This window comes from Lutra lutra, chromosome 3 (assembly GCF_902655055.1).
Source record: "Lutra lutra chromosome 3, mLutLut1.2, whole genome shotgun sequence".
In the NCBI taxonomy this organism is placed as follows: domain Eukaryota; kingdom Metazoa; phylum Chordata; class Mammalia; order Carnivora; family Mustelidae; genus Lutra; species Lutra lutra.
This window is the reverse complement of record NC_062280.1, coordinates 147,104,508-147,348,300: the sequence shown is the minus strand read 5'-3', so window position 1 is coordinate 147,348,300 and position 243,793 is coordinate 147,104,508. Positions and strand designations below refer to the sequence as shown.

The window sequence follows — 243,793 nt, the reverse complement described above, 5'->3', positions numbered from 1 at the left end:
ATGAACCTCAGTCCTGCCTATTGCCTATTGCTGTGCTATGATTTACAAGAAATGAAATACAGGGAATTATTGCAGCCTGAGCACATTCTCCTAGAGTTTTTTTTTTTTTTTTTTTTTTTTTTTCCCCCTCTGCATCTCTGTCTGCCTATCCTGTTGAACTAGCTGGAGAAGACACCTACCTGAAATGCAGTGGATCTTCTTCCTGAGCCGGTGGCCAGTTCTAATGCCAACTTGTGCATTCTACTGTTTGGCCTTACCTGGTTTCCTCTTAAAATTCCAGAATCAAAGATAATGCCTAAGATGGCACAGACAGCCTGTGCCGTATTCTACAAGAGAGAAAGCATCTGCAAGAGAAAAAGGGAGAGAAAGATGACCTGTGTAATCCATTGCTCTTCCTGTGCTAAGTGCTGTAGCCTTCCACCCTGAGGAGACCCTCCCTGAGGAGGTTCTGATGACAGGGTAAAGCTGCGTGTGCCTGGCACTTCCGCACATTCTGTGACAGAAATTGCTTTGGGCTTCACCAGGCTATACGTACAGATAAGGTTATGTTAATAGCATTTACCAAACTTCTTTGGGTGAATGGACTTTGGCCCTTCCAGCTTACCTCTAAGTCCTTCTGCAAAGACTCCCCCAAATACATCTGGGAGTCCCCAGACAATGTCTTACAGGCTTTGCACACAAATTTCCTCTCATACCTGGCCTGCCAGCTTCCCAAAACAGCTGAGGACACACCAGAGCTTTAGAGATGCTAAAGCTTCCAGCATTGTGTTCCAAAGCAGGAGAGTGCCTCTCCCATGTTACACTCTCAAAGGAGGTGGGAAGCTGAAGCTTGTGCTGTGAGCTTCTCTGCTTTAACTTTTCTTTTACAGCTCCCCTCCTCCTAATAACCCAGTATAACTCCAATGAATTTTGGGTCAGGAAACAGATTTCATTATCAGTATTGAATATTTGAGATTGATATTTGAGTATCAGTGCTGTTTCCATAATGTTCCCTCCTCCTCCACCAACAAAAGCTTAAGGCTTTTACAATGCCTAGCATCTGCTTTCTGCAGGATGAGTTCCCCCCAGGAAGCTTTTCAGAGCTCAAGAAACAGTGCTTCTGGAAGAGTCATCCCACTGTTTTGTCAACTATGCTCAGACACATCTGATTTTCAGTTTCTCTATGATACAGATGTATTATTTCTCTTTTTTTTAAAGATTTTATTTATTTATTTGACAGAGAGAAATCACAAGTAAGCAGAGAGGCAGGCAGAGAGAGAGGAGGAAGCAGGCTCCCTGCTGAGCAGAAAGCCCGATGTGGGGCTCGAACCCAGGACCTGGGATCATGACCCGAGCCGAAAGCAGCGGCTTAACCCACTGAGCCACCCAGGCGCCCCAGATGTATTATTTCTACAGTAGCCCTTTCTCAGCCAAGATGGAGCATTGGTTTTGTTAAGAAGGTGTTCCCAGTGCAGATAACATGAAGCCTGACTCATAGCAGCTTAAACAAACAGTGTTTTATTTGTGTCTCATTACAAAACATTCAAATATAGCAGTCTAGGGCCAGTGCAGTAGTTCAAGGAGACTGTTAGGGACCCACGCTCGCTTGCTCTCTCCTTGCTCTTGCCATCTTAGCTCATCAGCTGTTCTTCTGTCTCTCACAATCACTGTGTGGCTGCTGCATCTCCCAGCCTCTGGTCAGCATTGTGTGCAGAGGAAGAAGGAGAAAAGGCACACCTGTGGACTTATCCTTCTGTCCCTTCCACTGGAGCTCCCTGCAGTCAGGAACTGGTGTAGGATGGAGAGGGCGCTCTCCATGTAGTCCAAGCTGTACAAGCTGAAAACAGATTCTCCATTAGGTATCACAAGGATATCTACTGTGTGGAAACCTTAGACATTCTGGCCACACTGGACTGTTGTCCACTCACTTTGTGTCCCACCCTCAAATTGGGCCATACATCTCCATGTCTTACCTGTCTTTGTGTAAATAATATGAAGCTAACTAATGAAATGGACAATCTAGGACCTTCAGATTTTTTCTGAAGTTTTTCAGTGGCTCCTAGAAAGCCACTAAAATGTTTTTAGGACATTATTTCACTAACTGTGTAACATGCCAGACTCTTCTCTAGGTCAAGAATTCATTGGATATTACAAAATTTCTCAAAGTCTTTTTTATAGAACACCAGTCCTATTGGATGAAACAGGTACAAAGGCACGTTAGAAATGCTGCATGTTGGGGTGCCTGGGTGGCTCAGTCGTTAAGCATCTACCTTCGACTCAGGTCATGATCCCAGGATCCTGGGATGGAGCCCCGCATTGGGCTCTCTGCTCTGTGGAAAGCCTGCTTCTCCCTCTCCCACTCGCCCTGCTTATGTTCCCTCTCTCACTGTCCCTCTCTCTCTGTCAAATAAATAAATAAAATATTCTTAAAAAGAAAAAGAAATGCTGCATGTTATATCTGACTCTGAGAGCTATACACTGCAGATTGACATTTTTTTTTAAAGCTTTTATTTGTTTATTTGACAGAGATCACAAGTAGGCAGAGAGGCAGGCAGAGAGAGAGGGAGAGGGAAGCAGGCTCCCCGCTGAGCTGAGAGCCCGACGCGGGACTCGATCCCAGGACACTGAGATCATGACCTGAGCCGAAGGCAGCGGCTTAACCCACTGAGCCACCCAGGCGCCCCACAGATTGACATTTTAAATGTTCCTTAAAGGCACACTGTAAAAAAAAGCTTGTTTAACTTTGTTTAACCCACTGCTTCCCAAATTTTCTGGATAAAAGAAACTTTTGAGGGGTGCCTGGGTGGCTTAGTTGGTTAAGTGTCTGCCTTCGGCTCAGGTCATGATCTAAGGGTCCTGGGCTCCTCGCCAGTGGGGAGTTTGCTTCTCCCTCTCCCTCAATGCATGTTCTTGCTCTTGCTCTCTCTCAAATAAATAAATAAATAAATAAAATCTTTTTTAAAAAGAAAAAATGTTTTAGTTTTAATATAAAAGGTTTTTTTAAATTAAAAAAACAGCTTGATTTCTTTAAAAAGGGAAAAATAACTGCATATACTCAAGGAAAGAAAATACTATAACAAAAAAAGTTAAACTTAGAAACACATAGAGGTACTACAGAGAAGAAGATGTATGCCACAATTAGGTAGGAAATAACCACCTTCGGGTACTGTACACTACCAGTGTGAATTCAAAAGAAATCAGTAGCTTAGGCATAGAGCCAAAAATAAGGCAGGGAGGGGGGAATATGAGGGGGGAAATAAGAAAACAAAGGGAGAAAATAAGACAGAAATAACTGTTGGATTGTAACTGCTGACAGGTTTCCACAAAGGTAAGTCATTTTGAGGAATCAAATAATTGAACAGAGCCCAAGTTCAGATTATATGCTTCATTAAAACATTTGGTCAGTGAGCAGAGCATTCTCCAGCACCTTAAGCCCGTACTAATTTTGTTACATGTACACATAGTCACATGCAGAGTCACAGTGATGAAGCCCCAACAGGGGCCAAAGCCAAATACGGCTGACCTCATGGTGCTCGTGGACAAGCAGTGGAGGCCGTGGCCTGGGAGCCATGGTGTGGATTTGTGGCTGCCACCAGATCGGGTGCTAGAAGAGAGAGCCTTCTGTGAATGCCAGAGCATGTTGCAGTTAACCACGATGTCGTATTTAACTCCTAGACGGCCGTCTTTCTGACTTCAGGGTGGAGAATAAGTACCTTCTACAACAGAGTCCAGCAGAAGCCAAAATGACTAATCAGAAAATATGGAACTCTCAATCCCTGCCACAGAAACAAACATGACATCATCGTTTACAGAAATGATTTCATGTAAATTTTATATTGGCTTTAAGTAGCTACTTTACATCCCGTTTCGCTTGCGAAGGCTAAAATTTTACTTATTCTCCAGGTCAGATCTATTCATCAGCTGCAACAAAATACTGGTGCTGTTTGGTTACTCTTATAAAATAACAGAGGCTTTTGTGGAAAACATGGAATCCAATGAGATGAGGTTCTTCGCTGAAAAATCTTTCTGAGTGTTGGGAAGATGAGCATGGGAAGCAGGGAAAATGAATTTCGGTATGTCTAATCATATATTTGGTGGCTTCTGAAAGAATGAAGCCTCAAATACTATACCAGTGTCAAATTTAGTAATTGTTTCAGGGTAGAAATTTTAAAATCTAATGTTACATATGAAAATTTAAGGAGGGGTGCCTGGGTGGCTCAGTGGGTTAAGCCTCTGCCTTCGGCTCAGGTCATGATCTCAGGGTCCTGGAATTGAGTCCCGCATCGGGCTCTCTGCTCAGCAGAGAGCCTGGCCTGCTTCCCTCTCTCTCTCTGCCTGCCTCTCTGCCTACTCATGATTTCTCTCTCTGTGTGTCAAATAAATAAATAAAATCTTTAAAAAAAAAAAAGAAAGAAAAGAAAATTTAAGGAAGAACGGATTTTTTTAGTGGGGAAGGGGCAGAGAGAGGGAGAAAGACTCTTAAGCAGGCTCCATGCACAAAGCAGAGCCCAACATGGGGCTTAATTTCACAAGCCTGAGGTCATGACCTGAACCCAAACTAAGGGTTGCTGCTCAACTGACAGTGTCACCCAAGCACCCCCAGGATTTTTTTTTTTTAATGGATTAACTGTAGTTTGGAAATAGACCGTAAAGTAAGAGTTCTCTTGAAAACATAATGATTAGCATTACAAGTACAACAGCTTTTGTTTCAAGGTAGGTAGGACTTGATCATGTTGGGCATCTCTCTGGCTGTTATTAGAACAAGACAAATCCAGCACCTACACACAAATATGGAGATAGGTAGAATTTGGAACTCTAATCTTTGTATATTTGAACATTTATTTCAGAGGAGGAAGAGGTCCAGAGTGCCACCCACTCTCACACTGAAGACTTGCCTGTTGAAAGCAAGTTGTGGCATTTGTGTTTCCTTTCTACACCACAGTCTAATCAAGAGCTTGTTCAACAGTCTATACCACACAACAAAGTAGAATAAACAAATTTGTTAAAATTTGCTATGTTCAAAGAGCTATGCTCCAACACATGGCCAACCTGTGACTGAAGCTCTGGGTTCTTAAAAGCATAAATCAAGTGGGAAATTTTTTTCTATCAAAGTGTTTTAGTTCTATAAGGATACGGGCAGGACTTCCCAGGAAAAGAAGCTTGCTAAGGAACTCTCATCACTTCTCCTTAATATGGTCTCCTTAAAACATTTTTTAAGTTGTAGTAAAATATACATAACCTAAAATTCACCATCTTAAACATGTTGAAGGGCACAATTCTGTGGCAGTAAGCACATTCAGATGGTTGTGAATCACCACCGTCCATTCCCAGAAGTCTTTTCATCTTGCACCACTGAAACCCTGCCTCCATTACAACTGAAACTCTATTGCCCCTCCCCCAGTCCCTTTCTGCTTTCTGTCTCTATGAATTTGACTGCTCTAGGTACTTCATGTAAACGGAATCATACAGTATGTGTCCTTTTGTATCAGGCTCAATTCACTCCCCATGGTGTCCTCAAGGTTCATCCATGCGGTAGCATGTGTCTACAAGCTCCCAATTTGGTGGCTAGGCAAAAAGAAGCAGCCCCAGACCCTGAGTCTTTTTATATCCATACAATATTTCATATCCGCTTTCTTCAAAGGTGTGATTTGGGGTGTGATTTGAGTCCCTTTTAAGAGAAAGCCAATAGAACAATGGAGCGTTGGGAGGTGGCTGGCCAAGCATAGGGAGAGGCATGAAAAGAAGAAGCAATTTCGACCCTCGGTTACAGTCATCTGCTCTGCTCTCAGAGATTCTGGAATCCACAGATTTGGGTAAGGTCTCACAATCAATATGTTTCGAGAGCCTTTTTGAAAAATACAAAGAAGGCAGGGAATACAGATTCTTCTTTGCCCTGCACGGCGATCGCGCGACCTGTGACTTCCACCCACCGCCGCTTGCTGCAGAGGTAAAGCCCATCCATCCTCTGTGACAGCCTTTTAAAATTTGACTTTGTCTCCTCTTCTTGAGGCAAAACACCTCAGTTTTGCTGAGGTAACAGACTTTATTTTATGTGGTTTCCTGGTCTTTTAACTTCCACTGTGCTTTCCTTTAGATGCCTATCAGGTGGTCAATATCTACTCAAAATGAGGCACCCCAACTGCTGCTTGTTTGGCAGCATTCCCAAAGATTCTGCCCTTTAAGATAGCAGATGGGATTAAGGTTATTAATCACTGACTGAGCAGTAAGATAGCAAGATTGTCCGGGCTAGTCTAAACGAATCACATGAGCCCTTTAAAAGCAGAGAGATTTCTCCTTCTTGTGGCAGAAGAAGTCAGAGAGATTCAGAGTGAGAGGTATCCCCCGTGAGGCAGGATCTCCATGGCTGAAATGGAGGGGGCACAGGGTGAGGACTGAGACTGAGTGGCCTCTAGGAGCTGACAGTGGCCTTCAGGAGAGATACAGCAAGGTATCCCGGACCTCTGTCCTGCGACTGCCAGCAGCTTGAGTGACAGATCTTTCCCTAGTCCGGCCTCTAGGTTTAGCAGGCAAAACCTTGATCTTAGTCTCAAGAATCCCTAAAAGGAGGACCCAGCTAGAATGTGCCAGATTCCTGAATAACAAAAACTGAGCTAACAGGTGGGTGTTGTTTTAAGCCACTGAGTTTGAACCAGTTATAAGGCAGCAATAGTAAGAAACACACGGCCCTTTATGTTCCAACAACCCTTCTCTCCTTGCACTTCCTGAGCAGAGCTTGCTGTCAGGCTTGCAGACTTCTGTTCATGAAATTTCCTGGCCTAGGCTACTCCCTCTTCCTTGTTCAGATGGACAAACTATGTGCAAGGCCCATCACAGGCATTACTCCCACCAGAAAATGCCACTGTATTCCTGAGGTAGACTTACTGTGTATTTGTCCCTCTGGACTGTAGGCATTGAAAGACCATTGAAAAAACTCGCTGGAAGAATTTTCAGTTAGTCATTTTAAGATTTTATGGAAAAAAAAATAAGATTATGAAGGCTGAAATTGTGAGAATAAGTGTACAAGAGTACTCGCAAATGTTTTATAGTCCTTAAAATAACACAAGTAATTTACCAAATAAAGATAGTCAACAGTGATATTCTACACACAGTATTGGCCATGGTTAATGACTGGCCGTCTGCTTTCTGTATTTACCACCCTTTGCTAAACAGAAATTTTGAGGGACTTCCTTCCTCTACAGTTTTAGTGAGATGCTTGTAAATTTCTCCCATTTTTATTCCTGGGGGTTGTGTGTGTGTGCATGTGTGCATGTGTGCGCATGCGTGTGTGTGTGTGTGTGTGTGTGGTCTCACCTAAATAGCCCATGATTTTTTTTTATAACTTTTAACTCTGAGGTTTTTTCTTCTCCCTCCTTTTCTGTGGAGTGTGTCACTTGGGTTTCTGGCACAGGAAAGGTGGGAGCAGAGTAGATGTTTCTCAAACCACTCCCAGTCCCAAGAGGTTACATGACCTTCCTGATCACTTCATACCAAACTGCAGACCCTCTTAGGCTCCCTCCCCACAACCATCTGAGCTCTGCCTTTCCTTTGACTGTAGTACTAAAATCCAAGAGATGAACACCATCAGTTTCATTTCTCTGGCCCCCAAGGATTGCAAAAATTCTATTTCAACAGTCTTCTCCACTTCCTTTTTGTACCCTAATCTTAAACGCATCTTTCTAATGATGGTGTATCCTTTGCACTCACAAGCACTGTATCCTCTAATTTTTGATAATCCTCAGATTCACAAGTACATCATGGCATCCAACAAGGCCCTAGCATGAGACAGTCCCCCAAAACTACAAAAGGATAATGTGTAATTTTATGTTTTCAAGAAGTTCATTTGCAGATACAAACCATCCAGTTCAGCAGATAAAGCAGTGTACAGAAATTAAAGCAAAAACTGGTAGTCAGTGTAAATGACATCCATGGGCTACAACAGGTATCCCAATGGGCAGACAAAGCATGGGGGAAAATGTAGGTATGGAAAGTATTTCAAGATTCAAGTAGACATCAGAGAAGTCTGTTAAGAAGTGGCAAGATAGCAAGATGCCTAGAGGTTCAGATGCAGGATTTGAGTCTCCAATAGGGCACTAACAAAAGCAGAGTAGGATCTTGGTGCTTTAGGGAATAGAGTGCTGGTAAAAGAAAGGCAAGACTCCCGAGTGGAAAACCAAATCTGTGACTCAATTACCGGAAGTAGGCCACAAAGCAGAGGTTGGATCTTGAATGCAGTTTTAAAAAATGGAGCAAACCCCAAATTCTATGTCATTCTACAAATCTACTTACAGAAGCATGCAAATATATATATGCAAGGCTGTTAGTTGCAACCATTGTTAACAGTGAAAAACTTAGAAACAATCAAATGGGGTGCCTGCCTGCCTGGCTTAGCCAATTGTGCGTCTGACTCTTGATTTTGGCTCAGGTCATGATTTCAGGGTCCTGAGATGGAGCTCTGCATCAGGCTCTGTGCTCAGCGGGGAATCTGCTTGGGATTCTCTCTCTCTCTCTCTCTCTCTCCGAAATAAATAAATGAATCTTAAAGCGGGGGGGGTTGGGGGGGGCACTTGGGTGGCTCAGTCATTAAGCATCTGCCTTCAGCTCAGGTTGTGATCCCAGGGTCCTGGGTCCCGAGTCAGGCTACTTCCTTCACAGGAAGCCTGCTTCTCCCTCTCCCACTCTACCTGTTTGTGTTCCCTCTCTCTCTGTGTCTCTCTCTGTCAAATAAATAAATAAAATCTTAAAAAAAAAAAAGAAACAACTGAATGCTCATGAGTAGGGTCTTGGTTATTTAAATGATGGTATATCCAACTAAGGGAATATTTTACAGCTCTTAAAATCAATGCGGTAGCTAGCACACATGAGCTAATGTGGAAAGATTTCCAAATATATTAATTAAAAACATTGAAATAGAGGACAATATGAACAGTTTGATATTACCAGTACAAATAAAAGGATATATCTTAACCAAACGCACACATACACACAAACCTGTGTATGTCAATTAGTGTCCCTTTAGGAGGTTAAAAAAAAAAGACCATTTGAGGTATTCAAACTGAGGAGACTTAATATAAGGGGTGTTAAAAATTACACAGCCTTGTGCTCACTTCGGCAGCACATATACTAAAAAAAAAAAAAAAAAAAAAAAAAAATTACACAGCCTAATGGGGAAAGTGAGTTTACTGAAAACCAACTTTAGGAAACCACTAACACCTGGTGGAACAAAAGAAAAAGTTATTTAAACAAGAGTCCATAGTTGCTGTGGTGTTAAGGCTGTTAGAGGATCTGTCTAGGATAAATCCTAAATATTGTGCGTCCAACCATGGTATCTCTTTCACGTGCTTTATTTGGGTTCCCATTAGGCTGAGGAATGTCCTTAAAATGGCAGTCTGCCCGTATTTTTATTATACATTTAATGGGGTTAGTAAATTGTGTCAAGGGGAGGGATCTTAATGTCACTCCTTTGTTTGGTTGGTTTGTTTTTACATATACTTTCTGTTTGGTAAATGTTTAAGGACAGCAAGAAAGACCTAACTTTTGTATAACTAGTTAGGGTAGTGGGGGTGAGGAGAATGCGGAGAATCCTTATATATTAAGGATATATTATTAAAGATAAAATAGTTTACAATGATAATCTACCAATGGTTTTATTTTAACCTATCAGAAAAGAGTATCTATTTACAATTGCATAAGGAATGTGTTGGGTTTTTTAGGTTTCCAAATAGAGATGTATAGCATAACTTTAAGAGACAAGTGTGTTACTTCTTTATAATAGTTGAATCTATCTCATTATGAGGACAGAGGTTCTTTGTATCTGATGCTTCTTGGGCCCTACTTCAGTTCTCTTGGCCTCACCTCTCTCTTATTCCAGCTCCTAGCGTGTAGCACGAAGAGTTTGAGGCATGCTCCATTTTCCTGCAAACACAAGCAGACAGGCACAGGTTCCTCACCCTAGGCTCCACTGCTGATGCAAAGGTGGAGACATAGTGGGAACCCATAGCATGCACCAGCCTGCAAAGGCAGGGACAAACCTTAGATGGATTGGAGCCTATCAATAAGTGATTTTCCGGCCTTTTCCCCTGGCTGGGCAGCCCTGACTTTCACGAGGCAAATCACCAGCCAGGAATGCATCTTTCTATTGGCTCTCCCCCCTTCCCTGCTTTGCTCCCCTGTCCTGCACTCCTGCTTTCTAAATCCCACTCCTCCGTGACTTTTTGAACTGCGTTTGCTTGAGGCTTTGCTTTATGGGCAGCCCAGGCCAATATGCAATACTGTGGTTCCAGAGATGGTCCAATTCAGTGACTGCTGGGAGAAAAATGCATGGAGGATACCTATCACAGCCAAATGAACAAGACCACGACCTGAGTTGGAGGACGTTGTTAGGATTTTCGTGGAATACCGAGAAATGGAAAAATCCACAAGTAAGAGGAACAGCTGGAACCAGAGACTCAAATGCTCTCAGGACTCTCTCCTTGTATCTCATCTGTTTTGTTTCTGTCTCTGTCTCTCTCAGATAACTTCATTGGCTTCTCTGATTCACCTGGAAAGAACAGACCCAGGGCTGAGGTTGGTGGCAGGAGGAGTGGGGCACTCTCACTCTATTTCCTGCTTCCTCTCTCCCTGCCTTTCCCTGCAGCCTGACTCTCCAGGGTCTCCCCAGAAAAATGTAGGATTTGATTTGTGAGCCTGGGGAGAGGGATTGACTCTATGTGACTCAGCCACATCCTTCCTCCTTTCTTTTTGCAATTACTCAGCCTGTAGGGAGCACACGTTTTCCACTCCTCCAAGCAATAAGTTTTAAAAGGATTAGACACCCATGGAGGGAGCCAGCTCGCACGCAGCTGCGCCTATGACTGGGTGGGTAATTCTCTTTAATTTAGGGATGGAACATAAGCAGACCCATGTATTACATACTCTGCTAGGATCTCCAGGCTGGCTTTGATCAGTAATCAATATGAAATCTTAATCTCTAAGTGTCTGAGTCTGCATCTATTTCCCAAATGGTTCTGAGCTTGGATGGATATATTTTATGTATTGATTCTCTTGAAAACCCACAGCCACCAACATCCCTCAGGCTTTTATGTTTTATTATATTTATGATCAAAGAGAGATGGTTTCAGAAGGTTAAGTCAAATTGAGACATGGCACCTCCATCCCAGCACAGCTGCACCACCATTGTGGACATAGCCATGTAGACTCCACCGAGTGTCACCAAGGTTCTGGGCAGGACTGGCTAGCAGGGACAGGGTATACAGGTGGGCATGGAATTCACAGATGACATGACTGCTCCATCATCTGCACGACACATCACCCAGTGTGTGGGGGCAACTGCTCTTCCTGTCAGAGTCACAGCATTGAATGTGATGCTGGATCCCAAATAGCTTAACCCATCAGCCTAAGGGGATGACCTGTGACTATTAAGGGAGTTAGGTTGTATAGGGTAAAAATCATAACATGGCTGACCCCACTGTAGCTGGAAAGACAGCATGGGAGACAAGATACTTCTCAAAAACAGAAGGGCTTTGAAGTCCCAGATTTGGAGATGTCTGCTCCTTCCTCAACGAGTTATCCCAAAGTTTTGTCTCTGTCCTGTCTCCCCATGATATCTTCATGTTGACCTTCTTTGCTAAGGATATCTTAGTAGAAAGAACAGAGGCTGATGTGAATTACAAAAGCTTACTTTACTTCCACACAACAAACATCTGCTTCTACCTATCCCTTACTTTCTTCCCGCCTGTCTCCATAGGAAAGGTATCCTTTCTTCAGATTATACCATCTAGGGGGTGTGACAGTGTAATGCTGGTCTTGGGAATCAGATGCCCTACATGTCAGTCTTGGCTCTACCATTTCCTAGCCTTGTGATATTATCTTTCTGTGCCCCCCACCCCACACCTCATCTGTCAAACTTGGGCAAAAATTGTAGTATAGGAGAGAATGGACACAGAGCACCTTCCCCTGAGCCTGGTGTGAAATAGGAATAGCAGTTGTTCACCACGTTATGACTACTGACAACTTCCCTGTTACTAATTCAAAGACTACATTTCACCTTTATCTTCCTTGGCCTGCCTGAAGTGTCTGACACTGTTGCCCTCTCTCTCTTGAACTGCCTCTCTTCTATTGATAACCACTTTACCACTTTCTCATGGCTTCCATTCTATACCTCTAGCCATAGGCTCTCAATATCCATCATAGAGTTCTCTCTCTATGCCTGCCATTTAAATGGGCTCTGCCCATGACCCTCTTTTCTTGTTATTTCCCATACTATGGATTCATGATCTTACTTATACCCACATTTTTGGGTAAACCCTGAGGGTGAGTTTATGTAAATCTATATTCCTAACCCTCACCTCTCCCCTGAGCTCAGAGATATTTAACGCATGGCAGATGTACCCAGAGCTTAAATAGACTCAAAAGTGCTTTTATAAATGCAAAAAAGGAAAGTATCTAATGGACTCATATATTTTTTTAATTTTTTAATTTTTTAATGAACATATAGTGTATTATTAGCCTCAGGGGTACAGGTCTGTGAATCGCCGGGTTTACACACTCCACAGCACTCACCATAGCACATACCCTCCCCAATGTTCATAACCCAACCACCAACTCCCTACACCACCACCCCCCCGTCCCCCCTCAGTTTCTTTTGTGACATTAAGAGTCTTTTTTGGTTTTGGACTCATATTTTTAAACATCCAGCTACCTGTCTGTATGTTCTACAGCCACCTTAGACATTTCATGTACAAAGCAAATTTATCATATTCCTCACCATACAAGTGGGTTCTCTATCTCTCCCCCTATACCACCTACTTTGTCATCCTAACCAGAAATTTCTTTCTCCCTTTTACTTCTGTTAAAACACTATTTGCCCCTAACAAGTCTTGGCAGTCTACTACCTAAAACTCACTGAATGTTTGTTTGTTTCTTTCTTTCTTTCTTTCTCAAAGATTGATTGATTGATTGATTGATTTGACAGACAGAGAGAGAGCACAAGCAGCAGGGGGAGCAGCAGGGAGAGAGAGAAGCAGACTTCCTGCTGAGCAGGGAGCCCCGCTGCAGGGCTCGATCCTAGGCATGACCTGAGCCAAAGGCAGACGCTTAACCGACTGAGCCTCCCAGGTGCCCCTTGGATTTATCTCTTTCTATTCCTTCATATTAGCCAACCAATCAAAGCACATGCACTTCTCCACATGCGCTGTCTCCCTCTTTTGTTCAAGCTCCCTTAATTCTTTTCTCCTTTGCTTGCTCCTACTCTTTCTTTGAGATTTAGCTGAGACCTCGTTTCCAGTAGGAAGCCTCCTATTTCCTCCCCCAAGATCAAATTACGAGCCCCTTGATGCTGTCTGTGGCCGGTGACCTGTGGCACGCTGGCCTCCCTGGGGATGGCTCCATGGGCTGTGTCTGCTCCTCTTGGAAGTGTCTCTGCACTTCGCTGCTTCAGAGCTTTCTCTGAATCCACAGGAAACTGCTTAGCCTGGTTGCAGGAGCACCGTGCAAGTGTGGCAGAGGCTAGTACCTGTGGAGTCAGCTCCTAATTAACAGGATGGAAATCGGTAGATCCTCCAAGGGGTGATCTGAGGTCCTTTCTACATAGTTCTTCAGAGGCTCTGCAGTGGGGCTGTAGCCTGAGTTATCATGGCTCACTGATGGGCTTTACCAGCTTTTCTCCTTCTTGCTCACTCTCCACACTTCCTCAGCCCTGCTTCCTGGCAAGACCACCAAATACATGACCTGTCCCAAATATTTTTCTCAGACTCTGATGTAGGAGGGTGGGGGTACCCAAGTGCAGATGTGCTCTAAGAGTAGCCAGTCTATACCTCTGCTGTTGCATTTATTATATTAAATGATCATTGCTGCTTTACCTTAATCATCTTTGCATTTTTAACACAGTGCACCGACATGGGGCTTGGATTAAAACAGACATTACGTAAAATATGTAAAAGCAGATGGAGTGGGGGACAACTGGGTGGCTCAGTCAGTTAAGCGTCTGCCTTCGGCTCAGGTCCTGATCTCAGGGTCTTGGGATCAAGTCCCGCATCGGGCTCCCTGCTCAGCGGGGAGCCTGCTTCTCCCTCTGTCTGCTGCTCCCCCTGCTTGTGCTCTCTCTCTGTGTCTCTGACATATAAATAAATAAAAATCTTAAAAAAAAAAAGCGGTTGGGGTGAAGGGTAGAGGAGAGAGGGGAGAGAGAGAAACAGAGGAGAAAGAACTATGGAAAAAAGGGAGAAAGACAGACCTTTGGCCTCCATTACTTTTCTTAGTGCTGGTTTTTCCTACTGTTACACATTTCATTTGAAGAGCACATTGCATATGTAGAATATTATTGAAAAAATCTTTTGCAAAGTAAGACACAGACCTAGGGTGGGCTTTTGGCTTGTTCTTTCCATTCCTGTTGAGGTGATGATGAGACTAAGCCCCTCCTGGGCACTGGGAGCTACTATCTCAGACTTGCTGTTAACAAAAGAGAACAATGGTGCTGGGGGGGGGGTTGCAATTAGAATAAAATACCTGTGAAACAGTGATAAAAAGATGGAATACACAGAGGGGCCACCACTGAAGGGTCTTCAACTTCCTCAGGACGCTTGTGAGCAAGATGGCATCCGGGTGACTGGTGACGGGAGACGGAAGCCAAAGTTGGCTGGGTTCAGGAGTATTAAAAAACCCCCAATGAATCTTTCACTGACTTTTCACAGATGATTTCTTCAAAACAACTTTAAAGAGAGCAAGCTTCGCTACTGAGTAATGTGATAACCTAGCATATAATTATTTACGAAGCTCTCACAGTGGCACCTAGGCACTTCAGACTGGATACATACAGAGCTCTATTAGACTCAGGGCGCATTCACAAATGGAATAAAAGCAGATGTTTAATGGATTCACATTGAAAAAAAAAAAAACAACCCACTGCCAAGGCACTTGCAAATGTTCATTAGTTTCCTGCTACCCAAATAACAATCTCAGGAGGAATAATAGTAACAGAGCATAAATCAGTGAGCTTTGTGTTCTTGGTCTCTGCAGGGGATTAGTGCCAGGAAACAAAATGGTAATTTAGGAGAAGTAAGAATCAGTCATAGCACATGCTTATATTTCTCTTTTGATTTGTTTCCTTTTGCCTTTTAATTTTTAATAATTTGCAGCTTAATTTTCCTTTCTTCCCTTTTAATGTTTTTCATTTCACTCTTCTTTCTCCAGAATTTTTTGTTTGTTTGTTTCTATTCACAAAATCTAGATAGTCAGGGCTCTTTGGCACAAAGCATTTTCTTTTAAACCCATCTGCGCGGTTAACGGATACCCCTTTCCTTGCCGATTTCACGGAAGCAGACAATCTGTAGAAAAGCGTTTTTGCACCAAATGAATGTTTTAAAAACTTAAAATGCCTCTGTATTTGGTCTGTGATCTGTAAACAGCAGGAAACCTGCAAGGCTCTAAAACCTGCCATATCCCCCCTATTATCTCTGTTTTACAAAGCTTTGTGTGGCCCATCTTCGGAAGCATCTCAATTCTTCCCCTTCAAGCAAATGTACCTTCACAGAGTATGCAGTCTTTGGATTTTTCTGACTTTACCCACAGATGTCACCCCAGAAATGATGCATACCGCTCAGCTCAATTTGCATCATTACACAAAAGGGACTCTCCTTGGAAACCTTTTATGTGCTTCTAAAACATAATAGCATTTCAAAAGACTGTGTTCTTTTTAAGATAATAACTGCTGTTAACTCCTCCACCAGATCTTGCTGAACTATTTGACAATTAACCCAGCTTACCACTGGCTTGAAATGATTTGACAGTGATTTAACTCTTTGGGGAAATGGTTCTCTTTCACTTACTACTAAGCATTTCTTTCTTTCTTTCTTTCTTTCTTTCTTTCTTTTTTTTTTTGCTTGCTTTGCTTTTGAATGTATCTTAGCGCATTTGAATTTCATCTCTGTTCTATGCTTATCCTTTGGCATACAAATGCATTTTTAGTTGTGTGTGTTTGTGGTTCTTAAAAATCATATAGAATTGTGTTATGGGCTGAATTGTGTCACGTGTCGCCTGCCCACCCCCCCACCCCCCCCCCACCGCCACCTGCCCCAGACAGACAATTCATAAGTCCAAGCTGTAACCTCCAGTACCTCAGAAGGTGACTGTACTTAGAGGTAGGGTGTTTGAAGAGGTGGTTAAGGTTATCTGAGGTCATACAGGTGGGCCCTAATCCAATCTGACTGGTGCCCTTACAAAAAGAGGAAAGGCGGACACATAGGGAGTCATGGGAAATGCACCCACCCAGATAAAAGACCACGTGAGGACACAGCAGGAAGGCAGCCATCTCTCTGCAAGCCCAGCAGAGAGGCCTCAGAGGAAACCAAAGCTGCTAATCCTGGGATCGTGGACTTCCAACCTCCATAACTGTGAGAAAATACATTTCTATTGTTTAAACTGCCTGGCTAGGGTATTCCGTTATGGCAGTGGGGGTAGGCAAACAGGCATGGATTCCCAGTGGTTGTAGCTTTGGCTTGGAGCTCTTCAGGGTCAGAGAACATACCACTCCTCACTACTTATTCTATTTAGGGCAACCCTTGGGGACAGTCTTTCCTCCTCTTCTGAGTAACTATGATTTCCTACAGTAATTCCACTGCCTGAAACAACATCACGATGTACAAAGGGCTATCCCCTAATGTCCACAGAAGCCCAGTGCTTTCAGAATACAATTGTAATAAATTGATTAAAAATGGCGTTAAGTGTTTGAATTCTCAGGGAGTGCCTCTGAACTCCTTTAACTATGTGCACAGACTTAGTCAGTGACCCCAGACTCCTCTGACTCCACTGCATCCTTGAAGGCTGCCTGATCCCTTCCTAGTTCTCTCATTCTATGCTGTGTTGACCACCATCTTGCTAGTCTTCCTGCTGTAGCTTTCAGTCATAACTGCGAGACGTTATTTTATGAAAATTAGAGGGGTAAAAGATGATGGGCTGATCACCCACTTACTACCCTCTTGACCATTTTTATTTGGTGAGATTAAATGATGATAAATAATGAAGCCTGCTTTAAAGAGAGAAATAAGACACCTGGAGACAGTTTAGGAGCACCAGATAGGAAAGACAAATGCTTTGCCCGGCGCAGAATTTGCGTGTTCTGCTAACCACTAAAAGATAGTTTTTGCCCCTGCCACCGACAGTCCACTCAGATCCTAGCAGCCTGGTGATGATTTTAAATTCTAGATTGTATTTACACAGCCCTCTCTCCCCATCTCACCCAGGGTAAAACCTGAGTTCGTGAAATGGCGCCCTCCTGCCTGGCTCCCTGTGAGCTCTGTGACCAGCGCAGCCTCCCACTCTCCTCAGATGCCTCAGGCTCCCACATTGTGGCTTCTGTTCTTGCTATTCCCTCAGCTTGGAATTCATTTCTCCCAAGTATCTGTCTGAATTTTGCTTAAATGATATTTTTCATTTCTTCACCCCCCCCCAGTCCCACGATTAAGAAGAATATTGATGATAATAGCAATAGGAATAGTAATAAAAACAGAGTCTTTCCTGCCATTGTTTAAAGTTTTCAAATGGTAGCTCCACTCAGCCCTCTTGGGAAGAGGCACAATTTAAAGTATGTAAGTGCAGGATGCCTGGGTGGCTCAGTCAGTTGAGCGTCCAACTTATGATTTCAGCTCAGGTCATGGTCTCAGGGTTCTGAGATCGATCAACACCTCCAACTCCATACTTAGTGGGGAGTCTGCTTGAGATTCTTTCTCTCTTTCCCCCAACCCCCTGCCACCACACCCTTCCCGCTCCTCCCTCTCTCTCTCAAATAAATAAAATCTTTTAAAACTATGAAATGCAGTAGTTAAGGGCACATATTCTCCACTCTCTCATGTATACAAGCCTGGGGATCTCACATGATGAAAACCATTTCAAGGCTATAGATCAATTGTGGGGGGCACTTATTTGCAAAACTGGGTCCAATCAGATATATCTTTTTAAAAGTTACATATGGTGGATGCCTAGGTGGCTCAGTTGGTTAACCGTCTGCCTTCGGCCCAGGTCATGATCCCAGGGTTCTGGAACTGAGTCCTGCACTGGGCTCCTCTTCTCACAGGCCAGGTCCTCAGGAACACCTAAAATAGTCCTAATGGAGGTTGTTCTCATTGGATACTGTACCTACGACATGTCTTGGGATCCTTGAGATTCCTCTGAACCTTGCATAGTTACCTCTAAGGAACATGTATCCTATCTCATTTGTGTTTCTGTGGGGATTGCAATGGAGCATGTATCATGCTTCTGTGCAAGTATGTCTTTATCTGTCTGCTTGACGTCATACACTCTGAACACTTTACGGATGGGATCTTTTAAGATTTATTATAGAATTAATACATGCTAAGAAACTGAAATAGTGCAGAATTGAAAAGTCCCTGATGTCCCCATCCCTTCACGTCTACTCCCCAGAGGCATCCCCCATTACATTTCTGGAATACCTTCCTGGATTTATAAACAAGCGGATATTTATACACAACAGGCTGATTATTTTCAGGACACCACATTTAGGAGTGCAAAAATATGACTTTAAAAAAATTCTTAAACAACAACAAAAAAATAACATCTTAATCTTTGTTTTGAGTCCCAGTTCTGTCAAGTGGCAGAAAATATTTGTCAATGCAAGGGAAATGCAGGCATTTCAAGGTTTTCTGAGTTAAGGGAAGAGCTTCCTCTCTGCCTGTCTGCCCTGGATTGTTGTGCTAGATTCCAGGGGGGTGGAAGGAGGCTTTGCAGATGAGATGGCCAGCCATCAGCCAGCTCTGAACACGCTGGGATCGATCATGGCGCCCACCACCACACCGGGCCCTGGGCTGCTGCTGCCTGTCAATCCTCCATATTGACATCTGGCACAAGCCTGGTAGCTAAAGCTACATCTGCGGATGGGGTTGTCTCTTGCTGGCCCAGAGGTCTCAACTGGCTATTGATTCTTTATGGAAAACCAGAGGCTGCTCACTGGGCACAGCCAGTGAGTGAGGCTGTCCCAGGCCCATCTGCCTGGCACAACTTATTCCTGTCTCTCCTCTCTCCTGGGCCCTGACAGCAAAGAAAATTCTGTGGGAGCCCTAGACAGGAAACTGGACCCCCACGCTCTGGGGCTCAGCCCAAGGTGGGCAGTGTGCTGACTGACCCTCATCCCTGTATGGTTCCTACCAGCTCTCCTCTCTGCTTCTCCTTTCTCTCTTGTAATATTTTATCCAGTTTCAAGCAGGAAAACTGGCTCTTATATCAACATTCATTTTTTCAAATCTATTGTTTAACCTATTGTCTCTGCAAGAGTTTCAGAAGGTCTATTTTGAAACTAAAAAGCTGAGAATTGATTCTTTTGTTCTCTGTTCCATGTGGCCTTGCTCCCCTGAGGCATGGGGCTGCCCCGGTGCTAGAGTCATGGGTGGAGGGAAATGGCCCTGCTGGGGGGTTGGTGGACAGGAGACAAATCTTAAATACTTTAAAGCATTACCCCACCATATCTATAGATAGTCCTTTTTTTGCCCACAAGTGCAATCCGTCCGTTCTCACTGTTCTCTAACTTGCTTTTCCCAGTCAGTGAAATTTCAGGGATATTTTTTCCAAATCGGGATATGTATATTTACCTCCTATGTTTTCACATTTGCATAATATGTCATTGTCTCAATATATCTTATTGTTAATTTAACTAGTCCACTGTTGATGGATATTTAAGTAATTCCAAGTTTCAGCTTTTCAAACAAAGCAACAATAAGAATACTTATAAGTATATATTTGATGATTTATATGAGATACCCATAGTGTACTTTGCTAGAAATAGAATTGCTATATCACAGAGCATATCCATTTTACAGTTTGGTTCTTATTGCCACACTGTCTCTAAAAATGTGTGCCAATTTACACTCCCACCAAAAGCATTTAAGAACATCAATTTCCTACAACATTCAGCAGCACTAGGCATTTGTCAAGCTAGAAATTGGTTTCTTTTTAGGTTCTTTTTTGTGTAAATTGCTCATTAATTTCCTGAGACTATCTAATTTCCACTGAACATTCTTTTTTCTTATTTATTGGCACAAGATCTTTACATGTGAAAGAAATTAGGCTCTTGAATAGTTTTCTTGATTTGCTTTGTTTTTAACTCTGCTTATGTCTTTTTTCTATAAATAAGTTTATGTTTATTAGAGTAAAATCTATGAAATCTCTCAAATCTGCACATTTCTACATTTCATGACATCAATGAACATCGTACTCCCCTATAATAATAAATGAATATTAGTTTCTGTGTCATTATATTCCTTTTTGTTTCTCTATTTTAGACTTTATTGGAATTTATTCAGGTGTAAGGTATAAGGTGGGGATATAATGTCATCTTTTTTCAAAAGTTTCAGTACCATTTATTAAATATCATATATCTTCTATCGTGTACTTTTCAGGAAAAAGTACTAAATTTGGTTATATAATCTAGTCTTAATAATTTTTGGATTATCTATAATAATCTGGGTCAGGGTCTTCTCTTCTTCCTCTTTCCCAATATTCCTGATTATAAATTCTTCCAGAGAGTAAGCAGAAGTAGTATTTGCTTTTATGTGTGTCTGGCAAGGAGAGGAGACCAAAGCAAATGACACCACTTGCCTCGCCCTCCTCCCAAAGGACTGGAGTTCCTGTGAATGGATACAGACGGATGCTCTCCAGAGAGGGAGGTCCTGCTTATTAAGGGCTCACAATATGTATTAGCAGTGCCAGGGTTGTTGCTAAAGGTGTTCCTAGTCTGTTCTCTGTTGAAAGGTTGTGAGACTTCCACGGTGTCACAATGCCAAGCAAATTACAGCCAAAATGCTTGCTCTGAAAATCCAGAAAATCCACCCCTTTGGAAGATTGGAGTCCTGAGCCTAACACATCTTCCTTCCTCCTTGGATGACACTTTCTGAGCAGAATAAGCAGGTGGTGATGCCTTCTCACCTTTCTCAAGAGTGGGAGTGAGCCTTGAGCTCGCTCCAAATTCCTGTACAGTGACCGTGAAACCCACGAAATTAGCATGAATGCAAATGTTACATGGAATGTATGAAGATGACAAGTGCCGTGGAAAAAAGCAAAGCAGAATAGGGTATGTGGGAGATCCCACGTGCCCAGGGAGGGAGGAGCAGGTTGCAATTCTAAATAGGGTAGTCAGAGTAGGCTTCCTTGAAAGTGACATTTGAGCAAAGGTTTATAAGAGGCAAGGTTGTGAGTCATAAGGGCTTTTGAGTAACGAACATTCCAGATAGAGGGAGCAGCCCTCGTGAAGGTCCTCCAGTGGGACATGCCGGGGCATTGAAGGTATAGGAATGAAGAGCAGCATGAGTGAGGGGAAGGCTCAAGAAGGAAAGGCCAGAGAGGTAAGTTGGGGGTGGGTGGACGCAGATCATGTGGGCCCCGAAGGCCTACTTTCAAATTATGGAGCCATCACACCTCATTTTTATTATTTTTTTCATAGTCCAAAAGACTATTAAAAACCCATCCATCTAGCACTAAAATAATTCAAGTAATGGGAGAGTCAATTAAATTGAGAATTCATGTTTTCCAATACAAAATAGGATGGGTATTTACAGTGAACAAATGTTCGCTGTAATGTTATATTATACTGTATATATATACTATACTATATAACACTGTATGTTACACTATAAAATAAGTAAGTATACTATTGAGTGAGCTGAAGATGTTGAAGTGAATAAGTGTGTTCTATTATAACCTCACTAAATTAAACCTATTTAAATGAAAACTACTCTTCAAAACTAAAAGTATTATTAGCGGTGGAGGAGAAAAAGAAATGGGCAAGCTAGAACTATGCATGTTGTATATGGCTTTTTCTTAATTTCTTTCTCACTGAACAGACAAACAAATAGGTAAGTTAAAACAGAAAGAAGGAAATGAGAAGAAAAAAAAATCTGATGGCATTTTGTCACTTCCTTGGGAACATTTATTTGCTTATTATTTGAAGAGGCACCATTGTCTTGAGCCAGAGCTCAGAACCAGGTATCAGGCTTGTGTAAGTCCTTCTGGATCACTTGGTAGATGTTAGCACATGACTTCCCTTCCAGGTCTGGGTTTCTTCTTCAGCAAAGTAAAATAGCTAACTGATTAACTAACTACCTAACTAACCAAATAAATAACTCTCTGAGACACAGTGCTTAAGCATTAATAGCCTAAAATTTTCTTGGTGAAATATATGAAAAAATTAAGAAAACTGTTTGTTTCTATCAGATTATAAAACTTTCTGATGATCAATGTGGATTTAATTTATTCAGCTAATAGTTATCAAGCGATAAGGTAGGTGGAAGTAGAAGACCTGATGAAGAGCCTGAGAGAGTGGTTGGATAGGTAAGGGAACAGAGCACTATCAGAGAAACAAAGAAAGGGGAGGGTTTCAGGAGGAAGCAGATGTCCAGCACCTATCCAGTGTATTGATGCTAGAAACTTCTGATGGATTGGCATTTAAGAGTTCATTGGGGAAAGAGTTCGTTTGTTAAGAATGGTTCTGTTGAGTGTGGTTTTTATAAAACACTCTGACATGCATTTTATCATTGTACTAAGCTTTGCATGTTGAAATACCTAGAGTGGGTTCTGTGTTCCTGACTGGGCCCTCATGAATATGCAGAGCACGTGAGCTAGGTCCTGGCTGAAGTTCGAATTCACTGGGTGGGTGGAGATTGGTGGTACTTCCTATCCCTTCTCACCTCTACATGTGTCACTGACTTGTATGGAAGCCAGGAGACTCCTGGGGAGAAATGAATTCTTGCTGAGTTGTAGACACAGATGTCAACACGTGGAGAACTGACACGTGAGTGAGTCATGACAGTAAGGGCTGTGATGAGAGGTGATAAGTGACTAGAAAAACATGGACCCTGGGGCAGAGAGCCCACCATAAAAGGAGTTCAGGTGCCATGAGGAAGAGAGTTTGAGAGTCAAAAGAGAGTAGTGGCCACAACATGAATGAGTCTTATTGAGCTGGAGAGTTTATCCCTTGAAGGAAGAGAGCTGTATGTAAACCAAAAGACAGACCTTAACAAACTCTGGACTACCTCTACCCCCAGATAATTTACTGGAGGATCCCTTATCAGACCTCACTCAGGTGAAGAGAGCTGCCATTCACTCAAATATGCCAATTTCTCCTAACACCATCTTTGAGAAGATCTGTACCTTGGAAGGGCAAGGGCAATGTCATCAGCGGAGCCTGACAATAAGCAAGGTGACAACTTGGACTGATCACACCTGCCTGAAGTACCTTCTGGGGACCCCCCAAAACTTTGGAAGAACCAAGCAATATCTTACAGGAAGCCAGAATCAATGTAATTTTGTTTACAAAGGGAAAACAATGTAATTGACTATATCTCAAACTTTTAGGGAGGCAAAGATTTTTGAGACCTGAGACAATGGAAGAATTCTCTATTTTATATCATGGAAGTTTTATATTTGGAATTTTCACCTGGATTTAAAAATTAGTGTACAAATTACAGATAATAGTCTCCTAATCACTTTTCACATTAGTTATTGTAGATCTTTCCTTCTTTTAGATTTTTTAATTTGGTTTCTCTCTCATATGGCTGAGTCATGTCTGTGGTTGAATAATTTTAGTAACACACCCAAAAAAACAACTCTTGCTTCAGTTTATCAATAAAATTGCTTTCCAAATTTCCCAATAAGTTTTGTCTTTATTTTTTAAATAAAAATCAAGCTCCCCCCACCTCTCCTGTGTTTTTCTGTGTTTTCCCAAATTCTGTTGGTATAAGAAAAGAAGCAATTTAACATTTATTGAGCTCCCTATGTATGAAGTTTTAGTATAGATCAAGATTATGTTTATCTTTTAGTAGTATTTTCAAACTTTAAATTTGATTCAGAAACAATTTTCACACTGTTCTCTTTTTGTGTCTTAGATTTTGTAACAATAATACTTTACTTAAGATACTTAATTACTGGGCGCCTGGGTGGCTCAGTGGGTTAAAGCCTCTGCCTTTGGCTCAGGTCTTGTGGGATCAAGCCCTGCGTCGGGCTCTCTGCTTGGCAGGGAGCCTGCCTCCCGCCTCTCTACCTGCTTCTCTGCCTACTTGTGATTTCTATCTGTCACATAAGTAAATAAAATCTTTAAAAATATATATATATAGTTAATTACTGTTCCTGTGATTGTCATCTAAATCACTCAAGTTTATTGTCCCTTCTTATAGGCCCAATCTTTTGTAGATGCAATTCTGTTAAAATAGTCCTTCAGGCTCAACATTTGCAAAAAGACTTCTGCCTTAAACAAAAATGAACAACAACCAAAGCCCAAACTAAACAACTAATATAAAAAAATTAGCATATTGACATTATGATGGGTTTGTAGTGAGAATCAAATGTTTTTTAAGAGATCTATGGTAATTTTATTCTTAGGACCCACTTATGTTCTATTATATAAATTTAAACATCTTTTACTCTGAATCTTTGAATGATAACTCTGTCTTTCTTTATTTCCATTAAAAATCACATGTCTCGGGGCGCCTGGGTGGCTCAGTGGGTTGAAGCCTCTGCCTTCGGCTCGGGTCATGATCTCAGGGTCCTGGGATCGAGCCCCCATTGGGCTCTCTGCTCAGCAGGGAGCCTGCTTCCCCCTCTCTCTCTGCCTGCCTCTCTGCCTACTTGTGATCTCTGTCTGTCAAATAAATAAATAAATTCTTAAAAAAAAATATCACATGTCTCTATAGTTCAAGAATTTAACAGGTAGATATCCAGGAATAATTCTTCAGATACTCTTGTTCTTGTTCTTTCATAACTGAGGACAAGTTAATTTCAGTGATTTCTTTCTGTATGATACCTGTGATGATTTTCTTCGGCAACACTGTTCACAGATTGAATTGGAGAGATGTTTCTTTGGGTCGATAGGTTTCTTTTGAATTGCTTTAAATTTTAAATCAACTCTCTTAGGATTTGATTTTGTATTACTGCTGAACTTCTAAAGATACCTACTGGTCTCTTAGTGGGCTTAGGCTGGAGGAGGGCCCTGTGTTCATTTTTTCCTTGCAGGTTAATTCCGTGGAACTCCCAATGGCCAGGTGACAGTCTCAACTTCCAGTTCAATTAAAAAAAATTGTTGCAGGTTTTGAAGGAGGTATTACTTCTTTCAGAACAATGATCTTAAGCCAGCAGAACCTTAAGTTGCAGGGATGGGAAACAAATATTTGTGAAAGGTAGATCCCCATCCCTTGATTCCTGGACTAGGCATTCTGGCTATGGGAGAAACACCACTATATGTTAGTCACTTTGATCATGAGTTTGAAGCGTGCACTCCATCCTTTAAGGCAGGTCTCCAACCTTGTACCATGTCAGCATTCCCTAGAGGCCTCTAGATGATGGGCACTTGGGAAGACCGTGAATTCCATGGACATGAGATCATTGCACCACTCTTTTTGCTATAAAATTAGTTCTTGGGTCAGAAACAATTGCTAAATTGATTATTTTCATTCAACTCCCTAATCAATCCAAGTTCATTTTGGTATATGTCATGAAGTATCACTCTGATTGCTCATTTATAGTTTATCAGAGAAAATGACCTCATTTATACTCAGTCTTTGTTTCCTCTTGGTCATCTCGTTAAAAAAAACAAAATAGAAAAGACAAAGGAGATGACAAAGAAATGTGAAATGCTCTGATTGTTTTCATAATTATGAGAGCATAGGTCCTTGTCCCAATTAGTAGTTCAAAATCTACTTGTTTGCCTAAAATATGTTAAGTAAATTAGCTAAGTAATCCTCAAAGTATTCAAAAGAAAAAACCTTAAAACAAAAAAAAATCTTAAAAGGAGCTTCAACTTTTTGGTATATTATGAAATGGATATTTAATAAATATAAAATTTTAGTACATGATTTATTGGGTAAATTGGTATTATTATACTGATTGATTATATGTGAAATAACATGTAAGTTTATAGATTATATATATATTGGTTATATTAATTGGTTGTATAGATGTTGATATTTAGAATTTTTTTTCAATTAATAAAACCCTGTGAATAGTTTACTGTGCAGCCTCCCAAGCTCCTTTGTATGCATGTATATATGGACACACACAGTTTTTTTGTGTTTGTCCTAAATGTGGCATCATACTGTATATATTGTTCCATAAGTTGTTTCTGAGTGTATTAGAGACATTTTTGCATGTTAATGTCTGTGGATGGCTGTAACCAAATGGTTTTAGGAATTGATTTTATAAATCAACTTAAGGAGAATTAACATTATATGTAATATTTATATAAAAATCTATAATAACATAAGCATTTAAATATATAATGTTTAAGCCTTGCCATACAAGAGTAAGATTCAGTCATATCTTCTTAAATGCCCTTTAGATAAACTTTATAGTTTTCTCCATATGAATCTTATACATTTCTATTTACCCTAGGTATTTTATATATTTTGTTACCATTATGAATAGGATTTTTAAAGAGAACAATGGATTATTACTATATATTTTTGTACAAAAAAAGTCTATAACAGTAATAGTGAACATTTTTGTCTTGCTTTCTTGGTTTTAATGGATAAATGTTAAGTGTGACGTTTGCCATTATTTCTTTTTTTTTTTTTAAGATTTTTTATTTATTTATTTGACAGAGAGAGATCACAAGCAGGCAGAGAGGCAGGCAGAGAGAGAGGAGGAAGCAGGCTCTCCGCCGAGCAGAGAGCCCGATGCGGGGCTCGATCCCAGGACCCTGAGATCATAACCCGAGCCGAAGGCAGCGGCTTAACCTGCTGAGCCACCCAGGCGCCACTGCCATTATTTCTGATTAATGCCCTTTTACAAGTTGGAGAGTTTCCCTCTTTTCTTATTTTATACAGAGTGTTGCTGGGAATGGGTGTTGAATTTTATCAAGTAGTTTTTAAGGACATCTGTTTTAGGATGATTTTTTAAAATATTTCTCTCAGGAAATTTGATTGTGAAACTCTAACACCCAATTCAATCATTAGCTTTTGGATCTTTATATTGGTGTGCAATTGCCAGTTGTAAAATTGTTATATTTATTAAGAAGATGTTTCAAATCATTTTGATAAATCTTAAGATTAGAGCTAGTTATGTACTAGTAACACCTGATTTGTAAACTGCACTTTCTATTTGAATTAATTCTATTGGATTGATGTATAGAAGTCAATTGAGTCTTACAGAAGTCAAGTTTAGAATAGAAAGCAAGTAATAAAGAATTAAGAGAGATTGTTTTTATGTTTCTTCCAACAAATGGTAAAGCCATTTATAAATGCATGCACAAACTAAGAACAGCGTTATGATCTTTACAGAGCATCTGCCAAAGTAAATTATAAATACCTCAGTTAAACTTTGAAATTATATTGGAAAATATCATAGTTATGCACTATGGCTGACGAAGATGAAAAATCACTAAACATGTTTAAAACTTCTGCACTACATTGGAACAAAGTACAAGTTCCTAACTCAACACCCAGGGAGAATGGAGTGAAAGGAGCATGTGTAGGGAATGGTTAGGGTGACTGAATAAGGTGATCTTCAAACGCTTGTTCTATACTAATGCTGACTCATCCCCTTGTCTTCTGGCCCACAGCATCCCTCTGAGATGGATTTCTGACTGTTTGGGGCCATGGGAAGCTTGAGCTGGGCAGCCCCAGGCAGACAGCCTTCTGCAGCATTTTTCTTTCAGCCCTGGCCAGCAAGACACCTGGCTTGATGCTCTGAGGACAAGACAGGTGCAACAGTAAAATTGTGGGGACGGTTGTTCCATAGCTTTTCTCAGTTTATCCAGAGTATTTTTGGGTCATATGAGACTATGGCATCCATTCAACCAAATCCTTTGGTAAACCTGTTAAAAACCACACTACTAAAACAAGGTGAACATTGAGCTCTTCTTCCTTCTTACAGTGTCCAATAAAATACCAAAGTCAACAAACTTGTATCAAAAAAAATTTACATAAAATGTATGTTTTATTTTTTTTATTTTTTATTTTTTTTTAAAGATTTTATTTATTTATTTGACAGAGCGATCACAAGCAGGCAGAGAGGCAGGCAGAGAGAGGAGGAAGCAGGCTCCCTGCTGAGCAGAGAGCCCGATGCGGGCTCAATCCCAGGACTCTGAGATCATGACCTGAGCCGAAGGCAGCGGCTTAACCCACTGAGCCACCCAGGTGCCCCAAAATGTATGTTTTAAATCAAGGTATGATTTTTCTACATTTGAAAACATTTTTCTGTTCTCAAAATAAGGTTGTCTCTTTCTAACTATTATTATATAGAAAGACCTTCCTGTTATGAAGTGATGGCGATAGTAGATAGTGTCTTTGTGCACAATTAGTTATTTATTTAAAGGTAATGATCAGTACTAAAATAAAGACATATATAGTGCCGTGTGAGTTTGTAAAGAGGATCAACTCGAGTTAAGAGGTCAGGGAAGGCAACTTCAAGAAAATGGCACCTCCACTAGCTTCATTCTGCTGGGATCTGTGAAGTCAGTCTATTTATCACCTAAATGATGGCTATTAGAACTAAGTATTTCAAAATAGTAACCCATGAGCAGTATTTTTGCTAGTTTCCCTTCCTAGGTAGTGAATGGAGGGTCTAATCCCCCAGAAGCTGGAGGCAAACATGAAAATATGTTAGTTCTGCAAAGAGAAAGGAGAATTTGGTCTGGGATGTTTCCTAGACTTGAAATATGTTCTTTCCTTCTCTTTCTTGGTGTTCTTCTCTACTTACCTCCCTAGTTCTATCTTCTCCTTATAATCTCTCTGCTTCTTTCTACTTTTTTCTTGTTCTACCCAAGACAAGGATCTTAGAAGAAAAGACATTAATAAGATATAAATTTCCACACCATCAAGGCTAATGAATTCAGAATCTTGTAGTGATAAACTACTTTTGGTGTAGACACTTGGTGGTGACGACTTATCTGAAGATAACTTCACCTTATCGTGGAGATCTTTCCTTTGGGAGCCCAACTACAGAAATCAGGCTGGGTATTGTTCAGAGGATAGCAGCAAGGGAAAGATAGAGGAAGTGAGATGGCTGTGTTATTTGCCTTTATTGAACCTATCTAGAGGAATCTAGTATTGTTTTCTGGTTCCACGTTCCATGTTCATGACTCTCCTTGGACTGATATGGGACCACATCTCACTTCACTGCATCCTCCAATTTACATATTTCTGAATAATAATTCCCATCTGGCCTTTTTGTCCCCAGAGAAGAAAAGTTGTAAGCAGGCATGAATCTATGATGCCATCCGAATGGAAGGGAAATCAGTTTGTTTTTAAAATACTTTCATTTGTCAAACTAAAGTAATAAGCAACTGTCTTGGACACATCCTTGGTTGCAAACAAAAATACGTACTCTAGCTAGTCTTAAGTGTAAAGGGACTTATTAAGTTATACAGATAGCTTGTCCTAAAGGCTAAAGTGTTGAACTCTAGGTAGAACTCCCAGAACCACATTGCAAAACTTGGCTCCCAAGTGAGCTGCTGCTTCTCCCAGGATCAAGAATCCAGTTAGAAGCCAACACACAAGCTACTAATGTGGACCACACTGCCTGTGGCTGGATCCACCCCTTGGCACAAGCCTGGACCAAAGTCTCCCATGGATATGTCTTCCTGGCTCATCCTCAGTCCCAGGTCTGAAGCCTAGAGAGCAGAGAGGTTGGGAAATTGAGCTTTATGGACTTTGGGAATGAAGGTATGTTATATGGAGAATTCTTACACTGTGGAAAGGTTATTCAAAAGATTTGGGGCAGCTAGGAATGACTGCTTTTCACTTTAGCATCCTCCTCTTGGTCTAGCGATTAAAAATCTCTCTCCTTTAGGAAATTCTGGAGTCTGGGAACTCTAGTGAGCAAATAATAATCTAAAAAGGGAGCATAAGTGAAGTTAATTACTGAAGATCTTGGACACCATATGAAAGAGTTTGAACTTGATTTGGTAGGCATTAGTGTGTCACTGAAGGAGAAGAGGAATGTCACTGGAAGATATATGTATACCTAGAACCCTTCCCTTTTGAAGATATTATGCATTTCCATGGACAAAATTAAAGTTCTGTCTTGTAGTCAGTTTTTTTCCTTTAGCTAATTTTGTCTGTCTTGCTTGCATGTTACCTACTGCTGGTCATCTGTAATAGTAGTATGGTCACTGTTGGTCACCCTCAGATAAACAGAGTCTTGGTGTATGAGAATTTTGACCTCTTGATTGTTATTCCAAATGCTTCTGGATTGGTTTGTCTGGGTCATACGCCTTGTTATAAATACTTCCTACTGTTTTCCTATATTTGCCAATATCTTAGGGCTGATCCAGGATCGAGGAAGGAGCCAAGGTAGCATCCAACTATGGGAATACCTGGAGCTTATCACTGGTCTCTCTGAACCTATAAGTTCTCAGGTGGTCCTAGTTACAGACCTCTGCTCTCTATAATTATATGGGGAGACAGGCAGAGAAGTAAGCAACAGGGCTAATCTTGGTTGGCCATATGACTTGACGTCTGGACTCATGAGATTTCCCCATGGATATTATATAAGCCTAGATGGCGGGTATGGATTTCAGGGTCCCAAGGTGATAAAAAGTTAATCACTGATCAGATACAAAAGAATAGGAAGACTTGCCACATAACAAAAGTAATTTCTTCTTGGGCAGAGGCAAGATTAAATTAGACCATGAAAAAACAAACCATCAACAGTATTACTAAAAAAACTCCCTGTATTTGAAAGTCTTGGCTATGGGGAACCAGGTTGGTAGAGAAACAGTGGGCTGTCTTTGGCAGAGTGGCACTGGGTGTTACAAAAACACAGAGAGCTGTTGCCCAGCAAACAGTCTTAGCTTTAGACATGACCGCAGGAGTCGAAGGAGACAAAGATCCAGAGAGGTGATGACTCAAGATCTTAGTGGTCAGGCTGTCCCCCTGTGAAAGGGGGAAGAGTACCTATCTGGTTCTAACTACTTTTCGGGATTAGATCTGGAAGAAGCAGGGGCATTTAACTGTTCTGCAGTTAGGGCTGGTGACTGGACTCAACATGATTTATAGAGGCAGAGGGAAGATCTCAGAGAGGAAACTGGAATCTCTACTGAAGAAGCATCTCAGGTCCTTCTGAGGATAAAAGGCACCCTCTGAGTGCTGTGGCTAGAGAGTATAGTAGGATCATGAGGGGGCCTCGGGAAGCTGAGTTCCCCCATTTCATGGATGCTGGGTGGATAACTCATAGGCGGTAGCTTCTTGAGGTTATAAAAAGGTTTCTTCCACAGTTGTCCTGTTCTCCTTCCATCTGACTTGACAAAAATCAGAGGAATGTTGGCCCTTGTTCTCCTTTCCCCCATGTGTGGTAGGGGTGAAGACCCCTACCCATATACACCTGCACGTTATATCAAAGCAAAGAGTGGTTGGAGCATTTCCACTCTGACAAGAAAAGGCATAAAGTCCAAGCCCAGGGAGGCATGTTCTTTGTTGAACACAGTGCTCAGATCTTACTGCTTTCTCTAAAGGATTCTCTCCTGTCAGGGATGTTAGGGTTGACAGGCTAGAGGCTCATTTCCTGACCTGGGAAGGCCACAGGTGGGCAATATAAGCCAAGCAATGTCATATAGTATCGACGAGCATGGACTGTGGAATGAAGCTTCTTGGGTGAAATCCCAGCTCTGCTCCTTACTAGGTGTGTGACCTCTCGGTGCTGCATGTTCCTTATCTGGAAAGTACAGAAATAGTAGTACCTAGCTCTAGCGTTGTTCTGGGGCGGAAATGAGGGCATATGTGTAAAACTTTTATAACAGTCTCTGGCTCACAGCAGCTGTTACACAGTGTTGGCTTGTAGACATTGTGATAAAGTATCCATTCAATAATCATTTATTGAGCATTGACTACGTGTCAGACACTTTTATGCTGGGAATAAAGAAGTGACCAAGACAGGTATGTGCTCATATGATGCTTACATTTTGGAAGGGAGGCAGTTAGTAAATAAACAAATAACATATTTGGCAATGATAAGTGCTATGAAGACTATAAAACAGGGGAAATGATTGAGAGAGACTGAGAAACTACTTTAGTTTGAGTGGCAGGGATAGCCTCTTAGGGGAGATGACACTAAATGGTAAGAAACCAACCATGTGAAAATTGGGGAAGGAGCATCACAAAAGGAAGAGCTTGTGTAAAGTCTCCAATACACCCAATAGGGGGTTAATATCCAAAATATATAAAGAATTTATGCAACTTGATATTTAAAAGAGCAACCCTATTAAAAATGGGCAAAGGATTTGAGTAAACATTTCTCCCAAAGAAGACATACAAATGGCCATTAGGCACATGAAAAGATGCTCAACATTACTGATTATCAAGAAAACACAAATAAAAACCGCAATGAGTTATCAACCTCATATCTGTCAGATTGGCTATTACCAAAAAGACAACAACAAGAACAACAACAAAATACACAGATGTGAGGAAAGGAAACCCTTATGCACTGTTCATGGGAATGTAAATTGGTATAGCCACTGTGGGTAAGGAGGTTCCTCAAAAAATTAAAACTATCATATGATCCAGTAATTCCACTTTGGGGTATTTATCCATAGAAAACAAAAATATCAATTCAAAGATATATATATATATATATATATATATATATATATATATATATACCCTTATACTCATTGCAGCATTATTTACAAGAGCCAAGATATGGAAACACCCTAAGTGTCCATTGATAAATGAATGGAAAAAGAAGATGTGAGATATGTATAATGGAATATGACTCAGCTGTAAAAAAGAATGCAATCTTGCTATTTGCAACAATATGAATGCACCTAAAGTATATTATGCTAAGTGAAATAAGTCAGACAGAGAAAGACAAATACCACATGATTTCACTTATATGTGAAATTTAAAAGATGAAACAAATGAACCAATAAAACATAAGCAGACTTATAGATACAGGGAACAAATTATCAGTTACCAGATATGGGAGATGTTGGGGGGATGGGTGAAGTAGGTGAAGGGGATTGAAAGGTATAAACTTCCAATTGTTAAAAATATGATTCATGGGTGCCTGGATGGCTCAGTGGGTTAAGCCTCTGCCTTCGGCTCAGGTCCTAATCTCAGGGTCCTGGGATCGAGCCCTACATTGGGCTTTCTGCTTAACAGGGAGCCCGCTTCCCCCCCCCCCACCTGCCTCTCTGCCTACTTGTGATCTCTCTCTCTCTGTCAAATAAATAAATAAAAAATCTTTAAAAAGAAATGATTCTTGGGGATGTAATGTACAGCAGAGGGAATATAGTCAATAATATTATAATAACTTTGTGTGGTGACAGATGGCAACTAGACTTATTGTGGGGATGTTCATAATGTATAAAATATCAAGCCCTATGGTATAAACCTCAAACTAAAAGGATATTGTATGTCAATTATACTTCAATTAAAAAAAATGACCAAAAGGTACATGTTTGGGTGGACAGTGTAGCTGGAATACAGAGAATTAACAGAGAGTGGTATGATATGAGATCAGAGATGTAGTCAGGAGACAGTAAAAGGACCTTGAGAATTTTAGAATTTTAAATATTTTCAGAATAGTGTTCATACAGTGTATTTGATTCCCTAATATGGTAAGAAATGCGGGAAAAGACTAAAACAGTCTCTACCTTCCAGAAATTTATCCTCTGGGTATAGAAAATCAAGGAAATGATCATTTGGATTGCTCAGGAGAGGTTTTGTAGAGGGAGGAATGTGACTTCCGACAGCCTACTAAGAACGCATTTGGGATACGCAGAGAGGAGGAAGAGGCATTGCAGGTTATGACAACTAAAAGATCAAAGACCCCTTTAGGACCCTTTGCAATCTAAAGCCTGACATCAAAATATTGCTTTCATTTAAAGTACACATTTGTTGGGGGTGGGCACAGTCCACTGAAAAGAGATTATGTAAAAAGGAATGAGGCATTTCATTTTTATGTAACTCCCTATCAAATAAATTGTAAGCAGATAACTGACATGATTTGATCTATGCCTTTAAAAAATTATTTATTTATTTATTTTTAGCTGGCCGGGGGGTGGGGGTCAGGGGCAGAGGGAGAGAGAGAATCTCAAGCAGAGTCCACATGAAGCATGGAGCCTGACAAGGGGTTAAATTTCATGACCTTGATATCACAACCTAAGCCAAAACCAAGAGTCAGAGGCTTAACTGACTTTGCTACCCAGGTGCCCCTGATTTATGCTTTTACAAAAGCATTCTGTCTCTCTGCCACATAGAACATGGATTGTACAGAAGGGGCAATAGTGGAAGCAAGGAGACCAGTTAGGAGACCAGTGCAATAATCAGTAAGAGATCATGGCGGCTCATACAAGGGGAAAGTAGGGAGAGCTAGAAATTGGATAGATTCATTTTGGAGGAAAAGTTGACAGAACTTGTGAGGGAAAGGGCTCATTTTAGTCTTTCCCTTGAGCTTCTGTGTGAATATTGATATTTTTTTTATTGGTATGGGGGAACTGAAAGGGAAGCAGGTTATAGTTGAAAACTATTTTGGATATGTTATGGTTAATATGCACATTAAATATCTAGTGGGAGATGTCAAGTGTGAAGGTGGGTGTATGAGAATGGAGCTTGGGGGAGAGTCAGGGTTGGAAATATAAATACAGATGTTCTCTCCATATAATTGAAATGGAAAGGCATGAGACCCAAAAAGAGCACCTGGAAAGAAGGTGTAGATAGAGAAGAGAAAGGGCCTAAAACTGGGCATTGGGACTCATCAGCATTCAGAGTTTGAGCCAAAAAGGAGGAGCCGGCAAAGGAGATTCAGAAGGAGTACCCAGTTGGTGGGGAAAAAACTAAATGAGAATAATATCATGGTTCTTTGTAAACATAGAAGTCAAAAGAAGGAAGTATTTTAAAAAGTAGGGAGTAATCAAGTGTGTTGAAAGGTCAAGTATGGTTGAAAAGCTAAGTTAGGTAAGAACTGAAAAGCGCCATTTGTTTTTGGCAACATGGGGGATGCCGGTGAGGTTGACAAGACTAGCTTCTGTGGTAGAGATAAAAATGAGTTAAGGAGAGGTTGGAAAATGGGGACTATTTTCTATGGACGGCTCTTTCCTAACCTTGAGCGTAGTAAGGAAAGAAGGCTTTTGACTCTAGACCAACCTTAGCCCATCTCAGCTTCTCATGGGACTGTGTCAAGGTTTGGGAAAAAGCTTCGTAATAATTTGATGGCACACCGTCCCTTTCCACACTTCACTTCTGAAGAAACTTTAGGGGGACTGGCCATGTGGGGAGGACAGGATAATCAGTTTGTTTTTCCCTCTGTTTACTGAGAAACCCAATCTGCGGTTATCTTTAATACCAATAAGAGAACATTAGAATCGCCACTTCATTTTTTGGAGTCTATGTGTTTAATGCTAATAACCCTTTACCTTCAATCCCAGCTCTTGGAAAGTTTTTAATCTTGTTAATGATATGCTTAAACAAATTAAACAACATGACTAATTCTGTGGCCTAGTCACTGACTGATTCCAACAGGAAATTTCTCTTTAGGAAAGTTCATTCTGAAGGTACATTCATCTGATGTCTAGTCATAGAAAGGGTGTTTTTCAGACCATGAGACAAGAATATCATATTCTAATAATAGGCCCGTTGAACCTGAGATTGTGTATTCACTTTGATTTCTTTATTCAAAGCGGTGCTTTAAAAAATGAAATTGTAAGAATCTTTTGTTTGAAATAGGTTTCCAACCTCATCCTCAGCCTGCTCTCCAAAGGGTAAAGCCTGTCCCAGCTTGTATTTCTTACTCCACCCTGGAGGAAACTGTTAATTTTTAGATCTTTCAAGATGCCAGACTGGTTAGTCAGATGACTTCTAAGCCTGTTCAACATGGCTCCCTCCCCCTTCAATCATCATTCCTGTGATTCTCAACTCCTTCAGCCTCTATTTAAAAAAAAAAAAAAATTAGAAAAGAGAAATAGATTTTTTTTTAAATGGTCCCTGTACTCTCTAGTTTTGAAGACATAATATCAGGGTATTCAAGATGGAAGATAGTAAGTTGTTAAAATCGAAACTCAGTTGCCTTCTAGGAGTTATAAGGATTAATTAATCAATCAAATGATGTGCTTGCTGCTTGCTATTATTATTATGTTAAAGATGTGAACATGGAAAGTCTTTGCTGCTGTTCTAAGCCCTTCATAATCCATGATCTGTTCGCTTCCTCTGTCTCATCTCATACTCACCACCTCATGCTGTTGTTAACCATAATATCGCCATTCTTTTCAGAACTGGAAAGAACCAGCAGAGCTCCCTTGTACCTCTTGACTTTTATAAAGAATTCATTTTTTTCCCCTAGGACTGCTTTCCTTCCTCCTAGCCCCTCCCTACCCAACTTGGTCTAGCTAATTCATGAGAGTTGAGTCTCACTGTAGATGTCACTACCTCCAGGAAGCCTCCCTTAATGATCCAAGATCCTTTGAGGCATCACTTCCATGTGCTCTGGTTATCCCTACATCTTGGCACTTACCAGACTCTTTTATAAAGGTATAGATGTCTCCCTGGTCCCCAAGTCTCAAGGGTAGTAAGTGCCCAACACATATGCGTTGAATGAATGAATGAACTGAATAACTATGACTTTATGAGTAAATACATTTTGAAAAATATTTTCCTTTAACACATTCAAAAACATTAAAATGATAAATATGGCATTAAATGAACTACTAATTTAACTTCAGCCTAACAGTTTGTAAAGTTCCAAAAGTTCCACACCTTGTGACCAGAGACACTTAGCTAATGAGAACTGTTTAATATGATTCCTGAATAAGCCAATTTTAATGAGTTGCACAAGGTTGGTGTCCAATAAACTCTTACTGGCAGAGAAATTAAAACATAAGGTATTGATACACTTTCTTGATGACACAAAAAGCAGAGGTATCATTTGATGATTTTTCACATTGAGGTTACTGGCTTTATGATATCGTCTCTGACTTGCTACATGGCACACACAACCCTCCACGCCCATAAATACTAAATGCAAATAGCTCCATTTCCCAAAGGCTACCCTTCCCCATCCTCTTCGACCACCATCCTTGTGATCCCCTGGCTGCCACTAGCCTGACTAAGAGCACTACTGGGAGTGTCCATAGGAGCAGGGATATGTAAGGGAGAGAAGCAAGATTGGACTGATAAAATAGCGTGCACTTTGCTCTGGGCTTGGGCACAACTGGGACCGGCTTGCGATGGGCATGAGGCAACACCAGCAGGGTCAGGAAAGGCTCTTGAGATCCTGTCCCATTCTCTGCTTGTGATCCTCCAGATCCCTAACTGGGCTAATAAAGCTAGAGTAGGGAAAGTGGAGGAGAGGAAGAGGCTCCTAGGTAGACTGGCCCAGGCCCCTGGCTGGGTGGGAAGATGGTAGAGCCGGAAGCAGAGTCCAAGGAAAGCAAACAAAGGAAAGTGTCCAGGAAAGTAGGCATCATGTGCAAGGGTCTGGAAAAAGGGAGGACCAAGAATGACCTCGGCCAGTCTCTGACCTTTTTACTGAGTGCGTTGCTGTATCCTGGGGTAACACCAAAGAAAACACACTTTAGACCTAGACGCCAGTCAGGTCATAGCGACAGTTAACCTGTAAGATGTGTTTCTCTTCCTTGACTCTTTTACCCTTGGCTCTGAAGAAACGGAGTTCTATGAGCCTTTTTCCTCGACCCCCGTGCCTCAGACCTCTCTCCAGGAATTAGTCTCTCTCTCTTTGGCATTCCATCATGTCCCCCTCTACTAGTTCCCTCCCACTTGCCTAAACACACATTTTCTTCCCTTTGCTATGAAACAACACTAACTTCCTCCCCCACCAGCAAAAGTCTTGAAGTGTATGTGGTCCATTTTCCTTATTGGTCTCTTGTTTTCCTGATTCTTCTTCCATTTCTTCGATGGGACTCTTATATGGTAAGAACCCCATGCAAACTGGCTCTCTCTCTCTCTCTCTCTGACAAATTCTGTGACCGCAGGCAAACTGTTTAATCCCTGAACCGTAGTCTCCTCATATGTAAAATGCAGATAATAATAATTATCTCATAGGGTTTTTGTGATGATTAAAACCAAAGTGTCACTTATCTAAAAAGGACTTTTAAAAACCTGTGATGTTGAAGCTTTTAAAAAATGGATGGTTTTCTAATTCCAGTAGCTGCTAGTTTCAAAGATTATAGGACATCTCCAATGAGGGGAAGAGGGGTGATGATCCTTGTCTAATTTGTTGGACATAAAAGTCATATTCCCTTCATTTCTTTTCCTTTTTAATTATGTTTGTAAAAAAAAAAAAAAAACCTATATTATGCCAGACATTTTTTTTAAAGATTTTATTTATTTATTTGACAGACAGAGATCACAAGTAGGCAGAGACAGAGGGGGAAGCAGGCTCCCTGCTGAGCAGAGAGCCCAATGTGGGGCTTGATCCCAGGACCCTGGGATCATGACCTAAGCCAAAGGCAGAGGCTTAACCTACTGAGCCACCCAGGCACTCCTCCCTGCCCCCTGCCCCGGTGCTGTTCTTAAGTAACATCCTGCTTCCCCCATCTAAGGGACAAGCCAGACATTTTTAGTATAGTATTTCACTTATCCCTTACCCACTACTGAGAAATGGGTATCGTTATGCTGCTTTTACAATGGAGGAAATGTTTTGCCCAAGGTCTCAAGGAATAAGTAGAAGAGCAAGAGTTTGAGCACAGTTTGCTTTTATAGCAAATCCCGTGTGCTTTCCATTCAATGTTAGTGTTGACGAGGTGCCAACCCTCACTCTTGCCTTCATCTCTTCCTTGCAATTTTCCAAAAGAAAATACCTTTAACCCACTCTGAGAAAACCACTCTAAAAACATTAGTCTCTTAATCTGGTGTAGTTTTATTCAAATTCACTGCCCCATCACCCAATGTTGAAGGCTACCACTGACCACTGGATCCCATTGTCCTCTCTGGCCTCTTGGCCCCTGCTCTCATCTCCCTGAGGACCACTGAATTGGGTTTTGAGCCATCTAGTTGGAACTCCCTTCATGTTCCTTGTCCCAGTTCCCAGCATTTTGCTTTGGCTTGATTTCTGCCACTTGGCTCTTGACAGCCCTCTTCCTGAGATCTAGAACTCAGAACATTTTTTTTTTTCAGAACTTTGAATCCAAAGTAGCTGGACACCTGCCACCACCCAGATGAAGTCCACTCACTCTATTCTCAGGGATCGCAAAAGCCCCATCCTTGGCTTTGCTCAGTTGGTGGGAACCTCACAATTTCCCAGTTTGAATCACAGTGAAATTTGTCACATTTTATTTTAACTCTAGACCCAATTCTTCACCCTCATCTGGCCTAGAAGACATAGCCCTAGGCCCCGATTATTTTCACTTTTCCTCTGCCTTATTTCCCAGTCCCTATGTATCTCTTTTTATGCATTTAGGGATTTATATTTCCCTAAATATGATGATTTTTATTAGTTTAATTATGACCAATTGTTCATAATTTTCTCTCAAAAGCAATAAATACTCACTGTGGGAAGATAAGAAAATCAAAGAATGTGCACAATCTTACCAGACATCAAACAAAACAAGAAAGGACGAATACAAGAGATTGCGGAATCTACCCGCCTACCAGTAATAACTAACCACCTTGAGGTATATCTTGCCAAACTTCTTAATACATCGTTACATAATATTTACATATTTTATATGTTGTGTTTTAAAACCTGCCTTTCCCCTTAATTGTATTTTTAGTTGACTATATTCATAGTCAACAAATGTTTGATTTTTTTAAGTGTTTTTCTCATGAAATGTGTGGGATGAGGGCAGAAGAGTGAGATAAAATCATTTGTAGAATTCATGCACCTAAGTTGTGGTCTATAATAAGTAGAAAACACCTGCAGCACCCTGCTACCTGAAAAACCACGAAGGGTCTCTTTATTAAGGCAGCAGGGATAACTGCCAATGTGAGCTGCAAAGAGTTGGATTTGCTATCGCTCTTCTTTGTGTGTGTGTGTGCCCCACATTACTTTGATAAAGTGGACCAAAGGCTATGATTTCTATTTCCTGCTTCAGGTAGTGCATTATTACTAAGATGTAACCTGTGAACTTGCTTCAAGTACAAGCCTTAAGCAGAGAGTCTCTGTCAGATGATTTCTATGGGAGGTTTTGTTAAACTCCAATAGGCTCCATAGAAGATCCAGCCGGGGCAGTGAGATGCGGCAGCCCTGTGCTTCTTCACTGTGGAGAAGGCTCTATGCGGGCGTGTTAGCTGGCTGGATTCTCCATGGGTGCTAACTCATGCTCTCCAGGTCCCGGGTCAGAGAGAAGGAATATCCCTCTATGAATATAATCTAATCTGAGAATGAACCTCTGGTTGTCCAGACATGTGACTCTGAAATTTACTAAGATATATCAGTGTGGTAGATCAGATGTTCCAAAGAGCACTGCATGAGTAGATACATCTCATCCCAAACGTTCCTCTTAAAATATTTTGGATACTCCTCCCACTGATGAGTTTGAGGTCCATATGTTCCATACCCTTGAAACTGGGCAGGATTTTGTGACAACTCCATTCAATTCACTTGGTGAAAGTTGATACTGTATGATTTCTGAGGTGAGTTCGTAATAGAATACACCACCCATCTGGCTTGTTCTTTCTTGACATACACCTTACGAGCCCTGATCCTATATATGTAAGAAGTCAATCCAGATATCCAGAAGCCACCGTAGTGAGAAGAGTCACAGAGAAGCCTTTTAGAAATGGAGAAACCTAAGGAAACCCTTCATCTGCTTGAGCCTTCCAGCATCCACTGCCAGACATGTAAGTGAGCCAGGAAAACTTGGAGGTCCCTGGGTCAAATGTAATACCTCACAGAGGCTGCACACCTATCATGGAAAACAAGTCCTGTTGAAGAGAAGCTCATGGTAAAACACTAGAAAGCGCACAAGGAAACATACCACCACAATTCTGACTTAGCTAGTGCAACAAATGGGAGAATTTATACTCTGCTTACCACAGATATTAGAACAATTTCTAAAAATTAAGTTTTTAATTTTAATTCTAGTATAGTCAACATAGTGTTATGTTAGTTTCAGGTGTACAATATAGTGATTCAGTAATTCTATACATTACTCAGTGTGTGTCATGGTAAGAGTGATATATTAGAGCAATTTGAAGGACTTTTAAATAAAAGTGTTTAAAATGTTCAAAGGGATAAAGGAAAGAATAGACTCTAGGACAAAAGTAAGATATTATGAAAAAAAGAGGAGGTAGATTTTAAAAGAAAAGAAATGAAGATTTTAGAAATATAAATAAATTAAAATTCAGTGTCCATATTAAAGAGTATATAATCCAGCTGCAAAGAGAATCTGAGAGAGAGAATCAAAAGGATCTGGGAAAATTACCCAAGAACAGCACAGAGAAAAAAGAGCAGAAACATGGAAGAAAAATTAAGGCATGAGAAAAGGGGAAACTCAAACTCTTACCTAATAGGAGTTCCAGAAACATAAAATAGAGAGAGAGAGAGAAAAAAAAAGCAACGTTTGGGGTGGGAGTGGGGGGAAGGAATATTTGAAGTACCTAAGTGCTGAAAATTGTCCAAAACCAAAGAAGGACCTGAGTCTTCAGGCTGAAGATGCACATTGAGTCCTGAACAAGCTATTTAAAAAACAAAATCACCGAGACAGAAATCACTAATGTAAACATCAACTGGAAAAAAAAAAAGAAAGGAAAAAAGAAAAATATTACTATGGCGAAAAAAGAGTCTAGAAAGGAATAATAATGAGACTGACCAGACTTTTATCACCAAATAGTAGATGCCAGAAGATAATGAAACAGTAACATCGAGATATTGAAGTCAATAGTTGTCAGCTTAGAATTCCTTAGCTGACGAAATTCTGATTCAAGAATGTGAGGGAAAATAAAATGAGAGTGAGAGACCAAACAGAGAATTTTACTCGCAGATCTGATGAAGAACAATACTGAAGAACATCTTCACCAAGACATAAATTGAGCCCAGAAGGAAAGGATGGGATACAAAAAGCAAATAGTAAGAAAAAACACTGATAAAATATGTTAGGAAAATTAACTGAATAATTATAAAAGTAGTAATGGTGATGACTAATTTAGTGAAGAGCTAAAAGATATATGGGGAATTAAAAAATACTAGATAGAATGAATCAACACTACATCAAATACTAATGATGTATTTATTATACGGTGGCTAACTGAACATAATTTAAAAAAAAAGAAAGAAATATGCAAGACCTAAAAAAAAGATACTATATAGCAATACATAGTTTATAGGAATTGTGAGCTAAGGTGTTTTACTTATTTTTGTTTAAGATCATCTTTAAAGGAAGGGGTTGAAGATATTGATGGAATCTTGCATAAGTATAAATGTTCATATTTTAAGGGTAACCACTAAAAATTGAAATAAAAGGTAAAAATTCCAAAACAGTAGGAATAGAAGGCAAGAAAAATGCAAAAAAGAAGCAAAGAGAAAGAAAGTTAAATAAATACAAAATGAGGGACGCCTGGGTGGCTCAGTTGGTTGGACAACTGCCTTCAGCTCAGGTCATGATCCTGGAGTCCCGGGATCGAGTCCCGCATCGGACTCCCGGCTCCACGGGGAGTCTGCTTCTCTCTCTGACCTTCTCCTCGCTCATGCTATCTTTCAAATAAATAAATAAATAAAATCTTTAAAAAAAAATACAAAATGAGAAGGTGGTAATAAATCCAATGGTATTCCTGGTGTAACAAAGAATGCTAGTTTTCACCAAGATCTGTTCTCTGTCTTCCACGGTAATAGAGTTCTGATTGGAACATGGCCACCCAGCTAATGGCTTCATTTTCCTGCTGCTTTGACGCTAGGTGTAACCATGTGACTAAGTTCTGGCCAGTGTCACATGAGCAGATGAGAAGCGTGTCATTTCTGGATTTAGGCTTAAAAAGTCAGGCTTATGCTCCTTTATACTCTCTTCTTTCCTCGAGCTAGAACTAACTCCTCTAACCGGCTTCTCCCAGGTAGATAAAGGCAATGCCCTAGGGGAGAGAATAGCAATCCAGAGCAAAGGGGCCACCCTAACAAACTGGACCACTTATCCAGTTTATCCAGAAAGAAACATTGTGATTGGGAGAAGCCAGAGAGGGAGGATCTCTTTCTTACAATCACCTTTTACCCTAATTGATAAACATGATAAATGAAAACTGATTAAAATAGACGACTAAAAGTCTGACTCTCAGAATGAGTAAACACTACCGAAATTCAAATACCGTTATTTACAAGATACACATAAAACATAATGACTCAGAATGGTTGGAAATAAAGAGATGAAAAGATATATACCAGGCAACCGCTACAAAGAGAAAACTACGGTAGCAGGCAAAATAAGATTTAAGGTGAAAAAACAATGGACAGATAAACATGCAGTGAATTTACCTAGGCAACTGGATTATAGCTTTGCACTTTATACAGTGGCACCTTGGGCAAATTGCTTTATTCTTACCTAGCTTCAATTTTCATCAGTATAAAAGATGATAATATTTTATTTGCAGAATTGTGAGAATTAAATGAAATAATACACAGAAAACTGGTTTCCCATAGCCATAAAAATATGGTAACTCAAATTCTATCACATAATTAATTCATTCAACCTTCACTGAGCACCTATGATACATCAGAAACTGTACTGTGAACTAGGAAAATGGAGATAAGTCAGTCATAATACTTTTCTTTTTTTTTTAAAAAGATTTTATTTATTTATTTGACAGACAGAGATCACAAGTAGGCAGAGAGGCAGGCAGAGAGAGAGAGAGAGAGGAGGAAGCAGGGTCCCCGCTAAGCAGAGAGCCCGATGTGGGGCTCAATCCTAGGACCCTGGGATCATGACCTGAGCCGAAGGCAGAGGCTTTAACCCACTGAGCCACCCAGGTGCCCCAGTCATAATACTGGGAAACTATATGTTAAAAAATGAGTTTAAAAAAAAAATGAGTTTAATAAAGTCTTCCAAGGCCTTGTGATGGGGGCAGAGGGGTGTGCATTCCATCCAGAGTGAGTGGCTAGTTCTAATCTACAGCAGGGTCAAAGATTTCATAACAAAGTGACTCTTACATTGAATCCTGATGAGCAGGTGTTTGGATAGGCTGAGTAAGAGGAAGGGTATCCCATGAGACAGCACAGCATAAAATTAAGTGGCCTTACGGGGAACTGCATGTGAGGAGCTCAGAGTTGTTTGATGAGACTGTAGAAACAGATACTGGCTAAGATACTGGGACTTCATCCTACAGGTAACGAATGGGGAGCTATAAGAAGGGCTTATTCAGAGAATGACTCACTCCATTTTGCATTCTAGAAGGCTTACTTTGGCCACAGTGTGAGAGATGGTGGTGGTGGAGGTCCCACCAGCTTTGAGACAGTGAGATTATTAAGGAAAGAAATGCAGTATTTCTGGGGCTTGAAACAAAGGACCTGAAACCAGGCAAGAACAGTGAAATGGAGGGAGATAGATAGGAGGGTGATAGATAGGAATGTTCTGTTGTGTGGGACAATTTTCAGATTTTTCCTTTAGGGTGACTAGGTGGATTATGAAGACGTTTACTGAGAGCATAAGATGAGAGAAAAACCAGCTGGCAGGAAATTTACCTTCTGTTTTCATCAAGCTGAGTTTAAAGTCCATGGGACGTCAGGGTAGAAATTTCTGGTAAGGAATTGGCTTTAGGGAACTGGAGATCTGGGATAGGGATGGCCATTTATGAGTTATCAGCACATGGTTGGTAGTTGAAGTCATTCAGGGGTGGGTGTGCACAGACCAGGGGGCATTAGAAACAGAGCAAGGGCTGACTATTTAGGCACTCCAACACGTAAAGGTGGCAAGAGGGCTGAACAAGAAACGGTTGGAGAACTTGGAGGCAGAAGTGTCAAAGGGGCCAGTGGAAGACATAGTTTCAAGGACAAAAGTCAGGTCTCCAATGACAAATGCTACTGATGGGTTAAATAAGAAGAGAACTGAAAATAAAAACCACAACAATCTCATTGTTTAGGGTATTTTTAAAGCCACACATAGCCTTTGTCTGCCTTGGTGGAAGAACGTCTGCAGGAAAAAATGAGTAGTAGATTAAGATATGTATGTGAGAATAATGGGAACCGGCCTTTATCTCCCAAAAAGCTTGGGTGGGAGGAGGTGGGGACTGGAGGCAGACTGGATTCAGTAAGTGTTCTTAATTTTCAGTTTGTTTTAAAAACGTGTGAATGTGTTTGACATGATTAAGAGCCCTGGGAAGATGCTGATAGAAGGAGCCTGGAAGTCCAGGAGAGGGTATAACCCGTGAAAAGCCATTCTTGGCTTGGAACTAGATGGAAATAGATTTCCACGCCAGAAAGATGATCGGAAACGCCATTTGTAACGTTTTCAAAGGGCTGGAGGAGGTGACTGGCCATTTATTGAGCACTTACTGGGAACCAGTCCCTTTCTTTAATATGAATGTACTGCTGGAACTGGAAGGCGTATCGACTCCGTGGCCGGATTTCTTTTCACGAAACCGTTAATCATTAAAAAGGAATAAAAGGCAGCACTCTCTCAAGCTCAAACCCTACCGCAGATGCTAACCCATTTGCAATCTTTTTAACATCACAAAGAATACAGCTGGTTCGCGAGCGGTTCTGGAGTGCAGCTACCTCCCTCGCTCAGTGGAAGTCGGTAACTGTCCAGTGCGGTTTCCTTCGAGCCTCAGCGCCCGCAGGAGGGGAGGTGCCCGCGGGCCCGGCGGCAGCCAGCGTTCGGAGGGAGGCGGGCGCGGGCTGCAGGCACCGGGAGGAGAGAGAGGGAGAGGGGTGCCGGGAGGCGTCTCCCGGGACTCTCGGCCACCGCCGCTCGGGTGGCCAGCGCGCCGACCCACCCGGGAGCCCGGGCTTTCCCCGCTGCTCCCGGAGCGCCCGGCAGCCCGTCCCCGGGAACGGTTGCTCCGGTCCGCCCGGCCGCCCGGTGCCCGTGACCACCCGGCGGCCGCTTTCGGTTCCGCGCCTTATAAGGCCTGACAGGGGGGTCACGTGCGTCCCGGGCCGCCCGCTGGGAGGTGGGGGCGGCGTGGGGAGGGGCGGGAAGCGGGGAGGAAAAGGGGAGGGAGCCGGGGGCGGAGGAAGGAGCGAGGGGCGGATTCTGTGGCCGTGGGAGGCGGTGGCAGCAGCGGCGGGGAGCGGACCGCTCGGAGCTGGACCGAGGACGAGTAGGAGGAGGTGGAGGAGGAGGAGGAGGAAGGGACCGGCGCGGGGGCGGGAGAGCGCAGCGCGGCGGAAGCCGGAGACGGCGGGAGGGCCGGTGGCTGGCCCCGGGCAGGAGCCGGGGCGGCGGCGGCGGCGGCGGCGGCCGAGAGGACCGCGGCGAGGGAAGCGCATCCAGCGGCCCCGGCTGCGGCGGCGGGGGCCCGGGTCCCCGCGCCCGGGCGGCCGGCGGGCGCGGGCGGCGCGATGGAGCCGCAGCACGTGCGCCCCGCGCCCGGTGCCCGCAGCCCGGCCTGGGAGGAACCGGTGGGTACAGCGCCCGCGCCCACCCCCTCCCACTTCTCCTCTGCTCTCCCCCGCCCGGGCCGGGTTCCGTTCAGGAAATGGCCCGGGATGAGGTCCCCAGCTGCTTCCCAGCCGGGGCAGCGCTTCCTCCGCCGCCCGGGCTCCTCCTCGCGCGCCGCCCGGAGCGCCTTTGTCCGGCCAGCCGAGGCTCTCCCGGAGGGGCCGCTGGCGAACCGCAGACTACGGCCCTCGGAGGACCGTTTCCTTTGCTTCATCGACTCCTCAACTTTTGACTTGATTTTAGAGCACGGGCGGTAGGAGGAGGGAGAGAAGAATCCCTGACTCTGGGGTCAACGTGCGGGCTCGGAGGAGACCGCTCTTGCCTCCAGAGACCGCGCCCTGGCAGGCACCTGGGCGCACAGGTTCCCAAGGACCGCGGCGACTGCAGGCTGCTGGCGGCTGGGAGCCTGGAGCCACGCCTCCTGCTAGCCGCTACGGCCCCGGGTTTTCCAGGGTTCAAGGGTTTTGCCCGGGATGAAGCGGGGAGCTAACCTCGATCTCATGCACATGCCACCCAGAGGTTGGGTCATTTCAGGGACCGAGAGGAGCGTGTGCGTGTGTTTTGTGTGTGTGAGGATAAGGAGGAAGAGATCGGGGGGCTTTGGATTTGTTCCCTCAAACTCCTCCAACTTCCCTCTCTCGTCCAACTCAGACAGTCAGAACCATCTCACATCCCTCCAGGGATTCTACCCCGGAATCCCCGTCTCACTCAGAGCTCTGTAATCCTGTGTGGGCTGCCTTTTCCTTGGCATCGAATTTTGGCTCTCCACGCCCTGCCTCGATGTTTGCTACTCCGTCCTGGTTGAAATTCTTGAACCTGTCTGGAAACCCTCGTCTGAAATTTCTGGCCTCACCCGTGTTCTGTTCAACGTGTTCGGATGTTCTTTTCCCAGGGACTCTTCGTGTCTGCTCAGACTGGCCCCCTGCCTGTTAAGAGTTTCTAGGTCAGGTGCCAGGCTTGGTTCTCCTTTTTCTTTTCTAGTAGGTACACTCTAGGCTCCTTTGCCCAAATGCATTTCTCTGCCTCTTGTTTCCCCGACCTTTCAAAAGTGTCCTTGGACTCTGACCCATCTGTATCTGCAGCTGTCTTTGCTTTTGCAAATTTGAACATGTTGTTAGGTTGCCCATCTGCTCCTATTTCTTCTATTGTGGTTATCACTGGGGATTAAATTGTTCTTGAAACTAAAACTACAATAATGTTTTGAAGTTTAAATCAAAGATCACTGAGAACCAAATTATTGACCTGGTTTTGTTACTTTTTATTTTTTAGGCTTTAAACATTCCTATATGAAGTCCCTTTTGAACCCAGATGCTTTAAGCCAACACCAATCTATCTATCTGTCTATCTATCCATAAAACAATGCCCTGTTATATAGTATTTTGCTTTAGGCGACCGATGGCAGAACTACTTCATGCCTAGAAAAATAGAGAAAAAGTTGTTAATGTTGCCTTACTTCAAGTGACAAAAATGAAAGTGCTCGTTTTTTTGCCTTTAAAACTAGAGCCCTAACAGAAATGTGTGAATGAACTGTGACACTTTATCCAGACTGCAGAACTCTCCTTAAAAAAATTGGGTTTATTTTCTTTAAACACTGAAGGCCTTTTTATTCACTCAAAAGAGATTTTATCCCTCACCTACTGTATTCCAGGACTTTTGGATATAGCAGTTAACCCAAACACGAATCCTTGCATCCTCAAAGAGCATACATTCTTAACAGAATGTCTTGTTTCATATATGTTGAGAGTTGAAATTCAGACAGTTAAAAAAAAATCTTCAGAGATCTCATGTATGTGGCACAAAATGATACTTTGATGAAGTGATTTTATTTGCAAATCTGTGGTCCTACGGGTATGTCTGAGTCTAAGAATTCTCATTTAAGTTCCTTAAAAAAATGTTACCCAAGTTACTGAAAAGTGGCAGAGACAAGAAACAGGGTGATAAATTGGGTGGGGGGAAGAATGCTTAAATGTTAATTTCAGTATTTGAATCGAAGGGAGGAAATAGCAGCTTTGTCTAAACATGTTTTGAAAGGACACAAAATCCATCAAAATCAGGAATTCTGAACTTATCTTGGGTCAATGAGCCCTTTAAGAATCTAACCAGACTTGGGGCACCTGGGTGGCTCAGTGGGTTAAAGAATCTAACCAAAGCTATGGCGTCTGTCCCCACAATGTATCTATGCAACACGCATATAAGAATAATAATAAAATTTCAGGCGGGTCAGAGTTCTTGAAGCCCAGTCCATGGACCCTCAAAGACCATGGGCCAAGAACATCTGCTTTGACTAGGAGTCCGTTTGGCCCTTATTGAAAATCTACTGTCTGATTTCAAATATCAACAATTTTAATACTTTACCATAAAAGTATACTCCTTTATATTTATAATAAGAATATTTCCTATTGAATAGGAAATACTCACAACACACAGACCCTGAATTATTCCTTGTTGTGTATAAAGATGTACCTATAAGGATTTACTCTCTTTGTTCTTTTTTGATGAAACCTAAAACATGATGATACGATTCTACCTAGAACTGTTCAGACAGATGAGTAAACATAATCTCAGGAATTGATGCTGAATAATAGTAAAGAGAACAGAACTTCTGGCTCGCAATGTACCCATGTCTGGAGCTGAGGGTCAGCTACTGGGCTTCATGACATTCTTTGTATTTGGAGATAAAATGAAGTTATTTAGTTAAGTGAGGGCATTTAAATAAACAGTTAGCCTTATCATTACTCAAGCTAGGGCATCAGGCCTAAAAGAAGATAAATGTTAGCATTCGGGTTTCTGTGTATTTTCCTTAATACTAGCTTTGGGATGTAATCAAATCTGTGGGCAGAGAGGCATTACCTAAATTCCTAATCAATACAAAAATATTTTGGTGGTGGGAGGGAAGACATTTAAGGAAATAACCCATAGATGATGGGTTAACTAACTAAATAACTAAATAACTAAATAACTCATAGATGATGTCCTAGGGTGGGGGTGGGGAGATGGGTAGCTTGAATTCCAGCCAAAACTCAGAAACTGTGGGAGTATTTACAAAGCAGACCTCAGACAGTGACACAGGATATTAGGGTACATTTTACTTACTAAAATTTGTTTTTTATTTCCATATGGTTTTTATCTACGTGGCTTTGATGTAATGATTCAAAACTAATAGAAAATTAACAAGGGAAGAGTTTCAAAGGAAAAGGGGCCAAAATATAAATGAGAGGTTATAAGCATATTTGTGCATTAGACCTAGATGACAAAAGGTTTTTGCCTCAGGTACAGGGATGCCCATAGGTACATGTAGTTGCTATCATGATGAATCTAAAATCTCTTATTCAAGTAACAACCAAGAAAATTTTGATGGAATAAAGTTTTGAATGTTGAATTTCAAATATATAACAGATAGCATACTGTGGAAGTAGTTATAAAGTTTGAATGAAAGCAGACCTGTACTTATTCAGTGTTCTTTGCATGGTTCCCGTTGACTAGGAGTATGAGTCCTAGAATGTCACTGTTTGAAAGTCCAACTTGGGTTCTTCAGTACACAAGTGTAGAGTTCTACGTATTTGTGATATAGTGTTTAACATAAAAGCATAGACCATAAGGGACTTAAAGGTTGCAAATGGATATTAAACTTTTTTGTTATAGGTAATGATCAATAATAAGACTATAATTTAAAATATCTATCAGTAAGAATATGTGAATATGTGAATGCTAATATTCACAAAGTTGGTATCAGAATGAGAATTGGCTGTGATTTATACATCTTCAGAGTAATAAATTTTCCTTCTTTAAATGGGGCAGAAAGCCCTATAAAGTAGAAACCTAATTTAGTGGTAGCTTCTATTTCCATTTCATCCCAAATGCAGTGTCTGCATGGCTTATTTCCAAGGTTTTAATAGCGTGTTTGTGATATGTTATGTACCAAACAAAGATTTCAGAGTAACAATAATAAATACGTAAGACTCATCTAAGAAATTATTTGAATAAAATCTAAAAACACCAAGTAAGGTAAAAGTCAAGGGAATCTTGTAAATTGAAGAAATAATGTAATATGCCACATATTTGAAATTTGTTTCAGTTGCCATTCTGAGCTACATTAAAATGGTTGAAAATATGGCGCTCTTGACATTGCTATTATATTTTTAGCAGAAATGAAGTGCATTGCAGGTATACGATATACAGATTGGATATTCATTCTGGAAACTTCTAATTTACGGATAAGAACTGAAAAGAATCTAATGGATCAGGTACTTTACATTAGGTATTACTTGAAACAATCTCCTCAGAAGAGGTAATTAAAGAAAAGAGGGTTTTCATGAACTGCCTTTTGAGGGAAATGAAGTGACATTCCTTCATTTGCCTACACACTGTTTTCACTCTGAGCATTCTATGTGCTAGGGAAACTGTAGAGTAGGGATAATTTATTTAGCATCAGTAGGCTAAGACTGGCTATGCTTTCAAAGTCACAACCAAGTTTTAGAACTCGTTATAGGAGTCTTTGAAGAGCAGGTACAGCTGAGGTTAAGTTTTTAATGGAGTATAAATACCTTCACTTTGAGGTATTAATTGCCCAGCTCTTGCACATGGAACAGTTTTAAGGTATCTTTCAGCAGTCAGTGTCTGAATCAGAATGAGAAATGGATTCAGCCCTCTTCTTCAAATCACAGGATGGGCATGGGTGTTCAACAATGTGTTTCAGTTTAATCACTCTATCTGGACTCAGGAACATGTTACTATATAAAACTTGAAAGCCTAAAGTGTGAATACAAACATAATAGCTGACAAACTAACTTTTGTTACATGGTGTGCTGAAGTGAATAGAATATTAGCATAGTGATCACCTGATTTTGACTTTGGCCCTAACTCATGATTGGGGCCTCACCGTCATTAAAGGAGAGGTCTGAACTAGGTTTATTCTTTCAAAAGGCCCTTTGCTAAGTGTTCTTATCTATACTGACAAACCATTGGACTCATCAGTGACCAGACAGTTAGGTTGGGCTGAAGGCCGTTACTTTGATTATTTTTCTCCTAAAGAATTCCCGTCACAACAATATGTTCTGTGTAGTTCTAGAATCGCATATTTACAAAACCATAAGGGCTCTTAAAAGTTTAATTTGCCTAGCTCCTTCCCTTCCTAAAGAGGACAACAGAAGCTGGAGAAGTAGCTTCCATCAGTTAGTATTTCAAGGCAGCAATCTCCTGTCTTTGAAGATTCAAACCAGCACATTTTACACTTTAATCAGCAATGTGGATATATAGTATTGGGATTGAATATTGTTTCGTCTAACCTCTTTGAAATGTTAGTTTTGACATAGCAATCAAATTAGTGTTGAGAGTAAGATTACAACTAAAAAGAAACAAAACAAAACTCCAATAGAATGCTAGTTTGGAGGACCCTTAAAGGTCATGTCAGCTGAAAAAGTAGAAGGTCACATCAACTGAAAAACTAGGAACGGGGACTGAAGGACACGAACACGCTGAAGAGATTAAGTGCTTTACTGAAGTGTGAAGAGTCTCCACAGTCTAGCGGGGACTTTTTGCCCTACTTAAAAACACAGCTAAGTTTAGAGTTCTCTGAGGATGACAAGAGGAATCTGTCATCTTAGTATCTTCTCCCCCAAGCCCTCCCACACCTACATGGGTTCTTTGACGCTCAGCGTGCACACCCCGCCGCGAGGCTGCTATTCCCAAGTGCCCGCTTAGCCCGCTCGTTTGGGACGAGTTGTGAGCGGTGGCCGAAGCCTGTTGATCCCATTTCCTCCCGCTCCGGTCCGGGTTAGGGAGTGGCTCTCCCAGGACCTCCAGTGTTTTCGTGCTCGGGCAAGGGTGTTCACATGGTTTCGGTGCATTGTTTTCTTCCAGGCAGTCTCGGCTGGCGCTTCAGTTTAGACATTTATTTTGCATTCTGTGGTCTCTCTTGTGTGTACTCTCTTGTTTCTGCGCTCTCTCCACGCCCTTCCCAGTTTCCTGTTAGCCAAAGGGATCGCTCTTTCTGAACGAAAAGTTCTCAGAGCGGAGTGGAACCTCCCGGAAAATGCTCTTCTCTTCCGTGTGCGCCGGATGGAGGTGGGGGTGGGCCAGAAACTAAACGCCGCGGTCGGGATTGCTGAGAGGACCCAAACCCCGAGGCAGAGGCGGGAGAGGTATGGTTCAGCAGAGATGCGCTGAGGGGTCGTGAGACGGACGAGGGGCAGCGCCCATCCATCCATCTGGGGAGGCGGAACTGCTTATATTCAGTGGGAACTGTGCGGCGAGGCCCGAGGTTCTGGAGAGATTCTAGGTCTGGGGGTGGCAGGGTGTACCAAAGGGAGTCGGAGGAAGCTATAGGTTCCCTTTCTACTCCAGGGGCCGTTCTGGAACGGAGAAAGGGAACCCTTTCTACTCCAAGGGAGGGAGCTTAGCCGCTGCCCGACTCGCGGGGCTGGGCTGCGGAGGTTTCCTGCCCACCCCCCCCCGATCCCCCCGTCCATCCTAGGGACCCCAGACTCCCAGGGGAAATAGGTCGCCCCGGTCCCTCTGTCACTCCCATGCTCTCTACCCGTGCAGGTCGTATTCTGAGTCAGGAACCCAGTAACATTCCGAGGCTGGGTGCACAGGGGTCCCAAGCGGGCGGGGGTCCGCGTCTCCTGTGCCCCACTGCGCTTGCCGCTCTGGAGCAGGGGTGGAGGGGCCTGGAGGGCCGCTGCTGGGAGGGCGTCTGATCCCCCGCGCCCCTTCCCCTGCGGGGGCGGCTGGGGGAGCGGAAGATGGCGGCTGCGGCCGGGCTCGGGGCTCTGGGCCCGGCTCCGACCGAGCGCACCCACTGACCGCCGCTGCCGCCCCCGCCGGGCGGTGCTGTGTCCCCACAGGAGTCGGAAAGGATGGCCGGGGCCGGCGGCCAGCACCACCCTCCGGGCGCCGCGGGAGGAGCGGCCGCCGGGGCCGGCGCTGCGGTCACCCCCGCCACTGCGTCGGCAGGGCCCGGAGACGATTCGTCTGACAGCGAAGCGGAGCAAGAGGGACCCCAGAAACTGATCCGCAAAGTGTCCACCTCGGGGCAGATCCGGACCAAGGTGAGGCGAGCCCTCCGGCAGCGCGGAAGGCGGGAGGCTTCGGGGCGGGGAAGAGGAGCGAGGGCGCCTGGGGCGCTCGGAGCGCGCGCGGATGATCCCGGGAACGTGGGGCGCAAGGTGAGGGCGGGGCCTGACCCGGGGGCGGGGCCGGCGGGAGCTGGACCGCAGCACGGCCGGAAGGGATTCCCGGGCCCGCACGGGAGGCCGCCAGGGTGGGCTCCCGGGGAGCTGGCGGCTGCGGTGGAGGAGCAGGGAACGAGCGGCTCGGCGGGAGCGTGGGAAAATGTTGAAGCGCTCTGTAGAGTTCCCACTCAGGGAACTTAAAAGGACTGTTTTATTTTTTTGTCCTCGCTGAGTGCGGGTTTGGGTGGAGTATGTGCCTTGCGTAGGGAGCCCGGCGCAGGCAGACCCGCCAGAGATGCAAATCGCGCCCCCTCCCTTCCCTACCCGCGGGCAGCAGCTGTCTCCTCCCCAGGACCACTCTGAAAGGGTGGGTGGGGAGGTGACAGCAGACAGCAGCCTTACCTCCCGCTGCCATTTGGAAGGCAGAAGTCAAGGCACGACGCCTGTGTAAATGATGCTGGCGGTTGAACACCCTGCGTGACACATCAGCAAGCCAGGCTTTTGAGTAGTGGGTTCCTGCTCAGCGCGGGGGTTCAGATCTTAACAGCCATGGTTATCTTAATGAAGATTAACCGCCTTGTGTAATATGTGCTGTTACTTGTGTGTCTGTAGCAGATGCTTTTGAGAGCTCAAAGTTGAAGAGTTTTAAATAGATCTTGAGCATACACAGAGGAAATGCTTACCACATTGAAGGGTTATTTGTATTTTTAAGTTTTCATCGTACTTTAAAACGCATCGTACTTTTGAAGTCTGTTATCACTGGGGTACTTTAATGAGGTTATTTGAAGAGAACCAATGAAATTTCTGAGCTTGTGTGCTCTCATTAAAAGTAAATTTGTAAAAGTTAATTTTATACTTAGTTTTATGAGAATTCATTTTTTAAGATCAATGGACTCCTATGAGAGTAGAACTTTTATTAGATGTTTATGAAATCATGTTTTTTTAAGCCTGCATCCTTATTTTTTATAATAAGTAGGGGTAAGCACATGCAAGTGGTAACAAGATGCACTTAGCAAAGAGTCAAAGATGGCTTCTGTCATTTTTTACCTGCCCGCTGTAACTCATTTTAATAGTGACATTTCTTCATTTAATAAAAACTATGATAACTTAAGGATTTGGGTTTAATATGTTTTTAGAAGATTAAGGCTAAACAAGATAGGGACTTTCTAACAGTGCCTTTAACATTTGAAATGTCAATTTTAAAAAAGTTCATGAAACTGAATTACTAGTGAACAAAATGGCAGGTTTAAAAAGTGGCATATTTTATAGATTCTTATGCAATGGTTAAAATTCCATGTAAAACGTATCAAAATTTACCAGTACATTTATAATGCTTGAAAGAAAATTTAGAGATGGCTCTAATTTGAGTTAAGTTAAGCAACAAATTTGAGGGGGTACAATTAAAATTTGTAGGTCTCATTAATTCATGGTAATAGCTAAGTTTATGTATTTTTAATTTTATATTATCTATGGTTTGGGGTAAGGCATGTTTTTAAGACTAAGAATAAATTTTAAAAGTTCATTTATTATTGGTTTTCCATTTAACTTTCTAATAAAAATATTTAGCACTGTTTTTTTTGCATGATTAGAGATAGTGATCATTAAATGAAATATTTCTTAAATTTCACAAGATGTATTGAATTTCAGAAGTCCTGCATTTTATACTAACTCATACAAATGCATGTAACTTCATCAGTGTTTTCATACATGAACAGCTGAGATCCAGACCTAAAACTCCTGAGACGGGTGAACCTCAGCCTTTCTGTGTGCCCCTCTCACCTCCATCCAGACTGTATATATATGCCACAGATTTCATCAGTTACATCTCTTTATCACACATATTGATTCTCAGGGAAGAGAGCTAGTGCAGTAAGGGAATTAATAAAGTGAGAACTGCTAAATTTAATACTGGTTCCTAGCCTGTATTAAATTTCCTAAATTTAATACCGGTTCAATTATGGTCCAGGTAAGAGTTAAGGGAAAAGATCTTTTAGAAAAAGACTGTGCTTTCTTGATCATCTCCACAGATATGTAAGATGGGAGAGTCTAGAGGAGAATGAGACCAGGACTAGCCCAAGAGCTAGTGGGTTTTGAGACAGAAAGCAGTTCTGGGACGCTTAGGTGGCTCAGTTGGTTAAGCCTCTGGCTCTTGATTTGCACTCAATGTGGATGTGATCTCAGGGTCATGAGATGTGATGTGATCTCAGGGTCATGAGATCTAGCCCTGTGTAGGGTTCAGCACTCAGCATGGAGTCTGCTTGAGATTCTTTCTCTCCTTCTTCCTTTGCTCCTACCCTGCTCATGTTCTCTCTCTAAATAAATAAATAAATCTTTAAAAAAGAAATAAAAATATTTATTAAATGAATAATGTATATATTATACAGTTATATATAATGCTTCATATATATAGGCATTATTATTAAAACATGTTACTTATTTTGGTTTCCTTTAAGAGCCTTATGATCATGAAGTTGTCTGGTTAGTTTAGGTTTGGGATGAAAAAGACCACCAAAGTAATTACCGTATTTAATGTGTTCTTTGTTGTAAATACTAGTTTGTGTTTTCAATAATTTGAATAATCTTAAATCAATTGTGGCATTTGGAAAGTATCCAGGTACTTCTTAACTGAAATAGGTATCGTGCACCCATAATACGATATTGAACAGTGTGAGAGGCTATTCAGTAATGGGAGGGTATTCTGTGAAAAGTCAAATCTCCCTCTCACTCCAGACCTTCTAGTCTCCATCTCAGAGGCAATTGTTGGCATTTTTCTTGGTATACTTCCAGAAAATGTCTATGAATGTACATATGTTTCTTTAAAAAGTACAAGTGGGAACATTCTGTGCACAATGCTGTGTCTTGTTTGGAGTTTGAATATCATCATTTCCCTAATGGTGTGTACACATCTACCTCATTCTTTTTAATGGTGGGGAAGTATTCCATTATGGTAGGTTGAACTACATGAATTTGTGAGGTCAGTAGGTCAGAAATGGTCAAGAGTAGGTAAAAAATGGCCAAGGGCCTGGGAGGTCTGGGAACTGGGAAGACCCTTTTGAAAGGGTACAAACGTTCACTTCTAGAATGAATAAGTTCTGGGAATCTAATGGGCAGTGTAGTGACTATAGCTAACAATACTGTATTGTATCCTTGAAATTTGCTGAGAATAGATCTTAAACATTCCTACTTTTTAAAAAAGATTTTGTTTATTTATTTATTAGAAAGAGAGAGAGAGGAAAGAGAGAGAGAGCAGGGGGAAGGGCAGAGGGAGAAGGAGAGAGAATCTCAAGCAGACTCGCCGCTGGGGTAAGCCCCGACTTGGGGCTTGATCTCATGACCCTAAGATCACGACCTGAGTCAAAATAAAGAGTCAGATGCTTAACTGACTGTGCCTCCCAGGCACCCCTAGATTTTAAGCATCCTTAAACATGAGCACACACACACACATTAATTAAGTGAGGTGCTGGTTATGTTAATTAACCTAATTGTGGTAATTATTTCACAATATGTATGTCTATCAAATTATTACATTGTATACTTTAAATATAATTTTGTTTGTCAATTATATCTCCTCAAAGCTGGGAAGAAGTGGTTGAATGTAGGAAATTTCATATGGTTCGGCCTAACATGATAGATCATTTAATTACCTAGTTCTCTATGGAACTTCTCTGTGGAAGTTCTCTATGGTTATTTTAGGACAACACTAATCTCAGTTTTTTTTATTTGTTTTGCAGTGGATATGATGACTTTTATTTATTTTTTTATTTTTATTTTTTTGACAGGAAGTTGGATTTATTGGTGGGCATGAATATGACGGGAGGGGGTAGTGCCAAGGTTTTCATGAGTGCAGAGCCTTCCATTTGTCCAAGGGACCATGGTTAAGGATGTATTTGACCCCACAGCCATCTGGGATAAGCCGCTTTTCAGCCATGTCTTCAAATTCATCCACATTGAACTTAGTAAAGCCCCACTTCTTGGAGATGTGGATCTTCTGGCAGCCAGGGAACTTGAACTTGGCCCTGCATAGGACCTCAATCACATGCTCCTTGTTCTGCAGCTTGATACAGATGGACATGATGACTTGGCCAATGTGGACCCTGGCTGTTGTGCCCTGGGGCTTTCCAAAGGTACCCCGCATACCTATCTGCAGCCTAAATTGAAGATAGCCATGAGGTCAGACCCCAGCATCCACCCAAAGGGCTGTCTCTAATGTCCCTTAGGGCAACCCATATAATCAACAGGCTGCGTACACTACCGAGGAGGCTACTTATGATGACTTTTAAAGTAAAAAATAAGACTGGCATGCTTTAAAAAAAAAAAAAAAGATTTTATTTATTTATTTGACAGAGATACACAGAGCGAGAGAGGGAATACAAGCAGGGGGATTGGGAGAGGGAGAAGCAGGCTTCCTGCCAAACAGGGAGCCCAATATGGGGCTCAATCCCAGGATGCTGGGATCATGACCTGAGCCAAAGGCAGAGGCTTAACCCACTGAGCCACCCAGGAGCCCCAAGACTGCTTTTAAAATTAGTCTGATTTAATAATGAATTTAATAATTTAATAATGAAATTATTAAATATTTAATAATTTAAATATTTTAATTTAATTTAATTTTTAATTTAATTAAATATTAAATAATTAATAATTTAATAATGAAATTCTCCCATACATTTTAGTATATTCCTCACATCCCCACTTTGTATACTCTTTGTTCTCCTTTTCATTTTTTTCCTGTTTCTTTGCCCTTGCTGTGTACTATTTTTCTCTCTCTCTGTTTTTCACTTTTTCCTTTCTCTGTATCAGCTAAGTAGAATTTCGGGTAGTCTCGGCTAGCTGCTCGGGTGGTAAACAGTAGATAATTTTATGGCTGCCTCTGTTTCCCCAAAGGAAAAAAAAAATCCTTTACTTAAAAAAGTGGAAATGGTGCTGATGTGAGAAAGCCAATGGGAGCTATAATTCATTCCATCTCTTCCTCTCTCCTTATTGTTGGCTCTTATTCCTAATTCTTAGTTCTGTCTTAAGGAGGAGGTTGATTTTACATTCAGATTTACCATTACAGAAAATTTTGCACATATTTATTAAGGACGAGACATTCTGAAACAGCATTAATATAAACTCAGACCACCTTGGTTTTGAACATGAATGTGAAGAAGCTTTGTTTGCTCTTTTTTGCCGGATGGATACTGTTGGCCCATGAATACAGGGACTGGCTGGAGGAACCTTGGTCAGATTTGCAGACTGAGATTGTTCAACCATCGTAAGCCATGTGGTATCAACAAAGGAACCATCTCTGACTTTTTCTGACAATGACTCATCTCCGCCAAGGTCTTGAAGCTTCATGTGTCAAAAATATCTCCTAATTAGGTTTACTGTGCTCTCATTGATCTGGCATTTCTATGTATTCTTACAGTTAATTTGGAATATCGATGGGTCTTTCTTTTTATGGGTCTTTAAATTTAGGTAACGCATACCTAACCCCCTAAATGATATTCAGAACTTTGCAACATTATATCTGGATTAAGACATCTCTTTAAGCACAGTAACAAAATAGTCATCACAATCTTCAGTTCGTACCTCAGTTTTACTTTAACATGAAGGTTGTATAAATAAATTCTTATACCTTTATAGTAAGGCACTATATGGAAATATTGATTTGTATTTTTCCCTGATTAATGAGATGCAGTTGGTGCAACTAAAACATTATCTTTCACCGTAACTGTAGTTAGAGTAGTCGAGGGAAGAAATGCTCAGCATTTTTCAAATTGTAGGTGGGAGCCCATTAGTGGGCCATGATAGTTTACATCTAACATTTGAAACAGACAGAATAGATTAGAAACTATTACTCAAAACTTTTAACCACAATTCTGAATGGAATTTTTGGATGGGGTCGTGATCCAAATATGAGGAGAAGCAGAAACATGGCCAGAAGATTGTTAAGAAATGAGAATAAAATAATATTGATAGGTTTATTGTTCAGAAGCTCAATATGATATGAGAGGCGAGTAGGAATTTTAGTATTTCGCTAGGTGGTGAGCAGGAAGGTATTTTGAATAATAAGAATAATTAACATTCATCTAGAGCAGAACTTGGTGAACTTTTTCTGTAGAGGTTTAGAGAGTAAAGTCTTAAGCTTTGTGGGACATAAAGTCTGTGTCAAAATTACTCAGCTCTGCCGTTGTCGTGTGAAAGCAGCCATAGACAATCCTTTTTTTTTTTTTTTTGAAGATTTTATTTATTTATTTGACAGAGAGATTACAAGTAGGCAGAGAGGCAGGCAGAGAGAGAGGGGGAAGCAGGCTCCCTGATGAGAAGAGAGCCCGATGGAGGGTTTGATCCCAGGACCCTGGGATCATGACCCAAGCTGAAGGCAGAGGCTTAACCCACTGAGCCACCCAGGCGCCTCATCCATTGACGATCCTTAAATGAATAAGTGGTGTGGTAACACTTTAAGGACGTATGAAATTTGAATTTCATATAGTTTTCAGGTATTAAGAAATACTCTTTATCTTTTTTTTTTTTTTTAAGCCATTTGAACTTGTGAAAACCTTCGTAACTGATGGGCTATACGAAATCAGGTAGCCAGAAGAAAATGGCCCATACATTTGGCTGGCAGGCCATAGTTTTCTGACTCCTGTTCTAGATGATGGAAAATGGCACAGTTTGGTTTGCAACGCACTGCAAAGTTAAGGTGCTGCTCGATGCTCTCGGCATTTAAGGGACCAAATAAAGCTAGATTTCAATCCATTTAAAAATCTCATCTTTGTAGAACATTTTATTTTTAGCTTGGTTTGCGTCTTTGCTTCCATTTTAATGTGAACTAAATATAGACTGGAAACTCTGAGTCCTGGTACAGTTAATACATGGTATAACAGCTTTCTTTCCATTTTGATTACAAGTTAAACATGATATTCCGTTATTAAAGATAAGAGACATAATAAATAATTTACTAAACCTTTACATCTAACTGAAGATGCCTAATTTGAAAGTATCTAAATTTAGAAAGCTCTTGCTTAGTTTAAGTTTGCATGTTTGCTGTTGTGGTAGGAGTGACAAAAGGTTATATGACACGACCATTTTCAACCACCCAGGGCTCCTTTCTGTTTACAGGGGACAGGGTTTCACTCCTATTGGATGTGTTAGGCTTTCCTTACTCAGGAAATGTGTTTATAAGCAAAGGTTTTAATTAAAGAGAGTTTGTTTTATATCTAAGAATAGACCTTTGAAAAAGGCCATAACATGTTAGTACATTATTTTCCCTTGGCAAATTTGTGTGGTTCTGCTGGGTATCGCATATATTTCTCCATGACTATTTAGTCACTTGAAACATTTTTATATTTTTGATTTGGTTAAGTGGCTTAAAATGGCCTGTAACCATTATTGATAACAGTCTTAATTTAGGATTCAGTGCTCATTGTTTCTGCTTCAGGTAGTCATTTTTTTTTTTTCAAATGAACATATATGGTAATAATCTCCCCTCCCCTTGCTCTTTGTTATGAGGATATTTGGAAGACTATTAGGCTCTTGTTTTATACCAAAGAAATATGATTAACTTTATCGTGCATGGAGTTGGAATTTCTAACCTTCTTCCTGTGCCATTTGAGTCCCATGACTTTTTCAAACCACCAACATGTGATTTACTATAATAAATCTTTATGTATAGGCTTGGGGCATTTATGTCAGAAATTTTAAAATACATTTCTACTTAGCATTTTATTGTTTACAGAGCAGTTTTTGTAACTGCATGAACTGAATAAACAGGAGCTTATGTAACAGTTCTGCAAAATTACCTAAATTTTACAAATCATAAATCCAAGACTCAGTTTAGTATCTGCTGAGTAAATGGCAGGCTGGAACTCAAAAGCGAGACTTGCTACCATTATTCCCTGGCACAGTGGACCCAATGGTAGGTTCCAGATTCCTTTTTTTGGGAGTTCCATCAGCTTCTTGGGTTTTGAAGCCTTACCTCTCACAGGGTACAGGCACAGATAGGGGCCAGCTATCTCCACTTTCCTTCCCCACTCCACGCTTCCCCTGTCCCTGTCCTTCTCCTCTTTCTACCCCTTCCTCCTCCTTCCTGCCCTGCCCTTCATCAGTCTTTTTAGTCTGTAAGTATATTTCTCACCAATGTTATGGATTTTATAACGTCTTTTTGCATCTGAATCCCACATTTTTTGTGACACGTTTAAGAGTGTGCGTTTGCAAAGTAAATTTCTGAATAAAAAAATTTCAGCTGAAATTCCTCCTGATTTTAATTACTGTTAGCAAAATCGTGGAATCACTTTGAAAAACATCTTTAGAAGGACTAAGAAGAAATGCTTTTAGGTAGCTAACTCTTCAAGTAGGTTTTCAAAGAAAACTGTTAGTTTCACTTCCATAAGGTAAGATGCTATTTTTAAAAGGTCATGATATAGTGTTAAAAAGAATTATATAAGGTAATTTTTCATGTGGCCCGTTAAAACATAGTTGAGGAAAAAGTATACATAGAATTTATTTTTAACTAGTTAAGAGATGAAAATGACATTTGGGGTGCCATTTTCTCCATCTACGTATTTTATTTAAATGAGAAATTTTGCCAGGCTGTATACCTGAGCAGGTATACTGTTTTGACTTGGATTATTTATGCAAACTCATATAGTACTTTAAAGTTATAACAGAGGTGTGGGGATGAGGTCATGGTCTCAGGGTCATGAGTTTGAGCCCCGCTTTGGGCTCAGCCCTGGGTGTGGAGCCTGCGTCAGATTCTCTCTCTCCCTCTCCCCTCGCCATGTTCGTTCTTGCTCTCTCTCTAAAAAAAAAAATTACAATATTAAAGTAATGTTATAATATAACGTTAGATATCATTAGTATATAATAAATATAAATTTTATATATGCTTACATATATAAATGCATATAATGTGTATTATAGAAGCTATATGAACATAGTATATAATTATAATGTTCTATGAACATGTTATATGCATGTTACATATATAAACATATCTCTGTAATTTGTGAAGCAGAATGATAAAACAAGCAGCCCTGAATCCAGCGTAAGAACCAGGATATTTCCAGGCCCATATATCCACCCGGGTGCTCCTTCTCTTTTTTATTCCTTTGTTGCCCCTCAGTTCATTCAAAAAGATATGTATGGTGTTTCCAAGCACCTTCATAGGTGCTGGGGACTGAGCAATAAACAAAATAGACAAAAACCTCTGCCTTCTTGGAGTTCACATTGTAATGCAGGCAGAAGTTATACACTCATAAATATGCAAACTGTGTCACATATTAGAAGGTGGGAAGTGCTGTTGAGAAAAAACATGAGTGGGGGTGGGATTGGAAGGGGAAAGGTCTTCCTGAGAAGGTGACATCTGAGCAAAGATCTTGAGGGAACGAATCACAGACTTCTGAGGAAAAGCAGTGTAGGCAAAAGGAACAGCAGATGCAAAGATCAAGAGACAGAAGCTGTGATAAGGAGACAGATCAGTGCGACTGAAGTTGGGGGTGGTGGGAGTCAGGGGGAAGCAGGTAGAAAGTTGGAAGTAGGTAAACAGTGTCAATAAGTAAGGTGGTACTATAGAGAAGAGTTCTCAGCTTGGGGTTCATGCATTCCATAGCATGGATGGTCTTTGGAGGGCTCCCCACATTTTATATCTGTGTATACATCCCTCAGAAGACTGATACCATTGATTTGTAAAAGGGGATTGCAGGACGGACCATAAATGATGGATGAAAAAAAATACACATACACTGTAACCAACAGTTGTTGTGGCCATTTGAAGACATGCTACAGTGGGGGGTGGGTTCAGTGAAATGAATCATCTTGAGTGGGATAGGATAGCAAGGTTCCTTTCAGGAGTTAGTAGTATTGGGTTTGTATCTTGGCTCTTTCAGGTCCTACTAGGTGACCTTAGTCATGTTACTTAATGTGACAGAGAATGCTGTGCCCATCAGGTTCTATTTCTGCTGTTCATCCTGGCCCACTCTTGGACTTAATTTCTCCCTGCAGATAGGTGGGGTTATGTGACTGAGTTCAGGCTCGGGGAATATGGAGGACAGTGATGTTTGTTGTATGCCTTCTGAAGCGTTTTATGGGACTCTGTGTTTTGTCTCTTCTCTCACCTGCCAGCTAGATGTAGATTATCTAGTGAGAGGAGCTTGGATCCTTGAATGACTTCATGGAGCAGAGCCTCTTTGCTCCTGTCCCTAAACCTCACTGGTCACATTGGATGGTGACACTAGAAAGAAATAGACCTTTACTGTGTTAAGCCTCTGAGATTTGGGCATTGTTTGCTGTATCAGTTAGCATACTGTGACCAATACAGTTCATTTCTGTGAAGGCAAGGGTTCTCATTTATGGAATAGATATAGTCATTTTTGCCTCATAGGGTAGGTAGGTAATGAAAGATAAAGAAATACACCATATGCTTCTATATCCTTGATTTTTATAATTATTTTTTAAAATAAAAATTATTTTTAAAAATTGATATAAAATCTGGATAACTCAATTATTCACGATACATGTATTTCCTAAATAACTTAATCAGTAGGGTATATAGACTGCTGTTCTTTATTGACTTTTTAAAAGACTTGATAAAACTATTATGTTTTATAGACCATTATTTTATCATCAAAAATAAAATGTCTTTTTGGCGTCTGGGTGGCTCAGTGGGTTAAAGCGTCTGCCTTAAGCTCAGGTCATGATCTCAGGGTCCTGGGATCAAGCCCTGCATCAGGCTCTCTGCTCAGCAGGGAGCCTGCTTCCTCCTCCTTTCTCTCTCTGCCTGCTTCTCTGCCTACTTGTGATCTCTTTCTGTCAAATAAATAAATAAAATCTTAAAATAAAATAAAATAAAATGTCTTTGCTACCATGAAGGGCCTTATGGATGTGTGAAAACTCACATTGCAGGAGCAATGAGGATAGGCTTACCGTACGTGATGATTTTAGCTAGGGTTAGTCTTGTTTCTAGAGTAATGTATGTTATACATGTCTTATGAAAAAATACTGTAATAGGAATGAGTGACCACTGAGAATTGGTAGTAGAAATAATTGACCTGGTAGGCTTTTAGGTGCTTTTGTGGCCAAGTCTACTTTACCCTGGAATGTTCTTCCTGACATCCTCCCTACCTCCTTAAGTCCTATTTACTCCTCAGTCCACACAATCTGGCTTTTGCCCCAACCATTTTATGAAAACGTCTTTTGCAAAGGTCACTACCACCTAATTGCTAAAAAAAATCCAGTGGTCTCCTTTTAGTTTTCACTCAGCTGTATTTTGTGCCAATTTTGATGCTGTTGACCATTTTTCTCACATCTTTCCCTTTTGTTTTCAAGGTTTGAATTTCTCTTATCTTTCTTATTAGCTTTTTACTGCCTGTCCGTCTCTGCCCTGACTCCTTTGGCAAATGCTAAATGTTTTTGTTTCCTAGGATTCTTATTCTAAGTCTGTTTGCCTCTGTCTTAGTTAATGTGATCGATTCGATTAGACTTCCCCTACCAGCTGTACCAGTCTTTGCCTAGCCTGTGCTCTTTCCTGAGACCTGGACCTGAATCTCCTTTGCCTACCAGTGCTGACTCTAGTGAGTCCTCTAGCCATCTCAGTCTTGACATTCTCAAACCCAACAGGTATGTTCACAGTCACCGCACCAACTAGGCACATTTTGCTTCACTACTTTTATATCTTACAGGATTTGCCTTGTAGTTAACTTTGACTGTTTATCTTGCTGATCATCTTCATTAACTCATTTGCTGTCAATAAAAATGCATTCAGAGTCTACTGTGGCTGGCAGGGCTCCGTATGAGCAGACACAACCCCTTTCCCCATGGAGCTCAGTCAGCAGTCACCAAATGTAGTCAGTTCTGTTTTGTTATATGTTATCTCATTTAATCTTCATAGCAAAGCTGTTAAGTAGGTAGGTATAACTATTATATTCGTTTTAGAAATGAGGGAGCCAAGGATTAGAAAGTAACTTGGAGGTTGCACAGCTCTCCAGTGACTAGTTTGATGCCTGGTTTCAATCTGTGATGATATACTGTCCCTTTGTCTATTGGGTGTGTTTGTTGTGAATTCATCCATTTCCTTTTATTTCTATTGCTACTTACCCTAACTTCATTAGACCTGAAAAATTTATCATTTCAATGTTTGCAGTGGATTTCCTCTTTGGTCTACTGCCAGAGTTCTCTCTATGAGAGGGACATATGATCATAACACATTTTGTATGAATCTTAGACATTGCCCATTGCTAGTAGAATAAAGTCTAAATTTCTTAGCATAGCTTAGTAGGTCTTTCTCAGTTTGATAGTAAAATAACATAAAAAATCCTAGCTACTAGATCTTACATTCTATCAAAGAGAAGTTAATACCCATATAAACAAATGTATGTCAGATGTTCCTAAGCATAATGAAGGAAAATAAGACAGAGTAAAGGGGGAGGGAGTGATGGGGTGGTATATGTGTGCATGGAAAGTATTTGGGTTGACTAGGTCCAGGAAGGACTCTCTTTGGTGAAGTGATTTTGAACAGAGATCTGAATGAAGTGACATGAGCCATGCAGATATCTGGTGTTGGAACATACATACCAGGCAGAGTCAGGGCCCTGGTATTCCAGTTGTGTTTTCTGTCACTGTCATCCTGTGGGCGATCGTGCCAAACTCTTCTCTGTTCCCAAAGTAAGGCAGGTACTGTTGTATCTCCCAAGTGTTTTCCATGTGATATTCCATTGACATGAAATGCTCCTTCTTCCCCCCTATTTCTCTGCCTGATTTATTTATCTATTTATTTAAAATTTTTTTAAAGATTTTATTTATTTATTTGACAGAGAGAGATCACAAGTAGACGGAGAGGCAGGCAGAGAGAGAGAGGGAAGCAGGCTTCTTGCTGAGCAGAGAGCCCGATGTGGGACTCGATCCCAGGACCCTGAGATCATGACCTGAGCCGAAGGCAGTGGCTTAACCCACTGAGCCACCCAGGCGCCCTCTATTTATTTAATTTTTTAAAAAAGATTTTATTTATTTATTTGAGAGAGAGAATGAGAGAGAAAGCAGGAGCATGGAGAGGGGCAGAGGGAGAAACAGGCTCCCCACTGAGCAGGGAGCCTGATGCCGGGTTCCATCCTAGGACCCCTGAGATCATGACCTGAGCCAAAGGCAGATGCTTAACCAACTGAACTACCCAAGTGCCCCTGCCTGATTTATTTCTATGTACTATTATTTCCCAACATTTCTGAAAATATTTGAAGTGATTTATGTTCACTATTGTGTATCAAGCTTAGGTAAAATATAGATAGGACTATGAGACCAAGAATGTTAGGTTAGTGTATAAAGCAGGGTGTCTGTGTCCGATCTATTATTATCATCTATCTATTGTTAAAGATGACTTATTAATTTGACCCCAAGCTTCCTGGTAGCCAAAGCAACAAGATCATTTACAAAATTTTATTGTCATAGAAAAAAATTTTTCTAGGTCCCAAGGAAATGTTAGTCTGTTAGTCGTCCGTCAGGGTGGGCAGTGGGTCACTGAGGGATGAAGTGGATGCTCCCCTCACCAGTATGTGTGGCAGGATGGGATCTTTTGCAGGCCTGATCTGGAAGCAGAATTATTTATCCAGAGGGTGCAGTAGATTCGGAAGGAGGTGCTTTCGGAAGCTCTTTTCTGATTATTTCAGTTTTCTTCATGGAACAAGAAGATCATCCCCTGAGAATAAGATGGGGGAGAGGATCTTAGAGATCTGGGAGAGAGGAAGAGGTGTGTAATAGGAGAATTGAATAGGAGAATAGGAGAATGGAGAAGACATGCAGGGTAAATATCAGGAGGCATTTTTGGCACACCTGAGGCAGGTGACCATGAATTGAAGGTAAGCACTGTCAACCTGGCTGTGGGACCATGTTCAACTACATGGCTGTAGGCACAGAATAAATAGAGAACTGGGTTAAATCAGGGTTATGGTTTGGTTAAATAAGTATGGCAGAGCAAGAGGGGATAGGGAGATTGAGGGTTGACACAGGGGAGGGATTACAATGACAAGCTCTGGGATTTATGTTGGGTAAAGAATGAGCACTCGAGGGGCGCCTGAGTGGCTCAGTGGGTTGGGCCTTTGCCTTCGGCTCTGGTCATGATCTGAGGGTCCTGGGATCGAGTCCTGCATCAGGCTCTCTGCTTGGCAGGGAGCCTGCTTCCTCCTCTCTCTCTCTGCTTGCCTCTCTGCCTGCTTGGTCTCTCTCTGTCAAATACATAAATAAAATCTTAAAAAAGAAAAAAAAAGAATGAGCACTTGAGGTGTCTTCAGAAGTGACTATGGGACCAAATAGCTAAGGAAGAGTGGAAGAGAAAATCATTGCAAAGAATTAAATTTTAGCCACTCAAATTAAAGAAGAGAGAAAGAAAAGAAAGTCTACTAAAAAACTGTAGAGTTCTAATTATTTTATTTAAAAATTTTTAAGAGAGAGATGGGGAGGAGTAGAGGGAGAAGGAGAGAGAGAATCTTAAGCAGGCTCCATGCCCAGTGCAGAGCCGGACTAGGGGCTCAGTTTCACAACCCTGAGATCATGACCTGAGCCAAAATCAAAAGTCAGACACTTAACCGACTGAACCACCCAGGTAGCCCCAGTTTTAATTATTTTAAGTATGCTTTACAGATGCATTAATAATAGATTTTGCTGGGGGAAATCTCTAGATCATGTATGTATAGCTGAGGTCTCTTCATTAGTAAAATACAAAGAATATTTTACTCAGAACATGAGAATAGTTCCTCGAAGAAATAAATGGATCTGGGTTGGAATTTAAAAAAACAACAACATACAAATGAAAACTTAATGTGCATTAAGTAACCCATGAGCCCTAATTCTAGTCCTTATTGGTTAAGTCAGGAACCTCTCCAAGTGTGAGTTTTCTCATATTTAAATTCTCATAAGGTTCTTGTGAGGATTGAAGAGATACAGTCCTTAGCTCAGTGCCTGGCACACAGTGAGTGGCAGTAAATGTTAGCCACATAGTCCAGAATCTTGAGGGGCGCCTGGGTGGTTCAGTCAGTTAAACGTCTGCCTTCGGCTCAGGTTGTGATCCCAGGGTCCTGGGATTGAGCAGGGAGCCTGCTTCTCCTCTGCTCATGATCTCTTGCTCTCTCTTTCTTGCTTTCAAATAAATATATAAATAAATTAAATCTTTAAAAAAAAAAAGAATCTTGAGGTGAAAGGCACTCTTTCTGAAAGGCGCTTTTGCACTTAGAACTATGCAAGGGAGCAAGTTGCTAGTGAAATCTTCAGTCATAGTGAAAATCCCTGTGCATAGCCCGTCTTTGGCAGGCCCGAGTCTAAGCTGTGTAATTATAAACCTTTTTGAAGGTTGATAAGGGGATGGAGACGTTCTCATAGATCTAGCTAAGATTCTACAGTAGGAAGGGAAGAATGTTGAAAGAGATTCAACTTTCCCCTGGTAACACGGTTACCTCAACATCATCTATACATATCATGACAATTTTAAATTATTACTGTTCAAGCATTCATGGTCTTTCCCCTCCTCTTCCTCCTCCTCTTCTTCTTCTTTTTTAAGATTTTATTTTTATGTAATCTCTACACACAACATGGGACTTGAACTCACAACCCCAAGATCAAGAGTTGTATGCTCTACCAATGGAACCAGCCAGAATCCCTTCCCCTTCTCCTGTTAAAGAGGAAGCATTCTAACACATTCTGTCAGCTCCTTCATTCTCCTTTGTTATGGAATATGATGGTGGATCTAATGAGGGGACAGGAAAATGCTCATTCTGTGACATTATTCCCTTCAGGGTCCCAGTACGTGTGGTGTAATTAAGAAGCTGGAATGAACAGGGGGAGTCACATGCTCTGACTTTCCTGTCAAGGCAAACTGTGAACATACATGAGACATTCCCTGGGAAATATTTAGATGAAGGGGAAGGACTTGCTCCCACATGAGCAAGTAAGAGAAACAGATGTAAATATGGATTATTGTCATCACTGTGACCCCATGTATACCTATAGGCTGATAAGGCCTAAGAACTTGAGGTATAGTTTAATTAACCATCTATATAGTACAAGCACATGATATATAAAACATTTAACTTATAAAGCAGTTGGACACTCATGTTCATAGCAGCATTATTCACAAGAGCCAAAAAGTAGAAGCAACTCCAATGTCCCTTGACTGTCGAATAAAAACAAAACAAAACATGGGATATACATGTGATTGGCTCAAAAAAAGAAAGAATTCTGACCCCTGCTACAGCATAGATAAACTTTGAGGACATTATGCTAAGTGAAATAAACCAGCTACAAAAGAACATGTGATCTTGCTTAGATGAGGTCCTGAAAGTAGTCAATTTCAGAAATACAGAAAGCAGGATGGTGGTTGCCAGAGGCTTGAGGAGGATCAGGAAAGGGGAAGTTAGTGTTTAATGGGTACAGAGCTTCAGTTTTGCAAGCTGAAAACAGTTCTGTGGGTGGATAGTGGCTATGGTTTCACAGCCATGGGAATGTACTTAATGCTAGTGACCTGCACACTTAAACATGGTTAAGATGGTAAGTTTTATGTTAAGTGCATTCTACCATAGTTAAAACCAATGATAAAGTAGGCGTCATAGGAATGGCCCACCGTAAACTCAAATAGTATTACAAGATTTTTTTAGTGAGATAAAGATGAAAAATAAGTTTAAGACATGTGCAGAATATCAGGAAAACAATAGAAACATCAAGAAAACTGAAACTTTGCTGAGATGCAAAAAGAATCTGGATGAATGCTCCAAGTTTTATCAGGTTTACTCTTCAGTTTTACACAATTACAAATACATTTGCTATTTGAATTTGGGCTAACTCACTAAAATGATCTATAAGGTCTTAATACATGTCGAAAAGGAAGAGTAACAAGGGGTACCTAGCCAAGCAGATGTCATTAAAGTAACAAAGCTACAAAAATAATGAATGTGGCTTTGATATGGGAATAAATTGAAAGATAAATGGAACAGAATAAAATGTTCAGAAACTTACCTATAAATATATAAGAATATAGTTTATAATAATGATAATATTTCAAGTGGGGAAAAAAATGGATTACTCAATAATTCCTCTTGAGGCAACTGGCTCACCATTTAGTCAAAAAAATTGGAAGCCCGATTCTTACCTCACATTATGGGCTACATACTTTCTAGATAGGATAAAGATCAAATTTACAATAAACAAATTGTAAAAGTACTAGAATAAATATAGGTAAGTAATTACATAGTTTCGGGCTTGGAAAGAATTTTAAAATGTGACACTAAAGACGAGAATATAAAGTAAGAGCTTGTGGAATTCTGACATATTGAAACTCACCATAAACTAAGTGACAAGGTGGGGTGCCTGGGTGGCTCAGTTGGTTGGGCATCTCCCTTTGGCTTGGGTCTTGGTCCCCGGGTCCTGGGATTGGGCCCCGCATTGGGCTCCCTGCTTGTCGGGAAGCCTGGTTCCCCTCTCCCTCTCCCACTGCTTGTGGTCCCTCTCTCTCTGTGTCTCTCTCTGTCAAATAAATAAAATCTTAAAAAAAAAAAAAAAAACAACTAAGTGACAAGGCAAATAATTTCTCAAACCTCTTCAGTGTTTAGCCAGAAAGATTATTTCTCATTTTTTGTTTATGATACAAATGTCCAATAATAAGGAACTGGTTAAATTAATTATGCTGTATCTATATAAAAAATTCCATCAGGTATGTGGCACCTTTCAGGCAGTTGACGTTCAGTAGATACTAAGAGAGTAGATAGGTGAACGAATTAACTGTTAGCATCATCTTGACATGGAAGGTACTCCCATATATGGGGCAGAAGAGGAGATTGTAGTATGTATAGACTCTGGGCCTCAGGAAAGGACATATCAGAGACATAGTGGTTTCTCACTCTATTATAGAATTATGAGTATTTGCTCTTTTCTTATTTCTTTTTTTTTTAATTTTAATTCCAGTTCGTTACTGTACGGTGTTATATTAATTTCAGGTGTACAGTACAGTGAGTTAGCACTTCCATACAGTACCCTGTACTCATCTCAACGAGTACACTCCTTAATCCCCATCACTTATTTAACTCATCAGTTTGTTCTCTGTAATTAAGTCTGTTTCTTGATTTTTCTCTCTTATATTTTCCCTTTTTTTGCTTGTTTTGTTTCCTAAATTCCACATATGAGTGAAATCATGTAGTATGTATCTTTCTGAGATTTTGCTTAGCGTTGTTCTCTCTAGTTTAACCCATGTCATTGCAAATGGCAAGATTCTAATCATTTTTATGGTTGAATAATATTTTATATATAACATATATAAGTGTCATATATATGTTATATATAACATATATAAAAATTATATTTATATATTATATTATTTATATATGTTATATATAAAATATTATATATATATATCACATCTTTATCCATTCATTTATCCATTATAAAATATTATACATATATATATCTCACATCTTCTTTATCCATTTACCAATCGATGGACACTTGGGCTACTTACATTTCTTGGCTATATTGTAAATGATGCCCCCAATAAACATAGGGGTGCATTTGAGTTAGTGTTCTTGTATTCTTCGAGTAAATACTCTGTGATTGTTGGGTCATGAGGCACTTCTATTTTTAACTTTTTGAGGAACCACTGTGCTGTTTTCCACATTGGCTGCACCAGTTTGCATTCCCACCAACAGTGTGTGAGGGTTTCTTTTTCTCTGCTTTCTCGCCAACACTTGTTGCTTCTAGTATTGTTGACTTTAGCCATTCTGACAGGTATGGGGTGATATCTCATCGTAGTTTTGATTTGCATTTCCCTGATGATGAGTGCTGATGAGCATCTTTTCATGTGTCTGTTGGCCATCTGGATGTCTTCTTTGCAGAAATGTCTATTCATGTCTTCTGCCCATTTTTTTTTTTAAAGATTTTATTTATTTATTTGACAGAGAGATCACAAGCAGGCAGAGAGGCAGGCAGAGAGGCAGGCAGAGAGAGAGGAGGAAGCAGGCTCCCCACTGAGCAGAGAGCCCGACGTGGGGCTCGATCCCAGGACTCCGAGATCATGACCTGAGCCGAAGGCAGCGGCTTAACCCACTGAGTCACCCAGGCGCCCTTCTTCTGCCCATTTTTAAGTTGGATTATTTTTTTGGTGTTGAGTTGCATAACTTTTTTATTGGATGCTAACCCTTTATCGGATATATCATTTGCAAACATCTCCTCCCATTCCATAGGTTTTCTTTTAGTTTTGTTGATTGTTTCCTTTGCTGTGCAGAAGGTTTTTATTTTCATGTAGTCCCAATAGTTTATTTTTGTTTTTGTTTCCTTTGCCTCAGGAGACATACCTAGAAAGAAGTTGCTATGGCCAATGTCAAAGAAGTTATTGCCAATGTTCTCGTCTAAGATTTTTATGGTTTCAGGTCTCACACTTAGGTCTTTAATGCATTTTGAATTATTTTTGTGTATGGTGTAAAAAAGTGGTCCATTTTCATTCTTTTGTATGTTGGTGTCCAGTTTCCCAGCACCACGTGTTGAAGAAACCATCTTTTTCTTATTGGGTATTAATTGACTGTGTAGTTGTGGGTTCATCTCTGGGTTTTCTATTTTGTTCTATTGATCTATGTGTCTATTTTTGTACCAGTACCATACTGTTTTGATAACTGTAGCTTTGTAGTGTAACTTTAAGTCCAGAATTGTGAGGCCTCCAGCTTTGCTTTTGTTTTTCAAGATTGATTTGGCTATTTGGGGGTTTTTGTGGTTCCATACAAATTTTAGGATTGTCTGTTCTAAATCTGTGAAAAGTACTGTTGGTATTTTGGTAGGGATTGCATTTAATGTATAGATTGCTTTGGTTAGTATAGACATTTTATCAGTATTTGTTCTTCCAATCCATGAGCATGGAATGTCTTTCTATTTCTTTATGTTGTCTTCAGATCCTTTCATCAATGTTTTATAGATTTCAGCGTACTGGTATTTCACCTCATTGGTCAGGTTTATTCCTGGGTATCTTATTATTTTTGGTGGTATTGCAAATGGGATTGTTTCCTTAATTTCTCTTTCTGCTGCTTCATTATTGGTGTGTAGAAATGCAACAGATTGCTGGATGTTGATTTTGTATCCTGTGAATTTACTGAATTAATCAGTTCTAGCCTTTTTTTGGTAAAGTCTCCTAGGTTTTCATGATATAGACTATCATGTCATTGGTAGATGGTGCAAGTTTTACTCCTTCCTTGACAATATGGATGTCTTTCATTTCTTTCTGTTGTCTGATTGGTGTGGCTAGGACTCCAGTCCTATGTTGAATAGAAGTGGTGGGAGTGCACATCCTTGTCTTATTCCTGACCTTAGGGTGAAAGCTCTCAGTTTTTCCTCATTAAGGATGCAAGCTGTAGACTTTTCATAGATAGCCTTTATGATGTTGACGTATGCTCCCTATAAACCTACTTTGTTGAGGGTTTTTCTTTTTTATTTCTATTTTCAGTTCTGTTTTACAGGTTACCTGTTTGCTTTTGCATAAGAAAAACCTTTGGTTTTTAAATTTGGATGCATCTCATTACAGAAAAATGCAAAGAGAAATTTTGAATTTTTTATACCAAAGGAATTCAAATACCAATGTCTTTGTATTAATAAATTGTCTGATAATTAGGTGGTATACTTCATATTTATAGAGGTGGATTAAACATTTCTGTAGGAATAGTCAAAGAGAGATGGTATCACCCACCTAGAGTATGCATTAATTTTTCTGATTCCATATAAAGGAATAATCAAATAATAATTCAATAATTTATCATTTGTATAAAGGCAGAAACAAAAAATACTCCCTACTAGTATGATCTGTATTTATTGATGTGATTATTATTAGGATGTCATTGAGATATTAGAAGCTGAAAGTCTGCATAACCTTATTTTTCTAAAAAGTAAAAGGTTAAATATTGATAATAAAACCAGTAGCCTCTAAGACAGATTGTTGAAATTTGCCAGATTTGTAAATAGAATAATATGGCTAGTAAGCTGAACTTACCTTCAGACTGACTTTGGTTTTTAATTTGTTTCTTTAGTAAATTAAATATTAATGTAAAAATCTTTATAATGAAAAGCCTTGGCTCTTGGTAGCATTTCTAAAACTTAACTGGACAAAAGTTTTTAGTAAACTGGAATGTATTACTACTACTATTACTCTATAACTATTACTATTAGTAATGTATTGATGGAATACTAATAGGAACTTGTTTGATAAAATGTACCTCTTCTGTGACAAATTCTGTTCTTTCAGCCCCTGGAACTCTATCAGCACATCTACTAGAAATTTTTTGTATGCAAAAAACCATTGGAATGTATTTTGACATAATAGGACAAGATATATGACCCCAGCCAGTGATGACATATGTCCCATGACCAATAGTGAAATGCTGCTTTTGCATCTCTGTGAGGTTAGAAGTCATACCTTCTGATATCCAGCATTCTTTAATGCAGCTTGCTGGTCCTATTGTGTGACACAGCACAACATTTAATACAGTTCTTCACACAAGAAACAATGCTACATGCATATGCTTAACATTGTTTTGGGTGGATCCTCCTTATTCACGGATTCCGTATTTGCTAATTCACCTACTCACTAAAACTTATTTGTAACTCCAAAATCAATACTTGCCATGCTTTTGTGGTCATTGGTGGACATGTGTAGAGTGGGGAAAAATTTGAGTTGCTGCATGAACTTGTCACCAGCTGGGGTTGATCCAGGTGACTGTCTGTCTTTCCCCATAGTAGATAAGTGACCTTTTTGTGGTCTGTTTATGGAGACGGTTTTCACATTTTTATGCTCTCTGGTGGTGATCTTGCTGTTTAAAACTGGCCCCAAGCCTAGTCCTGAAATGCTGTCTAGAATTTGTAAAGTCAAGAAGGTCGTACGTGCCTTAAGGAATAAATTGTTATCTAAGCTTTCTTGAAGTGTGAGTTCAAGTGCTATTGGCCATGGGTTCAATGTTAGTGGATCAACAACAGATACTAAACAGGGTGTAAAACAGGGCTAAGTATTGATCAGTTGATGGAAAGGCTCACAAGAACTTAGCCCTGCATTTCCCCTAGGAGCTTTGGTTCAGTACTCACTAATTCAGTATTCATAGAGATTTTTTTTTAGTTTCTTGAGTTTTGAGGTATCTTTTTATTGTTGTTCTATTCAGGTTTTTTTCTTTTTTTAAGATTTTATTTCTTTTTTTTGACAGAGACACAGTGAGAGAGGGAACACAAGCAGGGGAAGGGGGGAAGGAAGAAGCAGACTTCCGGCTGAGCAGGGAGCCCAATGCAGGGCTTGATCCCAGGACCCTGGTATCATGACCTGAGTCAAAGGCAGATGCTTAATGACTGAGCCATCCAGGCACCCTCAGTTTTGTTTTATTTAAATAATTATATTGAATCTCCCTGATGGCTAGTGATGATGAACATTTTTTCATGTGTCTGATAGCCATTTGTATGTCTTCATTGGAGAAGTGTCTGTTCATATCTTCTGCCCATTTTTTTATATGATTGTCTGTTTTGTGTGTGTTGAGTTTGAGGAGTTCTTTTTTTTTTTTTTTTTAGATTTATTTATTTATTTATTTGACAGAGAGAGATCACAAGTAGGCAGAGAGGCAGGCAGAGAGAGAGAGAGAGAGAGAGGGAAGCAGGCTCCCCGCCGAGCAGAGAGCCCGATGCGGGACTCGATCCCAGGACCCCGAGATCATGACCTGAGCCGAAGGCAGCGGCTTAACCCACTGAGCCACCCAGGTGCCCCAAGGAGTTCTTTATAGATCCTGGATATCAACCTTTTGTCTGTACTGTCATTTGCAAATATCTTCTCCCATTCCGTGGGTTGCCTCTTTGTTTTGTTGACTATTTGCTATGCAGAAGCTTTTGATCTTGATGAAGTCCCAAAAGTTTTCATTTTCGCTTTTGTTTCCTTTGCCTTTGGAGACATATCTTGAAAGAAGTTGCTGTGGCTGATATTGAAGAGGTTACTGCCTATGTTCTCCTCTAGAATTCTGATAGATTCCTGTCTCATGTTGAGGTCTTTTATCCATTTTGAGTTTATCTTTGTGTACGGTGTAAGAGAATGGTCAAGTTTCATTCTTCTACATATAGCTGTCCAGTTTTCCCAGCACCATTTATTGAAGAGACTGTCTTTTTTCCACTGTATATTTTTTCCTGTTTTGTCGAAGATAATTTGACCACAGAGTTGAGGGTCCATATCTGGGCTCTCTACTCTGTTCCACAGGTCTTTGTGTCTGTTTTTATGCCAGTACCATGCTGTCTTGGTGATCACAGCTTTGCAGTAAAGCTTGAAATTCAGGTAACGTGATGCCCCCAGTTTTGTTTTGAGATATAATGGCATAAAATACTATGTTAACTTTAGATATGTAACATAATGGTTCAATATTTATAGATATTGCAAAATGATCACAGTAAGTGTGGTCGGTGTCCATCACCATACATAGTTACAAATATTTTATTCTTGTGATGAGGACTTTTAAGATTTACTCTACTAGCAACTTTCTTTCTTTTTTTTTTTTTAAAGATTTTATTTATTTATTTGACAGAGAGAGATCATAAGTAGGCAGAGAGACAGGCAGAGAGAGAGAGGAGGAAGCAGGCTGCCTGCCAAGCAGAGCCCGATGTGGGGCTCGATCCCAGGATCCTGAGATCATGACCTGAGCCGAAGGCAGCGGCTTAACCCACTGAGCCACCCAGGTGCCCCTACTAGCAACTTTCAAATATGCAATTTAGTATTGTTAACTACAATCACCCTGCTGTATATTATATACCCACGACTTATTTATTTTATAGCTGCATGTTTGTACCTTTTGACCCCTTTTACCCATTTTATAATCCCCCCCAACCCCACCCCAGCCTTTGGCACCTGTCTGTTTTCTGTATCTACAAGCCTGGGGATTTTGTTATTGTATTTTTTAGTTTCCACATATAAATGAGATCATATGATATTTGTTGTTTTTCTCTGTCTGACCTTTCACTTAGCATAATGCCCTCAAGTTCCATCCATGTTGTCACAAATGGCAAGATTTCTTTCATTTTTTTTTTTTAGTATATGTGCTGCCGAAGCGAGCACAAGATTTCTTTCATTTTTTAATGGCTGAGTAATATTGCATTGTATGTACATGTACCACATCTTCTTTATCTCTTCATCCACTGATGGACATCTAGGTTGTTTCCATGTTTTGGCTATTGTAAGTCATGCTTCAGTGAACATGGAGGTGTGTGTATCTTTTTGAGTTAGTGTTTTCATTTTCTTCAGATTAAACACCAAGAAGTGAAATTGCTGGATCATATGGTAGTTCTATTTTTATTTTTTTGAGGAACCTCTATGTTTTACGTAGTGACTGCACCATGTTATATTCCCATCACAACTTCACCAAAAAAGGTTATTGGGCTTTTTTTTCCCCTTTTTGATAATAGCTGTTCTAACAGATAGGAGATGATATCTCATTGTGCTTTTTTTTTTTTTTTAATTTTTTTATTTTTTTCTCATTGTGCTTTTGATTTGAATTTTCCTGATGTTTGTGATGTTGCACACCTTTTCACATACCTGCTGGCCATGTGTAGGTCTTCTTTGAAAAAATGTCTATTTTGTTTGTTTGTCTTGGTATTGAGTTTCTTGAGTTCTTTATATATTTTGGACATGAACCCCATATCAAATATATGATTTGCAACTGTTTATTTTTCTGCCTTTTCATTTTGTTAGTGATTTCCTTGATTCTACAGAAATTTTTTAGTTTGATCTAGTCCCATTTGGTTCTTTTTGCTCCTGTTGCATTTGTTTTTGGTGTCAGACTCCCAAAAATCATCGCCAAGACCGATGTCAAGAAACTGACCATCAGGGAATTTTCTTTTAAGAGTTTTATGGTTTTAGTTCTTACATTCAAGTCTTTAATCCATTTTGAGTTAATTTTTATGTATGCTGTAAGGAAATGGTCCAGTTTCATTTTTTTTAACATGTGGTTGTTCAGTTCTTCCAGCACCATTTACTGAAGAGACTGTCCTCTTCTCAGCGGATATTCATGGCTCCTTTGGTGTAAATCAATTGACTAAATGTGTGTGGGTTTACTTCTGGGTTCTCTATTCTGTTCCATTGATCTGTGTGTCTGTTTTTATGCCAGTGCCATACTGTTTTGCTTGCTATAGTTTTGTAATATAGTTTGGAAGCAGGGAGTATGATGCCTCCAGCTTTGTTCTTCTTTCTCTAGGTTGCCTTGGCTTTTTGGTATCATTTGTTGCTCCTGCAACAAGTTTATAGAGCATAGCTACTGAGAATAACAGCAATTGGCTGTATATGAAACTATTTCAAAGGAAAATAACATTCATTTCTAAGTTTTTCTTTTCAAAGAAGACTAAAACAGTCTGTAAAATCCAATTTAGGAAATGATTCTACAAGAAAACATCTATTAAAAGACTTAACTTTGTTGAGTTTCTTCTTTTTATTCCTCAGGAGAAAAGAGTTATCAAAGACTTTTAAATACTTTTTATTATTCATGAAAGCGGAGTCAATATTTGAGTTGAAACCAATCACTTCAGAACCCATCAAATCAGAATAGTATACCCCAAAATCTGTTCTGTCAGAAGAGAAACTAGTTTAAGTTTTGATTTTAAATCACTTAAAAAAAAAGAATTTTGATGGTAGAACACAGAATTACTCATTTCATTAAGATGACCCATTTTTACCTACACCAAACACATATTTGACTTTGAGATAATCTGTTCATGTGTTAGAAAAATGGCTTTTATCCCAGAAAGACCATAAAAGCTTGAAATGACAAATAGATTCCATTTTGTGTTTGTGAACACCAATAATTTACATTAGTTCTTAATCTTTGGGTTTAATTATTAATTATTGCTACAATTGATCCAACAATTAATAATACATTTCTTGCTTCTGTGTTGATTTAATTTAAAAGGAACAACTCTGAGATGAGAGATATTCTTAGAGACAGAAGGATGTGGTTTACTTTTGTTTTTATCAGTTACATTTATTTCCTTATCCAATACCTATATAGTATGTTTACTTCTCTATTGTCCTTCTTCTAACACTAGAATAAAAACTCCCTGGGGGCAGGGATACTTGGTTTTTCCCCTGCTCTATCTCCAGTACCTAGAACACTGCCTGTTAGAAAGTTATTGCCTAAAAAGTCTTTGTTGAATGAATAAGGGAACAGTTCTAGTTTTGAGAAATTCTTTTATATATTTTAGTTGTGGTGGTAATATTCATCCTTCCCTTCGATATCTCTGTGGTAGGAATAACTCAATTTTAGACTAGTATCCTGCCTGATAGATACTCAGTATTTTATGTAGCAAGGTATGCAGCATGCTAATACTTTTTTTCTTTGCCATTTATTAAGGGTTCATTCTGTGCTGGGGATATAAGATTAGTAGAACACAGTCCCTTCTTGTAGGGGATGGATGGGCAGACACCTTGTATACAAATATATATGGTAATGGATGCAGGCTATAAGAGAGGCAAGCATAGAGGGCGCTCGTTGCTCATTGCTCTAGTTGCTCGTGGGCAGATGGGAAGACTTCTGGGGAAGGCCATATTGATTTGAGCCTTGAAGAATGAGTAAAGGAAGTCAGGCCCCAGGGAAGAAATGCATCCTGGCAAGCTTCAACTGCACAATGGCTTTTTCTTCTGATCCTCTGCTATATGAGTACTTTGCTACCCTTACTTTAAAACATATTTTTCTGTGTGTGTCCACTGAATTCAGTGAACTTTTTTTCAGGTGTTCTTTTTTTTTTTTTTTTTTTTTTTTTTAAATTTATTTATTTGTCAGAGAGAGAGGGAGAGAGAGCTAGCACAGGCGGACAGAATGGCAGGCAGAGGCAGAGGGAGAAGCAGGCTCCCCGCCAAGCAAGGAGCCCGATGTGGGACTCGATCCCAGGACGCTGGGATCATGACCTGAGCCAAAGGCAGCTGCTTAACCAACTGAGCCACCCAGGCGTCCCTTTTTCAGGTGTTCTTATAGAATTACCATGACACTTTGGTTAGACTGTCTACAACAGGAAAGACTAATCAGAAAATTTAGAAAGTTCTGTTTATACTTTTATTATGGCCTAATACATGTTTTGGAAGTAATGATTTTTCTTTTCATTATAGTCATTATGGTTTTAAGGTACATAGAAAACAATCACAGTTGAAGGGTGCTGATTTATTTTCCTTTTTTGTGTTTTGGACATAGGAGATTATTACTGAGTTAAGTGTGTTCTCTAAGGAGTAACGAAGCCATATTAAGTAATTCTTCAGAATCTGATTTTTGCCATGATTACACCCTATTATTCTTAGTTTCATGTCTTCGGTAAGGTCGCCACATTTACCAAGACTTCATCCTGAGGATGGTTAAAGTTCAGCTATCTCACTCAAAAATCAGCTGTGAAAAGCACTAGATTTTATCTGCCCTTTCTTCTTTTTGTAAATTAAACAAAGGAAATATTGGTAAACTCTTTATTTATTGTGATGTATTAAAATAAGTATTAAGATGACCCTGGAAGCAATCCACATTATGGAAAGGGGGGAAAAATAGGCATCTCTGCCCTACCTTGGCATATGAACCTAACATATCTGTGTATCCGCTAACTCAGGTCATGTTCCAAACAGGCTGCCTCCACTACCCATCCATCCACTGTCCCCCTAACACCCTGAATATAGGTACTATTTTTGCACCAGAATTACAAAGATTAATAAAACACATTTTCATATTAACTATTCACTATCTGGTATAGCTTTCTCACGTCGAATAATACCGCAAAAGTTCTAATAAATGCATGGTTTGATTTAACAGAACAAGTTGTGAAAAACGAAATAGCACATTGGATAGTAGATGCCACACTGAAAAGGAGTGGTAGCTGGTACTCTGTTTCATATCCAGCAGTAGAGCAATAGTGCGTCATAATGGATCTTGCCTGGGTTTTTAAGCCATAGGGACCCTTCTGCCTCTTAACATGTACTGGTTGTATGCTAGTAAGTGAGTTAATGAATATCTTCAAGCCTCAGTTTTCTCATTTTCAAATTAAGATGAGTAGATCACTCCATGGGGTCGTTACAAGGATTAAATGGAATAAGATGGGAAAGTGAGCTTCAGCTCGCTGTGTGTCTCTTTTGAACTCTTTCCTGTGTTAGATCCTATTTCTGCAATTGGTTTCACTGATGTTACATTTACTAGTGGTGTTCGAAAGTGTAATAATCCCTCCAGTTTGGCAACATATCTAGAATATTCATTTTCAGGCTGGCAGGTTTGTAGTGGTTATGCCGTGACATTGTTTCTCACTGTTCTAAAGCAGAAGAACTTTATAACTAAAATATTTACTTGATCATGGAAGTGTATCTCTTGGGGCTGAGGACATCAATGAACATGAGATCTAAGTGTAAAAGTGCAGTAAGTACTTGGCTGACCTTCCACGCTCATTCTTTTTGCACCTTTGTTAATCTGTAAATAAGATCCTGTCATTCTTGTCCCTTAATTTGCAAATCTTGCAGAGTCCCTTTGAAATTGGGCCCGTAACACATCTGTCAACTAGTCCGCATTGCTTCTGCCTGCTGTTTAGACTACTTGTATGTTATTTATTAATGTCTGTGGGTTGCTGGAGCCACTCGCTGAAATTTAGGGAGGGGCAATGTGAAGGTGGGGACTCTTTTGGTCCTCTTGCAGTGCTGGCTGTTCATTTGATCACTGTGGTTACCCCAAGAGCACCTGCTGCGACTGTCCCTGAAGCGTCTTTCTATTGTTTTCTATTTTCGGGCTGCTAGTCTACATTTTACTCACTGTCACCTCGGATCCACTGGCGGTAGCTATTTCCGTCCTTGGATTTGTATGCTCCTAATTGAAGCTCCCTATTTTTCTTTTTGAAGGCTCTCCATCTCTTGAACAATTTTAGACAACGTACAATACAGCCAGCTTTGAATTTCTAACATAATAGCTTTTCCCTTTTAACATGAGCCCAAGTTCAGTGGAATTCCATTTTTCACTTTGGATCATCACACGTAATCCTCTTATAACCTTTCTCTGGAAATTGCAGATGGTGTTTGTAAATATTGCATGCATGGTTTTTTATAAATAAACTTATCAAAATTTAGTCTGTGATTTAAAAACAAAACAAAACAAGTCTCTAGCCTCCAAGACATAACTTAAAAAAATTACTTGACTGTTAAAATTATTATTCATGCTCTTGAGAGGAAGATAGTTCAATCTTTCATTGGCCCGTAGAATAAAAGTATTACTGCTGTAGACCCCATGTGTCTCCCCCAAGTTCATATGTTGAAACCTAATTCTCAGCGTGATGGTATTTGGAGATGGGGCCTTTGGGAGGGGCTTAGGTAGGAAGGGTGGAGCCCTCATGAATGGGGTTAACGCCTTTATAAAAGAGGCTCCAGAGAGCTCCCTCACTGATGCCCCCCTGCCGTGTGAGAACGTGGTAAAAATATATCCATTATGAACCAGGAAGACTGCCATCACTAGACACCGAATCTGCCAGTGCTCTGATGTTAGACTTCCCAGCCTCTGTTGTTTATAAGCTCCCTAGTTTATGGTATTTTGTTAGAGTAGCATGAATGGAATAAGACAATTACTATATAGCAAAAAGAATTCCATGCGTATATTTGGATGTATAATCTGTGCTAACGTAGTAGTTTATTTTCTGTTCCCTGTCATGGAAACTTTCTGCACTGGCCTTTTGGACAATGACCAGCTGGAGAAAGAAGAGGAATATCAACCTCCAACATAAAGCTGGAAGGGGAAAGACATAATATTTATATCTGTAAAGTGTTTTGTAAGAAAACATGATGACTTTTTTTTACTGCTCATTTTCTAGAAATCTTACTGCTATTCATGTTGAGCGTACCCAGGCTTTCTCTGATGGTGACTCTATTTCTGTTTTCTGTGACCATAACATTTTAACATATAATGTTGAGGATTTGATTATCTTTTCATAAGTAAGTTACAGCTCTTTTCCAAGAATTTGTAAGCAACAGAATATTGGTTTAAAGTATGTGCCATTTGGGGGCACCTGGGTGGCTCAGTGGGTTAAGCCTCTGCCTTAGGCTCAGGTCATGATCTCAGGGTCCTGGGATCGAGCTCCGCATCGGGCTCTCTGCTCAGCGGGGAGCCTGCTTTCTCCCCCTCTCTGCCTTCTTCTCTGCCTTCCTTTCTTCCTGCCTCTTTGCCAACTTGTGATCTCTCTCTCTCTCTCTGTCAAATAAATAAATAAAATCTTAAAAAAAAAAATAGTATGTGCCATTTGGATGTGACAGTATGGTTCCTCCAAGGGAAACAGCTAAGTCCTGCTAATTAAAGGAAGTTGAGGGGCACCTGGGTGGCTCAGTTGGTTAAGCAGCTGCCTTCAGCTCAGGTCATGTATCCAGGGTCCTGGGATCGAGTCCTGTGTTGGGCTTCTTGCTCAGTGGGGAGCCTGCTTCTCCCTTTGCCTGCTGCTCTCCCTGCTTGTGCTTTTTCTCTCACTTTCTGACAAATAAAATCTTTAAAAAAAAAGTTGATAATAGCTCTAGTTTCTGTAGTATTAGCAAAGAAGCTATTGGTATTAGATTGTTTTCTGTGTATGTGTAGGTTTTTTTGTTTGTTTGTTTGTTTGTTTTGGTGGCTTCTAGCTTAAGACTTTTATTCTCGGGTGCCTGGGTGTCTCAGTGGGTTAAAGCCTTTGCCTTTAGCTCCGGTCATGATTGGGATCGAGCCCTGCCTTGGGCTCTCTGCTCAGCAGGGAGCCTGCTTCTCCCCCTTTCTCTCTGCCTGCCTCTCTGCCTAATTTTGATCTCTGTCTGTCAAATAAATAAATAAAATCTTAAAAAAAAAAAGAATGCTGCATCCTTTGTAAGCTTTGCAGTTTAAAAAAAAAAAGACTTTTATTCTGTTAAAAGTTCTCAAAGTTTTTTCTTCCTTTTATACAATATAGAATTATGCACCACTTTCTCTTTCTCCACAATGTTTATTCACTCCCTTTGGCAACTCAGTTCAGATATTCCTTTTGGTGCTTTTAAATTGCTTATATTTGCAATAATCCCTCCACTTGACCATTTAATAAATTCAGTAACATAGCCCTTGAGAAACTGGACAGTGTATAGACAGACTTCAATATTCTGCCCATATTATGAATTGAACATGTCTAAAAATAATAGACTATTATTTTCTGATGTAGCATAACTCACTATTTTATTAATACTTAAAAAGATGATGTTATAGACTTCAGCGTAGGGAAAGTCTGTGGCTAGGGCCTTTAAAAGCTTGCATGGAACTTTACTATTGATTATTACTGGTGGCACTTGGCTTTATGTTTCAATACTAAAAGAATGAAATCATTTACTCAAGAAATAAAAAGGTATTTTAATATTCATACGAGGAATGATATACAAGTTTCTGAAAATTGTTTATTTGAAACAATTGAAATTGGAAAGCAACTTTTCACTGTCCTTGGCCCTGTCCTTGAACTTTTATCTGACTAATGGAAATGTTATGGTGGTTTAGGTCATCCTATTTAGAAATATCTTAGGGTACTTTGACTTTTGCTTCAAGGCACTCATCTGCAGTTGTGGCTAAAGGAAATAGAAAGTTCTGCCGACCGTCCAGATTTAAATGTTATTTACTTCTATTTCAACCAGATACAATTAGGATAAAAATATCTAGCTATAGTATGGGCTACAAGGGTAGTTTGGGATTATTGCGTCGGATCCTAAGTGGTTTTCCAGATTTCAGCCTTGGTTCCCTATAATCCTATTTCTACTCTACAGCTAAAATGAGATACTTATTTCTTTAAAGGAGAAATATTTTGGGGGAAAGGAATTTAGAAAGTAAAAGGAATAGCCTTTCATATGCTACCATCCAGAATACAACACCATAAACGTTTTGTCGTATTTGCTTTCATATTTTTTATTTGCTTGAACGAAAATCACTGAATTGTTTTTGCAAAAATAAATATAATACTTGCTATTGTAAAGAATCAAAAAAGTGCTGTATCCTCAAGGTTTCAATGCAGTAAACAAAACATTCTGGGTATTTTAAATAGAGAGGGATTTAAATAGAGAGGGATTTAATGGAGAGGAATTGGGGCTTCACCAAGTCCCCCAGAGGTTGGGGAAGTACAAATCAGAGGCCACCAGTGGACTGTCCATGTTCTGGTGCCATCCAGGGGTCAGGAAGCTGACGCTGTTCCTGGAAACACATCTTTTGCTGTCACAGCTGTCTCTTACCTGCAAATACTTTCAAGAATGGCTCATGGATATTTTTTTTTTTCATTCTTTTGGTTTGAGAATGTCTGTCTCTTGTCAATATACACGAATAATTTGGCTGAATATCATATTCTTGAGTCCCATTCTCCTTCCCTCCAAATTTTGTTCCCTTGTCTTCTGACTCTTTTATTACGGAAAAATCTGAGAACAGCCTGATTTTTCCACATTGCCTTTTCTAGTGATTCTTTCTTTATCCTTGAAGTTAAATAATGGCTTTGTTTTCCCTATACCCAAATAGAACAACTATTATTTAACCATGTAATTTAGATTTCTTCATCCTCACCTATTGGTGCCCTCTGTCTTTATGTTTTTTGACATAGCACATCCCATATAATAGCTAATGTTTCTCAGATCAAATGTAAGAAGATTAAGGAAGTCTTCTAACTTTTCAGTTCCACATTTATTTTAGACCTTATGAGATGCTGGGTTTCCCACCGTATGGGTGGATGAGCAGTTTTTGAATGACATGAGTTTCTGTCCTCTAGAATAGAAGGTTGGAATGGGTGACCCTTAAGCTCCTTCCCAGCCTGGATAGTCCTTAATTAGTACTTTGTGACTTCCAGTATTAGCCCATACCTGGCACTTTCATCATATTCTGGTGAAATCCTTTGGTAATTATGTTTGATGTAATAAAAATGAATGAACTAATTCCAGTTCTTGAAAATCTCTTAAAAATGAACTTCTGGATCAACTCATCTTTCAGAAATTTCCTTTAAGAGTTTTAGATTCTGGGGGCACCTGGGTGGCTCAGTGGGTTAAGCCTCTGCCTTCAGCTCAGGTCATGATCTCAGGATCCTGAGATCAAGCCCCACGTCGGGCTCTCTGCTCAGCAGGGAGCCTGCTTCCTCCTCTCTCTCTGCCTGCCTCTCTACCTACTTGTGATCTCTCTCTCTCTGTCAAACAAATAAATAAAATTTAAAAAAAAAAAAAGAGTTTTAGATTCTGGGAAGACTACTAAACTTGATTGTTGTTCATGTCGGATCTGCAGTACTAAGTTGTAACAGAATCTTTTATGGCTATTTTTTCCCATCCTACATTGTTTTTTTGAAGTCTGAAAGCTCCAGATTTGTGAGCATTTTCTATTAAGTAGATCCATTTTGGTTATTACTTAAATTTTCCTCAGAAAATTTTATTCCCAAGTGATTTATCTGAATTTTATATATTATAGTTTCATGTAAGATTTTATTTGGGGGAAAAAACGGCTTTCTTGAGTTGAACAGCTTAGAACCATGAATCTAGTTCATATCCCTTTACAATGAGGAAACTAAGAATCAGTGAAGTAGCCAAGGATTAGGAACAGCCTGTTCCTAATTGTTATGCTTCTTAAGCCACACAGTGCTGGGAAACAAAAGCTCAAATCATTCTTCATTAAAAATTTGTCATTTTATATATGTATCTTTAAATTCTAGACATATATATATTTTTAAAATAATGATTATGGTATTTGCCAAATGGATTTTCTAATTTAATCATTCTTTCTGTATTTATTAGTTGCCATTCTACTAAGGAAATACTTTCTCTTATTTCCATCTATTTTTAAATTTATTTTTGTGTATGTCAGTATGGACTCATGACTTCCTATTGTGCTCGATGGGGTCTGTGCCATTACCCTTACTTATTTTCATGCCTGAATTCTTAGATCATCCAATAGGAGCTCTCTCGGGTTAGTTTCTCTATTCTTCTGGTATGTCCACATTATTCTTAAGCACTAATCTACTTTCTGGCATAATGAAATATCCTAGAGATATGTTCTTTCCTTTCCCTAGCCTTGAAATAAGCCCTTTCTGCAAGAAGGCCTAAGTTCCTTTAAAAGGAGCATAGAATTAGAAATCAAGATCTGAGTATTAGTGGCAGTTTACATCGTACTTATTTCTGTATCTCTTCCTATTGAAAACCATAGTGTCACTCTGGTATTCTTCATTTCAGTCCAACACTGTTCAGGTTTTCTCCCTTTTCGGAGAATGGGAAACCTGGCTCCTATTATCCTAAGTATATTTACTTAATAGATCAGTGACATTTTTAAGACTCTCTCTCTTTGCAGATGATACTTTATATGGAGAACCCAAAAGACTCCACCTCCACCCTACTAGAACTCATACAGCAATTCAATAATGTGGCAGGATACAAAATCAATGTACAGAAATCAGTTGCTTTCTTATACACTAACAATGAAAATACAGAAAGGGAAATTAGAGAATTGATTCCATTTACTATAGCACCAAAAACCATAAGATACCTTGGAATAAACCTAATCAAAGAGGTGAAGGATCTGTACTCGAGGAACTACAGAACACTCATGAAAGAAATTGAAGAAGACACAAAAAGATTGGAATACCATTCCATGCTCATGGATCAGAAGAATAAACATTGTTGGGGCACCTGGGTGGCTCAGTGGGTTAAAGCCTCTGCCTTCGGCTCAGATCATGATCCCAGGGTCCTGGGATCGAGCCCCACATCAGACTCTCTGCTCAGCCAGGAGCCTGCTTCCTCCTCTCTCTGCCTGCCTCTCTGCCTACTTGTGATCTCTGTCAAATAAATAAATAAAATCTTAAAAAAAAAAAAAAAAGAAGAAGAAGAAACATTGTTAAAATGTCTATACTGCCTAGAGCAATCTATACTTTCAGTGCCATCCCGATCAAAATTTCACCGGCATTTTTCAAAGAGGTGGAACAAACAATCCTAAATTTGTATGGAACAGGACCACGAATTGCTAAGGAAATGTCGAAAAAGAAAAACAAAACTAGAGACATCACGTTGCCTGATTTCAAGCTTTACTACAAAGCAGTGATAACCAAGACAGCATGATACTGGCACAAAAACAGACACATAGACCAGTGGAACAGAGTAGAGAGCCCAGATATGGCCCCACAACTCTATGGTCAACTAATCTTCGACAAAGCAGAGAAAAATATACAGTGGAAAAAAGAGAGTCTCTTCAAAAAATGGTGCTGGGAAAATTGGACAGCTATGTGTAGTAGAATGAAACTCGACCATTCTCTTACACCACACACAAAGATAGACTTGAAATAAAAGACCTTAACGTGAGGCAGGAATCCATTAAAATCCTGGAGGAGAACATAGGCTGTAACCTCTTCAACATCGGTCACAGCAACTTCTTTCAAGATACATCTCCAAAGGCAAAGGAAACAAAAGTGAAAATGAACTTTTGGGACTTCATCAAGATCAAAGCTTCTGCACGGCAAAGGAAATGGTAAACAAAACAAAGAGGCAACCCACAGAATGGGAAAAGATATTCACAAATGACAGTACAGACAAAGGGCTGATATCCAAGATTTATAAAGAACTCCTCAAACTCAACACACACAAAACAGATAATCTCGTCAGAAAATGGGCAGAAGACATGAACAGACACTTCTCCAAAGAAGAAATACAAATGGCTAACAGACACATGAAAAAATGTTCATCATCATTAGCCATCAGGGAGATTCAAATCAAAATGACATTGAGATACCACCTTACACCAGTTAGAATGGCCAAAGTTAACAAGACTGTAAACAACAAGTGTTGGAGAGGATGTGGAGAAATGGGAACCCTCTTACACTGTTGGAGGGAATGCAAGTTGGTGCAGCCACTTTGGAAAACAGTGTGGAGATTCCTTAAGAAATTAAAAATAGAGTTACCCCATTACTCTGCAATTGCACTACTGGGTATTTACCCCAAAGATACAGATGTAGTGAAAAGAAGGGCCATCTGTACCCCAATGTTCAGTAGCCAACTGTGGGAAGAACCAAGATGCCCTTCAACGGATGAATGGATAAAGAAAATATGGTCCATATATATAATGGAGTATTATGCCTCCATCAGAAGGGAGGAATACCCAACTTTTGTATCAACATGGACGGGACTGGAAGAGTTATGCTGAATGAAATAAGTCAAGCAGAGAGAGTTATCATATGGTTTCACTTACTTGTGGAGCATAAGGAATAACACAGAGGACACTGGGAGATGGAGAGTTGAAGGGAGTTGGGGGAAATTGGAGGGGGAGACAAACCATGAGAGACTGTGGACTCTGAGAAACAAACTGAGGGTCTTGGAGGGAAGGGAGGTGAGGGGATGGGTGAGCCTGGTGGTGGTTATTATGGAAGGTGCATATTGCATGGAGCACTGGGTATGGTGCATAAACAATGAATTTTGGAACACTGAAAAAAAAATTAAAAAAAAAAAAAAGACACTAGTTTCCCTGGATTCACAGTACCATCTCACCTAGTATTTTTGCTGCTGCCCAGCAGGGGGCACCCTCTGGGAGGGGTTTGGGAATGGGCCTTGCACCGCTCAGGGACTCCCTAGCAGAGATTAGGCAGGGTGGTTAGCGCACTTGCCTGCAGTGGCCAGGGTACAGATAGTGCCCAGCGCTCTCCCCTATAGGGTATTCTGTGGTCTCTATGGCTGCCCAGAGCAAGATTGAGAATCCATGGCTGGCACATGAACCCACCCTCTTCTTTTTGCAGACCCCATTTCCTTTCCTCACTTAATCCTGGACTCTTGCTTCCTTGGGCTCGCTGTTTTCTAGGGTGTCTGAGCTGGGTGCTTAAGATAGACAGCTTTCTCTGTCTTTAAAAGCTAAGGAAAATATTGAAAACAAAACAAGAAAAAAAAAAAAGAAAGAGCCAGAGAGTGAGAGAAATTAAAAACAAACCAGAAACCCATTATGTTTTCTCAAGAATTACACCAAGTAAGAAATAAAGCTGGAGTTAAGTGTTATACCCAGATTTAAAGAGCTTCAAGGACACAGAGAGAAACAGCCTGGGCACTCCAGATAAATGCAGTGATCACAGCAGAGGGCCAAATACAAGAGCACATTAAGGTAAAGCCATATTAGGAACTGATACCCAAATTTTAACAATGATCTTTACATAGTGATAGAGCTCTTTGACACCCATATTTATGTAAATATATTAATATAAGAAACAGACATTTATACATATGTGAACTTTATATGTTTATAAATGTTTGCACCAAAATGATTTAAGAAGTAAGAAAAAAATTTTGTATTATTTATTCACAGGTATATCTTAGAAGTTCTTTGCTGTTCATTTTATTGCTGTCCAAATAGAAACAGTACAATCTGTTCTTTTTTTCTTTGCTACCACGTTGTAGGAAATGATCCCATCTGCTATTCAGTGTTGTATATAAGAGTGCTTGCGTGTTTTTAGTTTAGGTGTAAATATTTAAAACTACCAGGATTTTTTCAGGAAGTTATTCACAATAGCCTCATCCATCTTAAAGAGTTTTACTATTTAAAAAAAGTTGATACTAAGGTTAGCTTTATATGATCATAAGAAGATGTAGTTACCTTGAAAAATATATGTTACTGTATTTGAGTTTTAACATAGTAGGGCATTGCCTATATTCTTTTCACTTTGAGCAAACATTAAAATAACCTTTAAGGTTATATTTGACCCAACCAATATATTCTTAGAATATAATTTTACAGTTACCAAATCCTGTGTAGGCTGTGGAGAGATAGCTAAGGATTTGATTTTTTTATTTCTCAAACTAGTAGTTTAAACATGCTAGATTTCTGTTTCCTGCAATATATCTATAATAATTTGGGTTGGTAGTGTGCTGGCAAAATGATGGGACTTTATATTTGCCTAGGTTCTGACTATAACAGAGAAGTATCGCAAATTTGGAAAACAGATGTTTGTGGTCAAAGTAATCCTGTGTTCTTAACCCAGTGAAAATTTTCATAATGCTTGCTCTTTGTTAATATAAAATAACCTTTAATCCCATAAATGGATATTGTGTATGCACTCTGGACTTCTGTTTACTATTTTTGCTCATGGTACTTTATGCTGCTATTTTTATCCCTACTTTTAAATATCCAGCAGTTATCCATTTTGAGCTAGTGATCCATTTTATGAATTTTACATATGATGCAACATAAGGAAAAAATACAAATTTAGGTTATATTAGTGGATGTGGTAGGCTGAAGTGATGAAAGTGTTAGCTGAGACAGGCTCTGTCACAAACTGAAAAATAGCTGGGGTATACTGACCAACATTATATTTATAAAGCATATGGAACCTTTGAGACTATAACAACTATTTGTAAATCAGTATTACATTTCATATTTGTAAAACATATTTGAACAAAATAGTCTCAAGAATTCTCTTCTTACATCCTCTACTCCCTCAAAATAATGGACATCCTTCCTCCATAACCTTCCCAGGATGGCCATGGCTCCATGGAATACACTTTGAGATGTATTATAGGGTAAAGTACAGTGATTGTGATCTGGAGCTTGTGGCAATAGATAGTTTGAAAGTTCTGACTGTTCTCAAAATAGAAGCAATGGGGCTGTTAGGATACAGCAAACATCTTGAAATGTTAAAAGAAATGATCAAAGATGGAAATTTTGCAGCAGAGCTGTCTTTTATATGGGTGGAATGGATGTTTTGGGGAAAAATGTAAAGTAAAACCAACATTTTCAAAGAAATAAAACAGTGCCAGGATTTAAGATTGTGAAACAGAGTTGTATGCTTTTTTTTTTTTTTTGAGGCTAGCAAAGGCAGAGTTTTTAAATTGTTTCTACTCTTGAAAAATCCAGATATCTGGTTACTAGATATATCTAGAGTCCATAGTTTGAGTTATGCCTTTCCTGTATAAATTTCTGTGACACTTAAGAAATACCTTTCCAAAGACATTGACTACAAACTGTGTTTATGTGTGATGTCTGTATCTTTATCTCACCTATTAGACTTTCAGCTTGTTATAAGAACAATAAGAACAATGACAGTTTATGCATCTTTGTATCAACCTTAGTGCCTAAAACAGTGCCCTAGATATAGTCAGATAGTCAATAAATGTTTATTAATGAATGAATAAGTGGAAGAATCTCTCCTGCCATTTCTCTTACTTTGCAATCTCCACAGTATTGAAATACAAGGATAGGCCTGAAAACTACAATAACTTTGTTGTTACACAGTCAACCAGAAGATTGTTGTTTTACTTTTCAATGTTTTTATCCACTGAGGAAAAAGTTGTTCTAATATATATCCTTCCAACTATAATTTTCTACCTTAAGGAACCATTAGTTATAGTATGTTCCTTTTTTTTTTAAAGATATATTTATTTGAAAAAGAGAGATAGAGCAAGCAGGGGAAGGGGTAGAGGGAGAGGGAGACAGACAGACTCCCATTGAGCATGGAGCCTGATATGGGGCTCCATCCCAGGACCCTGAGACCATGACCTGAACCAAAACCAAGAGTCAGATGCTTTACTGACTGAGTCACCCAGGCTCCCCTATAGTAGGTTCTTTTAAAATTGGTTTGATTCAAACAGATGTTTAAAGAGAAGAAAAATAGACAACAGTGAGAAAATAGTTTGCCTTCTGCCATGATGGAGTAACAGAGACTATCTGCCTTAAATAACCATACTAAACAGTGGTTTTCAGATAATAGCACATGTCAGTGATCCCTTAGAGAAAGGGGGAGGGCGGGCTGTGTGGAAATCAAGATGTGAGCCCTATGATTGCCCCAACTTAATGCCTACAGAGAGTTTCCAGGCCGCAGTGCGGGGTGTGGGGGGGACCCAAAGAATGTTCTTTATTCTTGCTAAGTTGATGAAGTAGAATTCAGAGTTTGAGGAGGGATTAGAATTTGTGTGGAAAAATACTAAAGAGGTGAGAGCTGCACAGAGAGAAAGCTGTAGAGATCTGTTGAATCCTCTTGAGTTTTTGGTGCAGAACTAGTCATTGCCTGTATAGGAGAATACTATCTGAGGAAAGAAATACAGAAAGGAGTAGGCAAAATAATTTTCAGAGCTCATACAGAGCTGGGAGTAGTTTATTTTCTCACTGGAGAGAGTGAAAGATGTGATAATATACAGAACATCAGGTAGAATCCTCAGAAGGATATTGCCTCAGTAATGGAGACTAGCCCTAAGCTTTAGGTTATTCTGGTCATGCCATAATAAAGCTAACAAGTCAGCCTCAAATTAATTTAGTTGTGTTCTACTATTAAGCCCAATGATAGTTAAAGGAATACAATGAATTCCAGATCTCAGTGACACAATTCATAATCTCCAACATCTAATAAAAAATCATGAGGCAGGGGTGCCTGGGTGGCTCAGTGGGTTAAAGCCTCTGCCTTCTGCTCAGGTCATGATCTCAGGGTCCTGGGATCAAGCCCCGCGTCGGGCTCTCTGCTCAGCAGGAAGCCTGCTTCCTCCTCTGCCTCTCTGTCTGCCTCTCTGTCTACTTGTGATTTCTGTCTGTCAAATAAATAAATAAAATCTTTAAAAAAAATTATGAGGCATACAAAAGCTGGAAAATTGGACCTTTAAACAGGAGAAAAAGTAATAGAAACCGAATTACATATGGAAGAGATGATAGAGTTAGCCAATAATCATTAAAACAATTATTATAAGTATACTCCATTTGTTTAAGGAGGTACAGGAAAACATGAACATGATGAGAAGAGGAATGGAAAATACAAAAAAAGACTCACATGCAACTTCTGGTATGAGAAATACGGTATCTGAAATGAAAAAAATACCAAGTGGGCTTAACAACAGATTAGATACTGTAGAAGAAAAGATTAATGAATTTGAAGATACAGCCTTAAATATCTCATATAAATCAAAGTAAAAAGTTGATGCTTTGCTCATTTTTTTTCAATGAGCTGTGAGACAATATCACACCTAAAACACATGTATAATTGGAATCCCAATAGAAAGAGAGCAAGAAAGAAGAGAAACAGAGAATGTATTTGAAGAAACAATGGCCACAATTTTTCCAAATTTGACGAAAACTAAATGTACAGATCCAGGAAGCTCAATCAACCCCAAGCAGAAGAATCATAAAGAAAATGGCACCAAGGCACATTAAGGTAAACTTGCTAAAAACCAGTGGCATAGAGAAAATCCTAAAAGCAGCCAGAGAAAAAAGACAAATCATATGTGGAACAAAGAAAAGTGTCACAGCAGACCTCAACAGCAACCATGGTAGCCAGAAGACAATGGAGTGACATCTTTAAATTGCTGAAAGGAAAAACCTGTTAATCTAGAATTATATGCCCAGAAAAAATATTTTTCAAAACTGAAGGTAAAATGAAGACTTTCAGACAAATAAATACTGAGAAAATTCATTACCAAGAGACCTACACTGAAAGAAATATTAAAGGAAGCTCTCAGAGTGCCTGGGTGGCTCAGTCAGTAAAGCAGCTGCCTTCGGCTCAGGTCATGACCCCAGGGCCCTGGGATGGAGCCATGCATCAGGCTCCCTGCTTGACAGGGAGTCTACTTCTCCCTCAGCCCCTTTTATCTCTGCTTTTTCTCACTTGCACTCTTCTGTCTCTCAAATAAATAAATAAAATCTTAAAATAAAGGAAGCTTTCCAAGCAAAAGAAAAATAGGACCAGATGAAAATTTAGAAGTATAGAAAGGAATGAAGACCCTCAGAAATAGTATGGGAGGAAATACAAAAGACTTCTGTTTTCATATTATTTTTACAAACTTAAAGGATAATGGGTCCTTAAAAGCAAAACTAATAGTGTGTTGTGGAGCTTATAACATATGTGGAAAAAAAGAAATGTAAGATAGCAATAGCAGAAATGAGAGGGAATTGGAGGGAACTGGATGCTTACCATTATGAGATTCTTTTTTTTTTTAATTGAAGATTTTTATTTCTTTATTTAAGAGACAGAGAGAGAGTCAGGGGCGGGGGGAGGCGCACAGGGAGAAGGAAACAAGCAGAGTCCCTGCTGAGTAGCGAGCCCACCACAGGCCTCATCCCAAGACCCTGAGATAATGACCTGAGCTGAAATCAAGAGTTGACTGCTCAGCTGACTTGACCCACCCAGGCATCCCAAACCATTGTGGGATTTTTACACTGAACATGAAAAGAAATCTGAGTGTGCACTGTGATAAAGATGTATATGGTAAACAGTAGAGAAGCCACTTTAAAAAATACAAAACACTAAGCAACAGACACATAGGGACGCCTGGGTGGCTCAGTTGGTTAAGCCGCTGCCTTCAGCTCAGGTAATGATCCCAGGGTCCTGGGATCAAGTCCCACATCGGGCTCCTTGCTCAGCGGGAAGTCCACTTCTCCCTCTGCCTCTGCCTGCCACTCTGCCTGCTTGTGCTCTCTCTCTCTCTCTGACAAATAAATAAGTAAAATTTTTTTTTTAAAAATCTTAAAAAAAAAGTAACGGACACATAACCAATAAGCGAAAAACAGAGATTAAATTGAATGCTAAAAAAGATATTCATTTAATTTCAAAGAAGGCTAAGAAAAAAGGAGGAAAAGTGGCAAAGGACAGGCAAGACCAATCAAAACAAATAGGAAGATGGTAGAGTTAAACCTAATCATATTGATAATGACATTTTAATTACATTTAATTTTATTTACATTTATGTAAATGTTCTAAATACTCTCTTTTTGTTACTGGATAAATAAGCACAGTCCAATTACTTACTGTCTTTTAGAAACCTACTTTAAATATAAAGATACAAATGTGTGAAATGTAAAAGAACGGAAGATATACCATGCAAATATTAATCAAAAGATGGCTAGAGGTGTTATATTAATATCAGACAAAATAGGCTTGAGAACATGGGCTATTATAAGGGGTAAAAGGTACTTATAATAAAGTGGTCCATTCATTAAGAAGATCTAAAAATCCTAAATGTGTATGGAGCTAATAACAGGTTTGAAATAGATGAAACAAAAACTAATCTGAATGGAGAAATGGCCAAATTTACAAATCTATTTAGAAATTTCAACACCCCTTTCCCAGTAACTGCTGGAACAAGTAGAAAACCATTAAGGATATTGTGACTTGACTTCCACTGTTCATCAACCTGATCTAACAGAAATTTGTAGAGCACTCAATCCAACAACAGTAGAGTACCCATTCTTTTCAATATATTTCCCAAGATAGACCATAGTCTGTGTAATAGTCAAGTCACAATAAATGTAATATCTTGGTTTTTGACTGCTGTAACAAATTATGAAAAATGTAGTAGCTTAAAACAACACAGTTTTATTCCCTTACAGTTCTGGAGGTCTTAAGTCCAGAATGGGTTTCACTGGGTTAAAATTAAAACTGTTGGCAAGGCTCTGCTCCTTCTGGAGGCTCTAAGGGACAATCTGTTTCCTTGCCTTTTCTAGCTTCTAGAAGCCATCCACAATGCCTGCAATGTTTGGGTGAGTTTTTACTCATAGTGCCTTCTCTTTGGTTCTGTTTTCTACTACCCTCTTCCACGTAGAAGGACTCTTGTGGTTATATAAGGCCTACCTGGATAATCTGGGATGCTCTCTCCAGCTTAAGGTCAGCTGCTAAATAAATTTAATTCCATTTGAAATCTTAATTCCCCTTTGCCATGTAAGGTAACACATTTCCTGGTTCTGGCTGGTAATTAGAATGTGAAACTTATTAAAGGGGAGCATTATTCTGCCTACTACATTTAAAATGATTGAGATCATGTTAAGTCTATTTTCTGGCCACAAGGAAATTAAATTAGAAAAAAATGCCAACACATTTGAGGGTCCACACTGTATCCTGGAAGCTAGGGCCATTGCTGGCACATAGCTGGAGTTGAACATGCATTTGTTAAATGAATGAATATTAAGTATTTAGTGAGATAATAAATGTTTCCTGAACCCAATACATTGAACAGATACCTTTGTGTGCTTTAGAAAGAAAGCTGTTTTTTTTTTAAGATTTTATTTATTTATTTATTTGAGAGAGATTGAGCATGAGGTGGGGAGAGGAGCAAAGGGAGAGGGACAGCAGGCACTGCTCTGAGGGCGGAGCCCAAGGCAGGGTTCAGTCATGACCTGAGCCTCAGTGCAGAGCCCAACATGGGGTTCAGTCATGACCTGAGCCTCAGTGCGGAGCCCAACACGGGGTACAGTCATGACGTGAGCCAAAATCAAGTTGGATGCTTAACCCACTGAGTCACAGGTGCCCCTAAAATATAAAAATCTGTTTAAATCATATGACTAAGTTAAAGGAAATGAAAAAAGTGCTATCTCTGTAAATACAAAAGAAATATAAAAAAAATTCAGAGCAGTCTTTAAAGATTTTATAAACAAATACACTTTATTTGCAAACATGGTATGGAAAAAGATGAACATTTTCAGAAAGAAGTTCCATGTACATTGCTGAACTTTAGCATATGTGCCGTTAAGCAAAATGCTCAGCATTAAGTCCTTAATATCCATTTCGGAAAAATATGAGCAGCACAGATTCAATAAATTAAGGTCACCTGACTCAGCTGTTCCTCTTACATTTAGAAAAAAACTGCCAGATTGTTACATTCTTGTATAACCTTCTTTGTCTTCCCACATTTCCACTGTGGTTCATGATGTTGCAAAATGCTGTGAAATTGCAGTTCTAGTGTCTTCTGATGAGTGTCAGTGCTTCTTTCTCTAGACAGGGGGCACAGTGGGAAAAGAGCAGGATTGTCTTTGAGTTCTGTCACTTCGTATGTGTGCACGTCCCTTCAACGGTCAGACTTCATTTAGCTTATTTGTAAAATAGGCCAATAATGCCTAGTTTGTTGTGTGGTCAGTAAAGGAAGGTACGGGAAAGCACCGCAAAGACATGGTAGGATATTGGTAAATTTCTTCAGTCATAATGATAAATCAATGTTTTTCAGTGAAAAAGCACTGGAGTCGAAATTTTGCCTCCTCCAGTTATCAGTTGTTTGATCGCGGGCAGGAGCCTTCACTCTTCTGAAGTGAGTAATACCTGCCCCATAAAGAATTATACCTACCTCATAAATTTTAAGAATTAAAGGTGACACGTAGGAAGCGTTCAGTAAACTTCAATTATAAAATGATTTTTAAAAGTACCTATAGACATGAAATCAACTCAAAATGGAATAAAGACTTGAACGTAAGATGTGAAACCATACAACTTCTAGAAAAAAACATAGGTAGTAAACTCCTTGATGTTAGTTTTGGCTGTAATTTTTTTTCTTTATTTAATGCTGAAAGCAAGGCAACAAAAGCAAAAATAAATAAATGGAAATACATCACACTTGAAAAGCTCTATACAGCAAAGGAAACCATCAACATAATGAAAAGGCATCCTACTGAGTGGGAAAGAACATTTGCAAATCATATATCTGATAAGGGGTTAATATCCAAGACATATATAGAACTCATACAACTCAGTAGGAGAAAAGCCCAAACAATCTGATTGAAAAATGGCCAGAGGGAGGGCGCCTGGGTGGCTCAGTAGGTTGAGCATCTGACTCTTGGTTTTGTCTCAGGTCATGATCTCAGGGCCATGAGTGGAGCTTTGGGTCCACCTCTGCACTCAGCAGGGAGTCTGCTTCTCTTCCTCTCCTTCTGCCCCACCCCTGCTCTCACACACACACACACACACACACTCACTCACTCTCTCTCCCTAAAATCAATCAATCAATCAATCAATCAATCAATCAATCAGTCTTTTAAAAAGATGGGCAGAGGAATTGGATAGACATTTTCCCAAAGAATACATAGGAATGGCCTATAGGTGCATGAATAGGTACTCAAATCACTCATTAACAGGGGAATGCAAACAAAAAGCACAGTGAAATATCGCCTCACACCTGTTAGGAAGACGATTATAAAAAAGATAAGAGATGAGGAGCGTTGGTGAGGATGTGGCAAAATTGGAATCCTTGTGCACTGATGATGGGAATGTAAGATGGCGCAGCCATTACGAGAAACATTATATAGTTCCTCAAGAAATTAAAATAGAATTACCACGTGATCCAGCAATTTCACTTCTGGGTATATACCCCAAAGAACTGAAAGCAGGGTCTCAAGAATATTCATAGCGGTGTTATTCACAGTAGCCAAAGGTGGAAACCCTCCAAATGTCAGTCAAGGAAGGAAATTCTAACACATGTGATAACATGGATAAACCCTGAGAACAGTATGTTCAGTGAAGTAAGCCAATCAGAAAAAGAAAAAGATTTTTACGATTTCGCTTATATGAGCTACCTGGAGTAGTTAAATTTCTAGACACAGAAAGTAAAGTGGTCACCAAGGGCTGGGCATAGAAGAGTTTTGGGGGATTGTTTAAAGGATGTAGAGTTTCAGTTTTGCAAGCTTGAAAAGAACTCTGGAGATCGGCTGTATGACAATGTGAGTGTAGTTCTCACGACCAAACTGTACAGTTAAAAATGGCTAAGATGGGGGGTGTCTGGGTAGCTCAGTTGGTTACGCAACTGCCTTCGGCTCAGATCATGATCCTGGAGTCCCCGGATCGAGTCCCACATCGGGCTCCCTGCTCGGCAGGAAGTCTGCTTCTCCCTCTGACTCCTCCCCTCTCATTCTCATTCTCTCTCTCTCTCAACTATATAAATAAAATCTTTAAAAAAATGGCTAAGATGCTAAGTTCTGTGGTATGTGTATTTGACCCAAATTTTTTAGAAAAGCTTACAAAAATTGCATAAAGGTGCTTGTTAAAATGGTGCTCAGAAACAACTGCTCTGATTTGGTTGTACTTCTAGATTTCAGGCAGCTTTAAAAATCAGAAATTGACTCAGAAATGCTCAAAAGATGAATATCGTATTCTTCTTTAAATATACATTTCCAAATCATAGAGTAGAGTTGGGTTTGGAGACGTAGAATTTAGTGTGGGTCTGTGAAAAACATCACAAAGTTTATAGGGATTTGTCCTGATATCTCTCTAGTAGGGGCTCTTTCCATTTTCATGGTTCATAAAGGGTCTGTATTTTTCCTTCCTGTTTCTCACAGGCCCGAATCTGTGTCATGAGCTGAGTGCTCTCAGCTGGATAGAGTTAAGGGATGCATGTACAACGTTGTACCATGTCAGAATTTCCGGAAAAAGGAGATTTAAATTTTTGTACAAATGGCTGCCAGATTTCACGTTCAGAATTAACTTTGTTTTATGCAAAGCCCATATGTTGTGTTACGCAGTGTCAGAAAGACAGACTGATGGACAGATTCCCACCCCTGTATGTCATGCATTGTAGCTACCACTCCTTTGTTTCCTTACAGGTTTTTAGCAGTTGTGTTTTAACAGAAAACCATAGAAAGGTAGCAGAAAGCAAAGAGGTAGTGTGAAGTGTGCCAGTTAGCTCCCTGACTTGCAAAAGCCCTTGACATATAGGTGGAACACAGGACAAAGCAGGGAGAGGGAGGGAAGGCTGGGGAGCGGGACATCACTAAAGGATGGGAAGGGGGTATGGAAGGACAAGCTGCTCTCCTAAGACACATCGCCTGCTTCACAGTTGTTCTCTCTTTCAACTGTGAAAGATGTTAGTACAGTGCTTTCTTACATACAGCAGCTGCTCAATAAACGCTGACTACTTTTACTGAGTGTGTCATAACTATGGGAGGAGCAGATTCAATGTTGGAGTTAGGAATTGTGTTTTTCACTTGCATTATTATAACACTGATGATTAGTTATTTTTTTATTACCTCCAATTTTCTTCCATAGTCTCTCACTTCAGAGAAAAAGTTGAAGACACTTATTCTAAGTATCTGGGTGGCTCAGTCGGTTAAGCGTCTGCCTTCGGCTCAGGTCATGATCTCAGAGTCCTGGGATCAAGCCCCGCATGGGGCTCCCTGCTCAGAGGGAAGCCTGCTTCTCTCTCTCCTACTTCCCCTGCTTGTGTTCTCTCTCACGCTGTCTCTCTCTGTCAAATAAATAAATAAAAATCTTTAAAAAAAAAAGGCATTCTGTTTTTCTTAGACCAAATTTAAAATTTTACTGTATTTCTGATGATGCACATATGAAAGTATTTATATCTATATATTGAACTTCCATAAAACAGTATATGATGTGATCCCTATGAATAACGATTGACCTAAATATTGTCATAATTAACACAGTTTAGTTAACTGATAGGTAACTATGCGTGGTTGGTAATCTGGCTTAAAAAATGTTATGTTTGGGCGCCTGGGTGGCTCAGTGGGTTAAGCCGCTGCCTTCGGCTCAGGTCATGATCTCAGGGTCCTGGGATCGAGTCCCGCGTCGGGCTCTCTGCTCAGCAGGGAGCCTGCTTCCCTCTCTCTCTCTGCCTGCCTCTCTGTCTACTTGTGATCTCTCTCTGTCAAATAAATAAATAAAATCTTTAAAAAAAAATGTTATGTTTGCTTTACCCAAATTTCTGTCTAAATTTAGAGAGCAGAGCATTTGCAAATGTCCATTTGAAGTTATGTCATGTCCCTGTTGCATTTTCTTAATAGAATTTTAAATTTTTTATTTTATGAATAATTTTGTTTTGGCTTATGTAAATCTAGTAGTTTTAGGTCAGAAGCAATTTTTGAGAGACTTCAAATTCAGCTTTGATTCCATTTATATGGTAAACTTTTTTTTTTTTTTTAAGATTTTATTTATTTGTCAGAGAGAGAGAGGGAGAGAGCGAGCACAGGCAGACAGAATGGCAGGCAGAGGCAGAGGGAGAAGCAGGCTCCCTGATGAGCAAGGAGCCCGATGTGGGACTCGATCCCAGGACGCTGGGATCATGACCTGAGCCGAAGGCAGCTGCTTAACCAACTGAGCCACCCAGGCGTCCCTTATATGGTAAACTTTTTACGATCATTCCAGACTGGCCTAGTTTATTCCATCAATGACTTTGAATAGTTTTTATTCAAAAAGTAATGCATCGCACATTCTGTGTGCTTGGGTGGATTTGCAGGATACATAAAATTGCTGCCCAGCTGGGAGACAGTGTTCCTGGTACCTGCCCGAGGACTCTTTGAAAGGGGAGGTGTCAGTTGAGGTAGGGTGGAGGGAACCACATGGAAAAGAAGAATGTGCAAAGATTATTCAGGGACTCATGATGAGTCTGAGTACATAGGAGGAGAGGCTCCTGGGCAGGTGGGTTTCCATGTCTGAAGATGGTTCTGTTTTTCTATCACATAGGTTGGTGGTTTGGCTGAGTTTCGAATTCTACTTTGGAAGCCATTTTCCCCTCAGAACATTGAAGACATGGTTCTTGTAGTTTTCAGAAATGAGAAATTCTTTACAACTTGGATCTTTGATGCTTTGTGTGCCTTTCATCTCCTTTATTTTTGGAAGCTTCTGGGAAGTTCACTTTTCCTCAGGAATCTGAAACTTCACAGCAATATTCACATGGGTTTATTTTCATCCATTGTGTGGGCTTTTTGTATGCCCTTTCAGTTCTGAGAAATTGGCTTGAATTACCTCTTCTCTTTTGTTTTCTCTGTTCTTTTTTGGGGGGGAATTTTTACGAACTTGATGCTAGACCTTCTCCACTTATCCCTCGTCCCATTTTCCTCTTCCCCTTACCTACCCCATTTCCCAGCTTTTCATCTTTTCGTCCTGCTTTCTGGGAGATTTTCTCAACTCCATTTTCCATCTCTTCCACCAAATTTTCTGTCTCCTTAGATAGCTAGATAGACAGACAGACACATATACACATAATTCAATGCCACATTTTATAATAGACTTAAATGCTATGAAAGGTCACAGTAGAGGGAAATCCATCTTGGCCGACACCCAACAAAGAATTGCTTCATGTCTGGACATCCTTTTGTAACAAAGGCTTATTTAAAACTCATCTTCTCGTCCATACTGATTCACATAGCATGGAGTTGTGAGTAACCGTAAAGATGCCGAGTTCACCAGTTCTTTCTCGGCTGATTCCAACCCACAGCTTCCCACTAAGTACTTGCCCTGTTTCTGCTTGCACATCACAGTGCTTGGGCAGCCCACTTACGTGTCTCCTTGTGCTAATGGCACTGCCGATTGTTCCATTCTCCTCTCTCTCTGCTTCACATTATCAAGCCTCATTGATTCTTCCTTCGCCATATGTCTCCAGTTCATCTATTCGACTCTAGCATCTCAATATGTTTATTTAAGCACCTAATATGTGGCTCGGTGTGTGCAAAGTGCCAGGGCTGCATAAAGGTCCCTCAGGGAGCTGCTACCCCCTCATGGGCACAGTAGACATGGATTGAAGATTTCAGAAGAAAAGCAGACATGTTAGCAAAGTGTTTTGCAGAAGATCCTATGGGTGGCATGGGGGTTGATGCCAAATCCACAGGGGGGAAGGCCTGATGCCGCATAGGCTTTGGGTATAAGGTAGTGTTGCTGGTGTAGAAGGTTTTCACTGAGGCGATTTTCACTGCACGTGAAGCAGAGCTATAAACAAGGATGAAGGCTTGAAAGATACTTTACTCAGGGGCGCTGGGTGGCTCAATCCGTTAAGCATCTGACTCTCGATCTTGGCTCAGGTCATGATCTCAGGGTCGTGAGATCGAGCCCTGCGTTGGACTCTGCACAGAGCATGAAGCCTGCTTAAGATTCTCTCTCTCAAAACAGTATGGATTCTTCAAAAAATTAAAAATAGAGCTACTCTATAACCCTGCAATTACACTACTAGGTATTTACCCCAAAGATACAGATGTAGTGAAAAGAAGGGCCATATGTACCCCAATGTTCATAGCAGCAGTGGCCACAATAGTCAAACTGTGGAAAGAGCCGAGATACCCCTTCAACAGATAAATGGATAAAGAAGATATGGTCCATACATACAATGGAGTATTACTCAGCCATCAGAAAGGATGAATACCCAACTTTTGCATCAACATGGATGGGACTGAAGGAGATTATGCTGAATGAAATAAGTCAAGCAGAGAAAATTATCAAAAGTATCAATTATCATACGGTTTCACTTACTTGTGGAACATAAGGAATAACATGGAGGACATTAGGAGAAGGAAGGAAAAGCTAAGGGCGGGGAGATTGGAGGGAGAGAAGAACCCTGAGAGACTGTGGACTCTGAGAAACAAACTGAGGGTTTTAGAGGGGAGGGTTTGGGGAGATGGGTGAGCCCAGTGATGGGTATTAAGGAAGGCACATGTTGCATGGAGCACAGGGTGTTATATGCAAAAATGAATCTTGAAACACTACATCAAAAACTAACGATGTATCATATGGGGACTAACAAAATGCAATAATAAAAAGGAAGATTCTCTCCCTCTGTATACAACCCCCACCAAAAAGATAGTTTGCTCATTCATTCACCAGATATTTTTTGAGCACCACCATGTGCTGGGTAATTATTTTGCCACCGGATGCAGCAGTGAACCAAACGTACAAAAATCAGATAGAAATATGAATTGTGTAATCCTATAAAATAGAAGTATAATAAAAAAGTAGATCGCATAATCTATTCAAAGGGGATAGCTGTGATGGAAGCCAGCAAAGCAGGATGATGGAGATGGGGATCTTGAACTCTGACCTGTGGTTGAGTAATTTTCACACTGTAGTTCAGGGAAGCCTGAGGGCTTCTTCCGGGGGTTGGTGAGCATTGACATTAACTACAAAACCACCAGCACATACACTTACGTCACTGTGGTAACTCCTGCTTGGAAAAAGCCTTGACTTTCAAACAGTTCCGTTCTGATTAATTGTCTTCGTATAATTTTATCCACTTAAACCTAAAGATGAATTGACTTTAGTAAAGCATCTCACCTACGTATTTGATACATTGAGAATCGATTGCTAATACTATCTGAAAACCACCTTGTAGACATTGAGTGTGACTTACTCTTGCATTATCCTAGCTGCCTTCCGCACCTTTAAATTCTCTCTTTCTAATCACTCTTGCATACCATTGCCAGAATTAGTTTTCTTAGAACACCGAAGTTCTTAATTAAAGGCTTGAAACTAAACCCTGCCGAGGGGAAAAGCAAACCCAGATGTTACCTGTAGCCCTGCCACAAGATGCTCTGTGACCTTGAGCAAATCTTTGTGTTCTCATCTGTAAGTATCTTCTCTGCTCTAAATATTACCCCCGTGATTCTTTTCCCCCAGCTGTTAGTGGTCTTTATGATCCCTCCCTAGTTTATCACCCAGTCCCCACCCTGCCCTCATCCTCTGCTCTAGCATGCTCTTCCTTTTCACTCCTGTCTTTTCCCTCCCCCAATGTATACACCATTTGCTGATTAATTACTCTCTGCGTATGTCCATGCTATTTCCCCAAGCCAGACTGGGCTCTTTCCTTAGCCCATTGAATTAAATTCTGCACATTCTTTAAAAATCGTCATCTAGAACTGATGGTCAAAGCAAAGTTCCTGGAAGAACACTGGTGGTACTAAATGATGCAGCTTTAACGTAGATTGAGAATTGGGAACAAACAATTTGATTTGTCTAGAACAGTGCTGTCGGGTACAATAGCCATTATCCATGTGTGGCTCCCTCAGTTAAAATCAACCAAAATTAAATACAAGAAGAAATTTTGTCTTTCAGTGCATTTCAAAGTGCTCAGTAGCCTTCTGTGGCTCATGGATGGACAATGTGGATTTAGAACATTTTCTATCACTGCAGAAAGTTCTGTGGGGCAGCACTGGTCTAAAGGTTCACAGATGACTTGAAAATTGTTTCAGGGACTTCCGGAGGAGGTGGTCAGAGGATATGTTTGGTAAAGAAATAAAAGCGATGCGTTTAGACAGTTGGTTCTAGAGATTTGACAGTGGCAAGAGGCAGAGACATAGGGGAAAAGGTAATGGCCAAGTAAAAGGAAGTGTGTGGAAAAACATTATGTAGAAACAGAAGGACTGAATCTGTTACAGACATTGGAGGAAGAGTAAGTAGGAAGAGGCAGATATATTGGATAGTATGAAAAATAATCGAAACTTATGTTGACATAAGTTTCACTGTGTTTTGATTTTGGCTGAAGCCCCAAAAGGTTGCATAGAAAACAGTAGGTGGCAATGATATCCACATTCCTAAGGAAGGTTTACACCCCTTGGCCCAATACCTTGAAGGTGTGCCTGAGGCAGAAGAGGCCAAGATGGACTGAGAGGGCTGCAAGGAAAGGAATCCCTGCATTGCCCCTCTAGCTGAGTGAATGGGTCAGAAGGAGACCACTTGGCTCTTGTGACATGATCTGTGCCCTCCTGGGGCTGTGAGGACCAGAACATGGACCAGAGACATTTAGAGGTCAATGCTGGGGCTATACCTGCCTGGCCTCAGAACAGGGGGAAGGCTACACTGGGAGCCTCCTGTGCCTTCACTAGTCACAAGGTAGAGGGTCTGTCTTCCATGGACCAGCAGAAGCCCTGGTGGTCTTTTTTAAAGAGTAGCTCCAGCCAAGGGCCTTTCCTGCCAGATGGAGAGGCTGGAGGGTACGCAGGCATTCGGAGTGATCAGGGCTAACCTTGAGCCTTGGGAGCTGCAACTTTACAGAGGGAAAGTCTCTGCAGAACCCGCAAAGAGGCCCCATTTGAGGAGTCAGACAGTGTGTGTAGGGAATTGAAGAAAGGAGTGGACAGACTCAAGAGAAGCCTACTGTGTTTGCAATAGCCTGGGCTGGGGTCAAGGAGAAACTTTAACTTTGAATAAAGTTTGGAGTTTGGGCGGGACATTCTACTTACTGAAATACAGTTCTTTTGGGACTAAAGGTTACCAGAGGACGTTTAATTTTTGTAAATGACTGGGACGGCTTTGGAATAGGTTTCATCATGACAACAGGCTTCTGAATGGATTAAAGGGACTGAGGAAAAAGAATGTGGTTCCTGCTCTTGCTCTCAATAGAGCCCTGCCTGTCTGGGGCAATGGTTGAACTAATTTGGAGTTTGATGAGAGTACAGAATGTTTAGAAGAGCTTTTAGGAGATTGTGTTGAGAATTAATGAGGACTAAGTGTCAGAATGATAACCTGCAAAATGACCAGTTGAAGAGAGACAACAGGAATTTACTGCATCAGGCAAATGAAATTTTTGGTTCTGTTTCCGGGAACAACTCCTTAGTTTGGGATAAGGAGGAGATTGTTAAATATTTATCTGGGGTTTATATTCTTGATAATTTTAAGCCTCACGGTTTTGTGGATTGTCATTTTGAAATCAGAGGAAAGTGAATGGAGAAAGCTATTTACCCTAGCTGAGCTTCCTGCTGTTTGTGGTGGTTCCTGTGTCCTTTGATGCTATTAGTGTGAGGGTAATTAAATGTGTTTTTTTTCAGTTCATGATTGGGCTGGAGTGGTGTATTATCTCTACTTTATTTTTAGGATTGGTTCATTTATTATGTATATTCAATGGGGACTCTTGCTATACTTTACCAGCCAGGATGCCATCAGCTGTAGGGAACAAAAAACCCTAAACCGTACTGGCCTAAACATATGGAGAAGGGGCGGGCTCAGACCCCCTTCTCTCTGTGATACTCCAGGTCTTGCCCTCCTCTTTGTGCTAGCTGTATCCTTAATACATGCTGGAATCAATTTCAGGTGTCAGCAGAATTTCTCTTCAAGTATACCAAAGGCTTCCCCCCCCCCCCCCGGTCAAGAGACCCCCACTCACATCTCATTGGCCAGAATTGGGTCACAGCCTACCTCTGAACTAATTACTGCTGGTAAGGGAGAAGAAATCCTCCTAGCAATTTATTAAACTATTCCATAGGTACTTGCTAAAACGAGGAATAGCGTCAGTATCCCCTGAACATATGACTTGCAGAGAAAGAGTGGATGTCTGAACCAAATCAGGGATCTGTTAGGAAGGAGGAAAAGAGAAATGGATGTTACGTAGAGTTTTGTATCTATTCCTAGAATTATATATAATGACTAATTATAGATTAGATGGTAGGAACAGAGTGTATGTAGACTAGCAAATCTGCTGTGACAAAAGCCCCAAATTTTCTCTCACCATGAACAGTACAGAGGCATGTGGTCCAGAGCTGGTGGGGTAGTTCTAAAGTAGTTTGAATATTACAGCTGCCATGTTGTGATGGCTAAGAAACCCCCCAAATTCAGAGGTAAGGAAAACAAAGAGGTTTCACTCTTATATCATAGTGTGAGGCAATCTTGTGAGGTGAGGAGATATCTCTGCTACACTGGGCCATTCAGGATCCTTGTTCCTTCCATGTTGTTTCTTGGATGTCTCCCCAGGTTCATTGCCTGCATGGTTCAAGCTTTGTCACCATTTCTAGGTTCTGGCCAGAAAATGGCAAAGAAAACATAGAGGAGGTAGGCCCTGTATAGAGGCCTGGACCAGTGGCACCTGGGTGGCTCAGTTGGTTGAGCGACTGCCTTCAGCTCAGGTCATGACCCTGGAGTCCCAGGATCGAGTCCCGCTTCAGGCTCCTTCCTCAGCAAGGGGTCTGCTTATCCCTCTGACCTCCCCCCTCTTATGCTCTCTCTCTCTCAAATAAATAAATCTTTTTAAAAAAGTAAGTAAAGGCCAAAAAAATAAAAATAAAAAAGTAAATAAAGGTCATTACTGGGGCACCTGGGTGGCTCAGTGGGTTAAGCCCCTGCCTTCGGCTCAGGTCATGATCCCAGGTCCTGGGTTCGAGCCCCGCATCGGGCTTTCTGCTCAGCGGGGAGCCTGCTTCCTCCTCTCTCTCTGCCTGCCTCTCTGCCTACTTGTGATTTCTCTCTGTCAAATAAATAAATAAATAAATAAATAAATAAGAAAAAAAAAGGTCATTACTTTTGCCCACATTCTGTCACAAGTTCTTAACTATAGGGGGACATGGAGTTGCAAAAAGCCTTGTGTCTCTGTGCCTTTGAACTGCTATAACAAAGTATTAGAGACTGGATGGCTTATTTACACCTTTATTTCTCATAGTTCTGGAGGCTGGGAAGCCCAGGGTCAGGGCACTGGCAGATTCACTGTCGGGTGAGGGCCGGGTTCCTAGTTCACAGCTGGCCATCTTCTCCCTGTGTCCTAACATGGCAAAGGGGGTGAGGGAGCTCTCTGGAGTGTCTCTTTCATGAGGACACTATTCCCATTCATGACGGCTCCGCCTTCATGACCCAGTCACCTCCCAAAGCCTCCACCTTCAAATACCATCCCACTGGGATTGGGTTTCAACATAGGGATTTGGGGGGAACACAAATATTCATCCTGTCACACCTGAGAAATGTGGTGTCACCAGGCAGCTTCCAAGGTTGCTCATGGCGTCACCATTGCCAGCCAGCAGAAAGTGAGTTCAAAGCCAAGCGAAGTGTCTGTAAGGAGATGACAAGTTGCACCCGTTGCTTCTATTCACATGCTCTTAGCCTAAACTCAGTCACATGGCCACATGCAAAGGAGGCCAGGAAATGGAGTGGTGCTAGACGGCCAAGTATCAGGACAGGGGAAGGATTGGTTACAGTGAGCTAACTACTAGTGGCTTCTCTCACACAAAGGTTTCTCTCTGTTCTGCATAGGATCTCCCCATCTGGAGACTGTTTATTTACAAAACAAAGTTCTATTTAGTGCCTGAGACCAACAGTCACCCATCATAACATTTCTGAGGTTGGTTACTTGTCATTCTTCCACTGTAGGAAAAATCAATATTGGTGGTAAACCAGTATTAGCACATTCATTGTGAATAGAAAAATTTCCAGAGGTGCTTTTAATTAAAAAATATGCATGATCTTGGCCTTCTAAAGTGATTTGTGTGGCTGTGTGTGAGTGTATGCATATGCATATAGTTTTAAACTCAATAACCTAAGATTGTACATTTGATGTATAAAATAAAAAAAGAAAACAGCAGGCATTTCCTTGGAAGTAAGTGGTAAAAAAAAATTTTTTTGAAGCTCATTTGTACTTTTGATTATGCCTCTGAGGTGGCTGCTTGCTTTTTCATGTAGGACACTATTCTTTGACAGTTCTTTGGCTATTGTCCTAAACTTTTATATTCACCCTCTTACATGCTATTTTCAGATTTTTGGGGATCATACTTACGAACTAGTTTAGTAAGGTTTGTAAGTTGATGAATAGATTATACACCTTTTAGATGTAGACAAATTAAAATGAAATTAGTTGTTAAAAATTCTTCATAGAATCAATCTGAAGCATGATATTCAATATATTATTAGTTCCTAGAAGGAAGGCATTGTTATCTTTTTGTTTACTATTCTAGCTCCAGTGCCTAGACTAGTTCCTGGCTTGCAGTAGACAATAAACACATGTTAATGAATGAAAAGATATAGAAAATACAATATATTCCATCGAACCTGATTTTCACTTCTGCACTTCAGGAATTTGTATTTCTTAGGTATCTGGGTGAAGTAGTCTTTATTTGCCTCAAATAACAGACAACGAGCAGCAAGTGTCATAGAGAGTCTCCCCTGACTCTCTATGACCTCAGCAGACGGATTCTCTGTGTATTCAGAGAATTGTATATAATAAAGGTAACACGTGTAATATGGCCTAACATAGGCATCCAAGACATCAGGATAGGTGAATTGGAGTGAAGGAAAGGAAGTGTTTCCTTCCATCCCAACAGCAACAAAAGCATTCACTTTTTTTCCGATAGTTTTCTCAAGTGAATTGGAGTGTGAGTAGGATGAGGAAAAAATAAAATAATCTGGATCCTAGATGGACTTTTGAGGGTTAGGAAGATAGGGTTAAACAGAGTGGGTAACTTGACCTGTTTTATGATTTATTTTCTTTTCATACTGTAATATATTTTTCAGAATTCATATGCCACAGACAATATTGAAAATGGGAGAGATAAGCTTTTTAGAGTAAACATCATCTCAGCACATTGCTCTCCTCTGTGAATCCATTACCTTTTACAAATAGGGCTCTGTGAGGACTGAGCCCGTGATATTGCCAATGAGTGAACTGCTTGGGTGACACATTTGAAAAGGGGAGTGTGAAGCCCTACGTTTAAGGGTGACTCGATGAGAGGCAAGATCCTGGGTCTCTGGAAAGACTGACGTGGAGTCCCCAAGATAGGAGGATGTGTGTTTCTTTCAGGTGGTGGTAGGTAGACCAGTGTGCCCAGACCGGAAGCTACAGGGCTGTAAGGAGAGAAATTGCACCAAGATAGGAGGATATAAAAGCAGAAAAGGTGTGGACAGTCAAGGCCCCTAAAAGCAAAGTTTTTGTTTTACTCTGTGGTTTAGGAGCAACCAACAAAGACTTTGGACAGGGAAGTAATAGGATGAGAGCTGTATCTTAAGGAAACAATTCTACGCAGAAGGAGTATGGATAATTAATTAGGAGGGAACAGTTTATGTCCATATGATTTTCTTTTGTGAACAATAGGACCCATGGGTTGGATTGCAGTGTCCAGTGGGGGCCAGCCCCAGTTAGCTAGCATCCCTTATTCCTCTACTCAGAGGAGCAATAGCTGTGAGGATGTGCCCTGGCCAGGCCAGCAGGAGGGTTCGGCTTCTTGGTTTGGGTTTGGAGATCTTGAGTGTGGTGTTTCTCTGAGCCTGTGGTTCTTGATGATAGGGGAATACCTGGTCTGCACTGGCTGGGGGAGCCAAGCAGAAATGTCCTGAGGTCCCTGTTTGGGCTCACAGACCTGGAGAACAAGAGGTATTTTGTTCATACCATTTACCATGGTCCTTGGTGTTTTGTCCCTTTGGTTCCTACCAACCTTCAGCAAAGACTTGTTTCAGAGATCTGCCTTGCCTCTCTAATGAGTTATTAAGAGTAGAGCTCTTTCCCACATGTGGACCAAACTCACACTGGAGCAGCAGGATCTTCTTGATGAAGGGTTAGTGCTGGCAGTGGTCTGCCTCTTGTCTCCACAGTTCTTCCTCCAGTGCTAGTCCTGGTCACTTCATAGGTGATCAATGTTCATGTCTGGCTGAGAAATCGCAAAGTTACTACTATTGGGACAGTGGTGGTAGGAGCAGAAAAGAAGACCAGGATTTGCAGACATGCTGATGGCACTCTGAAGGATTCAGGAGGAAGGGAGAAGAGATGAGAGTTTGGTGGTTTGGGGATTGTGTGCTTAGGGAAATGATACCGCTGCTAACAGATGGGGTCACAGGAAGAGGAACAGAGTTGCCGCGGGAAGGTGCTGCATTCAGTTTGAATTCTGGATGGGTGACTTTTACCCAGTGTTGTGTAGTTATTACCTGGAAGTTTCAGAATTAGAATCTAGGTTTCCAGAACCCGAGCAGTGTTTTTTCCATTATACTAAGATGTATGTTACATGAAATGAAATGTACTTGTTGAGTTTCGAATGGTGGTAGCGTCTTCATGTGCAGATGTCAATAGGCAGCTGTAAAAGGAGTTGGAGTGAAAAACTGAGAATAAATGCAGACATTTGTTTTGGGAGTTATGCTATGTTTAGAGGACATAATTGGAGCTATGCAAAGGGTAAGTTCACCCAGAGAGAGTTGGCATGTGGGGTATTATTGGAAATAGCCATAAGGATGTTTTCTTGAAGAAAAAAGGAAATTATCTAGTAAGGCTGAGGAAAAGGAAAGAGGCAGCAAGGATATTCTTTTTTTTTTTTTTTTAAAGGAAGGTTTGTAGTAATAGAGAAGAAGGCATAGGTCATGAGCTAGAATGTAATGAACAGGTGAAAAAAGTTTTTACTTTTTAAGATCAGACTTGCCCAGGAAACAATGGATGGAGAGGGAACAATTAGATATGAAGACAGAGAATAGTTGAGTTTGGATCAATAAACTGATCATGAATGAGTAGCACTAGGGTGATGGGCATGGTGCTGGCTACTAGCCATACAAAGAAGTAAATATGGTCTTGCCTTTGGAGAGTCTACTGCTACTAGAGGACAGGAGCAAGAATGACACAAGAAAAACTGATTTCCTGAGCGCTATGTGTCAGGAAATGTACTTTACATGCATTGAGTCATGTAGTCCAAACGACACCCCTGTGAGGTATCTATCATCGTCATTATCCACCTTGTGAAGGAGAGGAAGCTTAGGTGCAGTAACTTGCCCAACATCTTTTAACAACCAGTCAGCCAAGGAGCCATGATTTACACCCAGGCCATACTGCACCTCTACGCATCATGTAGAGATTATGTGCAGATTATTACATGTGAAGATTATTACAGTACAATATAAAGAGAGACGGAAGAACAATGTACTAAAGTAGCACAGAGGAAGGGGGAGTTAAATTTTTCTGGCAAGAGATGAAGTAAGGCAGGGAAGATCTCAGAGGGGGATGGGTCCCGATGAAGGAACTCACTGTCATGACCAAAGTGTAGAACCCACAGTGGTATGAGGTGTGTATGTATGTGTTACTGTTTCACCTGGTAATTTACACAGCCTTCATCTCTCATCTTTTTCTGCCCCATCCTAATCACAGAGGACACTCACATTTGATTTTATCCTTTTCTGTGAACCTTAAGATTTTTTTTTAAAAATCTGATAGGATGAAGGGGTACCAGGGTAGCTGGGTTGAGCGCCAGACTTTTGGTTTCGGCTCAGGTCATGATCTCAGGGTGGTGAGATCAATCCCTGCATCAGGCTCCATGCTCAATGAGGAGTCTGCTTGAGAGCCCCTCTCTCTCTGCCTGCCCCTCCCCTACTCATGCTCTCTCTCTCTCTCTCTCTCTCTCAAATAAATAAATAAGTCTTAACAGAAAATATGAGGAACTGGGTTATTCTTTGAGCAGTTACTAGTCCTGTCCATCAAAACCATCATTAAAATAGTTTATGATTTGAATGTAACATATACATATCTCTCTGCCTACCCACCTATCTGTTTATATATGAGTTCAAAGAACTGGGAAAAAAAATTAAAAACAAAACAAAACAAACAAAACACAAAGAACTGGCAAAAATCTGAGAATTTCCTGTACATTGGGGACCCAAATTATATCTGGAGAAGAACCAGAGAATTTGAGAGGCCTATTTTTGAAGATATAATTGAGACTCTAGAAAATAAGCAGATATTTTGCAGAGAATGGCTAATAGCCCTATTTTCTTTCTTTCTTTCTTTCTTTCTTTCTTTCTTTCTTTCTTTCTTTCTTTCTTTTTTTAAGATTTTATTTATTTGACAGAGAGACATCACAAGTAGGCAGAAGTAGGCAGGGAGAGAGGGGGACGCAGGCTCCCCACTGAGTAGAGATCCCGATGCGGGGCTCAATCCCAGGACTCTGGGATCATGACCCGAGCAGAAGGCAGAGACTTTAACCCACTGAGCCACCCAGGCACCCCAATAGCCCTGTCTGAGATAAGTTTATGTAGTAAATAGAGGACTCCTGGTTATATGTGGCTAGTCTACCAGACCTGAGCTTCACCCCATTTCCCATCCCATTGTTGGCCATACCACTTCTACCTGAGCCGAATGGCAGTCTTAAGACTGGGAACACCAGGGAGAGCACCAGTTTTGTCAGACTCAGGCCTGGCATGAGGTTGTCTGTTTTATACAATAGTTACTAGCTTAGCAAATTAACATAGTGTTTAGTGGTTTATTTTAGGCCATATCAAAATGCCTGTTACATCCAAATAGTTATGTCATTGTGGCCTTGTGGGAAAGTGGTTACATCAGAACGTCACGTGTGGGCAAAGAGATTATTCTTGGAAGTGAGGAGGGGTGTTTGATAAGGGAAGAACTAAATTCAGAATTGGAAAAGTAGATTTTTTTCTTAATCCCTTTTACAACACAGTGTTACTATGTGCCAGTCACAGGTATAGGGCAAGGACCCATCTAATTGCCAAGAGACCTATCCATGTTTTCGGTCTCTGAAAGAAAACCTGAGCATTAGGCATGACACCACTGCCACCCAGTGGTAAACTGTTGTAATTCACTGTATTTTATGAAGAAGGTATGTCTGTTGTTGATAGGGCATGAACATGTTGTATGTTCTCCTTTAAATAAAAGTGTAATAGCACTTTATAAAATCAGATATTTTAATTTCTTTAATAGTATTTAAAAAGTACATTTAGAAACTCCTTAAGCAGGAACATCTTCAAAGTAGAGATAGAACTTCATCTTAGGAAAGAACAAATACAATGTCACAAAATAATTATGATCTCAGGAAGGTTATTTATGTCTATAGATCTTCTCAAGAAAATTACAAACCAGTATAAGAGACAAAGTACTTTAGCCAGAACTGGATGGTTCTTTGGTAAATAGGGTAATTATTTTTTTAAAAGATTTACTTATTTATTTATTTGAGAGAGAGAGTGAGAGAGAGCACAAAGAAGGGAAGGCAGCAGGTGGGACAGTGGGAGCAGACTCCGCTCTGACCAGGGAGCCCAATGCGGGACTCGATCCCAGGACCCCGGGATCGTGACCTGAGCCGAAGGCAGATGCTTAACTGACGGGACCACCCAAGTGCCCCCAAAGAGGGTGATTAGGATATGTTGGGTAACCTCCATGATTTTGCTTTAGAATGCATTAATTTACATTTAAATATAAGTATCCAAAATATTAGCATTTATAGTATTTCAAATAAAATAATGAAGATATTGTGAATATATTTTAAGTTTTCAGGAGGCTCAGTGGGAACGAGGAAACTACAGCTTCCCCCTTATGCTTCCCGTTGCATGTGTTCCCTCAATGTCTTGAGGAGCAGAGCTTGTCACTTCTCAGGGTCTGTGGATGCTGCAGCGTAACTGGCTTTTATTCGCCATTTTGGATTTTTTCCTCTTTAGGCAGGAGCTGTGATGGAAAGCCTTTTCCATCATTGGACTGAATGCAGCAGGATGAAAAATTGCGACGCCAGAGACCCATTTTAGTGTTTTATGCCTCACTTGACTTGACAGCCACTTGTACGCACAGCGCTGGCGTCTGTAAGCTCCCCGTGTCGGACGGGTGACCACACTACATTTTCCTCTCAACCTGTACATCTCAGACAGCCTGAATCAGAATGCGTGTGCCTGTGTGTTACATTTAAAAGTAACAATTCTGGTAATAATTAAAAGACACCAATGGAAGTTGCTTATTTTTCTGAGAATACAAATGAATGAACCGATTTAACAAACTTCTAGAATATTAAATGTCAAGGTTTTATTGTATGGATACTTAATATTCTGTTTAAACACACGTAATCATCTTGCCTCACCATTTTTAAATGGATTTCAGGGAGCTGCGGGATCCCTCTGAGGGATCCCTCTTCAATCCCAGAATGAGGAGGCTGAACTGGTCCGGTTCTGGGTTACTTCTTCAAAATACCTGGTGACGTATCCTCAGATTATTCTGGTACCCCAAAACTGCTTGAGGACAACTGTTCCAGGTGGCAACTTATAAAAAGGCGTTGTTTCAACCTATTCCATCATCATTAAACACCGGTTCCAGAAGCCCACCCTGTGTCCATTCTTCTGTAAGCTGAGGTACCTCTCACTTACTGCATTATCCTCTGGGTCCTGATGAAACAGCCCCTCATTGTAACCACTACTGTTCCTCCGCCAGCATTTGCCTTCTTGGCAGGGTCAGGCTGGGGCCAGCATGGGTTTTGGGTGGTGGTGCAAGCTGGAGACATAGTAGGGAAAGGGGAGGGTAGGCAGCTGAAGGACTCCTCTCTCTCCCCATTACCCAGCCCTTGGTAGTGTCCAGTGCAAATCCCAGCTTTTTATTCCTTACCTTCCAATGCATATCAAATCTGTTTTGCCTCTGAATGATAGATGAACAGAACCTGGTTTCTTGTGGGCAGCTGGCTCTCAGGAGGAGGAAGGGGAGAGTTGGAATGGGCATGCTCTGTTATTAAACCCACATTACTCCCCTCACCTATGCTGGAGCACAGCCAGTGGGGGTGCGGGGAGGGCAGGGGGGCATGTGAATGGGGCTCCACACACAGAGAAGGACACATTTTAAGTATAGAGTGTCTATACATTATTACTTAAATACTGTTTTATGTGAGTGTTTATTAAGCCTGACTGATGATAACAGTCACCAAGAGAGCTTTTGATATGTGTAGGGTTCTATGCCCTATCCCAAATCAATTGAATGAACAGATGAACAGAGGTTCTGAATGTCTGTAAAGTTTTCCATGTTGTTCAGATGAACAGCCAGATTTTAGAACAACTGGTATATTTAATAGAATATATGTATAATATATATAATATGTATAATGTATGTATATTTTTAGATTTTATTATATATGTATATTTTATGTAATATACATATATTACATATCTGCACACATATACACACATATATAAAATACATATGTATTTTATATACATATGTTTATAATATATGTGTTTTTTTAGATTTTTTTTTTTTTTAATTTGAGAGAGAGAGAGAGCATGAGTGTGTGGGTCAGAGGGAGAGGGAGAGAGACTCTGAAATAGGCCTCCAACTGGGTGGAGTGGTTGATCCGAGGACCCTGAGATCACAACCTGAGCAGAAACCAAACATTGGATGCTTAATGAACTCTGTCACCAGGCGCCCCATATATAGTCCTTTTCATAAAGAGGCTCAAATTTGTTCTTAAGGGAGTCAGAAATCTCTGGTTGGATAAAATTCAGAAGGGAAAAGCATGCAAGGCATGAAACCCAAAAAGGCCCAGAATCAAGATGAACTGAGGGATATTTTGGAAGCTGAGAGAAAAGGCAGGCTTGAAGCATTTTAACCCGTGACTGACAAAAAGAGGTAGACAGACTGAATCAGAGTGAGATCCAATGGCCAACCTTCCAAAGCTGTGAGGAGAGAGGCTGCAGTCATTCAGTAGAGCTTCTGGGATGTTTGTGGAGAAAACAGTTCTTATTTTATAATCACACAGAGAATATTTAGAAGGGCTAACCAAAGAAAAAAGCAATGTTACAGTAGGAGAGACCCAATTCAGTGAGACTTGTGATAAAGATAGATTTGTAGTTTCAGAGACATTGGATCAAAAGAGTGATGGATTTGACTGTCTTTCAAGCCAAATTATGTAAGTTCAGCTGTTGGGTAAAATATGGCAGGATAGAAAGTCTCTTTTAAACAATAGCCAATTTATACACCCTCCAGGTGTATCTGCCTTGTCTGCCACCCAGAGATAATGTTAACGTAAATAAGAGAGATGGGCTCCCTTAAGAATGATGAAAAAATATTTTTGTGGATGAAAACAGAATGGCTTTCAATTTAGGAAAAAATAAAAATAAAAAGTAGAGTAGTCAACAACTAAAGGCTTATATTTGCTTCAAGGACATTTTCCAAGGAGAAAGTGATGGCCACGAAATCTCCTCTGGTTCTAGCGGGAAGAATGCTGGCAAGGCTTCTGCCCAGGCTCTCCCTTAAGAGTTCTCAAGCTAATGGAACCATTCAGGTTTCCTTGCTCCATTCATTCCTGTGTTCCGTGAATAAGGTTTAGGGGTGATTCTCCGTGCAAGGAACTGTGATAAGTTGCTCACAGGCTAGTTGGACGGTAGATACATCAGTTTAGCTAATGAATTTTGAGGTTCCAGTGACTCCAAGGCACTTTCTAGCCTTACTGGCTCTTCTTAGACCAACATTCTAAGTTGTAAAATAGTAATTTATAGTAGCTATAAATTCTGCTCCATTATTAAATACTAGCTCATGATTGTGCTATGTTCTTAGGTTTAATGTTGAGAAAACTTTATACATTTTGGGACCATACACCTTATGGGATTAAACACGGTCTTCATGGAAGTGGTTCCAAATCCACCACTTGCCAGATACGTCACCAAGGTAACACTACATTTGCTTCTAAAAAATGACTCAGATAAAGGTTAGGAGTACAGGATAGATCTGGAACCCTTAAAACAGTGATTTTCAGGGGAGGTGTTTTGGAAAAATGTGTGTGTGTGTGTGTGTGTGTGTGTGTGTGTGTGTGTGTGTGTGTTTTAAATTATCCCAGTGCTTTTGGCATAGTGAGCCCTCCTAGCCAGCAATCCTACAACATACCAGGCAGGTCAAAACTTCAAAGAATTGTCCTCTATCATTTATGACCTTCAGATGTCCTCTAGGATATTAATTATGGGCAAACATGATTTATAAGCACCTGAGCTTAAAACCTAACTTCATGTAACACAAAATCTTAAAGCATTATTATAAGATATTAATTTTCCAGGTTTATAACTACTGTGTGTAAAAAGGGAGGTTATAGTTTGTGTGTTTGTTTTGAGAAGGGGCAAAGGGAGAGGGAGAGAGAGAATCTTAAGCAGGCTCCATGCCCAGTGTAGAGCCCAATGTGGGGCTCCATCTCACAAGCCTGAGATCATGACCCGAGCCAAAATCAAGATTTGGATGCTTAAGACCAAGCCACCCAGATGCCTCTATAGTTTGTTTTTTGATCAGAACTTTACCAGGAGCTATTTACAACTTCAGAAGATATGTCACCAGTGGCCACACTGTTCACTCCAGTATCATCTGGCGTTTGAGGTTGATGCATTACTGGAGATTTTATGATAGATGCAATCATCTCTTTCCTCTGTTATGTCCACCATTGTAGTCATTTGCATATGGAAGTACACATTATCTATTATATATTACATTATATACATTATATATACACATTATATATTACTCTTTAAAAATGTCTCATTTATATTACACTTAGAATATTATATTAATCTTTTTACTATTTTTAGAATTCATTTCATTAAGATTTTCACAAAATACAAAACTCAAACATAATTGTCTATGTCTACCACAAAATAAAATAGAATAAGTGGTTAGTGCGTGCACACACACACACACACACACACTGTCTTTGATAACTTCTCTTTATGTAGGCATCAGGCCCTAGTTCAAGAGTGTTATCTCTTTATTTAACTTGTGTCAGTCCCACTTAAAACACCTTTTCCCACAAGTATGACCTGCAAAATAGTACCTTACTTACAATACTTTATATGTATATAGCATTTGGGAGTTTATGAAAGATATTTACACATCATTCTGTTTCATCCCCAGAACTCTGAGGAATACGGGGCAGGTGATTTTATCCTCACTTTAGAGATGGGGAACTTTGGTTCATAGGTGTTGTTACTTTCATTTCTTCCTTGTTGTTTCCTGATTACTCAGTAAATTGATTCACATGTATTAATGATTTTCTTAATGTCAGGTTCTATGACTACATTATCGCTCTATGGAGGGTGGAAAAATAAATAAGAATCAAATTTTTAAAAATTCCCTTACCACATGATTCATGCTATAAATGACGTATGAGCAAAGTGCTGCGAGTGCAGGTCAGCTGTGATCGTGCTCTGAGCCTTGAAGGATGATGGGATGGGGCGGGAGTTATAAGAAGAAGCAGAAGACAACATTCTGAGTAGAAGGAAGAGCTCTTGAAAGAGGCTGGACATGGGGAAGGATAGAGGGTTTGAGGAGTAGCAAATGCTTCTCTTCTACTCTGCTGTTAGGTGGATTCAGGAGGACTCCTGAAGGTTTAGCTGTAAAAGAAGGTGGGTCACTTGAGGAAGGAGGAATCTGTGTGCTCAGCTCACAAGGCTGGAATTATACTATGGGTGATAGGAAACCACTGGCTATATTAAACCAGAGTTTGGCAGGATCCCGTCTGTTTTTCAGGGATAATTCTGTCCATAGTGGGAAGAATGGACCAGTGGTGGGAAAAATTGATAGCATGAAGCATGAAGGACATTTAAGGAACGGTTGAGTTGAAGGGAGTTAAAGGAGCTTGAACTAAGGCAATGGCAGGAAGAGTGGAAAGGGATGGACTGAGGAAGGGAAACCTTTCTATAATAAATAATACTTATGATGGGGGCTAATAATAGTCAAGATAATATCTTGCCGTGCTACATTTAAACATTTTTTTTCATATTACATTTTTAAAGAATTGTGTATTTTTTCATACCTACTGTCTCATGTGTCATTGTAGCACATGGTTATATACAGGTATTATTTCTAATTTAGAGATTAAAATCCATAAAACTAAAGAGGCTTACCATTAAAGAAAGTCAAATAGACTCACGATGTTATAGGTTCTGTACAGACACCTAGGAAGGCATAGACAGCTTTCTGGGAGCTTATATAACAAAATGGATAAGGAAATATATGTGTCAAAGAAAGATTTTCTATTTGCGGGGTAGAGTTGACAGAAGTTAAGAGAGATGCAGCGGGGGTCTGGGGGGCACCTCGCTGGCTCAGTCAGTGGAGTCCGTGACTCTTGGTCTCAGGGTTGTAGGTTCGAGTCCCATTTTGGGTGTAGAGATTACTTCAAAATAAAATCTTTAAAAAGAGAGAGAGAGATGAGAACGATGGTATGAAGACTCTCTCGACCCATGTCTTAGTCTGTTCAGGATCTTATAAGAAAAACACCATACGTTTGTTTAAACAACAAATTCATTTCTCACAATTCTGGAGGCTGGAAGGTCCCAGTCAGGGCACCTGCTGATCTTGTGTAGGATGAGGTTTTGCTTCCTAGTTCATCGATGGCGTTCATCTTGCTGTGTCCTTATGTGGCAGAAGGAACTCTCTGAGGTCTGTCTTATAAGGACACACATCCTGAAGGCCCTACCTCCTCATACCAACAAATTGGGGGTTAGGATTTCGATTTTGGGAGGATACACCAACATTCAGTCCATAACAACAAATTTCATTCCCATTCCTTAGAAGAGAAGTTAAGGGGGGTCATGTTAGGACAAGAGGAGAAAGAGCTAGAGATTCTTCTGGAATTTTTGAAGACATCTGTAAAAGATGAGTCATCACTGACATTTCCATTTCACTATATCAAGCTTTTCACCACACCTATTTCGATGGCCAAAAAAAGTCAGCATGCGAAAATGTACATTTATCAGATAAATCAGGCAGTGACTGATTTTTCAAAAATTCTTAGCTTTGCAAAATGGCTCACTGAGTGACTATTAAAATTGTGCTCTCCTTGGGACGCTAAAGTAGTATCCCATCCAAGTAGCTTCAACTTGTGGCATACAAGTGCTTCTGAAATTGTAGGTGAAATCTTAGAGCACTGTGTGTGTGTGTGTGTGTGTGTGTGTGTGTGTGTGTGATTATAAAAGAGAAATGACTTTTGTTTGAGCTACACAAGGAACATGAAATGAACAACTCTACAGCCTTAAGACATTAGATTATAGACCTTCTTTTTAAAGCCAACTAGATAAGAGATTTTTCAACTTAAAGTTTATTGTATTGAAATTTTTTTTTTTTCAAAGCCAAGTTTTTCATTGAACTTTGTGTTTTTTGCACCTGGAAACTGGGTTATTGGATTACAGTTAAGTCTTCATGGCTTTACTGACTTTTCATGAGTGTTGGGTAGTACTAAATCAATAGGCCAGTTAAATGTAAACATTTCTAAGCCTTTTCTTGATAGAGGGGAGAGTTTATCCTTTAGCCAGGAGATTGTGAAGAAAATAAAATTGAATTTTTATACTTAATTTTAACAGGTTTTTAGTCATAACTCTCTTATCATAACTTTCTTATATTAGTTCCAACTTCAAATTGTTATTCTACATGAACATCAACATTGAACATAATAAATATTATGATTTTAAAGAATGATTGCTTGTTTATTCACGTAGTATACACAGTATTTGGAGATTTTTTTTGGGCCCACACATGTTTTTCTCTGAACCACGCTTTGATAATATGATTATATTTTCTAGAGCTGTTGCAAATTAATCATTTTTTGTTACGCTCCTTCTTTTATAAGAAGTGTTTGTTTAACTAGCCATATATAAACAAGTTTATTTTGAGGATTCACTTTGATGTGAATAACTGTCTTCTAGTTAAATGTTTTAAATCCCATCTCTTAGAAGAAAGTAGCCTCAGAATGTTTTTTTCTTTTTTCTTTTTTTTTAAGACTTTAAAATTAACCATGTAACATAAAAAAGTTTGTAAATGCATGAAGATAAGGACTATATCTTACACATCTTTGTATCCCCCACAGCCTCACACATTGCAGATTAATTCATGCTTATGCAAGATTTAAAGAACATAAAGTGATATAGAAAAAAAAAACAGATGAACTATTTGCTTTGAAAGTGACTATATAAGGATCATCTCTAAATTAGCAATTGGGATAGATAGACATTTTCCTGTCCTCTTCCCATCTCTCCCCAACCCCTCACCCAAGGAGTGCACCCAAGGGCACATACCCCTTTGTGCCTTGTATCTGCTGTTTTTATATGCATGAGAAGAAGCAGGCTCAGACCTGCTGAAGGCTGGAAAATATAAGGTCATATCCAGCCACTAGGTCCTGTTTTCTCATTCTTTCATTCTTTTAAAATACAAAGTTACCTGACATACTCTTTTACGTTTAGCTAAAAGTTGCTCAGTAACATTTACAGAGGCCCTAAGGTGTTAGCCGGTGTTTTAGATGGTATAGGATATTGTCTTTGCTCTGAGGAAGCGCAAAGCATGGCTGGACCATGCACATGGAACCCGATGCTCTCTGATGTCATAGATGCTGTTATACAGAGAGGATAAGGCACCGTAGAGGGACAAAGGTGGGGTGAGTGACTTCTTCCTCAGGGTCAGGGAAGCCAGGGGCAATGGCGTTGGATCCGAGCTGAGATGAAGAGGAGTTTTCAAGATGGGCTAGTTGACGAGAGGCCGTTTAGGGCTGAGGGAAGAGCATGGGGAGAGGGGCAGGTGACGAGGTTGGAGAGATGATGCAGGGTCCTCTGTGGTACTTGCGGAAGTCTGGGCTTCCTGCTGCAGGGGGAAGAGAATTAAGCTGTGGTATGACCTAATCAGGTTTTCATTTTTGGAAAATCACTCTGATAACCGGGTGGGGGATGAGGAGGTTATTTGATGCTTCCCTTAGTGCTGATAGAACATAAATAGACCAAACATGAAGTTGTCTTCCTCATGGCCTTAAACAAAACTGTACAAAAATCCCAATACATCCACTTTTAGAACAAATGGTTTGTTCTTTGGGTAAATTATATTTTTATAGTATTTTATAGTATTTTAGTACATTGTGTTTATAGTATTTTAATATTTTATAGTATTTCAGTACTTTGTGTTTAAGAATGACACCTCTCTCCCCGGAATGACACCAGCCAGATACACGCCACTCCCCCGTCCCCCTTTTCTCGGTCTCTCGTGTCTAGCCAACAGCTTAGACTTTTCCTTGGTCCTTCTCCTCTCTCTTTCCCTTGGTCTCTGCCAGGAAGTCCAGTGGATTCTGCCTCCAAAATAACATCTCAAATTGCTCTACTTCTCTCTAACTCAGTGATGCCACAGCCTACGCTCGAGCCCTTGGGGTGTCCCTCCCCTGGACATTTCCCCATTCTCGCTCTCTGCTTCAAACACTTCACAAGCTTTTTGCACTTAAAATAAAAAGCGAGCTCCCCATCGTGGCTGCCTCTCCTGGCTCTTTTCTCCCTTGACCTCATCTCTTGACGCTCTGCTTCTGCCCCAGCTGTTACTTGCCCTCACAGTGGCCTGCAAACACTTACTCTTTTCTTCCAAGAAGCTTTTAGAGTTTGGTGCCTGGCAAATACTCCGTGAACTTAATAGCATAATGATATCATAATAATAACACTTTCTGCCATTTATTGAATGTTTTCTGTAACCCAGACAGTGTGCTAAGTGCTCTCCAGTCATTACCGTATAATTAAATTAGATCCAACAAGCTTGTGAGGTTGGTATTATTACTCCTGTATTTCAGGAGAGGAAACTGGGACAGATTGCTGAAGCAATTCGCCCTATTTTCAGTGTGTGGTGGAGTCTGGCTTGAAGTCTGTCTGTCTGACTCCAAATCGAGCTCTTCGGTATGAAGTTGCAAAAATATTTTGTTAGTGTTAAAAATTTACAATTCCTGGAAGACAGTCTCAGAGCAAGCTATGGGGAAACTCTCATTGACATTGAAAGTAAACATTAATATAATTTGACTACCTTATTGGCGACAACACATTTTTCCCAATATTTAAGTCTTGTTCATAATAGAAGATGGCATAGTGTAGAAAGTGGGAATAAACTCTGGAGTCAATCAGACGTGAATTTTAGTACCTGCTCTTCATTCATACAGATCTGAATTTCATGTATGCTAGATAATGCTTTGGGCACTTGAGATCATCAGTGGGCAATCCAGTGGGATGGATTTAAAATTTTGGTTCTATGAGCCGTTTTTGTCCTGGAAGCTCACCATCACATTGCTGCTCCTTTAGGAATTCAGTATAAATGTGACCCCTCTTGGACCCCATCCCAAGGGGATCCGTTTGAGTCAGTCCTGTGACATGTCTTCTAAGGACAATCTCAGAGGAAGACTGTACGTTTAGTTTGCCATAAGTGTAGTTGCCTTCTTCCTTCCTTTCTTCTTTCCTTCCAATTAAAATGAAACGTTGAATTTAATTTTATTAGACATAATAAACCCAGGTAAAGTCTATTCGAATAGGGGTGGCACAATAAACATAATAAACATGCATATTACATTATACATTGGAAGAGGAAAGTAAGACCTTTGTGTGAGGGAGTAAATAAGATGAGGGGAAACTTGGAGATCACATTGTGGTATTGAATAAGAAGTCAGTGAGGTGCACCGAGAAGGTCAAAGACTTGAAGGAGGTGAAGGAGTTGGTCAGTCGGGTATCCAAGGGAAGAGCAGCCCAGGAGGAGAGAGTGGGTGGTGTCCAGACCTAAGAAGAGCATGCAGGGCCACTTGAAAGCAAAGTACCATGTGGACAGTCAGGACAAAGGGAGGGAGAGATGCTGCATGAGAGCAGGGGGTTCTACATATCTTGTTCATAATGAAATGAACTTCATACATGAAGCACTCAGCAGAGGGTCTGGCCCAGAATCACAGAGCCCCTGCCTCCCTTCTCCAGTCACATCTCCTGCCACTCCCTCACTGCAAACCCTACCTTCATTTATAACTGGAAGTTCTTTGGAGAGTCCCCAAATATGCATGCTGTTTTAAACCTTTCTACTTTTGCACGCACCTAAAATAGGCTTCTCCCTCCCTTGTCATTCTGATAAATGCCTTGTAGACCCACCCCAGGGGAGTCTCCTCTGGGAAGACTTCTTTGCCTCCCTGTGACAGAGCTGATGCTTCCTTCTCTGGACCACCATGCTTAGTACTTTGACTACGTTTGTTACAATAACACATAGCTAAGGTTAACATTTAATGAGCACTTACTGTATGCCATGTGATAAGTCCTTTCTATGCTTTTGATGTATTCCTCATAATAAACCTATAAGGTATGTCACAGAGTCATCCCCATTTTCCAGATGAAAAATAAAGGCATGAAGAAGTTCAGTAACTTGCCTAAGATCATCCAGCCACTAAGTGGTGGCATCGAGAGGTCAACAGGAGGTTTCTGGCTCCAGAGCCCATGGTCTTAATCATTACATTATATTGCCTCTTTATGTTTTCCACCATTATTGAATACTTCCTATATATAAGGCAGGGTACACATCATGTGGAATCATATTAGTTTGGTGCACGTGCCTCCCGTATTACTTGTGACTACTTGAAGGGTAGAGAACCATGTCAGATTTTACCTTTGTTCATGAGGCTTTGCGCATGTGCTCCCTTGGTTGGACAGAAAGAAGAAGACAATTTCTCGTGTAATTTCTAGGACCTGGGAAATGATATATAAAATATCGCTGGGATTGTGTCATTAATTCTGAATTTTATTTGGTTCTGAATTTCATTTTAATCATGTTGTTGGCCTTCTGTTTCTCCCCAGACCAGTATTAAAGAGGGACAGCTGTTGAAGCAAACCAGTTCCTTCCAACGGTGGAAAAAGCGTTACTTCAAACTTCGAGGCCGTACACTTTATTATGCAAAGGACTCAAAGGTAATTTGGAAGAATATTGCTTGCAGGCGCTTGAGGTTGTGGATGGATTAAAAGTTTTAGTTCTATGAGCTTTTCGTCTTGGTGCTCGGTAGAGGTTTACTGTTCTGCGAATTCGGTATGCATGTGATCTGGCTTGGACCAAATCCCAAGGGAGTCTATTTAAGTCCATTTCATGGTGTCCGTGGAGGATGATCCTCTGGGAAGGTTCTAGCATAGTATTCTTTCTTCCTTTCCTCTTTCCTTACAATTAAAGTAAAACATTAAATGTAACTTTATTAAATGTAATAAGCTGAAAATTTTGAGTTTCCCCTCTCCACCTTTTGCCTTCTACATCTTTCCCTGACCATGACAGAGAGTGATTTGCTAGAGTGGCTAAGAAGCTGTCCTCTGGTTTCAGATGAGGGGTTGTATCCTACTTCCAGCACATTCCCCTGGAGCGGCTGCAGGCAGTTTGTGTTGTACCGAGTAGGCTTCAGTGAGATAACACACATGGCACCTGACATAAAACAATCACTCAGTGATGCTAGTAGTTAAGAATAAAAACCGTAGTGAAGTAAAATCAAGGCTTTAAATAATTTTTATGTAACAGTTGAAGAAACTAAGAATGATGTGGTTTGGGAAGAAAACAATTAAAAATGACGAGCTTCCATTTAAGACGGATATCTTAGTGTTCCTTCAAAAGTAAACATTGAGATTTCTGGCTACTGTATCGGTTGAATAACCTATTTGAAATAATTTCCCTATTTAAAAAAAAGTATGTTCCTCATATAATTAGTAGAGTTATACGCTGGGAGGTAAAATCAAATATGCAAACCAACGTAATTCTTAGTTTATGCCGCTGTACAAGTAATAACCAAATAATGTAATCTCATTTGAAAAGTCGTTAAGGTCAAGGTTGTCCCTGATCTGGCTCCATGCTGCCTTTCTCCATTTGTCTGTTGGCAGCACCGACCACTTGATAGCCTTGGCCTTGCCCCACATTTACCATCTGCAAATGACCTTCCCCTCCATCTCTACTTGATGAAATTCCCTGTTTTCCTTAAGATCCCCTCAAAAAGTCTTTATTCCATCATTCACAAGAGCAAGAGTTTGAATGTTTTCTGCAGGGGAAATGATCCATGACCTTCCATAGCATTCTGTAGTATTTCTTCCCTTGCATTTTCAATAGACCATCTTATATTACCATTAGTCGTTATCTGTTTCTTCTCCTGCGCTAAATTAAAAATTCTTTCTGGTTGGGGAGCAAGTCTGATAGTCATATTGGTTGGAGTGAAGTGGACTTGCATACCCCCCAACCCCGCCAGGGATCTTGGGGAGTGGTGTGGAAGTTATCAAAGGACCCATTTCCTTTCTTTTTTTTTGTAAATTTATTTTTATTTAATTTTTATTTAAATTCAATTTAGTTAACATATGCTATGTTATCAGTTTCAGAGGTAGAATTTAGTGATTCATCAGTTGCATATAACATCCAATGGTCATTATAAGTGCTCTTCTTAACGTCCATCACTCAATTAACCCATCCTGCCACCCACTTCCCCAGTAGCAACCCTCAGATTGTATCCTATAGTTAAGAGTCTCTTATGGTTTGTCTTCCTTTCTGATTTCATCTTATTTTTCCTTCCCTTCCCCTATGTTCATTTGTTTGGTTTCTTAATTTCCACATATAAATAAAATCATGTGGTATTTGTCTTTCTTTGACTTATTTCACTTAGCATAATACCCTCTAATTCCATCCACGTCATTGCAAAAGGTAAGATTTCATTCTTTTTGATGGCTGAGTAACATTCCATGGTATGTGTGTGTATACACAACACATCTTCTTTTAACATTCATCTGTCACTGGACATCTGCACTCTTTGCATAGTTTGGCTGTTGTGGACATTGCTGCTGTAAATATTAGGATGCATGTGGAAGGGGCTCCTTTTCTGGAGTTTCTAGAGGTGCTTTGTTACCCCTGCCTTGCTGCAAGAACATCAAATGAGTGTGAACAATGACCAAATGACTGACAGTGGAAAGGATGCATTTATTTAGTAGAATTTTCTAATCTCTAAATCGAGCATTATTAAAGATTCCCTTTCTGTGGAGTTTTTATCATGGAAACTTTTTGATTGAAAACACTTTTAAAAGTATGAATGAAACATTATTTTATATTTGCAGAGCACACTTATCTTCTCATTCAAACCCACTTATGGACGAGGAAAATAAGTCTCAGAAAGTTTAGTAACTCACCACGATTTGAGCCAGGACTAGTTCTCATTTCTCACTGAGCAGATGTGGGAGTGATGACATTGCCTCTGCCTTCCTGGCAAAGTTGTTCTAGGCTGTTGCCTGTCAAGCGGTATAACTCTGTGTGTGTGTGTGAGTGTTTGTACACACGTGTGTGAGCGTGCACGCATGTGTACGCACACGCAGGTGCACAACTCACTGAGGAGGCTCCTATAGATTATGCTTCTAGAGAGCAGGGAGCATTTTGCATTGAAACTCTGTGCCGTGGGGTTCTTCAAAGACCTTTTCAGTTTGGGATTTATGAGTTAGTTGTACTTTGTGGTTTTATTCTTCCTAAGAAGATGTTGCAGAGACTCACTAACGACTTTTTCTTCATTTTCTATTCCTAATTCCTGACATGGCTTCAGAGTCATGTCCTGATGGGGGAAAAAAAATTATTGATAAGCATTGAGTTAGGTTTTCATTTAATATGTTTGTGTTTTTTTTCATTAACAGTCTCTGATATTCGATGAAGTTGACCTCTCAGATGCCAGTGTAGCTGAAGCAAGCACAAAAAATGCGAACAACAGTTTTACGGTATGGTTATATTCTGCTGAATTCCTTCTCAAAAGTTACAGAAGGACCTTTCCTAAGTGTGTACAGAGTGTCTTCTTCAGTTACCAACCCTGTGTCAACTTACACATGTTGGAGTTCCTGCCGACAGAGTAAACTTGATAAGTATGTTGTATACCCAGTACTGTTCACGATTGTTTGGGTCAAGAAGCCAACATATTAAATGTATTTTCTAAAAATATTTACAACATTTTCCACTTTAGGCCTTTTAATTTTAGTGCTTTAAAATTGTCACCTCTTTTAAATTTAATACTTCAACGAATTCCATTGCTTTGGAATATTCAAGAAGTCTGTTTCTTACCTTCAATCTTAAAAATAATGTTTTCCCTTCTCTTCTACTTTTCTCTGTTTCTGTGGTTCAGGTCTTCATTAAGTCTCATATAAGTGATTCATTTGATGGTTACTTAAGTGGTATCCTCTGTTCCAGTTGATTCTTTTCCAATTACAAATCACACTGCTGGAAAGACCTCACTGGCTCACTCTTGCCTGTCAAGTTACAGCTGCAGCTCCATCCTCGAATCTTGTGAAATCATACCTCGACATTCTAGTGTTACTGAGACCGTTTGTCCTCTTGTACCCCACCAGTCTGGCATTTCTGTCCGTGCCTGGGCTTTTCCCATTCCCCCTGGCTTGACTCATTTCTCCTCCTTCTCTGGCTGTTGAAATTCTACCAGTTCTTCAAAGCCTGTCTCAGATATCTCATTCTTCTCCTACTTCTTTCATTCAAAAAATACAATTTGAATCCCCACCATGGGCTAGGCACTTGCTCTAAGCACAAGAGATTCGGAGATGAATAAACAAATTGTTATTTCTCTCAAAATATTCAGAGTTCAGTGAAGTTCCTTCGGGGTAGTTTTTATAACCTCATATTCCTAGGTCCTCTAAGATGACTTGCTTCTGCTATGTTGTTGCCCCCGTCCACACTCCCAGCCCCTGTTTGAGAAGCCAGCACTGCTGACAGTGGTGCATTGTGTCCCATCTCCCAGGCTTGCCAGGGCAGGGAAGACAGACAGATAAACAAACACAGAGCAGTGCCATGATAGAGGTAAGCGCTGGTGGGGGTGGGGGGTGGAGTGGGGGAGGAAGCAAATGCATTCAGATTTAGCCATATGGATTTACTGGCACGTGGGATAATCCTTGTTGTCCCTCCCACCTCCCCAGGGAGCTTTTTGTTTGAGGAGAGGAAAACCAAGAATAGAATCCTGGGAAAATGTTAAAATTTAAAGTTGGACCAATCAAGACAGAGCATTCTGAAGTATAGAAGGAGTCTTGGGAGGCGATGATGTTAGGAAAAGCCTGTGGAAGATAGTTTTAGGACGGAAGTTGTTAAACTTCAAATACTGTAGAGAGATCAAGTCAAAGAAGAAATGAGAAGCATCTGTGGAATTTGTTAACTTGGAGGTCATTGGGTCACATTGACTGGAGTGACTTTGGGGAGGGGCGGGGGTTGTGTGCATTAGGCTGCCCTGAAGACCAGGTGGGAAGGCAGAGAAGCCGGGGTGGATTGCTTCTTTGAAAAGCTTGGCTGTTAGGAGAAGGAGAACAAGTATGATACTCAGGCTTCAAGAGAGTTTTGTTGTTGTTGTTGTTCTTTGGATCTGTTTTTAAAACTGGTTTTGAGTGTGTCTGTATGAAGAGAGAAAAAAAATTATTGGACTCAAAAGTTGAAGCGTCAGGAGAGAGAGGGGAGAATGGATGGAGCATGGGAGCCAGAGAGCATTTAGAGATAAGCATTGACCAGGAGACAGAAAGTTGATGGAGGCAGGTGTGTGCAGGAAGCCTGTTTATTCCAAACCCAAATACTACTGTTCTCTCAGTGAAATTGAAGCTGAGGTCATCTGCTATGAGTCAGAGTTTATTTGGGTTTGGAGTAGCTTCTGTAGAAAATGAGAGTTGAAACTGGACAGGGACCTGGAGTAGATTATAAGGTAGTGGTCTAGCAAAGACGGAGATTAGGTTTACTAATGTACCTAATTCCTATGCCTTTCACATTCTTTTTTAAGATGGGAAGAGAGAACAACAGCTAAATGGATCCAGGGTTGATGGTTTATAGGGCTTATTGGACAGAAAGACAAAGGCATTGTTGGATATTCAAGGGATCAGTAAGTCATCCATCTTCCCCTCTGTGTTACAAGTTCTTGAGATAAAATGTAAGGAGTGAGGGACAGCTTATTTGTGCTGAACAAGATCCAACAACCACTAAATTCAGTGCTTCTGATAAATTGTTGGAGGCCTAATCAGAGTTTCTGATCGATTGTTGCTTCTTTTTCCTTCCTTACAAATGAAGGTGGGGTAGGCTGATGAACCACTTGCCTTCCCCCTAGGGAGTGATCCATAGTCCTCTCCTCTCTGTGGAGACTCATGGGGGAGTGGGCAAAAAGGGTTTCCCCTTGACAGGGATCTAGAATTTAGTCTGATAGAGGGTTCCAAAATTGAAGATTTGAAGGATAGAACAATTTCAGATGAAGACCAGGTCTAAGGTATTGGTGTAGATAAAGGTAAAAGGAAATGAAAAGCTTGGATTTGAGAGAAGTTATTCAAATCCTTTGTAGAACTCTTTCTTGGACCTCCATGTACATTCAGTCTCTCCTATAGTGCCTTTCTTACTATAAAACTCACTATGTTCTGGGGCACCTAGGTGGCTCAGTGGGTTAAAGCCTCTGCCTTCGGCTCAGGTCATGATCCCAGGGTCCTGGGATTGAGCCCCACATCGGGCTCTCTGCTCAGCAGGGAGCCTGCTTCTTCCTCTCTCTCTGCCTGCCTCTCTGCCTACTTGTGCTGTCTGTCAAATAAATAAATAAAATCTTAAAAAAAAAAAAAAGAACTCACTATGTTCTGCCTTGTACTTAATTAGGTACTTACGTTTATTATAATCTCCTTGAGGACAGAACACTCTGTCATATCATTTTACCTCAGAGTACCTTATCCGTATTTGTTGATTTAATTAATAAGATGAAAGTTTATTTTACACATGAGAAGACTTCTTGTTGAAATATTTTCAAGAGATTTATCCACTCAACCAGATATTATTTCTGAAGTTTGTTGGACTAGAAATGTGGAGACTAAAATATTAGGCAGATTGCTTAGAGTTTTACAGCAAATGAGTTTGGTAGAACTTTCTAGGGCATACAATAGAATAAGGGATAGGTTTTCAACCAGTAATTGACAATCTTCCCTATCTTTAAATATTTAAATATCCTACCTTTCTGGATTGCATTGACTGCTCTGCTATTGATACTGTTATTTTGGCTAGTTCATGTCAAAGGTTAATGGTATAGTTTAGTGGTATTACGACTGGAAAATACGGTAATGGCCATATTCAACTTTGCTACAGCTATGCCTTGAAGTCCCTGAGGATGATATGTTGACAGGGGACAGTAGTGAATGGAAAATCTGGGATTAGCAAATGGAAAATAGAAAAGCTATGCTTTGGGGCGCCTGGGTGGCTCAGTGGGTTAAGCCGCTGCCTTCGGCTCAGGTCATGATCTCGGAGTCCTGGGATCGAGCCCCGCATCAGGCTCTCTGCTCTCTCGGGGAGCCTGCTTCCTCCTCTCTCTCTGCCTGCCTCTCTGCCTGCTTGTGATCTCTCTGTCAAATTAAAAAAAAAAAAAGAAAAGCTATGCTTTGCCTGAAAACCCAGTCCCAAACTCTATAGTAAAATGGTTTCAGGAGAGCTCGGCAGAAACTGACTTCACATGGGATGTTACTCTGCATTGTTTCCACCGCATTCTGTCAGAATGAGTGAGTAACTCAGATTGGCTGAGCTTCAAGGAAGGGGATAGAGACACAATGAAGATTGCATCAAAGGATCTGTGGACATGGTTCAGACCTACCTACTCAGTGGTTACTTTTCCTTCCTGGCACAGTCCTGTGCTCCCATCCCTGGAGTTAATAATTATCTTGTTGTTTTGGTTGTCAAAAATCACCTTGGGTACATATTAGTTTTCTATTGCTTTGTGACAAATTACCACAAACTTAGTGACTTAAAAACAACACCCATTTGTTATCTGACTGTTTCTGTTGGTCACACAGCATAACTGGGTTCTTCTCCTCCAGATCTCACAGTGTTGAAATAAACAGATTTTTAAATATAGATAGATATGTATACACACACACCCACATCCATGCATATTTAATTACCTTGCATGGGGTGAATTTTGACCTCTGTTGGAGTTTTGGATTTTACAGGTGTCTTCTACAACAGGCACCCCTGATGGCACCAACAAGATACTGAAAGCATTTTCCGTGCATTAGGTGTCAGTGGTGTGATCAGGGAATGGAAAAGGACAACCCCTGACATCCTAGTTGGTATTTTATAAGCCTTCAGGATTCATTAATATTCATCCCTAATTTATGAGTGGTTTATGCTCTCCCATAGCCTTGTCTATGATTGTGGCATCTATAATACATTCCTAATTTTTTCCTTCATTTTTTGAATTATGCATTTCCTTTTTTATTTTACTGATTTCTTCACGATGTTCTGGAGTTCTGTTTTTCACATCAACATTTTTATCTTTAACACACCTCTGTGCTGTAGGCAAATGTGTTCTTCTATTAGACTGGAGAAAATAATTGATTTTTTTTTCCCCTTGGTCACACTGATGCGCCCTTTGGAAGGGTCCCAGCCCTCCTGATGCTTAATCCAGGGCTCTTCCTTTTCACACAGTGTTCTTTCCATCTGGTTAGTCTTTGCCTCTGTTCTGTCTCTCTTCTCACATCCGCTTGCTCTCTTTGTCTCTTTCTCACTCATCGTGATGTGTATATCCCAGCTTTTTGTGACTTAGTCAGTTGCAGACCTTAGACCATGAAGTGAAGTCAAATAGCATGGGTTTGTGTGCTGGCTTGGCCCTCTCTAGCTACGTGCCTTTGGACTAATTTGTTAACCTCTGTGAATCCGTGTCCTCTGTAACTGAGGATCATAGTGGAACCTGTCCCATGGGGTTGTGAGGATTTTAGGGCACTCTAATTCCCTAGCACTGTGATGGGCACATAGAGTTTAGTAAGTGCTAATGGCTGTTATTATCCTGAGGTTATCACCCCGTCTGCTTCCTTCATAGGTGATAGTCTGTTGTCAATTCCTAGTAAGTTGGGGGATTTTAAAGAAGAATATGGGTGAACTTCATCTCAAGAAAACTGTTCACACTGCCTCTCTTTCAGAGGTGTAGTGAAGATTTATTTCCACTTTTATCTCATATTAATAGATGCTATTGGAAAAAGCCACCCTTCTGTGATGAATGAAATGTCGATTGTACCTTGTTAGCCATTTGCATAGGCTAACGAAGAGCTTTTTTTTGGGCAGGGAGGAGAAGGGAGGGTCAACCCCTGCGACCTGTGCTCTGCCCTGGCCCCTCCCGCCGGCCCCGGCTCCCGGCCTTTTTTTTTTTTTTTTTTAACTAAGAGTTTTTTTATTGAATGGAGAGTCGTCACAATCGCCATGGCATATGTTAGATTTTCAAAATATGCTGTTCAAATAATTGTTTTCTTTAAATTTTAATGACAGGTAGGCTCAATCTTAAGTACATAGTCATCATTTTTAAAGAAAGTATTATATTGACACTGTCAGAACTTTTTTTTTTTTTTTTTTTTTTTTCAAAGATTTTTTATTTATTTATTTGACAGAGAGAAATCACAAGTAAGCATAGAGGCAGGCAGAGAGAGAGGAGGAAGCAGGCTCCCTGCTGAGCAGAAAGCCCTATGTGGGGCTCGAACCCAGGACCCGGGATCACGACCCGAGCCGAAGGCAGCGGCTTAACCCACTGAGCCACCCAGGCGCCCCGACACTGTCAGAACTTTTTATGGAAGTTTGTAAAGAAAGCAATTTTTATTTTTAACTAGAAAGAAATATAGAGGTAATTTATTTGGCTTATTTAACTACCCTTCTCTTTTGTTTTTTTTAAGATTTTATTTATTTGACAGAGAGAGAGATCACAAGTAGGCAGAGAGGCAGGCAGAGAGAGAGGGAAGCTGAGCAGAGAGCCCAATGCAGGACTCGATCCCAGGATCCTGGGATCATGACCTGAACCAAAGGCAGAGGCTCAACCCACTGAGCCACCCAGGTACTCCCTACCCTTCACATTTTTAATGAGTGATCTACGAGGGTACTTGGAATCTCACAGTGACTGCACACCCACGCTGGCTTACTCGACTGTGTGAAACATGGATACCACGTGGTAGCACTTATTTTTAGAGCTTGCCGAGCACTGGAACAGAGTCATTTTAGTTCAGGGTCACTTGCCGCAGCAGACACGACTGAAAGTTGATTAGCATTCGAGTTAATTCCTCCAGTGAAGTTTCAAAAAATATGCATAAAAACAAGAAAATAAAGAGAACATCTGGCACCTGAAATGCTGAAAATTATACATTCATAGTACAGTTGAAATGAACGGGCTGTGTTTTAATGGGAGGGGGAAAATGTTCTTTTTTTTTTTTTAAGATTTTATTTATTTATTTGACAAACAGAGGTCACAAGTAGGCAGAGAGGTAGGCAGAGAGAGAGGGTTAAGCAGGCTCCCCACTAAGCAGAGAGTCCGATGCGGGGCTCAATCCCAGGACCCGGAGATCATGACCTGAGCCAAAGGCAGAGGCTTAACCCACTGAGCCACCCAGGCACCCTGGGGGAAAATGTTCTTCAAGAACTCCTTTTTTTAATGTGTACTTTCTGTTTATTTTGTTTTTTCCTTAGCTTCCTCTCTGTTATTATAATTCAGTTCATCTTCTCACTTAAGAGAAATACCACATCCTTTGAACCTAAGTGTCAGTTTACTTATATCCATTAGTATTTCAATCTTTAGTTACAAAAGAAGGGGCGAGATGTTATTTTCTCCTCATTTGTCAATGCACATCACAAAACAGGTGTTTAGATAATCATCTAAATAAATAATCCCTTAGATAAATAAGTTGCCTATTCTGATGGTAATATTTATTGTAACTATTATGTACCTCTTCTAAATGCTGATCATTCATTCTTTATATCAGTCCTTTAAGATAGGTACTAGCATGCTCTCCGTTTTGTAGATGAGAGATCTGAAACAGAGAAGTTAACGCCTAACACATGTACTAACTAGAATCTGAACCCATCTGGGTCGTCTGACAGCAGTCTGTACTCTTGACCTCTCCGCTATCCTACCTCTTTATTGTGGACCTTTAAGTGAGTATGGCCCACATAGTTTTCCTCTAATTATTCGTTATGTTTCAGTTGTCTTTTCTCCCCCAAGTCCATCACAGAATCTTGTCATATTACCAGGTACGTAGTTAGCCCTGCTGGTCCTACTGCCAATTTAGAACACTACATTTTATTTGGGGCCCTTTATTTTTAATTGAAATGTTGATAAAGAGCTCACAGAGGACAGTAACCAATATTATACAAAGATCTGCAAAGTCATGGGATTGACACTAGAGACCACTTTTTTATCTTCAAGATTTGGGGAAATCTGACATCTTTTTAATATTTGAGGGATTGTCATGAATAAGAGGTGGTTGACATGTTCTGTGTTACTTCAGGGTGCAGGACAAAGATTCACAGTTGAATTCACAGAGGGACAATTTTAGCTCTGCGTAAAAGAGAGTTTTCTAACTTGAGTCATCTGATAGAACAGGCCTTTTGTGATGTAATAGCTCTGTCCATTATTTGAAATCTCAAGTCCTCTCATTCCCTATGAACTGGAAAAGGCTTTCAAGAACAGAGTTCTCAGAGCAGACTCAGGCTCACAATGCTGAAATGAATTTCTCAAGGTTGGATGGCTAATAGCTATGCATAGCTAGTGTGGAATTTGGGGCTCCCAGCTCTTGGGGTTTACTGAGAGTAAGTGAGGAATAGTGGATTTAGAGATTTCCCTGGCCCTTTCCACACACTCTGTCATTCTACCACACAGCAAGAGCTAAGTGACCATCCTTTGAGATGCTGTTGGAGAGATCTTTGCATGGTGTGTGTGTATATGTGGGGGGAAGTAAGGGGAGGTGGCGGAGACTGAAATTTCCTTGCAGACGCAGACTATCTTCCTCACCACTGGATCCCCAGGGCTAACACAAGACCTGGTACAGAGGGGAAAGCAATAAATATTTGTCAAACGCATGAAAGAATATGTCTTGTTGAATGAATGAATATAAACTCTAGTGTTCCTTTGGGAGAAATTTGTCATTTCAAGATTTAGCTAGAGAGCACAGTTTCCTAATTTCCCCCAGTGAGGTTGGATTATAACATACCCATAAATACTTGTATTCTAGTTGAACTCTACGTCGTGACTCTGGTGATTTTTTAATCAACGACAAGTCTTACAAACATGATTCTTGCTGTGATTAATGGTTGTGGTGGTCTCCTAATTATTCCATGCCTGATTTTGGCAGACCACAGATTTTTTATGTCTATGTTGGCTTAACTATTTTATGGCACTCGAAAATCATACCACATTAATGCAATTTGAGTGGCTGTTTTGCTTCTTAAAACTGACTTATATGCAGTTCAGATGGCTTTATTTGATGAAAGCTGATAATTTATAAGTGGAGTTTGAAATTGGCATTCCTTTTTTCTCTAACTTGGACATCAGGCTTTTAGAAATGAAATAGCTGATCATTGTTTCCGTAGGTATATCATGTTTATCTTTTCATTGAATGGTATAGCATCTTTTCCAAGAGTACACTTCTTAATGTTATGATGAGCTTCCTCAGACCAAAGTCCTAGGAAACAAACCATTGGTCCTTTTGTGGTTAGACTAAAATCTTGAGGTGCTAGGCTCATAATGTAAGAAAAACCGTCAAAACAAATCGGCTAATCCTTCTCCCTTTGGGAACCTTTGTAGGAATTTAGAGTTGTTGTTTTGTACAAGTGAAGTGTTGCTCATCAAAAATGTCTTAGGTTGTACATGCCTTTTCAGGATGGATAAAAGCATGTCTACCAGTAAGGATTGACAGAGATGGACTTCAACGTGCTGCTGAAAAAGAAAGATTTTAACCTGAGGTTAAATACAGTATGACCAAGATAGGCACTTCACAGGTTAGGTTGTAAAAAGAGTTTTTTTTTTTAAGACTTGGGTTCATCAGTGCCTTCACTCCTCACATTATCCAGCGTTCCCAGAGGTGGTGAAAAGTACTGTTTATGTGTGCCAAAACATACATACAGGGCTACTTACCCATTGTAATAGCATGAGATTGGAAATTAACCTAAATGTGCAAGTTAGAGACTGGTTGAAATGAATTATGAACTATTTCACATAGTACAGTGTTACACCACCATGAAAAAGAAGGAATCAGCTCCATAGATAATAATACACACTGAACTCCAAATTGTATTCAGTGTGAAAAGCCAGATGTGAAACAGTGTGCATGTATAAAATGTTACTCAGTGTTTTTTACTCTGTGTGGGGGTGGGGGTGGGGTGTTGTGTGTATGGGCCCACAGTCATGCATTTAAACCCTGAAAGATCACATATTTGTTGTATATGCAGAGACTATCTCTGAGGAGATACAGATAAGCTGACAGATATTTGCCTTTAGGAGGAAGCCTTGGTAGCTGGGGGGCAGACTTGGGAAGGAGATGTACTTTTCATCCTAAATACATTTAAAATTTTTTTGTTTGTGTCACAAATGCTCATTCCTTATTCAAAGAAAATTCTAAATGCTAAATGGGAGCCCTTTCTGGCAACTTCCTATCAGATGCATTTGACAAGAGTGATGGACTTAGCAGGAAGCCCAAGTTGGACACTGCTACAGTCCAAGGGAACCATTATAAGGGTATATCAAACCATCTGTAATGGGAGGGAAGGAAGTAATACATGAGGGATCTTGTGGGAAAGACTGGAAAGGTGTGGCTAACAGGAAGGGAGAAGAGAGAGGAGGAAGCTAATGTAGAGTTGTTGAATTTGGGAGGATTGCTATACAAATGATGCCTTTAATTAAGGATAGAAAATGAGAATACTGAAAAAAGTATTGGTACTGAAAAAAGACATTGTGAACTAGACACTATGCATTTGAAATGATAGTAAGATACCCTGGTAATGTCTAGTAGGCAATTGAGAGATGCTTTAAGAATTAAAATGGCTTAAAGGATTCCTTTAGTGTCATTTCATGGCTCTTAAGTTTCTAGCATATTCAGATGTCTTTTGTATTCCTTAAGTATGATCATGGTGTAATGGAAAATTTAGGTTTTAGAAATGTTTTAGTTTTGTGGTGACTGGTATAAACAAGATAATTGTTTTGTTTTGAACTTTCCCGTTACATATGTGTTCTGTACAAAGCAATTTACGGTTATAAACCAATAGAGCTTGTGCCAAGGGAATGAGGCTAATGCTTTGTTCCAATCTCTGGTACATTCTGAAAATATTAAATGAGTGGTAAAACTTCTGCTGTGTCCATTAACTAATACTCACTGCTAATTTACAGTAAAGGTGTATGTGGCAGCCTACATAAATCATTTCTAAAATCACTGTGATCCTTGTCATTACAATTAATACTAAAAATACCCCTCTCATTTTCCTGTGTATAATGTACAAATAAGATACTATATATGATTATGCATATGACATGTGTATATATATCATACTATATATGATAATATATATGATTATATATATCCTCTCAATATTTTGTTTTCTAAAGGTTCCTGGTTTGCAGAGACCCGAGTTAGCACATTTATTATTGTTGTTGTTTTTATTATTAACTTACTAGCACCTTTCCTTGCTCATCTTTAAAGTATATACAAGTATATATAGGATTTAAATACAACTGTACAGTTGCCCTAATTCTTTTTAAGAGGAGAAAAAGAGAGCAGCATGTGAAGGCTTTTCTGCCTATTCTGCCTTTCCCTGACTTTTGACTTTGGTTGGCTTCCTTTCACTGCATTCTAGAAGCTCCCTGGAGCTCTAGAAGCTGACAAGTAAATACTGGTCCAGATCTTGAAGGAGCTTGGAAGCTAAGCCAAGTGGGTTTGGAAGATGGCAGTAACCTACTGTACTGGAATTAGGTTTACTTATCTGTGTTCCTCATTGAACTGCAGGCTCCGTGAGTACAAGGACTGGGTCTTTCCTCTCTGCGTCCCTGAGTTGCCACGTTGCTTGGCATAAAATAAGGCACTCTGTGTTTTCTAGTGAACGAATGAAAACTTGGTGCTGGAGTTAAAGAGTGTCCGTTTTAAACTATCACAATAGATATCACGATGTTGTAGCTCATTTACCCCGTCGTCGTTGCCCATCACTTAAGATTAATACGCTCTGCGCTAGAATTGTGCTTGGCCTTCGCAGTACAGTTGTGAAGCAGACACGAAGTGGGCAGACTCCAAAAAGGATCAAATGCTAATATGTAAGTGGACAGAAGTACTGTTGAGGTAAGAATAGCAGGTCGTGGTAGAAAGTCAAAGTGGAAAACTTCTTACATGAGGTTATCAGAGAAGGCGAACTGCTTTTCAAACACTTGGGCGCTAACTTGAAGAGAAGCTTGGAAACTTCCAAAGTGAACTGCGTAGAATAACGCAGCTGATTTGTGTAGACTGCCTTTCAGTTCTGAATTCTTCTATGTACTTTCGGTGGTTGTGAAATACGCTTGCTTTATATTGGCAGTCTAAATATTCATGGATTTTGGTCTGCTGTTAAAAGTCCTGATTAGTAATTTTTAGGCTTTTTAAAAAAATACTAATTTGGGGGGGGTGCCTGGGTGGCTCAGTTGGTTAAGCATCTGCCTTCAGCTCAGGTCATGATCCCAGCATCCTGGGATTGAGCCCTGCATTGGGCTCCCTGCTCAGTGGGGAGTCTGCTTCTCTTTCCCCTGTTTTTTTGCTCTTGTCCCCTTTCTCTCTCTTTCCCTCTCAAGTAAGTAAATAAAATCTTTAAAAAAATACCAATTTTGGTGAACCAAGTATGTTTTTAGTCATAGGGCATAGTTATAGCTATTATTACATATATAGTGAATTGAAATACAGCTTAATTATTTAAAAAATTTTTACATACAATATTACTTTGTTATTGCTAATCTGCAACATTCTATATCCTAATGCTTTTGTTTCATCTTGACAAAATTGTTTTTGCTGGCAGTTGATTTCTTAGAGCTACACATGTCATATGATATGTGTAAGGTTCTGTGGTCCACATAAAGGCAGCTGAGAAACAGGCCTAACTTGTCTGGTGTAACAGGGAAAAGAAGTGTGATTTGAAACCAGAAGAAAGACCTGACTGTGTACTCTGATTCTCCTACTTACCGAGTTTGCTTTTACCTATCAAGTGGGCCAGTTATATGGAAGATTAAATGAGATAATATATGTGATCCTACTGACAGCAAAGCACTTTGAAAGTGTGAGATACTGCAGGAGTAATCATTCTGCTTAATTATCAATGTTAGAGGCCCCTAAGTACCTGTTTTTCAAGATCTTCACTATTAATTATTTGGAAGAAATGTCATTGGTATCCATGGATAGTCATAAGATAGGAATATAGTAAGAAAATAGAGGACCATGTCGTTGATTTACCAGTTCATTTTACAATATCAAAAGTTATAATTTTGTATTATATCTATGATATGGGGGTGGTAGGCTGAATGATGGACTATAAAGATATTTACATACTAATGTCTGTAAACTGTGAATGTCACTTTATATGGCAAAAGGGACCTTGTAGTTTTGATTGTGTTAAGGATCTTGAGATAAGATTGTCTGGGGCTATCGAGTCCGCCTGGTATAATCACAGGGGCCCTTATAAGGAAGAGGCAGGAGGCATCAGGGAAGATTTGACCAAGGAAGTAGGAGGTTGACTTGATACAAGGAAAGGAGCTTGAGTCCCAAGGAATACAGGCTGCATCTAGAAGGGAAAAAAGCAAGCAAACAGATTCTCTCCTATAGCCTCCAAAAGCAGTGCACCCCTTTGGACACCTTGACCCTAAACTTCTGACTGCCACAACTATAAGAGGAATAATTTGTTACAGCAGTGATAGGAAACTAGTATGTTAGGAGCTGACCAAACATTGATAGCTACAGTTTGTTTGAATTCTTTTTTTGTTTTAAAGATTTATTTATTCATTTATTTGACAGACCGAGATTACAAGTAGGCAGAGAGGCAGGCAGAGACAGAGGAGGAAGCTGTCTCCCCGCCAAGCAGAGAGCCCAATGCGGGCCTCGATCCTAGGACCCTGGGATCATGACCTGAGCCAAAGGCAGAGGCTTTAACCCGCTGAGCCACCCAGGCACCCCGTTTGTTTGAATTCTAAGAAACTTTTAATACTGACTTGAATCCAAACCTAGTTAGTCTTTGAAGAAATGGTGGTTTATTGTTATACATGGAATTTATCTATAAAATAATAGAATAGGATACCACAGTAAGCAACACAGAAAGCCTTTCTTGGTGGACTCCCTGGGGCTTTTGCCCCAGGTCCCTTTTCCAGGGAGAGCAGGATTGGGGAGCACAGCCTACAGAAAGGCTGTCTTTATCTTCTATGATTTCACTATATCCTTCTACCTTTGGTTCTTCAGTAAATCAGAGACTCTGAGAAGTCAAAGTTAGGCCCATTACTCTGAAACAAAGTCTTAAAGACAAGATAGTCCCAGAAGATGTTAAATAGATTGCTTTCTTTAACATTTTTCATGTAGATTCTAGGACTATATAAATTGCACAGTGTTGAATTCAGTTGCTTATTTGAAAATTGGATTCTGCCAGCTTACATGCCTCTATTTTATTGTGTTAATGTTTTATTAAATGCTTTTCAGTAAAATTTTGATTTTAGAGTATGTTGGATTTTTATATTGAAATAAAGGGAAAAAATCACTTTTTAGATTGTGAGATCCTATGAAAATACTGTGTATGTAGTAAGAACATTGGTACTTGACCACATTGAAATCTGTGGTTCCTTTTTTCATGAAAACATATCAGAATTTATGTTTTTATTTATATTTAATACTCTAAGGTAGTAAAAAACCAACATTAGGTTATAGAGGGAAATCAAATTAACATGGAAAATGACTTTGTTATGAAGCCATTATTCCTTAGTCAAGAAGTAGGTTTTGTGTCCTGCAAACCTAATCTTAAGCAGAATCATCGAAGCTCAAGAATTATGGAAGTGAGATTTGCATGGCTCTCCTCTGCTCTGACCATCCCACCCCATCTCACTCAATGATCAGAAGACTCACATCATTAGCTTCTGTGGACATTTGAGGTCATTTGGGCAAGGAAACCATATTACTCTCTTAATGTGAATTTGATACAGGAAGGGGCAGTTAAAGTTTAGAAATTTGGGTCCTGATGGGTGTGGTCTGTAAGCTGAGTTCAGGCCAAGGGTTAAAAAGGGTCTACCTAAGAGAAGACTAAGATACCCAAATCCCTCAACTCTGTCCTTGTCCTTAGTTCCTTGAAGGGTTTTCCTTGTTCTCCAATACTTGAGTACATTTTTTCTTTTTAATTGTGAAAAAGCCCACATCCCCATTGCCCAGCTCCTACTACTATCTTGATGTTGCCAACACTTGCTTCATCTAGTCTGTCTTTCCCCTGTTTTATCTAGAGTGTTTTAAAGCGGATCTTTCACATCGTTCTACTTGACCCCTCATTTTTCAGGAGCCATCCCTAAAAATATCTTTGCCAGTTTTTAATTCTACTTCTTTTTCATTGTTCTCAAAGTCTGTGAAAGAGCTTTATGGAATTGCCTGTAGCTTCTCAATTCAGTATTTTACAGTGAAGGAATAATCCTTTGTTTTTATTTTTATTTTATTTTACTTGCTATAACAGTGCTGTTACTGTTTTTTCTTTTTCTTTTTTTAAAGATTTTATTTATTTATTTGACAGATAGAGGTCACAAGTAGGCAGAGAGCCAGGCAGAGAGAGAAGGGGAAGCAGGCTCCCCGTTGAGTAGAGAGCCCGATGCGGGGCTCAATCCCAGGACCCTGGGATCATGACCTAAGCCAAAGACAGAGGCTTTAACCCACTGAGCCACCCAGGCGCCCCGTTACTGTTTTTTATTAACTCCTCATAATAGAAGCATATTAACGTATGGTAGACAACTCATTTAGCTTTTACATTTGTTTTTCCCCTTCAATATGTTGTAACAAAATTAATCCTATGCTTAATTTACAGAGATGATTGAAGAACCTATGAGATATGGCCTTTTTGCCATAAGTCTGTAGTCAAGTATTCCTGTAGATAAGAAGACAGACATTTTCTTGGCAAAGATGTTCTGCTCTTGTCCAAAGGTTTTTTTCCTTTCTATAATTAGTACATTTCTCAGAATAGTAGTTATACATATTTACAAAAAAAAAAAAAATTCCATCAGAATCTATTTTGTCAATACTTAACACTTTTTTGTGGAATCTTTTCACAAGTGAGTAATGTTTCATATAATGCTACAGAAATCTCCATCAATTATTTATTCCAGAGTTTAGGTAATTACTTGATTTATAGTTTGATTTTTGAAATTAGTATTATATATACAGATGATAAATGACTTAAAATAAGCAGCATTGGGGTATACTTCCTTCTGTCCTGACTAAATGCCTCCCTCCTTATTCTGAGAGTTTGATGCACATGTTTGATACCCCAAGTCTACATTCCAGGCATGCCCACAAAGATCAGTAAGTTGTCTTCAGCTAGAATGACTCATCCATTGGAAAGATGACCAGTCAGTCAAAACCAGAAGGATGGAATGACTTGCAAAGATCCTCTTTAACTCTCAGTGAAGGGTGTGTATGTGCATTTGTGTATAAATCTAAACATGGCTTGAAATAGACGTCTGAAAAGATTTGTAGATCTTTCTGAAAGGGACTAGGAAGACCTTAGTTCAACTTCCAAGCATTATGCTTTAGAATCCTGTTGACATCGAACACTGCCTGCATAGCAGAATTTCTTTATAAATTCCAGCAGTAGATTAATAATGAGGCTCTTGAGTGTCTATGAATTACCTGCCAACCTCAGTCTTATCATTTAGCCGATTACATTGTTATATGTTATTTGACATCATTTGAGATATTGTCAGGTTTGTGCTCCAAGATGTTGTGGAATTACTCTCTGCATGAGCACAGAATGCAGGTTCCACAGTGTTCACAGCTCTATAAAGAATGTTTAAGGTATTACATCAGTACAGTAGGGTCTCTTTTTATTTTTTTATTTATTTTATTTTATTTTTTAAAGATTTTATTTATTTATTTGACAGACAGAGATCACAAGTTGGCAGAGAGACAGGCAGAGAGAGGAAGGGAAGCAGGCTCCCCGTTGAGTAGAGAGCCCGATGCCGGGCTCGATCCCAGGACCCTGGGATCATGACCTGAGCCAAAGGCAGAGGCTTTAACCCACTGAGCCACCAGGTGCCCTGATTTTTAATCTAAAATTCTGTTATTCAGTTGATTTGAATTATACTATCTGGCTCTTTCTTTGGTCTTGGTGCCAAAACCACATTTGTTGTGACACGTTACTTTTCTTAGTCTTCCATTAAAATTCAAACACCACTGGGACAAAATAGGCACTGAACCTTTATCATCTATAACACCTCAGAAAAAATCACTTTTAGATCAGCAGTTGTCATCTTTGGAAATAGATGGGACTTGAGGCGACTGGATGATAAAATAGGGAAGTATTGACCCCAGCAGGAAAAGGAGTCAGTCTGTGCAGGACTTGCAACTCAGATGCCTCCAGGGGCCCCTTCGTGACCAAAGTGTATGAAATAGCCAGCAGAAGAAAATAGGTTTAAGAGCAAAGTACATGTCTAAAATGATGGATTTTAACTTCTTGTCATTGTTGTGGTTTTACAACACAGCACTGCAGGGTTCCAACAGGATGGCCAAACAAAAACATCAGAGATCATCATTTTGGGGCCTCTGTTACCACGCGGTGGGGTAGGTGGTAGACTCATTCCGGTGGATTCCCCCACTGAATACTGAATACTGTTAGGGACAGTTGAGGGCACTGGAAATTTGGGAGCACAGAGGTGCTGAAAAAGGAGATAAGGAGCTATGAAGATTAAGAGCACTTTCGTTCCATTCCTGAGACCAGATCCTGACTTGACTAATGGCAAAGTTGGATGCTTCTAGTACCTTCCATGATTAATACAGAGGCATGTATCAGAATCACCTGTGTAGCTTTGCCAGACTACAGAGTACATGAAATTATCCACGCCTCCCTCCAAACTAAGACTTCAATGCCTGCATTTGGTTTGGAGCATGGTTGGCTGTATTTTGGAAAAATCCTTGTCTTGATTTAGGTGCACACATATAGCTGAGGACCTATGCTCTTGGGTGTAGAGGTTCCCTGGTTACTGTTTGAAATATGGGAGTAAGTATCTCTACTCTCATAATAGTCACTTAAGGGACTGCATTACAATTTGGCACATTTAAGTTGTCAGGGTGAATTATTTCATTTCATAAAAGAAGAATGAAAAAATGCAATATATGCATAATTTAAGAGCTGGTTGTAGATATGTGAGAATGAAGAAGTAGGTACTTTAAAACTGAGCTGTTGGCAACTTCAGGTGTCACAAACCTAGTGTTAAAGAGACATAATTACACCTGAATTGGCTTTAACAAAAGTCAAATTATATCCCACAAGTTATAATAAACACAGGCAGTAAAAAATTGTCATGATGACAACTAAACTTTCTTTTTGTTCTGCTATCCAAGAAAGGCTTCTTACTGCATATGAATTTTTATTTCAATCAAATAGTTCAGGTTTAATCACTAAAGATAAAAAAAAGTTGCATTTCATAGAAATGGAATCACACAATATGTGGTCTTTTGTAACTGGCTGCTTTCACTTAGCATGTTTTCAAAGTTCATCCATGTTGCAATGTTGTCAGTCTCTCTCTTTTTTAATTCCCTGTATTTATTTAAATTTTTCCTTTTTTACTTTTGCAATTACATTTCTGGAAAGCAATACTTTTGAATTTCAAGTTGGGATATAGGTTAACTTTGTAAATGCATTTGGATTAAGGAACTGATTTGATTTAAATAGATGAATTATGTAGTTGTTATCAAACAAGGCATCAATTTCTTTTATGTCAAACCTCGTTTTATTTTTTTAATCAGAAAATTGTTTCCATTAATTTTTTTTATCTGGGTGTGGGTGTGGTTGAAACACAATGTTGCAGTAGTTTCAGGTGCACATCGTAGTGATTGGACAAGTTTTTACATTATGCTGTGCTCACCACCAATGTCGCTCCCATCTGTCACTGTACAGCGCTATTACGGTGTCATTGACTGTGTTCCCTATGCTGTGCCTGTTATTCCCATGACTAACTCATTGCATAATCAGAGACAAAGTAGATTCATTGTTGCCAATGGCTGGGGGTGGGGCCAGGTTTGGAGGAAATTGGGGAGTTACTGTTAAGGGGGTTCATTTTTGGGGTTGTGAAAACGTTCTGAAACAGATAATGGTGATGGTTGTATAATGCTGTAAATACACCAAGAACCATCGAATTGTACGATTTAAGCAGATAAATCGAATTAGTATTGTGACTTACATCTCAATAAAGCTGATCTTAAAAAATAAAAAAAAAGTAAAAATGTATATAGTTTACTTTTTAAAAGATTTTTATTTATTTATTAGAGAGAGAGAGAGGGAGAAAAGAGTGGGAGAAGCAGACTCTCCGAGCAGGAAGCCTAACATGGAGCTTGATCCCAGGACACCAAGATCATGACCTGAGCCAAAGGCAGACACTTAACTGCCTGAGCCACCCAGGTGCTCCTGAAATATATATATATATATATATATAGTTATATATATATATAGTTCCCAAAAAAGGACTGCCATAGGGCAAATATGATTAGTTTGTTGTAAAGAACTTTAGATCAGAAATAAGAATTTTCTAATGGAAAAAGTTGGTGGACATTTCAGATTACCACAGAAGTTTTCAGAGTTTCCTTCATTGCAGAATCAAAATCTGAGTTAAAAGAAGGAACTGTCTGTTGGCATAGTTAAAGCGTGGTACCCTACTAGAGATGGCATGCCCAGCTCTTCAGTATTGTGCAGGGATCTGATGCATTTCGCTTTGGTAAGCCTTCTACCATCTCATATTCCCGCTGTGGGTGAGATGAGATGCTGTGCAGTTAAGGGGGATGGTTTTTTCCCTCATGTTTGTTGACATTTTCCCAGTACCTTCTAAGGAGCAGCTGATTGTCATTATTCCCCTTTTGGTGTGTTCTAGTCAGTGACTATTTTGTTGGCAAAATGCCTCCAGTTCATGCTATTTTTTTTTAAGATTTTATTTATATATTTGATGGAGAGAGACACTGAGAGTAGGAACACAAGCAGGGCGAATGGAAAAGGGAGAAGAAGCAGGCTTTCCCGCTGAGCAGGGAGCCCCATGCAGGGTTCGATCCCAGGACCCCGGGATCATGATCTGAGCCAAAGGCAGATGCCTAATGTCCCAGGCATCCCGAATTCATGTTATTTTGACTGTGGACACACTTTTAAAAGATATATATAAATCTGTACGTGTATACACAATTTCTGTCAACACCAAGAACTGGGATGCTAATATTTACGGAGCTTTGGCTTTCTTAAAGACACTGTGCTGAATGCATTCCATGGATTGTCTCACTCACCCATACCACACTCCATAGAGCTGGGAGTTAGTGCCTTATCCTCACTTAACAGGTACCACACCGAGGCTCATAGAGTGGAGGGAACATTGTTCACAGCCATACAAGTGAGAAAGGCTGCTGTTGGTCTTCGTTCAAAGTGGGCTTAACTCCAGAGTGGTGGCACTGAATCTCTTTGCTGTTGCATTAGTGGCTTCTAATTGGGAATTTGCAGATTAGCAATTCCTGTAATTCACTGGGTTCTAGAAACATCCATCATTTTTTAAGTTCTAACAGTGTTGTGGGGAACAGCAAAGTATCTTTAGGGCACTGGTTCGCAAATGTACGTGAACTTTGCAATTATCTGGAAGTTAGAAAAAATAAAACGGGTGCCTGTGTCCCACCCTCATCTGTTCTGAGTTAATCAGTATGACTGTGGCCCGGACATTGTGATTTAAAAAATTCTCCCAGGTGATTCTAATGGGCAGCCAACTTTAAGAATTCCTGCTTTGAAACAACGCAGTTTTAGGTTCTGAATTCCCATCCTTATGTTAGTTAAAAAATAAAAAATAAATAATTATGTTTCATCACAATAGTACAACAAATTTGCTTTAGAAACCATAGACAAACCCAAAACATTATAATTATCTGTAATCCCTTCACTAAAAGACGACCAGTCCAGTATTTGTGTTTTTTTCATGTGCATGTTTAAGTACTTAAAGTCTTCACTATAATGTTACCCATCTATAGAATTTTATATATTTAATGCCAGATTGTCTCCTGTTTTATGTATCTGTATGCTTTATCAGACTGAGAAATTCTCGATTCTTATACACATGTATTAGTGTTGTTGGATTAATACTTACAGGCCAGTAACTCTCCAAATGGGTCTGTATGTCTATTAATGGAGAGTTTGGATATTATTTGAGTCAGCATTTAGGAAACTGATTTAGATGTCTCTCCTTTGTGCTCATCTTCTACAGCTCTTTTTCGGACAAGCAAACCTTGGTTTACTTCCCTCTCTTCTAGATTACTGAGACAAAGCCCCTGTGGTTTGTGGCCTCGGGCTCTGGCATACCATACATGCTCAGGAAACGCTGGAGTTTTCAGAATCTGAGGTCGAAGTGGTGGTTATAGTCCGAAACTAATGGCTGAAATAAGTTCAGATGTGCCTGAAAAAAATTTTGGGGGGATGTTGGGGTGGTGGAGAGAGAGGGTAAGAGTAAGGTCGAGATAAGGACAAGGGCTAGAGGACACTTGAAGATAGGTAAGCGGCAGATCCTTCAAGAAAGGTAAAAAGTAAAAAAATAAAATAAAATAAAAAGAAAGAAAGAAAGGCAAAAAGTCCTCTAGACTTCCTGGCCTTGGTTCCACTACCCCTCTGCCCCTGCCCCTGCCCCTGCCCCTGCCGAGTCTCAGAGAGCTCTCCCTGGGACTAGCCTCCTCCCCACACCTCTTATCTTTCCACTCCCCACCCTACTCAGCTGTCATAATAAAAAGGCTGAGTATATTGATACTTTAAGAATAAGAACCAAATAATTTCCAGAGTTTGCTGCTTCCCAAATATTTTCCTAGTAAAGATTTGGATGAGAAACCACTGTAGTGTGATGGGGTTCAGTTAGGGTACAACTGAAGCTTATCAGCTAACAACTGTGACTGTCCCATTTTTTTCCTACAAAGGTGGAGGTTGAGGGAGAATTTAAATAAAAGGTGGAGAGAGGGCTCAGAGGTTTGGTAGGCTGGTTTGAGATTACCCCAGAAGAAAGGGCCAAACTGGGAGACCTTACAGGTTTACTTGGTGAACAGACCTTGTCATCAGCTGGGCCCAGATAACTTCAGGCTGCTGGAGGAGGTATTTTTGAAGATTTTATTTATTTATTTGACAGAGAGAGAGAGAGAGAGAGATCATGAGTAGGCAGAGCAGCAGGCAGAGAGAGAGGGGGAAGCAGGCTCCCTGCTGAGCAGAGAGCCTGTTGTGGGGCTCCATGTGGGGCTCGGATCCCAGGACTCTGAGATCATGAGCCGAGCCAAAGGCAGAGGCTTAACCCAGTCAGCCACCCAGGTGCTCCTGGAGGACGTATTTTTGATACTGAAGCCACAAAGCCAGACATCTCTGCATCACATGACTTACAAAGGATTTTCTTTTTCATACAGACGACTTATAATGTAACTATAATCAGTAGATTTCTTAATCATGCTCAATCACAAGACCGGTAAATCAAAATTACTTATAAGTTCTTTTTGGCTCTTAAAACACCTTTTGTGGGGGTGGGGGGTGGGAGGTTGGGGGCACCAGGTGGTGGGTATTGTAGAGGGCACGGGTTGCATGGAGCACTGGGTGTGGTGCAAAAATAATGAATACTGTTATGCTGAAAAAATAAAAAATTAATTAAAAAAAAAGAACCAAAAAAAAAAAAAAACACCTTTTGTGTTATGATCTTTATTTGCTTATTATTGACCACTTTTTAAAGCATGTTTTTGTTAAAAAGGAGAAATTGCAAAAGTACACCTTTTACTTCCTTAGCAAATAAGGTGCATGCATAATTTATGTTGCTGAATTTTTTTAGGATTGTGGCATTTATATAGTTCCAAAAGCTATAAGAAAAATTCAAAGCTATTTCCCTATTTTTCTTTCTCCTCTTCTTATTGAATTCACGGTGACTTTTAAAGAACATAAAGGCATTTAAGATAGTTAAAACCATCAGACATCCTGCTTTACTTCGAATTCAATGATAAACAAAATCAAAGAATAAAATAACAAGCCTGATTTATTTATCTGAATAATGTGTGTCTCACTATAAGGTTATAATGAAAGCAGGGGAATCCTTAGAGTTATGTAGTATAGCAAATTATAAATAAATAAATAAATTTATAAATAAATAAATAAATAAAAGATGCTAGCGGTGATATTTACTCAGATAAGTATCAGATTTATTCAGTCAGTCCAGTGAAATTGGGAGGTTTCTGGAGTGCCTGGCCGGTCGTCAGAGCCAGGAGAGTATTATGATTTAATGGTGTCTTTTCTGCTGCATTTGATGAGCTGTCCTAGAAAAACATTTGAAGCAATAAAGTATCCATTTGGCTTCTAAGTAATGAGGGAGGCAGTGGTCTTTCATTAACTATTTATTCAGGAAGAAAGTGACCAACTGCTAATAAGCTTTATCCAAAGAGGGTGGCGGAAAACAGGAGAAAATGCAGAAGTGAGGTTCTGTTCAATTTCATATGCAATTAACAAACACCCAAAGCTAAGCGGTTGGTGCTCCTCCTCCATGTGACTTCTGGCTGGCTGTATTTAAGTGCGAGTGCCTGTCAGATGCATGAAAGGCCCCTGGGTTTAAGGAAGGATTGTGCCGTCTACACCAAAGACCAAAAGAAAGGAGGCAATGAGCGGTGAGTAGCTAAGAGGGGGCTGATCTCTGTAGTTCTGAATAATGGGCTTATTTCCTAAGATGAACAGTAGTAATTGAGGCTTGCAGGGTTGCTCCTTTTGTTTTTAGATGATTACTGCTTTTTTAGGACTTCAGACATCTGCTCCATAATGCAATATGTAGACGATCACTTGATCGAATGGCTTCTAATTTGAGAAATTTCTTATTGGCTATGTAAGTAAGTATATATTTGTTATTTAGAGAGAGTTTCGAGGTAGGCATGTAAAGTTTGCTCGTCTTCCACAGGTAAATATAAGGCCCCTTCTTTGCAGTGAATGCGTAGGATTTTAGCAACTTCAGGATTACACCGAGAATACTGTATTCACACATAAATAGAGGCTGCTTTCAAGTCATTTCAGAATCTCACTTCTGAAGCACAATCTTCGTTTCACTTGCTTAAGCCTTTTAATACAATAAATATACATTCTTTAGTGACATGATGAAAAGATGAAAGTCACAGTTATTTTCTTCCCTTAAAGCCAACTGAAGGACTTTTACGTTAATTCTTCTGCCCTGCTCTCACTAAAAAGTAGTAGTAGTTCTATTCGATGGGGGAAATATCCTTCCTATTTAAATCCTATTAAAATAGACAACGGAAAGGATATGTAAATCCAGCATTATTTAATAACAATATTCCTGATATTATCACAAACTGATTATGAATTATTTAATTCATAATTATTTAATTATATTTAATTATTTAATATTGCATTCCTTTGGTTTTCAGTTTTTTTAATTTCCATATTGAAAACTGTGTCTGAGTTCTAAGCTTACTATGAATTATTCTGAAGTATATTTAAAAATCAGTTTTCAACATACATTCCATGAGATAGGATGTTTATTTGCGTTCATAGCCTTTGGTACTGGGCGAAAAAAGCCTAAGTAAGGAGCAATGATATTAAAGACAAGAAACGCCTCCTTGGAATTTTAGTTCTACTTAGAGAACTAAACTCTTTTATGTTACAGAGACTCTTACTGTCTTCATCAAGGAAATGAGGACTCCAAGATTAGAAATGGAATTTCCTCATACGATTGATTGCTAGGTTTTACAATAATCTGTCTTGTTGGTTATTAACAATCATTAGATCGAATTACCCCTTTCAGATAATCACTCCATTCAGAAGACTGATGCTGTGCGCTGAGAACAGGAAGGAGATGGAGGACTGGATGAGCTCACTGAAGTCTGTACAGACCAGAGAACCTTACGAGGTAAAGTAGCATCTTTTCCCGGCACCTTCTGTTCTTGGAGAAGGAAAGTCAAAGAGCTACAGCTATATTCTGCAAAGAAAAGTATGTGTAGATTCATTAAGCAACATGCTTACATCTGATGTTGACCTTTCTAAATTTTTAACTTAAAGTGTTTCCATTTTAAAAAGTACACATTTGAAATTTTAATCCTAACTAAGTGCATCCCTGAGGTTCACTGTCTGTCGTCTTGTTCTCTCGGTTGGCAAATCTGTGCTCACGTCTCGTTTCTAGGTGGCCCAGTTTAACGTGGAACATTTCTCAGGGATGCATAACTGGTACGCCTGCTCCCACGCGCGACCCACTTTCTGTAATGTGTGCAGAGAGAGTCTTTCCGGAGTCACCTCCCATGGCCTATCCTGTGAAGGTACTGTAGCCCCGGGGCCTGCCTTCTCCCTCACCACTGACCACACTGGGAACATGCTGCCAGCCGAGCAGATAAATGTGCCCCCTGGAAGCCATTTCCCGTGGGTGGAAGCAGGAGCTGGGAGCACCTCAGTGGGAACGTAGTGTTTAAGTTTTACCGTAGCTTCAAATGGAGCTCGACGCATATAGGACCAACTTGGGAAATGTTTCTGCTGAGGGAAGGATCACTGGGAAGGAAGTATAAATCAAAATGTAGCATTGCATGTCTGAGGAACTAGCGCCTGCTGCTTAAAAATTGTCTTTAGACTGTATCCGTCTTTCTGGTTTTCTGGTCTTCTTTTTCTGTTCTGACTGGTTATGAGGACAAAACTTTCAGTGAGGACAGTACAGGCTCTTTGACAGAATTTCCCATTGTTATTTCTGTTTCATTGTTTTAAATGTTTTCTTTTACTTCACTTAATGTTTAATTGAAATGGATGCCATCCTTTTTAATTTCTTGAAAGTTTCCTGAAAATAAGCCCAGGGCTGTTGTTTTCATTATAGGATTTATGGGTGGTGGTGGTGATGGTGGTTTTTTAATAAAAAAGCAGTGACCAGCCGAAGCAAATATACTAATACTTACCAAGAGAAAACTCATAACTTCTTCAGACTTATTTAATTCCATAACTCAGTGATCACATTACTGTGTACTACTTTCTGAACTAGATCTAATACTAATATTAGCTTTTTTCTCTAATATAAAAAATCTGAATTTTGAACATAACTTTATTAGACTCCATAATGAAATAGTAATAGAGTCCCAGCTTTCATTCACTTTAAGGTAGCTCCACGTTTTGACTTTCGTTTCCTGATCTGCAAAACAGGGATAATAGTCATTTATATTCACAGATGCTATGAAAATTAAATAGGAGAATATATCTGCAAGGAAACTACTTTTCTAGTCAAATAAATTGTGGAAGGTTGTAACTGTGCTCTGTAAGAAATCCGTCAAGTAAATAACTACAGATTGTGTCATGGCCCGAGGCATTAAAATTCGTGAAAATGAACATTTGGAAGAGATATTACACATTGTTTTTGTTTTTGTTTTTTTAAGATTTAAAGAGTGGTTGCAAATGAGATGTAATTGCCCTTTATGACTTTAGTAATCTACAAGGGTTCCTGTGGCTCTGAGTTACTCTTACCAAGTGTAATACTCTGAGGTGTTACTTTGAAGGTCTTTTTAGTTGCCTCCTAGTCTCCCATTCCAAAAATCCTAAAAAATATATCAGATCTGAGATACTCTCTGGTACCCTACTGATTTGATTTATGCATTATTAGATATATTTAGTTGTTTTTATATTGAGTTTAAACTGGGATGACTAAGTATTTTTCCAAATCTTTTAAAAGAAAAATGAAAATTGTATTAACTGATGAGAATAAGAAACTTAAGGTCTTTCAATAAATTTATCATTATTCTGTTAATAATGAAGTCTTCCTGACTGTTAATGTCTCAGTTACTGTATTTTTGAATTACAGTTTCAGAAGAATATATGTTAGTCCTCATTTTGTCTGCTGATAAAAATTTTAAATATGTGGTGTCTTGCCCATTGATATTGTTAGAACTGTAGCAAAAGGTTTTAAAAATCCCAAGGGTTTTATGAATGTATAAAGAAGTTATTTTTTTTTTTTATTTTACGAGAATGTGATTATTTAGGATCATTTTCTTGTAATCCAAGTCATACTTAAGCTTTAGACACTCCCCCCAAATCTGAATAAACTCCTTGCTTGACAAAAACAAAAGACATAGGATGCAAGAGGCTTTAAAAGAAAAAACAGATGCAAATACAAGAAAAATTCGTTCCACGATGAGTGAGTAACTTTGTATTGGAATGGAATTCAGTTTCTAGTGTGTGAAGCCATCACTAAATTTACTTAATCCTTCTGCCCTTGTTTTTCACAGGAAAACAAGCCTGTACTGATTTGTCTTCTGAGTTTGTGTTGATTAATTACTAAAACTGTTATTTTAAAGCCTTGTATATGTAAAATATTGGATTGAAAAATAGACAGAAAATACTTTTCATAAATGATTCCCTAAATCGAGAATGTCAGTAATAATTTCAGAGCCTATTTGTTCTTCACAGTTATTTAAACAGTAACTGAACAAAAAAGTTAAATGGTGATTTTTTTTTCTTTTTGATTCAACAGCATCAAATATGTTAACATAGGTACCTATGAATTTTTATCTTAGCCGCAATTGAACACTTAAAAAGATTCAATGTGGTAGACTGAAAATTGCAATTAAAAAATCATAATTTAGTGACATGTCAGCATATTTTTTTTATGTTCTGTGTTTTTAGTAATAGCTTTGTAGGTCAGGGGAAAGTGCTTTATTTCAGAATAACTTCAGAATGGCCACCTAACAAAATTAAGGTGCCTATTAATCATTTCCATTCCTTAGTGACTATAATCACAGTATAGTTTATTTTATTTTATTCTATGCTACATTAAGCACCTTTGCAATTTTCAAGACTCATTGCACGAAGCACTTTATTATTACAAGTGTGATTTTTATTTTTAATGAGCTATTTGATTTTTAATGGCAAAATTTTCAAAAAGCCATGAAATCATTCCCTGTTGCTCTCTTTTATTTCCTCCTTTTCCTCTTAAAAAAACACTTATTGACTATTAATATCAAATACTTCGTTGTACTTAAAAAGCAGCCTGGGAATTAGTTGCAGATAAAACTAAAACTAGGACCACACTTTTGAGAAATACCGTAAGAGATGAAAGACCTAGAGTTCCTAATTAACCTCAGTTTTAAAATAGTCACTTGCATGGGAGCAAAAGGGAGCAGGTCATGCTAAAATTGTTCTTCAAACCAAGCTTACTTCCTTCGGTGCTCGCTCTTTACACATTTGTCTATCAGCAATGAGATTCCATTGAAAGACCGGTTTATTGTCTATGAAGTCTGTGCTCGAGTCCCCAAGTCATTTATCACAAAAATAGTAGGATTTCCAGGAAAGAATTTGTCAAGGTACACAAAAGACCAGTTAAATGAAACATTTCCAATGTCTAGACTAATATTTTTCAAGGAAAAACCGACTCCACTTAAGTGACCTTTTGCATATCGGCTCCCCGTGACATCATGAAGCATTTTGAACATTTGGCTATAGACACTCAGGGATTTTACCCTTTCATTTGTGTGCTACAGTAAATTGGGACTTTTTTTTTTTTTAGATTTTATTTATTTATTTGACAGAGAGACCTCAAGAGAGGGACCACAAGCAGGGAGAGTGGGAGAGGGAGAAGCAGGCTTCCCGCCGAGCAGGGAGCCCTGTGGGGCTTGACCCCAGGACCCTGAGATCATGACCTGAGCTGAAGGCAGACATTTAAGGACTGAGCCACCCACATGGCTATAAATTAGGACTATAATTTCGGACTTTTTAAATTAGGACTTTTAAAAACAATGGCATGCATTCTATCATTTCAAACCTGTTAAGGGTTTACAGTTAGAAGTGCAAAAATCATGTGAAAAAGAGCCACCTTCCATTAGCATTTAGGAGCAGTTACTTTTTCTATTTCCACTGACGTGATCTCTGCTTTTAAGTATCTGCGAAGTCAGAAACTGGTATAACATCCTTATCCACCAGTGCTTGGATAATTTGTATCCTTAAAAGGATGAAGTTTAGGGGCACCTGGGTGGCTCAGTGGGTTAAGCCGCTGCCTTCGGCTCGGGTCGTGATCTCAGGGTCCTGGGATCGAGCCCCGAGTCGGGCTCTCTGCTCAGCAGGGAGCCTGCTTCCTCCTCTCTCTCTGCCTGCCTCTCTGCCTACTTGTGATTTCTCTCTGTCAAATAAATAAAATCTTAAAAAAAAAAAAAGGATGAAGTTTAGTAGTAGTAAAGTTCTGATTTTCATAAGTAAGGGTCCCTTTCTCAGATAACCTGTGGTTTACTTGTTTTTCCTATATGAGCTGCTGCTTTCCTGGTTGTTTCCTCTTATTTCTCTCTTTTGTGTTTTTGATTTGATATTTGTACAGATTGTAAACTGATTATCCAAATAGGTCTACTGAACGTCTGTCACCAACCATAGTTACAGAATTTTTTCCTTATGATGAGAACTGTGAATACTTACTCTTATAATAACTTTCAAATATTCAAAGCAGTGTCATTAACTGTACTCACCATGCTGTGCATTACATGCCCATGGCTTATTTTATAACCGGAAGTTTGTACCTTTTGATGCCCTTCACCCACTTGGCCCACCTCCCTCCCCCTGCCTGGGCAGCCACCAAGGTGTTCTCTGTTTCTATGAGCTTGGTTTTTTGTGGGCTTGTTGTTTTTACAGTCCACATATGAGTCAGATCATAATGCATCTGTCTTTCTCTGACTTACTTCAACTTAGCAAAATATCCTCTAGGTGCATTCATGTTGCCTCAAATGATTCATTTATACGGCTGAATAATAGTCCATTGTGTAGATACACATATGGATATCACATTTTCTTTATCTGTTTATCCACTGAGGGACACTTAGGTCGTTTCTGTTTCTTGGATGTTATGGATAATGCTATAATAACATGAGGGTACAAATGTCTTTTCAAATTAGTGATTTCATTTTCTTCAGATTAACACCCAGAAGTGGAATTGCTAGACTTGATAGTTCTATTTTTAATTTCTTGAGGATGCTCGGTACTGTTTTCCAGAGTGGCTGCACCAATTTGCATTCTCACCAATAGTGCACATGGGTTCCCTTATCTTCAAATCCTTGCCAACACTTGTAATTTCTTGTCTTTTTGATAATGGCCATCTTAACAGGTGTAAGGTGATATCTCATTGTGGTTTGGATTTGCATTTCCCTGATAATTAATGATGTTGAGCATCTTGTCATGTGTCTGTTGGCCATCTCTATGTCTTATTTAGAAAGATGTCTATTTAGATCCACTGCCCAATTTTTAAGTGGATTGCTTGGTTTTTGCTATTGACTTGTATGAGTTCTTTGTAAAATTTGAATGTTAACTCATTACCACATACATGATTTGCAAATATTTCTCCTGTTCAGTATGTTGCCTTTCATTTTGTTGATGGCGTTCTTTGTTGTGTCATAACTTTTAATTTAATGTAGTCCTGTTTGTTTATTTTTGTTTTGTTGTCTTTGCTTTTGGTGTCAGACCCAAAAAGATCATCACCAAGACTGATGTCAAGGAGCTAGCTGTTGGGGAGTTTTCTTCTAAGAGTTTTATGGTTTCAGGTCGTATATTCAACTCTTTAATCCATTGTGAGTTAACTCTTGTATATGGTATAAGATAGGGTCTGCTTTTATCTTTTTGCACATAACTGTTCAATTTTCCCAGACAATTTAATGGAGAGACTGTTCTGTCTTCATTATATGTTCTTGGCCTCTTTGTTGTGAATTAATTGGCCGTATATATGTGGATTTAATTCTGGGCTCTCTCTTCTGTTCTATTGATCTATGTGTCTTTTTTTTTTTTTTTAAAGATTTTATTTATTTATCTGACAGAAGGAGAGAGATCTCAAATAGACAGAGCAGCAGGCAGAGGGAGACGGGGGGAAGCAGGTTCCCTGCTGAGCAGAGAGCCTGATGTGGGGCTCCATCCCAGGACCCTGGGATCATGACCTGAGCCAAAGGCAGAGACTTAAGCCACTGAGCCACTCAGGCGCTGCTATGTGTCTGTTTTCATGCCAGTACCATACTGTTTTGATTACTATGACTTTGTCATATAGTTTCAAATTAGTGAGTATGATACCTTCCACTTTTTTCTTCTTTCTCAAGACTGCTTTGGCTGGCTATTCAGTCTTTTGTGATTCCATAAAAATTTTTGAATTATTTGTTTTAGTTCTTTGAAAAATGCCATTGGAATTTTGACAGGGATTGCATTGAATAAGTATATTGCTTTGGGTACTACGGACATTTTCATAATATTAATTCTTCCAATTCATGAGCATGGGATATTTTTCCCATTTATTTGTGTCTTCAATTATTTTTCCTTCATGTCTTATAAGTTTTAGTGTCTCTTTTTTAGGCTCCCTTTTGATAATATGGCTGGGCAGAATTAGTGATGGATATAATGTACTACCTCTTCATTATTTTCTTCTACATTATAATGTAATGATCTCAAACAGTAATACCTTTAAAAAACAATGCCATCTTTGTGACCTTTATCAACCTATTCCCCGTGACTGGATATTTTCTTGACATACTTGCATTTTAAATCTCCTCCAGATTATCCTGTTCTTTATCTTACTGATATTTTCAAACTTTTTATTTTAAATACATGTACTGAAAAATACAAATATCAGAGGAGTACAACTGGTAGGATTTTTCACAAATTAATGGCGTTTATGTAATCAACACCCAGATTAAGAAAAAGGGTGTTCCCAGCACCTCTGTATTACTGAATTTTATTTAATTCTGTTTGTTTGTGTGTGTTTTCTCCTTTCTCCTAAAGAACTAGTTCTTTTGTATTTATTTCCTTTCTGTTTTATTTGTGAGTGGAATCTAAGTAGCAATCTATAGATTGATAAAAGTGCTTCATAAATACATAACCACATGTATCATAAATACATGAATTCTTCTGAAAAGATATTTTCAGAATACCTTTAGTATTGTTGAAGAGTAACTAAACTTTTTGAATTATTGTTTTTCTTCTTCCCCCACCCTTGAAATTCCATGCTGTGATTTCCTCTAATCATTGTTCCAAAAGTATACATTCATTTAGAAATGGTTAACTTTTTTTTTTTTTTTTTTTAGTGTGTAAATTCAAAGCTCACAAAAGATGTGCAGTGAGGGCAACAAATAATTGCAAATGGACGACTCTAGCCTCCATAGGGAAGGACATCATAGAGGACGAGGATGGAGTAAGCTCAGTTCTGTATTTGGTTTCTTCCCAGTACCACCTCCCTCTTATTGTTTGCCCTGTGGAAAATGACAGAGTTAAGTGGGAGTATTTACTAGTAGGACTAAATGGAAGGCTTTGGTTAGTTAGCAGTTTCTATTTCCAGTTAGATCCTCCGTAGTTTCCTTTAGCTCTTAAATTTTGAGGGAAATGCGAAGAGGGCTTGGCGATGATTGCTGCCCTGGGCTGGTGTTGGAGACCCTTACCTGACAGTAAAATATTCTTTAAGGCTGATCTCAGATGTCTGTTCAGATGTTCGCTCCTAAGACATTGGGGCCTCCTTTCGGCAGTGTCCTCTCCACCTTTAAAACCTTGTCTCCATGGCAACTTGCATACACATCTCTGATAGCACTTTGTAATCAAATCACTTCATGATAATGCCTTGACCTTCATTGCTCCTCAGTTAGACTACAAATCCTGAAGGTCAGGGATATGGTCTTGCTTATTTTTGTATCCCTGTGGTGCTTAGGTCATAATAGAGGGTCAATAAAAGTGGACTAAATGAATGGGTGCCACAAGTGATACATATCTTGATTCCATAGAATGAGAAATAACTGTAGACCTTCCCTAGGGTAAGAATGGTGTCCTACCGTCTTTAATTTGCCTGCTGTTTATTCTCGCTGCGTAGGTAGCTATGCCTCACCAATGGCTCGAGGGTAACTTGCCTGTGAGTGCCAAGTGTGCTGTCTGTGACAAAACGTGTGGGAGTGTTCTGCGTCTACAAGATTGGAAATGCCTTTGGTGTAAAACAATGGTGAGAATCCTTTCTAATTCCTTCATAATGTTTTTTAAATCTATGTAATTTAGGAGTAAAGAATTTACGGTCAAACAGAGCATGGTAGCATACATACCCACTGTAACATTCAACTTTTTCCGAAGTATATTCCTTCCAGTCTGGTTACTTTTTAAATATCCTTTTTGTAATGCCCTTGTCATCTGTTTTTGTTTGTTTGTTTTGTTTTGTTTTTTTGTCTGAAGACCTTTTCCCCACAGTTTTGTTGTTTTTCATTATGCTATAGCCACATTTAATGGTTTACTATTTTTAGCCCTGTTTTACCACCTGTTACACACAGAAAGCCACCAAATTTTTATTGACATGTGAAGTATAATTTCAGTACACTATGCATGTTCTCTGACGGAACACCAAGTTCATTCAGCCATGCCTAGGTATAATTGAAATTAGATTTTTTTTAAAGATTTTATTTATTTATTTGAGAGAGAGAGAGAGAGAGCATGAGAGGTGAGGGTCAGAGGGAGAAACAGACTCCCTGCTGAGCAGGGAGCCTGATGTGGGACTCGATCCCAGGACTCTAAGATCATAACCCGAGCCAAAGGCAGTTGCTTAACCAACTGAGCCACCTAGGCGCTCTGAAATTGGATTTTTATATTACATATATATTATGTAGATACATGTTTTAAAACTTTCTCACATGTGTAAGAAAGCAATGAGAAGTACGCATGGCATAACATGGAGCCAATGGCAAGGCATGGTCCTGTCTGTGCCAGACTGCCTGAGGACTGGGCCCGAGGCTTCATGAGGGCAGTCAGAGCAGAAACTCCGAGGGTGGACTTGGGCCACTCAGAGGTTGGCGTGGTGCTCACTGTAATAGGGTGGGGAGGCAACAGCTGTGGGTGCTCATCTCCGCACTAGGCGATGCCATCCAACCGTGACAGCGATTGCCTTGCATTGGGCTGATTTGTTTGGTCTTGTGTTGAGTCTTGGAAGTCACTTCCCACCCACCCCCTCCAAAAAAGGATGGAAAACTCATTTCTTTCTGTAAGTATGATGTAGATCCTCAAAGGAGAATGATGTGAGTACGCCGGGTTGATTTCGTAATCCGTGAGATTAATTCCATTTTTTTCCACGGGAAAAAGTAAGTCCTGCAGTTTTTCAGTTGGGCCTGATAGGTGATCTGTTTCCTTCTTCTTCTTCTTTTTTTTTTTTTTTAAGATTTATTTATTTATTTATTTGACAGACAGAGATCACAAGTAGGCAGAAAGGCAGAGGCAGAGAGAGAGGAGGAAGCAGGCTCCCTGCTGAGCAGAGAGCCCGATTCGGGGCTCAATCCCAGGACCCTGGGACCATGACCTGAGCTGAAGGCAGAGGGCTGAGCCACCCCCACCCACACTGAGCCACCCAGGCACTCCTCCTTCTTATTTTTAAATCAAACTTGATTCTATCCTCATGCTTTTGTTATTCTTCATCAGTTACCCCTCTTGTCAGCCACAGGTGTTACTTCTAATTTCTCTGATGCCCTGTAATATCATATATAGACTGTCTTAGGTATGTCTTTGGAGTTTTTGCGAAACTCTAACCCCTAAAACTCTCTTGTGGCACAACCCCAGGGTCAAGAATCACACACTTCTCAACTGAGCCAGCCAGGCGCCCCAACATTCCTTATTTTATTTTATTTATTTATTTTTAAAGATTTTATTTATTTTTTTATTTAGAGAGAGTGTTTGAGTGAGTTGGGGGCAGGGGCAGAAGGAGAGGAAGAGAGAGATGCTCAAGTAGACTCCAACTGAGTGCGGGTCCCAACATGGGGCTCGATTTCTGGACTCCCAAGATTGTGACCTGAGCTGAAGTCAAGAGTCAACCGACTGAGCCGCCCAGGAGCCCTCCTGGCATTTCCTTATTTTAAGAGAGCTCGCAGAAGGCCTGTAAGATAAAAATGTTATAAATAAATAAGAAAAATAAGTAAGTAAGTAAGTAAAGTGCTCCCATAAATGACATTTTAAAACTTCATCCCACCTAAGAGTTCTCTTCGGGGGGGGGCAGCCTCTGATGTGTGTGCCTACTGCTAATTTCATTAGTCTGTACATCTGTTTCTCTGCTTCTGAAACTTCCGCTGTTCTCTTTTTGAAAAGAAAGCAGATTATGTATGTGATCAGTTACTTGAGAAAGGTTTTATAGAAGTTATCTCTACCTGCTGTGTATAGGTCTCTACTTGTATTTTCTCAGTGGTTTTTCAACTTTGCTAATGTTCACAGGAGGAGTTAATTAGCTATTTTACTTGCTCACTCTATTTGGCCTTTTAAAAATTTCATGAACAGGGGCGCCTGGGTGGCTCAGTGGGTTAAAGCCTCTGCCTTCGGCTCAGGTCATGATCCCAGGGTCCTGGGATTGAGCCCCACATCGGGCTCTCTGCTCAGCAGGGAGCCTGCTTCCCCCTCTCTCTGTCTCTGACTACTTGTGATCTCTGTCTGTGAAATAAATAAATAATAAAATCCTTTAAAAAAAAATTTCATGAACAGTGTAGAAGGGTGGATACAGAATGTGGAAGGGGGCATTCTGGAATGTCTTCTCCCTCTTTTTTCTGGCAGAGTTAGATATCACCTTATCATGAAGTCTTTCCTGCCCTGTACTGTGTCTGTCGGACATTCAGGCCACTGTCTGAATGGGCCACTGTCACCTTGTCACCTCCTTCTCAGTCTTGTACTTCCTATACAATATCACTTACCTCTTCACACATTATTTTGTCTTTAAAATAATGAGTTTCTGACAGAATATCTAGTTGTAAACCAGTCATGTAGTTGTTGTTGTTGTTGTTTTTTGGAAGATTTTATTTATTTATTTGACAGAGAGCTAGAGAGCACAAGTAGGCAGAGAGGCAGGCTGAGGGAGAGGGAGAAGCAGGCTCTCTGCTTAACAGGGAGCCCAATGTGGGACTCGATCCCAGGACCCTGGGATCATTACCTGAGCTGAAGGCAGCCGCTTAACCAACTGAGCCACCCAGGCGCCCCCCAGTCATGTAGTTTAAACAGAGTAAAGTAAGACCATAGCTCCACAACTCTAATGAGTCCGTTTTGCCAGTTGTTGTTCAGTCTCTGAGTACACTTTTACCTTTTTATAAAAAAAGTGAAGATAAGATTTTATCTTCTGCTGTTTTCATTTAACTTTGGTATCAATATTTTTGTTTTGCTCTGTAATTCTCATACTTTATTTTAAAGATTTTATTTATTTTTATTTGAGAGAGAGAATAAGAGAGAGTATGAGAGGGGAGAAGGTCAGAGGGAGAAGCAGACTCCCATGGAGTTGGGAGCCCAATGCGGGACTTGATCCTGGGACTTCGGGATCATGACCTGAGCCGAAGGGAGTCGCTTAGCCAACTAAGCCATCCAGGTGCCCAATTCTCATACTTTAAAAAAAATTCCTTTTAAAACTCTCTGTGCATGCTTGTTTTTTTTTAATCCATTTAAGATGTTAATTATTATAAATAATATTAGGGAACTATCCAAAATTAGGTCACCACATAAACAAGAATCACTATTTAATTTCAGTTATTTTCTCAAAAGTTTTGATAAATAGGTGTTTAATTAAATATTTTATTAATTTTCTAAAAGGACTGATGAAATAAAGCTGTATTAAATTTAAGTGCTTTATGAAATGTCTGCTTTTACTGCTTAAAACATTTCCAGGCTCTTTAGGTAAGTACTTAAAGTATTGTAAGCTCCCTGGGTTCTACTTAGCAAGTTAGCCCTGCTCCTGTTCACAATAGTATCTTGACTCACCTTGAAACTTTGTTCCTATGAAGTTCACACATTTACTGAGTGCGTATGATATATGTCACTTTCCAGGGTAAGTGTCCAATAATAAGACCTTTTCCTTTTCTTTACAGAGCCAGAAGTCTAGACGAGAAAATAAGCCTTCATGTATTTATACCTATAATAACATGAAAATGTTATATATAAAAAAAGATGTGAATAGAAAGTTATAGGACCACTGCAGAAAGAGTAGACACATTATAAATTTTATTTTCATTAAATTCTGTAAGAACATTACAAGGTAGAGGTCATCAGTTTCTTTATGGATGATGATATTGACAAGTACTAGAGAACTTCCCTCCTTTCTCTTCCTCTTCCTTCCTCCTTCCATTCATTCCTGCCTTCCTCTCTCCTCTCCCCTTTCTTCCTCTGCACTCTGTTCTCCTCTCTTCCTCTCTCCTCATCTTCACTAGGCATGTCTTTTCTTTTTTTTTAAGTAATATCTACACCCAGTGTGGGGCTCGAACTTCCAATCCCAAGGTCAAGAGGCTCATGCTCTACCGACTGAGCCAGCCTGATTCCACTCACCAGGCATTTCTCAATATACCCTACTTGCCTGTGATAATCATAAAAGTAGGCTATACAGACCAAGTCAAATTCCCATCTCTACAGTAATCAGCCCTTTCTTTAGCATTGTAAGTATTGTGCCATGAATTACTGAATATTTTGTGATATGGTTGATCTTCAATGATCACTTCCTTTGGTGTAATTTATGCCATAATAAAACATTGATGTGTTTTTATGATTCTTGAAAGTTTGTTTGTTTGTTATTAGGTACACACTGCCTGCAAAGATTTATACCATCCTGTGTGTCCCCTTGGCCAATGTAAAGTGTCTGTCATACCTCCAATTGCACTGAATAGCACTGATTCTGATGGTATGTATCAGTAGTGTAAATATGTATATTCCTGGTGTATTAAATGTTGATTTGTACATTTACTTTCCTAGAACAAATTGAACTATAATTGGTTATCTGGTCAGTTTTTATATAAATCCATTTAAATTGCTGAATAATACATTTAACTTTTAAAAGAACATTGTAGAATTAAAACTTAACATGGCTATTAATACACTGGTGAAATTACTAAGCATAAGCCTTACGGATTTCACATTTCAGCAAGTAAAATAAGATCATTATTCTATAACAAAATGTAATCCAAAAAGTTAATTTTTGTGTATTCTTTTTTCTTTCTGTAATTGAAATCACCCTTCAACATAGCTCTTATTAAAATCTGTTTTCCTATAATTTCCTTGGAGGAACTTCTATTTCTATAAATTCCATCACTTTTTCCAGAATCTTACAACTTGGTTAAAGTGCTAAAGAACCCTGCCTTCCTTCTAAGCAAACCATATTACAAAAGGCTTTTACCATATGCTATTATTAAAGTTTTACATTAATAAAGTGCTTTATGATTTTCAGACTTTTTATGTTAATTATGCCGATAGATACTATAAATAGGAGGATATAGGCTGCAAAAGATGTGATTTTTTAAACCTGTGCTATTAACAGCTCTCCCCGTAAGCCCTGATAAATCAAGCTTCTATTATTTATGATAATTTTTAAAGTATTTTCTAAAGCCTCATGAAGGAGAAGTTAAAACATTTTATAATACTGACTATGAACATAAATTCTTTGACAAATGTGAACTTGGAGACTCATTGGTGTTAAGGTAGGTGTTGTCTCTTCAATATTCTATGATCAATACTTTTACCATCTTTGGTAGGATTTTTCATTATAGAGCGTATTTTAAAAGATAAGTTCTATAGTCTTAGTATGTAAATAAAACCTCTCCGTTTGGGGGGCTAAATTTTAATTTATTGTTCAAGCAATAAACAAGGTTCTTTATGAATTAGTGTTCTTTTCTCTGAAGTTTCATCAGTAGTAGTTTAAAATGGGCAGCCGTTCATTTTGATCCTGTGTTGTGTGTTCTTTTACAGGTTTCTGTAGAGCGACATTTTCATTCTGTGTTAGTCCTCTACTGGTTTTTGTCAATTCTAAGAGTGGAGATAATCAGGGAGTAAAGTTCCTTCGACGATTTAAACAGTTGCTAAATCCGGCTCAGGTGTTTGATTTAATGAACGGAGGTCCTCATTTAGGGTAATTGATTATTGATAAATCTCATTGGAATGAAATAGCACTAAGCATGAAATGTGTTTGATTTTTCAGTTTGTGAAGATTGTCGATTCATCGAGACATCTCTTCCCACTCTTCCCTTTTTTAAAGCTCTAATTCTAAATTTTAACTTCACCTTTTGATATTTATATAACTTCCTTATGTGCTGAAAACTCCAAAATTTGTTCAGAAAATGTTTTAGAATATATCCTGCCTCAGACAACACTAATGGTTTGCTTAGCTCTAAGAAAGATCAACTTGTGTAAATATAGAAATACCCAGTAACTTCATAAAATGATCTGCATGGAAGGCACTGATTTTTATAATCAGTTATTTAAATAATCAGTTATTTAACCAAAGCCCAGACACTGCTTTGGGTCTCAAGGACAGCTCCTCAAGGACTTGAGACTTAATTCCTACATGAATGACAAAAAACACTGGTGTTGAGTGTTCTTTTCAGCTTTCTGGAATGTCCTCTAACTTACAATCTGAAAAAAATTTAAATGATTTTCAGTGAGGGAAAATGTGCCTTATGGTACTTTTTTTTTTTTTAACTTTTTTTTTTTTAAGATTTTATTTATTTATTTGACAGAGAGAGATCACAAGTAGGCAGAGAGGCAGGCAGAGAGAGAGAGAGGAGGAAGCAGGCTCCCTGCAGAGCAGAGAGCCCGATGCGGGGCTCGATCCCAGGACCCTGGGATCATGACCTGAGCCGAAGGCAGAGGCTTTAACCCACTGAGCCACCCAGGCGCCCCCCTTATGGTACTTTTAATACATTTTTGGTGTGTGTATATGACTTTGTTGAGGAGGTGATATTGGATCACCTGAACCTGGGTTCATGCAACCTCTTCATGATTTACTTCTGCCAACTCCACTTTTCTCTTGGGTTCCACTGTCACCTTAAAGCATGAACACAGATGTAAAAATGGGGATTTTAGATACCCTGAAAAGGCCCTGGGTTTTTAATTTAATACTTTCCTGTCTTTTCTCTCACCTGCCTCAGTCTGTCTGTGTGCCTCTGTTCACTTCTCTTTGGGTTTGTTCTTGTTTCTGTTGCCTTCTTACCAAGTCTCAGGCCCTCTGGTCCTGGAGATGTTGGTCTTCATCCTTTCCCAATGCTCCCCGCCCCCGCACCCCACCCCATGTCTCCTTGTACATGTCTTCCCCTTGTTTGGGTCTGGCATTTCCTCACCTGGCCTCACCTCTCAAGTGTGTCTCTTGCATTGCTGGTTAGCTGTGTCTCCCTTTGTAGCATATCTGTTTCATAATCCTTCACAGTTCCTATATCTTATTTTATATACATGTACTTTTCCCACCCATCCTTTATGATTCCAAGGAAGGCCCTTTGTGAAACTTCTTGAGATTGTCTCAACAGCGTATTTTATAGGGTTTCCACAGTACTTGAGGTGTACAAAGGTATATTCAGGAGATAGGGAGTGCCCAAAGTTAAGATGAAGGAAGGACAGAGGCAAAAGACTGACCCAGACTAGGACGAGGGGGAAGAAAAGCAAGTGGGTGTCCAAAAAGTGGTATGTCAACGTTTGGTGGATCCCTTTAGGAACTGACTTGAGTGTCAATAATATCAGTGCCCTAGATTCTCCACCCCCGGTTTGTAATATGCCATTCTTTTTTTTTTTTTTTTTAAGATTTTATTTATTTATTTGACAGAGAGAGATCACAAGCGGGCAGAGAGGCAGGCAGAGAGACAGGAGGAAGCAGGCTCCCTGCTGAGCAGAGAGCCCGATGCGGGACTCGATCCCAGGACTCCGAGATCATGACCTGAGCTGAAGGCAGCGGCTTAACCCACTGAGCCACCCAGGCGCCCCAGTAATATGCCATTCTTAAGGAAATCACGTAATCCTTGTAATGAGAAGGGAAAAAAATCACTACTTTTACCATGTCTTATCACTTACCTTTCATTTTTTTTTTTTCTTAAGATTTTATTTTATTTATTTGACACAGAGAGAGAGAGAGATCACAAGCAGGCAGAGAAGCAGGCAGAGAGAGAGAGAGAGAGAGAGGAAACGGGCTCCCTACTGAACAGAGCCCGATGCGGGAATTGATCCCAGGACCCTGAGATCATGACCTGAGCCTAAGGCAGAGGCTTTAACCCACTGAGCCACCCAGGCGCCCCACCTTTCATTTTCTTTCCTGGGTTCTACTTCTTTGTTTTCTCATTTCTCACTCCCCTTCCCTTCTAATTCTATCTCCATTTCTACTTATAATCCCCTTTCCTCTTAATGAGTAAGCAGTTTTCTCAAGTTAAAAATTGCACTTCCATCTTTATAGTATCATTAATGTGTATGTAAGCATTCTTATATTTGATCTGAACACAAATACCAATATATACAGAATAACAAAGAATTGGGGAAAATGATTTTTATTTATTTATATTAAAATAAAATACTTTTTGCTTTCAGTTTAAGATTATTCCAGAAGTTTGACAATTTCCGAATTCTTGTTTGTGGAGGAGATGGAAGTGTAGGTTGGGTCTTGTCAGAAATTGATAAGCTCAACTTGAATAAACAGGCAAGTACTAAATATTTTCATGACTTGTTAACATGAATGTATACTAACTGCTGACCAGAGGAGAGCAGAAGTGTCGTGGCTCCTATTTCTCATCTTGCCTGAGATCTCCCTGTTGTGCTTTCTTCCAGTGTCAGCTGGGAGTATTGCCTTTGGGTACAGGAAATGACCTTGCCCGGGTTCTAGGCTGGGGCGGTTCCTACGACGATGACACCCAACTTCCTCAAATTCTAGAGAAGCTGGAACGTGCCAGTACCAAAATGCTAGACAGGTAAAAGTGAATTTTCTTCTAACACTAGCCTGAAAATGGCATACTGACATCATTTTTGGTAGTTGAAATTTTATGAACTGTAAGCTCGATGAGGATGGAGACTTCCTGGTCTTACGCACTTTTTTCACTCCTGAGGTCTACTAACTTGCATAGAGTAAACACTCAATAAAAATATTTTTGGGGTGGATGGATAAATTGTAACAAAAACTGAAAAAACTAGTCTAATGAACCCACTGTTTTAAAAATAGAACATCCTGCTGGTAGAGCACTTACTTTTCATTGTTGTTCCGGTCAGAAGACTTAAGCAGTTCATTTTGTGTGGGGGCTTTTGATGACTGTAATGGGTATGGCCCCATTGTCCTGTGGCTTCATTAAAGCTAAGGAAGATGTATAAACTTGAGATGTGTTAGACTATCTCTTCTTGATTATGCATATTAAAAATGAATTGAACCAACAAAGAACTAAATACTAAAAAAGACAATCCTTTCCCAGTGACTGGGAAATACTAAGAACACCATATCAAGGAATTACTACTGTGTTTGTGGTATCCTTGACCACATCTCAACTTCTTTCTCTCTAAATGCTCCGTGTATAAAAAAGGAAATCACAGTATGTGTACCCTGAGTATTATAAAGAAGGTGGGTAGGATTGGGACCCCGTGAGCAGTAACCTGCCCTTCCCCCACCGTAGGTAGAAGACAACTGTCAGAATATCATTATAAACTTAAGCTAGCATGAATCAAAACAACGTTGATAGGATTAGCCATCTGTGGAACTGTTCCCGAAAATAACAAAATCTCATCAGGGAGCCACCAATCTAAAATGTAATTAACTCTAAAATGAGCTATAACCTAATTAATTGTAACCTTGCCCATCATAAGGTAATGTATAATGGTTGATTCCTTTGCTGACAGGATATTTAAAAAGAGCTGGGCTGTAGAGCTTCTGTCTGTGGTTATCCAAAAGTATTCGTGAGAGGGATATCCCCCTAGCTGGGATGTGTAAAATAGATTCTGTCTCCAGGCTTTAAAAGAACCTGGAGGTGATTTCCCAATTCTGTGCTTACCAAACCACAAAAAAAATGGCTTTTTGCACAAATTTAAACACCATTCTCACTGCATCCCAGGAAATGCTGCTAGACATTTCCTCCACACTGGGTGTGTGCTTTTCCTTTGTATGTTAGAAAAATTAACTTCTCCAGGTGGTCCGCAGAGGAACAGTGCCCCCATGGTGAGAGTCTTTGATGCAGACCTGCACACAACAAAAGAAGAGAAACATCAAAAGAGGCTGGAGAACCTACGACCGTTATTGGAAACCTAAGACTATTTCGTTCTGGTGTTGTCTTCACTAAGAATACTGTTGGGAAAGAACAGGTGGCAGAAGTCCCTGTTTAATATTATTTGAATTACAGAAGCTTTTCATTTTTAATCAATTGATTTGCTCCTCAAAACAACACTGTCAGGCGGCTAAGAACAACATTATTATGACGATTTTACAGAGATGGAACTTGAGGCTTGTGGAGACAGTGAGAAGAATATTTTTTCGTCTGCCTGGTACTTTTACTTGCTTTACTTATCTCATTTAATCATCCCTACACACCTAATGCTGAATGAAATTATAATCTCCATCTAACAGGTAAAATGGCTGAGGAGTGTCACATAGCTAGTAAGTGGTAGAACTAACTGGCACTCTCTTCTGGAATCCTGACTCTAGTTCTCAAGCTCTTTCCTCAGCACCGCACACTGTGTCTTCCTTAATGCACACATGCATCAGATAGGGCCCAGCCTTCCGGCCTCTGACTTGGTTAGCTGGTCCCAGTATGCATCCTTTCTTCATTTGTCCCTCCACTTTCTCTTCTGTCTTTGGCTCCAGCCTTTTTCTATCAAGGGAGGAGGTACAGTATGGAAAGTACAGCAAACTTAAGACGTTTGGATTTCTTTCCCATTTCTTTCACTGTCCTTTGACCAGAGGAGTATTTCAAGCTATAAGGAACTTCACTTTCATGTTTCTCTTGGTGGTCTTCCCTCTTTGGCTATCTACAGAGTTTCATTATTTTATGTGTTTTCTGAACCAGGATATAAACTTCATTTGGAAAGTCTTAATCAGCATTCTGTTTCCAGACCATGGAACACTGTCTGTCATTTTGAGATGTTCAATAAGTGTACATTGCATGAATGAATGAATGGCTTTTGGTGCCCAAATATCTATTCCTTGATAGTATTTTCATGTCAAGAGTTGAGGAGTAGCTATAGGTATTCAGTTTTTACATCCTAACATACAACCTATGGCTTTGGAGGAGATTTTCTGGGAATTTGGATTTTTATGCAAAGACTTATTAGTTTGAATGATACACTCAACTCTGTTTAAATACTGATGCTAATCTTGGGATTTTCCCCTAGGTTCTTCAGCTGTGATATGCTTTTCTTAAAATTCATATGTTATGGTACTGCTTTTATTATGCTTTGTGTCTTTATAAAATTATGATTTCACATCCTGTTACTGACAACAGTAATGTCCCTACCCACTGTTCTTCCCAAATTGTGAAATTATTTTAGATGAAGACTGGATTTATCTGGAGTTGATTGCTTTTAACAGCAGGTGATTCAGTGTTTGGTTTGAAATTAATATTTACAGCTAATTGAAATAAATTTGCTTCAAGTGTTAAGAAGTTAATTATTATTTCTGTTGAGTTTTTCTTCTCAACCCCATGCTTACTTTCTTACTTATTTTAAGAAGGGGTAGTTAGTTAATTTTCATTTCATGTGTGTATAAGCTGACTGGACAAGATTGGTTGGCACACAGAGAATGATTTATCTTTCATTGGCACTATGCATTTGTTTAATCTGGGACATTGTTTTAGAACTTTGGGATGTGATCCATTAGTAACCTATGAATCTATTTAGTTACTTGCAGTTAACATTATTTAAGAAGTGAAAGAAAAAAGAAAAGTTAGAATGCATTGCACTAGTAAAGAAGGGAAAGTTTTGTTATATGTGTGCATTTCTTACTGTGGGTCATGGCCTTTAAAAAGTTTGGGAATCCCTAATCAGAGGATTGGTAAAATATGGACATCGTAAAGTATGTCTTCAGAATTTTATGAGATTACCAAAATTCCATTTCTTTCCTAATGTTTGGTTGTTTTAGGTACAATAAACCACAATTTGTGCATATATGTGCACATGTATATACATGAGGTAAGAACAAAGTCAGTTTATTAAATTTTAAAGGAATTTTAGACCAAAGATTTTTCTCCCTTCAGGTGGAGTATAATGACCTATGAACTCAAATTGCCACCAAAGTCTTCTCTACTCCCAGAACCTCCAGAAGCATCGGAAGAATTTTATGTAAGACTTTTACCCTTTGCCTCTTTATCATTTGGAAATAGGGGTGAATATCTTGAACAAATAAGAAAACTTTATAAGATATGGTAGCATGTTTGGGGCGCCTGGGTGGCTCAGTGGGTTAAAGCCTCTGCCTACAGCTCGGGTCCTGGGATTGAGCCCCGCATCGGGCTCTCTGCTCCGTGGGGAGCCTGCTTCCTCCTCTCTCTCTGCCTGCTTCCCTGCCTGCTTGTGATCTCTGTCTGTCAAATAAATGGATGAAATCTTTAAAAAAAAAAAAAAAGATATGGTAGCATGTTTGCTTAATTTTATGTTTTATTGTGTTGGGTAGGGGCTCATTGACTACTTCTAGTCCTCTGCCCCAGAAGAAAGAATCCTTACGATTTAGGTTAGAATCCTTCTATGACTACTGTCCTGGGAGTGTGAACTTGGCCATATCACTCACTGTCACGGGTCTCCATTACTTTATCTGTAGAGCAAGTTCCTGATGTTGGGAGGAGTAAACACAGGACCCAATGTGTATAACACACCAGGCATGCGAGTTCCCTTCCCCGACCCTCATAGTTCTCCCTCACCATTCCACCTGCCTGCTTCTGTTTACCAGCAGGGCTCTAGAGAAGGCCTGCAGATGAGAGGTTCCTGTTAGCTTTTACTCATCTTCTGCTTTGGCCATAGGCACCTGACTGACCAATAGGTATTAGCTCAGCAATTCCAAACCACCCATGCTTGTGGGCAGAGTATGATATAATTTCTCTCTTCCTACTTTGCCTCTTCGTTGAGGATTCACCATTACAAGCTTCCCTGTGAAGCCTATTGGTCATGAGAAAACAGTGGAAGAAAGAGCGCTCACTTCATTCCATCCCTGCTACAGACTGGTCATCACTCTAGTTCTTAGATGTTTAAAGATTGTTTTGACTAAACCTTAAAGCACTGGAGAATTGAAACAGATACTAATTTTCAAAGGATTATCCTCTGATTGACAAACTGTTTGATCTATGATAACTTATTTTTCCCTCTAGGAAAATTCGTCTGTTTATTTACAGTTGAAATCTCTGTTTTGTCATTAAGAAAATTATGAACATGTCAAAACTAAGGAAAGGAATGATAACTAGAAATGGGGCTATTCCTTAAAGAAGCTAGTTGTAATTGAACACTTTTTTTAATCTAAAAGTAACAAAAATTGCTTCTAAAAGATATGGAAAATACAAAAATAATTGAAAAAATAATCTTACCTATAGCCCCGACAAAGATAATTCCTATTAAAGATTAATATGTTTACTACTTTATTTTCACAGTATTTTTATTTATAGTATTATTTTATCCAACTATAAATATAATACTTGTTCTTATAGAAACCAGTCTTTTTTCTTAATAGTATCTTTGTAAATGATATTAATTTTCTCCCCAGAGGGACAAAAGTGGGAATTCTTTTGTTCTATTTACTTTAGAGAGGTCTATTTCCTAGACCTAGGTCTTTTACCTTTACAATAATAAAGGTAAACAATTTACTTTTATTACATATATATAGTCCTTAAATATGAGATACAGTTGTAACTACATGGAAAAAACTTTTTTTTTTAGTATAAAAAGGTTTTGAATAAGACTTAATTTACTTTGTTATTTTGTTAAAATATTGTATAACAAAGGGACGGCATGCCTTAAGATTATAAGTTAAATGAATGTTGCATATCACTCCAACTAGTGGCCATGTGTCCTTTTTGCTTTTAAAACTATAATAAAAGCAAGTTGAACCTTCCTTCTTAGGCTCAACCTAATTCCCCAGCTTATATTTTTTTAAGTATTCATTTTAAATTCCCTTGTGCATGATTGTGAAATTATTACTTTTCCAGTTTTCCTTAAAAGGGCACAAATGTGGTTGAACTTCCTAATTATCTTATTAACTTAGCATTCCACTGGCATTGTAGAGTCACAGAGCTTAAAGAATTATGACAGTTTTATTAATTCCTTATGGCCATAATTAAGTAATTCTGTTTGCTGTTGTACTTTTTAAACCTAGAAAAAACAAGGATTCCATGATTCCTTTCAGTAACAATGGTTCTGTTAATACTCAATATTAGGAAACATGTTGCTTACATTTAACATGAAATCCCCTTGCCGTCATGTACTGTTCTCTTATATCCCTTTGCAAATGAATATATGTCCCCCCAGTGACATCATGCTCAGTTCATACCTGTCCTTACCTCAGGTATCACCTGCTCCAAGAAACCATCCTTCATCCCTCAAGCCCTAGTACCCTTTCCTGCTTCACGAGTTCAATGGCCCCCTTCCATTATCTTGGTGCTATTGTACTGTCAAGGCCAGGCAATGTGTTATTCATTCACCATTGCGTTGTCGTCTGGTGTTGGGACTGGCACAAGGTGGACAATTAATAAACAATTCATAACGTCATTTTTTGGTCTAAATACCAAACGCTTTTGGAACTATGGGCATCTTGGCATCCAAGCCCTCTGGCCTTATGTATTTCTTGGAAGCCCAATTCCCATCGCATTCAAATTAGATTAAAAGCTTTTTGAGGCAAGAGTCATCGTTTTCGTCTCTTTTGTATCATATCCCTATCACACCGGTCTAGTGAGTCAGTAGCTGCTTATTTATTAATGGTAAGGTCATCAAAAAGAAGATGTGAGCTGCTGTCTCTTCACCAGCTCCCTGAAAATGGGAGAGAATGGCTTCAAATCTCTGGAAATGAAATTCTTCCTATTCATTTGTTTTTAAATTTACTCTTATTGAAAGCTTCTCTCCCCTCAGTTCTTTCTGTTTCCTAGCTGTTTGGTTACAGCATGCTAAGATGTTATAACTTTATTTGTAAATTATATTTATTATTTCTTTCAAAGGGCTCTTAAGTTGTTAGGACATAAGTACTAACTAAGTTGTTTGTACTTAACTACCGTTAGGGATTCCTTTTGGCCTCGGGGTACTGTGACAAAATCTTTCAGACATTAAGGATGCAATGAGGCCAGAAAGTTGGAGAATCTCTGGTCTCGGGCGAGGGGCAGACAGTAAATGATCAGCTATGTTTAGGTTCTCTCCAGGGCATAATGGTTGCACAGAAGAGAGGATGTTTTGTCTAGCAAGCTCAGTGACGTCTTTACAGAGGAGGTTGTATGTGAACTGGGTTTTTGGCACAAAAAAAGAGAATTGGAATTAGCCAGTTGAGAAAGAGCATGACATAGAACCTCATAGTAAGGACCTTGGTACATTTGGGGCCCTGCAGGTAATACTGTCGGGTTAGAGTGGGTGGTGCAAGGCAAGAGCATCAAAACATATGACAGGGAGAGAAGGAGGATTCAGATCATGGAGAATCCTGGGAATTATGGAAGGTCTTGCATGTTAGCTGAAGACTTTTGACTTTATCTGAAATGTAAGGGGGGGGGGAGATCCCCTCAGACATGAGAGATATAGTGTGATCAGATTTGTGTTTTAGAAAAAAAAAAAAAAAAAAATCAGTGTGCCATGAAGTGGAGAATGGTTTGAAAGGAAGAGGAGGAGACATAGGGATCCCAACTACCACGCTATCATAATGATACACTTGAGAAATGACAAAATTTATATTTGACAAATACTGTTAACCAAAGACTAAGACTTGCTTGTGGGGGAAGGCAGCATAATGGGAAAAGCCACAGACCTGCCCCCTTAGTTTGTCTTTTCTTCATCAGCTGTGGGTCTTGGGCAAATCTCTCAACTCACCTGAGCCTAAGGCTCCTTGGCCTAAAACAGTACAATTAATGGGATAAATACATACAGAATATTTTGTCACAGTGCCTGATACGCAATAAAAATAATCATTGTTACCTTAACTCCCTGACTCTAAGTGACTATGTAATAAGTGACATCAATTATTTTATCTTCAGACAGAGAGGTTATTTATTTTTCCTCTGGGAGAGGTTGTATTCTTTGCCTTTGGTTATTTTTAATGGACAAAAAGCTGGATTTTTACACGTACATTCAAATGGAATTAGTGAGAGTTTAAAATATTTTCCCCTATCTTCTTAGGCTTTATGACCATGTATCCTGTAGGGAAAAGAAATAAAACTAACCTTTTTGAAAAATATTTCCCTTCATTGCTTTCTGAAAAGGTAATTTTCATTTTTCTGATCTTGACTGTAAAGAGGCAGCTTTTAATGTTTAGACTAGAAAATGAGCAAAATGGATTTACGAGTGAACACAATGTTGTGTGAGGCTTTGAGGATCCTTCCCTCCCATCTTTCCCCATGAAGAAAGTAAGAACAAAATTCAAAAGACAGGCATACTGATTAGCCACCGGTGGAACTGAGTGGAAGTCAGGAATGAGATCTTTTGGGAAGACTCTAGTCAGGAAGGCTTTAAGGAGGTGGACGGTGTCACTGGATCTTCATTTCAATCTGAATAAACTGGTGTCAGTGGGTAAGAAGCAATGAAAGGACATCTGAGTAGGGCAGCAGAGCACAGGAGGCCAACTTGAATAGAGCAGGTGGTTTACACTGGAAATTTCTGAACTGTAGAACATGGTATATAATTGAGGCAAACATTTGATGGAAGGCTCTGACTTGAGGCTGTTTAAATATTGTGCACATTTTTACTTATTAGGAAGATGTGTTGTTTCAACGAACATTAAATTTTGAGTCAAACAGAAAAGGGAACATAGGACTTCCCGAGCATTTTGATTCCTTCCTTCTCTAATCTATTCACATGGTTGTAGGACAACGCATTCAGCATTCTAAAACTCTTCTTATTGAATTATACAAACAGAAAAGTGCACAGATCATACATATACTATTGGTAAGTTTCCACAAGCTAAACGGACCCATGTCATCAACACCCAGATCACGAGGCAGCATTACCTGCACCCCACGAGCCTCCTGAAACCCCCTTCCGTTCACCATCCCCAACTCCCATCCCCAGAACCACTATCTCAGCTTCTAAAAGCACAGATTATTTTTGTCTGTTTCTTTATTTATAAAAGGAATGCTTTTGTAAGCAGCCCTTCTCTGAATCCTTTCCATTCAACTTTATGTCTGTGAGATTCATCCATCTTGTGGCGTAGTTGTAAATCACGCGTTCTCATTACTCCACGATACTCATTGCACAGATATGCTACATTCTGTTATCCATGCTGCTGTTGAAGGAATGCTGCTGTGAACGTTTTCTAACACGTGTCTTCTGGTGAACACACATCGTGTTTCTTAGCGGTATATATGTATGTAGAAATGGAATTGCTGGGTCCTATGCTGTATGCTCGTGTTCAGCTTTGATAGACACTTAGCAGTGTTCTGGAGTGTTTTTATCAGCTCCTGCCTCCCACCGGCAGTGAGTGAGAGTTCTGTTGCTCCAGAACCTTGCCAGGGTTTCGCACTTCCCAGGCATAGTACTATTTTTGCTTTCATTGTAGCTTTTCTGGTGGATACAGTGGAACTCCATTGTGGTTACAGCTTGTGTTTGCGGAAACAAACCCAAGCTGATTGCTGATGAGGCTGATCACCTGTCATTGGTGGTGGCCCGTTGGTATTATCTTCTTCTTTAAATTTCTAGTCTTTTGCCCATTTTTCATTGGTCATCTGGTGCCTTTTTGTGCAGGTGCAGATGGGTTCTTTAGCTATTAAGCTAATTCGACATTTTTTTTTTTAATTTAATGGAGTTTATGGATTTTTTTAAGACTCTAGATTAAGGAATTTCAGAAGCAAAAAGCCTTTTATAGAAAGGAAGTTTTATTTATTTCGTATGATGACTCTTTTTATATTTCATTATCATCATTGCCCTGTGTCGTTTGTGTCCTGAATGGTCTCAGTTTAAAAGCGGTAATAATTGAGTGGTATAAATGCCAGAAACAATAATACAGTGTAGGTTTTTTTTGTTTTGTTTTCAGATGACAATTTATGAGGACTCCGTTGCAGCTCATCTTACAAAAATTCTCAATTCTGATGAACATGCTGTGGTCATATCATCTGCCAAGTGAGTGACAAAGTTGAAGCCATGAAACAGTTACATGGTGAAAATGCTTATTCCTACCATTTATGTCAGTTTTTTGTGATTTTTTTCCCTCCCCCAAAATCCATGAAGTAGTTCACAGAGTTAGATGTACTAAACTTGCATTTTTTTTTAAATCACTTTACTGTCTTGTTTGCAGTGGAGTATATATTTAGAGGGGGTTTTTTTGGATGCTTAATCTGAAATATTTTTATCAGAATAGTGCGATGTTTAGAGTTTAACTGATCTAAGCTCCTATTTAAAGAAGCATTCATATATTAACTAAATTGAATTTAAATAAAAATTTAAAATAAATAATAAATAAAATAAAGAAGCATTTAAATTAATTATAATATGAAAAACACATTTCACTATAATTTATTATTTCCATAAACACTACTCTTTAGGAATTGTTTACATCAGGAAGGGGAAAATATTGAAGAGATTTTTCAACATGACATCAGCATGTTTAAATCACATAATTATGTTTTAATTCAAAGTTGTCAGATTTTAGTTAAATCGATTCTGTACATGGAGTCAGAGCTACTTGATTTTATTATCCCAAATGTTGCGTGCCCGGAACTTAGAATTTTGTTTTGAAGCATCCTACACTGATGTCCTAAGACCTAGAAAGTCAACTAGAGGCAAGGACGAAACCCACTGCAATTTTCAGCTGATAAGCAAGGGTAAAAGCATGCTTTACGATTCTTGCTTAGCAAGGAAATATTATTCTTCTACAGAAAGAGGAGAAAAAGAAGAAGTAAAGAAAGAGAGTGAGAGATTCGGGAAGCGGTGGGGACAAAAATACACTGACTTTAGTATATTATATACTTACTTTGCAAAGAATCTAGGGAAGACAAGATAAATCATTATAAACAGATTTGCTTGTGACAGAGAATAAACATCGTGACAATTGCTTTTGATGCCATAAGCCCGAGGAATAGGAAACAGGGCTGGGCAATAGGAGGAGTTGAGCAGCTTAAGGCAGGCGTGCACCCTGGTTGTCCAGAGAGGTGGGGGGCAGACACGGTGTTCTATGCATACATAGAGCTGTTGCTGGTTTTCTGTTGCTGTTGTCTGGTTGGGTGTTTTCTGACGAATTGTGTTGCCTTGTGGCAAAATGTAGAAATCTCCAGTTTGTCCCAGGCCTCAGTACTCCCTATTGTCTTCCTCATCTTGGGCCAAATTTATATACCAAAGTTATTCCTTAGGTACTTCCTAAATTACTTCTACGAAGAAGACATTTGCGTTTATTGCCCTTGCCCTGTGAGTCAGATGCTTTTTTTATACGGCATTTAGAAGATCTTGCTAGAAAAGATGGAAAGCTGAAATGGAAACTTTTAAAAAGTATAACGAGTTATAAAAGAATTATTCTTTGATGCAGTTAAGTAAATATTTTATCTGGCCCCCTTTCATAGTTCGGATATTAGCAAATCCATAATATTGGCCTTCATGTGTTTGATTACTGCCTTCTATACATCTAACATATTTTTAATTGAGAGATAATTGACTTTTAACATTGTCTTTTGTGAAATAAGATCTTATGTAGAATTGCAATATTTTAAAAATTAAAATTGTATTTTGTCGTCATTAATAAATTGGACAGGATTAAATTATTAGTCATTTGTGAGAAAAATTAAGTGACGATTATAGATGACACCTACAATTTTGTATTTGATACAGCTTCTAGTTATTTCTGTATCTTATTTCGACTCTTGAAGACAATTTCCTTACTGCCATGTAACTGAAATAAAATACAGAAATAATTGAAAGCTGCATCAAATATAGTCTAAGATTTGCACCAAAAAAATGTGAATTCTAAAGTAGAAGCTGTCATATTATTTGTCTCTAATATCTCTAATGATTATTTGAGCATGTAAAAAATTATATCCTACATTTCTAAATGAAATTGAATCAAGTATTTGCAGAATCTTTGACGTATTTCTGGAAAACAGCTTGAACACCACTGGAGTAAATCACAACGTTGGACCAAGTAGAAGTCATTCTGAGGTCCTAGCTGAGATTCAGCCATTTGCTAGCTTTGTGGCCTGTGTCCATTTTATCAAGTGTAAGAGAGGAAAGCGTGCCTTTCCTTTCTCCCTCATGGAACTGTTGGGAGAATTAAGTTGCGTAATGAAATAAATATAGAGTTTATAAACTACAGAGTGCTATATTAAATTATGGTATCATCATCTCATGCTTTAATCAATTACATTCAAATTTTTTGTTTGACCTTGGCCTGGCTCTTTATCTAGGCTTTACTATTAGCTTTAGCTTTGGATTTCTCTCTGACTTGCTCATTTGCCTTGAAACAGATTCTGTTCCACCCCTGGCCCCCTCTTGTCACTCATCTGTGCGCCCAGACTGCCCAGTTGTCCTGCCTTTATAACCCCAGATTAAAATTTTAGGGGATTTGCCATAAAGAGGTACAAGAGAGAAAAAAGGACAAAATGTAGTAAATTTGTACTAATAATAGGGTATATTTTTAAGTTTAATTTTTGTTATGAACACTTTCAAACATTCATAAAAGTAGAGAGACTGATATAATGGTTTCCCACCATACCCATCACATGGCTTCAGTATTTATCAAAGTTTTGTCATCCACTCCCACTTTCTTCTGCTATAGTATCTCTAAGCAAACCCCAGAAATCATTTTATTCTATTTTCAGTGTATATACCTAATAATCTTGTTAAAAAGTCTAATACAATTAGTAATTCTCTAAGACTATCTGTATACTCCATCCATATCCATTGTCCCTAGTTATCTCAAAGTTTGTTTTAAACAGTTGATTTTTTCAAATCAAAATCCAAACAAGGTTCAGATATTGCATTTGGGTTATATGTCCCTTTAAGACTTGTAAAGTCTGTAATAGTTCTCCATGCTTTAAAAAAATTTTTATTAAGGCATGATTACATGATAATTCTCAGTAGCTTAAGCTGTTTTAACTAATCTTAAAACGCTGAAAATACTGATGGAAAAGCTATATTCCATTAGCATAGCTGATATGTAGGTTAACTAATATAGTTACTACGGGTTAACCAATATCATGTCAACAGTTCTTTGATTTTGTAATTTTGTCAGTTTGGTATGGTAACATGAGTTACCTTCTGAAAATCAGAAGCATTAGTTAACAATTATAGGTCTCATTTACTAATAAAAATACAAAGCAAAGTTATTAAGTAAATGCGATTTGTTTCGTAGACAAAACTTCTTAGAAAATGGGATCATTGACCAGAAAAAATAATAAGATTGAAATGATTTCCATAGGATCACAGAATTTCAGAGTTGGTATCTATCATAGAGATAATTTAGGCAAACCCCCCACTCCCCGCTCACTGAATAGATGAGGTAAGATATGTAGTTGTTAGTATGTTTCCTCAGAGCATAGAGATAGCTAAGGGTTTTTCTAAATTATGCATTGATACTTGTAAATCATCTTAAGTTTCTGATTATAACTTTTTTACATCATTTCAGACTCTCATAGGATGACCCCTGCCTGCCCATATGTGCATCTGTTTGGGCACCATTGCCATATTTTTCTTAGTGTAGTGTTTGCATATTTTACTGTCATTTGCCCCTATTAAAAAATAAGTGGGGGAAATCTGATAAATGAAGATACTGCCGCTATTGATAAAAAGTATAGATCTCATGAATACAATATAATTGCGATGATAGAGGAAATCATCAAGCTTGCTAAATATGGACTTTTGTTAGCTTCAACAGAATATTTGGTGCAGTATCAACTGCATATTTGTGCTCAACTTGGAAGGAAGAGAACAAAACTAAAGATATAAAATGCTTGGAAATATCTTGTCAAAATTATGGCTAACACTGATTTAAGATATAATTAGGGATTAAAAATTTTTATAGCCCTGTGGGAAAATCCACATTCCACTTTCATTTATTTGATTTTTTTCACATCTTTTCCAGATGTCTTTATGCACTAAAATAGAGAACTGTATCAGTTGGAGAATATCTTCCATGTTACCATAGCAAATATATCTTAAAATTGTTTTTCTGCAATTTGCAAGTTTCCAGGTGGTATGACTTTGAAATCATGCTATTTTTAGGTGGACATTTTATCTCAACTTCAAGAAATCTACATTCACTATTTAGGTATAGTAAAAGGTTCATTTCTCCAGAGTTTAATATTTTACATCTTCTGGAATTTGAAACTTATTGGATCCTAAGGTAAACCATTTCTTCTGATCCTTCCCACAACTTACATGGCAGGTCTTCTCTAACACAGAATCATACTCTGTTTCTTCAGTCTCCATCTGTCTGAGCAACATGGCACCTTTGTTGCCCCTTTCATTCCTAGGCTGATTGACCTACAGGCTCTGTCCCTAGGAGTTAGTAAAATACCAGAAAAAGTAGCTATGGTAATGTTATGGCATATGCAGTTTTACAAATTGTACAGGAGAAAATTATGTCAAGACATGTTATAATAATAGCAAGGAAAACATACCTTACGGTTACATAAAGAGGGAGGACAGTGTCTCCGCTCCTTAGAAGTGGGACATCTGAAAGATACTTTCAGTAAAGCTCATAGAAAAAATTTAGTGACAGCCTCCCTTAATATTTCAAGAAGTTTTGTAAAAGTAGTATACATGAACAAAGAAGACAAAACTTGAGGTAAAGCATGTGACTTCATCTCTAATAGTAAGCTGGAGTCTCTAAAGAGATGTGAATTAAAAAGCCAGCAAAAAGGTTGAAGGTTAGGAAATATTACTTTTTGTCCAAGTAAAAATCTAGAAATAGTTGCCAAAAAATAACAAAGAAAGCAAAATTTATTAGGAATAATTCATAATTTATTTTTTAGATGATAAATGTGAAGGTTTGGATTGTGCGTGCGTGCGTGTGTGTGTGTGTGTGTGTGTGTGTGTGTACTGTACCTAATGAATGTCTTAATGTCATAATACTTAAATATCTGGAAACATAATCAGTATGTTCCTCAAATGCCAGAGAAAATTGCAAGTTTAATAGAAAAAATAATTGCTGGAATCTGCTTTTTTTTTTCCTTCAAATTTCTCAATCTGTATCCATAATAAAGAGAAATACTTTTATTTTAAAATCATCTGATTTTGTTTTCAGACTCACTATTAGCCCTTGCTACAAAAAGCTGGTCACATGCCATTCTGTTGGGTGGTTTGTAATCCCACCCCAGTCCCAAAGGCTTTTGAAAGACAGATTTTAGTTAGTGTTTAGGGTTTCAGATAATTTTTTCTTTTGATCTATTTCTCTTACAAAGAAACCAAATGTAATTAAAAACAACAAACAAGTAAAACCATATATTGTTGACACTAACAAGATCTAAATTAAGTTAGTCTTGCGTATGACTGTACTGGTTACCTTAAGGAAAAAAACAAATGGATTTACGGAGAATATAACTCAATTCAAGTGGCAGCTTGTTTACACAATCCCTTTCCTCTTCAGGAACAGTATACTTTCAAGATACCTGGATCATGAGCAGTAGAGTGACAGTGACAACATTAAGTGACAAATTTATCCTTTTTTGTTTTTTAGCATTGCAAGTCCTGTTATGAAAATATGTAAGAGGCTGGAGATAATGCTTTTTTTATTTTTAGTGATATAATATATGGCTTTTAAATTAAAAAAAAATTTTTTTTTTAAAGATTTTATTTATTTATTTGACAGAGAGATATCACAAGTAGACGGAGAGGCAGGCAGAGAGAGAGAGAGAGAGGGAAGCAGGCTCCCTGCTGAGCAGAGAGCCCGATGTGGGACTCGATCCCAGGACCCTGAGATCATGACCTGAGCCGAAGGCAGCGGCTTAACCCACTGAGCCACCCAGGCGCCCAAAAAAAAAAAATTTTTTAATGAGCATCGGGTGTTAAATACACAACTAAGAAGTTGTTACTACATCACAACCCAATGAGATACTATATGTTGGCTAACTGTACATAATGCCTTTTTTTTTTTTTAAGATTTTATTTATTTATTTGACAGAGATCTCAAGTAGGCACACAGGCAGGCAGAGAGAGAGGGGGAAGCAGGCTCCCTGCTGAGCAGAGAGCTCCATGCTGGGCTGTATCCCAGCTGAGATCATGACCTGAGCCGAAAGCAGAGGCTTAACCCACTGAGCCACCCAGGCACCCCAACGCTTATTTTTTTAATGAGATTTACAAATACTCTCCTCAAGAATTTAATTTAAATATTTGAGAAAGGCTTGTTGTGACCTTAAAATGATGATCAGTTAAATTACACAGAGCAGAGGATTTTTTTCATTTCATTTTATTTTATTTCTCTTCAGTGTTTCAGAATTCATTTTTTATGCACCACACCCAGTAGAGCAGAGTTTATTTATGTGCATTTCCATTTATCACTCAGAATGTCTGGAACGTACTAGTAGTATGTGTTACACAGCACATAGAAGTGTGGGTTTTATATACAAATGGTACATATATACCTATACTTTGACAGTTTGCCTAATTGTGCTTGTTTTTTAAATATATTCGTAAATCAAACCAAACCAGTCCATGGGGTTTACTGAATTGCACTTTCTTTTCCTCAAAGGATACTATGTGAAACTGTAAAGGACTTTGTTGCCAAAGTAGAGAAGGCCTATGAAAAAACGTTGGAAAACACCGTTGCCGCAGATGCCGTGGCCAGTAAAGTAAGCGGGTCACCTTTAGGGCACACAAGTTTTTTACTGACAATATTAACACTGCCCTGTGTCTCACAGCTAAATTGATCAAATGCCTTTCTTGCCAAAACATCTTAAATCAAGTGAAAAACTACTTTTGAATCAGATGTGAGGGATTAAAATATATTCTATTGTACAATTACCCTTGAATGTGTAGGAAAACTGTACCGCTGATACTGTCCAAAATCCTGAATTTTATAAACCAACTTGCTTTTCCCGTGGATTGACATCCCCAAGGAGAGATGTTCAGCAGCGGGGTCACATGGGGGAAAATGCTGGGCGGCTGGTGTTCCAATGGGGAGAGGAATGGCTTTCCATTTCCAGGCAAACTGGTCACCAGGCTCCCACCTAGTGTGGTTCTTCAGGTTCCCCAGGCATTATGGTCATTGGCCCCTTTCAGGATACTGTTTCTTGCTTTGCCGTTTTCTTTTTTTTTTTTTTTAAGATTTTATTTATTTATTTGACAGAGAGAGATCACAAGCAGGCAGAGAGGCAGGCAGAGAGAGAGGAGGAAGCAGGCTCCCCGCTGAGCAGAGAGCCCGATGCGGGGCTCGATCCCAGGACTCTGAGATCATGACCTGAGCCGAAGGCAGCGGCTTAACCCACTGAGCCACCCAGGCGCCCCTGCCGTTTTCTTTATAGATTTTTCCCCCCTTTATGAGCTTTTGGAGGCTAAAGTAAGAACCTTAAAAGCTACTCTCTTTACTTTCACTTGTTCTTTGACAGACATTCTTATAAAAGGTTTGGCTTTCTTGGGCTTGCAAAGGAATGATCTCATATGCTATGGATGGTGGCTTGAGTGAAAGGAAAAGGAAATAGAAATGAACATACGTTTGATGTTTTCAGCCTCTTTTTTTCTTATTTTTCTCTGTGGAGAGCTTTAGAAAACAGAAGACCTCTCTAGCCATATTTTTTTTTTCTCTTAACTATTTCTGGAGGAGGAAAGGACAGGAATCAGAGTGGCAATCAAAGGTGTATTAGGACATTCGTAGCATCGGCGTCAGCCCTCCGTGTTTCTTTACCCTTAGTCATTCGAGAGAAGCAGACAGAAATAAGGGCGGAGTGCATGTTTTTCTTTCTGCATCTTCTTCTTCTTCTTTACCCTTGTGCATTTTCCTTTTTGCTCTTTTTTTGAGCCAGTAAGCCTGTAGGCACCGTTCACCCCTTTCACAACCAAAGCTTTGAAGGAGAGCTTACCAAGAACTCAGACAGACCTGCAGTTTATGATGCTCAAAACGGTACCTTACGTCGATTACTTTAAAAAAAGTTTACACAATGTTTTATATAAATTTTGCCTAAGTTTTTTGTGGAATGTGTCACTTTGAAGTGAAGTGTTTGTTCTTTTAAGGAAAAATACCTATATAAAGATAATAGAGATTTTGTTTTATGGAAAAATAATTATATAAAGATGGTAGAGTTGGAATACTCTGGAAGCACACATAAAAATTTACATAATTGTGCTCTTTTTAAAAAAAAATGATAAATTATTTTGTCTATAAGCTATCTAAAAGTATCCTTTATAATGGATAGCCAGTTAATTGGTAAATATTAATATAGGCATCTTTCCTCTAAAATCAGAAGTGATTCACTCAAACTGTCCTTTTCCGTTTCCACCCATGGAGATTCATTGCTGTATTTTTGTTTTCTTAGTGTTCGGTCCTAAATGAAAAGCTTGAACAACTGCTTCAAGCTTTGCACACAGATTCCCAGGCTGCCCCCGTTCTCCCAGGCATCCACTCTCTCATCGTAGAAGAAGATACCGTGGAATCTTCCAGTGAAGAATCCTTGTGTGAAAGCAAAGAACAGCTCGTGGATGACCCTGCAAAACCTCACTCCCAGAAAGCTGTCAAGCCAAAGGAAATAATGCTGCGGGCAAACAGTTTAAAGAAAGCTGTGAGACAAGTCATTGAAGAAGCTGGCAAAGGTACCCGTGAACAAAGTTGGCCTTTGAAGAAGTTAGCTGCGTCCCCATCTTGTAAGCACAGTGGAATTTTCATATTGGTCAGACTGGACACACACACAAAATGTTCAGGCAGGATGGAAGATGAGGCCATTCGAATGAAATTTGTATTAAGTCCTATTTGCTGTTTAAGTAGGATTCACATACGATGTTAATGTGAGGAATGACATATCAATGATACATAAAATAATATCTCAAAGATAAAAATACACTGGAAACATGGAAAATTACTTTAAGTTACAATTCTAAAATTTTATATCTTTTACCTAATGGGAATCTGTTGAGTTCTTAAAGAAAATCAAACCTGCAAACTACTTTGAAAATACTCTCTTAAATTAATTTCCTAAATGTTTATGTTGCTTTTTAAAGAGTCTATAAAGGTTCCACCTGTATTTTAATTTTTTGTATGAATATAATGGATATACTTCTCTTCGAATTTTAGTGGTGGTCTAAAAGTTAACTTTAACATAAAAATTTAATATTCAAAAACACCTTATTCAGGTTGTAACTTATAGATGGACTTGTATTTCATTCCCAAAATCTTTTATTTTTTTCTTCTGATAAAAAAGTAATGTTTACAATTTCAAGTATTTAGTTTGATAATCTCTAGTCCTTATGGTTATCACCCCCAAATTTATTACGTTAATATTTGTGAATATGGAATTTCTTTTGTTTTAGGCTTCATTTTTCTTTTTAAGTGTATATTAATATTTATGGATTTTATTTTTACTTGTCCAAACACATTTCTCAGTTATGGATGACCAGAGTGTCCATCCCTGTGAGCCAGTTAGCCAGTCGTTCGATAATGACAGTACAGAAACAGACGAATCTAAAGAAGAGTCTAAAGACGATGACACAAGAGAGTCATTAACTGGTAAGAAAACTGTAATCCTTTTGGAATTAAATAGAGTACAATTCTGCTTTTCGTTCTCAAAAGGCTTATCAGTTTGAAGTAAACTTTTTATTTTTATTTTTAACAAGGCTTTTCAGAAGGTAAAGCTTAGATAGTTATGAATACTAAAATAATAATGGTAACATTTAGATGATTGTCAAATACTCCCACATCCCGCTTTATCATATAATCTGGAGATTATCATAATAAACTAAGGCTTATGGAACCAAACATGGCTAAGTATCTTAATTTTCCTGAGGAAAAGGGAAGAAACATCTAAATCAGCAGATTTTAATCTGTTTTTAACCCATAGATGCCTTAGAGAATTATGTGAAAACTGCACATTGAAGTGAAGTTGTGGGCACATTATACATGCCCAAAGTTTGCCTTTTAAATAATTGAGCAGTCCCCTGGATTCCATTGATCAGCCTGGATGGTTTGCTAATTCTTACTGCTAAATTAATCTTCAAAATCACTGGACATCTAATTACAACCCTATCTCTACTGAAATTATGTTTGCCAGGAAATTAATATGTAGTCACTTGAAGAACATTAATTATTCCTCTGCCTCTTAAGTTTGAAGATGAATTTATACTTTTAATAGTTCAGATTGTATAAGGGAATAATTATTAATTTACTAGAATAAAGCAAAGCAGAAATTAAAGGATAATGAAGCTGAGAAGATAATATGAAAATAATTGCATGGTACTAATGAAAAGTCAACACTGATAACTCAGAACTGCAGTCGTTATGTTTCTGCTTCACTTTCATTACACATGCGCTTGGGTGGATTGCTTAATTTCTCAACAGTTTCCTCATTTGTAACAAGGGGATAATGATGTGCCTACTGGTTATGAAGGTTAGAGTAGTTGATATATGGGGAGTGCCTAGAATAGTGTCTTTGCCTAGTGCTGGGAAGGAGCATTTGCTGTCATTCTCACTTTTATTAGTGCTATTCCTCCCACTGCTGCTACTACTAATTATGTCAGCCTCGAAAGAATATCCCTTACTGTATGTAAAACTCTTAGAAACTTTGAATATAGCCCTTACAGTCTTCACATGTCTGGCATACAACCAATGTGTACATATTTGACACCCATAGCCCTTTTACTTTTTTTTTTTTTTATAGATTTTATTTATTTATTTGACAGACAGAGACCACAGGCAGGCAGAGAGACAGGCAGAGAGAGAGGGGGAAGCAGGTTCCCAGCCGAGCAGAGAGCCCAATGCGGGGCTCGATCCCAGGACCTGAGATCATGACCTGAGCCGAAGGCAGAGGCTTAACCCACTGAGCCACCCAGGCGCCCCCGCCATAGCCCTTTTAGACTTGAAATGTACTTATGCCAGTATACAACTCAACTCTCTAACTTTATACCCTATAGACCTTAAAGGTCAACCTGTAATCCTATACAGGCATATACTTTATAACCCTCTTGACAGATGGCCATTTAGCCTTTGGACCAGGTTTTTGGTTTTGTTTTAGGTATTTTATTTTATGTGTTTAAGTAATCTCTACATCCAGCGTGGAGCTCGAACTCATGACCCCAGGATCAAGAGTCGCAAGCTCTACGGACTGAGCCAGCTGGGCGCTCCACCATTCACTCTCACTACATCCCATTCTTCAAATCAGCTTTTATTGTCAGAAAGTTTTTCTTTACATTTAGCTTTGTATTTTCCTCCTTCCGTTTCTGCCCGTGAGCACACTAATTAATAAAGCTTCACGTATGATCACGGTAACAGCCACAACTGCTGACTTTGGTGCGGTGCTCTGTGAGTACCTTAAAAGCAGGCTCGTTGGGTGCCTGCGTGGCTCAGTGGATTAAGCCGCTGCCTTTGGCTCAGGTCACGATCTCAGGGTCCTGGGATCGAGTCCCGCATCGGGCTCTCTGCTCAGCGGGGAGCCTGCTTCCCTCTCTCTCTCTGCCTGCCTCTCTGTCTACTTGTGATCTCTCTCTGTCAAATAAATAAATAAAATCTTTAAAAAAAAAAAAAAAGCAGGCTTGTGTGGCATCCTGCCTTCTTCCCATAACTTAGTATCTTCTTTTCCACATGATCTCCTCAATTCTTTCACCAATTATTAACTCGATTCCAAACTTTTTAGTTTTCCTGGTTGCATTCAATTGGTCAATATCATGTCCCATTTTGAATGCAATCCCCCTGATATTTCGAACTCTAACACAGCACACTGATAGCCATACACTACTCATTCTGGACATTTTTTTCATGTTAGAAGGACCACGCAAAATTTCTTCTTGGCATGAAGTAATATCTCCTCCTATTTTGTGCAAGTGATTTTTTAAACCTAATTAGAGTAGTACATGCTCATCCCTATGAACTTTTATCTTTTCGATTTGGAGCTGTCATTGCATCCTGTCAAAATCTTTTGAAGCTTGACTGTATCATCTCAAATTGACTTTATCTAGAGTTTCATAAGCGGGACTTGTATGTCTTCACCCATTATAAAGCTGACTTTAGTAGGGCTGACAATGGGATTCTTACAGTATGCTGCTTGATCATTTCCCTTAAGACAAGGCATGGTTTCTTTGGAGGATTGGTTTTCCAGCACTCATTGCTAATGGTTTTCCAGCCGGCTACCATCCCATCTTACTATAGTCTCATGAACTGAACACTTCCATTGTAGTCTGCAAAGAAAGCTAAAGAATAAAGGTAGGCAACTCTAGATACTGAAGTTGAAATAGTCATAAATTTACACATATTGCAACATTTGGTACCTTAATGTTGCAATATTTGTTCTTATTTTCTAGCTAGTAATCCAATTTAGTGGGAATCAGTAGTAATAGAAGTATTTCTGTATTAAATAATCATTACTTTTTGAAGAGGGTCATTATATGATTAAATTATGCAATAATTCATATGCCTGAGATGTACAGTGAGGTATATTAATATGATCGATGAGATGTTATGTTTAAGAAGAAACATTAATTTAGTTACCATCAATGTTACATCAATCTCAGTCACTAGGACGCTCTCTGGTTTTTATAAGAGATGAATATCAAAAGGTTGTTTTTATTAGAAATCAGCTCTGCGTCTCTCATCTGTCAAAAAAAAGTGGCCGTCTGCTACTTTTCTTTAGTGCAACTGGACTGTTTTTGAAGAAAGAGAAGAGAATGTAAGATTAATGTGGTTAGTTTGTAATTAGCCTTAGGGAGAGTAAAGGTAATTAAATTTTTAAGTATTTTTAAATTGAATTTGAGAAATACTGTTTTTTTATTTAAACACCTGCCAATAGCTCCTAAATTAGTTAAAGATACTATTTGCTCTCCATTACGTTGCTGTAGTTTAGACAGAATTAAATCTTTTTTTGTTGACTTTGAGAGTAATTCTCTTTAGGAATAATCTTTTAAATGTATTGAACATTTTAAAGAATATGATAAACCTATCTGGGGCAAATTTTTGTTTTGAATATATAGTTAATTGAGAAGTGCAGGAAACATATTGGTTTCATTTGAAAAAAAATACTATTTTTCCTTTTATGTATGGAAGACAATGTTAACTCACATTTCACGTATTAGCTCTGGGAATTAATTAATTACATTTGATCGTTCACCCAACATTTATGGCAAAAGGATTACACCGGTGGCATACATTTTAACACATATGTATCATTTTCAAAAATCATCAGGCTTCAAAATTTCTTTTTGTCTTTAAATATGGGTTGGACACATTCAAATTGTGAGTATTACTGACCTTCAGTTATGGTAGGCCTATACTTTTTACTAATTTCTGTCTGTTTGAAATGATCTATCCGGACATCTACCTGTGGCCGAATCCCTCCGAACAGTAAATCTCAAAGAAGTGAAAACAATGGTAAAAGAATAGGTCAACACAATGTAATATCTTCAGTTCAGCTCATTGATTTAAATACACATTAAATTATTTTTATGTCCTGAATTTATTAGAGCTTGCTTATTCTTATAACTTTATCATTACCTTTTTTTTTTTTTTTTTTTTTTAATCATCGGGACTTTTCTCCAATAGTTAAAGCTGCACCTGCACCTCGGTCTCCAGATGGCCGGGCAAGTCGTTCCCAAGCTGACTCTGGCTCTGGTCCCGCTGTGGCAGCTGGCAAAGAGAACCTCCCTGTGCTCAACACCAGAATAATCTGCCCAGGTAGTATAGATTTTGAAACATGGCGTATTTGTAAGCATTTCTGTGAAAATGTATTAAGTACTCATTTCTATGCACTATAGAAATGTCTTCTTAGAGATAAATGTCCCTTTGGGAGAATGTTCTTGTCACTCTTACAACCAGAGTCCAGATCCTTAGACTTCTGTGTGTGTGTGTGTGTGTGTGTGTGTATAAGAGTTAAAAATAAGAAGGAAAGAAAGGAAGTACTAAAATACATGTTTTGGGGCACTGCCCTGAGAAGTTTTAATTAAGTTATACTAGAATATAGCCCAGGAATCTGCATTTACTAAGTACCCTGGGTAAATCTTATCCTATATTCTACTACCTCTTTGGTATCTCCATAGCTTTCCTCTTTGTTGTGAGCCACAAGTCTCCATCATTTTTAGACTAGTAACACTGCTTCCTTTTGGAATATCTGAGACATCCATTCCAGCTCCGATGAGATGAATTGACCTTGAGATTGGGTTGGTACTAGTGGAAAGCAAACAACGTGTTCAGCTAGGGAGGAGGAAAATACAGATGTCTCTGATGTTTCCTTAAATACCAGTTGTTTGACTTAGTGAAAACTCTCCAGATTTATTCCAGAGTTGGTTGGACCCAAGTTACACCCTGAAAAGTAGTCTGTCCTACAAGTTCTTTTTAAAGGTGAATCACAATTCAATAATGATAGTTGGAGACTTTATTATCATACTTTCAGTAGTTGATAGAAACAACTAGATAAAAATAAACAGGGAAATAGAAGACCTGAAAAACATATGCAATAAGCAGACCTACAGAACACTCCAGCCAACAACAGCAGAATATTCATTCTCAGTCTCATACACATGGAACATTTTCCAGTATGGATCATAAATTAGGCCATTCAAACAATTCTCAGTAAATTTAAAAGGATTGAAATTATCAAAGGATGGTTTTTGACCACAGTGGAATGAATTTAGAAATCCATAACAGAAGGAAAGTTTGGAAATGTACAAATATGTGGAACTATGAGGGTCAAAGAAAAAAAAAAAGTCATGAGAGAAATCTTTAAATCCTTTGATGTGAATGAAAACAAAAATACACCACACCAGAACTTACCTGATGCAGCCAAGGAAGTGCTTACAGTGAAATTTAAAGTTGTAAATGTGTATATTATAAAGGTAGAAAGATCTTATAATCTAACTCTGCACCTTAATAAACTGGAAAAGGAAGAACAAGAATGCCCAAAGCAATTAGCAGGAAGGAAATAATCATATTGGTGTGGAAATAAATGACATAGAGAATAGAAACCAATACAGAAAATCAATGAAACCAAAAGCTGATTCTGTGAACAGATTAACAAATTGACAAGCCTTTGCTAGAGTGACCAAGGAAATGAAAGAGAAGATTTAAATTATTGAACTCAGGAATGATAGAGGAGAGATGTCACTAATGGCCTTACAGAAATAAGAAGGATTATAAGGGAAAACTATCAAATATTACATGCCAGCAAATTAGGTAACTTCAATGAAATGGACCAACTCCTGGAGACATGCAGACTACCAAAACTGATTAAAAAATGGAAGATCCACTAGATGTATAACAAAATTTCCTGCAAAAAACAGGCCAGCATGCGTGAAGTTTTTAGTTAAGGAAGGTGAATAAGTTCTAGAGATCTGCTGTGTCCAACATTGTACTTACAATACTGCCTTGTACACTTAAAAATTTGTTAAGAGAATGGAGTTCATGTTAAGTGTTCGCAATAGAATAAAAAGTCAAAACAAACAAAAAGAAAAAGAAAAACAAAAAAAAAAAAAAAAGGAAAGAAAGAAATCTATCCCTAAGTCCTGGGCTCACCTAACTGATTTTTCTTTTCTAATGGTTAACTGGTAAGCCCTCATCATTGGTCTACCTCTTAATGATCTTCAAATAAATTCATTTTACATTTTGATCAACTTTCCTATTTGCCCTCATAGTAAGGAGGAGTAGTTGGTCTGATCAACTGATAATCTGCCATCATCAAAATAATATGTTTACTTTGTTTTTGCAAATTCTGGGTTGTTGTGGCTTCCCATGAAACTTTGTTCTCTCAGGATACCTAGGTGGCTCAGTCAGTTAAGTGTCTGATGCTTGATTTTAGCTTGGGTCATGATCTCAGTGTTGTGAGATTGATCCCTGCATTGGGCTCCATGCCCAACATGGATTCTCTCTTCTCTCCCTTTCTGTCTACCCCTCCCTACTGCACTCTCTGTCTCTAAAAACAAATAAAAACAACGAAAAAACAAAAACTATTTTCTCTCATAAGTCAAAAAGAACAAATGAATGGATAAAAGAAGAAAGGAAGGAAAGGAGGAAGGGTGGGAGGGAGGAAAGAAGGAAGGAGAGACAATCCATAGGATAAGAGAAAATAGTTGTAAATGGCATACCTGATAAGGGACGAGTATTCAGGATATAAAAAGAACTCTTAAGATTCAACAATGAAAAGACAAATACCCCAATTTAAAAATGGGCAAAGGATCTGAGTAGACACTTTCCACTGATGGCCAATATGCACATGAAAAGATGCTCACCATTATTAGTCATCAGGGTAATGCAAATCAAAACCACTATGAGATACCACGTTACCTTACTGGGATGGCTATGATCAAAAAGGAGAGATAATAACAAATAATGGCAAGGACATGGAAAAATTGGAACTTTCATACATTGCTGGTTGGAATATGAAATTTGGAAAATCGGTTCGGCAGTTCCTCAAAGAATTAAATACAGAGTTAACATATAATCCAGTAAACTCCTAGTTATAGACCTATGAGAATTAAAATACATGTCTACACAAAAACTTGCATGTAACTGTTTATAGCAACATTACTCATAGTAGCCACATAGAAGACAACCCAAGTAATCATCAGTTGATGGAGAAACAAAATGTGCAGTATGCAGACAGTGGACTATTATTCAGCCTTTAAAAAGAACAAAGCACTGGTAGATGCCACATGATTGCCTCCTAACATGTTATGCTAAGAGAGAGAAGCTTGACATATAAAGCCACACATTATGTGATTACATTTATACGCAATGTCTAGAATAGTCAAATCCATGGGGAAAGAAAGTAGGTTGGTGGTTTCCAGGCTCTGGGGATGTGGGAATGGGTGGAAAGGAAAATGACTACCAACAGTTATGGAGTTTGTTTTGAGAGTAATAAAAAAATGTTCTAGGGATGCCTGGGTGGCTTATTTGGTTAAGTGTCTGCCTTTGGCTCAGGTCATGATCCCAGAGTCCTGAGATCAAGTCCCCCATTGGGCTCCCAGCTCAGTGAGGAGTCTGCTTTTCCTTCTTCCTCTGCCTCTCCCCCCCACTTGTGCACACTCACTCTTTCTCTGTCAAATAAATAAATAAAATCTTAAAAAATATATTCTAAGTTAGGTCATAACTGATCATTGCACAACTTTGTATATATATACAAACAGCTGAATTATACACTTACTTAAAAGGTGAATTTTATGGTATGTATATTATATCTCAATGAAATATTAAAATAAAAAAGATAAATATAGAGCATGTTTGGTTCTGGAAAGACCTCCATGTCTAGAGGTTATATCTATTTAAACCTAGAACCGTGGGATGACTTTCTGGGCTAAAGCTGTGAATATGGCTAACCTTAAAATATTATACTGTTGGGGGTGCCTGGGTAGTGAAGTCAGTTAGGTCTCCCACTCTTGGTTTGGCTCAGGGCATGACCTCAGGGTCATGGGATGGAGCCCTGCAACGGGCTCCGCACTTAGGATGGAAAGTCCCTCTCCCTCTACCCCTTCTCCCTTCCCCTGTGCTTGTTCTTGCTCCCTCTCCTTCTAAAATAAATGAAAAATAAAAGTTTAAAACAAAGAAAATATACTTTTCTTTAGGCAGCTGGAGTCTGGTTCTTCACATCTCCAAACTGTTCTTTTTTTCCTTACCAGAACATTTTTTTTTTCATTTATTCACTTATTTAGAGATAAAAGAAACTGGCATGACTAAATATGCCATAATGCATTAAGCTATGAAATAAAATTCATCTTGATTATTTGATAATCAGCTAAACTTTGAGGCTAAAATAAATAATAATCTTCTAAAAGAGCACACAGTTGAGGAAAGGAATGTTTGCTCAAGGACTTTCTTCCTAATTTCCTAGTGTTTCTCAATTACATATTTTTCCTCATTCTTCTTTCCCTTTTTTTGTTCACTTAGGCCCATATTACTCTATCTTCTTTCCAGAGTTTAATGCTTCTAGAGTCAGTAATTAGCTGGGTAGATGATAGTAGCTTTGAACATCGTAACTACTTAGTAGAAAACTAACTAGTTGTTGAAATAAGCTTGAAGTTTTATATATTTAGAGGTAAGATAAATGCTTCATTTTTTATGTTCAAACACTGTATTTTTCTAAAACTCATAAATACCTGTGTTTAATATTTTTGTATTTACTCTTAACACCAACAGAGTTTTGTGTGTCAGTTAATTTTTTTTCCAATGATTTTATTTATTGGAAAGAGAGACAGAGAAAGAATGGGGTAGGGGGTGGGTAGGGGCAGAGAGAGAGGGAAAAGGACAAGCAGACTCCGCACTGAGCAGGGAGTCCAATGCAGGGCTTGATTCCAGAACCCTGAGACCATGACCTGAGCCAAAGGCAGATGCTTAACCGACTGACCCACACAGGCACCACTCTGTTAATATTTTTAATTGAAACTATTATTATCTATGCTTTGAGAGTATGGACATGGTAACTCTGTAACATTCTTGGTAATTCACTCTTTATTGTAAATTCCTTATAGACTACTGCTTCATTTGCTATAACAAAGGAAGTAATATTTATTTGTTGAAGTTCTAGAATCATTAGAATGGTAAATGAGAAGCTGTCACAAAGAGACTCTTATTTGGGTCTTCATCTGCTGCATTTTTATGACAACATATAGATCCTAAGAAGGCTCAAAAATCTTAAAATTACCAGTGTCATAGTTCTTAGTTTTGGCTAATGAGAAGAGCAGACACTGAGAAACCATGCTTTGGGGGCAAGATGTCTGAGACCAGGCCTGAAAACAATGCACTGGCTCTTTCTCTGTCTTTTTCTTAACATGTGATCCTGTATGTATTTATTTTTCTGGCCAGGTTTAAGAGCAGGACTAGCTGCCTCCATTGCTGGGAGTTCTATAATCAACAAAATGTTACTAGCAAATATTGATCCTTTCGGTGCAACGCCATTTATTGACCCCGATCCAGATTCAGTGTAAGAAAATAGTTTTGTAAATATCTTGTTTGGGCTTTTCTCATTTCTGCTTTATACTAATGGTAACATTGTCAGTGCATTACAAGAAGTTTGGCTCCCCATACAAAAAGGGTCATCAGAAAATTCCAAAAGTTGATATAACGATGAGTACATCGATGCATTGGAAACACAGTGGTTTTCATGATCTGTTCCTGAGGTAGGTCCTGTCCAGCCCATTGTCTCGGATAACAACCCTATGGCAAAATGAGGCACAGCTATATTCACTTTTCCCTAGAATAGTATATTCATCGGCACCTTCATAACCATATTTTTGCTATTCCTTTTTCCTCCTTTCTTCTTGGTCTTGCCAAATCGCTCATCTTTCCCCATCCAGCTTGTAGGTTTATTTACTTCAAGAAGCTTCTTGGTCCACATGGATCTCTTCCCTTCTTAAAACTACAATTTTTTTTTGGAAGTTCAATATGAACTTTTACTTCCGTATTTAATTTTGCTTTTGTTATATCTCATTTCTCTAATGACAGTCCTCAAAGACAGTAAACGTCTTTATACTTTCCAAAGAAGCCCGAAGAGTGGACTGGACCTGGTCATGTGACCACTCAGTAAATATTTGTCCATTGATAAGAGTACAAGTGGAGAGAAATTTCCTTGCACCTGACTGCAAGGCCCTCCCATTTGTGTGTTTGGTGAGGGGCTTACAAAGGAAGCAGAACTAAGGTTTTATCACAATTAATAGAAAAGCATTACCATGACTCTGTCTCTGCTTTGCCTTGCTCACTATCCCTTTATATCATATGTACGAAAAATGACATATATGTCCTGGGCTTGTACACATGGCATACGAATAGGAAATAATTCCTGCTAAGTTTTAGTCTCATCTGTATGGCATGGAAGCTTAAATGCTTTTAAGTGCTATTTTGTGTGCAAATTGTAATTGTTGTAATGAATCTGAAGTTGACTTTATGTACTTTTCCTTATTATCACAGAGATGGATATTCAGAAAAATGTGTCATGAACAATTACTTTGGGATTGGATTAGATGCAAAAATTTCATTAGAATTTAATAATAAGAGAGAGGAGCACCCTGAAAAATGCAGGTAATTTTGGTAATAGTAATAATGTTATTACATGGAGGTAATTCCACTTTAATTTCATTTATTAGCTGTTTTGCTTGCTCTGCCTTTAAAGAGTAAATCAGTAATCGCTATTGAATTGTCTGCCAATATTTATTTCAGGAGCCGAACTAAAAACTTGATGTGGTATGGAGTCCTTGGAACCCGGGAGTTATTACAGAGATCATACAAGAATTTAGAACAGAGGGTTCAACTTGAGGTAGGTTCATCTTGAAGTAAAGATAGTTCAGATTATCTTACTTAGAAAAATAATGACATTTGAGGAGCTGATTTGGTCTCAGTGACTCTTCAAGTGTTTAAACACCCATTGGAGGTGATTATCGACTTTATACTAAAGGAGGTATAGACACTGGCTGTGGATGACACATAAGTTATCATTATCATTAGCTCCTGAAATGTGGATGGTTCTGTAGCATCGTGGTGCTCCCTGAGAAGGTGGAGCTATGAGAGGACATTTAGAGGAGAGCATTTCTAATGAATTTTCACAGATTTTCTCATTTATGTTTACAAATTCTGACCCAATTCTATAATGCCTGACATTTCACAAATCCCTGAGAAAAACATTCATAGCATATAGACTCTTTTGAATGAACTGTGTATTTGTTCCAATTCTTACAATAGTAAATTAAAAAGAGATTTTGAGCATTTAAATGTTTTAGTAGTTTTTACTAATGTAAGGAGGAAATTAAGGATGGCAAAAGTTTTTTAATCTCCTTCACTAATAGGAGAAACAAGATTGGGGGCATGGCTCTGAAAAGTCTAATTTCTGTGAATTTTATTTTCTTTCCCCCTTGTCCCGTATTCACAGTTGATGCTGATACACATGTCTTTCCTATCTTCTATCTTTTTATAACCAGATATCTTTAATTTAAGGAAAAGCCTATGTACAGAAAAGTGTGCAAATCTTCAGTCTACAGCTCATTAAATTAAATTCATTAAATTAAACAGAGCGTTATTATTTTAGGTGTTATCTAGACTACAGAATTGCCTGGCTCATTCATTATCAACTAAATGTCTGAGTAAAGATAAACTCATTATACCTTCCACTCTGGAGCACGTATACATGATTAGCTGGTTTGTCTTATCCTCGCTGAGAAATTAAGATGGACGTTACTGGCGTATCTTCCATTTCCTTTAAGTTAGTTATATGTTTTAAACTGCTTGTTCTAGGGGCACCTGGGTGGCTCAGAGGGTTAAAGCCTCTGCCTTCAGCTCAAGTCATGATCCCAGGGTCCTGGGATCGAGCCCCGTGTCGGGCTCTCTCCTTGGTGGGGAGCCTGCTTCCTCCTCTCTCTCTCTGCCTGCCTCTCTGCCTACTTGTGATCTCTCTCTGTCGAATGAATAAATAAAATCTTTAAAAAAAATAAAAAATAAAAATAAACTGCTTGTTCTAAAGCACACAAAGATACAGATTCAGAAAAAGTTTATTATTCTACTCAATACTTAATGTTTGTTCATTTTAATAAATACACAGTGAGCCTTAGCTATGTGCCAGGAATGGCCCTAGGTGCTAGGATATAGACCTTTGAATGTATTTTCATGAAAAAGAAAAGAAAATATAAAAAATGCACGAGGGATATAATCAAGTATAAAATATTCTCAGTTATCTAAAATGGCTGAAAATTGGATTTTCATTTGTTCTACAGTTTAGAGAACATTTCAATCAGGCATTAAAATGCAAGTTTTATAAAGTTATGTTAATTACTTTTTATTGTAAGAATTAATGAAACTATACCATCTGTTGTACGTATGACCTCTGCAAGCTCTCCTCTTTTAAAATGGAGTAAACCTTCTATTCAGTAAGAATTTGCTTACCTGTCATGTATAATTACTTACCAGCCAGAGGACATTTTTTCCCCTATCTAATGGTAATTTTTATTTTCATTGAAGTTGATTAATGAGAAGACACGGAGAATAAGATACTTCCCGACATTCATGGTTTTTCTTTACTTAGTTTTGGTTCTGACTACTTGAGAAACCCAGCTTTGAGTTTGGCCAGCCAACTTAGTTACAGAGCAGGAGTGCAGTCCCAGGAGTTGAGAGACCGGCTAGATGAGGTGGTTAGGACCTAGAAGCCCTCCCTGAACCTGTTTGCAAAAGGACACTTGACATGAGCACAAAGGTGACCATGATGCAAGTGAGAATATTGTAAGTGATCTGAAAAAAACTCCAGAAAAGTACGGCCTGATTTTGACAGAAAGAAGAGGTACAATGTTATCTTAAGTAGGTTTTCTGTAACGACTTCTGCCATAGGAATGTATATGCTTCAAATTTTTTAAATTAGAAAAACAAGAGAAAGGTATTGCGTAGGAATATATTTGCAGGAAAAGCAAACATTGCCAATACACTTCCCACTGTCATCCTTTGTCTTGGGTGTTCGAGGGGCTTCCCAACTAGCAGTTTTGCTCTCTTTATCTAACCTCTAAGCTTTTTACCTTACAGTGTGATGGGCAGTATATTCCTCTCCCCAGTCTGCAAGGAATAGCAGTGTTGAACATTCCCAGCTATGCAGGAGGCACTAACTTTTGGGGTGGAACTAAAGAGGATGATGTAAGTATTTTCTTTCACCTTCCAGATGCTAGAGACTGCCCATATTCCTTGGCCTGTGGCCCCTTCCTCCATCTCCAAGGCCCACAAAGGCAGCCTGAATCTCCCATTGCATCATTCAGATCTCCCCAACTGCCCTTCTCTTCCACTTTCAGTGACTTTTGTGGTTACATTGGGCCCAGTACGTCATCCAGGATAATCTCTCCTTCTCAAGGTCCCTCCTATAATGACATCAGCAAAGTCTGTTTTGTCACGTAAAGTAACATTCATAACCTCAGCAGATTAGGACATGGACATTTTGGGAGTGGGAAGGGGGATTGATATTATTCTGCTTACCAAAATACCTTCTGTATTTTTTAACGATCTAAATTTGTGTCTGTTACTATTATTTTTATCTTTAGAAATGTTAAGAGGGCTCATTTGGCCTTTGAAATTTAGGGCTGTGTTTTGACAGGAAAGTCAAAAAAAGGAAAAACACAACCTAGCAAATGTAATAAATGTTTTTAAAAAATAATAAAATGAAAGAGAAGGAACAATTGTTAAGATCTACGTAACAATAAAAAAAGGATTATCACAGTCTTTGAAGAATCACATGTAAGGAATGATAGCCCCATTTATTTCGGGCTTGTAATGCAAGAGCTCCCACTGACCCATTTTTTCAGGGTCCTTGAATGAGCAGAGATTAGAGTATAACATAAATTGGAATATATTTGTGATTTTCATTACGTGAATGTATTTCAATGTTATTGAACTATAAAACTTATGTAGCAGCTAATTTTTTTCTTAGCCTGTAACTACTCAAATATTTTAAAGGGAAGAAATCAGTGAGATAAAGATAAATAAAGCTAACAGCACCTACTAGGTAATCAGATAGTGTTCTCAGAACTTCACATTCATTACTAACAACCACAATTTTAATCTAAATTTTACCAGTGAAGAAACTGACACTAAGTTCACACAGGAAGTAGCAGAGACGGGATTTTAAACCACACACTCTGCTTACAGAGATGATAAGAAATCATCAATGTTTGCAAATTCATGTCCTGATATTTTCAATGAAAATTTTAATTGGGATATTACTTGATACTGAACAATTTTTTTCAGAGGCATAAATGTTTATCATTATAGTCAAAGAGAGAATAAAAGGAACAAAGTGATGCAGCTGGAATTTAATTTGTTTGATTCAATTAATTTTGTGAAAAATGCATTTAACATCAAGAACAAGTAAGCCTGCATGATTTTTATTCTCTGAGGTGTCTGTTGCCATCTTCTCAAATGCCTTAAAAAGTTGTTGTATTAAGATATTAAGCACATTTTACATACCAATTGCTTGTAACACATTGAAAGACTTGCCTTAGAACATACCAAGGGAACTGGGTATTTTACGATTCCTAAAATCACATGCACCATTTTATCAAGACATCTGAGTTATGTGTGAACAGATATTTAATACATTTTTATACAAAGATGGATTATTTTGTCCTTGGATTATCATTTCCTGGTAACGTTTACTTACTTTTCTACTTACTATTTTCCTAAGTTTTTGTTTTAATATGTATATTACAGAGTTTACATTGCTGATATGCCACTTCATGTAAACCTTAACCTTATCAGGGGAAATGTAATGTAGTTTTTCCTTTCAGATATTTGCTGCACCATCATTTGATGACAAGATCCTGGAAGTCGTTGCAATATTTGATAGCATGCAAATGGCAGTTTCAAGGGTCATTAAACTGCAGCATCATCGAATAGCCCAGGTTTGTTTTCTCTGATCAAACCTGACTTTGCAACTTGGGGGACTGGGGAAGCTATTCCAAAGGACTCCCGCACTGTCTATTCATCCATAAAATGGTAACTTTCTTGTCATGTCAGTTATTACTATGTTATGATAATTGGAAAAAGATACATTCCATTCCACCTAAATGGACTAAAAGTCAGGCTTGAATGCAGATTGTCAGTTTCTCAGGATGATTTGTTTTCTAAAATGGATCATTTTATTTCAGTGCCGAACGGTAAAAATAACTATATTTGGCGATGAGGGAGTCCCAGTGCAGGTGGATGGTGAAGCATGGGTTCAGCCTCCAGGAATTATCAAAATTGTACACAAAAACAGAGCTCAGATGCTAACAAGGGACAGGGTATGTAAAAAAAATATACACATATTCTTCTAGATTTTTTTCAAGCCTCTTAAAAATACTAAACTGTGGGGGCACCTGGGTGGCTTGGTTGGTTAAGTGTCTGACTCTTGATCTCAGCTCAAGTCTTGATCTCAGGGTTGTGAGTTTAAGCCTGCATTGGACTCCACACTGGGTGTGGAGCTTACTTAAAAAAAATTCAGTTGTTATGGAAAACAGAAACCAAGGAAAAATACTTAAATTGCCTTGTAAATCTAACATTTAGGTCATTGTGGTTTTAAATATGAACAAGTATTTAGTTTTTTAAAAATTTAATAGACTAGGGACACCTGGGTGGCTCAGACAGTTAAGTAACCAACTCTTGGTTTCTGCTCATGTCATGATCTCAGGATTGTGAGATTGAGGCCCACATAGGGATCCACACTGAGCACGGAGCCTGCTTGGGATTCTCTCTCCTTTCCCTGCTTTCCGCAACCTGGCTCGTATGTGCACATGTGTGCACGCTCTCTCTTTCTTAAAAAAAAAAAAAAAAAAAAGTTAATAGTCTATATTTTTATTATTTTTTAGGTTTACAGAGAAATTGACCAGAAAATACAGAGAATTCTAATTCTATTCCCACATATCTCCTTACCTCACTAATATCCAATCCCTTATTATTAACATCTTATATTAGTGTGGTATATTTATTATAGTTAATGAGCCAGTATTGATAATTATTGATTAATTAATGTCATAGGTTACTCTTCATGTTGTACATGTTACAGTTTTTAAGAAATATATAATCACTTATATCCACCATGATAGTATCCTACAGGCTGGTTTCATTACCCTCAAAATTCCTTCTGTTCCACCTAGCCATCACTCCCTCTCTTACCTCAACCCCTGTCTCCATAGTTTTGCATTTTCCAGTATATGTTTTAATTAAGATCAAAGACTGCCAGTATCCATCTTGACCTTGTCTATTATGCATTTCAAGTACAGATTGAAGCCTAAATTGAAGCTGTCTTTTAAAAAACTCTTCAGTGATACCCTCCTCATCACTGATTACATTACTTATTTGTTATGATAACACTGGAAAACTTGAAGAATAGCTTTCCTGTATCTTAAGATTTATTTAATGAAGCTTCAGATTAGGAAAAAAAAAGCAGTCATTTCAAAGTCTTTCTTGTAACATTTAAATACACTCTTATGTATGGGTCTCAGAGTTCCAAACTAACAGTTCCTTGCAACATTGTTGTTAAATAGGCTTTTGAAAGCACGCTGAAATCTTGGGAGGATAAACAGAAGTGTGATTCCGGTAAACCAGTTCTTCGAACTCATTTGTACATCCAGCATGCCGTTGATTTGGCAACAGAAGAAGTGTCCCAGATGCAGCTCTGCTCCCAGGCCGCAGAAGAGCTCATTACTAGGTAGGGTGGTCCTGTTTGCCGCAGGCAAGAATAACTCTGGTCTTGACCAGGTTTGTTTTTTAGTTTTGATCAGTAATGTCCGTCGTTGGGACTATCTAAAAGAGATGCATTTACTCTCCTACCTCATTTATGCCTCAATTAAACCCTCTCCAACACACACACACACACACACACACACACACTCCTGTGTTCTCTGCAGAACAGACTTTGGACTTCCTGAAACCCGGTGGAGAGCTTGGCTAACTTACCCTACCACACAGTGCTCTTTTCTGTTACTGTTTATTTTCCCAGTTTTACACAGTCTTTGTGCTCTACTACTTATGTGTATGTTACCTTATAATTATTAATTAAATGCTTCTGGAATGTAGAAGGAAATATAAATATTAAGCCCTGCTCCCAAGGAAATTTAGATGGGAAAAGTCTGAGAACCAGTTTCCAAAGACCTATCTAGAGATCGGGAGACCGACCACATAGGAGTTTATTCTAGTAGACAGAAAGGGAAGAGATGAAAACACAAGTTCCAGGAGCGTGAAACAGATAAAAATCACGATGACCCAGGAGTCAACTTTGTTGGGGGAAGGGAGGCCAACCATGGACAAGTTTCTTATCCCCTCTTCACCTAAATCTTCTCTACCAAATGGAGATAGTAAGAGCTACTCTGTAGGTCATTGTGAAAGCTAAATGAAACCCACCACATAAAGAACTTAATAGCACATCACGTCTGGCATATATAGTGTTCTGTGAATGATAGCTATTATATTCTTTCCACTTTCATCTGGTCACTGATAAAGATGTTGAAAAAGAAAAGAAGGAAAACAAAGCTCTTTAAATATTTGTTGGAGGGCGCCTGGGTGGCTGAGTTGGTTAAGGGACTGCCTTCGGCTCAGGTCATGATCCCGAAGTCCCAGGATCCAGTCCCACATCAGGCTCCCTGCTCAGTGGGGAGTCTGCTTCTCTCTCTGACCGTCCCCCCCTCATGCTCTCTCTCACATTCTCTCTCAAATAAATAAATAAAATCTTAAATAAATACATAAATATTTGTTGGAAACCTAGAATGTACTAGATGTTAGAGATATGAGAGAAAAGATTTGAACTTCCTACTGCTAGAGACCCCAACATTCAGAATTAGAATAAAGTATGATAACTCAAGATACTGAGTGGCTTAGAAGCAAGGTAAGAGAATATGAGTATTTAGTTAGCTAAATGCACAAAACTGTATTATTGTACATCGCAGCCTTTTATCACAGAGAGATTCATTTTCGGGTAATATAGACAACGTCTGTGGACTCCCAATTTACAGGGTTTTGGGTTTTTTTTTTTTTTTTGCTTTTCCAGCTTTATTGAAGAAAATTGACAAAATCACATATATATATATATATATGGTCTACAAATAATAATTTGATCTATGTATACGTTATAAAACAATTACCATAATCAATCTAACTAATAAACTATGGAAAATAGTATGGAAGATTTTTCAAAAAATTAAAAATAGAACTGCAGCATTTTCTTGAAATCAAAATATACTATCTGTATTATCTCCCTTGAAATCAAATACACTTCCTAAATTAACTTCCTGTCAACTAACCAAATAACCTTATCAAGAAAAGGGAAGTGAAGGTTGGCCAGACCTGCTTTTAGTCAACCTAATTTGGTTCCCCATATGCGTTGTTGTTGTTTTTAATTTGCAAGAGATGAAAATCAGTCTCACTTATCTATTTTCAGAACTTACTCACTCAGTATTCAACAAATAATTTTGAATCTCTTCTGCATGCCAATCACCATATTCAGCAGTGGGGGGCACCAAAATGACTGGGTTGTAGTCCTCTTCTTAATTTGTGGACAGGATAGTAAGAGAGAAAGTGTGTCTAGAGTGCCATCACAGGGCTCAGTGGGGCACTGTGGATACACAGAGGAGGCCAAGAAAGCAAAGGAGGGCTGCCTGAAAAAAGTGATCTCAGCCAAGTCCCGATGGAAGAGTAAGAGAAGGAACATTCTCAACATGGGAGCAAGCTTGGGTAGAGGTCCAGAGGAGTGTGAATAGAGTACTTTTAGGAAATCTCAGGGAACTGGGGATGGCATGGTATATGTGAGAGAGTAGGAAATGTGGTTGGAGAAGGGAAGAGGGGCCAGGTCTTATCCAGATGTTTCTGGAAGCAATGTGTAGCATTGTTTGCAAGATAACAAAGCAAGGGCAGGGTAAATGCTCTTAGAATGGTCCTGATAGGAAATGATGGACGGAAGTAGTAGAGATGGAAAGAAGAGAGACTTAAGATTGATTATGATCTAAAATTGCTAAATGGCCTGAATTAGGAGACAGGATGACCCTCAGGTTCTAGTGAATGGATGGATGGACTGTAGAACCATAGGATTTGGTGGGACCATAGGATTTGATGGAACCATAGGATTCAGGAGGGAAAGTAGAGTTGAGAGGGAAAATGACAGGGTCCGTGTTGGACTTCCAGAATTTAACCTACATTAGAAATATTTAGGAGGAGGGGCACCTGGGTGGCTCAGTCAGTTAAGCATCCGACTCTTGGTTTCCGTTCACGTCATGACATCAAGGTTGTGAAAAAGGGGCTCGCATTAGGCTCTGCACTCAGCAGAAGTCTACCTCTGTACCACCCCTTCCCCTGACTCATGAACACATGTTCTCTCTTTCTCTCAAATAAATGAATAAATCTTAAACAAAAAAAAGAGAGTGAGAGATCTGGGAGGAAATTTTAGTGGGCAATTGGAAATGTTGATCTGAAATTGATTTATTTCTTTTCCTTTTTTTGAAAATGAGAATAACATTTACCCACCTGCATTCTTCTGATAAGATAACCTTTCTCAAGGTTATCAGTAGAAATATTTGAGATGACATTTGCAAATTTCTTTGTGGCTTGGATATCAATTGTATGATCTTGAGGAATTAAGCGCTCTCGTACTTTCCTGTTGATTCAACAATACAGGCCTAGTCTCTTTTCTTGTTTTACTCTTTCTAGTGCAAAGATCATTCTCCTTGTAGATGTTAGAAGCAAAAAGGATTTGCATAGTTTTGCCTTCTTGCTCATCCTCCAACTTTCCATCATTTTCCAGCAATTGGTGGAACTTGTCTTCTTTTTTCTTCTTTGGCCTTAGTGTCCTCCAGGATCCTGTCTGTTCAGGATATTCTTGAATGTTCCAAGATTCCAAAGGACTATGGTACAATAGACTTTGGAGCTGATAGACATAGATTCAAATCCTGGCTCCATGACTTCTTAGCTTTGCATATTTACCAAATCCCTCAAGGTCTTCATCTATAAAGTGGAGAAAATTAATCACAGCTGCCTTTTAAGTTGTGAATATTAAATTAGATAATGTATGTAAAGCACTTAGCGTACAGATGATAAATATGGCCATGTTCTTCCCCTACTTTGTTTTATTTGTTCCTGGTTGAATTTGCAATGAATAAAAGATGAAAAAAAAAAAAAGGTGAAGTTTCTGCTCTGCCCCATCTCACTTGCCAGTGATACTTCAAAATGAAGTGTTGCTATATTTTGTTCTTCCAAATTGTACCTCAGTGTGTTTTTCTGTGATTCTACGCCTAACTTTTCCTATAAAGATTTTGGGTTTTACATTCTTTGTTGCAGCAGGGTCTGAATTTTGTAAACCTATGCTTTGTTATTCATAATTGAGCTGAACCCATTTAAAAATATTCCCTAATCTTTTTTTTTTCCAACTTGTCTCATTCTCCCATTTCTACACTTGCAGAAAATCAGCAATGCTCAAATTTTTTTTGTTCACCTGCCTCATTTTTGCTTTCAGGATCTGTGACGCAGCCACAATCCATTGTCTCTTGGAACAAGAGCTGGCCCATGCTGTGAATGCATGCTCCCATGCCCTGAATAAAGCCAACCCACGCTTCCCAGAGGTGAGGAGCTCGTGGTAAATTCTCATTCCACAGATTGTTATGTATGACATCTATATTTCGATGCGACAACATGGGCCATGCCCTTTGAAACAGCTCTGGACAGTGTATAGGAGTGTCTGCCAGAAGCTTGTGATAACTCTGTGGCCATGTTTTTATTTTTCTTTTCCTGCCATTTTTCCATTCCATTCCTTTAAAGTCTCTTCATTGTTTCCACATTTCTCTTTCAATCACTTGACGCCTTGCCATCTTCCTTGCACTCCTTCTCCTTCGAGCTACTGCCATCCCTCCTTGTTCTTTCTGTCACCTTCTCCCCTGCACCTTGATGTAGGGCAAACTATATACCACGCGTTTTATTAGAGATGCTCATTCATTGTTGAGGCTGTGCACAGAAGTTATTCTCACTTCATTTTGTTCTACGAAACTGGTAAAGTGGGTAAACTTCTTAATGTAGATGCTACAATTTTGTAACTTCTATGATTTTCTTAAGGTAGGTGTTTAAAAAAAAAGGGAAAGAATACAATTCTTTTGAAATGCGATACATGGTATAAGGCTGTGGCTTAGAGAAACCTGATGATAGCGTTATTTTATTCTTTTTTTTTTTTTCTTTTCAGTGTAACAGAATTCATTGTTTTTGCACCACACCCAATGCTCCATGCAATACGTGCCCTCCCTAATACCCACCACCTGGTTCCCCCAACCTCCCACCCCCCGCCCCTTCAAAACCCTCAGATTGTTTTTCAGAGTCTATAGTGTCTCATGGTTCACCTCCCCTTCCAGTTGTGGAGATTCCTCAAGAAATTAAAAATAGAGCTTCCCTATGACCCTGCAATTGTACTACTGGGTATTACCCCAAAGATACAGATGTAGTGAAAAGAAGGGCCATCTGTACCCCAATGTTTATAGCAGCAATGGCCACGGTTGCCAAACTGTGGAAAGAACCAAGATGCCCTTCAATGGACGAATGGATAAGGAAGATGTGGTCCATAAACACTATGGAGTATTATGCCTCCATCAGAAAGGATGAATACCCAACTTTTGTAGCAAAATGGACTGGACTGGAAGAGATTATGCTGAGTGAAATAAGTCAAGCAGAGAGAGTCAGTTATCATATGGTTTCACTTATTCTTTTAATTATTCAATGGAAGTTACCTAAATTGATTCATAAGTGCTAGTCCTCAAGGTGAAAGTCTAAAAAACACCCCGGCTAAAACTTCTGAGAATGAAAGTCAGTGGATAGAACTGATTGTGATCTGAAAATACCCCATTATCTGATATGGCATCATTTTCTTTGACTGAACAGTTTTGTGGGGACATGTGTCTGTGGTTGCGAGTATCCCCATGTTTGTGTGTGGGAGATGGGGGCCTAAGTGTGTAACCACAGTCAGAGCACTCCTTTGGTTCTGAGATGTAAGGATTCGAAGAAATAACCCTGTGAACAAATACGAGTGTGAAATTGTTGAGTTATAATAGAATTGGAGTGGAGTTGTAAAAATACGTGTGAGGTGAATTTATGGGAAGAATGAAATGTTAAGTATTTGCTGATGATTGAATCCCAACCTAATCCAGAACTACTTGTCTTTGATGTGTTGTTTTTTTTTTCTAGAGTCTTACAAGAGACACTGCCACGGAAATAGCCATCAATGTGAAGGCACTTTATAATGAAACAGAATCTTTGCTAGTGGGCAGGGTCCCTTTGGTAAGGAAGAGATGACTGGTAACACAATGGTGACCCGTGTGTGGGCCTCGGCTTTGTTCATACATTCATTCCTCAGATTCTAATGCAGAGCAGCCTCCTGGCCTCCATCCTTGGGGCTTCCCTTTTACCTGGCTTTTGCCTTCCAGAAAATGCCTGGCTACCCTAGGGAGTTATGATTCGGGCTAACGGGTGGTAGAAGTCTCCTCTCACAGATGCCACCGGGTTGTCATGCAGTCCTGTTCTCCCCAGTCAGCTTTGAGAAACTTGAACCTTCTGCAGTGTAGCAGGCATTCCTCAGGAGCTCATTACTTCCTAGTGGCAGAGAAGTAGAGGAAATCATCGGCTTTGTTCCCGAAATTAACATTTGAAATATGATTGATGCAATTCTTAGCTTTACTGAAAGGGCAACACTTTCTAGACTTGATGTTTCAAGAACTAAATTCTCAAGAGCTAGCCTTATCTCTAGATTAACTCAGATCGGTGCTGGAAATGAAGCTTCCAAGTTCTGTGGACCTCAAGTGCTAGAAGTCCACAGATGTCCAGTTTGCTTTGCCCAGGGTCGGCCTTGTCAGCCTTTTATTCTCTCACTGGTTTCAAAAGTTCTAGAATATGGGGTCCTCTCGCCACCTAGCGTTCAACTGTGGGTTTTTCACATGCGCTGCTGTCACTGTGTAAAAAGCCTGATGCATTATGATGCATTTAGCTATTTTCCTCTTCCTTGTCACGATTCTGATGAACTGGTCCGTGATGATCTTACAATTTTCCTCTTGACTGTAGTTTTCTCTCTGGCTTTGGAAAATAGACGCCTAAATCAAAGTGGTAGTAAAAGTCATAGTATCTGGCATAGTGGGAAAATGGGAGGTGTGTCACAGTCTAGTGAATGAAGTAACTGTGCTGGGAGTTTCTGTTCAATTGGAGTCCAGAAGGGCACCATCCTTGGATCATCTTTCATCATCTGAAAAGAGAAGCTTCAGGGATGAATGACATCCCTGGCTCTTACCCATCTCCAGAGGAAGCTGAAGAGCAACTTCCTCAGGGTAGGACATGGCTGCCTATGCTATGGCCAGGAAGAAGACTTTCAGGAAGACACATTGGTTATCTTTTTTTATAAAACCAGTGGAATATTTTGCCAATTCTTGGCACTTCTGTTATTAACCAGAATCTTCTTATTGCTCTTCTAAAATTGGTCCAGTGAAATCCAGTGAGCTGTGACTTTGATCCCATTTTTTAGGTGAAGAACATGTATTTTTTGTCTTATTTGAAATATAAAAGATACATTTTACATATCTGACAACAACTAGAAACATAACTTATTCTATATTTTAGTTCTCTCCACTGAAAGCACCTACTGAGTGTTAGTTGATTAATATTTACCAATTATATTATGTTCTTATAGAAGGACCACGCACACACTCTGAGTCATTTTGATCTACTTCTGTCATTGTCAAATATGAGTGCTTAGTTTAAAATGTATACCAGTGAATTTTTTCAAAACCTTTCACCATACTGACATCATAATACAGTGTCAATCATATTCGAGAGCAACTAAGCTTTACACTTTATTTTGCTTCTAGAATGAATATGCAATACCATGTTATCAATTTTATAAGATGTATATTCTTAGACTCAAAGGAAAGTGGTAAATTTTACATGACAAGGTGGAGAATCTCCATATTTTTCTTAACTACTAGAAATGGTAAATACCTTGAATAACCGAGGAGAAAAAAAGAACGACCATAATAAATAACAGTGACGATTTCACTGAACGTTTATTTTAAAGTTCTATGAACCTATATGTAGATGCTCGACAGTCTTAAAGTAATTTTTGAAAGGATTGGTTTGCTGGAATAGACCATAGAAATAATCTAGTCGCTCTACTATTTGTTAAGGAAGAAACTAAGACTCCTACCATCGGTCAGCCTTCCCTTGGTTGCCGTCTTAGTAACAAAGCCAGGACCAGAAGGCAGTCACCTCCCTTCCTGTTCTACACGTAACAGTGTTTATTTCACCTTTACTATTGAATTTCTAAGTGCTTTTTAATAGCTGCCTCAAATAAGTGGATAATAAGTGGCCGGTTAAATTCTCTTTAAAGTTTCCAAACCCTCTTTCAGATTGCAAACCATTGGGCGTTTTGCTCTTGCCCTGATTTTTACAACAGCTTTTTGTTTGTTTGTTTGAGATTTGTGGGGTTTTTTTCCCCTTAAACTTATTATTTTAATTCTCTGGGAGATTTCTGTGCCAAGCAGTTCTTATGATGTGACATGGTTTTGACCGATTTTTAAAAATAGTATTATTTGCTTACATAGCGGCCTATGGAAATCAGAAGGATTTTTGCCACAAAGAAGTAGAATAGTGAGATTACTTACTAACAAGTAGGCAGAGTGGGTGGATGGACGCATGGATTGGAAGGGAGGGAGAGAGGAAAGAATTTACAAAAAAGAAAGAAAACCACCAAAAGCAATACTTTTTTTCTGTGACATTATTGAAGTCATACTAACTACTTGTATTATCTTTGAAAAGTATGGATAAATCTATCCAGATTTTTAAAAAGTGAGCTCAATATAAAATAATCTGTTCTTTCTTTCCCATATTCCTTTTTTCTTTTTTTTTTTTTTTAAAGATTTTATATATTTATTTGACAGAGAGAGAGCGCGCACAAGTAGGCAGAGCATCAGACAGAGGGAGAGGGAGAAGCAGACTCCCTGCTGAGCAGGGAGCCCCATGCGGGGCTAGATCGCAGAACCCTGGGATCATGACCTAAGCTGAAGGCAGTCGCTTAACTGACTGAGCCACACAGGCACCCTTCTATATTCCTTTATCTTACTAACAATAACCTAGACTAGCCTCATAAGAGATGAGGATGTTCGTTGTCAAAATAAAACGAATTTCTTCTGTTTGAGATTGGTCACTGAGCCTTGTTTTATTTTGTTTTTTAAAATCTGCTGGTAAACAGCAGTTAGAATCCCCACATGAGGAGCGCGTTTCTAATGCCTTACATTCCGTGGAGATGGAGCTGCAGAAGTTAACGGAGATTCCGTGGCTTTACTATATCTTACACCCAAACGAAGACGCGGTATGTGAAATGTGGCCCACTTCTCTATAAATGCAGACTTTGTGACAATAGAATTTGAAAAAGAGATATTCAAGGGAGAATAAATTTCGAACACCACTTTCAAATGTGCTGCTCTTGAACAGGCGAGCAAAGGCTTTTCCGTGAACAAAGTGTCTCACGGGCATCAGTCCATTTTCAGGAGTATGTAGCATCATGCTCTCCAATTTTTAACAAGTCACCACTCCAACAGTGTGTTGTGTTCATAATCTATTCCTGCGCTGGCTTTAAGATCAGAGTGAGGTTTCCTTCTCTTCACATCCTGAGCAAATTCCTTTCTTGCCCCACTGGAACAGGAGCCCCCCATGGATTGCACCAAGAGAAACAGCAGAAGCACAGTCTTTCGGATCGTGCCAAAGTTTAAAAAGGAAAAGGTTCAGAAGCAGAAGACAAGTTCACAGCCTGGTAGGTGATCTGCACTGGAAGGGAAAGTATAACCCTGTGCAAAAGATAACTTATTAAAGCCATGTCACCGAGGTGATAAAAATGTTCTGGAATTATTTGTGGTGACCCCTGCACGTTATGGAGGTACTAAATGCCACTGGATTGTACACCATAGGATGGTTAGGATGGTAAATTTTATTTTATGTTCATTTTCCCACAATAAAGCAAATCCTGTCACACCTAAAGTAATCCACCCAAACGGTAGGGGTCTCTAACAATGAAGTACACAAGAAAACAAGGTGGGCGCTGGTTTGCTTCTACTCTGTTCAGTGGACATCCATGCATCTGTTGAGACGGTCCTTTGTCTCTCGTAACATCGGTGTATAATTTCTTTTTCTCCTTCAGAGTTCGAAGTCTACATCCCTTTGATAAAAGGAATGTAGAAACTTTCAGTTACTCCTTTAACTTGCTAAATAGACTTTTCCACCTAAAGTTATGCATTGTCTTTTTCCTGTTCCAAAGACTTACTGCACAATTTCCACCCCTAAGTCATGACAGTCTACAGTGACACTTGCATTCTCAAGCAAAGATTAAACTGCCTTTGGTGTTTTTTGTCTGGTTCCCTTTCCCCCTTGCCCTAGAAATTACTTTTAATGTGACAGTGTTGCCGAGGCACCTGCAAGTTCTGTGTGGTGACAGGTGCCTTTCACAATCCAGTCACTTTATTATCCTTCCAAGTGAGCTAGCTCCTTTGAAAAAGTGATCTATGACCTAATTTTTGACAATTGTAGAGCAGCTGTTGAAGGGCATTTTAAAATCAAATATGGCATTTTATCATTTTTTTTTTAAGATTTTATTTATTTGTCAGAGAGAGAGCACAAGCAGGGGGAGCGGCAGGCAGAGGGAGTAGTAGGCTCCCTGCTGAGCAAGGAGCCCAGTGTGGGACTGAATCCCAGGACCCTGAGATCATAACCTGAACTGAAGGCAGAGGCTTAACCGACTAAGCCACCCAGGCATCCCCAAATACAGCATTTTACAACCAAATAAATTTGAATTAAGCTAATCAATGTTGAATAAAATGTATAAAACGATGATACATATTAAAAAATAACAGTCCAACTCCTCTTAGCAGTATTGACAGTTTCCAGAGGACCTTAAAGTGAGCTAACAACACATTTAGTGCTATCCTTGTTAATTATTAAAATCAATGAAGTCATCACTTGAATTCAGCCACACCTGGAGTAAAATTCAGGAGCCCATGTCAGATTTTCAATTTTCATTAGCACTTGTAGCTAATTCAATTATAACTGGTTTCATACGCGGTCTTAAGGAAATCATCAGAGTGTATTTGGATCACGGACTGTCGATCCTAATCACAAGAAGTACATATTTTATTTGGATTGTGTGGTGTGGGTGGGTTGGAGAGGAAATTGAGCTGAAGGTAAAGGCACCCGTGCACATCAGTGAATGTCTCTGCATAGTCAGATCTCTGTGTGGATGGAGAGTCTGTAACCTGCATGGGGGAAAAAGTGAAATTGGGGTTTCGTGGAAACGACACCTTTAACCTTTCCCTCTGCTAGCACTGCCGCTGTACTCTGTTTTGCATCTTCTTTGGCCAACCTTTGCTTTGTAATGCATTGAGCATGTAGAAATTACGGGGGTTTTGCTCTTAACTTTGGTAGTTCAAAAATGGGGCACAGAGGAAGTTGCTGCTTGGCTGGAGCTGCTCAATTTGGGAGAGTACAGAGAAATCTTCATTCGTCATGACATCAGAGGGGCTGAACTTTTGCATCTGGAAAGGCGAGATCTTAAGGTATTTCCTTTGTGCTACTCTTCTGCTTTTGAAAATTTCCCGGCAAAACAGAATGCTCTCTCCTGCGCCTCTTTTGTTATATGCTTATAGCTTGGCTTATGTCCTGTGTCCTGCAAACGGGCAGTAATCTAATATGCATTGTCCTGTGGTCGGAGTTCCTTGTGTGCTTTTTAAACAAGAATGTCAGCAGTGTTGCCCGATCAAGTATCATTCTCTGATTATTACAGCTAAAGCTTAGCATGAAGTTAATAATTTTTTTCTCTGCATCCATTGGTATGGCTATTCCTGTGCTAATATTTCCAAATAACCCATGTTTCCATCAGCTCATTTTATTGGATCAGCATGAAAGGTGATCACTGTTGCTGAAAATGACCAAAAAAACTAATAAAAGGTTAACCACTAAAAATTAATTCAAAATACCAATAACAAAGTTTTCCTAATATGTGGAACTGGGTAAGAAACTCACAGCAGTGGCAATTGAGAGTCCTGTGAATTTGTTGTGTTTCTGACTGCCCTTTCAGAGCTCACATGAAAAACGAGACCGATAAGTTCAAATACACTCCCTGTGAGTTACTGTTATGATTGTATTATTCTCAAAAAGAAATGTATTATTTTCTTTAGTAAATGAAGTAAAAATCATGCTTCACTTTTGCTAGAAGGTGGCAGAGAGCCAATTTGTCATTTACTGCAGAGAAAGAAAATCATTAATTCACGGTCTGCAGCAATTCCCTTTTATTTTCTTGGGTGGACACACAACATGGCCAAAGTAGACTATTCTATCCCAAGGTTCCGAGTAGAATTTTGTCATGTTGAATTTTCTTACCAAACAGCACATTTTTAAAATTCCAAGATTGAGTAGTAAGCAAGTGACAAAGTCTTTAACCTATGTTGGAGTGATCCCTTTCCTGTAGGCCAAGTTCTGAACTGCACAGGATTAGGATACAGTGATTTCCTAACAAATTCATGAACTGTTGGTGCCTTTATCTATAAATACACTAGCAGAGATCTTAGAGCAATTAGTGAGTAATATATAGGATTTTATAAAGCAGAGTCATACAGTCTTAGCATATTAAAAGCAGACACCACATCGACCTAAACACTTTTAACCAGAATAATAAAATAATAGATTAATTAATTACCCCAGTTGAGAGTCCCAAATCTGGACAATAGAAAAATATACAGGGCTAGAGTTCCTAGAGTAGAGGTTGACTTCAAAACTTGGAGTGAGTGCATAAAAAAAAAAAAAAAAAAGAAATGTAAAGGGTCATTACATCTAATATATTTATGTAGCATCTTATATCCTTGTCAGGCAGCTACTGAATAGCTATCTTGAATTTATTGAATAGCTACTGATTGATATATTACGCCAGCCTCTCTAGGAGCTTACATTTAATTTGCCACAAATAAGCATAAATTCCAGAGAAAGACTGAATGTGTGTGAGAATAAATAATTATATATGTATATATTACATATGGACACACAACCATAAACATACACATAACCTGCTCACATACACAACAAGTACGGCAGTAAGGCAGATATTCGCAGGTTGGAAAAACAAAGCTCATATACATAGGAGGTCAAAGTTGGAGTGATAGGACTTGGCTGGAGGAAAGAGTATGAGTAAAAAGGAAATGGGTAAGAATTATTTTTGTAAACTTTCTCTTTTTAGCTTTATCATGGGACTTCTTGTTCTGCTTTATTTTTACTTTTAATGCAAATTACATCCTTACCTTAAAACTTTTCTTTCAGAAATTTGCATTGACATAGTCCTTTTTAACTCTTTTCCTTCCAAAATGGGGCTTGGGAGAATGAAAAAAAATAATTATCTGGAAAGAGCCTGCTATAGAGCAAAGCCGTGAGGGGAGCAAATGAGCTTCCCCTTGACCTCTGGCTGTAGCTGTAAGAGGGAGCAGACTCTTCGGAATGAACTCTTTAAGTCTTACTAGAGGATCTCTGACTCCCTATGTAACCTTATCCATTCCCATTGCGGCAAATATGGTCCATGAATACATCCGTGGTTCACAGGTTTGTACCCCAAGGCCTGACCTCAGTTTGGAAGCTTTAGGATTTTATCACCAACTCCACTTGATAGTTGCCTGTCACACAGTGAGGGTTCTGCAGATATCTTAGTAAAATCACCCCTCTCTCCCTCCAGGCTCTCGAGCCGGAGAAGCCCACGGTCATACTCAGTGCCTTCCTCTTCCTTATCCTTGTCTCCTAACTCAGAAAGCCTAGCACAGAGCCAGGTTTCTAGACTGCATCTGTTTCTCTCTCGGCTTTCCACACTCCTACTGCGTGCCAGGGCACCGCTTGCCTGTGTGAGGCCAGGGTTCCTAACTGGACTTTCTGCTGCTACCCGCGCTCTCTTTACCCCATTACCCACACGACAGCCAGAGTGATCTCTTAACGTCAGATCACCTTTCCCACTTTTACTGGAATAAAGACTTGCATCTTTGGGAGGTCTACATGAGACTGCCCATTTATGGAAACTGCTGTGGAATCACTGGCCCCTTGCTGGGCTGTACCCCATCCACACTGGCCATGTTCCATTTCCCTGAAAATACTAGACTCTTCCTCACCTTTAGAGGTCCCCCTGCTACGGCATGTGTCTCCCACTACCTGTCACCTGGCTATCTCCTGCTCACATCTTGGCTGTTACTTTCTTATCAGCAAGACAACTAGAGGTAGCAATGTAACAGTGTAAAGGTGGGAAAGGAAAAATATTTCTAAAGCGCTTTAGGAAATAAAGAAACTTACTGTATTATTCTCCCTCCAGGAAGACAGTAGCCAAAAGTGAGGGGCACCAAAGACAATGGCAAAGATGCAATGGATTTGTTTGTGTGGTTGGTTTTTGTTTTTCTTTCCATTTGGAAAGTTGCATATCTGTGCCTGGAAAGGTAACTGAATATCTACAAAGCATGTTTCTGCAAAATTAGACCTGTTCATCCAAAGAAAGAAAAGGTGCATAATAAAGAATCTGATAAAAATAAATTAAGAAAACTATAACAGATGTTATGGCCGTAACTTTATCACAATCTAACTCCTAGAAGTCATGAAGGTATTGAACTCAAGATAAAAAAAATATAGCTAGACGTTAGCGTAATTCTGTGGAAAACATTCATCTCATTACACCAAAATGGTAATTCTGAGTACAGTCTGCTTCCTGCAAAGAAGATTTTTATTCTTGAAGATAAAATGTGCATATGGCCTGAAGTAGAATATTCAGTATTAAATGTATTTCTTCATCAGATAATTGTTATCACAAAGCAGAAAGAGTATTAAAATATCCCACTCAAATAAATGCAACCGCAAATGCATTTATATTTCAGAGTTAGGTAGCAGGCCGCCGGCTCACTTTCTTTAGGATTTGGCCTTGCTTTTAAGTTCGCTATGTTAGCATACACTCAGGAAACACACAGTTCCTTGCCTTCAGACTGATTATGAATGACCTGGTGTCCTATGAGAAAATACTTTTTCAGGATCAGTTGCATATTGTAAAAATGTGACCCAGAAATTATCTCAAGCTTGACAGGAGCACTTGCTATATAGAAAGAGTATTTTTCAGAAAGATTCAAAATTGTCAGTAGAAAAAAAGAATTGTCAGTAGCTTCACTGCTATAGAATCAAAGAGCCCATAAAGTATATGGAAGAGAGAGAGAATGGGGGTGTGCACATGCTTACAATCGTCTCATCTATTTCATGTAAAACTTAAAAATAAATAATGCTTGGGGTGCCTGGGTGGCTCAGTGGGTTAAGTCTCTGCCTTTGGCTCAGGTCATGATAGGGTCCTGGGATAGAGCCCCGCGTTGGGCTCTCTGCTCGGCAGGGAGCCTGCCTCCCCTTCTCTCTCTGCTGCCTCTCTGCCTACTTGTGATCTCTCTCTCTCTGACAAATAAAGAAATAAAATCCTTTAAAAAAAAATAATGCTCTTAGCTTATGAAGTAGGACGGATATTCGGAATCTTTATCATCTCAGACATATAATTTTGTGGTACCTCGTAATCTTGTTTTCGAGGCTGCTTTGGAAGCCACCTTTTTGCTAATTTTATTTTTTTTTTAAGAATTTATTTGAGAGAGAGAGAGCATGAGAGGGGAGAGGTCAAAAGGAGAAGCTGACTCCCCGCTGAGCAGAGATCCCAATGCAGGACTCGATCCTGGGACTCCAGGATCATGACCTGAGCTAAAGTCAGTTGCTTAACCAAATAAGCCACCCACGTGTCCCTTTTTGCTAATTTTCAAATATTTCAAGCCCTCTGTTTTTTATACCAAATTGGTTTGACTTCACGTATTGGCCAATCAGTTGTGCCCGTTAACCCTAAAGAAACTTTAGGGCTCGGAGGCCTTCACCCTTTCTTTTAATTTATCGGGTCGTGAATATCACGGCTGTCTTAGATGCGTCTCCTTCATTCCTTCAGCAAGGATTTATTTGCCAAGAGCCTGCTGTGCGCTGTACATTCTGGAATCATCCTCCCTCTCTGAAAACTAACTATTGAATTCTTGGCCCTTTAAAGGAAGACAGTTCTGTAAGAAACAAGGAGGGTTCTGAGAGAAAGGAGCCACAAGTGTTCTGAGGAAAAGCATCAACCCACAGTTAACCAGGTTGAAGTAATTTCTTATACTTTTGTCTCGCAAAGTAGAAAGAATATTTAACAGTCCACTCAAATCAAAGACTCTAAATGTAACCATAGATGCACTGACATTCCAAATTTAGGTGATGGCCCCTGATCTCTGTCTTTAGCATTAGGCTTTACTTTTAAGTACTATTTTAGGAAGAAAGTGTGTGGTTGCCGTAAGACTAGTTGCAGCGGCCCTGTGTCTTCTGTCACTGTTCTCGGAGATCCCAAAAGGACCTGTGTTTTGAAAAAGAAGAAGCAGAAGAAAAAGGAGACCCTAATTTTGACTCAGAAGAACCACCATTGTGTATAATTTCTGAGACTGTTACATTTCAGAGTTAGTGTAGGATGTGATTTTTTTTTTAACTTGTTGATAATTTTTCAATGTCAGGTTAGTTTCACTTTATAAACTGATTTTCATAGCTTATACTTCCTAAGTCATTGAATATAAACTGAATGCTAATTACACTATTTGCTAATGAAATATTTAATCCCCAGTTTTCTCTTGTCAGTAAACGCCTTTCTTTTCCTTCTTCTTTTTTTTTTTCTTACCTTTTCTTTTTGTTTTTCTTTTTCTTTTCTTTTCTTTTTTTTAGGACCTGGGGATTGCGAAAGTGGGTCATATGAAGCGAATTCTCCAGGGAATTAAAGAGCTTGGAAGGAACCCTCCCCAGGCTGAGTTGTAATCATACTGGTGCTATTCCTTGGAAGGGAAGTTATTGCTACTTAATACAAAGCTCTTAGAAGCAATGGTCTGTTTCTGTACTTTTCTGCCTAGAAAGCAAGTACCAGGGAAGCACCTCTATGGCTTGATATCTTGCTGTGGGTGAAAATTTTCATTTGAGGTATTAGGAAATATTTTTGTGCCAAAAAAAATACATTCCACAAAGCCATTTACCTATTGTGCAAACTTGACGTGTTCAGATATGCTCATATTAGTAAGAAGGTAGGAAGAATCCGAGATAATTGCACTGTCTGAAAGGTGGAAACGTTTACTTACATTGTACTTTCCTGAAACTTGGTCAGATGGAATGATTTTCCCATATGACTGCATAACAATATGTGGCTAAAACTTCTAGGTTTCGTTATTGGAGGCATTGGCTTCTTCCTTAAAAATCACTGGTTAAGAGACTAAGATATACATTAGTTTGTGTTTTGAATGCTAGATTGGGTGTCAGCTGAGATTCCTAGCATTCAGTCGTCAGGGAACATGGTTGAAACCCCTCAAATATTATGAATGAATGCAGATCTTAATGCACGACATTCCTGCCTGAATGGTCTTTCTTTTTCTTGCATGTCATGTAATATCGTAAAACTTAGCTTTAATGTCAGCTTTAATGGAATTTAATTTATTACTACCGAAGTTACCTTTTTGTTGGTTCAAGGCACTTTTCTGTTCTTTGATGGGGGATTTTGGATAAATATTCTGTATTTAAGAATTTGTGAACATGTGTCTGTGCCATAATCAACAAATAATACACATTTTATGCAAGCCAATTCAATGTCACTCTATCATCAACAGTAGACATGCGCATTAAGAAACTCTCTGGATATTTTTATAAAATTACATGTTCTGTTGCTGAACTAAAAGCTTATTATAGCTTCCAAAACCAAAATTCCCACATTTTGTTATTTTTTTTGTTTAATTTAGTATTTATTTAATACTCTGTTTGCATTTATAATATAGTGAGCTATTGACATCCAGGAGTTTCCCTGAGGCCTCAACTGGGATTCATATACTGATTGGTCACCCAGACTTACCCGCTAGCTAGAGTAACTACTGATAAATCTTCTCAATGAGAGATTTAAATTTTTAAATTTTTTCTTAAGGGCTTTATATTATTATTATTATTATATTATTATTATTATTATCTCACTTAATTCTTATATCAAGTAGATATCACTTTCCTTTTCCTAAACCACTATACTTCAGTGTAAGCTTATTAGGAGTCAACATTACAATTACCAAATCTTTGAAAGCCAAAGGCATACATGTCAAAAAGTCATAAAAATATCCTTAAACAATCTTTCTTTAAACATTATATACCAAAAATTAATTGTAATATTTAAAAATCTATATAAGAGAAAAAAACAGGGTATTGACCCGGTGGTGACAATTTTCATGAAGTAGCCTTCTAAGTAGGTGCTCAATAGAAAAACATACACACACATGTACATATACGTTTCTACATGTCTATACACACATGCATGTACATTCACACTTACATATGCATCATCTTGAAATATACTCTCATTGATATTTTCTGGACAATTATTTGTCAAATGCCTAATGAGAAATATTAGTGAGAAAGCATTTAAAATGAACACTGTCAGACATAGAATTTCATTATAGCAAAGGAGTTTAAATATTTGACACTTTAGTCTTATTTATAAATTGGGCATTTAAGTACCAGTAAAATCACAAAATTTTGATATCTTAAAAATAAATGAGCCTGGTGGGTTCCTGACCAAATATGTCTGACTATATGTTTTACCTAAGTTGTGAATAAATGGAAATTTCCCAAAGGGAATTACATCAAGTAGTGTGAAAGAGTCAGAAGCTACTCATTTAATATTATAATGTTACCCACACTTAGGAAATCAAAGGGCTTCTCCAGCCCCTGAAGGTATCCTGCTTTTCAGGCATTTCCCTATGAAAATAAAATGGAGATGCCAGCTGTCAGATCACAGATCCCTATCCAGCTCTACCAAAAAAAGAAAGGTAGGGGCAAAGAGGCAAGGAACTCTAGAGAAGAATTAATTAATATAAAAATCTTTACAGATTTTCATTCGCCCAAAATACCCCTTTGCCACTAGAAAAGATTTAAGCTATTACACGTTCGGAATTTGAGAGTAAGATGAAGATAATTAAATTTTTTGTTTGATGCTGGTCTTTTTACTCATAGGTAGTAACTCTTATCTATGCTGTAAAACCTCAATTGATGGACTCTTTAGTTAACTAGAATTTTCTTGGAGATGGCTTTTGGATGAGGGAAATCCTTTAAAATGACAATTTTGGTATCTTTTTTGTTGTTGTTAAATAAGAGCAATTGTTCCTGTATGCTTTGTCTGTGCATGATGGATGTAGGACCCAGATGACCTTATTCACATCTGTTGGCCAAGATGGTATCCTCAGAGCCTCCCTAGGTGCCCATTAGCATCAAAGAGGGGCCAGCTTATAGTAGATGGGGCTACGAATAAAAAGTAGGAAGAACTGCTCTCTGGAATCTGATCACAGCTCAGGGGAGTGCAGGTGGGGCCTCTGTACCTTGATCCATTCGTAAGCTGAGCTGAGAAGCTTAGCCCTACTCCCAGTTGCCAGCTCTAACTGTACGTTCCGCTGCTAGGCTCTCCCACACCTGGATAATTTGGGAGGGATGAAGGGGAATCACAGCCCAGCCAACATCCACTCCCTTACAGTCTTATTTTCCTGAGGAAGAATTTGAGACAGATATATGTGTGTGTGTGTGTGTGTGTGTGTGTGTGTGTGTGTTTAAAGATTTTAAGTAATCTCCACACCCAACGTGGGGCTTGAGCTCACAACCCCAAGAGTCCCATGCTCTACTGACTGAGCCAGTCAGTAAAGCATGGGACTTTCAAGAAGGAAAAGGACAGGGTCAGGCCTAAGTAAAATTTCAAAATCCCCCCCCCCCCCAATTTTTTCCCCCTTCAGTGTTACTCCACCTCCCTTTTGGAGCTCCCTTCCCACCTCCTGGCTTCCGGTCTCCCCCATGCCCATACTGAGATGGTTGCTCAAATCCTCACTGCCGTGTGCTACCCTTTCTTCATCAACTCTCCAGCCAAAAAATGACCCCCTTCATCTCTCCCCACTCAGGTGCCCATTATGGATCATCTAAGCAAAGTGTTAGGAAGAGAACAATTTAAAGAAACGAACTTTACAGTTTGCGTTTCATAAAAGGAAACCTGATAATCTGAATAAATTGGTGGGTTGGATAATTTGGAGACTGTGATATAGATCGCTCTGGCTGAGATGAGATGATCTGTGAATGTCTAGACCCGTGTTGTCCGATCTTGTAGGGACTAGCCACATGTGGCTGTTTCAGTTTACATTGATTTAATTAGAAAGTTAGTTTCTCAAGTGCACCAGCCACATTTCAAGTGCTCAGTCACTATAGTAGACAGTACAGATGTTGAACATTTCCCCATCACTGCAAAAATTCTACTGACAGCACTGATCTAGATCATTGCTACTCAGATGTGGTCCATGGACCAGCAGCATCCATACCACCTGGGAGCTTAGAGAAATGCAGACTCTCAGGTCCATTCTGGACCTACCAAATACCAGTCTTCTTTTAAACAAGATTTGTCAATGATCAGCATGGGCCTAGCCACATTTTAACTCTCCCAGGTATTAAGGATTTGAGTTCTTCAAAAAGCCCTCAGAATAGCTCATTCCCCAACTCACCACTTCCTTAGAAATGCCAGAAATGAGCTTTAACTCATTCATCACCCTCACTGAGTTTTCTTCCCAATGCTTTTTCCTGATTCTGGTTGTAGATAAACCCTGCCTACCCATGGGTTTTATTTTGGTAGCTAAGGTAAAACAGGAGATTGGTTGACTGACACAGCTGGCCCCTCTCCAGCTCCCCATGTCACAGCTGAGTCACTAACAATCCACTTCTGCTCAGTTTCTCGCTCATGTGGCATTCTCATTTGTTCACAACTTAAGTCACAGGGAACATTTCAGAAGAATATGTACCGAGATAAGTAAAGACCAGGTCAGTCTCCTACAACTTGTACATTTCATTTTCTCTTATCACTAGATTATCTTGTTGACATAGTTCATACTTGAGGATACAGATAGCACATGCACATGAAATGAATCACGAGGCGTGGGAAAAAAAAAAAAAAAAGAAAGAAAGAACCAAAATGAGTGCAAGTAAACTGAACATGTCATCAAAACCCTCAAAGAGGGCGCATTTTGCTGGACTTTTTTTTCTTATTATGCCAAATTATCTTGATTTTTCAGATAGATAATTCTGTAAAGTAGTGCCTACAATATATCATAATTTTGATCCTTAAAATACGAATTATTTAATTCTCTAATAAGATCTTTCCCAGTGATTTATTGTCAATACTTAATCATTTTTACATACTGATATCATTTATCAGAACATTACTGCCTAGAGATTCTTTAGCTAATCTTAAGGAATAAAGAGGGCACTACTTTAGTCCTTATAGGAGTTATTTTTAACAGGATTCAAGAAAGAATATATTCATGCAAAGCTATGACTTAGAAAATTACAGTGGAAATCTCTATATACATCATTTATGAAGTAAATTATCTATTCTGTCAGACTGGGCTGACAATACAGTGGACTTTCACATTATACAGATGTGAATTCTTAAAGGATAGAGTTTTTCGCTGAGCTCCATAAATGTTACATCTCTCAGCCTTGACCTTTAGGATCTCTCCTTCCCTCTCCTGGCAGAATGAACTCATCCTGCATTTTTCAGATGCAAACTAGGTAAATTGGTTCAGTGTGTGATAATAATACAAGTGGCAGTTTTAAAACACCAAGTTTTTTTTTTTTAAGATTTTATTTATTTATCTGACAGAGAGAGATTACAAGCAGGCAGAGAGGCAGGCAGAGAGAGGAGGAAGCAGGCTCCCTGCTGAGCAGCGAGCCCGATGCGGGGCTCAATCCCAGGATCCTGAGATCATGACCTGAGCCAAAGGCAGCGGCTTAACCCACTGAGCCACCCAGGCGCCCCAGAACACCAAGTTTTTATAATCAGTTGGAAAGCGTGAATCGTGAAGATTCTTCACATACTAACTACTGGTCAATGGCATAACCTCCCTGGCAGTTCCCACGGTGCTTGGCAGCCACGTTCCTCCCTCTCTGGCTTGCCCCCACCCAGTATCATGGGGCCTGGGACCTGTTTGTCTCTGCTAGGCATCTCCCCAGTGACTTTTGTATAATGATCTCTGTGTCAAATGGTAATATGATGCCTTCGCAGTAGGATGCCTTCCTAAAGAAACAACCAAAACTTCAAAAAGGCAACGACTATTAGTTTTTTAATACCCAAAGCATTCTTTACCTTTATTATTGCTTCTTTTTATTATTGTCTCCAAATTTCGTTTAGAGACATTTCTGTGGGCAGAAAAAACTATAAAGGTTTATCATTACAGAGAACAGAGAGATAAAAGACAGCTGGACTGTACCAATTTGTATGCTTCTTTCTGTTATTTTCAGGAAAATAAGTTTAATAGTAACTGAAACTGCACTAAACTCAGTAACAGTGTTTTAGATAAAAACCCATATTGCTACTGTAGATGAACAGACTGATTCCCCTTATGTAACTAAGCTATTCTATTTACACATCTTTATATCTTATCTCTTAATTTTTGATACACACCCAAGCTTACATTGGAAAAACGGATACCAAGCCACTACTTAAAAGCTATAAAAGCTCCACATAAAATATTTCATTTTAGCTACAAGTTATTCATTGCATAGGAATTTATAAATAGTCTGGGTATTTCATAGGAATTGCATTTCAAGAGTAAATTAATCTTATCTAAAAACATAGGGATACTTTTAAAATGCATTAAGATAAGTTCCATATTCAGTTGATGATACCATTGAAGTAGGATAATGCAGTTAGATAAACAAGCTAAAAAGAAAAAAGAATATATTTTGTGGTCCTTACTGTTTGCGCTATTGTTTCCCACAGCTTAGCCATATCTGTTTGTATATTCTAAGTATTAAGCTGATATGTAGCTAAAGATTTCTTACAGTTCTGGTAACTGGTAACTAGTGCTGTGAAAGATTTTGGTATTGTAACCTTCCCAGTTTTGTGAGTTATATATTGTATATTGAAGATGACTAATAAATTGGAGTAATATATTTATCTAGAGCTGGGAAAATATGATAATTATTTTCAAGTCTTCAAGTAAGTTGTATGGAATTTGTTTCTTTCTCTCAAGTGAGATACAAGTCTCACTTTTATGTTAAAATGTCTATTTATACAACAGGTTTCTCCTTTTACTGGTTTTATTAATTTTCATATTAAAATTTTTCTTATCTTTTGATACCAAAATAATTATCATGCTGGTTATTCAGACTGCCAAGATGTATTTTAGTTTGCGGGAATTTTGGCAGACAAAATATTTAATAACAAACCAGCTTTGTATATTTTGTGGCTTTGGGGGCAAGAATTTTACCTTTGAAACTCTATATGAGGCAGTGCTAATATTAACAAAGTCAATGATTAGACAGTATTACTTGTGATCATCAGTAGAAGGTTTTCTCAAGTTGTATAAATCAGTGCATTTATTTATTATGTTGTGAAATTTAATCTTTATGCAAAATGCATATTCTAGCTCTTTTCTTTGTTACTGCTGTTGCTTAGAGTGTAATAGGTCTGTTAATGATTTACTTACGTACTTGAAGTACTCATTTCTGTCAAACAGATGCCCAGTTTTTCTCCTTGTTAAAAAAAAGATATCTTTTTTACTATCATCAATAACTAAATAGTAATAGGGATTTGTTAAAAAATAACTTGCCTATTTAAAATAAATACAAAAAAGGGCATAATGCCAAAATGAAATCAGCAGTATTAAGAATTTAATATAACCAAGGGATTCACTGTGCCATATTTTCTCAATATATATTTTATCTTCAAGTCAGAACTTTTTTTTGTGACAAACTTTCTGTTTTTCTTGTAAAGGAGATCTCAGCGATTGTATGCTATTCTAACACTCAACTGACCCCTGAGATTCTTGAACCCCAAAATATTACCGACTTCTAGGGCCCAGCTTTAGATTCCAGGGTGTGCATTTTTAAGGCATGTTTGCATTTGACTGGCCTACTTTACAAATAGTAACCTTGATGGATAATGCTTTATTTGTTTCTGTCAGTTAAGTCTGTAGGACTTGAATTTGAGTTTTGTGTTACTTTTGTTTTAAAAAAGTATTCTTTGTTCAACTCTTTAAAAAACTAGAAATTTAAAACACAAGGGCATAACCTCCCACAGAGAATAAAATCAGGTGTTTTTTAGGAAGAAAAAAAATGTCCTGACCTAATGTGAGGCAATGTTGCACACGAAAAGAACCGATTTAACAAGCCGCAAATTCAACCATTTATGGTTTTACGGTGTGAGCAATGGGTGAACTGTGAACTGCTTAAGAACTATAGTAGGAGATTAAGAATTAATTTGCTATAGTTTTAAAGAGAGTTTTGTGTTAATTTTACTGTTGCACAAGCAATTATTGAAGGCAGGAAAAATATAAGAGAAACATCATATTGAAATATGGAAACATCATAAAGGAAAGGGAGCTTGAGCTGGTAATTTGGCCAAGATTTGGAATGGGTAGTTTGAACATAGATATTTTCCACCTTATTTCATAGAAATGCAGAACATGTGTGAGATGAAGGGTAGGCACAATACCACAAAACCCAAAAAAGTCACAATTTTTTGTGTGGTATCAAAATAGCCAGTGAATTCAGGGAACTCATTCTAAGGTTGCAGGTTAGAAGTCCGTGAAGAAGGCAGTTTGGATGACCTCATCATTTGTGTTTATCACATGATGCAAATTTCTGTGCTTTGTCAACTTCGTAATTGACAAAAATTAATTGTCAAAATTAATGGTATTGTAAATAGCTGAATCACATGATTCTGGAGTCAGAAATGTGGTTTAGATTTATTCGTTTCTGTAACTGACTGTGGCACTGGCTCACTGTGTCTTTTCTACAAACTGTGCATGTTTTGGTGTTTCAACATTCCCAATTAGAAGCGGCACACAATGTTATGAATTTTAAGTACTTGATAATTTTTCTCTTAGAGCAGAAATTATGTACGTGAGAATCATGCTTAAATTTGCCAATTCTTTCTAGCTGTCGTTTGATGTACAAAGGACTTCCAAAGCTATAGTATGAAAATTTAAAGTCCAAACTAAATCCCTGATGTTCAGTTTGCAAGGAGAGTGAAGTTACATTAATACTGTCCATACCAGAGTAAGTTATGGGAATTTTCATCTCTGTACTGTAGGTTCATATTATTCATTCCCTCCCACTTCTAAAATCTTCCAAAATTTAGAGAAATTTTTTTTCTACACTCAACCCAAACTACTATTTTATAGTAGCATATAGATACTTTTTTTTTTTCAAATTAAGATCTTCATGTCTTATCTTAGATTAATTCCCGAAAGAGGAAAATGTCTCCTTATATCAGTGGATACAAAAATGAAATACAGGACTTTCTTAACTTGTTTTACCCTGTGATGTCACTTAATCTCTGTACTAAGTGAATTCTGAGTGTTTCCCCTGCTGTTTGGTCTGAAGCTGGGTCATTTGCTTCCATTCTTTGGCTGCCCAATGGAGCTCCCTTATGCAAAGTACCTTCCCAACTTCCTGTAAGGAAACTAGGGATTGTTTGCATTGTTACCGTTATGGAAACCTGAGTACAGTTAAAGGGGAAAAATCAGAATAGTTTTGTTAAAATTATTAAACATAGGATGAATATTGACTTATATTTTTTTACCTGACATTTGAATTCAGTCACTGACTGATACTGAAAAATTTTCTTCCTAAATCTGGTATTTATTATGGCATACTATGATAACTCGGAGCTCCTGTTACATCCCCTACCCCTAAAAACGTTGAAATGATGAGAGGGTGTAAGCTGCACAATAGAGGGAAGAACCAGAATCAGAACTTATCTGCAAGGGATTTTGATCTGTCTTCATGCTACAACCTAGTTTTCAAGAAGACAGGTCTCTAAATGGTGATTCCAGAATGATTTGGTACAGTGACAGGAAGAAATTACTTTGGGATATTTGCTTCTCACAATGACCTGGTATGCAGATGACTCTAGTATAATTCAAGTAATTGTAACTTTTATCAGAACCTACCGTGTTTACAAATCTCAGTCCTGCAACAGGTTTCTTTTTTTTTTTTTTTTAAAGATTTTATTTATTTATTTGACAGAGAAATCACAAGTAGGCAGAGAGGCAGGCAGAGAGAGAGAGGAGGAAGCAGGCTCCCTGCCGAGCAGAGAGCCCGATGCGGGGCTCGATCCCAGGACTCTGAGATCATGACCTGAGCCAAAGGCAGTGGCTTAACCCACTAAGCCACCCAGGCGCCCCCTGCAACAGGTTTCTAATATACATGATGACGGGGAGACAAGAATTGCAAACCTGAAGCTCTTTTCATTTCCTCACCTTCCTTTACTTGGAAAAGCTTTCAGAAAGCTTGTGAGAGAGGACAGTTTGCATAGCAACATGACGTGATTATGTGTCTCTGCCAAGAAACTCATAAACCAAAATATGGAACAAAACTATGGCTTAACCCCAATCTCGGTTTTGGATTGTATAAGCAAAAGCATTTCATCTATGAAAGTTTTCTGTGTTTATGCAGAGGCATGTTTCATTGTCCATCTCAAAAGTTGAATTGGCATTTTATGTTCTATTTCTAATTGTTAAGTGAAGCGATAGTCCCGGTGCTTCAGTCAGCCCTCGGTCAGTGATTTTTCTCTCCGGTGCTTTTGCCACAGTTTTTAGCAACCGGTTTCCCTACCTACATTGTCTGCTACCTCTAGTTCATCTTCCACGTGGTCCGTGGAGTGGTCTTTCTAAAACACATATCACTTTGTCATTCCTTTGCTAAAAATTCTTACATAGGTTCTCCTCTTTATAGAGGAACCTAAGTCCTTAGCGTAACAGATAAGGGGCTCTCTGGCGTTGTCTGGTCCCACCCTTATAGCATCCTCAGCTACCATTTCCTCTAGAGACCTTTGCTAATTCAGGAATTTGAAGCTTTTCCCAATTCATTGCCTTGGCATAATCACTTGCCAGAGATCGATGCTTTCAAAACTCCGTTCAGATTTAACTTTCCGTGAAGTTCTACCTGACAACTCGTCCCCAGCCAGAGTTAAGTATTCTGTTCATGCTCCATAGCACCTTGAAATTTTCCTCTGTTAAAATAACATCACATTTCAATAATCTGTCTATGCCTGCTCTCTGAATTTCTACCCTGCTCTCTGAATTTCTCTTTGTAGTCTCAGTGCGGAGTTAGCATGTAATAGGACTTCAATCAATGTTTTTGAAGGACTGAAGGTAGGAGAGCACCCGAACTTCTTTGTATTTTTATACTTTTACAAATGCAAGCTTAAATTACCGTGAGTCACGCGAGGGGGTGTGTATTCATGAGCAGGTGGGCATGCACACACTCTGGGCAAGCCAGCAGAGAACGAACGTCAAGGGAGAGGGATTGTTTGGAAAAGGAGAATCGTTCATTTGCTTTAAGTCAGAAATATTTACCAAATCTGAATTCTTGTTTCTACGAATGAGACTTAGAAAATTTCCACATTACTGTGAAATTCTTGATATAATGCACAAATATGCCCTAAAGATTACCTTTCTCCTTTGCAGACACATTCAGGGTTCACAGTTATTTAAAACACATACATTGGTCACCTACACAAAATAAGGTTTAAGAAAGAATCAAAACCAATAATAAAGGTGAAATTTTCTCAAAAGTAATAGTTAGCCAGAGATACAGGCTGAATTTGTGTGATTGCAGGTCATTTGTAGCTAATGATTATTTCATTTTTTTATGATGCAATGTTAGATAGCTTGTCTGTACTGTTATCAACCCTTATAGAACATAAAGACTAAAATCTAATACCAAACAGTTTGTTTTTCTATCATGATTCTATGAAACCTTTCCCCATGGTCCCAAATCATGATAAAGTTCAACACAAAAAGTTCTTCGTAGTTAATAATGTCTAAAAATGAAATAAATAGTAATAAAAAATATGTCATTAAATTAAACGCCCTCTTCCTTTGCTCACTTGAGAGACATTTTTCTACCTGCTCTATACTTAGCACTTAATTAGATGCTGGAAAAACAATAAAGTTTGTCTTCAGAATTATTTTCTACAGCCTAGGAAATTAGGTGGGGACAGGTTTTAAACCAAATATTTCTCCAGTGACTTCAGAGTAGCCTTGTTCCACCCAAAAAATTAATCAAATTCTATGTCATAAAGAATTGTTCCCATTTTTATGTCTAGTTTTTACACAACCACAAACAATGTTTGACCATCACTTTGTCAAGTACATCTCTTCATCAATCTGTAGAACCCCGTTTCCACAACCATATATGCTATGTGTGGTCCAAGAGACTAACAGACTTGTCCAACAAGGGTTAAATTTCAAGTCCATTTTAGGAAGGTGCATATCCCTATTAATGCCACGTACACCACAATATATGAGGTATGCATTGGAAACCCACAGCAGAGGGGAAAAATTATAAAGTTATGCTTTCTGGTATACTTCAAAGACTCTGCTTGAAGTTATGGGTTGGTATTTCCACCTCAATTATTTTTAATGGGGAGTACGGAGTACTAATATTTAGCAGGTAGCATACTTATCTGAGAATATAGTAAATACACAACTTGTGTTTGTATGCCTTGGTGTCCTGATATAGATGAAAGAAAACAAAAAACATTTGAGTCATAAAAAAATTAATTTCTCTGAATATTTATTGATGGTTAGGCAATAGGGTTCCTTTATGCAAATGGAAAAATTCTTTATCTTTATTGTCGGTAAGTATGGAAAAAACCTTACCTGTATGTGTATTTACATTTTAATGGGCATATTTTGAAGTCATTCTTTTCATCAGCATCAAGTATCAACCATTTCTTTGTTCTCTAGCAAAAGGGAATTCTTTCTTTGATACAACTTTACTCTTTGTTCGATATTATAAAAGGTCCACAAAAGAAGCGGGCTCAGAAGGCTGAGCACTTAATTTCACCTTTCAATGAAGCTAATCAGGAATTATTTGCCTCCTACTTACCATCATATTGAAAAACCTAACAATAGAGCTCCTTTTGTCCCTTACATTCCAAAAGATAGTTTTAATCTAGCCTTTGCCCTGTTATTTATCATTAAGAATTTACTACATTTTGGTAGTTGGTTTTGAAACTTTTACTTGTATCTGAAAGATGCAGATCATATTTATTTATTACACAATGGGCTCTGTTTGCTGCAGAAAAGAGTGAAACTTTTAACTGCTTAGCACACTTGCCAGTGAAATATACCTGACAGAGCAGAGGTTATAACTTTGGCTCTAATTACTTTTAATAATGGTAAGAAAATGTGTTTTGTTTGTTTACATGCTGTTTACAATGGCATAATTTTTAAAATATATACAATTGAGATATTTATTGCATACTATTTTAAAGATGTTTTATGTGTTTTCACCTTTGGAATATATTGTTACAGTTACTTATACCGATAATTTGGGTGGCTTTGTTAATGTAGCTAGTAATTTCTATGACTACTAAGTGACCAGTTTTCCGTGCCTTTTATTGTGGGATGCATGATTATGTATTTATTGTACGGAAGCCACTGATGTGTGTATTTTTGTACTTTGCTGAGAGTAATGGTTGATCTCGATGTACATGATGATGAGAGATGCCTTTCCCAAAGGGCACTGCCTTGAGATCGTCCTTCTCAAATAAAAAAGAATGCATTTGGAAAATGTGTGAAGCCTACTTTCTTTGTGGCGGGAAACCTTAGTTTTTTAATTACACTTTTTATTTTGAGATCATGGTAGATTCACATACAGTTGTATGAAAAAATATGGAGAGGGATCGTGTGTCCCTTTTACACATTTCCTCCCCATGATAACATCCGGCAAACCGAGAACACAATATCACAACCAGGATGTTGACATTGACAGAGTCCAGATGCTGGACAGTTCTCCCACTCCAAAGCCACACCAGAATCCCTTGGGTTGCCCTTTATAGCCACACCCACTTCCCTCCTGCCTTCGTCCTCTCCTTAACCCTAGCAACCACTCATCTCTCTCCACTTCTGTAATTTTGTCATTTCATTTTGTATTAGTGGAATCATACAGTATATGACTTTTTTTTTTTTTTTCTACTCAGCCTAATTCCCTGGAGATGGGTCCGAATTGTTGCATGGAACAATAGTACAGTTCTTTTGTTGCTGCGTAATACCCATGTGGTGGGGGAATTCTTAATGGTAAAACATAATTTGATTTACCCTTATAGCAAATGAGTCCTTGAAGTTGTTAACTAAATGGATGGCAGGTGCTGTCTCCAGTGGTAAGGATCTATGACCAGCCCTTTGAGATTGCTGTCTCGTGAGGAAAAAAGATGATTGGAACAGAGTGATGTGCACTGGTTAAAGAAAAATACATCACCAAGTATGTGGGGAGCACGGAGGAAGGGAATGTGTAATGGAGGCTTTGGGGCGCCTTCCTGAATAGGGGGACATTGAGTTGGATTTTAAAGCTGTTAGCGAAATATGTGTGTAAGAAAGGCAGAGGTAACAATGCAAGGGGAGACAGCAAAATGGGATGGCAGGTCCAGCTTGGTGTTGCTGAAGCATGAAGGAAGAGCAGCAAGAGACAAGATGGAACTTGAGCAGTGATTTGGATTTGAGACCTGGACAGATCAGTGGCTTCTGTGGGGTAGGATTGACCTGCCAAGGGCTGAAGACAGAGATCAGCTTGAGGTGGTAGAAAAGGTCTCGGCGAGAGGCGGTGAGGGCCTTCTCTAGGGTGGTTTTAGTGGAGCTGGAAAGGAGGGAACAGATCTGACAAATATTAACGTGTAAATGGCCTGCACGGGCACACTGGCTATGGATGAAGGAGGAAGAAGGAACGAACCCAGGTTTCTACCAACTGGAAGGGAAAACAGCAAGGTCAAATTCAGATTCAGACTTCATGGGTTTGAGATGACTGGAGGATGTCTATTAAGATCTATGACAATATTAGGGGCGCCTGGGTGGCTCAGTGGGTTAAGCCTCTGCCTTCGGCTCAGGTCATGATCTCAGAGTCCTGGGATCGAGCCCCACATCGGGCTCTCTTCTCAGCAGGGAGCCTGCTTCCCCCTCTCTCTCTGCCTGCTGCTCTGCTTGCTTGTGATCTCTCTCTCTCTGTCAAATAAATAAATAAAATCTTTAAAAAAAAAAGATCTATGACAATATTAGAGAGAGGTATGGGAAGGAAATAGAGATCTGGGAGCCCTTGTCAGGTGGGTTGAAGCCATTAGAGAAGATGAAAGTGTCCTTAAAGATACTCAGGAAGTCAGAACAAAGACCTGTGGTGTGGGACTCAGACCTCTGAGGAGGGAGCGAGATCCATCAGATGGTGCCTCTCGAAGATGGGTTTGGTGGGACTGGCTCTGGGAGTTCCAGAAGAAGAAACTGGAGAATGGGACCAGCCGCCTCTGCCAGGGAGAAGGCTGGTGTCCAGGACACATCAGCAGCAATGGTGAGTAAAACGAGAAAAGTGAGTCCTTCCTCCTGCCTTCTGTTTCCCTCTTGTGCCCCCATTGGCAGAATGGATAGGAAACCAGCTGACAGATGTGGGGCTCCATTTGTACTGTGGATCCGGAAACCCAGCGTCCCAGGGCATAGCATCGAAGGGTATATTTGGAGCCGAGACCTACCAGCCCAGTAAGTGGCCTCTAAAGCTGGTGAAGCACTCCTCTTTAAGGACGACACTCGTGGGGTGTCGGAGGCGGGGCTCAGCGGTTTAAGCGTCTGCCTTCAGCTCAGGTCATGATCCCAGGGTCCTGGAGTGGAGCCCCGCATGGGGCTTCCTGCTCTGTGAGGCGTCTGCTTCTCCTTCTTCCTCTGCCCTTCCACCTGCTCGTGCTCTCCCTCTCACTCTCTTTCAAATAAATGAATAAAATCTTAAAAAAATCACTTCCAGTGAAAAGTGGGGCAAGAAGCTGAAAGATTCTTAGTTTGAAAAAAAATTCAGGGGCGCCTGGGTGGCTCAGTGGGTTAAAGCCGCTGCCTTCGGCTCAGGTCATGATCCCAGGGTCCCACATCGGGCTCTCTGCTCAGCAGGGAGCCTGCTTCCCTTCCTCTCTCTCTCTGCCTGCCTCTCTGCCTACTTGTGATCTCTGTCTGTCAAATAAATAAAATCTTAAAAAAAAAAAAAAGAAAATTCAGGGATGGGGAGTGTGGGTAGATGTAGGAAGATGAGAGCTTGGACGTGAGAACTGTCTTCAAATCTTTGAAGGACTGTCCAGAAAGACTGGGTTTGCACTCGTCCTAAGTGAGAGAAGGGAGATTGACAAGAAAAACTGCCACATCTAGAGATGTGCTGAACTGTCTCACGGAATGTGTTCCCTTTTGAGAGAAGAGTTCAAACACAGGCTGCAGGAATGTAAACTCCACTTGGGAAGACAATTTGTTCATCAGTGTGACCCAGTGCATGGAACAGTACTCAGCACATGGTGTGCGCACAGTATCTATTTGTTGACTAGGTCATAAGGAATTCAGACAACAGATCAAAAGACCAGAACACCTCAGGGTCCCTTTCAGTCTTGCAACTGCTTATACATAAAGGAAAAATATGCAGGGTCCTAACCAAAATAGGAAACAAAGGAACCGGAGTTTAAACTCTGCAAAAGCTTGTCATCTAGCATTCGGCTTCAGAGCAACTGAAATTTTATGCATCTCCATGGTGACCTGAGGCACAGCTTGATTCTGAAGGGCTTTCTGAATCATCATATTAAATTACTTCCACTTTAAAATGCAAATTATATTTTACTTTATACTAACTCTTTTTAAAGAAGTAATGTGTTATGTAACTATCCTTCTTGATTAATCAGAAAGCCCCTTTCTTAATCTTGGCAGCCAGTGGTTCATAGGCTGTCTTAGTCCTTTTGGGGCTGCTATAACAATGCACGGATTTTGAACAACAGACATTTATTTCTTACTGTTCTGGAGGTCAGGAAGTCCCAGGATTGGGACAGGGCACTGTGAAATTCGGCTTCTGGTAAAAACCCACTTTCTAGCCAGAAATGACCATCTTCTGTGTCCTCACTTGGCAGGAAGGTCCAGTGAGCTCTCTGGTGTCTCCTATGAAAGCACTAATCCCATTCCTGAGGGCTGCACACTCATGACCTAGTCACCTCCCAAAGTCCCCACCGCCTAATACATTGGGGGTCAGGATTTCCACCAACATTCAGACCATAGCATAATGCTAGCAAATTAGAATTTTCACCAGGAAATCTAAACACAGATTATTATTATTATTATACATAATATTAGTATAATATAATAATATGTCTTATTATTATTCATTATTAATTTTAGAAATCAGAGTTGTCCCAGTGGTCCAAGAAGTTGAATCTCACCTTTCCTTCCCTAGCCCTGGCCCCATGTGTGTCTCCCTTGGTCCCTGTGCCCCCAGTGGTGCATTCGCAAAATGTGACCATCAGTGCTGTGGTTGGTAACGTTCAGGAACTAGTCTTATGATGGGGATGGGAGTACCAACCACAAAAATGAGAGGCGGCAGATAAAAAAGAGTAGCATCCTAGCCCCGTATAGTACCTTTTAGTTTGAGGGACCACATTTACTCCTCATAACAACCCCATAAATTTAGTATTCACCCCATTTCAATGTCTTCACATGCTGCACACAACTTTGTTGGTTCTCCTTCTAGCAATGAATGACATTTTGGACAAATATGGACATTGAGCACTACCCTTCCTTAAAGGAGTGACACTGCCAAGTAGGAAGCAGCCCCAAGAAGCATAGTGAGTAAGAAAAGCACGTTTGCTGCAAATCTCCTGTCCCGCCCAGACCTCCCTCCCACCCACATCCATGTTGCACAAGCACCATGGAAACTGAAAGTCCACAAATGAAAGGAGCCTCAGATAATACAGTTTAAATTTTTCAGAATTTTTTGGCTGCTACCCACAATAAGAAATACATATTCCCCATTATGCATCAATATATGTAAGCATACACACACACATACAAACATACGTATATACCTTAGTAGATTTAATATAACAGCACTTATTTACCTGCAATGTATTTTAATATTTTTTTAAATACTGATTGCCACCTATTGAAATGATGTTGGAGCTCATTAATGAGAGGGTAAGCAAATTTTTTCTGTAAAGGGTCACACTAAGTAGTTTTGACTTCGTGAGCCATATGGCCTCTCTGTCAGGTGCACTCAAATCTGCCTCTGTAGGGGAAAGCAGAGATGGTTAGCACAGCTGTGTTCCAATAAAATGTTATTTACAGAAACAGTAGCCCAACCCCTGCTCTAATAGAGCCGAGCCCACAGTTCCAAAAATGCAGCACTAGTTCAACAACATTCAGTGCTCAGCTGACTGCTTGAGAATCATCTGGAAAGCATGTTAAACAATGTCCAGGACCTACCCCAGTCCTACAGACCTACAATCTGAGGAGTCAGGGTATCCCTCTGATCACCCTCCCTCGCCGACTCTTACCTGCAGCCAGGTTGGGAATCACTGAGCTGATCCAAGCTCTCTGTTCCCCATCTAACAAAAATAAAGGGAAGCTTGAAAGGCTGAGTTCTGGGCTCCAGGCAAATTGCCAACGAGTTTCAAGAACCCAGGCCCTATGAAACGGGGACTCACCATGTGCAGTTAAGTTGGAAATTAATAAGAAATCTGAAACAGGACATGAAATTTATCTCTTGTCATTTGTTCAATACATATGCCTGCAGAAATTCAACCACACCGATAACCAATTAAAGAACAGAGCCCATTAAACTGATGATAAGAATATTAGACATCTCGGGGGCGCCTGGGTGGCTCAGAGGGTTAAAGCCTCTGCCTTCGGCTTGGGTCATGATCCCAGGTCCTGGGCACGGAGCCCTGCATAGGGCTCTCTGCGCAGCAGGGAGCCCGCTTCCCCTCTCTCTCTCTGCCTGCCTCTCTGCCTACTTGTGATCTCTGTCTGTCAAATAAATAAAATCTTGAAAAAAAAAATATTAGACATCTCAAGGCTCCTTTAAAAGTTTGTTCAGCCCAAAGGCATAAATGACTAAAAGCTCATTACTCCACAATGACAATTTTTCAACCAATAAGAAACACTAATATGTAACACTCGAATTAGCCTAATTATAATTTGATGAGCTATGCAATTTCAACTGGAAATCAAATTACTAAAGCACATCAGCTGAGTTGAAAGTGATTATAGCATGTTGGCAATATGTTTTACTTTTTTTTGGCCTGAAGTAATTTTTAAATTTAAAAGTAAAATTCAGTTTCTATTTTCATCAGGATAAATTATCTTGACATACACTTACCATGTGGACTTCAGTATACTGAAGCAATATGAGTAAAAACAAAATGAGTATAAATAAGCACAAGCAAAAATTTAAAGTTAAATGCTAAGATTAGTGGATTAATTCACTGTAGACTCTGTGAACCCGACCTATATTCATATCTATAGCTGCTTCTGTTTGTTTTGCAATCTCTGATAACTTTAATTACAGAGTATTTTAGTTATTAACTAAAGTCTTGTCTTTCTGCTGTATATTTAGTATGAATGAAAGGAAAGCTTCCAACCCTCCCCTCCATTGCTGGGGTTTTTTTCATCCTTTTCCATTCCATTCTTTCCTGTCTACACATACAATACACACACACACACACACAAACTATACTCTAAATTACATCCTTACTCTCCTACCTACCTCTATTACCAACATCACATCTTCTCTACTTGTCAAGCTCCTGCTTATCTGTCAAGTCTCAGCTCAAGAAATCTCCCAGTGGAACCTTCTAAAATCTGCCACGACCAACTTAGACATCCTGGTCTCTGTTCCCATTACATTTTGTTCCTATTGCATACCTTGACAAGAGCCATCATATTGCATCATAATTATTAATGCAGCTCTCTTCCCTCTAAATTATCTGTTTCTTAAGAACAAGAGAATATATATTATTCATCTTGTCTCCATTGCATTGCACAAAGCTTGGCTCCTAGCTGGTCTTCAAAAAACATCTGTTGAATGAGTGAAGAGAGTATCTTACTCGCAATATTTTGTTAAAAAAACACTTATGTCTATATTTTTTTAAGATTTTATTTATTTATTTGTCAGAGAGAGAGACAGAGAGAGGGAACACAAGCAGGGGGAGAGCGAGAGGAAGAAGCAGGCTTCCCGCTGAGTAGGGAGCCCAATGTGCGCCTCGATCCCAGGACCCTGGGATCATGACCTGAGCCAAAGGCAGCCACCTAACGACTGAGCCACCCAGGTGCCCATCTTATGTCTATGTTCTTAACTGACATTTCACTGTCCTTGTTTAGTTTGGGATTCAGTTTAACAGTAACTCATGATTTGAAGGAGTATTTCCTCTTTTCTATTCTGTGAAGGAATTTGTGTAAGAGCAGAGTTGTCTGTTCTTCGAATATATGATGGAATTATCTATAAAACTGTCTAGGCACAGCTTTATTACTTCTTCCTATTTTGGGGGAGGGGTTTGTTCTGTTTTCATTTTCTGACTTCTTGGGTTTGATGCTTACTATATACTCTTTATTTTTAATAAAATCATGTAAAATTATCAGTTTTCCTCTAAGTACTAATTTAGCTACATCCCACAGAGAATTTTTCTTCCCTCCTCTCCTCTTCCTCCTCCTCCTCCTCCTCCTCCTCCTCCTCCTCCTCCTCCTTCTTCTTCTTCTTCTTCTTCTTCTTCTTCTTCTTCTTCTTCTTCTTCTTCTTCTTCTTCTTTTTCCAAAAAAGGGATCTTGTATGGGTTTAAGATGATCATCTACTTGTCTAGAAATCCAAGGGATAAGTTCAATCACATCAGGGAAGTCAGTGTGCTGGAACTCAGGACAGGATTCCAACCCGCATTAGGAAACAGAGGCAAAATCCCATTCAGACCACCAACCCAGCATGGTAGAAATGACAGAGCTGGAGTTCAGTGGAGAAATCCTGTGCATGCTCAGACTAGAGAGCAAATGCCCCAAACAGTCGACTTGCAATTGCATACTAATTCCATGTGATAAGCCTTCCAGTGGGCAGAGATCCATGTCCTGCTCAGGATTAAATGGGCAAGACTGGGCTTGCTGGAGAAGGTCTCATGCATCCCACAACTTTTATTTATTTATTTATTTATTTATTTATTTATTTATTTATTTTTAAGATTTTTATTTGTTTGACAGACAGAGATCACAAGCAGGCAGAGAGGCAGGCAGAGAGAGAGGAAGGGAAGCAGGCTCCCCGTTGAGCAGAAAGCCCCACGTGGGGCTCGATCCCAGGACCCTGGATCTGAGGACCCAGGACCTGAGCAGAAGGCAGAGGCTTTAACCCACTGAGCCACCCAGGTGCCACTCCTACAACTTTTAATATGTAGCTTCATTATTACCCAATTTCAAGCATTTAATAGTTTGCTTTAGGATCTTTTTTATTTGATTCACAAGATTTTAGTAAGTGTTTTAAAGGCAGCTTTCTACCCTGGAGGTGGTCTAGTCATAGCACATGGGATGGATTCATTTTTGATTCACTTTTACAGTGATTCACTCCCACATTCTCCCTGCCCCACCCCCGTAAGCCAAAAATGCCTTTTGGCATTTAGCTTAATGGAGGAGTGAGGATTTCCTATTAGACTCCCCACCTGGGGTGGGTTTGAGTTTGACTGTCTTGCTCCAAGATCTTATGAGCCATGAAAATAACAGCTCAGGTTAGCCATTTTGGTGAATGGCCTCAAATAAAATCTGATTCAATGGCAAGCTTAACTCTCTAGGTTCTTGCCTTCATTTTATTTCTTTTTCCTTGCCTTCATTTAAATTTTATGCAGAACTTTCAGTTATTTACAAAGGGAAGGTTGAATCAAATCTGCACTACCCAATACGGTGGCCACTGGCTGTGTGTACCTATAGAACACGTGAAATGGGGCTCGTCTGAATTTAGATATACACATCAGATTTTGCAACTTAATACAAAAAAATAATGAAAATGTCTCAATAATAATTCTTACTTTAGTTAAATATTGAAATGATAATACTTTGGATATGTTGGGTTAAAGAAAATATATTATGGAGTTAATTTTGCATGTTCCTCCTGACTCTTAATATTGTTACTACAAAATTTTAAAATTATGTACATAGCTTGCATTAGACTTCTTCAAACTGTTGTTGAATGAAAGAATAAGCAAGTTGCTAAATATACCACATGATACCATTTATTTAAAAATTTCAAACACTCAAATAGTTTGTATTGTTTATAGATTCAGACATATATAGTAAAAGTATAAAAACATTAATGATAACGACATGCATCAG

At 39.3% G+C, this 243,793-nt stretch overlaps 2 protein-coding genes, 2 long non-coding RNA genes and 1 pseudogene across 13 annotated transcripts; 3 read left to right on the top strand and 2 right to left on the bottom strand.

Moving 5' to 3' along the window:
• Window positions 1-21,234: 21,234 nt before the first annotated feature.
• Window positions 21,235-225,276, top strand: DGKH (diacylglycerol kinase eta). Of its 10 annotated transcripts, none has more exons than XM_047720024.1 (31): window positions 21,235-21,320; window positions 53,290-53,493; window positions 127,009-127,119; window positions 129,841-129,921; window positions 153,954-154,058; window positions 154,329-154,461; window positions 161,209-161,315; window positions 161,982-162,107; window positions 166,673-166,775; window positions 167,837-167,996; window positions 170,432-170,540; window positions 170,669-170,808; window positions 174,067-174,151; window positions 180,009-180,094; window positions 186,648-186,747; window positions 188,428-188,752; window positions 189,489-189,611; window positions 193,629-193,760; window positions 198,876-198,993; window positions 199,977-200,087; window positions 200,226-200,322; window positions 202,566-202,673; window positions 204,314-204,427; window positions 204,674-204,808; window positions 206,051-206,214; window positions 210,004-210,109; window positions 211,713-211,805; window positions 214,759-214,878; window positions 215,211-215,319; window positions 216,981-217,111; window positions 222,324-225,276. In XM_047720024.1, exons 1-31 carry the CDS (start codon window positions 21,270-21,272, stop codon window positions 222,411-222,413), a joined length of 3,777 nt encoding a protein of 1,258 aa, XP_047575980.1. In that variant the 5' UTR covers window positions 21,235-21,269; the 3' UTR covers window positions 222,414-225,276. The 10 variants fall into 10 exon arrangements, with proteins under 10 accessions (XP_047575980.1, XP_047575983.1, XP_047575981.1 ...); XM_047720027.1 differs by lacking the exon at window positions 21,235-21,320 and adding an exon at window positions 46,050-46,113 and having other exon boundaries at window positions 53,293-53,493; XM_047720025.1 differs by lacking the exon at window positions 21,235-21,320 and adding an exon at window positions 46,137-46,404 and having other exon boundaries at window positions 188,428-188,701.
• On the top strand, window positions 22,237-27,882 carry LOC125094642 (uncharacterized). The gene is made up of 3 exons (XR_007125636.1): window positions 22,237-22,305; window positions 23,019-23,173; window positions 27,524-27,882. It is a non-coding gene; the product is annotated as an uncharacterized LOC125094642 (long non-coding RNA).
• On the bottom strand, window positions 57,361-57,879 carry LOC125094641 (60S ribosomal protein L10-like). The gene has a single exon (XM_047720034.1). The coding sequence runs from the start codon at window positions 57,749-57,751 to the stop codon at window positions 57,452-57,454; it is 300 nt and encodes a 99-aa protein (XP_047575990.1). The 5' UTR covers window positions 57,752-57,879; the 3' UTR covers window positions 57,361-57,451.
• LOC125096650 (uncharacterized) lies at window positions 57,812-57,924 on the bottom strand (annotated as a pseudogene).
• A 2,069-nt stretch (window positions 225,277-227,345) lies between the features above and the next one.
• Window positions 227,346-235,235, top strand: LOC125094638 (uncharacterized). The gene is made up of 2 exons (XR_007125635.1): window positions 227,346-231,633; window positions 231,848-235,235. It is a non-coding gene; the product is annotated as an uncharacterized LOC125094638 (long non-coding RNA).
• Window positions 235,236-243,793: the final 8,558 nt, after the last annotated feature.

Excerpts from the sequence above, each read along its gene's own strand:
- DGKH (XM_047720023.1), top strand. The coding sequence starts at position 46,345 with ATGGAGCCGCAGCACGTGCGCCCCGCGCCCGGTGCCCGCAGCCCGGCC. Across the intron at positions 154,059-154,328 it reads AGACCAGAGAACCTTACGAG|GTGGCCCAGTTTAACGTGGA; the intron begins GTAAAGTAGCAT and ends TCTCGTTTCTAG. Across the intron at positions 202,674-204,313 it reads GTGGAACTAAAGAGGATGAT|ATATTTGCTGCACCATCATT; the intron begins GTAAGTATTTTC and ends TTTTCCTTTCAG.
- LOC125094641 (XM_047720034.1), bottom strand. The coding sequence starts at position 57,751 with ATGCGGGGTACCTTTGGAAAGCCCCAGGGCACAACAGCCAGGGTCCAC.